The sequence below is a fragment of the Colossoma macropomum genome, unplaced genomic scaffold (assembly GCF_904425465.1).
Source record: "Colossoma macropomum unplaced genomic scaffold, Colossoma_macropomum, whole genome shotgun sequence".
In the NCBI taxonomy this organism is placed as follows: Eukaryota; Metazoa; Chordata; class Actinopteri; order Characiformes; family Serrasalmidae; genus Colossoma; species Colossoma macropomum.
The window spans coordinates 20,161,336-20,449,693 of NW_023494808.1; the positions used below are offsets into that span (position 1 = coordinate 20,161,336).

General features: G+C 38.6%; 9 protein-coding genes across 15 annotated transcripts; 6 read left to right on the forward strand and 3 right to left on the reverse strand.

Moving 5' to 3' along the window:
* The first annotated feature begins 15,800 nt into the window (after nt 1-15,800).
* On the forward strand, nt 15,801-18,733 carry LOC118798002 (toll-like receptor 13). The gene has a single exon (XM_036557296.1). It carries the CDS (start codon nt 15,801-15,803, stop codon nt 18,657-18,659), a length of 2,859 nt encoding a protein of 952 aa, XP_036413189.1. The 3' UTR covers nt 18,660-18,733.
* A 6,089-nt stretch (nt 18,734-24,822) lies between these two features.
* On the forward strand, nt 24,823-27,684 carry LOC118798003 (toll-like receptor 13). The gene has a single exon (XM_036557297.1). The coding sequence runs from the start codon at nt 24,823-24,825 to the stop codon at nt 27,682-27,684; it is 2,862 nt and encodes a 953-aa protein (XP_036413190.1).
* A 25,823-nt stretch (nt 27,685-53,507) lies between these two features.
* On the forward strand, nt 53,508-108,893 carry LOC118797846 (radixin). The gene is made up of 14 exons (XM_036557123.1): nt 53,508-53,573; nt 74,684-74,767; nt 82,615-82,710; nt 84,984-85,106; nt 86,807-86,958; nt 89,665-89,748; nt 89,874-90,020; nt 94,914-95,010; nt 95,820-95,983; nt 96,903-97,033; nt 99,073-99,233; nt 100,153-100,245; nt 102,933-103,160; nt 104,740-108,893. Exons 1-14 carry the CDS (start codon nt 53,562-53,564, stop codon nt 104,902-104,904), a joined length of 1,737 nt encoding a protein of 578 aa, XP_036413016.1. The 5' UTR covers nt 53,508-53,561; the 3' UTR covers nt 104,905-108,893.
* Nucleotides 108,894-114,649: 5,756 nt separating this feature from the next.
* On the reverse strand, nt 114,650-138,523 carry LOC118798158 (probable ribonuclease ZC3H12C). Of its 2 annotated transcripts, none has more exons than XM_036557514.1 (6): nt 138,290-138,523; nt 121,420-122,239; nt 120,376-120,515; nt 119,658-119,892; nt 119,390-119,496; nt 114,650-119,169 (listed from the first exon to the last, which is right to left on the reverse strand). In XM_036557514.1, exons 2-6 carry the CDS (start codon nt 122,139-122,141, stop codon nt 117,722-117,724), a joined length of 2,652 nt encoding a protein of 883 aa, XP_036413407.1. In that variant the 5' UTR covers nt 122,142-122,239; nt 138,290-138,523; the 3' UTR covers nt 114,650-117,721. The 2 variants fall into 2 exon arrangements, with proteins under 2 accessions (XP_036413407.1, XP_036413408.1); XM_036557515.1 differs by having other exon boundaries at nt 121,420-122,244.
* A 2,483-nt stretch (nt 138,524-141,006) lies between these two features.
* On the reverse strand, nt 141,007-150,640 carry LOC118798130 (interleukin-1 receptor type 1-like). The gene is made up of 10 exons (XM_036557480.1): nt 150,394-150,640; nt 147,755-147,953; nt 146,903-147,071; nt 145,834-145,984; nt 145,028-145,087; nt 144,806-144,938; nt 144,486-144,628; nt 144,185-144,316; nt 142,962-143,132; nt 141,007-141,787 (listed from the first exon to the last, which is right to left on the reverse strand). The coding sequence occupies exons 1-10, from the start codon at nt 150,455-150,457 to the stop codon at nt 141,456-141,458; spliced, it is 1,554 nt and encodes a 517-aa protein (XP_036413373.1). The 5' UTR covers nt 150,458-150,640; the 3' UTR covers nt 141,007-141,455.
* Nucleotides 150,641-155,052: 4,412 nt separating this feature from the next.
* On the forward strand, nt 155,053-177,663 carry tsga10 (testis specific, 10). Its single transcript, XM_036557487.1, has 17 exons — nt 155,053-155,156; nt 156,206-156,273; nt 157,641-157,768; nt 158,865-159,020; nt 160,841-161,020; nt 163,278-163,355; nt 164,843-164,994; nt 165,448-165,563; nt 165,758-165,912; nt 166,475-166,530; nt 168,047-168,215; nt 169,497-169,607; nt 171,078-171,263; nt 172,295-172,441; nt 173,892-174,094; nt 175,344-175,448; nt 177,005-177,663. The coding sequence occupies exons 3-17, from the start codon at nt 157,679-157,681 to the stop codon at nt 177,204-177,206; spliced, it is 2,106 nt and encodes a 701-aa protein (XP_036413380.1). The 5' UTR covers nt 155,053-155,156; nt 156,206-156,273; nt 157,641-157,678; the 3' UTR covers nt 177,207-177,663.
* A 2,143-nt stretch (nt 177,664-179,806) lies between these two features.
* cracdlb (cracd like b) lies at nt 179,807-210,039 on the forward strand. 2 transcript variants are annotated; one of them, XM_036557392.1, is made up of 12 exons: nt 179,807-179,867; nt 192,048-192,245; nt 199,497-199,561; nt 199,833-199,989; nt 200,857-200,989; nt 201,339-201,500; nt 201,601-201,669; nt 201,809-202,033; nt 203,979-205,284; nt 206,814-207,184; nt 208,780-208,852; nt 209,575-210,034. In XM_036557392.1, the coding sequence occupies exons 3-12, from the start codon at nt 199,513-199,515 to the stop codon at nt 209,727-209,729; spliced, it is 2,700 nt and encodes an 899-aa protein (XP_036413285.1). In that variant the 5' UTR covers nt 179,807-179,867; nt 192,048-192,245; nt 199,497-199,512; the 3' UTR covers nt 209,730-210,034. The 2 variants fall into 2 exon arrangements, with proteins under 2 accessions (XP_036413285.1, XP_036413286.1); XM_036557393.1 differs by lacking the exons at nt 179,807-179,867; nt 192,048-192,245; nt 199,497-199,561; nt 200,857-200,989 and having other exon boundaries at nt 199,880-199,989; nt 209,575-210,039.
* A 3,142-nt stretch (nt 210,040-213,181) lies between these two features.
* Nucleotides 213,182-246,991, forward strand: slkb (STE20-like kinase b). Of its 2 annotated transcripts, XM_036557368.1 has the most exons (19): nt 213,182-214,219; nt 218,285-218,449; nt 223,758-223,806; nt 224,709-224,858; nt 228,440-228,512; nt 228,619-228,813; nt 230,313-230,394; nt 231,381-231,512; nt 232,443-233,201; nt 233,635-233,765; nt 236,630-236,753; nt 237,341-237,520; nt 238,167-238,250; nt 240,669-240,798; nt 242,402-242,526; nt 243,129-243,320; nt 243,510-243,635; nt 244,782-244,895; nt 245,934-246,991. In XM_036557368.1, the coding sequence occupies exons 1-19, from the start codon at nt 214,070-214,072 to the stop codon at nt 246,078-246,080; spliced, it is 3,108 nt and encodes a 1,035-aa protein (XP_036413261.1). In that variant the 5' UTR covers nt 213,182-214,069; the 3' UTR covers nt 246,081-246,991. The 2 variants fall into 2 exon arrangements, with proteins under 2 accessions (XP_036413261.1, XP_036413262.1); XM_036557369.1 differs by lacking the exon at nt 238,167-238,250 and having other exon boundaries at nt 245,934-246,990.
* Nucleotides 246,992-249,407: 2,416 nt separating this feature from the next.
* Nucleotides 249,408-282,495, reverse strand: col17a1a (collagen, type XVII, alpha 1a). 4 transcript variants are annotated; one of them, XM_036557729.1, is made up of 55 exons: nt 282,269-282,495; nt 277,983-278,056; nt 277,140-277,184; nt 276,720-276,899; nt 274,876-275,334; nt 273,778-273,825; nt 273,607-273,648; nt 273,469-273,516; nt 271,790-271,924; nt 271,607-271,702; nt 271,007-271,075; nt 270,388-270,462; nt 268,985-269,038; nt 268,728-268,892; nt 267,987-268,064; nt 267,863-267,901; nt 267,498-267,629; nt 266,267-266,521; nt 266,010-266,060; nt 265,833-265,859; nt 264,954-264,980; nt 264,794-264,856; nt 264,188-264,292; nt 263,545-263,607; nt 263,257-263,346; nt 262,991-263,026; nt 262,869-262,904; nt 262,395-262,457; nt 261,269-261,304; nt 261,104-261,175; nt 260,983-261,009; nt 260,182-260,217; nt 259,537-259,572; nt 259,166-259,249; nt 258,974-259,009; nt 258,412-258,495; nt 257,869-257,946; nt 257,732-257,773; nt 257,478-257,540; nt 257,295-257,345; nt 256,778-256,786; nt 256,622-256,663; nt 256,283-256,363; nt 255,987-256,034; nt 255,790-255,909; nt 255,574-255,678; nt 254,269-254,388; nt 254,042-254,137; nt 253,505-253,648; nt 252,983-253,123; nt 252,488-252,541; nt 252,128-252,289; nt 250,691-250,768; nt 250,350-250,430; nt 249,408-250,222 (listed from the first exon to the last, which is right to left on the reverse strand). In XM_036557729.1, the coding sequence occupies exons 2-55, from the start codon at nt 278,044-278,046 to the stop codon at nt 250,158-250,160; spliced, it is 4,536 nt and encodes a 1,511-aa protein (XP_036413622.1). In that variant the 5' UTR covers nt 278,047-278,056; nt 282,269-282,495; the 3' UTR covers nt 249,408-250,157. The 4 variants fall into 4 exon arrangements, with proteins under 4 accessions (XP_036413622.1, XP_036413624.1, XP_036413625.1 ...); XM_036557731.1 differs by lacking the exon at nt 282,269-282,495 and adding an exon at nt 278,615-278,794 and having other exon boundaries at nt 273,607-273,645; XM_036557732.1 differs by lacking the exon at nt 282,269-282,495 and adding an exon at nt 278,615-278,794 and having other exon boundaries at nt 257,295-257,330.
* Nucleotides 282,496-288,358: the final 5,863 nt, after the last annotated feature.

A 288,358-nucleotide genomic window follows, 5' to 3' on the forward strand; every position in this document is an offset into this window, starting at 1 on the left:
GTTTTGACGATCTAAATGCGTTCATGTGATGGCCGTGCAAAGAGATTTACTAGCGCCAGTTAGCATCTTCAGCATTTCCCACTATTGAGTTCTGACTGTCAGCTCTCTCTTTTTTTTTAATTTAAAGAATATATATGAAATAAACAACCAACGTCAGACCTTTACATTATAAGACACCATATAAGAATATGTGAACAGTACAGGAGGATGCATACATACACATATACACACACACCCTCTCTCTCTCTCTCTCTCTCACACACACACACACACATACACACACACAAGAGGAAAGCCAGTTAGTCAAGTGTCTCTCCATAAAGCTGGTCATAGAAATTCAAAAATCTTTTACTTTTCTTAGTTTCTACAAGATGTAAGGACTCGTTTAGTGATTTAAATTCCACTAAAAGAGGGACAGGGTTGGCTGAGAATTTGAATTTAGCATGTAGAATGAAAAAAAATAACAAGATACTCAAGAAGCTTGTTAGTAAAGTTATTGTAGTAACAGATAATATCTTTGAGATTAAAGGAATAAGTAATTTTGACAGGGTTAAAAATGTGAGTACATAAGTTGGAGCAGAAGTCATTCGTTCTCTCACACTGAAAGAATTGGTGAGTCAAAGTTTCATCAGCAGATCCACAGAAGGAGCAAAAGCTATTAATGCCAACAAATTTGGAAATAACAGAATTCACAGGGTATATTTTATGTAAAATTTTAAAGTGAACTTCTTTGATCTTTTTGGACATACATTATTTATGAGGTAAAAGCCATGCCCTTTTCCAACTGATATCCTCAATAAATGACATCCAATAGAACTTACCTCTAAGGGAAATTTTGTTTCTTTGTTGAAGAATATATCGAATTTGTTTATTATCATTTTTTTCAAGTATATTTATACCCCCCAAAAGCAATGAGGGTAACAGAATTTCAGTATTATTAAAACTTGAATGAATTTTACAAGATGAATGAGGCCATCAAGAAAAAACTCTAATCAAGGCATTATATTCTTTAAAGGGGACTGGGAAGTCATGTGTAGCCATCAATTGATCATAAGAGAGCACATTTCCAGAACTGTCAAATGAAGAAAGAATATTATTAATATTTCTTTGAAACCATTTGAAAAAGAACAAGGACTTATTCCTAATAGTTATTTCAGAGTTGTTCCATAAAAGGGTTCTATGCGGGGAGAAATTGTGCACAAAGCACAACTTCCAAGCAAGAAGAGCCTGCTGATGAAACTTAGAGAGAGAAACTGGAAGCTTATTTGGCAAATAATTACATTTCAAAAGAAAAGATAAGCCTCCAATCTTCTTAAAAATATGATTGGGGATGAAAAAACACACTGAATTTGGATTTAGGAGACACCTTCAGAACCAGTTAATTCTAAGGGTATTAATAGTATCAATAAAATCTAATACTTCCAAACCACCTTCTGCTCTACTATTGGGAATCACATTTTTTTAGGTTGTGTGATTTATTTTTCCAGATAAAATCTAAAAATATTTTATTGATCTCATAAGCAAATGACTCACTAATAAAGATAGACAGTGAGGGGTATACAAAACGAGACAATCCCTCAGCTTTAGATAACAAAACTCTACCATATAAAGATGAATTCCTCTGGAGCCAGAGGTTAAAAATATTTTTAGTTTTTTCATTCTACCAGATAAGTTCAAATGTTGTCTGGCTGAAAGAGTTTTTGTTATATAAATGCCAAGGTACTTAACAGTATTTTTAACTGGAATATCACACATCGAGGTGTCAGCACCATCATGAAGAGACATTATTTCACATTTGGTCTTCTTCAGTTTTAAACCCGAAGCTTGAGAAAAAACAACTAAATTTATGGCATTTGACAGCTGACCACTATCTTTTAAAAACAAGGTAGTGTCAAATGCTAATTGAGAAATTTTAATTTCACTGCCAAAAACGGAAATTCTTTCCAGACTATTTTCATGTACTTAATGATAACAATTCTGTAACTAAAATGAACAAATAGGGTGAAATTGGGCAGCCTTGTCTCACCCCACAGTTTGTCAAATCTTTGAGAAGTATTAAAATGAACAATTACAGAACTATTAATTCCTTTATAAAACATACTAATAATATAAATAAATCTATCACCAAATCCAAATAATTGGAGGGACTTTTAAGAAAGTTATGCTCAATAGTATCAAAGGCTTTATAGAAGTCCAAAAAATGGCTGCCAGCTCTCGCGTATTGGTGAATCTCATGCTCTGACGACACACTCGACATTTATCTAACACGTTTCTATGTCTCTCCTAAAAACTACCTTCCAGTGATCCTGAACGGTAAAGGTTCAAACTACTCCAACTTCACTGACGAAAACATTGAATTCTAGAGATGTTATGCTCGATAATAGAGCATTGAATCAGTGTCGACACATCCTGCTGCAAATTGTATCGATACAATGATTCGGTCCCTCGCCTTGAGCACTGTAGTCACTTGATAACCGCCAACGAAGTTTCGTTACGTCACTTAAACCGTTTCAGATTGAGTCCTTGATCGGTATACACTACTAGATCATAAACTCTGAGTGGTCTGAAACGCGATCGAGAGGCCAAAAGTCTGAGTCTGCGCACCTCGCAGACTACTCGATTCTCTCTCCAACTGCTGACTCCGACTGACCTAAAATCTGCAGACTAGAGCCAACTAACACAGACTCGGCCAGACTGAGAATCAGGGTAAAAGTCGTGTAGTGTAACCCCGGTTAAACGCTACATCAGTCAATAAAAGTGTGAAGCGTGGTCTTGCATCCCTGTCCTGATTTCCCTCCCCAGGGAGTGAGCAAGTTAGCATGTTTTAATTATCGTGTTTTGATATGTATGATTCATCCAGTAACATTGCGAAAATCACAACCGGAAAACCAAAGGAAGTGAAATCAGGACAGGGATGTGAGACTGGGCATCGCACCCATCTGTGTGTTGTAGATCTGTTGGGTGGGCCCAGTTTCAACAGGTAACCGATGAAAAACATGGGATCTGTGCATAAGCAATGCGACCTGAAGGACAATAAAAAGGTAAATAATAAGACTCAGTCAATAAACATGATCAGTAAAAACATTTCTTAAACCAGATGATGAGAGCTAGAGCAACGTTAATGACTGCACACGTTAGCTTTGTAGGCTTTTTTGTAAAACTGTAGTAATGCTAAGTAATATTAAAGAATACTTAAAGTATAAGCCCACCCCCACGCTGGCTCCCTGAAATATCACTCTAACAAAAACTTCTGTCTCAAGTATATGATATATATTGGATATACTGTCATAGACTAAATGTACAAGCTTCAGTAATTGTATTACCACATAAAATGTTCTGTTGTATTATCTCCTTTAAACTGGAAATGTGAATTTATTTATGTGAACCAAAGAGTCTTTTGTGAAAGCAAGTCATGTTGTCTGTCTCATCACTTCAATCGTGAAGTATTATCTGTGTCACACACCTGGAACTGTAAAAATTCCCCTCTTGTATTGTGAAAGGAATTTCTTCTTTCCACAAGGGCATTTGTACATAATTTGATGATTTTCATGTTTTTATTATTGCATGAATTAATTCTTTCAGCACTTATGTTTGATTTGTTTTCTACTGTAGGCTGTAGAGACATGATTACCAAAAATCAAGAGCACCATGGCACTTTGAGTGTAGGTTATGAAAACAACATATCATTTTCAGATGAAGGAAGATCATCAAAGTAAACGTGCCTTTTAAAGTTTTTACAAATATTGTTTTACAAATATGTTATTGCTTGTTTTAAGTACAAGGTCAGGAGTTTAACCTAACTCTGAAGCAGATTACAGTTATACCATCAGTTAATGTTTACAGCCTTGTTGGTAATAATTGTGCAAACTATGAACTTTAACATAAAAGGAATGCAAGTGTGTGCAAACATTGTTCAACTAATTATGTGTTTAAGGAACAACAGTGTTAAGTAACAAAACACTTCAGAACAACAAAACAAACACAATATCAGTAATCTGTGAAATATCAGAGCTGTGTGTTGTGTGTGCACATGCACACAGAGCAGGTCACCTCCAGGAATCTGCCTTATAGTGTCTCAGACCCTGCCTGAGTGGATTTCATCTGGGCCAGAGTTTCTTCGTGGCACCACTGACTGACTGTATCAGATTCTAAGGTTCAGAGGAGTAGAACAATCGTCTTCTGTTCTTCTTCAGTTGCACAGAGGAGGTTGTGTTGGTGCAGCTCCTGGTGTAGTTAGTCTTGTTGTTGCCACGAGTGACTCTTTTCCAAAGTCAACACCCAGTGCCTATAGCTTGTACACAGGCCCAGCATGCAGTCCATCCTCCAGGATATACCATTTTCTGGCCACCTTACCAGGACAGAAGGTCTCCCTGAATTGGTTGGAGAGTTCTGCAGCCATATCCTTCCACATGTGTTTTTTTCAGCCTTTTACAGTCTTTTTTTTTAGTCAGGAATTCAGCTCTTTAAAGTTTCATCGGGACCCCTACCATCTTCAACCAACTGGTGCCATATCAGATTTGCTTCTCATTAAAAGACTCGTTTTGTTGGCAGGGGTGCAGTTAAGGGGGGTGGTTCTGCCTCTATTTCAGCCTCCACAGTATTTTCATTGTCATCCACATGCATCATTCTTTATCATCCAAATCCATCTTTCTGTAAGAGTAAAGCATATATTCAGGTAGACATACAGCAACAGCTCTGTAAGTTAACATGTACATTATTAAATTCTAAGGCTATAACTCAGCAGCAGCATGCACGTTCACTCTGACGGGGAGAACTCTGTCAAGAAAGTACGTAGTGAGGTTCTATGCTGCTTAGTAGAGGGGAGCAATGAGAAGTGTGCCCCTCGGTGTACAATATATACTTAATATTGTAATTAATGTCAGGGCCAGAATAGCATCTACTGGTATAATCACTTATCTGTTGATCAATTAGAGTGAGTTTCTAACATGAGTTTCATGTAACATTTTGGTATTTTTGTTCAAAATGTCTTCAAAGTGCATAAATCGTCTAAACAAAAAAAACAGTAAACCAATAATAAAAAAAAAGATTTTTAGCAACAAGGTAGTCAGCTAAGGTTGGTCATAATAATGTTTTTCTAGTCAACACACGTATAAACAACACGTATTTACAGTCTCAAAACAGCAAATTGCATAGTCGGAGCTAATGTAACTAAGTTATGTATCTGATTAGTCTAAAGAAGTGACTATTATAATGTTATAAACCATGTGCGTTTCTTTTGTGCTGAGCAAGTGGCAGCGATTCCAGCGATATTCAGAACAGTCACCAGTACGGCAAGATTGAATCAGTGAGTATCAGCTGAACACAGAAGAACAGCTGGTTTCTAGTGACCCAGCTCTTGGAATCTGACGATTTCACCTGACTGTTGCTGGAAAAGTGACTTCGCTGATCTTTCATAGTACAACCCTGTTGGGACGCTGTGCAAAATGTTAAAAAATTAGAATGCAATGATGAATGATGTGCAAGCCATTTAAACCCTGTAGTTAATTGGAAATAATACAGAGACAACATATCAGATGAAAAATATCTGAAAAATATATACCCATTTTGAATTTTATGTCAACAACACATTTTCAAAAAGTAGGGACAGGGGTAACAAAAGACTGGTAAAGTTGTTTAATGCTAAAAAAGCACCTGGTGGAATATCTCGGAACTAAACAGGTTCATTGGCAACATGATCGGGTATAAAAAGAGCATCCCGGAGAGGCTGAGTCTTCCAGAAGTAAAGATGGGGAGGGGTTCACCACTCTGTGAAAGACATTGCGGGCAAATAGTGCAACAATCTAACAATAGCATTTCTAAATGTAAAATACTGAACAACTTCTGGATTTCATCATCTATGGTACATAATATCATTAAAAGATTCAGAAAATCCAGAAAATCTTTGTACGCAAGGAACAAGGCCGAAAACCAATATTGGCTGCCCTTGATCTTCAGGCCCTCAGGCAGCACTGGATTAAGAACAGACATGATTCTGTAGTGGAAATCACTGCATGGGCTCAGGAACACATCTGAAAACCTTTTTATGTGAACACAGTTTATCACTGCATCCACAAATGCAAGTTAAAACCATGCAAAGCAGAAACCATAGATAAACAGAATCCAGAAAAGCCACCGCATTCTCTGGGCCTTCTCTTTTTGGAAATCATGGGCGCCACGTCCTCTGGTTTAAAGAGGAGGCAGACCATTCAGCTTGATATCAGTGCACAGTTTTTTCGAAAAACAAAATTTCTCAGTTTCAACATTCAATATGTTGTCTTTCTACTGTTTTTCTAATTAAATATAGAGGTTAAATGATTTGCATAACATTGCATTCTGTTTTCATTTACATTTTGCACAGCATTCCAACTTCTTTGGAAACAGGGTTGTATTTCTTTTGGTGATTTTCTCTGCCCTCGTTTTTCCTGTACTTTATAGCAGGCAACAACTTTTGGCTGGAGCTGCTTGTCAGTGCTTGGAAGGATAGACCACAGACAGTGACTGGTCAGTAACTATGCCAGGAATCAGAAACTGTCTACAGGAGTGTTGCAGTATTCCAAGAGACTTAGCTGTCTTTTTGGTCTTGTCCAACGGTAAGTTTGCAATTTGCACAAACTTCTCTGCAAGGCCATTGCTTTATGGATAGCATGGGCTAGTTGTGATGTGAGAGAATTCCCAAGCCCAAGCAAACATTTAAATCTCCTTGGAACTGTACTTGGGCCTATTGTCAGATATTACTGTATCTGGAATGCCATGCTTTGCCAAGACTGCTTTTAGCTTATGCACAACCGCTGCTGATGTAGTGGAGCAAATGTTTTAGCTCTGAGTACCTGCTGTAATGGTCAACAGCAGTTATGTAGTCTTCATTTTTCCATAAGAACAAATCTGAGGCCACTACTTGCCAAGGCCTATCAGGTACTCTATATCTGTTCATGGGCTCTTTAGCATTTGAGGGATGGTGTTTAAGATTAATGAGGCATTCTCCAACTCAATTTACCTGCATGTTCCGGGCCAGAACATGATGTCACAGGCTTTTTGCTTACACTTGTCTGTGCTCATGTGTCCTGCCTGCATGAATTTGGGACTGCATGTCAGCTCTGAAAGAGCAAGGATTAACAATTTTCCCACCTTTGAAAGTGATTCTGTTTATCTCAGACATCTCATCACAGTGATTCCAGAACTCTATCACGTTCTGTATGCATTTTTTTTTTTCTGTCAGCCAGCCGTTCTTCCTTTATGGCCTTTTTCCATTTTGAGCTGTGCATCAATTTGTGTTTCAGACTAGATTCTGCTAAGCTGCGCATTACTGACAGGCAGGTTGTACAAACTATGAACCTGCACATCCATTCCTTCATGGAGACTAGATTCTGGTAATGCTTTTCTGGATGGTGTGTTCTCAGCAGAGATTCTTTAGAGTCTTTATCTGGTTTGGGCTATTGCATGATCGATTTAAAGGGTTTAAAGGGTTAATCAACTAAGCTGACGTTGAACGAAACCAGAGTGTTTTGTTGAGCAAATCCGAAGGCGTTTACCTGCACTGCTGACAAGTGCATTCAAGTTCATTAGCTGAGCACCGCTGTCCTCTCAAACTGGAACATTCCTCTCTCAAACATCAGGATCTTCTCTCAAACATTTTGGCACAAAATTAACTCCATACATTTCTGTCTTTATGCACAGCAGACAACACACTCCTTTAACAGTTAGAGGCTCTCCACCATAGCCTGAAATCTGAAAGATGCTGAGGCAGTCTTGCAGGGAAATAACATTGACCTGTGCGCTGTGTGTAGTTTAAACTTGACCTGTTTCTTCTGTGTCCCAATGCTAATGTGAAGAAATCCTTGCTCCCCATGAGAAGTGTGACTTTTTTGTCAGACCAGATCAATAAATGGCACTTCATTGACTGTCTCATCATTTTGTTTTTGGGCTTTGTTTCTGCAAAAACAGGAGACGTTTTTCTTTGTTTGTGACATGTGCATCCAGTTTTTTTTTTTGCCTTAAAACTGTGTGTGTTCTGTGCAGTGCGCTTTGATATGTGCCAGCTGACTGCATGCATGGGCTGTTTGTGTGGTATGCCTGAACTTTCATCTGTAGTTTTAAGTTGAGCCTGGGCTATTTTGTGAGATCTTGCAATATCTGTTGCTTTGTCCAAAGTAAGCTCAAAGCCAACATTTAGCAAGTTTTCCTTCACTTTTGGCGAATGTTTTCCAAAAACTATCCAGACTCTTACCATCTCTTTATAGTCTTCATAATTACAGTCTTTCACAAGCAGTTGCAACTTGGTAGAAACTTCAGAAGTTTAGAGGTTCAAATGGTTCCGCACCCTCCTGTATTTTTATTGTACTGATTAGGTGGAATATGGTAAGTTTGAGTCGCAGGACTGTCATCAAAGTGATCTCATGCTGGACTCGTAAGCAATTACCTGAATACCAGCAAAACCCTACCTGTTGCTCAGGGAGCCTATGAAGGGAGGACAGTTAAACAGTGTCAGGTATTGCGGAGTTTGCTGTGATAATCCAGGGGAAGATCCAAAAGGGCAGGCCCACTCTGGAAAACTTGCAACATCATATCACTCCCAGATAACATTCATACCTAACACTTCTGGGAACTCACCTGAGAGATCCTTCACTACCACACAGCCACATTTAGGGAGTACTTTACAAAGTACTTTAATAGTCAGCTGCCCCTAGCCAACTTAAGGTATCTCCAGCCCATTGGCACAGAGCTGTATCCAAAGACAAGACAGGAGTTTCCCTTGAAGGTGCTGCTGAAAGAAACTTTCAACAATGGTAGATACCATGGACCATGTACACTATATTGCCAAAAGTATTCACTCACCCATCCAAATAATTGAATTCAGGTGTTCCAATCACTTCCATGGCCACAGGTGTATAAAACCAAGCACCTAGGCATGCAGACTGCTTCTACAAACATTTGTGAAAGAATGGGTCGCTCTCAGGAGCTCAGTCAACTGTCAGTGGTATTATAACAAAGTGGAAGCGATTGGGAACGACAGCAACTCGTTCTAGAGGTGCGCAGAGGTCACCAACTTTCTGCAGAGTCAGTGGCTACAGACCTCCAAACTTCATGTGGCCTTCAGATTATCTCAAGAACAGCATAGAGAGCTTCATGGAATGGGTTTCCATGGCCGAGCAGCTGCATCCAAGCCTTACATCACCAAGCGTAATGCAAAGTGTCAAATGCAGTGGTGTAAAGCGCCGCCACTGGACTAGAGCAGTGGAAACGTTCTCTGGAGCTGTTAGAAATTCAGCATTTGTGGCTAATCAGGAAGAGTCAGGAGACTGGAGCTTCGGCATTGACTGGAGTTTATTTCCACATACAGAGTATGGGTACAGTGTGGTCGATCAACAGTCAATCAGCAGTATCAGGAGTCTAGCCTTATTCACGTGCATGCAGACAATTATGCACGGGCATAGCTTGGTCATCAGTGTGTCACCAGTCTGGTCTGGTCACCAGTCTAGTCTAGTCCAGTCTGATGAATACATGGTCTGACATGGTTTAAGTAGAGATACTGGGGGTTGGGAGAGGAAGGTGACAATCAAAAGGTTGTTCTCACCTCAGGGGAAACAATACAGATAAAACACCAAAAGGCACACAACTGTAAGACAATACAGCTGACACAACAAAAAGACAACATAGGTTACAGCATAGAAGAAAGCAAATGTGAAAAGACCTATACTTTCTCTCAGAGTGACGAATCACGCTTCTCCATCTGGCAATCCAATGGACGAGTCTGGGTTTGGCAGTTGCCAGGAGAACAGTACTTGTCTGACTGCATTGTGCCAAGTGTAAAGTTTGGTGGAGGGGGATTATGGTGTGGGGTTGTTCTTCAGGAGTTGGGCTCGGCCCCTTAGTTCCAGTGAATGGAACTCTTAATGCTTCAGCAGACCAAGAGATTTTGGACAATCTCATGCTCCCAACTTTATGGGAACAGTTTGGGGATGGCCCCTTCCTTTTCTAACATGACTACGCACCAATGCACAAAGCAAGGTCCATAAAGACATGAATGAGCGAGTTTGATGTGGAAGAACTTGACTGGGTCCTGACCTCAACCCAATAGAACACCTTTGGGATGAATTAGAGCAGAGACTGCAAGCCAGGCCTTCTCGTCCAACATGCGCTTCTGGAGGAATCGTCAAGAATTCCCATAAACACACTCCTAAACCTTGTGGAAAGCCTTCCCAGAAGAGTTGAAGCTGTTATAGCTGCAAAGGGTGGGCCGACATCATATTAAACCCTTTAGATTAAGAATGGGATGTCACTCAAGTTCATGTGAAGGCAGACGAGCGAATACTTTTGGCAATATAGTGTATCTTCTTCTACTCACTCATCAGTGCTAAGCCTACAATGTCCTTAATTACAAATACAATCATGAAAACGATTTGAAGTAACTGTCTCTGCAGTGATTTTATCTTAACACACAAGCAAGTTTGTAAAAAAAAAGAGAGGTGTATTTCTCTAAGAATTTCATCCACAGAACATAACTACAACATTGTGAACAGGGAACTTCTAGTCATAATGTTAGCTGTAGACCCCATACACAATCCTATACGCTCGTAATTTTTTTTTTCATTTTCTTTTAATGTTTAGCCCGTTTCACAATGTACTACACTACAATCCGCAGCATGCGCTGCAATGTAATGTGCACTCCCCCCTGTCCTGCAGCAACAACCTTTGGGACAGAGGTTACACCATAGTTCTGCCACACAAGTCACATCCCCAAGCACAGCTCAGTGTGAGCTGCAGTTCACTTGGTTCAGCAGCTCATAAATTGATTTGAAGAATTAATAAACTTGCAGCAAAGAAAAGATGCCAGGGGTCTAGTTCAAATATATATATATATTATACGCATGTATGTGTGTGTAAATATATATGTATGTATGTTTGTGTGTGTGTATATATACATATATATATATATATATATATATATATATATATATATATATATGGCAAAAGTATGTGAACCTTTAGAATTAACAGATAATTTGAAGGTGAAATAAGAGTCGAGTGTTCTCAATCATTGGAATGCCAATCAGGTGTTAGTGACCACCCTGTTTTATTTAAAGAACAGGGATCTATCACAGTATGATCTTTACAACACGTTTGTGGAGGTGTATCATGGCACGAACAAAGGAGATTTCTGAGGACCTCAGAAGAAGAGTTGTTGATGCTCATCAGGCTGGAAAAGGTTACAAAACCATCTCTAAAGTGTTTGGACTCCACTAATCCACAGTCCGACAGACTGGAATTTCAAGACCGTTGTTATGCTTCCCAGGAGTGGTTGACCAACAAAGATCACACTAAGAGCAAAGCATATAATAATCTGCAAGGTTACAAAGGAACCCAGGGTAACTTCTAAGCAACTAAAGACCTGTCTTACAGTGGCTAAGGTTAATGTTCATGAGCCCACCATCAGGACCACACTGGACAACAACAGTGTGCATGTCAGGGTTGCAAGTAGAAAGCTGCTGCTATCCAAAAAGAACACTGCTGCCTGTCTGCAGTTTGCTAAAGATCACATGTACAAGTCAGAAGGCTATTGGAACAATGTTTTGTGCATGGATAAGACCAAAAACTCTTCTTGCTTTAAATGAGAAGCATTATCTTTAGATAAGGAAAACACTGCATTCCAGCATTAAAAACCTTATCCCATCTGTGAAACACCATAGTAATAGTATCAGAGTTTGGGCCTGTTTTGCTAACCCTAATTCCAAAAAAGTTGGAATGCTTTGTAAAATGTAAATAAGTGTAAATAAAAACAGATTGCAATGATTTGCAAAATTCATAGACCTGTGTTTTGTTCACAGTAGAACATAGAACACATCAGATGTTGAAAGTGAGACGTTTTACCATTTCATGAAAAACATTAACTCATTTAGAACTTGATGGCAGCAACACATCTCAGACAAGTTTGGACAGGTGCCGTGTCTACAATTGTGTAGCATCCCCTCTTCTATTAATAACATCTGGGAAGTGAGGAGACCACTTGCTGGAGCTTTGGGAGAGGAATGTTGTCCCATTCTTGTCTGATGTTGGATTCTAGCTGCTGTACATTCCTGAGTCTTCTTTGCTGGATTTTTCGTTTCATGATGCACCAAATGTTTTCTATTAGTGAAAGGTCTGGACTGTAGGCAGGCCAGTTCAGGACCTGGACTCTTCTTCTGCAAAGCCATGCCGTTGTGATGGATGCAGTATGGGGTTTAGCATTGTCTTGCTGAAATATGCAAGGCCTGGATTGTCTGGTTGTCAGGATGGGAGCATATGTTGCCAAAACCCGTATATGTCATTCAGCATTAATGGTGCCTTCACTTGCATTTGTGGATTGTGCTGCGAACTGTGTTCACAGACAATGATTTGTGGAAGTGTTCCTGAGCCCATGCACTGTTTTTAATGCAGTGTCGCCTAAGGGCCTGATGATCACAAGTGTCCAGTATTGACCATCGGTCTTGTCCCTTGTGTACAGGGATTTCTCCAGACTCTCTGAATCTTTTGATGATATTATGTACTGTAGATGCTTGGATATCCAAAGCAATTGGCAGTTTTGGAGTTCCAACAATTTGTAGACACAGTTTATCACAGATTGGTATATATATATATATATATATATATATATATATATATACATATACATATACATATACATATATATATACACACACATACACACACACATATATATATATATATATGTGTGTGTGTACATACATACACATACACATTATATATATATATATATATATATATATATATATATATATATATATATATATATATATATATGGTACATATTAGGGGTGCGGGAAAAACTCTATTCTTAGATGCATCGCGATGCGGACGTCAACGATTCTGAATCAATTCATAAATGTCAAAAATCGATTTTCTAAATATTTAATTTCTAACGTAATGTTGACAGAACGCAAAAGGCGGAACTGGAAGTGGGTAAGTGCAGCGCCCCGGACAGTCTGTGGCGGCACATAACAAAAACACTACGGTTGAGTGAGAAATCCGACCGGCTCCCTCTGCATTAAAGCCAGGTTAGGTCAGGAGTCACAACCCAAATGATAAGAAGAGCCATTTTGTCCTTTCAACAAAGTCAAACCACCTCGGGAGCCACAACATTTAATGCCCAGTATCTCTTAGTATGTATTAATGTCCTAGTATGGGCTAAAAATATAAACGAGAGCGCAGATTTACTCCGCTCTGCTTTAAGCTTCAGCTACAGCCGCTTTCCTCCCATCTCCACCAGAAAACTTTTCTTCAAAACTAGAAGAGTTTCTTGTAAAATGTCTCAGCGTCCGGCTGTTTTACGAGGCTGAAGTCGCTTCTCATTCGCCAGCTTCTCATTCTAATTTTCCCGTTCCACCTTAAATTCTGCCTTAGGCGCCGAATGTAACTGCTGCACCATTTAAGGTGGAACGGGAAAATTCGAAAGAGAAGCGAGCTCATTTTTGCAACTTTTTAGAGAAAGACAGTCTCTCATTGTAGATTTAACCAACCGCGCTGCTTATAAATGCGAATAGTCCCCCAAATGTTCGTCTTAATCTCTGTTTTTTCGTTCGCTACTGGCGAGGCCAGACTTCGGGGCTATGTGACCTGCTGTCTGCTGTCTGTTCTCAGTCGTTGAGAACCAGGGCTTTCGCGCTATGCTGCACACTTTGGAGCCGAGATTCAGCGTCCAGTCGGGAAGGATGGCTGTAACGTGCTGCGTAGACACCCATTACCACTGGATCTTATTTCAGGGTAACAGCGCATTTTATCGCAGATGAGTGGCAGCAGCGTCTCTGAATGAGAGCCTTCTAGTTCACTTGCCACATCACCTCCATTTGATTTATTAATAAAAGATATTTTAGATATTTAAAGCAAAGTATTTGTAATGATCCATCATACATTTACATTATGGATCATTACAAATACTTTGCTTCAAAACTACCAAGTCCTCAGACAGTATGAAGATAGAAATCATGTATAGAGAAAAAAGATGCATCGAGATGCATCGATAATCGTTTTATAATCGCATCGCAGCCCTCTGAATCGTAATCGAATCGAATCGTGAGGTGCCTAGAGATTCCCACCCCTAGTATATATGTATGTGTGTGTGTGTGTGTGTGTGTTCAAGTATTCATGTAATATTTCAAGGTCTACTACAAGTACTATTTTGCTGTCAACATTTTGGCATATTTTGAACCCTTGCTAGTTCAAGTTATAGCAAAACGTTATTTAAAAATGATCTAAAAACATAGGTGTTCTCTTGCCCACAGATTTGAGATTTTTTTTTTATATGGCCAAGTTTGACACCCCAGCTGTAGAAGAATGGAGCCATTGGTTGCAGTAAGTTAACACACTTTCCCAGTTATCATTGATCACAAAAACCTCCCCCTAAATCTGTTTTGTTTCCTTCATGTTTGGTCCTTCCCATTCAGTTGAAAGTAGATGAGGAGACAAGGCAGGGAGGGGTTGAACCCAACCAGAAACCACATCTAGCTATTTTTAATAACTGACTAAAGAACAGTGCTTTATGGAAGTGTGGTTCTCAACCTAGGAAATATTTTTTGTTGCACAGTTTCACTGACAAAAGCTAGTGTGACTGGCCGAAATGAATTTTGAAGAATGACAGACCCCCTCCTGGGTGCCTGTGCCTGATGTTGAGAGAGACTTGCTGTTCCAGAAGTAAGGTCAGACCTTAACAGTGTTGCCATGCCTTGATCCAGCACCAAACAAGGGCCTACAAAAAAGGATCGGATAGACTTCATCAGCTGCCCTGGCATTTAATATGGGTAGTTGTGTCCACGTGTCCAGAGCTGTGCTTCCTCTCTTTAGAATTCAACTAAACTTCATAAGACTTTGCTTAAAGGGACGTTTAGTTCAGCCATCCTGGGTTGCATTTCTTAAAATAACAATCATTAAAAACGGAAAGATACGTTTTTAAAAGCACATAATAGACTTATAGTCTATGCATGTCCAAAAAGGCCCTTCATACCCTTAAAGGGGAACTTTTTTTTTTTTACATACATAACTGGTTAAGATGTAGACAAAGCTATTCAGAGTGCTTTGGTGTTAAATGCTCCATTCTAAATAAACATATAGAGTCAGAATTGTTCACAGTGGTGGTGATACAAACCACTCTGAATAACTCTTTTTACATCTTAAGGACTGAATTATTCAGAAATTTTTAAAAGTTGGTGGAATTCTCCTTCAGGTTTCATTTCCTTAAGACTTTCATGCCAGTGACAAAATGGACCTCACAGCTTCACTTCCTTATACAAGATAATACAGTTTATTGGGTTAACAGTAACAGACAGCTGGACCTCTCAATCTTACTCATTTGCACACTTAGTACTTCAAACGGTAAGTGGAGTTTAACATTTCAACTCTGCAGTCTGTTTGTTAATGCAGAGCATAATTTATAAGGGAAAAAATATGAATAGCATTGTTCTGGGGTGGTTTTGTTTTTCATTTTTAATAAAAAGGACAATAATTTTTCAGGGAGAAGAATATCCTCTTGAACAGTATAACTTTATAACTTATATATAGCATACAATGATGTGTAAAATGCAATGTGTTAAATATGCTAAACATAAATTGTTGACTTGAGCACTTCTTGACGTTTGAAATGTTCACAATAGTAAAATGATTTTCTCATGCTGATTTTGTAGGACTGCTGAAGTACAGGACAAAACAACATTCTGATGAACGCTGTCAGTCTTGTTAACAATACCTTTGCTTGTGCAAAAAAAACTCTTTTTATTTAAATCGCTACAAACCTGAAGACCATGCTGAATTCAAAAATGAGTTCAGTGGAATCTACATTCTTTCTCTTGGGGCTGTCCTACTGTGTACTTCTCAGTCTGATAGATGGATACTCACTGAAAAAGTGCACAGTCAAAGGCTCTTTAAACTCCACAACTATGAAAGTGCTCTGCTACAAAAGGCAGCTACGTGCTGTTCCTGAAAGCGTACCAAGCAGAGCGAGGGTGCTGGACATTTCCTACAATAAAATATCAGTGATAAAGAAGAACGATTTGGGAGACTTGACCAATCTTCACAACTTAAATCTTAGTAATAACATGATTGAAGAAGTGGAGGACGGGGCCTTCAGAGGTTTGGCTGCCTTACAGGAACTGAATCTTGCCCACAACAGACTCATAACCATCTCAGGAGGATTCTTCCAGAATCTGTTTAATCTCACTTTGCTTCGACTGAATGAAAATCACATTTCAAACATCAGTTCATCTGCTTTTCTTCCTCTAATCAGCCTGGTAATGTTGAATTTGTCAGGAAATCATCTACAATACATACACAAAGCACAGCCTGTTTTTCAGATGCCTCGTATTCAGGAGCTGCATATTGGGAAAAATGGATTTTCCTCCTTTGAAACATGCCAAGTTTCAAATACATCCCTGCAACTGCAAGTCCTAGATCTCTCCCACAATCCTTTGCAGTCATTCAAGATCACAACAGGTATTTTTCCTCGCCTTAAAACATTAGACCTGGCATTCAGTAACGTTGGTGTTAAGTGGGACGTGCAGGACAAAAACTACTTCAGAAATGTTGACAGACTCAACTTAAGTGGAATAGAAATGGCACCAGAGAAGATGAAGATAATGCTGCAAACATTTAACTTGACGCTATCTAATCTCAGACTGTACTACTTGGGGGAGCAGAAAGCAAAATCACTCACTAAGGAAGCTTGCCTGATTAACTCACTGACAACCCTACGTTTAGAGTCAAACAACATCAATTCCATATCTGAAAATGAACTAAAAAACTGCTCAAATTTGAAAGTACTGGACTTGGCTGAAAATGACCTCACTAAAATAACAGTTCTAGCATTTAAATCAATGACTAAACTTAATACTCTCAGTCTTTCCCATAATAAGTTGAGTAATGTTCCCACTGCCATTAGAAACCTTTCCACCTTGGAGGTCCTAGATCTCAGCTACAATTCCATAACTACTCTAACCTGCTCAGATTTTACCAATCTAACACAGCTAATTGAGGTTCATATTTACAGGAATCTTTTGTCCTCTGTGGAACATTGTGCTTTTCAAGACCTTCATAATTTGAAGACACTCATTATTGGAACAGGTAGACTGTTTACATTGAAAGGATATTTCAGGAATGGACTTCGAAATCTGAAGTATTTGGACTTGTCCAATAACATACTAAATACTATCCACAAAGGTGTTTTTGAGCTTTTAAGGAATCTCACATATTTGCGCTTACAAGACAATCAAATAAAAATGATAGAAGTAGGTTCATTTGAGGGATTAGAGAATCTGATTTTGTTGGATCTCCAATCAAACAAGATCACCCAGACTTCAATAAGTGCCTCTGTTTTTTCAGGACTCACAAATCTTAAGGAACTGATTGTAAATAATAATTTCATATCATACTCAAGCCAGAACAGCCTCAGTGAGCCACCCTTTAAACATCTGAAGTCTTTACATGTTCTTAACATTTTCAGCCAGGACAATAATGGAATGAGGTACTTGCCTTCAAACTTTTTGGAAGGATTGACATCTTTAAAAATATTCTGGGCTGGAAATCTCAATTTAAACTCTCTGCATCCTGACACCTTTACTTACACCCCTGAACTGTGGCTACTGGACCTCAGCAAAAATTACTTAACAACAATCTCCTCCGACATATTTATGCCACTTAAAAAACTCAGCAGTCTCACCATGATTCAGTCAGGGATACAATCACTGGATTTCCTTATTGAAGCAAACCTCAAGGAAATACAACGTTTATTGATCAGAAAAAATTCAATAGCGGTCATCAATGAGACTCTGATTGACACCGTTTCAAAGTTATCCCTTCTGGATATACAAGGAAATGAATTTTCATGTGACTGTGATAACGCCTGGTTTATTGACTGGGCAGTCAACAACAACAACACACAAGTTTTAAAAGTTGATGAGTTTAAGTGCAACTACCCACCAAATTTTAGAGGAAATCGACTTCTAGATCTTGACAAAGACTCATGTGTCGTTGATGTGGGACTGTTATGTTTTGTCTGCACCACATCTTTGGTCCTTCTGACCCTACTCAGTTCCTTCTTCTACCATTTCTTGAAATGGCAGGTTGTCTACACCTACTATCTGTTCCTGGCTTTTCTTTATGACAAAAAACAGCAGAAAAAACAAACCCTCCAGAGCTTCCAGTATGATGCTTTCATATCCTATAATACCCAAGATGAACTGTGGGTTATGAAGAAGCTGTTACCAAAACTGGAGGGAGAGCAGGGCTGGAGGTTGTGTTTGCACCACAGAGACTTCCAGCCAGGTAAACCCATCATGGATAACATTGTGGATGGGATCTATAGCAGCCGGAAGACAATCTGTGTGATCAGTCATCACTACCTGGAGAGTGAGTGGTGTTCTAGAGAAATCCAGGTGGCCAGTTTCCGACTCTTTGATGAGAAGAAAGACATTCTCATCCTGGTGTTCCTGGAGGAAATTCCACCCCATCAGCTGTCTCCATATTACAGAATGAGGAGCATAATCAAGAAGCGTACCTACCTTACCTGGCCTAAACCAGGAGAGGACACTCAGGTCTTCTGGCAGAATATTGAGGTGGCTCTGGAGACCAAAGAGACTTCTAAAGAGGAAAGGCCTGTTCTTTCTCGATTAGGAAGGATCTGAGAATGCCAAGGTTCTACAGATCAGTTGTTGACCATTTATGGTTATGGTTATGATTACCAATATGATTATGTTGATATGTGGTTAGAAGGAAACAAACCGTTCAGTGAAATTTTCCTTTTGTGACCCAAAACTCTTAACTTACAACTGAAGAGCAATTATTCTGCCAACTGAAATTCAAGCTCATCAGTTGTTTCTTATGCTTGTACAACCTAATCTTTTGTTTTGGTTTTTTTTTTTCCAATCTTTCATCATCATGAAGCATCGTGGCTTCAATTTCTGTGGACCTGGGTCCCAGTTTGAAGCAAATGGTGCCAAATGTGTCCATTTTAATTTAATTTGTTTAAATTAATTTAATTTGCTGTGTGCTGGGGTTTCCTACAAAATGAAAGTCCTGGGATATTAAATCAGCTTTGAGTTTAATCAGTTGGGCCTTTCGTACTGTATTAGTTTAATGGTTTTCTTTTCGATGATCACTATTAAGGTGTTTGGTAGATAGCTTGACAGTTGTACTTGACATTTGCCTTTCTTTTCAGTTCTCTAAACAGGATCTAGGTTTTGCCACATATGATATTTTGATAACACTTCACATTCCTAGGCTGGCTCAAATTAAATTACAAATGTATGTGGAAAATACGGAGCCCCGCTAGTGACATCCTGTATAAATAAAAATAATGCGCGGCCATGATAATTAAGTCATGGCCACACATTAGGATCTCATTGCCACGTGTTAATAAGATGTGGCCATTATTTTTATTTATATGGGATGTCACCAGCAGGGCTCCTTAGGAAAAAGGCATTCTTGATTAAAGCTTTGTCTGGATTTTCCTGTTATAAATCAAAAGTGTATGAAGTTGTATACAGTCAATGTCTGTGGGAATTCCAAAACTAGTTAACATGTTTAGGTACATTTGGTTTTGTTACTAATAGCCTGTAAGCATGATTTATGTTTGTAAATATTTTTTTTTTTCAAAAGCAAAACTTATACTGCTGATTTCTTTATTGAGTGAAGGAATAAACATCCCAGACTTGATCATTGTTCTCCCTGCTGGTATTTTTGGCCCATGTCCATGTGATCTTGATTGTATTGTACAGATGACTTAAACCAGGTTAACCCCTTAAAATCCCAGACTTATTAAATATTAATACTTATTTTTGAGTAACTGCAGAGACATCAATGTAAACGTGCAAACTTTGGGCACGGCAGTGGGTCCTGGCCATTTTAGGGGTTGAAAAGTGTTCACTGTGACTATGCACTATGTCATTTTTTTACCTTAGGAGCTTTGACAAGATGTGCCCTTTTTTCACTAATTCTGCAGCTGGGGTTTACGTTAGCCATTACTTCCCCCAGAAAACCCACAACATTTTTTTTGTTAGTTCGTTTTTGTTTTGTTTTTTTTTGTTTTGTTTGTTTTTTTAGCTGGGTTGCGGTCAGCAACGACAGAACAGTCATACCAGGCTGTAATGCTAACTAGAACTTCTCCACCTTGGCGGTAGCTACTAGGTCTGTACAACAAATCATATTTCTATCATTACTGCAGTATGAGTTTCTGTAATAAACACATCAATTGAGCAGCAATGGCAGAACAGATGCAGTGAGCTCATACACACAGCTCCAGAAAGACATCATTACATTGCTGGCACAAACCGTTAGAAGCTTAGAGTGTTTCTCTGCATTGGGATTGAATCCTGCTCTCTCACATCAGGATGAGTAACTTAACCATTAGACTAAACAACCAATCACAAAACACATGTGCACATCAGGATTGTTCTCGCAATCAGTGTTGTGTTTTAAGTGTGCAAGGCAGTAGTGACTACTGCCGCAACAAACATTTTTGTGTTTAAAGTGGTATGCGAAAACCACATGTATAAATAGATGTGAATATGTGATCAGGTGTCACAAAAAGGTACATGTGAACATTTTTTACACCTGAACATATTTTCACACATGATCCCTTACAAAATGTCCAATGAATTTCATGTCAAAAACACAGTTTTTGTAACTTTACATGTGAAATATATGTGACTTTTCTAAAGAGATCACATTTTTTCACATGATAACACGTTTTGACATGTTAAATGTGCAAAAACCATGTGTTTATGCACATTCGTGTGTTTTTTTTTCTATAAGGAGCTACAGTCTACAGTGTTCACTTGGGCAGACTTCTACATGTGTAATTAATACTGCAGGGAGTTGGGGTTTTCTTTACCCTTAAATGGTCAAGATTTTATTACACACACCTATAACCTAAGAATAGCTCAACCAGTTTACACTGAAGTCCATGTGGTTACTGAATAATAAGTCTTAGTATATAACAAGCCTTTAAGTGTTAAAGAAACAGAGCTCTTATAAATGCAGTAGAGCTTACAACTCAGCTACTTCTCCCCTGCTACAGTCAACGTCATTGGTGACCTACTACCTGGTACACACTTCTTTCACTGCCTCTCTAAGAAACTCCTCCCAGGCTTGCAACCACTTGAGAAAACATTACTAGGCTAAATGACATGGCACTAACAACTTCATGGGAAGGGAGTGTGCACACGTACTGGCCCTTTTTGCTAGTCTTGGGAGTTGGTAAAGGCATATTAACAGCATGTTCAGCAGAGTAAGCACAGAGTAAACAGACTTGAATCTTGACTCTGGCTCACCAACCTCTGCACCAGCAGCCTCACCCATTTCTGCCGGCAGACCATGTGGTAGTGTGACCGTATGGTACCTCAGAAACTCTTAAGAGAAAGCAAAGCCAAATCCTGGAAATTTTAGACCACTTAGAAATCCCAACTGGACACTTTTTTAGGTCCTAAAAAGGTGACATTTCCTGGAAAAAGGACTTACAGTCACCCTATCATTGGTCATTGTTTTTAACTGATATATGTTCAGAACAAGTACTGATTCACCCTGATGTAAAGAAATGGCTGTTCCATCAGTATTGCTGGGAAAGTATGTCTGCTAATGTTCATCAGTTCATCTCATTCTGTTCAATATACCGTAAACCTGCAGGGTAGTTGTAGCCATTACCTGTGCTTTATTGGCCTTGGTCAAATCGCTTTGGGCTTTGTTACTGAATTACCTTTGACCTAGGGCGATACACCCATCCTTACCATGGAGGACATATGCTCCAAATCTGGTTGATCCCCGTACTTTCCCTGCTGTCTGCTTTTGACTATGTTTCAGCATGTTTTTTTTGTGTTCAGAAAACCTGAAGACATTGTGTCAGATAGAGGTCCCCAGTTCATTATCAGTGTGGAGAGAGTTTATGGAGAGGGTGGTGATTAATGTATGTCTCTTGTGTGGCCCAGTTTCCCCTCAGTCTAATGGTCAGAGTTAATGGGTGAACTAGGAGTTTAGTTAACTGTCTGTGACTGTATTATCAGCCCATCAGGTTGAGTAGGCATCTTATTTGTAAAGGGCACAAGTAACACGGAACTCAATAATTCATCTGTCTGCTGCACAGGTTCCCAACCTTGCATATTGTAGAAAGTTGTGGTAAACTCAAGTATCACTATATTGGGCATTTTAAAGTGCTTAGTAGAGTTGCAATTATTCTTTCAGTATCATCTGTCCTCTACATGTCATATCTCTCCTACTCTTTTGACTCACATAGCCTGGTATTCTTTTTTACAAATAAAACCCAATTTCCTATTTTAATTCTGCCTTCATTTCCACTCTATTTACCTACCCTGAATAGTTTGCAAAAGCACAGTGGACACAATTTTAGTAACTGACTAAAGAACGGCATTTTAGGAAAGTGTGGTTTTCAACTTAGGAAATCATTTTTTGTCACAATTTTACTGTCAAAATCTAGTGTGACTGGGCCTTTATGGTTGGTTTCCCACATGTTTAGGTCAATTGTACTCAGCTTGGCTTTGGAACAAACTTTCCTCGCATGAGGCAGTAATCATAGGTTCATGGATTGTAGCATGATGTCAGCAGGCTAGAGCGCAGACGTTTGGGGGTGGCAGGGGCTCATGGGCAATATAAACATAAATTAAACTTTAAAAAGTTAATTCACAGCATATTGCAATAATTCTTAGCAAGACATACAGTATAACAACAAAACTTGGTGTTAAGAGTTTCTCACAAAGACAAACATTATTATCTGTGCAAAGATTTGAACCCCTGTCACCAGCATGTGAAATGCCATGACTTCCTATGGTCCTGTAGTTCACAACACTCAGCACACCAATCCTTTCCCTAATTCCAACTCCCAAAATCCCCCAGGGGACCCTGTGACACTTACCCCACAGCCATCCTCCAATCACAAACTATTAGTAAGATCATCATTACCTGAGTACTGATCTGTTACACCTGTACCTGATCCCAACTTCCCTATAAACACTATAAACCCTGCTCACTTTCTGAAGTATTGCCTCCGTTTCACCAGATCATACTGAGTGGGTTCGTTGTTGTTGTTGTTGTTGTTGTTGTTGTTTCCTGTGTATTCTACCTTTTTTGTATATTTGACTCTGTTTCTGTGTTTAGGTTTGTTGGGTTTTTTGCTTACTGGTTTTTGATCTTAGCTTTGGCCTTGTCTACTCACATTCTGTTTTTGAACAGCCCGGTTTTTGACTACGTTTGTGGATTCTCGTTTTTCTGTTAAGCCTCAAAGCTCTGATCCGTGACCCATTCTGCCCTGTTACGTGAAGCCATGGTATGACTTATCCTGTTTAATGATCACATAGTACTGAAAATGTAGCTCTATTTCAGAGCTCCTGAGATTCTCACATAAATCCGTTTTTTTTATAATGATGAAAACTTGTAGGTAGTTATTAACAACTGTTATTACCTACATTTGTATGACAGTTGATCAAAATAACATTATGGAATGTGATGCTTTCTTAAAGTGATTAGTGTTTTATTGGTGGGATTTCAAGTGTTGTGGTGATGCGTGCCTTTGTGAGAGATCAGTTATCAGTCAGATGAGAGAAAGATCTCCATATGCTCAAAATTGCACCATAGAGCAATGAATTTCATAGAACCTCAGCTGACCCACAAGCTCTATTCTTCAAGTGAGACTGAGCTGAGTCTTGCTAAAACGGATTTTGAAAAATGACAGACCCCTCCTTGGTGCAAGTGCCTGATGTCGGGAAAGACCTCCAGATGTAAGGTCAAACCTTAACGTTTCTGACATGCCATGACCCAAGAAGTGCAGAGCACCCAGTGCCAAACAAGGTTAGGAAGACTAGTCTTCATCAATTGCCCTGGCATTTATTGTGGATAATTTTATCACTGAGTCAGAGACAACAACTCTCCAAGTCTTCATATATCAGTATGATGAACATTGTACCACAGAGATTATTTGCCTCTGCATGTGCTCACAGGATTCTACATCCCGTTTATACCCCTTTCCATTCCTTTGTACTAACAAATGTCCTGTGTCCAGAGCCATGCTTCGTCCCATTAGAATTCAGGCCTTCAAGAGACTTTGCTGAAAGTGACTTTCATTGCATCCATTGTATGTTGCATTTTTTTAAATAAAAATAATAAAGAATGGAAAGATATAGTTTCTAACAGCACATTATAGACTAATGATCTATGCAAGTCCAAAAATGCCCACTGGCGTTCTACCCCTAACATACCTTTAAGTTTCATTTCCTTAAAAAGTTGTCAGTGCAGAACAAAACCTCACAGCTTCGCTTCCTTATACAAGATAAAACAGTGTAAACAGTGACCAACTGCTGGACTAAATGTTTAGATGTGTTTTATAGACCTCTAAAGACTTGATTTGCACCCTTACAACTTCGTAAGGTAAGTGGAGTGGAGTTTCAACTCTGCAGTCTGTTTCTTAATGCAGAGAATAATTTTTAAGGGAAAAAATATGAATGGCATTATTCTGGGATGGTTCAGGGAGAAAAATATTCTCTTAAAATGTAACATACATACAATGTACACTGTATACAATGATGTGTAAAATGCATTGTGTACAATATGCTACACATAAACTGTTAACTTCAGCACTTCTTGACGTTTGAAATGTTCACAATACTAAAATGATTTTTTCATGCTGATTTTGTAGGACTGCTGAAGTACAGGACAAAAGAAAACATTCTGATGAACGCTGTCGAGCAGTATTGTTAATGATACTGTGACTCATACAAAGAAAAAAGAACAAAAAAAACCTTTTTTGAAAACAGGACAAACCTGAAGACCATGCTGAATTTAAAAATGATGAGTTCAGTGGAATCTACATTCTTTCTCTTTGTGCTGTCCTACTGTGTACTTCTCAGTCTGATAGATGGATATTCACTGAAGGACTGCACAGTCAAAGGCTCTTTAAAGTCCACAACTATGAAAGTGCTCTGCTACAAAAGGCAGCTACGTGCTGTTCCTGAAAGCGTACCAAGCAGAGCGAGGGTGCTGGACATTTCCTACAATAAAATATCAGTGATAAAGAAAAACGATTTGGGAGACTTGACCAATCTTCACAACTTAAATCTTAGTAATAACATGATCGAAGAAGTGGAGGACGGGGCCTTCAGAGGTTTAGCTGCCTTACAGGAACTGAATCTTGCCCACAACAGACTCACAACCATCTCAGGAGGATTCTTCCAGAATCTGTTTAATCTCACTTTGCTTCGACTGAATGAAAATCACATTTCAAACATCAGTTCATCTGCTTTTCTTCCTCTAATCAGCCTGGTAATGTTGAATTTGTCAGGAAATCATCTACAATACATACACAAAGCACAGCCTGTTTTTCAGATGCCTCATATTCAGGAACTGCATATTGGGAAAAATGGATTTTCCTCCTTTGAAACATGCCAAGTTTCAAATACATCCCTGCAATTGCAAGTCCTAGATCTCTCCCACAATCCTTTGCAGTCATTCAGGATCACAGACGATATTTTTCCTCACCTGGAAACATTAGACCTGGCATACAATAACGTCAGTATGAAATGGGACGTGCAGGACAAAAACTACTTCAGAAATGTTGACAGACTTAACTTAAGTGGAATAGAAATGGCACCAGAGAAGATGAAGATAATGCTGCAAACTTTTAACTCTACATTGTCTAATCTCAGACTGTACTACTTGGGGGAGCAGAAAGCAAAATCACTCGCTAAGGAAGCTTGCCTGATTAACTCACTGACAACCCTACGTTTGAAGTTCAACAATATCAGCTGCATATCTGAGAAAGAACTAAGAAACTGCTCAAATTTGAAAGTACTGGACTTGGCTGAAAATGACCTCACTAAAATAACAGCACTAGCATTTAAATCAATGACAAAACTTAATACCCTGAATCTTTCCCATAATAAGTTGAGTAATGTTCCCACTGCCATTAGAAACCTTTCCACCTTGGAGGTCCTAGATCTCAGCTACAATTCCATAACTACTCTAACCTGCTCAGATTTTACCAATCTAACACAGTTATTGATGGTTCATATTTACAGGAATCCTTTGTCCTCTGTGGAACATTGTGCTTTTCAAGACCTTCATAATTTGAAGACACTTCTTATTGGAACAGGTAGACTGTTTACATTGAAAGGATATTTCAGGAATGGACTTCAAAATCTGAAGTCTTTGGACTTGTCCAATAACAAACTAAATACTATTCACAAAGGTGTTTTTGAGCGTTTAAGGAATCTCACATATTTGCAATTACAAGACAATCAAATAAAAAATATGGAAACAGGTGCATTTATGGGGTTACAGAATTTGATTTTGTTGGATCTCCAATCAAACAAGATCACCCAGACTTCAATAAGTGCTTCTGCTTTCTTAGGACTCACAAATCTTAAGGAACTGGTGTTGAATAATAATTACATGTTGTTCTCAAGCCAGGACAGCCTCAGTGAGCCACCCTTTAAACATCTGAAGTCTTTACATGTTCTTCACATTTTCAGCCAGGGCAATGATGGAATGAGGTATTTACCTTCAAACTTTTTGGAAGGATTGACATCTTTAAAAATATTCTGGGCTGGAAATCTCAATTTAAACTCTCTGCATCCTGACACCTTTACTTACACCCCTGAACTGTGGCTACTGGACCTCAGCAAAAATGAGTTAACAACAATCTCCTCTGACATATTTATGCCAGTAAAAAAACTCAGCAGTCTCTCCATGATTCAGTCAGGGATACAATCACTGGATTTCCTTATTGAAGCAAACCTCAAGGAAATACAACTTTTATTGATCAGAAAAAATTCAATAGCGGTCATCAATGAGACTCTGATTGACACCTTTTCAAATTTTTCACTTCTGGATCTACAAGGAAATGAATTTTCATGTGACTGTGATAACGCCTGGTTTATTGACTGGGCAGTCAACAACAACAACACACAAATCTTAAAAGTTGACGAGTTCAAGTGCAACTACCCACCAAATCTCAGAGGAAATCGACTTCTAGATCTTGACAAAGACTCATGCGTTGTTGATGTGGGACTGTTATGTTTTGTCTGCACCACATCTTTTGTCCTTCTGACCCTGCTCAGTTCTTTTCTCTACTATTTCTTGAAATGGCAGGTTGTCTACACCTACTATCTGTTCCTGGCTTTTCTTAATGACAAAAAACAGCAGAAAAAACAAACCCTCCAGAGCTTCCAGTATGATGCTTTCATATCCTATAATACCCACGATGAACTGTGGGTTATGAAGAAGCTGTTACCAAAACTGGAGGGAGAGCAGGGCTGGAGGTTGTGTTTGCACCACAGAGACTTCCAGCCAGGTAAACCCATCATGGATAACATTGTGGATGGGATCTATAGCAGCCGGAAGACAATCTGTGTGATCAGTCATCACTACCTGGAGAGTGAGTGGTGTTCTAGAGAAATCCAGGTGGCCAGTTTCCGACTCTTTGATGAGAAGAAAGACGTTCTCATCCTGGTGTTCCTGGAGGAAATTCCACCCCCTCAGCTGTCTCCATATTACAGGATGAGGAGCATAATCAAGAAGCGTACCTACCTTACCTGGCCTAAACCAGGAGAGGACACTCAGGTCTTCTGGCAGAAACTTCAGGTGGCTCTGGAGACCAAAGAGACTTCTAAAGAGGAAAGGCCTATTCTTTCTTGTTTAAGAAGGATCTGAGAATGCCAAGGTTCTACAGATCAGTTGTTGACCATTTATGATTATGATGATGTGTGGTGAGATGGGAACAAATTATTTGAAGATTTTTTACTTTTATAACATAAAGCTTATAACTTACAGTCAAAGAGCAATTATTCTGCCAAATGAAATTCTAGCTCATTAGTAGTTTGTGATGTTTGTTTTAAGCAAATTAGTTTTTTAAATAAAATTTAATAAAATTTTGTGTAGCTTGTGTAAGATTGAGAATTCCCAAATTAGTTAACATGTTCAAGCCCATTTTGTGTAGCTTTTGTTACTAATAGTCTATAAGCATGATTTGTCTTCGTAAATAAACATTTTTGTTACATGGAGTGCACTGCAGATTTGTTCATTGATTAAAAAAATAAACATGCCAGATTTTATCAGTGTTCTCCCTGCTGGGATTTTGGGCCAGGTCCATAGATCTTGGTTGCATTACATATTTCTCAAACCAGGTTAAAAAGTGTCTACTTTGACTGTGCTCTGTAATATTACCCATGTTCAAAAGATATGACAGCATTTTTTACCATTAGGACTGTTGCCAAGATGTGCCTTTTTTTCACTTATTCTGCAACTAAGGTGTACCTTAGTTAACACTTTGCTCAGAAAACCCATAATTTTTTTAGCTTGGGTTGCAGGCAGCAATGGCAGAGCAGTCATACTACTTAATACACACTTCTTTCACGATCTCTCTGAACACTGCACCAAGGCTCATAAACACTTGAGAAAACACTTCTAGACTGAGTGGCATGGCATTAATAACCAACTTCATGGAAAGGGAGTGCACACATGCACTGACACTTTTGGCTAGCTCCTGGGAGCTGGTACAGGCACAATAATGGCATATTCAGCAGAATGTGTACAATCAGACTTGGACACCAACTCTGGCTCATAGTCTCTGCGACAGCAGCCTCACTCATTTTTGCTGGCTCATTCAACCTCATTACTTCTACAAGCCTGTCAACCCTACCTGCAGGCTTTGAGGCCATGCAAGGATGTTGACTTACCTCTGGATAACTAACCTCTTCCACTACCATATGGTCTGCCTCAGAAATCTGTGGAAACTCTTGAGTTTTATCTATGGGTAAAACTGAAAGTTAAAGTAAAAAAAAATGGGTAAAACTAAGTTACTTAAAAAAATCTCACATTTGGAGTGCACTTAGCTCATTTATGGTGTAACCAGGGAGAGTCTCAGTGTACTCTTGAAGCTCACACCCAGAAGTCACCCCAGCATCCATCTCCGTGACTCTAAAACATTTGACACCAGACCCTACTAGATCAGGCCCTAAGAAAGTCCCTCTGTCCACAAGGCTGCAGACAGACGTACAGTCATCAGAGATCAGACTCTGCATCCTCATAGTCAGTTTCAGGTTCCCCTGCTATAATCTCATTGAAATATGGCTGTAGTGATTCATAACATGACTTAATCCCACAAAAAATAATGTCTAGTTCTTTGTACTAAAAACAGCTTTCCTGCGTCAGATTTGATGCACTGCAAATCCCCCTCCTGTGGAAAGTTGGTTTAGCTTGGGATCCAAATGATGTACTAATTACATGTTAGCTTTTATTTTATTGCAAGCAATTTTAGCATATAATACTATTTTTAATGTACAATAGATCTTAATTATCAGTTAAAATCAGTTAAATGAAAATTACATTTTTCATTTCTTTCTAGTCAAAACTGAATTTTCACTGTTCCAAATTAAATTTTTCTAGTGGAATTTATTTTTTTCATGTGCAAAATTAATTCCTGATATCAAGATTTAAATATGTACTTGTTGGAAAAATGTCATTTTTACATGTGTAGATTGAATTCCTGAGCTCAAGAGAAATTGAAAATAGAAAATAGAGTCTTGTCATAGTAATAAGAATTTCAGCATATTTTAGCCAAATTGTTATCAATAAGTCAACCTTACATTGACTTCACATTATTTCGATAAATAATATGAATGTATCCAGTCAAACCTAGCATCACTGTTAGAGCTGTAATTCTTCACAAAAGCTGTTACAATTAAATTTCACAATGGGATTGATTAAGAAGGCTAATGTAATAGACTGCTCTTGTTAAGTAGAGTATGCATACAAACATATTGTATGACCAACTCAAAATAAGACACGAAGCATGTCAATTTTCTGTTCAGAGAAATGCTCTTTTATTGACACAGCAGAAAGAGCCACTCACTTGCAGGGGGAAATCACGGGGAGGTCACCAACAGCTGCACACAACATGATGCTGGTGACCACTTCCACACATGAATAAACACACAAAGGAACATGAGAAACACAGGCAATCATGTAACCCATCTCAAACTAATAAACAACATTAACACTAGCACCAACAAAACAAATGTCTTTTGCACACACAGCACAGCTTTGTATACCATGCATCTAAACCCCCTTCTGAGATGTGGAGTGTGTGGTGGACGCCACATAGTTCCTCCCCCGAGGGTCAGCCATCCTGGTTGCCCACAAAGTCTGAGCAAAGTTTTCGAGATGTGTCTCTGCTGCCAGGGTTTCAGAATGTCCATTGTCCTGGTCAACACAAGTGCTGTCGGGTGCGCGCTCCTCAGCATACCCCACTCTGGACATGTTGCCTTTCTCTGACCCTGGTGAGCAGCCGAACTGCAGCTCTGCTGTCTTCTGCCAGACTCTGTTTTCTTCAACATCTGCTCTTGAGCTTGTTGATGTGCCAACTGACTTCTTCCCAGTTGGCGGTGCTATCCCACTTTTGACACCACTGTGGCATCAGCTCAGAATAAGGATGCCACAATATTAATGTTACATAGCCTACAGCCTACTTATGTTTGCAATAAAAATAACTGCTATGCTATATGTCAACATCCGAGTATACTGATCTTATGTTGTTATGAACTACCTTTTGTTTCTCTTAGGATAGTATTAGCCTCTACAATGCTCTGCTCACCGCAAAGAGTGTGTTTTTGTGTGTACAAAGATTGTATTAGTCAACATAAACACAGATAAAAGTGCAGAGTTTGTTTTCAGTAAAGTTACTGATACTGTTGGTTAGAAGAATATAGTTGGAAGAATACAGGTTTGGTTCCTTCTTAATGCACTCCAGCCACTAGATGTATGGATTTGTTACCAACATAGGTATGTATATGTGTATCATTATTCTAATGTTATTTTTTTACATAAAAACTTACTGCTCAGATAAATAGCTTTACACATCATTTTCTAATGTAGCCTGTGACTCTTGTAAAGTACTGTACATATTCAGCTGATAGCATTCTTGAAAGTGTATTTATGTATTTTTTTTTATACATTTGATTTGCTTCTGGTCTGATTCCCCTCCTTTTTATGATGAATGTATTTTCCTCTTTCCACAAAGCTGTGTAACGACTCAAAATCTCTTATTTCTGCGCACCACTGCACCGCACTCACTGTCAACAACAGGAAAGTCTATGTCATTATGGCCACCCAGCAACTCTTCCATCTCATTGTAAAACTGAAACTGTATGGTTCCTTGACCAGTTGTTTTGTTACTGTCTTTCACTTTCTTGTATTTATCCTCAAGGGCATGTAATTTTTGGGCCATCTTATCAGGACAGAACAAAGTAATGCTACTGTTTGCATAGCTTACCATATTGAATGTGTATAATATTATAGTTAAAGTCAAGGACAAAATAGTGTCTACTGAAATGGTCACTGATCTACTGATCAGCTAGTGTGAGTTTCAAACATTCATGTAATATTTTGTCATTTTTTTTGTTCAAAATTTCTTTGACACACATAAAACAACTACACAAAACGACAGTAAACCAACAACAGTAAATATTGTTAGCAACAAGCTAGCCAGCTAAAGTTAGTAATGAGAGATAACTTTAATGTTAGCAATAGACTTACAGTCCCAACACAACAAACTGCATGGTCAGCACTGCTTTAACCAAGTAGCGTGTCTGTATGTTTTGTTTGAAGCAAATACTACTAAAAAATTACTTAAAAGTAGAAAAGTGGTACTTACTGTGTCAGCAGCCACGTTGATTTGACATTATACTTGGAGTTGAGAACACCATCCCAACTTGCTGAGTAGGAATTCACAACTGAAGCTGTTTTCTTTGACATTTTGGAATGTCTGAGTTATGATATAGTCGAACACAGCATTAGATTCTTGTAATATCTTCTTATCTTATTTCTTGGATACTGCCCAATCAAGAGTCAGAAGCTTAAGTGTGGTTTTACTGTTGTTACGATCATTTCATTCTGCACTCTGCAACCTTCTAGTCACATAGGCTATAACTCTCCTGGGGTCATCTCACGGTTAAGACAGGATGGCACCCATATCTTGACAACTTGCAACTGTTTCCATGATGAATGGATGTGTGAAAAGCCCAACAAAGGCGCAGTGGTCAGTTTTTTTTTTCAATATCTCAAAGGAGGCCTGGCAATCAGGTGTCCACATGACACAAAATAGACTTCCCACAGGGTGTCTCTCATGGATTGATTCACTAGATCATAAGAGGTCAAGCAAGCTGTGAAAAAAAACTTAAGCCCCCAGTAGCACCTACAAACACCTAAGAAAGACCTCAGCCCTTTGACTGAATTGGGAATTTACTAAACAGCAGCAGTTTTGCTTCAGGCTGTGCCTGTGCCCTGTGATGATATCTGATGACCAAAAGAACCAAATCTTCTGCTGTAAGAAATGGCATTTCTCAAGATTGACTTTCAACTGCTTCAGTGCAGTCTTAAATATTGGTAAGTGGTCTTTAAAAACCAGAATGTCACCCAAGTAAATATAACATGCCCCAAGGTATATGGAGTGAGGGCAACAAGAGACAAGTGTTCAAACTCTCAAATCTATTTGAGGCTTTTTTCCTTGGCTCGCCTAAGTTTTAAACAGGCTTTGGCCACCACTAAAGCTTCCCCTAGAAGTAGCAATTATTCCTTCATGTACATCAATTGAAAGTAAGTGCTATTGCATATAAAAGAAAATGCATATAAAAATCAATATTAACATCAATGTGAATATACATTCAGTGTGTCTTGCTTTCCTTGATGAAAATTCCCTATTTTATAATGGAGCTTTCCCATTTTTTAAATTTTCCTAATTTTATTCTTTTTTCCATTCCTAGTTCAACAAGTGTATAGAGTATGGTATGTGTAGAGCATTATGTGCCACTCAAGGCCTAGTTTGGTGAGGTTGAAGTGAAGGCCAAGCTAGTGTTGGATATGTAAACACTTGGGCTTCTGTCCCTAGTGGACCATCTAAACTCAAAGCTCACATCTAAACACTCGAGAGTTTCAGGGTCTTCAGTTTCACTTGAAGTTTTAGGTAGGACTTCCAGGTCAAGTAAGTCTCCCATCACCCCGATATTCTGTTGGTCTTTGTTCTTCCCTTGTAGGTACTGATAACCATCTTTCTTCACTAAAGTGCTTGTAGCTGTCTTACAGGTGTTTGCAACTGTCTTTCTCCTCTTACAGGTGCTTGGACCCTCCTGAGCCTTTCTTGTACTGGATGCTCCAGATCAACAGTAAGCCTGTTCTGGTAAATATTGTCTTGCCTCTGCCCCCCTTGATGGGTTGGTACTCTTAACCAGTAACTTCCTGAATCATTCTAACTAACCGAAGCACTCGTGTCCTCAGCATGTGTCTGAACCCTTTTAACTCTTTCCACTTTCGTCTTTCCTAGTTTGAAGGTTGTTTTTCCACTGGTGGGTTTAACTATATGTATCTTTGCTTGTTCTGCTTGATCTTAGTGTGACATTTGTTATGATAGACCACTTTATCTTACTAGATAGGTAAGAATAACTCTTTTTTGGTTCAGATCTTACCTCACTGATCGCTGTCAGTTTGAGAATGAAAACATCTGTTCTTTCGAAAGTAAAGTATGGTGTTCCACAAGGCTTTGTTTTAGGACCTCTATTATTCACAATATATATGCTATGACTGGGTACCATTATCAGTAAACATGGCATCAATTTCCACTGCTACACCGATGACACACAATTGTATATATCGACCAAACCAGATGATACACTTTAACTTAATAAAATTGAGAACTGTGTAAAAGACATAAAAGACTGCATGTCCAGTAACTTCCTCCTACTTAACTCAGACAAACAGAGGTTCTTCCTCTTGGCCAAAAAGCTGCTAAAAACAAACTGTCTAATTTAACTCTTAAACTTAATAGTTTCTCTGTTGCATCAGGTGCATCTGTAATCGATCCCAAATTGTCCTTCAATGCACATATAACCAGTATTACTAGAATAGCTTTCCTCCCTTTTTGCAGTATTGCCAAATGAAGAAATGCAATAGAGTATCTACAGGAGACTCTACATGCAGAATAGCTAGTTCATGCATTTATTGCCCTTAAGGCTGGATTACTGTAATGCCCAGCTGTCTGGATGTTCCAGCAAAAGCTTTAACAAGCTTCAATTAGTCCAGAACACTACAGCCAGAGTCCTCACAAGAACGAGAAAGTTTGACCATATCAGTCCAGTTTTATCAACCCTACACTGGTTGCCAATTAAATTCCACATTGAGTACAAAATTATTTTACCGACATATAAAGCTCTAAATTGCATCACCCCTTACCTCTTATTATGAACCATCACACCTACTTAGATCAAAAGGTGCTGGCCTACTGTTAGTATTTAGAATTAATAAAGTTACCGTGGTAAAGCCTTTTCATACAAAGCCCTCCAACTTTGGAATAATGTTCCAGTTAGTGTTCGGGACTCTGTCTCAGTCTTTGGTAATTAGCGTTTCCCTTAGATAAATGGTGCAGATCTAGGGGTTCATGGACATAGAATATTATGGTAAACTGGGAGTGTTGGTGCTGTTGCCTTGCTGCTCTTACATGTTCATTTAAGTTTGTTGATGGTGGAGCAGAGGGGCGCTGACATCTCAAGGAGCCCTCATGTCTCTGTTACCTTTTGGCTCTCCCTTTTAGTTAGGCTGTGATAGCTAGACCTGCTGGAGTCTCTGCCGCACTCTCTTAACAATGTATACTGTAATCAGTCTCTCTTAAAAGAACTAACTGTCTGTGTGTTTATTTGCTGAGCTGAACAACTGCCCATCTGATGCTGTTGCTTCATCTGCCTTGATCGGGTGCCCACTGTTCGCCCGCTGGACAAATGTGACCACCATGGACCTTTCTGCTGTACAACACTGTGCAAACCTCACGTGCATGCCGCTGACCCTTCTGATGAGTAATGGTAAAACTTTTTTTCTCTGTTCATATTGCTTTTGCGTTATTGTTTTGCTACCCGGTGCCAACCAGAGGAGGATGGGTCTTGGTTTCTCTCAAGGTTTCTTCCTCCTGCTCTCAGGGAGTTTTTCCTTGCCACTGTTGCCACTGGCTTGTTAATGGGGCCTTGGATCCAGATTTTTCTGTAAAGCTGCTTTGTGACAATGCCAGTTGTAAAAAGCACTCTATAAATAAACTTTGACTTGACTTGATCTTGTGGGAGTCTTGCAGATTGGGTGTTAACTAGCAGGAGCAAATTTGGATGGAAAGTTCCTGTCTTACATTTGTCTCCAGCTTCTGGGTAGACTACGTATACCAGGTTATCTGTCACCTGTTCTTTAACATGGTAAATCAGGTCTTCTCCCATTATACCCTCAATTTGCCAGATCCTCCTTGTTCACTCAGATTCCTTGTGAGGATTCTGTCACCTTGGTGCAAGACTACTGCTTTCATTTTCTAGTTGTAGCATGACCAGCTTCTTGCGCTTGTCTGTTTATTGTTTTCGTTGGCAGTACAATAGGCCTCTGCCATTCTTCTTGCCCATTTTTCCTCATAACTCTGGTGTGTCACGCTTTCTTCATCCTTGTTCAAACCAAAGAGCAAATCTACTGGGAAACGGGGATGGCCCCCATACAAAAGGTAAAATGGTGAGTACCAAGTGAACTCTTGCCACATGCAGTTGTATGCGTGTACAATCTGTGGAAAATGGACTTTCTACCCTTCCTTCTCCTTATCCTGAAGCGTTTTTAGTATCTGCAGCAATTTGTGATTGAATCACTCAGTGGGGTTACCCTGTGGGTGATAAGAGGACATCCTTGAGTAAGCTGGAGCCTATCCCAGCTGTCATTGGGTAGAAGGCAGGATACACCGTGGACAGGTCGCCAGTCCATCACAGGGCAGAGACAGATAGACATATACATCCACACACACACATTCACACTCAGGGGCAATTGAGCGTGTCCAGTTAACCTGACTGCATGTCTTTGGACTGTGGGAGGCAACCAAAGCACCCGGAGGAAACCCACGCAGACACGGGGAGAACATGCACAAAGGACCCTGGTTGCCCAGCCGGGAATCGAACCCAGGCCCTTCTTGCTGTGAGGCGACATAGCAGTTACTTGTTAGGCATGATACGCAGCAGCAACAGCCATAAATATTTTGTAACTTTTAACTAACTAATTGCTTTTCGACAACCAGATATAACCAGGCTCTGCTACTTCACCTTTCAAGATGTTAAAAAATCAGCAGTTATATTGTTGTTTGAGAAAATATGTAACTTACACAAGCAATGCTTGTGCTCTTTGCCCTATCCCAATTTATTAAATAAAAATACATATTTGTATTTAATTAACTATGAAATTAAATAATGACATTGGATTTTTTTACCACATCACTGCAAGTCTGCCACATGACAAACCCTTTTGCGTCATTTCCTCAAGAGTTCAAAAATAGATAGCACAGCTTCACTTCCATTTTCTCAAAATGGAAACATTGCAAAACATAATTTAAAGTGCATGCGAAGTCCATTTTTCCTGAAATATTAATACAATGCCTCTAATCATGACCACAGACAAGAGATAGAGGAACTCAGGGAGGATTTTACAGATTGCACTGAGCTATTTGGAAGTTGAAGAAAAATACAGCATATATAAAACATCTACACATGCTTTTTGAAATCATAGCTTGTTGTTATGTAAAAACAACAACCAAGATAAATCATATCAGACATTTTTCCACTCAATAGGACAGTGAGTGCGTTTACACACATTTAATAATTCAATCATAATCGTATTTCTGCAGTTATCTGATTATTCAAATGGTCATGTAAACAGCATACTCTGATTTCTTAGATTGGAGTAAGGTCTAGAAATCTGATTAAGAAATCCAATAAAGAGAGCTGGATTTTAGCTCAGTAATCAAAATTTTCAGCGCATGTACACTCTTACTCTGATTTCTTTCAGATTTTCTGATTTCTTTTTGGGCCACAGTTCACGGGTTGAAAACCACTTCTCTATGTATTTAAATAAAATCTGTTCGTTGCCTTTTGAGGATCTAATTGATTTTTCCATAATGGCTGAACTGGTTATTATTGGATGTTCAGTGGTTCCAAAATTCAAACATCCCCTAATAGGCTGTTACTATTACTGTATTTTCCCTTGATAATAAAAATGGATGTATGTGGTTTGGTTCATATTCAGTTGACTTTCGATGGTGATTCTAAAAAAGTTTTAGAGAAAAGGGGACAGAGAAGAAGCTCACCATCATTTGCTTCCAGGAGTTTCAATGGAAAGTTACTGTGATATAATAATAATAATATTTAATAATATTTTTAGGTTATGCCTCATTTAATGTTATATTTTATATATTATATTTATAATGTATAACGTCTGATGTATATTTGTCATTTATAATGAACGATAATTCATTTACAATGAAAACTACAAATTAATTTCCGTTTCTTTTTTTAAATAAACTCCTCCATTCTAGCCCCTGTCACTCTGTGACAGTAAGTCAAACCTGAAAGTGTTGCTTTTCAAATGAATCAAGATCATGAGGGTAGCCCAAAGTATGTGGGAACAGCACCCCCTCTTCACATTGGGTATGCCATTACAGGCAAAAACTTGAAACAAAAAAAGGGATGACAGTGAACACAGGTAAAGCGCCAATGCACAAGATCGTGTACACTCATTCAAGCAGGATATCATAGATTTTTGTTTTCATTTTTCCCCCAGTAATCATCTGGTTGCTTTTCTCTAGAATGTTTCCATTTCATAGCATTTAAAATGGAGAAATGTTTTACCTGAATTAAGGTTTCAACATTGTCAGGACTTTCAAGCACCAGTTTATGAATAAATGGGTCATTGACACAACGTTCATTTTTTGTGTCCAAGTGCATCATATTTCTCCAAATAATAATTTAATAGATACATGACATATATCAAATTATTCAACAATAACACTTTTATGTGAAACAGTTTTCAGTGGCTCCATATAAAATTAATTTTAGTTTCTTTTTGCATCCAAAAGTCTAAAAATGTCAGGTTGTCCAACCTTCCAAGCTGTCAAAAAAGGCAATTTAGTCATATAAAATTCTAGGTAAAATAGTTTGACATGATTTTATGTTTGAAAACTATGAAATAAAAAGCATGTTGCAAAATAAGGCAACTTTGAATATTCAACTCACTGAAAAACTTTTGTCCACAAGTCCTACTTCCTCAAATGTCAGGCAAATGTCAGAGAGCATTAGAGTCCCCAACACTAGAAACTTCTAAATCCAGGCTCAAAATGTTCCCATTCAAGCAGCTTATAGCTTAGTTTTAAACACTGTTAGAGTTTGTAGCCCTTCTCCTCTGTAACGGCACTTTATTATCCTAATTTCATGCCTAATTTGATTTTTAATTTAATGATTTTCTCTTTTAAATCTATCGTTTTAGTCATGTTGTAATCATGTTTTTCATTTCTATTCTCTTTTACCTTACTGTTTTAAATGACTCTGTATTTTCTCATTTGTAAAGCACTTTGAATGACAGCAGTGTGTGAAAGGTGCTATATAAATAAACTTGCCTTGCATTTTAAAGCTTTTTTTTTCCAAAATTGTAACAAATGACTATTTAGCATTTATTTAACACTTCACATTGAAATAAGCTCACTTGGGGCTCAGGTGGATTGCATATGCATAAGATTTTCTGTTTTGCCCACTTTTAGCCCATGTATGTTTTCCTGGCCAGACAAACTGGGCCCCAGTATCAGCCCATGCACAAACCCACTCAGAGCACATGCCCATCACTTGTCTCTTTGGATAGCCAATTAAACTGCTGCACTGTAGACTTCCGACTTCCAAAGAAATCCGACTCCATAAGTTTCTCTACAATTAACCTTTTCACATCAAACCACTCTGAATGATCCTGTTTACACCTCAGCCATTAAGCAGGTTCACTGTTGGTATACCAGAGGTGTGGACTCGAGTCAGACTTCCGTCACAAATTTAATAACTTCTGACTTCAGACTCAATAAATAAGATAAATTAGTGGAAAAAACATAATGAATGCATATGCAAATAATATGGTTAAAAGGCTCCTGCCTTCTGTTCCCCAATAACGAATCCTCTTTCAAAGTCTCTTCTTTTCCTTTTGCCCTCCTGATCCAAAATTGAGGTTAGCTAGGCCTGCGCAACATTTTTATACATAGCACAGAGCATGGTAGGGTAGGATGTTAACTGATTGATTGTGTCATGCAGTACACCTGTCTAGAAGCACTTGTTACAGTTCTCCACTCATGTATTTAAGTGTTTCTTTTCATTTTGTCACCCATCTGTATGTATTTCACGACTTTCTCGCGCAGCAGGTCAATAAAGAATGTGACATTTGGAGGAAAGCACAGCTGTGAACATTATTATTTAACAAAATAAAACTATTTACCGATTCAGAATTGACCAAAGACTGAACAAGCCAGTGAGTGAAAGATTCAAATCAAATGACTAATTTTGAACACCTTCAGATTATGAAACTGCCTGTGTGCTGCAGAATGAACAGCTGGTTTGTTTGTGACTCAGGGCAGACGGTTTGTGCTGAATGTGGTGGGGAGGGGTGGTCTTATCTGCAATATTTCAACCGTCACTGAGGCTGACCTAGCTACCCAGCAGCAGGGCTATCACTCACTGTGGAAATAACCCAACAAATGACCCAAAGACATAAGACACAATACATAAACAGAGTTAGCTATTTATTAGGCACACTTCCCCTTTCCCATGAATGACTGCTTAATCCGTAATGCCCTAAAGACATTACTCTCTGAGTGAGTAGGCCTGTACCTAGAGGTTAAGCGTATGAGCACTTCAATGGGAGAATTTAGTGGTTTAAATACATTGGAACAAATAAAATTAAATGTAGCCTTTGCAAAAATTATGCTACATTTTATACTTGCTTTATTTTATGCTTTATTTTTTTTCCAATATGTAAAAAACTCAGCAAATAAGTAGAAATCATAGTAAAATTTGCAGAAAATGGCACCTTTAAGTTTGTTCTCCGTAGAGCATGTGTTCACTTACTTTCACTTAAAAACTTTACCACAAGCGTCAGTGCTAAGCTAAAGCTGTTGCCAGAGCAGGCCATTTGTAAAAAAGCCTACTGGAAACAACTGAACAGTTGTGAACAGTATAAGACAGATTACTCAGTCAACTGAGTACAACTATAGCGACAGAATGTGTGGATTACAACTTACAGTTAAATAGAAATTGCGGACTCGAATAGCATGGCAGAGCTTCTAAGAAGAATGTGAAATAATGTGAATGAATAGGCCATGTATTAGATTTATCATTATTCTATAGGCCTGTCTTACATGAACCATCTGATGATTAAATACTATATAGATAATTACAATTAACAATTGTCTTTTTGTTCACTATATGCAGCTATTCCAGTCCAAGCCTAAAGAGGCCTAACTGGCTGACTAGCTATTTAAAAAAGTTGTCGGTACCTAGTAGCTCCCAACTGATGACAGAAACATTATAGCTCAAATAAACAAACATTACTCACCGTTGTCTGCTAAATATGTTATAGCACCAAATCAGAAGTTAGAACTTTTGCTATTTTTGTAAGACCCATTAACTGACGCAGTAAATGTTTTTCTTTTATTTACATGAATTTGCCACAACTAAACTGATGAAAACACACCCTATTCATATTCTGTGTTTTGTGACATAAACATATTGTGAAAGCTGACATGTATGGAAACTAATTGTTTAATGATTACAATCGACTCAAATAACTGTGATCAGGCGATTATGATATACCTGTGAAGGCCTATCACTGCAGTCATTTCACCCCGACATTAATCTATTTGCACAACATATTTCACGGTTTCCAGACTTCCTGGAAAACCTAGAAAATAAGAAAATTCATAAAATGTCCTGAAAACGTGTATAGTTGGGCCACTGAGATTGCATAATTTTACATTTTTTTTATTTGCTAGTGCCACTTAGTGTCCATTCATTGTAGTTTGGAATGTAGTTTGTATTATTATTATTATTATTAATAATAATAATAATAATATTATAGTTTGTTTATTATTTATAGATTACATTTAGAAACAACGAATTTCATATTGTATGTTTCATTTTGGCCCAAAATAATTTTTGTAAGTTTTCTTTTTATTGTATTAATGTTTGGGCTTTTCAAGATTGTGTGTATTATTTAGAAAAAGGTATTTGTTGCTCTGTTCATTTGTAATCTCAGTATTTATCGATGGGCCAGGAAGAGGAGCTGTTTTTTCTGTGCTGTGTGTTGCTTTAAGACATATTGATAAATGTGGCTTGCAGTGTATTTCAGTTATCCTTCACTAGATGGCAGTACATACCCAAAGAAACCTCCAGGTAACACCAGGCCAAACGCTTAACATCATTGAGTAACCTCTTCTTATTACAGTCATTATAACCTGTCAGTTGTGGTTCATTTTAATGTGCTAACTATAGGCTCACACTACTTTGTGGTTTGATGTGTACTATAATAATCCTTAACTTTTCCTGGCAGTGCACAATTAAAGCAGTCCAGTTATTATTAGGTCAAAGATGATCAACATAACTTCATACTGTCCTTCATACTGTAACTGTTTGGTATTATTCATGTTTGGGGTGAACAAAAACTGCATGATATCGATGATACTGCAGTTTATTTTCTTTCTTGTGTTATTTTAGATCAGGGGTGCCCAGTCCTGGTCTTGAAGATCTGCCACCCTGAAGAGTTCAGATCCAACACATCTGGTGGTAATATTCTGATGCCCCTGAAGTCCTTACCTGGATCAGGTGTGTTAGATTAGGATTGGGCCTGAACTCTGCAGGGTAGTAGATCCCCAGGGCCAGGATTGGACACCACTGTTTTAGACCTACCTGGCACACATGCTACTGTGAGGAGGACACAGGCCTGCACTGTATATTTGTAAAGCATTCTGTATGAGCATAGTTTCAATAGATTAAATATTTGTAGTTTATAATATCTATTAATGTGGATTTATGGAAAAACACACTTTTAATACATTTTCGATGCACTTCAAGACATTCAGTAGCGAAATATAAAAAAAGCAAACAACTCAGTTTCTTACAGTAAGTTTAAACCTTACCGAGACCTAAATGTCAAAAATAACTCTTATTCTGTAGTTATAGTCAGAGGCTAATATAGAAGCTAATTATTTGATTCCCTTACAGTTCAACTATTTTAAAGTGAAATTCCACCGATTTTTCAAAATTTCTGTTTCATTCATACATACATACATACATCATCTAAACCGCTTATCCTTCTGGGTCGCGGTGGGGTGCTGGAGCCTATCCCAGCTGTCATTGGGCGGAAGGCAGGATACTGTCTCATTCATTAAGATGTAAACAAAGTCATTCAGGGTGGTTTGGTGGGAAATGCTCCATTCTAAAGAAACTAACAGAGCCAAAAATGTTCACAGTGGTGGTTATAGGAACCAAAGGGTCTGACGTCTACAGTACAGCAATTTAATTGGCTATCCAAGGAGACCAGTGAACCTACACATATCTTCTGTTTTTATATGTAATGAAGATAAAAGTAAAACAGTGCCAAATAATTTTCTTTGGATACTCGTTTGCCTGATAACACAACAAATGCATTAAAAAAGCACATTATAGGGCAAAACCATCTAAAAACTCCACCCTTAAAAATGATATTTTAAGTGTTCTTTAGTGAAAGCAATGGCTATATATACAATCATGAACACTCAACGAGCCATTTGAATGCATGAAATCTCCCTCACAGAAAGTTATTACATGAAATGATTATGAATATGCTGTCTGATGCCTCAGACGTAGGTTTACGATAGTTTTCAGATGAAGTTTTGGCCTAAAACGTATTTTAAAATCCATTCATGGTGGAGAGGTGCATGCAGGGTACTGAAAGGAAAAGTAATACCAAAAAAAACGAACTATTTTCCAATTAACAATAGTACATATAAAACTCAGAACACGCTTTTAGGTAGGTTCACTGGTTGTTTAAATAAAACGGCTCTATCTATGTCGTAGGCCTTGCGACCCCTGGTTCCTATCACCACCATTGTAAATAAATCCAAGTGCGTAAGTTTTCCTGCAATGCACCATTTAACATCAAAAGGCTCTGAATGACCGTTTGCATTTAAAAGATTGACTTATGGGGACATTTTGAAAATTCGGTGGTATTCGCCTTTAAAATGAGACCGGTCTCTTCACACCTGCGCTGAGCGGATTAAACAGTGAACATAATGTAATGTAATGTAGTGGTTGAGTTTGCAGTAGTGCACTAACGTTACAGTACGGGGCCAGTTTGAACTCGAAAGTGGGCACGGAGAGGCGAGGCGCACCCCTCTCCCCTTCCCCCTCGTCTCTCATCTATCAAGTGAGCCACGCCTCATGTTGGCTTCTCTCACTCAGGCCGGCCATATTGACGGTTTCAGTCTGCTCTCTGCTCTCCTTGTGGTGGATCTGTACAGGCAGAGTGCTGCTCCTCCACTCCTCTCCGTTAGAAAGAAGAGGCAGAGCGGGCCAACGGCAACACACGGTCACGTCTGAACACATAACACGCTTTGGAGGTCGTCTGTGCGCCGTGTCTATGTGTGTGCCTCGACCTCGAAGGATTTCTGGGGTCTGATACTGGTTTTAGAAGACGTAGTCCTTCTCCAAGGTGAGTTTTTTCATTGGCTGCATCACGGCGTCTTATTCGAATTTTCCGTTCCACCTTAAACGGTGCACCAGTGAACGTTACTGCAGCGGCGTTTAAGGTGGAACGGAAAATTCGAACTTCAGTATTGAGCCCGCGTCGTTTTCTAACCGCTAATTTACAGGTTGTTAAGGTCTTTTAACCCTCTTGCGAGTGACTTACCCTGCAGAGTCTAAGAATGAGGACATTTAAGCAGCCTTTTCACCGTGTTTTGCCCACTGTCTAGCTTAGCTAACAGATTAAAGCGGCGCTCTGTGGCTGAGAGAGTTTGTAACGTTATTAGCTTAACCGTCGTACCGTGTCCCGTGTTAACTTGTGGAGCGGCGGAGGGAAGAGTAACGGCGGCGTTTTGATGTGTTTTCAACATTAACACACGTAGACTCAAACTTAAAGCCGTCAGTGCTTATAAATGAAGTTTTGGCGATGTTTTCCTTGTGACAGAGCGACTGCTGTCACAACTTTCTTCATCATCCATGTTGATGACTGACTGCCTGTAAGGCTAGACACGCTAGCTGAGATAGCAGTGTGGATTAGAGACTGGCTAATTTAGCCTAGCGCCGCTGAGGAGTTGGCGTTAATACGCTGACAGATTTTCTCTTTTTTTTATCATTTTATTCCTCTGTTCTGCTCGTAAAGGGCCCTAGGGTCCGGTCAGCAAGGCGAACTCAACAGCGTGGCCTAGTTTCTGGGGGTAGCACATGTGGTGTCAGCTAATTTACACGCTGTTCTGTGAGACTTTCAGCCGTTACGTGGAAACTTTGGTAAATAAAGGCCGACTGAGCTGTTTTCTGGAAGCGTCGCCGTGTAACGAAGGACAGTCTGGAAGGAGCCAGTACTCTACACTACACCAAAACATACCCTCGAAATTGGTGTGCTGGGTGACTGTCTGTTGGGATTTCGCCCGTTTTCGGCTCCAAAACTCGACATTATCCTGACCTGCGATTAATTGGAGTGCTTGGCCAGAGGAACCGTCCATGTAACGTGCTTTACCTCAGGCAAATCCCCGAGCAGGGGATTGTGTTGAGCAAATGAGCGGGCCGGTTTTAGTGCATATGGCATTACATGCTTGGATGGAGTCCAACATGCATTCTTCTGCCACATTTCTGAGATCCCGTTTGCTCCATTGGACGCAGTTGGTCGTGACCGTTGTGAGGGTGACTGTGTTACAGTGGCTTTCTGGTTAATTTAAAATCTGTTATCTTCCAACCTGCAGACTTACTGGTGGCTCCCGCTTAAGGAATGGAAAAGCCAGTGTAGTTGACTAATTTACACAATTTTCCCTTCAACCCAGATAAGCTTATCAGCCGTGGCATGTTTGGTGTCCAAAGTTTGCTTATTTCGTAAAAGTGTAGTACCAAGAATTTGGGTTCTTCAAGGGCTCTTTAGTAAAAGCAGTAGTTCTGTTTAGAACCATGGGTTCTGTATGAAACTATTTGGATGCTTAAATGGTTCTTTGCGTGGTAAAATAGTTCTTCAGATGTGTGTGGATACATATATGGCACTGACAAGGGATCTGCTATTGTTCGATGTCAAGCTTGTAGCAGTAGGAGAACCCTTTTCGGTGCTATATAGAACCGTTTTCAAAAAGGATATATAGAACCATATGCAAAACATTCTCTGTTAATCTGACGAACTCCTTCACCATGCAAAGAACCATTTAAGCATGCAAAATGCTCTATGTAGAACTCATGGTTCTGAATAGAACCATTGCCTTTACTAAAGAACCCTTGAAGAGCCATCTTTTTTCAGTGTAAACATCAGCCTTGTAGCTCCAGTGCAAAACTAAAGAAACAACCTTGGACAGCAAACACGCCTCCGCTGATTGACCACTATAAGGGGAAAACTCAGTAAATTAGATTTTTCACTAAACTGTTTCTTTAGTTTATTACTTCAGTGAATGAGTGTTCATGGGTCTGTTTAGTGTCTGTATGAGTGGTAAATTAAATGGTTTTGTAAAATATTGTATAGAATATTCTCTATATATGTTGATGTCTTTAGGCCTTAGAGCTGTACTGCTGCAAGTAGGCCTGTCATGAAGTTTTAGCTGGCGGTTAATTACAAAATAAGTAGTTGCAATAAACAGTTTGTCTTTTTTGTTAGTTGTATTGAGCTGTTAAAGTATGAGTCTAAAGTGGCCAAGTTGGCTGGTTAGGTATCTTGTGTCCTAGCTGTCGATGTGTAGCTCCCAACTTACAATAGAAACGGTACTCACTGCTGCCTCAACCCAATGGATGAAATGCTCTCACTTCACATTGTTTGTTGTGATGCAAGCAAATAACTGTAATTAGCTCAAGAAATTGTAATCAAGTGATAATATCATAATTATAACGGGCCCAGCTGCAAGATGGTTGCTGTCCTACTTTTGCCATTTGGCTATTCTTACAAACATGACAAATACTGAGACTCAACTTTCAAATTAAAATGACTGAAGTGTAAGGTTTTGTCCTTTTTCAATGATGCCTCCTTGAATAACTAAATTAAGCCTGAATGATTTAATTAAATATTACACAGTAAGATTTGAAGAGATTTTGTAAGTAGTGTTTTTTTCCTCCACAACGTTTCACAATTTGTGCGCTGTTGTTGGACTAAGTATTTTATGGTTAAATATTATAAGTATATTTTGCAAAATGTTGTGTATTTATCTCAGTTCTGCTACCCATTAACAGCTATTGAGGTTTTTCTTTTTACTTGTGCCACAAACAATTCGTTGTTTTGGTTCACATCCTTAAGTTTTTGAGGAAAATATTAAAGTGGGGAAATTCAGTAGTTACAAATAATACACCCAAATTTTGTTCTAATAAAAACGTTGGTAGATATATAAAAATATGGGTACTGACAAACCGACACATGGACATATTACTGTAATTAGAATTAGGGTAAAAATTGCCTAAAACTTTAAAATAAAAATTAAACCCCACAAACATTTTACTGCATCATTTAACCTTCCAATTGATCCACTCAAGTATTTTTGTTAGTGTGTAATGCTCGTGATTCCAGTGTTTATAGATATGTTTTGAGACAGGTTTGACCCCATAAGACAAGAATAAATGGCACACTTTTGGGTGTGTTTGTGGTGAAATATTCTAATGATAGTGACTAAAACACCCTAACAGTGTTGAGAAATAATAGTAGGTTCCTTGTGTTCCTTATTAAAATTTCTTCAGGTCTGGGAATGAGTGCTGGATATTCATGTACTGAAGGACATTCATGAATATTCATGTTGTTCTTTGTGTCTCTTCATATGGTTTTGAAATGTCTGTTTACAAGTGGAACATACATTTGACATTTAAATGAGTAACCTTAACATGTGTAATCCTAGAGACCTTTTTTGGGAAATAGATGTAAGCTTCGAATATGAGCTGGTTATTTTACAGTCTAGACTTGTAGCTAATGTTTATCTAAAACAATATATGAGCATGTGAATGTGTATGATGCATTAGATCTGAGTGTTAATGAATAGCAGGTATTTTATTTCTTCGTTGTTTTTCGATTCTCAAATAATTCTAGCAAACTCATTGCCAAAATCATTACCGTTATCTTTCTAGCAAAATCATTACTCTTTTTCTATAAGGGCCCATGGCCGTCAGTTATGTTACTTGTTCTTATAGCAAGGCGATGGCTTCCCTGCCATACCAGCGTCTCTTAACGAAGACACTGACAGGATCACCCAGCATTAGTGGGCTGGTTAGCGTAGTTGGTTACAGAAATGTTGGTCTTGAGAAGCTCACGTCTTTTCAACCGCCCAATAACTCCTCTTCCATTTCATTTTGTTGTCCACTGATTCGGTTAAGTCAGTGGTTTGAAAATACGCAATTCGACGTGATCATGTGATACATTATTGGCATTTTGATTGGCTGCTTTATGAGACGTGTTTCACGAAGTTGAGACATTTGCAACTGTTGCAGCTGAGTTTTGTGTTTATATCATGTCACTCAAATGCAAGTTAGTTTCATTAAGTTTTAATCAGTCGAAGTTGCATGAAAGTTTCACTGTGTAAAGCCAGCCTAAAAGCAGCTGCCTCCACCAACTACTGCCTCTAACTATATTTGCTCTAATGTAAGTAGAAATAGTTGAGAGCAGCAAGGACCTGCACTCTGATAGTGAATCCAGTGTAGTTGCAGTGCTACAGCTGATGGTAATGTTTTGGTGTCAGATGACATCTGAACAACCGTGTGCTAATGAGATGTAATTAAGAGCCCAAGTTCCGCAGTACTATTGTTCTTGCACTACCTCATTTCTTTGCAGTGCTACATGACGCAGGTGTCAGAGGGAACTGTACCACATTACACTTTATGAGAAGTTATGCACCAGTGGTTCCCAGTAATAGTCCTGGGACAATGTGCTCTGCACATTTTTGTGATTTCTCTCATATAACACCCCTGATTCAGCTCATTAAGAGCTTGATAATTAGCGATGAGTTTAATCTTGGATGATAGATGGGGTAGAAATATGCAGAGCATGCTGTCTGCAGCACTAATACTATACCTCATTTTATCTGCAATGAAATTAGGTAGATCAGTAACAGTGCTAGATTACTGTGGTGTTGGGCACTATGTTGTCTGTACTGCTTTTCAGTATTAGCCTTTTTAACTCCGTGGAACCACCAAAACGCACTTCGTCATATTCTTTACTTCATAACTTTCATATTTTATAAGCTTCATTCAAAAGGTAGGTGACATTTAAGAGCTGTAACTGTCTTCTTTCCAGTCAAAAAGAGGGATATTGTAATTTTAAAACTTTATTATAAAAGAAGCTGAAAGTTTAAAGTTTTGTACTGAAAGTTGACCCATTTTTCCACAAATCTGAGCTGTAAACTGGATCTCAGATGGCGTCTCTTCTGTGATATGCAATGTAATACAAGAGGCGCCTAAGATTTTTGGCTTTCAGCCTTAAATTGTAAGCATATAGCAATATGACCATAAAACACATTTTCTGTTAATTTGAGGGGAGCTTTCACACTTTACATTTATTTCATGCAGTTGCTGAATAATTTGCCTTGGTCATGTAAATTCAGATGGAAAAAACAAAAAATACCCACGAGCATAAGAGGTTAGCAATTTATTAGGTATTATTTGAGCATTATATCCATGATATGAAGCTTTAATAGTTGTGTAATTTGGAGATGGAAGGATTGATCGACTATGTATCAGTATCTGCTGATTTTAAGCTCAAATATGTGATCGGCTGATGTTTCTCTAACTTAGCTGATCTAAGAGCTGATCAGTGGCGTAAAGAATATGAGCCATATTTCGCCTGAGGCGCCAGAATGTAACTGCTGCACCATTTAAGGTGGAACGAAAAAATTCGAACAAGAAGTTGGCAAATAGGCAAATTTTTTAGTGCAGTCAGAAACCCATTTGTGAAGGAGGAGGACTGTTATGTCCTGTCAGCTGTGCTGGTTGCATAGGCTCCAGTTATTTCAATGCTTACACTAGCATCAGTCACCAGAATGTTACTGCTGCACCATTTAAGGTGGAACAGGAAAATTCGAGCAAAAACCTGGTGAAAAAGAATCTGACTTTAGCTGTTGAAAGAGTTGAAGACATGAAAAGGGATTAAAAGGGACCAGTTGCTCTGTTTTTGCTAACATTAACTTGTTTTTGCTGTTTCAGATTCTTTCGGTCAGTATTGTGTTTTACTGTTTGCTAAAGTTTGTGTTTAGCTATGCAGTGGTTTGGGACAATAGCGGTGAAAATCGCTTACTAATGACAGTCAAAACGTACTTCATATTGCCTTTATTTGCTTTAATATTCAAACATCTGTATGTCATGGACAAAATTGTTTTAACAGAGGTAAATGGTGCAATTAAATGGGGTTAAATCAGAATATTTATTCAAGAAGAATAAGTTGATGGCTATGAAGAGATTTGTGTATGTGTACTTATTTATATTTGAAAGCAAATGTTTTTCTGGGTCAGCATAAACTCTGTTCAGGGCAGTAAATCATTGTTGACCCCTGCTGCCCTTGATCGTAAACTGCAGTGTGAGATGTCAGGTTTGTAAGGATGATAAAACAGCGTACAGGGACATGGTTGGAGCATCAGTGTAGTGGGGCAGGGTGAACAACCTAGGCTTGAAAAGACTAAGGAGTTTGTGGTTGACTTCAGGAGACAGAAGGTGGACCTACCACCTGTGACCATCAATGGTGGGGAGGCAGAGAGAGTTGCTTCCTTAAGGTTTCTGGGGACCACCATCAGCTCGTCTCTTAAGTGGGAGAGCAGTGCTGCCGTCTTGTTGGGGAAAGCTGATCAAAGGCTTTTCTTTATAAGACAGCTTAAGAAATTTGGTGTGACCTAGAGACTGTATGATACACTTTTAGAGAGCTGTTGTGGAAAGTGTGTTGACCTCCATGTGTGTTTGGTATGGTAGTACAGTGATGAGAGAGAGAGCATCTAAAGAAAGTGGTGCGTGCTTCCTCTAAAATCGTTGGGTGTGAGCTGTTGCTTCTATTTACCCCATAAGGATGGAAAAGAAAGCAATAAAAATCGATATCACTCACACCCAACACAGTACCTTTTTAAAAAGCTCCCTTCCTGCAAACGGCTTTTGAAGCATTTTATGTAGAAAACGTTGGTTTAGTAACAGTACCTACCAACCCGTTATCAGACTTCTGAACTCCACAATCTTAATCTTGTTTATTTAAATTTGTTAACGTTATTTAATTGAGATTATGGATGTTTTGTGTACGAGTGTATGTTGTTTGTGTGTTTGAGCAGCATTGAAAGAAATTCCTCTTAGTCAAATACTGACTCATACGGCAATAAAGCATTGAAACCTGACAGAGTATCAGTACTTAAGACGCATGAGTTTGTTACCTTTATTACAGGAGATTTTTTTCACAATTTAAGATGTAAACAAAGTCATTCAGAGTGGTTTGATATGAAGTGCTCTGTTCTAGAGAAATGTATGAGTCAGAATTGTTTACAGTGGTGATGATGGAAACCAGATGTCCACAACATTTAACGCCTCTGAAATCTACCACGCAGTTTTTGCATGAAGTGGTTACGCCTCATACATTGTCTTACAATAGTTTTGAGAACGTTTTGGCCTAAATCGTACTTTTTTTCCACAAAAAATCTGTTTATGGCAGAGAGTTTTTTTTGATATTTTACCACTATCAACATAACATATAAGTAGATTCCATGATTGTGTGTTAAAAACTAATTTTCTCTCCTAATAATGTCTGTAATGTATATATGGCTCTTAATATTGCATTAACCTTTACTTATCAGTTTTACCCGTTACCCACAAATTGCAATACCTTTATATTTTTATTGCCTCTAGGACTACCTATAAATGTTTAGTAAGCTAAAAATATGTAGTCTGTGTATGAATTGTCTGTGTCTTTGTGTGACTAAACTGATTTTAAACCTGCTAATTGTAAATATTAAAGTGTTTTTTTGCATTGAAAAATACTGAGAAACTGCTTTTTTATCTTGAATATGCATTTATCCACTGACTGTGTTGTGTTATTTTTCATTCAGCTCGTCACGTGAAGTAGCATTTACCACTTGTTGAACACTGTACAAGTGTTGCGATTTGAGAAGTGCAGTAACTCAATTAAGCATTGTTTTCTGCTTCTCATGGAATTGCACAGTAGGGTGTTTGCTGAAATGTGATCTGTGCTTGTGTGTGTGAGAGACAGAGAAATCTGAGTTTTCTGTTCTGTCAATTTCCTGAAATATCAGAAACCCTCCTTGGTGCTAAACCAGTTGTACATGTCCTGCATTGTCAGCAATAATGTAGGAACCAGGGCCCAACCACTGATAACTGATAACATTAGGCCATAAAATTTAAACAGAACTCCAGTACTTTTAGTTAGATAGTGCTGTACTGACTGGTGTTTGGCATTTGGGTTATCATGTATGTTTCAGTGAACGATCAACTTTGTCAAAATTTCTGCACAATTTAGGGGTTTAGAGTGGTTTAATGTGAAATTGTTCAATGTAGAAAAACTTACTGCCTTGAATTCCTTTACAGTGGTGGTGATGGGACACAATATAGCCATTTTATATGATCAGTATGATCAGTGAACACGTCTTCTAAGTTTTGATGTGTAAAGTTGGCGTAGTACAGTAGTGGTCAACTCGAAAAGTTCTTTTGGTACCATTTTTCCTCACGACACCCTGCATGTACCTCTGTGCCATTTAATAAAATGTTTTAAGCCAAAAGTTTATCTCAAAACTATTGTAAAACAATGAGTCAGAAATCGGGCAGCATGTTCGTCTGTGTTATAGCATGAAACCAGAAATTAGGTATTTTCCTTACAATAGAGAAGTGTGTTATTGTTCAACAAGCCACTTGTATTATTATCATCAGTATTTTCTCCAATTTTTAAATTTATTTTTATTTTTTTAAACAGTAAATCAGTTTGGCCCTCATAGGAGCATAAGGAGTTTGAACATTTATTTGATCTAAAGACTTAATTTAAGCTGTTTTGTGTGTAAATGCTTAGGCAACCTTATGTGCTTCTGTTTGGTGATTGTGATTGAGGTCGTCAGTAACGAATAGCTTGGATACTTTGCTGTTTGTTCTGTTTCTGTTGCCCTCTTTTTGCCAAATGTTTAATAGAGATGATGAAAGTATGTGAGTGTTTTGCTTACAAATATAAAATCAGTTTGTGCTGCATTGCTCTGAAAGATGCAGTGTCAAACTGTACATAGTGCAGCACAGATTAGGGCTTTTATAGCAAATGAGCACAATTTTCATATGTCAAGAGGTGCAATTTTCATTTTACCCAAGATTATTAGCAGCGTTATTTTAAGTGATGAAATTTAACTTAATGACTAAGAACTGAGTGTAGATGAGTTAAGACAGGTGGTTTTCGACCTGTGGTCCCTAGGTTGTGGTGGTACTGCTAGGGGGCCATTGTTACTATAGACTGTACTCTCTTACTATAGACATTTAATCAAAACTAAATTTTAAATATGACACGTTACACTTGTGATATTATTTGCAGAAATATTTAGGTTGAATTCAGTAATTGGTCTCGGAGAATCAATGACAGACATAACTGACATAGCTAGCTGGATAACTATATTCCTGTTCATCTGTCTGGGTAAATTGCTACAATTGTTTTCAGATTTTTTTGCTGTTGATTATAGAGTCAAGTTGATATTAATTATTATGTAATGTTTGAAATGATATGTTAAATCTTTTTGTTGGCCGTGCAGCTTTTGTGGTCAGTTATGTTGGCTGTGAGTTGCAAAAGGTTAGGCACCCCAAAGTTAGACCAATCAGATGGAACCAAATATGTAACCAAATTCAGGCTTCAAGCCAGAGAAAGTGAATATTAAACAGGCCAGTTGCTTAAAATATAGAAAACAATTGCAATTTAAATCAATAAAAATATGAAATATACTTAAATTGTATATTTTTAATGATGTATTTTAAATGATATTTTCTCCAAATCATTCAGCTCTAAATTAGTCTGTCTGTCCACCCTAAAATGGTGCTGTTTTGTCATAGTGAAGTACACTCCAGTGCTAATGTAGACACTGTCTGCTACTAAATTACAGACTATATTGTTATATAAACACACATTTGCCTGGCCTTGACCTTTTAAACCCTGCAGTATTGAAAGAAACTAAATGTTCACCTTTTTTTTTCTTTCTTTCTTTACTTTTCTACTGTGTTTTCTTTGTCTTTGTCTCTTACTTACTTTTTTCACATTACTTGCTTTCATTATTCTATTATCTTAAAATGTTTTGCTCAAGATGTTGCTGGATTGCTGATGTTGCCAAAACAAAACACCTTTTTCTTTAGTCCTCGTAAGAGTCTAGTCTTATAGGCCACTGTGCATGTGTGAAAGAGAGGAGCCTCATTCTCACATTGTCTGTTTCAGGGCCTGCACCAGAGGATTTGGGCCATCCTGTGACGGAGGACGAGTTTCCCCTCTTTTCTTTTTCTTTTTTTTTCTGGATAAGTGGGAAGGGCTGAGAGACAGTGAAGATGCCGAAACCGGTAAGTCTTTTTTCCCCTAAAGTGTTTTTGCCAAATATTTGTAAGGAGATGTGGGAGGTTTATGCATTGGAAAGTGGGTGTGAGGCTGCACAATATATAGTTTGTTAATGAGGCGGTGTGGACTGCAATCACAATATGAACCCATATGATCAGTGTTAGTATTTTGTGCAGCCCTAGTGGTCATTTCTGTTTTTAGTTCTGGGTGAGATCTGGTTACTAACAGTCTAAGAACCTCTGTCTGGGGTACAGTTCGCTCTTTTGGGGGGTAAAATGAGTTGTTCATTGGATTGACTTGTGGATGAAGTCACTCAGTGTGCACTAATAAAAGAAAGAACAGAATATCAAAGCTGCAGCAAAATGAGCAGTTGATATTTCACATGGATTGCTTGAGCGCAGAAAAATAGTTCTAAGAAATGTTTTTGTGTGAGTTCGCCACATTCAGGAAATGTCTTTCTGCATGCAGCAGATTTGCCAGACCGCTTTGGCCAATGACAGTGGGAAGATTTGTGCATTTAAATAAGACACTGCAATGTGTCTGCAGGGTACATAAAGTATCAAAGTGAAGGAACCCAGATGTTAAAAGGCTAGTAGGATAGTATTGTGTAAATTTTTACTGGGTCTTAATCTCTTTGGAAGTTGTTGTTGTTTTAGCTGTGGTTATGGCCTTTGATTTTATGAATGAAATTGCTCCCTTTTAATAATCCATGGGTGCTTTATGGTTGTGAAAGGAGAACATTATGAAAGTAGATTTGTAACCAGTTTACACGTACTGGGATGCTGTGTAATATTCTATTTTAGTGTTTGATTATGATTTATCTCTCATGCACTTGGCACTTATTGACTTAGCTTAGTTTTTAACAGCATGCTGAAAATTCAACGCATGTGTACACATACAGTATTGAGTTCACCCTTAATTTTTCCAGTCAAAACGGCCAGTCAGTTAGTCATCTGTATTTTAAATGGCATTTCTGAGGAGATTAAATATAGAATAATCCACTTGCATTAGTAAAAAGCAAAGGGAAAATAAGGGGGAAAACAGGAATTTCCAAAACTCAAGTTTTGTTACCGAGCAGCCGTGCGACTGTCACCTTCAGATAAACAATGGTTAAAACAGGGGTGCTCAGTCATGGTCATGGAGATCTACCACCCTGCAGAGTTCAGCTCCATCCCACATCTAGCACACCTGATCCAGGTAACAAAGGCCTTCAGCCGTATCTAAATATTAGATCCTGGTCTGTTGGATCTGGACTCTCTAGGTTGGTCGATCTCCAGGACCAGGATTGGGCAGCCCTGACTTGGAGCTTTCATCTTTGAGAGAGGAGAAAATCAAGCTTCGCTCTTTGTTCTGATCTGAAAAAATCCACAGCTGTTTCTGTCCATCCTTCCACTGTGAGAAGACAGTTCAGCACTGAGAGTCTGAAAGATTTAACTGTTGAGTAGCCGTTACTGATAAAAGGGAACAGACAGAAAAGAACATCTGTTCAACTGTACTTTGGAGGTGTGGAAAAATACCTTTGCAAATTTTGTTGAAAAGAATTGAAGCTGTAATAAAGGCAAAGTGTGGATGACATAAATACTGAAAATATGACACATTTAGTTGTTGAGGCTTCTGTGTAATTTGCTGTTAAATGTTTTCCTTGTGCTTAATGGCTGTTTTGACTCTAATTAAAGGTCTCTGACTTTAGCACATTACTGCACATATTCTGATGGTTTCATTTAAGCTGTTCTGTCTCAGCAGTGAACTGAAGGTGAACCTTTTTTTCTGTGTGGAACTCGCACTTCTGTGTCTGCGTCAACCTGCGACAACAAACAGATGCTGTTATAATCCGCACTGGGGTGTCAGGAGCTTATGTTCATCTCATACGAACATCTACCTGGCATGGTTGACTGGTCACCTACTGAGGTTTTAGAATTTCGATTTAACTAAAAGGGAATAAGCATTAGCAGAGATCCGGGGGGAGGAGGGACAGCCGAGTGTAGCACATTGACTTTGGCATTAGGTGACGTTTACCTACACTGTTGGCTTAAACTAACAGAGTTGGCTGGCTGGCCATATAATGAAGATAACTAGCCATAAAGATAAGCATTTGAAGTTAATATTGACAGTTACTGATAACACTGATTGTGTTTTCAACATGTGATCAGTAGCTCTGGTGTTTAAATGATAACCTCAATGATAAGTGAGAGCCAGCGCTTTTTCAGGCAGAGTAAATAGAACTAATTGAATTACACAACAGCTTGACCAGAAACAGAAAGACGCAGCTGAAGTGTAAAGATTTAAAAAGGAGCAGATTTGGCATGAAAAGAGTTTTTAAATCACTGTTGCTTCAAGATTAGTTTGAACTGATTGGTAACGGTACCTTTTATGGTTTTCTTGCACTGTAACTGTCATGAGATTTTGGTCTGGTCATCTTGTAGCTTTTGTCCCACTCTTTGAATGATTTGTAATGGTTAACCTTGCTTGTCAAACATGGGATGACTTGCACTTATGGTAGACGGCAAGTTTGTTAGACATGTTTAGGTCTGTCATGATCATGAAGCTAATTGCTATATAACTTGTATAATTACCAATTAACTTGATTGTCGTTTTTAAAAGGCAATTAATTTGCCTTAGAGTACAAGCCTAAAGTACCCAGATTGGATAAATTACTATCTTTCCTCCCAGCTGTTGACGCATAGTAGCTTTCAACAGAAACAGCTCAAGCTCAGATAAACAAATATTACTGAATGCTGGTTGATATGGGAAAAAAATAATATTGTGATACTTTAAGAAATATTTATTTAGATATCGGTCAGTTGGAACAAAGAAAAAGAACTAGTAGTGGTACAATTAAAAAATACTTTAAAAGACTATGAATAAATTTTTTTTTTTTCAATATTCAACATACTATGTTGCGCTAAATCCAGTTAAACATGACAAATTTTACTCTCTTTATAATGAAACATGCAGTTGGTCAGTGTTCTGCAAGTACTGACGGTATCCACGATATGGTCAGAAAAGCACATTGTGTTGTAATGTGACATAATGTGTCACCATAATGATGTATTTGTCGTATTGCCCTGCCTAATGTAATGTCATTATATAGCTCAGCACCCTTGGACGAGAAAGCAAACTGCCAATTCTGTTCTGCCAGCCATGTGTACTCTGTACTCTGCCAGAGCATATTCTTATCTGTCTAAAAGCTACCACACACTGGAGAAGAGGAATCGCTCTCGCACTGGCTAGCAGAGAGTAAAAAATGCAAATATAGCAGTTGCAGAAAAACACGAATAAATAAGATTAACCTCATTTTACGCTCTGCTTGTATAGATTTAATGGAATAAGACTTTTAACATCTTTTAGTGAATTTGTCATATTTGGTATCAGCTAAATCTTAACATACATGCTGTTTCCAGCTAAAAGGTCTGAGGTGAAATATGATTAGGATAGTAATGTTGGCTGAGGTAGAAATAGAAACCTACCATGTCTGTTTGATCTTTATATATCTCTATAGTTGATTTACTATAGTTTTGGGGTCTTGTATTGAGTCTGTGCGGTTTTTTTTTAATGCTGTGCACTGTGTTTTGTCTGCCTGATGAGTTCAGTGTATGGTGTAGCCTGTAACCTGTGTTCTGTGGTTGTTTTGGATGTTTTTAATAATCATGCCTTACAAATTTGAATCTTGAATTTGACTAAAATGTCCTGTTGTCCATCCCTAGGTTATGGTCAAAAAGAAACCAAGCTAAAGTGTACATTAAACTGCAGGTATATAGGGGAGTGGATGTGCGTCATTACATTTAATTGCACTGTGCAACATTCATTTTGTCCCTGCTGAACATTCGTGTACAGACTCAGACTGAATTGTGAACCTCAGGCGATCTCTCTCGCCCTCACTTGCACTCTCTCTCTTTTTCTCTATCCCTCTCTCTCATACAAACCCCCGCCCCCCAGTAACTCAAACTCTGCTGCTCCAAGCTGCTCCCCAACACTGCGGCTGTTGTCTCGTCCCAGTTGAGCCAAGAGCAAAGCAGAGCCCTCAGCCACAGCCAAGCTAAACATGCAGAGCTGAGCGCTCTCTGTTATCTATCCAAATTCTAGTTATGCTCATTTGTGTTCTCATGAAAAGAAAACAAGCCGCGATGCACCTCCTCTCATCTGCTTTTTGTTCAACTTGTGCAACTGTATTTACTGAATATTTAGGCTTGGGGCTTGAGTTATTCTTTAGTTTACAGGCACTGATGAGTACTGTAAGGAGCGCTGTGGGGGGGGGGCAGGATTCGCTCCAGCCAGCATGGCAGATGTGCTGCAGGGGAGCTGGAGTGGTGTGTTCCCTATTAAAGCTGATGACACTGCAGTATAGGCACAGAAAGAACAGCACTGGGGACTGGCTTTAAAGGAAAACCAAACAAAAAGCATCGCACACAGTTTTCCACTCTTACGTCTAATGTACTTGGTCAGCCAAGACATGTTTGGTGTCTCAAGTTTGTATAAGCATGCCTAAATCATGATACACTTACCTTAAAATCATCTTAAGTTGTTAAGTAATTTGTAATAGACCTGAATATGTTGTTTCTTAGATTGTGACAAAAGAAATGGGCAAAAGTGTGGATAAAATTCAGGTTTCAAGATGACTGCTAGAGCTTTGTGTTTATTTTATTTTTTTATATTTTGTGGCACATCTATTTTATGGACAAGTGTGACACATTAGGTTTAAGCAGAGACATCATAAAGGAGGAGACAGGTCACTGGTTGGAAAATGAATGGAAAAGCTCATAGCCTAACAGTCAACTTGGCGTTTTTTTTTTTACAAAGAAAGTCCCATCCTTTGGTAAAAAGAGCCAGTCGATTTGCTGATAAAGTCACAGTCGCTCAGTGTAGAGAGATGCGCAGTAGCTGTTTTTGCCAGATTCAGTAATTTCAAATACGTTTTAGAAACATGCCTTTGGCTTTGAGTTTGAGGTTTAAATGTCCCCGTTCAGAGAGGTAGGAGCCTGGTCTTTTATGACTGGAATTTTCATCCATCGAAGACCATCAATTTGGACAACTTAATTGTCTAAAATGTCATGTCATTACTTTAACATTCACAAAAAGGTAATCATGTTTGTCTTTTAGTAGGGTTTGTCTTCAAAAGCACGGTGGCACATGACACCAGCTGTTGTGGGTTTTGTTTTTTCCCTTTTTTGGACATGTTGGCGAAACGCAGTTTGGTCGTTGCGTCAAAAAAGACACTAAGTATAGCCCATAACAATAATAAGCTTCAATAACAAACTAAACATTGGCCATTTCATTGTTTTAACAAGGAGAGATTTACTGGCTGCCGTGGTACTTGCCAAGCTGAAACAGGTTACTGGAGAAAGATGCCACAAACATTGACTGAGAGTCTGCTAGGTCTGTGGGTCAGGATTAGGAGCAGCTTCTCAGTAAATATTTGTGGCACTACACAGTATTTACAGTCATATGCAAAAGTTTGGATGCTCCTGGTCAAATTACATCTTTTGCTGATTTTCTAAACGTGATTATTATTAGTCACAGTTAATGTTTATTACAGAATTTAACATATTGGAGGAAAAATATTTTAAGCTAGCAAGTAGAAATTGTGCAGTAAAATCTGCAGAAAATGCCATATTGCCAAATGTCTAAATTTATGCCAAATGTCTAAATTTAATGGGAGCTCAAATGTCTGCATATGACTACAACTGTGTGATTTAGGGATGCATTTGCAATTGATGATATGTGAATTTTCATTACTTGTTAGCTACATTAACCTCGTAGCCCCAGAGCAAAACTAAGAAGCAAAGTTTGGATATTACGCATGTCTTGGGTAGAGGGGAAAATTGTGTAATGAAATTTTTACTGGAGTGTTTATTTATCGAGTAGTAACATGTATTGATGGGGTAATCAAAATGAAGGGCAGCATGAAGGATTTTTTTTTTTCCTTTTTCCACAGGTAGTAGATGTGGTGAAGTGTAGTGTACAGTGCAGTAGCAGGGTATCTAGCCAAAACTTACACACACTTTCCTCCCCCGTTCTTGGTTTACGGGACAGTTTTCTGGAAAACAGCTCAGTCATACGGGATCATCGTTAGCACGAACTGGAAAATGGGCGCACACACACCGATCCAGCCAATTTGACACAGCACACTATGGATTTGAACGTTTGACGTAGAAAGAATGATTAGTATGAAAATGATTCATCTCAGCTGCATTGATGGACGAGGTAAATTGCACAACTTGGCAGGTTTACTTGAACAGCAGACAAGTTTGGGCTGAAGAAAAACTAAACAAAAATACCAGTGATGGAAAATGGTATATGACGTGTTCTGTGAATGGTAATGTGAATGGCCTGATCACCAGTTACTGAACTTGGAGGAACAGATAGGATTCACCTTAACCTGCATTTGCATTACAGCGGAGCGAGGGTGATTTTTCGCTTCGCCTGCCGTTCATTTCTATGGAGTTGGGCAGCAGTTGTGTGTGGGGGATTGTGAGGGGCAGCATGCAGAGAGAGTGAAATGTTTCTTAACTATATGTATGTAAGAAATAGAGGTGGGAGACGAACGTATTGTGACATTAATCATGGCAATGATGAAATAACATCATATTTTCCACCACTAATAAGAAGTGACTTAGCTGGTTGACACAGTAGGCCTGGGCTACAATATTTATTGTTATCATGATGAATTACACAATATGTTTTTTCTGAACAAATCGTGGATAACGTTAGTACTCAAAACACTTCCCAGCTGCCTGTTTGGTTAAAAATTATTAGAGAATAGTTTAATAAGATTCAGGGCAGAGCAGCATGTGAAGTGTTTAGTACAAATAACTGGATCTGTAATTTTCGATAGTATTTTTTGAATGTGGAATTGATTTTTTCTGAAAATAAATATTGTGACATTGTGTATCATCAAAAATTCTTAGTGATTTTTCTGATTTTTTTTACCATGTAGCCCAAAGATAGTGAGATTGTAAAAATGAACCACGGTGTGTTACATCATGCGCCACGTCCATATTCAACCTACACACTGAAATCAGTGTTGATGGAAAAGGGAGAAGAAATTAGAGCTTTTAAAAACTGCTGAGATGCTCATTACAGCCTCCTCGCATGGTGTAGCCAAGTTTGTAAAAGACTGGGTTTGTCTTTTTTTCTTTTTCCTCACAAAACCTTGTTTTTGGTCAGCGCTGAAAAGACGTTGTGCTTTTAGCTTGATTTCAGCTACGATTACAGATGCAACGTAACCCGCAACTGCTTCACTATTTTCAGTCCTCTGATTGTAATAGCTGGTTTGTTCTGAGTAATCATTTACTAAACGGCACTTGGCAGTTGTGTTCTACTTTTGGTAGCTTTTAACATTCCAGCACCAAGTGTATAGCATGACTTCCAACAGTGCAAACCCTAATCAGTAGACTTGTTCCTCTTTCTTTAGAAACTGTCCTCTTCAGCTCGTACGTAGACGAGTGGTGTGTAACTCAGCCATGCTTGGTAGTAGCCTCGTAAGCCCCCCTTTCTCTAACTGGTCTGGGGCCATAGGGCACCTAAGCGTGCTACATTATTCATGAGATAAGCAGATGAAGGTGCCAGGCGTCCGCTCAGGCGTCCCCTCTGCCCTGCAGGGGATGTTTATGACCCAGTGGACCCCACAGGATGTGGCCCTGCGAGCAGCTTTGCGTGTGCCTGTTTTCGTTTACGCTGTTCAGGGTGGAGTGTGAAAAAGAGCTCCTGTCAGCCGAAAGATCAGGGTCAACATCCTGTGGAAGGAATTGTGCGGAGGAGGTTGGAGGGTCATCGCTTACAATATTTATTATTTCTTGTGTGTGTGTTGGGGCTGCACTGTTTAACGTTTGTTAATCGTTATTGTGATTGCAATACTGATGCAAAAGCATGCAATATACAAACAAGCTCAAACCAGTCATTGAATGTTTTATTGTGTGCTGCAAGCGAACTCACAGAAGTTCACTGGATGTGTGGATGAATCAAGACATTCATGTGAGCCAGAAGAAAACGTCATTTTGATCAAAATAGTGCGGGTCAGTCCTTAACAATGTCATGTGAAGAGTTCAACAATGTTTTAAGATTCAGCAAGCCAAGTCAAAAATGCCATATGTAGCTGTAATTGATGTGATGTTTTGTCAATATTGGGCAGCATGTGATAATGACTAAAACAGTATGTATAATTTTTCCTCAATATTGAATTTGTGATTATTGATATAGAGCTACTGCTTTGTCTTCACCAACCTTTGAAAGGGTGAGGCTTCATATAGGAGCACCAAAGATCCAAAATGAAGGAAATGCTAATTTCAGCAAGGTCTTGGCACAGGCTCTAAACATAAACACAAGCAAGAGAGACTTGCATGATATAGAGATTGTATTAGAAGGTGCACCTAGCTACACTTTTTACTGTCTATGGTAGGTGCCTGCTCAGTATCTGCAAGATTAGCTGCGTGGCTTAGTGCTGCTGCCCACACCTGTTATGCCACTGCCACCAAACATGCTAAATTATGGTGTAATTGTTTTTTTCTTTTACATTGCTGCTGTTTGTTTTTGTTGTGGCCTTCATCACACCTTTTTCTCAAGGGTGACTGCAACTTAAATCTTTCAGTCAGAATGAGATTGGCCTTTTGTTGCATTAATTGAGTTCGTCTTGTAAATACTCATGCTAAATATGTCGTACTGTTTGTGTCGTTTTTTTCCCCTGGATTTTACCCACATGAATTCTGCTCCACAGACTAGAAGCCTCTTAAAACGCACACATGCAGCGCTGCTACTCCTCAGCTTGCTCAGCACAAACAGTACAAAACCTCACACCTCCCAGACTGTATGTAGAACATGTGTAGGTACAAGGCCCCTCTTGTCCCCATCATCCCTGGCCATAGGAGGGGTTAATCAGGCGGACGGGCAGCTGCCTTCAGGCCCAGCGGGGGAGATTAGCAGCCCTGTGTGGGAGGGGGGAGGAGGCGGGACAGCCCCCGTCTGTAGCTTCCCCTCGCCAAAGCCCCTATAAACGGCTTACAAACAAACAGCTGCACATTTAATTAAGAGGGGCTGTCTGCTTGAGGAGCAACAACACAGGCGAGGAGCTGCCGTTTACGCGCTAAAACACAAGTACAGTGTGTATGTACGCAAATTCCATTCCTTCACTAACACACTTGTGCCACAACGCGCAAGTGGCAGGTGCCCCGCTTATTAAGGCCCCGTTGTAAGGCGTGATGTGGCCAACTGCCCCAGTGACTGTAGATTAGCCAACATATGGAAAACTGACAGATTGTAACAGGCCAACTCAACAAATGTTTGAAGCCTGTAAACTGTTGGCTCTATTTTCCATCAGAGTTTTGCAGCCTTTTTCATGGCAGCGATCCACATACCAAATTATCAGCTAATGTTCTAGCTTTAGCAAAACATGAATGAGGAAAACAGCGACCCACTTCATAAACAGTCCTCATGAAGGCTAAGTTTTGACTAAGTCTGAAACTTTTAGTATGACAAGGCTAATTATGCCACTAACTCGCTTATCTGCACCAAAGGTCTAAAATTTCTCTCACTGTGTTGTCCCAGTCATAGATTACACTGCAACTTCTGTTTGGTCAGGTTCTGTTTGGTTCTGTAAGGCTTTAGAACATGGCTAATTATAGTTAACTGGCGGTTCAGACACTGTGACCCAAGCCATGTTAGTTTAGACTGCTTATTAAAGGTGCTGCAATGCGCTCTGTTTATTAGTGAAGTGTTTGCAGCATTTTTTTCAGGTTTTAATCATGAAAATACTGCTCAGGTTTTTCCTACAAAGGACTTTTACGTTCAAAGACCATTTACAAGTCATAAGTTTGTTATAAATCATTGACTCAATCAGCTGCTTAATGTAACATTTACCGTTTCATTAAACATTAAAATTCCTCCCTTGCCCATCTACTATCACATTAGCAAAAATTGTAATAAATACTCTGAGCATAGAATAAATGTAAAAACAAATAAGTGTTTTAACACCATAGGTCCTGTTTCAGCACTTTTAACGTCCTTTGTGGGCTCACAACCAAATTAAATTTGCGCTTGTAGTGATTTGCTTAGTTTTCAAGTGCATCTGGTGAACAGCAGTATGCTATAGCTTTATTTAACCATCCCCCTTTGTACAATTATTCTGATCTATGCTTAGTTAAAAATGTGGTTAGAAAGTGTTGGGGATGCACTGATATGGGGGTTGTGAGGCTGATGCAGATATTTTTTATGTACATATCTGCTGATACCGATACATAAACGTTCATAAAACTTTAGAAATTGGAGCCAAATCTAACTGAGTTGAGCAGACATATAACATGTTGTTCTGTAGGGTTGCAAATACAGTGAAATTAATGAAATGTCATAAATGACATTTTAGCGCAGTAGTCCAGCATCACCTAAATGTTCTCCTCTTCCAGAGTACAAAAACTAAGTAACTGAATCCGTTTGAAATGTTGGTCAAAACTAGACATCAGGCTGATGCTGATATTTTAGTAAATATCTGCCAATACTGATATGAGTTTGATGTCATTGTGATCCATAGAAAAGGTTACACTTAATTATAGGCTATAAAATCAGAACATCAACTAATAAACTACACACACTTTGAACACATCTTTGCAAAGATTATACTATATTTTCAGTCTGGACAGTAATGCTGGGGAACTTATAGAAGATTAAAATGGACTAGCTTGTCCAGAAGAAGGGTGCCAAAGTTTTAACAATATTTTCGATTCCACCCAAATGAACGACTGGATGTTAAGTATTCCATGCCATCTGTGCAGAATCTAGTTATCAGTCTAAATTAAGTACTGTTAGAAGCTAGCCTAGCTGGTAATTACATTGTAATCATGTTCAAGCCTTTAGGTAAAGCTCTGTAATGCTCACATGTGGTACGTCATAACCGTGGTTGGTTAAGTCATTCCAGAGACGATAATCATTTGCCTAAATTGATATTACTGTCCTGTGGTGTTATTTACAACATAAAATTGCAACATAGATTGGAACAAAGGAAAACAATAAATTGACCAAATAACCAGTTCCGTTCGTTCATCTCTAGTAACTGTGTTAGCCATGTTAACTGAATGTTTACCTATTTAGGGATTCTCATAGAGTCTGTTGGTCATTCTTCAAGTGAAACATCCTCCCTCAAGCTTACATTACACTAATCTCTCTTAATCGTTCAGGACTTTTAATAGACCAGGGCACAAAAGCAGCTATGTGTAGCTGCATAGAGTATTAGTGATTTTTGTTAATTGTGATCCGACCATGCTTTTGAAATCTTGTTGACAGAACTAAACCAGCACTGAAAGGCTATATGTCTTAAACCCTCCCCCAAAATAAATCTTGTACTATCTCTCTCTGAGTGGAGAGAGTGGAATAGCTGAGTATGCCGCCCATTTTGCTGCCCCTGGTCCCGCTTGGCTCGAGGGTCGGGTGTGTTTTGGCTCGAAGACCCACCATACAAAAGGCCAGCCATTTCACGGCTGATTGCTGGACACCAGCTCCACTTGTGACACAAAGGGGCTGACACTCATAGCTAGTGACTCGGAAACAACAATTAAGCCCTTCCCTTCTCCCAGTGCTTGCTGTCACTTCTTGGCCTTTCCAGTCTGCCTGCATGTGTGTCTGTCTGGACGTTAGGTCTGTGCTGAGAGAGGATTTAGTAGCAGAAGGTAGCGCTGTTACTGGAGAGGCGTTCTCAAGGTTGCAGGCACTTCGGGTCACCTAATGTGTACGTTTGTCCTTCTGGTTCAAGCAGTTTTGCTGTGATAAATTTACAGCAAATTTTGCAGTTACAGCCTCTGCTCTTCTAAAACGGCTACACTAGAAGTCGGAACATCTGCTGTGAGGATTCGATTGCATTCAGGCACAATGGCATTAGTGAGGTCAGGTACTGATGTTAGATGATCAGTTGTAGATCACAAATGAAGCTCCAGCTCATCCCAAAGAGAACATGGTTCCACTGCTCCACAGCCCAGTGCTGGGGGGCTTTATAGTCCTATAGTCTACGCCTGGCATTGAGCATGTTGACCTTAGGCTTATGTGCAGCTGCTCCAGAGCGTCCCATGCTATTGTGTTGTTATGGAGAATATACAGGCTGTGTGTGTGCAGTTGAACCGCTCTGTCAGCAGTGGGTACACGTTAAAGAGGCTGATTTATTTATTTATTTATCTTTTCTAATTAGAAGGGCGTCTGGGTACCTCTGCACATCATTGAGTTCTTAAATAATAGCTTTATAGTAGTTACTGAGTAATGCATTGCTCAGGGTTGTGTGTGTGTGTTTAACCTAAAGTTCATGTTTGTGTTTTTTCTTTTTTTTTCTGTGTGTAAAAGACTGATATGTAAATTTCTTCTGTTTGGCTGTTCTGTATTGTGCCTCATTCCAGAAGTAGGCTGTTGGCTGAATAGGCAGATATATGTAAATGTGTTGGTTGTCGTGACATCGCAAAATGCATCAATGGTGTATATGCAGCTTAGTTTCCATTTATGGACTGTATGAACAGGAGTGAATGGAACGTTTTGAAATTAAGTGTTTACATATTACATGACGCGCTTTTAATTTAAAAAAAGTAAGGAAAATTCAGTTTTCCATGATATGGGCTCTGCATTGAAAGGGATTCAAGGTTTTGACAAATATGCTTAGATTTATAAATAGTGAAGTCTGCTCTTTGGCCATTTTAGCTGAGTATAAGTTATAAAATGTTCATTAACTGCTCTCTTAAATACTTACCTAAACGTCTTGCTTACTCCAGTGACCTCTCATTATGTAACTGCTGCTGAAATATGTGCACTAAACACTGTAAGTGAGAGAGTGTGAGAGAGAGTCTCGTTCCTGCTGTCAATTATTCAACTCCATTCAGTACCACTCAGCCGCCAGGCTTATGTTCAGTCAGTTCGCCCAGCACTTTCAGCTTGAGTGTGCCTTATCGCACTACGAACGTGAGGCTTCCTAAGCGTCCCATGAGCTTTAAATTGCCTCAGTTGTGTTTAGACCAATGCGCACTTCCCGTGATGGTTAAACTGAGGTTATCGTTTCAAACCTGCTCCTTTGTTTCTTTTGAAATTAAGAGTATTAATAGGGCGTTTGTTCCTCCTTTTGCTGTTGTAATAGCCTCTACTCTTCTGGAAGGCTTTACACTAGATGTTGGAACATTGCTGTGAGGATTTGATTCCATTCAGCCACAAGAGCATTAGTGAGGTCAGGTACTACAAAGTCCACTCAGTCATCCCAAAGGTGTTGGACGGAGCTCCATCACTCCAGAAAACACAGGTCCTCTGCTCCACAGCCCAATGCTGAGGGGCTTAATAGCTCTCTAGTTGGCACTTGGTATTGTGCATGGTGATCTTAGGTTCACCCCGATCCCGATCTGTGGAGATTACACAGACTGTGTGCAGTAGATTGCCTGTGCCTGTAATGGGTGCACCTAAAGTAGCTGAGTTCACTAATTAGAAGAGGTGTCTGGATACTGTTGGGCATACAGTGTAGCTGCTGTTGAGGACTAAGAACACATTGAAAATAGGTGAGCAAGCACATCAGGTTTGCTCTAATTAAAGTTATGGGTCGATGGATGCCAGTAATGGATTTCCTTGTCTGTGTCTGTTGGTACATAAATAATATTGGGTAGAATTAAAAGGGGTTTCGTTAGAGGTGGACGATATGACAATGTAATTTTGACACAGATTTTAAGACGTCATGGTACTTACCATGGTATCACACTGTTGAGTTTTTCTGACAGCTGCTAACAAGTTGAAACGAACACGATGCATTAGCAAAACAGTAGTGATTTTTTTTTTTAACATGAAAAAACTGCTTTTAAAAACAGCTTTTATTTAGTAAAATAAGGAGCAGAAGAAAAATAGCAAAGCAGTGGCACTGCTTGTTTTTACAAGCTCTCTACAGTTGGTTTAAATCTAGTTTTATTTATTTAATTTTTTTCTCTAGGTGTCAATAATGACTTGCTGATTCTAGCAGTATCTGAGCTCAGGACTGACTTTCTCTCTAACCTATTGGTAACTAGCAAAGATACTTTCTCTGGATAGACAAAGCAATTTTTGTAAGTCGCTCTGGATAAGAGCGTCTGCTAAATGCTGTCTGCTAAATTTGGACTAGGTGATATACTATTCTTTACCGTCATATGTTCCAGGTATGTAACTGTATAATATAGTATCACGTGAAATTTAACCCTCTAAAATCCCAGGTTTATTACAAGCTAATGCTTACTATTCAGTGACTACATAGACTACAGTTTAAATTGGTGTGTTTTGTTCTTGAATTAAAGAAGTGTGTAATTAAACTTTGGACCTGCTGGCTGGTCCTGACCATTTAAGAGGTTGTGTTGAAGTTAATAAGTTTGTAATAAGCAGGTTCATGAACTCTTGGCTCCTCTATGTCAAAAAAAAAGTCTTGTAAACTTGACATAGCTTGTTTTGATTGGGCTGTTTTCTTTTTCTGTTATTAAAGTCACACAGAAGATATAATATTGTAAATGTTGAAAAGAAATATTTAGAAATCTAGACATCATGAATAAAGAGCACAAAATAGAATTAAAAAACTAAAAACAAGCTACATGGTGAGAGACGCTTTTTAATAATATATGGTGTGTGCGTGTGCGCGTGTGTGCGCGCGCGTGTGTGTGTGTGTGCGTGCGTGTGTGTGTGTGTGTGTGTGTGTGCGTTTGTGCGTGTGTGTGTGCGTGTGTGTGTGCGTGTGTGTGTGTGTGCGTGTGTGTGTGCGTGCGTGTGTGTGTGTGTGTGCGTGTGTGTGTGTGTGTGTGTGTGTGTGTGCGTTTGTGCGTGTGTGTGTGCGTGTGCGTGTGTGTGCGCGTGTGTGTGTGTGTGTGTGTGTGTGTGTGTGTTTGTGTGTGTGTTTGTGCGTGTGTGTGTGTGTGTGTGTGTGCGTTTGTGCGTGTGTGTGTGTGTGTGTGTGTGTGTGTGTGTGTGTGTGTGTGTGTGTGTAAACAGAAAGTTCTAAAATATTTAAAATAAAATAGAAAATTCTAAAATAGAGCTGAAAAGCAGTATCACAGTCGATATTGCGGTACACTGGTATAGACAATATATTGCCCAGCCCTATGAAGATGCAGTTGGCCAGCATTCTGTAAATATTCACTAGACCAGCGGTTTGCTTATGGGAGTGTGTTGTTATTTATTACGGTAACAGTAACACTGATATATTGTCCATCCCTAGGCTTAACAAATTGGCTATCAAAAGAAACACTGTCCTGCCTAGAAGGTTACTTGGAACAGTTATTTGGCAACAATGAGGCACTTATAATACTGCGTTCCTAAATCTAATCTGTCCAGCCACCTACGTTTGTCTAAGTCTGAGGAAGGTCAAACAATCACACTGTTATTTTCTCATTTCAGTTCAGTTGAGTTCAGCTCACCCGTGGCCTTTTACTGAACTGAATGCTGAAAGTTGATTCACTATTGTGCAACAAGTAATGAAAGACATGCTTAGACAATGCAGCATTCTTTCAAAGATTAGTGGAGGTGGATGTTTTTGAAGCTTTAACTTGCCCGTGTTTAGCAGGATGAGGCATGATGAATTACAAAGTTACCGTAAGTGTAAAAGAGTGAATTAAAACTGGGGAAGTAGTGAGCATTCACAGTGAGATATCAGTGGGTTGGCATTCAAACATAGAAATTTCAGCAGTAATCCAGCAGAAAGAGTAGCCAAGTGTCCATTAATTCTGAAATACTCACTTCTTTGTAGTGTGAATCACACAGAGCCTGTTTTTAATTGAACCGTTGGTTTAAGCCATTTTAAATACCGCTCCAGTCTTCAGCTGCTTCTCAAGCATTTAGGAAATTTGGAGGCGTGCAGCCTCCGTAATATGATTAAATAGTTGGTAATTTGAGCTGTAGCTCATAAATGGATAGAACTTTTCTTTGCTTGTGCTGAGAAATGAATGAAGAACTCTGCTTGTTTTCACATCTTTAGAGGAAAAGGCGGTTTAGTGATGATGGATGGCTGTAAAATAGGAATGCACTCTTCATTAGTGTAAAGGTTTGGAGAACCACTAGCAGAAAGGGCAGATGGTGGTTTACCAAAGTAAACAAACTGTTTTATTATTAAACTTATTATTTATTAAATATGAACATTAACAGATAGAAACAGTGCAGGGCAGAAGTCATATTTAACAAGAAATTACACAGAACCCTCAACACTCCTTTTCCTTTTTGACGGCTTCCATTCTTTCTGAGACTTGCTTTTAGTTTGTCAAAGAAATTTGCAGGGATATTTTTCCATACCTCCAAAGTGTAAAGGTTTATTTTCTTTTCTCAGAAATGGTTCCTTGACAGTTACACATCCTTCCAGACAGTGTTGAGTTGTTTTCTCACAGTAGAAGGATGAACAGAAACACCTGTGGATTTTTCCCAATCTGAATCAAGAGTGGAGCTTGATTTTCTCCTCTCTCTCAAAGATGAAAGCCTTAAGTGTTGTTTATCTGATGGTGATAGTTTTGATGGTTTGCCTGGTCTTGTGCTGTTCTTAGGAGCCCCATTTTCTCAATTTCTTTTGACTCCAGTTTTTAAACTCCTGTTTTTTCCCTTAGTTTACTTTGATTGACTTTCTCATTACTCATGCAGGTGGATTATTTTATAGCTAATCAACTCAGAAGTATTTCCTTGAAAAATTAATAACTTGTGCTTAATAGCTGTTTCTTTTCATTAATTTATTTTTATTTTAGGTGTATCTTGATTTGGCATTACTGTCTAGAATTTGGAAAATATTGTGGTTATAAATTTGAGTTGGTCGGCAGAGTTAAAGCGCATCATGCTCAAGCACCAACTCTTTTGTCTAAAGTGAGACAGAGAAAGGGTGAGACCCACATAGTATGTGTGGTCATTTTAAAGAGAGGGGATATGGCATGTAGCCCCGTCACAGGTTCTGTAGCTTTCATGAGAAATTAATGGTGGCAAGAGGAAGAGAGAGGAGAAAGGAAGGTCCGGGACGTGGAGACAGGAGGCCGAGGCGCAGCAGCTCAGGAGCCGTAACTCAATCCCAACACAGCGGCTGCCTGGATCACCTTTCTTCTGCATCTCTGTGTGTGTATGTGAGAGCGAGAGTGGTTGTGTGTGTGTGTGTGTGTGTGTGTGTGTGTGTGTGTGTGTGTGTGTGTGTGTGTTTGCACGCATGAGAGGGAGAGTGATAAGTAGAGGTAGCTATTTAATACGCATGCGCACTGTCAGCATGTAATTTGGCACTGAAAAGTGACGTAAGGTGCGCGCAGGCGCACACAGGGAGGGATAAAGAATGCCCTGTGGGTCATCCCTCCTCCATTAGCTGCTCGATAAGCCATGCAGCAGCACACAAGGAGTGGCTTTAGCCAATGATGGAGCTCTATCGTTCACCGTGCTTCAGCAAAAGAACGAAGGAGGCTGGGAAGGGAGTACTGTCTGTGCAGTGAAGTGGAACGCTTGCCCTTTGAGAATGCTGAGAGAGCAAAACAACAAAAAATGTGCATGTCTGTTTTTAAAAACAGGGTAAAGCAGGGGAATAAACTGGTGCTGACTTTGTGAAGTGCTTTTTTACATTTTCCCTTTTTAAAGCTGAAAGGATAGACAGGTTAAGGTTATGGTTAAATTTATACTCTTAAAAATAAAGGTGCCTGAAAGGGTTCTGTGTGTGCTGCCATAGAACAGCCATTTTTGGTTTCAGTGGATGTGTCCTTAGAGCAGCGTTTCTCACAGAACCATAGAAAAATCTCAAAAGTTGTGTCTCTACATAGTAAGTAGCCATAGTAAGTAAATTTTGCCAATATTGAATCTGTTCTGGGTGTATTGTTTAAAATGATAAATGTTATTGAACATTACCAAACAGCCGCACCACACTCAGCTATATGTAATGTCGTAGATCAGGGACATGTCTCTCTTTTATGTGGAGGTCAGCGATGGCTGCAGAGAAAGCAGGCAACATGGACAAGATACCGATAAGACATGATCCTTGATTGTGAAGTGAAAGTAAGAACGCGAGGGGGGGCACGGGGGGGCGGGGGCAAGGATGAAGGGTTGTGGTGCTGTGGCACTTAGTATCCACAAAGGGGGTCTTGAACTTCATATAATGTGAAGGACCCTACCTAAAATTGCTTGTGTGTGTGTGTGCATATATATATATATATATATATATATGTATATATATATATATATATATATATATGTGTATATATATATATATGTGTGTGTGTGTGTGTGTGTGTGTGTGTATGTATATATATGTGTGTATATATGTATGTATGTATGTATGTATGTATGTGTATAAAAATAAATAAATATATGTATATGTGTGTTAAACGAGTGCAATCAGGTGTGCCCCTGCGTCCCCTGTTTAATCACTTGGTCTCAGTCTTCAGCAGCTGACCGTGCGTGCCTCTACTTTGTTGAAATGAAAACCTGCAGCCATACCGGCCCACCCGGACACCCCTGGTTTATCCTAATCATCTACCTACTTGTCTTAGGTCAGTGGTCTCCAACCTTGTTCCTGGAGAGCACCCTTCCTGCAGAGCTTAGTTCCAACCTGTATCCAGTAATCTGCCCCACCCCTTACTTAACTCTAATACATTTGATCCAGCCGGTCAGGGAATAGGGAAGAGGTTGATTAGCTGGAGCAGGTGTGGCACATTGTGGTAGTAACTAGGCTCTGCGGGAAGGCAGATCTCCAGGACCAGGATTGGAGACCACTGTCTTGAGTGAATGCAGTGTGTTATTAGCATTGTCATTTTATAGTAGGTAGTTGTAACTCGCCCCCCCTTGTAAAACTGTTACTACAAATTTTGGCAGCCGTTGTTCTAAACAGTTTTCGCTCAGTTGGTATTTCGATGATGGAGGTGGATGTTGCTGTCGGTCCGACCTCTCATAGCTGTTCAAAACTGCATAGACGTTCTCGGTCACTTGTTTTTTCTTACGGTCAGTGAATGAGCACTTACATATTGGACATGTTCAACACCTGTAGCCCCTCCAACCCCATGGTGACCTTTAACAATCTTTTTCTTGCACTCTTGCCTGCAGACACAAACATATGTGTGATGCGTTCACCGACACACACTAGGTTTTCCCCCTGAACAAATGGAAAAGCAAGCTGGATGCCTCAGTGTTGATCTCAGCTGATGGCACACGTAGCCACTCACCCACTGTGCTGCCAGAGAATGAGTGACCCAGTTGAGTCTGACATTTTACACGTGAATCGAGCAGCTGGCCTTGTCATTGTCCAGGCCTTTTTAACCCTCAGAAGACCAGTTATTATTGCGATTTGGCTGCACAATTTAAATGTAATTGCGTTATGAAGTGCATATTTCAGTACTTATTACGCGCACTTAAGTTCAATTTTTATTCTGTATGAAAGAGTTTGAGTCTGTGCTTCTGTCTTTTTCCCCCTTTGTTTCTATCAAAAAATTACAAAAATGTGGCATAAAGGAAGGTTTTTCCCCCCAAAAAAAGATTGTTTGCTGTAACTTCAAATTCAAACATAACATCTTCTTCTTTCAAATGCAAATGAGGTAACTATCTGCATTTTTAACAGAATGTTTTAAATAAAACCATTTTAGATGCTTAAGCAAACCTATTTTTATAGCTTCACTGTGGTTCATTATTTTGGGATGTTTTTTCAGTTTTAATAAGAACCATTTTTAACAACCAAAGTAACTGACATTTTTATTGTGCAAAATAGAAAAATATGTATTGATAAACTTGTCATTACTGCTTTCTAACACTCACCTTGCTGGCTTGGAGGTAAATTTTGAGTCACGTCTGAATTTTGACAAAGTCTGCTTCTTATTTTGCAATTTTTTGTTCAAATTTAAAACTGGAGCCACAGTTACATTCTGTCACCTTTATAGGCACTTAAATGTAACTGCTGCAGCATTTAGGGTGGGCCAGGAAATTCAAATAAGAAGCCGACTTCAGCTTCACCACATTTCTCATTTGTCTCGTTTGCACGTCCTATACGCTCATGCCTTCGATCATCAGAACCTGCTGGAATTTATAAAATATTACTCTTGGTACGCTTCAGTACCAGCTGGTCCACGGCTTATGTGGACATGACTGATTGACTGTAACACCGTCTGATGCATCTGACAGTCAGGCAGCTCCTCCACGTTCACGTGTCCACGTTAGGCAAAAGCTAACCCCAAAAGGCCAGCTGTTCCTTCATGTCAGCTGCCTCAAAACTGTAGTGGACTGTTTCATATGCAACAGATTAGACAGCAGGAGGTGATCGAGAGAGGTTTTTCACTTTATTTTTTTTTCATCTTCTCATTTTATTTGAAATGTGAATCACACATCTCTAGCTCAGCCACCCAGTGGCTGAAGTGACTAACATTAGCATGATTTGCACGATTTGTATATGGAGGAAGAACTTTGAACGATATTCTGAACGAACCAGTATACCGTCCACTACAAACTACAACTTGTAAGGTTTAATTGCTACACAGTAGGGCTACATAATAGGGAGCAGAAAAACATTGATTATTTTGCAGTTGCAGTATGGCAGTATGCTTTGTATTTTTATTTATTTATTTTTTTAACACAATTGTGACCTTTTAATATGACATGGTTAAGGACTGGTCTGCATTATTTTAACCCAAAATGTATGCTTGTTAGATGAAACTCAGAAGCTACTTAATTACCAGATGAAAGCCTTACTGAAGAATGCAGAGGTAAGGGATACAGGTCTGAATCTGCAGATCAGTGGAATTGGCAACATTGTCACTTGGTTGAAAAGATGAACAGGCGCTTCTGATCTCTAACCAAGATTTGCTATGATTAACCACCCAGAATTTGAGAATTATTTTTTGAAACGAAGGACAAAGTCATTTGAAGCATCAAGAACGGCATGTGGAAAGCAACACTAATCAGTAGCCTGAATTCAGAACTTTGCAGTGGTAGATGTCCAGTAGGCTAATGAGCAGTTTAGGTGCGTACGTCCCTTTGTTGTGGAGTTTTTGGCTGGTAAAGTGTCAAACATGTGCAAACTGGTTTTGAAATGATGCCGAATTTCTAGATATCCTGACCTACATGTGCACAATGTGAATTTCAATGTGAAAAAAAACATAAGTTTAAGAGCAAACTCTCACATTTAAAACTGTCTCCTAAAAAGGCTGTTTCCTTTTTTTTATTTTTTTTTTATTTTTTCTCCCAGATCAATGTACGAGTGACGACAATGGATGCGGAGCTGGAGTTTGCCATCCAGCCAAACACCACTGGCAAACAACTGTTTGACCAGGTAAGTTCCCCACTGGCCTGAATGCCATTTTTCTCACTAGGCCTGTAGCAAGTATTGCATAATCGCCTAATTGCAATTATTTGAGACGATCGTAGTTATTTAAGCCAATGTATATGTAAATAAAAGAATGCAGTAAATGGGTTCATTGAGACATCGTGGTTTTTATGAAAATAAAAAACCTTAATACTTCTAAGTTCGCGCTCTAACACGTTTAGAGTGCAGCGCTGAGTAGTGGTTGTTCATTTATTAGTTATGTAGCTCATAAGTTCATGAGTTTTCAGAATGCAAGCTAGCAAAGTGAGCTTTTTGCTTACATTTTCACTTTTGTGAAGAACAGGTAGTTTTGGTTAACTGTACTCATAACTCTATGTAACTGTACACATTTTTGTAAATGGTTATGCACATCAGTGTAGCTGCAGTACCCAGGACCAGGCTTGGGAACCGCTGCTGTACAGTTTGATGACCTAGTGACCCCCCCACAATGAGCCCTTTGAATGAGTCTGAATATCTCTGTAATGCTAACTCTAAATAGCTACTGACTCTGTTCCATAAACAAGGCTCAAAAGTGTATGAATCATACATTTTTTTAATAATAATATTAGCAAATCAAATGTCATGCTTCATTTTCTGCTACTGTGTAACTGTTTACCACAAAAAAATCTGAGAAACCACAAAAAGATTTTAAATCATAAAACGCTATGAGTTGTCACGTAGGACGTCTCCAGAATTTTAGAGATTTTCATTTTATTTCCCAGTTCTTGCAGGAGCATATCTGTATCCATTTTTCTGTTTCTGATACATTTGCTTGCTTATTATTTAATTACATCAACACCTCATACATGCGGAACATGTCTGTCTGATAACTTTAAAGATCAGCTGATTTTACACAGTTCTGTGAAAAATCTTATCATTTTAAAGCCTATTTACGTGAGTTATTATTGGAATATCTGATTGAGGTGGCAAGGGAAGGCCAGGCTCTTCTGGGATAGAACGGATCACTTCAAGTTCAATGTTATTCAAATGTACAACCAGGAAACGTTTAACGCTTATTTTTGTTTAAATTGCCAGGTTTTGTTCTGTTCCCAGAAGCCATTTTTTCCCCTTGGTAGGAAGAAATTCATGTCAGCAGTCTCCTCTCTCCGTGTGAGGGCTTTAAACAGTGGCTTACTGTAGTAGGAAGCAACAGAGCCATTGCAAGAAGACTGGGCTGCTTTGTCATTGAATGGTGATGTCACCTCATGCTACGCCAAGGGGGCGAAGTTTTTTAGCTCAGCAGCCGCTCTGCTGATATACGCACTAAGGGCCTTATCTGCATACATCTGCTCTCTCTGGTTCAGTTGTGCTTCTTCAGTCTGAGTTTGCACTGACCAAGTGAAATCTCGTCCAGAGTCATCTCAGTATAGTTTGTGGGTTCAGGACTGGTAACAGTAATGCGTAACGGCAGCGAGTATCGAGTTGAGACTCCAGATTTTTCAGCTTGAACTGATGTGTCTCATCGTGTATGATAAAGTGGTGCTGCTATATCTGAACATTACATCTCTCTGGTGGTCATGATAGCTAAGCCCCCTGCTGAGTTGCCAGCCAGAGCCAACATGTATACTTTCTGCAATATTAATGCCAATGGCTAAAATATTCATTTGATAGTCTGAGATGCTTTGCTGGCTGTGCTTTTTTTTCAAGGGTTAAATGGAGATCGTTGAAGTGTAAAATTTTCTGCTGATCTAAGCCCAGTTTTGCATTTTGTTCCATGATGGTGCTGGTTGAGGTTTTCCACAGAGGAAACTAACCCAGGATCAGACGATGCATAGCCTCTAGCCCAAATAAGTTCCCTCAAACAAATCCATTTACTTCACCGCGGGGCAGTGTATTATGCTCTATTACTATTGACTTTTGAGGCCACTTTCACTGAAGGATCTCTATTGTACACAACACTGGTCCCTCATGAGCTCTTCTGTAGCCTTTAGCTACTCCTGAAGTTTAATCTCTTCCTAGGATCCATTAAAATGTTCACAAAAGGAGGTGTGCTACATTGCGGTTTCCTCGTTGCGTTTCCATTAGGTGTTATTCTAGAACATTTCTTCAACGCTTATGGAATAATTGAGTGGTTTAGTGAGTGTAGATTCTGTTGATAGACTCACCATGATGTGTCTTCAGGGTTACTGAAACACTGATCAGGAGCCGTATTACAGACACTTCTGAACTCGGAAACCTTATCTGTTTAGTTACCATGACCACTTCAGTTAGGACTGAATTTGGGACAGAAGCTATTACAGAACAATAGTTCTTAAGATCATAATCTTATCCAGATAAGAAAACAGAAACATCATAACTTGGCAAAATTTCCACAATTCTGTCCCAACTTTAAGACAACCCCAGAACTGTCTTAACTTATGTCTTAACCGTCTGTTTCGTTTTGTACCGTTTTATGCAGTGACAGGCAGCGTAATTCACTATAAGTAGCATAATGACGTTACATTTATCTACATTGAAAACGGTGCTTTGACTTACAAGGTTTTTTCTTACAGCGTTTAAAAAAAATAAGATTTATAAAATTTAATAATTATAAGATTTGCTTCTGTAATACGATTGTAAAAAATCTAATCTTGACCTGTCAGATCTTAACTTAAGACAAAAACATAGTAAGTTTCTTTAATACGGCCCATTAGAATTGATTATAATAACCTCCAATAAAGTGTGTGCTTACTTGAATTGGCCAAAATGAAATTCTAAGCATATATATGTAAATGATCTCTTACTACAATACCCAGCATGCATTACACAAATACATCATAGTGATGGAGCACATCGCACCATCAGAGGGAGAACCACATTAAATATTCCACGCAGTTTAACTTGGAGTGAATGGGAAATTGAGGGACAACATGTCTTGAAACAGCTTTAACATAAAATGTCAACACCAGTCTATTTGAATATGCTTCCGTCCATTTAAAGGGCCTGATATATAGAGAGACTAAATCTGGTTGGACTCTGTGTCCCTTTTCTATCCCACAATCAGAGTGGAAAAATGACCCCACAGAGTGGCCAGAGTCACTTATTTTAACTCGTACCATTACTTGACCAAATCACCAGGTAGGCTAAGCTAGTCACTATTGTCATAGCTAACGTTAGCTAACGTTGTGATCAGAATGCTCAAGTCTGTTGCCGACTGTTAGGCTGTATAATATTACTATTATCAGTATTATCCTTGTTCTGTATCAACCTGAGTCAACATTGATAGAATCTAGATAGCTTAACTAACTAGCTAAACTAATGCATTTACATTTTTTTTTAACAAAAGGTACTCAGATAGAGAATTGATTAACTTTTTGACCTACCTGACACAAGAAGTCTGCTGCACACATAGATGTGAATACTATCAGGATCCCATAAAGTCCCTGCGGCTAGGGAGCCCTCCTGTCTGTTGATAGCTTTAAGCTTACTATGATGTCTTTTTGGCTTTGTTTTGTGTCTTGGAATTGTGTAAAACCTTAAATTAGGTTTTTAACCTTACTTGTCCTGCAACCCACCACGCAACTTTTTGTCATCTTTGCAATTTTAGTTTAAAACCGATATAGAGAAGTGTGCAGTGTAAATCAATGCAAAGTGCAGTTGCTGGCCCAGATGGGCGGGACAGCCTGCCTCCAAAAATCCAACCAAAGCAGTTGTAGTTCCTCACACCTTCAAGAGACATAACCAGAAGAGATTGTTCTGTGTCTCACAGAGTGACTACTGTGGCACCATCGTATGATGCAAGTAGGCCTGTTAGCAACAGAATTCTTCTTGGTTTTTATTTGTATTGATCTTGTTTATGTTTTAGAACTGTATATGTAGTTTCTTCAGGCACATTTGTAATCCTGGATGTGATTACGACCGTAACGCTCATGAGATTTTAGCTGACAACTGTCATAAAAAAAAAATTGTGATTAACACATTGGTGAACACATTGGCTTATTGGCCGTCTGTCTACTAGGTAGATAACACTGGTAGTACTGTTGAATTGGTACACTAATTTTTTACACAATCATATATAGTCATTCTGCTAGCATACATGCTAAACACATACATTACTTCCGCTGACCATGTAAATAACCCTAAGTTAGAATGCGACCAAAACGATCTTATCAAATTGTGGTGAAATTTGATCTTTCATGATGAACTGAACGATTTCCTAAAGAATCTTAATCGAGTCAAACAGTTTCAAGGTCAGAGATTTGCACCCCTGCCATGTACTGATGTGTTGTTCTAGCACATTCCTTGTCTGCTCCTGTCCCTTTAAGAGAAGGTGGCTGGTCCTCGGCTGCCCCCAGTCAGCATTCCGCATTCCGGGCTGTGGTGCCATGGAGCGCTGGAGGGAGGGCTGTGGGACGTTGATTCAAGTTACCCTTTTACACTGACCCGAGAGCAGCTTGCAGTCTACGTGCCATTAAAAGTAAAGGTCAGGGATTGGACACGGGAAACTAATCCTAGATCAGTTTTAAAGTGCTGCTCCACTGAGCCTCATCTGCTACTGCAGTTAGGGAGAGGAGAGTCAGGGTGCCTTTCCTGCCGCTCCAATGCCCAATTTTGCTGGGACGTAGGCAGTCTTGCCTTGGGACCTTTGCAGAAAAGTAATGCCACATTAGTCACGTCTCTGTAGAGATGGCACTGAGTGGCATGCACTCAGTCAAACTCTATTTAAAGACCACAGCCCTTTTGCCCATTTCAAGTGGTGCAGTGCACTGCCAGTAACGGTTGCTAATTGCTTTATAGTAAACAGGCACATGCTAAGAGATTAAGAAGAAGACTTGATTTCACAGGGGTCATACTGATCACAACATACAAATACACTTATTTTCTCCTTATAGTGAAAGAAACAATGGAAATCACGCTGTGTAGAATTTTCTTCACCGAAGCCAGGCAAACACTGTGCCGTTAGATATTCACTGCACGTTTGAATCGTCGATCATATAAAGCCAAAGTCTGATTTATATGCTCAGATTTTACTTTAATGCTTGGTCCAGTTAGCATGTTGCGATGTGAGTGCTCGCACTGCGTTTGTAGTGAATTTTCACTACACACAGCTCAGTCTATGGATAATTTCCAATAAAGATGTCACACTTTACTAACTTGCGCCACACTGTCACTGAAACTAAAAACAGGATTTGATGTACATGGTAGGGCGATACCGTCTTTCTACAACCTGTTTTACAAAGGCCGTTTAAAACCAGTGTTAATTCCATTCAGTCAAACAGAATTTTTTCCCTCTAATTTGTTAACCTATGTGTGTTCACCCATGTGAGGGCAGTGATTGTGTATGTGGTCTCCGTGCCACTTTGAGAAATCGATTTGTGTTATCTGCTCGCACTTCAAGACAAGCAACCAAAATTTCTGACCTGTCAGAAATCCATCTAGTCATCTGACTGTTCAGTCGGTGCTCGTTTAGGCAGTTAATTGGGCATCGATCCCGCCTCACGCTGCACGGCAAACGACAGTCAATCAAGCTAAAATTTAGACAGGTCCTGAAATTCAATCAGCTACGAGCGAATCAGGTTTAAAAATGGGCTATAATTCCAAAGTGCTTGCCTGGCTTAAGAGTAGTTTGACAAGAAGTTTGTCAAGAAATTTACTCACTTTTCCCCTTTGCTCTAGGTTAGTGGTGAGCGATGTGGCAAAAATTTTTAATTTTGATACTTTGGGAAATTTTCACAGTACACAATGTCACAATATTTTTTCAGACCTCTGATCAGTTGGAACTGAGGAAAATCATTTTAGCATCGTAAAAACTGTACTGCCTACACCGACACACACTTGCTAGAAACTGTCGAGTTGCTCTGTAATTTCAAGTAGACTTGGTCAAATGGTTTCTGTTACTGTTTATTATTTTTTAAAAATAGACAAATGTACTTAGCAGAGTTGTGATGAGCTGTCTAAATAAATTTCTGTATCCATGTTATTGAAGAGACAGCCTCTAGAGTGAGAATTTCTGGTTTAAAATCTGGGAAAACTGATGTGTGCTGAAGGTGGGAGGAACATTTTGAAAGTACAACCTTTTTGGGGTTTTTTGTAGCTGGCAGTTGCAGAAGGATGCAGGAAGGATAACTGACATCACTGCTAGGACGCTCAATATATTATTGCAACTGTATAACAGGGGTAACAGTCTTCAAATCATTTCTACAATGGAGAGAATCATTACTCAATGACAGAAATGACTCGTCAGATGAGGAGGACAAGGCAAAAGCTCAAGTTAGCAAAGTAGCTACCTGGCTGTCTAGATGTTTATAACATCACCACGTCTTTCTGCAGTCCAATTTCAGCATCTCACTAATTTCTAGTTTAAGCCACATGCGACATTAAAGAATGAATTCGAAATAAGTTTCATCTAGGTATCTGTGTGTTGGTGTCAGTATCAAGAAATTTTGAGCAATGCTGTAAGCCTTAAGTGCAGTAAGTTAATGCACAGTTATCTTAGTTTAAATAGCTCTGCAAGTTTAAATAACCTGACTTCTTTACTGAGATGATTGTCTGAACTCAGTCCTTAAACAGCACAATTAGACTTCCAAGGTGTTCTGTGTTAACATGCGTGTGGTTTTGTTTGCTACAACGATGCCCTCATTTTCACGCTCTTGGTTCACACTTTCGTCTTGGGTGTGTTCTCACAAGAGGGCCGCAGAGGCCGGCTGGGCCGTGCACAAAGCTGCAGCCAAACTCACAAATTTAACCACATCTGTGCCTTTTAGAACCTCTTAAGACTTCCACTTACTATAAATTGGTTAAATGAAAGTGTGGCTGTGCAGATCCACTGTTATGTCAGGCATTTGAGGTGCTCAGTTAATTATTTGACTACATTTGTAGGTTACTGTATCTGATACTTGTTTTTGAACTCTCTTGTAGCTGTGAATTTATTCATTAGATTGTTTATTTGCAGAAGAACTGAGCTGTAATTTTATTCCCATCCTGTCAAGAGTTTAACATGATCTACAATGCTTTTAAAGATTGGGTTGTTAAGCCACTTTGGAAGCATGTTTAGGGCTTTTGTTGTAGAAATGTCTTTCATGCAGAGCCACAGCAGTGTTCAGTGGTATTTTTTCTGGATTTTCCTCAGGAGCATACATTGCACATTGCTGTCACTGTGTTGAAGCATTCCAGATCATATCTGACTGGTCAGCTGTCGCTGCAGATTTAAACTTGGCTTTGCGAAGAAGCTTTGCAAGATGTTTGAGGGGACTGTATTGGGACTCAGAAACCTGTTTTGAAGTATTCATTTTTCTTGTCTTGTGGTTGAATTACACATATTTGTCATTGTCTACCTGGTTCTCCTTGGCTGCTTGTTTTAAATGGGGATGTGATGTTTCGTTGAACAGCAGCATCACATGTTGCAGCAGTGTCTTGTTTGTGTAATGGTATTATTGTTGGTAATAGGGATGTTGATAATTAACTGAGTAACCATTAATCGACAAATATGTTTGACCAATGCTTTCGGTTAAAAAGTAAATTTAATTTCTGATAAGTCATTTTTGAGTAGGCAGGTTTTTCCTCACACTGAGGTTACTTTGTGATGCGCAACTCCAGGTTCTCTTGACTCCACTTAATTTCATCTGATAACTTGGTTGATAAAGTGGTATAACAGTATTAAAGTATAAAAGTATTCTTAATCTATTGTACTAGTGTTTTTCAGTGGCTACAGATCGCAGGAATATGATGAAATCCATGCTTTTCTACTCAGTCATTGGTGAAGCGTCGACCCTGACGCAATTTATTTAGCCACATTTACACAACGCTAAGGCAGACTACTGTTGCCCTTGCCCTGCGATTTACACGCACTTGAACTTCGTTACATGGGGCGTTCCTGTTTGTTTGTTTTCCTCTAGGTGGTGAAGACTGTGGGTCTGCGTGAAGTTTGGTTTTTTGGGCTGCAGTACACAGACAGTAAAGGCTACACCACATGGCTGAAGCTCAATAAGAAGGTAAGATTTTTCTTTTTCTCTTTTCCTTTCCACAGCTCCTGCCAGCTCCAGAGAGCCCCTGCTCCGATTAGCCTGTGGTTAGTGTAGGCCTCAGATGTGCAGTTTAATGGCCTTCCTGCTCTGGAGTGCCAAGCAGTGAAAAGAAGCGTCTGACCAGAACCCTTCTGATGGAAAACTGTGCACACTTGCGTGTGTGTTTTCGTACATTTTCAGGACAAAAGTGTCTTGACTTTGTAGGAAACCCAGAGAAAAACAGGGCTAACCTACAGTATGAGCATCAACATAATGGACCTGACTTTGTAAAGTGTTTTTTTGCAAAGGTGGTTGTTTTATGAACATTCAAATTTTCAAAATTTCTGTTAAAATTGAATGAATAAGATGACAAAGTCGGAGTAATTTGGTATGAAATGCTCCATTTAGAAATGTTCACAGTGGCTGTGATCGGAACCAGACGTCTATGCATTTATTGCTCCCTAAAAGCCTCCTCACGGAAAATTACTACATGAAGTGGTTATGAACACCCTGCCTGATGTTTAAAATATCTTGAGACATGTTGGGTCTCTGGTAGTTTTGCAATATGGTTTTAGCCCTTTTTTACAATTGAATTATACAGAAAGTTTTAAAATTTTGTGGAAGTCCCCTGTAAGGTTATGGTTATGTTTTCAAATAATCATGTTCAGGTAGTTCATGCACACATACGCATAAAGATTTTGTAACTTGAAGGACAATTCTACGTTTTTCAACATTTCTGTTTAATTCAGTCCATGAGATGTAAATAAACCATTCAGGGTGTTTTGATGTGAAGCGGTTCATTGTAGAGAAGCTTATCGACCCTGATTTCTTGACAGTGGTGGTGATAGAAACCAGGAGTCACAATGTCTACAACGCAGTTATAGCCATTTTATTTACTATCCCAAATGTCCAGTTATTCTACACTTGTCTTCTGAGATTTTTTTATTTATTTATTTATTTTTTGTAATGTTAATATGGCAATGGCAATAGTGTGAATCTTAAAAAAAATTAATTAATTCTCAGGTTACTATTCTGCCTTACAACACCCTGCATGTATTACTCCAACATTAAAAAAACATTTAGGTTCGAACCTCAAAACTAAAATAATGTCTGTGTATTAGTAGTTATTTATTGTAACAACTTCCAGTGAGGTAGATTTTAGTGCCAAACTTTTTGAACGTCTGGTTTCTGTCACCACTGTGAACAATTCTGACTGAGTAAGTTTGTCTGTAATGGAGCATTTTACATTAACCGACTCTGAATAATTTGTTTACATCTTAACCATTGAATTATGTGAAAATCAGTTAAAATCCCCTTTAATATATAATACTGCATCCTTTATTGTATAAAAACCTGTGTGCGTGTGTGTGTTGGCTTTCGCCCAAGTAAAGATGAGTTCAGCACTCCTGGATGTAATGTGTGCCTACTGCAGAGACAGAATATGTGTTTTTCTGTGTGCTTGTGTGGTCCTGTGTGTACGAGAGGGAGAAGGAAAGGAGAAAGAAACCAAGTTTTTAATGGTAGGGACTGAATTGATCCCAGCCGGTGTTGCAGTGTGGGACTGTCACGATGATGTACAGCAGGATTTCTTTAACAAGTGGTTCTGGTGGAAAGTATTCAGGTCGCTCCTGGGCTGGAGGTGGTCATAATGCAGCATGTTGGAGATGAAAGAGAGTGAGAGTAAGAGATAAAGTGAAGGTGAAAGGCAGAGCAAGTGAGACCTCACCCAGGTCGCTTATCTTTCAAATTCAGTCCACACTGCTTAGAGTCAACCTGAAATGGTCCTTTTTAACTTTATTTTATGCCCCTGGTCATATTAGGCACGTTGTATTATATCATATACCATTTAAAAGACAAAATGAATGGTTTCTGCCAATGTAAACATTGGAGTGTAATGATTTTTTTTGCCTGCGACCAAAACATCATCTGAGATTTGATGACATCACTGTGCATCAGTAAACAGAGAAAAATATTACCTAATAATATTGTTTCTCCTCTCACTCCCGCCCCACCATTTGTCATCAAATGACATGCTCCTATAGCTCCAAAACCTTTGTCAACACAGCGTTTTACTTACAAATATGTTGCAGTATGAAAGGAAAATGTGTTATTACCAGTTCTTGTTGACTCAGAAGCACAGTACTGTTGAACTTGTCTGCTGTGTATTTTTTAAAGTTACACAGTTTTTAAGATCATGGAACTTCATTACATTCATCATACAGTCTGTGCTTAATTTAACTTTTTTTTGTTGTTGTTTTTAGGTGACACAGCAGGATGTGAAAAAGGAGAACCCTCTACAATTCAAGTTCAGAGCAAAGTTCTTCCCAGAGGACGTGTCTGAAGAGCTGATCCAGGAGATTACACAGCGCCTCTTCTTCCTGCAGGTAATGTTTCAACGTTTGTTTTAATTTTCTTTCAAAACCGAAATTTTTAGTTTTGTTTTGTAGTTTAAATACTGATCTTGGATCAGTTTCAGTGCAAGATGATAGACTTGCCCATCATTAAAACTATAAAGAGTTGGTCTAGAGCAGTTTTCACAGTCCTGTCCTGTGTTTCATGCCCTTGCCGACTTCACCCTGCAACTCAGAAGTGCACTCTAAAAAATGATATCTTAGCAAGTGAAATCATCTTGAATAAGTCAAATCATCTTATAATATTCCTTCAGCCATGTCAAACTAAGAAATGTTGGATATATTCACCAGATTTCATGTAGTTTTACTGCCAAAATATAGTTTTTCACAGTGTGTGCAGACAATATGACAATATTTATCATCTTTGGAAGTTACTTCATATTGCCTCACAGTATGCGGTATGTTACTTCATAGTAGCACCCGTTATGCTAACTAGCTAGCAAAGCTAACTTTGTAATGCATGTTTAGAATGGGAACTGTGGTGCGTTTCTTTTCTTTGTTGTTACTAGATGTGTAGTCTTTAGCTTGCTAACTAGCCAGCTAGCAGAGTTACAGTGGCAGTCATGTATATGCCTAGTGGTAGTTTACGAGATGAAGCCCAGATTAGCAAATGGAATGCTGTAGTTTTTGATTTTGATTAAAATCAGTGATTTCTGGGCAAGTTACTCTTCATAAGTCTACCTTAGGTTCACCTGAGTCCTCGCTGCTCCAACAGGTCATTAAGAAAAACTTCACTTTACAGCTAATACAGTAGTGGAACCAGCAGGAAATGAGGCCAAGTCAACAATAGCATATTAAAAACAATATCTCTGCACTTTTTTCCCTCTCCTTTCCCACAGCAGAGTGGTTATAACCTAGTTCTCAAGGTCCACATTTTTCCTTCTTCCCTGTGTGTTGCAAATTGGGCTGGAGCAAAAATGTACACCGTCCAGCAGGCCCTGAGGACCGAGTTGGGAACCACTGATCTATCACATCTGATTAAATTCATTAACTAATTAACATGCCCACAAATGGAGTGGGATGGTAAGGGCTTCGATTGGAAACACTGGTCTAGGAGCTGTTCAGCATTCGTAGGGTAGTCTCGCACAGCTGAGCAAGAGACTTTGTATTAAACCTCAAAGCCTAATCCTGACTTGAGGTTTTCAAAGCTAATCTATGATTAGCACTCAATTAACACTCTTACTTTGTAGTTTGATACGTATCACACCGTACACTGCCCTTAGGGTCGAATGCTAACTTCTGCTTTTTATGCAGTGCACTAGTCAGTGCAGTGTTTGTTTCTCAGGTAGGACTGGGTATCGTTTCAGTGCCTTGACATTGAAACTTTGAGACCAGAAACGAGTGTGAGGTGCTGGAAGTGTGAGTGTTTACTGACTGCAGTGGGTTGCAGACTAATCATGAAGCTCTGACTTCGATTTGGTGTATATGAAATGTTAATTAAACAGCCAATCAGCAGTCTGGATTTTTGTAAAAGCATGCTTATTGGCTCACTGATGCTGATGAGCCCAACTACATAGGTTTTAAAATTGGGTATTGAATGATATGGAGTGTTTGATACTCAGTTGTATTGACATAATTCTGTTGGTACATTAAATAGTTTTGAATTAGTATTAAAATGGTATTGAACGGTATACCCAGCAGAGTCTAAAGCTCCGTTTGCTGTTTCTTTCTAGGTGAAGGAGGCCATTTTGAATGATGAAAATTACTGCCCTCCAGAGACAGCAGTGCTTCTGGCGTCGTACGCAGTTCAGGCCAAATACGCAGACTACAACAAAGACATCCACAAGCCTGGCTATCTTGCCAATGAAAGGCTGCTGCCACAGAGGTGATTTCTATGACTTCTCTGAATTCCTTAGTTCCTTACTGAACGATCATTCTGAATGTTTATGCATACATGGCCTCTTCCTTCATTGACAGTGAAAGTTAAATGGATCGCAAAAAGTGAAATTTACAGTTTTCCCAAATCCCAAATTTAGTTGATGAACCGAGATGTGTGGCATCTGAAGTTTTCTTCTTTCATTTTTCACTAAAGCCGTGAGACTAATGTAGCTAACAAGTAACAGCTTATGACTTAAACAGTTAGCACTGCAAACTGCATTCCTAAAATTACACATTTGCCACAAACTGTGTTATTAAGTAATCTCAGATAGACTTGTTTGTGGTTTCTGACACTGTATGACACTGTTATCTGCAAAAATGGACCAAAGCACCAACAAAATTCAGACCCTTTCCACGCAAAGGCACTTTGGCCTCACATTAAAATGATGATCTGCATCTCTGGGGGAAAAAAAAACCAGATTTTTTTGAAAACGTAGTGATTTTTTTGTGCATGGGCAAAGCATATCTTATTGAAGATGCTGACATCACAACGTTAACTTGGACATAACTTGTTCCTGGTGTCATTTATTCAGTATTCAGAGCTCTGCCTGAAATACGTCTGTTTCTGTGTGCATAGCAATTGACTGAATTTAGCTTTGCTTTTTCAATACACCATTGAGTCGTCAGAATCTGCTGTGCTTTTTATTTTATTTTTTTTTATACAGATGATTCCAAAGGTATGAGCCTTGATCATTATTAACCAAAGTCTTTAGTTTTGCTTTAGTTTTGCTTTTTTAAGCTTTTATTTTCTGGCGTACACTGAATTTTGAATTTACAGAGATCTGCTGGCCTGTGTGAGTTAAGCAGGCCTATTGTGTTTGTAACATGCTGCTGTCACTTTGGTAGAAAATCTGTGCTCTGTGTTTTGCGCATGCTTACAGTGTTGTTGAGGCTTTTGACAGTAGATTTTCTAAGGTGTTATTAACATAACATCTACTGGGCTAACATACTGATATAATGGTTTTCTAGTTGTTTTTTCATTTTGTTTTAAAAATATCTGGACACGTGTGGCTGCTGCTGTTTTACATCCTGTTGTTCATTTTTATAGAACACATCACATGAAACTGTACTAGCAGCTATCTTTGAACTTGCATTTTGTCTGTACTTTGGTCCATTTTGTCCATTATGAATGACTAATGATTAGTAGTAGGCAGTGCTGCATATTGAACTTTAGTTAACATCATCCTGTTTTTCCTTTGAATTTGATTTAATCCACAGCAAATTGCAGTAAAAAGAGCACAATAGTGAGTTTATGACCACATCTTTAGTGTGATGTGGACTTCAAAGAGACCTCAGACATCAGCTGTCTCGAATCCAGGTTTCAAACTCATGCCCCACTAGGCAGTGTCAAAACACAACCCCATGTGTCATGAGCTATAATTAAACGTCTCTGGGCCTTGGCAAGCATTTGATAGTTGCTCACTAAATTACCTTGTGTGGTGATTTGGCTTGAGGTATGGACCAAGCATTTGTTGAAGGAAAACTTGGCCAGTTATAAACCCAGAATATGAAGTCCTGTCAGATTTTTCTTCAGTTTATATGGCTCCCCAAACCACAAAAAAGCTTTTATTTTTGTATTGCTAAAATTGTCAAACTTGAATGATGTAGCCTGAGCTCAAATGATGCTAAATGAATGCAGAGGAATAGATTCTTAGATCTTGTAGTCTGTGAATCCATCTGGGAAGTCTCATTTTCATTAATTAGTAGGGCATTAACTATGCACGCATTTCATTTCATTGTAATACTATATGGCTGTGTCCTGATTCGATACATTTTTCAGTACGGCTAAAATAAGGACTGTCTGAATAAGTGCCTTGCCTTCATATGTTAATGTGATTTATGCTTGTATTGTGCACACAGCATACATGCTTGGATTTTCTACGTGAGAATAAGCTCATCAATAAGTATGACATTCTTAGTGCGCATTTTCTATATATTTGTGGAGATTGCTACTGGAAAAAGGCCACTTTTGTACATTTTTGTTCAACGTGTTAAATTAAATCTTTAAAATGTGTAAAAGTGTGTTCTCTGTAGAAGATGTGTTAACTTATTTTCACCTAGACAATCAACAAAGCATGTCAGTGGTGCACTGGGGTGCACAAACTCTTTGCATAGGACTTTTCAGGTTTAACACAATTTGCAATTCCAAGGTCACGATACGGTTTGGTTTTTGATATTTTGTATGCTAAAAATGTAAATAATTGTGCAAAGTTCTGATTCAGTCCTACACAGATTGGTTTGGTTAAGATAATAAAAGTTTAGTAACAGATTTTTTTTTTTTTTTTAATTTAAATGCTATGTCTGGCACACCACCCTCTAACAAAGTATATCCCAGAAATCACAGCCCCTATTTGTGATTAATTTGTACTAAAGTCCAGATGTTTGTGTGGGTATGTGCATAACATAAACCCGTCCCCGCTTCCCACCCACTTTACTCTGATTGGATGTGACCAGATGCTAGTGTTAATCATTGACTGTGGCTTCCATGATAAATGAGAGACACCTGGAAGACAGAGAAGGGACTATACAGCCTTAAAACAATGTTTAAAATTAGATTTCCTATTACGTTTTAAAATAATTACACTTATTAATCTGGTTCTGTTGGTGTGCAGTTTGTTCTGAATGCTGTTTTAACATCAGTTGTTGTGTTCAGAGTTCTAGAGCAACACAAACTGACTAAAGAACAGTGGGAGGAGAGAATACAGACCTGGCATGAGGAGCATAGAGGCATGCTCAGGTAATTGCTGCTTTCAGCCATCACACAAGCACATACAATAGCTAATAGCAGTTTCTGTGTTCACAGTGTATGGCAGCATGTTATTTGGTTGTCTAATCTTGTCTGTTGTTGGCGTGTGTTTCCAGAGAGGACTCGATGATGGAATATCTGAAGATTGCTCAGGATCTGGAGATGTATGGAGTGAACTACTTTGAGATCAAGAATAAGAAGGGGACAGAACTGTGGCTGGGAGTGGACGCTCTAGGGCTCAACATTTACGAACATGAAGACAAGTGAGTCTTCCGTGATAAATTGAGTTTAAATTGAGTATAAGATGAGAGATGAGTAAAATAGTCTGAATGAATTAGAATGAAGGAGTTCTCCAGTAATTTAGTCAGTTACTAAGGGTTCATTTAGCTAATAAATCACAGTAGGTAGGGGTGGGATGGTTACCAGTGTTAAAGGATGTAATGTTGTTAGTTTTCCATCTTGATGGAAATGGTAAATATGGAAAATCAAGGGGGATCTTTTTTTTCCATGAGTAGAAATGCAGTTAATCACACTAGAAAACTGTTTACTTTATAAATGATGTGAATGTGAATAGAATAAATCATATGACTGATGCTTCCATTTGTATCCAACTTTGGCTACAAAACATGACAGAATGCAATGGGTACCAATGGACTGATGAAGAAACTAAAATGTACCTTTGTCTTATCAGAGGACAAAACACAACAGTAATATAAGACACTAAACGGACATATCGTGCCTGCCTCTGATTAATTGGCATTTCCATTATGTTTGCCCCTGCTTTCAGTCTCCACACACTTACTAGTTAATGTGCTGTTGATGACCTTACTATTGCAGTTTTTAAAGGGCAGTGGAAAATGTTTAAAAACGTACAGTTCTCTCGTAGTCCATCCAAACATATTTGGAAACTACAATGTAAAAAAGTGTTTTGAAATTAATTTTTACTGTGACGTGAACCAACTCATTTACATACATCCGTCTATTCAGCCTGCAGAACTCGACCCATTCACGTTCAACCCGGATTACCTTTTCTAAAAAGGCACGACACAGGACAGTCAGAACAGAGCTTATTTACATATGAGTCGTAAAAGCACAATAACAAAAACAAGCTGTTTAATTTTATGAGATAAAGAGAAATGGGAAAATGATTGTGTAAAAATAAATTGTGACTGTTTTTGGGAGATTAAACTACACAAACATTATAAATAGACATCAGAGGGGAAAATAAAATACAATGGTTGGAGTAAAAATGTTTAAAGTAAATAGCCAGCTGTCACAGTCTGCTTGCAAATCACACACCAGAACAAAGCATGTTTTCATAGTTATAATTAATGAGAATAATTTCATATTTGTTCAAATTGTAATGATTGTTTTTTTTGTTGTTATCTTGCAGTATGAGAGGTTCAACAAAAACATTTTCAGTATATTTTAACAATATCGCAGTGATACTGAAAATGCTGTCCCATCCTTCAATGTTATATTTTGCTAAAAAAATGTATAGATTGCTCAAAATGCTATTAGATGGTATATGTATTACTTTTATATGTGTAATTTTACAATGTTTCCAATGTCTCACACCTGACTTAATTAGACTATAAAATAAGAGTGTGCTTTTTAACCTTCAAAGTTTCGATTGTGCTGTTCTCAGTAGTTTTTGAGGTCATGATTAAGGTGTGTTTAGCAGTTTTGCGCGGTGCTGTTGACGTCCTCTACTGGTTGAAAACAGAAGTGCAGGAAAAGTCAATGAGACGCAAGAGCTATATGGATGGAAATTCAATACTCAAGACTTCAGTCAGCAGGTGTTTAAAATGTGGCTTTTCGATTTTATTGATGTGAGATTATGAACTCTTAGTAGTGCTTCACATGTTCAGTTATTTTAATAAGGCATATGTATTTTAAAGTACTGTAATTGCTCGGTTATTATGTTGTTAGTTTTTTGACTGAGTGTGGGTTGCAGAACCAGAGAGTATGTGTAATATGAGCAGCTGATGTCTCGTGTCAGAGTGAGCACAATGGCAGCATCTATGCTGAACTGTATAAGTTTGTACTGCGGAAGTCGTGCAGACTGTGTGTTCTGTAGGTTACTTGTTAGATCACATACCCCTCAAACGTAGACTTAGACATTGACTTAACAGTACAGGATCTCTTATAGCTGCACACAATAAATGAATGTGAAACCTTGCATGTTTTTGTTGTTAGCCAAGGCTGGGTATTGTACGTTTTTCAATACCTTCTCTTAAATTACAAACTGGAGGGGCTCCTGATTGCCACAACCATGTGATGGCCCTTTTTTTGGGAGATTGCAAGCCTGCTCAGTTAACTGATATAACAGAGTTTACTGTTTGCATTGTCCTCTAAGTGTGTTGCGCTGTCCAGTGATGTTTTAGTACCAGTTTGAAAAGATCTGGTGGCTGGCTTGGAGGAAGCACATGCTAGTCTTCACCTTCCCAGCTTGGTAGTATCATGTGATGAATGAGGTATTTTGTGGGTATTTTTACCGACCACACTGGACTACAGACTGATCAAGAAGCACTGTAATTTAAATAGCATGCATATGGAATGAAATTTAGATGACCAATCAGCAGTCTAAATTTTGGGCCAGGCATGCTTGTTGGATCACAGGCTAAATACTTAGCTATTAAAATCTGGTACAGGATTTTTCAATACTTGGTAGTAATACTGTCAGCACTGTAAAAGTATTACATTTCAGAACCCAACCTAATTCAGAACAATATAAAATGTTTTATTTTGGGGTATTTGAAATGTTATTCATTTAAAATGCAGGTGTTCAAATAGCAAAAATAGCATGGTTAAATGTTAAATGCTCATCCCTGGTAATGTACCTGCAAGTTCCTTGATTCCATTATATATGTAATGGTCCAGTTTTTCACTCTATTAGACAATATTGTGATCTTTGGCAGAACGTCAGGCTGTCATCTTGTGCTGTATGGCGTCAAGAAATCAGTTAGTATGGGACCCTCTTCCAGGAAGGAGTTTGGAGAGAGATAGGAGTTGGGATGCAAGTTAATGAAGGGCACCGTGTTATTTTTGGCTTTAAGAGGGAGAGGCTGGAAGCGGATACGTCAGTCAGGAACGTGTGCGTGTGTATGTGTTGGCCCCAAGCCTCCTGTATAGAGGAGAACTCGTACATGACCCTGACTTACAGGAAGCGTCTGAGTATACAGGACAGCATGTGGTTGTGGGGTCACATCCCATTTCCTGAAAAATGACCTCAGCACTCCAAGCAGAACACCACTGGACCTTTTTAACATGAATGCATGCACAGATGTAATATGATATTAACATGACTTACTATGAATGTAATAAGCCTGAAATATTGTCTGTGCATCTTAACGGCTTTGTGAGTCGAAGCCTTCGGTATTCACCATCATGAATCATGTAAGACTTGGACCTGTGTGCCTTGAGATTTATTTAAAAGTGACTGAAAGATGTTGGAAATTGCTCACCCCTTACAGTAAGTTCTGGATCAGATTAGTAGCTGATCACAGACTAAAACTGACTGGATATCGTTCTATGAGGAGCCTGCCTGATTTTCATTCACTTCAATGCTGTCTGCGTCTCAGGACATGGCAGTAAGAGTGGCCATAGCGGTGAATGTGGAATCTCTGAACACGATCGATCAGCAGTCAGCCAGTTACTTTATGGTTTTTATAAAGTAAATGATACCCTTTCTCAAATAAAGACCAGTGGAAATTTGAGAATCACAAAATAAATACAAAACTCAATTCCAAAAAGTTGGGTCAGTATGTAAAATGCTGATGAAAACAGAAAGCAGTGGACATTAAATTGTAAACAGTACAAAAACAGGATATTTGATGTTTTACCTGATGAACATCCCTGAAATAATGTGGTCTAGAAGGCATCATATGTTTTTCCAAAATGTGTACATACGTTTCAGCATTAAGGGTGCCTGCACAGATGTGCAGGTTACCAATGCCATGGGCACTAATAAACCCCCATACCAGGACAGACCCTGGCCTTTGAACTGATGTCCATTATTTCCATTATTTGAAGTCTTGACTAGCCAGACCATTATTCCTCTGTGCATCTCTCCATTTCCAATGAGCTTGAGAAGCGGGAGCGTTTATGGAAATTGTGGCTTCTCATGTCTGTAGTCTTAAATTGCATTTATGGATGCAGCAGCAAACAGTGTTTTGACAACGGTTTGTATTTGTGTGTATTCCTGAGCCCATGTGGTGATATCCATTTCAGAAGCATGCTGGTTTTTAATGCAGTGCTGTCTGAGGGTTTGAAGATCACAGGCATTCTGGTTTTCAGCTTTGCCTTTTAATTTCTCCAGATTACCTGAATCTTTTGATGATAATATGCAGCATGGATTGTTAACTACCTTAAATCCTTGCAGTCACTTGTTGATCATTGCTCTTAAACCGCTGAATTATTTGCCGATGCATTTTTTGTGAAAGAGATGAGCCTCGACCCATTCTTGCTCAGAAAAGGCCAAGTCCTTTATGAATGTTCTTTTGATAACCAAGCATGATTGCACTACCTGTTTTGTGAACATTTCCCCCTGTTTCCTAGTGTTAAATTGCCCTGTCCCAACTTCTTGTCTTGTCTTTGTACTCTTTTTGTTTAAATACAGGACAAAATGGATTTACAAATTACTCCTTTATATTTATTTATTTAATTTTTGTAATTGATGTTTGTAAAATGACTGTATACAAGAATTTTATTTTTCTGGTATGCTTGATTTATTTATAAATGATGTATATGTTTGTTTGATTGGTGATGCTGGTTCACATGCCAGAGTATTGTTACAAATAATGACAGTAGAGGGCAGTATTTGACTTCTTCATTGTGCCACAAATGAGCCGCTCACTTTGTGAAGTTCTCTAGAAATCAAACTGAAAGGATTTGAAAGCAAAACTGCTTTCACATGCTTTCCCCTGAAGTTCTCTAGAAATTAAAAAAAGGAAAGGGGAAAAAAAATCATTGAAGCTTAAATAATTGCTAGAAATAATAATTAGAATAATAGAATAATTGCCATCAATCTGATATTTCACAGCCTACGTTTCATATGATTGTTTACCTGCAAAGCGCAAGCTTTGTTTATTTGCTCTCTGTCCAATGTTATTACCTTTGCTAATTTTGACTCTCTCGTTTTGGTTTCTTCACAGACTCACACCGAAGATTGGCTTCCCGTGGAGCGAGATCCGAAATATTTCATTCAACGACAAGAAATTTGTCATCAAGCCCATTGATAAGAAAGCACCAGTAAGTTTGATCCCTGGTGATGCTACAGCCATTTGTAGCTGGGAGTTCAAGAGAGCACAATTGACCTCGCTCTCTCTGGGTGGGTAGGATGGCCCCCCTTCTCCCCCCATCACTCAACGTGATGCTAGTCAGCGCAGGCGTCTGTTAGCTGACGTAACAGATCTGGCGGTTGGCGCTTTCCTCCGAGCGCGTTCAGCTGTCCAATGACGTTGCGTGAGCGGCAGCTCGAAAAGAAGCGACGGCTGGTTTCACAGGTCTGGGAGGAAGCCTGTGTTAGCCTTCACTCTCCTAGCATTGATAGCATCGTGTGACTGGGGGAGTCCTAACTAGCAGAGTGTATGCAGTCTGTGTACAGTTATTCTTATACACTAATCTTGTTCAGCTTCACATCTCATAATTAGGACACCAGGAAGCTGTAAATAGAAATTATAAAATTTTAGATGTGTCCAGAAGGATGAACAGAGCCATGATTGTAAAATGACTGGAGAAGGTGTATATTAATTAGAGTGGATAATTACAGGATTTATCATTTAATTCACTTTTTGTTTGTAGAAATATTGAATAAAACATTTAAAAATCCCTTTGAATAATTTCTAATATTAAATCCATATTGTTTAAGTTACTGTTGAACATAAAATAACATTTTTAATGTGGCAAGAGATTCAAACCTTTAATCACTAATATATAATTCTCATATCCTCTGTAACGGCAAATATGTCAAATATTTTGAGATTATTGTTGTGCAAACTGCAACGCCAGCAATATGGTGACACTTTTGGTTCAGTTGGTTACCTTTTGTAAAATTGCAGGATTTTGTGTTCTACGCACCGCGGTTGCGGATCAACAAACGGATTCTGGCTCTTTGCATGGGCAACCATGAGCTGTATATGAGGAGGAGAAAGCCGGACACCATTGAGGTGCAGCAGATGAAGGCGCAGGCCAGAGAGGAGAAGCACCAGAAACAGATGGAGAGGTATGTACAGCCCTACAGCACCCGGAATTTATCTAACACGCAGGAGTCATGGTCCGAATGTTTGAATTAACATGGTAAACAATCAGGATTTATCATTTATTTGGTTGGGAGGATAGTAGCAGGCTAGCAACATTGCAGTACTAGAAGGGTGGTCATATAAATGAAAAAGGTTCTTCTATACAGTTTTAACTAAAGTTTTTTAAAAATCCCTAACGCATTCTAAATACCTCCACTGTAACCTCTGGTGTTCTTCACAAAGCCAAGAATGAGCTTGTCGTTTTTACTAATGTATGGTTAGGGGTCACATGGTCGCCTGGTTATGTTTAGTTATGTTCCTGTTAGGAGTGTCAAACAGTTGAAATAGTTGCTTGATTAATCGCTTTATTTTGTTTACTTAATCGTGTTAATTGTGTACGTAATCGAATCACATTATTTTGTGTAGTTAATCGCAATTAATCACAATAGTCATTTTTTGCTCAAATTTATCACGTTAATGCATTATTAATGCAGTAACTTTGACACCACTCATTGCTGGCTTCAGCGGATGGTTGAAGCTCTAAGGAAAGACATGACTTAATTCTTTCATGGTATGTTACAGCATATTTTTAATGCTTATTACTCAAACGTTCAAAAAATGTTTAATTGATTCATTTAATTGATCAGTGATTATATTTAAAATATCGAGAAGAGACACAGACAAGCATAACTGTGATATTGTATAGCAGCACTGTGTTGTTGCATGTTTTTTTGCTGAACCTTAGAGGGCAGTATTTGTCTTCTTCATTGTGCCTAAATGGTTCCCCTAAAATGTGGAAATTCTCTAGAAATCCAAATGAAAGCTTTTTTTTAATTTTTGTGTGTCTTTTTCCTCTAACACATCACATCTAACCACATGTCCTTTTTTTCTTCTTTCTTGAAGGGCTCAACTCGAAAATGAGAAGAAGAAGCGAGAGCACGCAGAAAAAGAGAAGGAAAGAATAGAACGTGAGAAGGATGAGCTGATTGAGCGCCTGAGACAGATTGAAGAGCAAACGATAAAGGCACAGAAAGGTACAAAAGCCTAATGAATGAGTTGAGGTGTTCTCATTCTTACACGTCATTTTTTTAAAACCAAATATTATTGAGTGCCATTTATTGAATAGGTTTCTGTTTCTGACCATTCTGATTCATTTTATGTTTGCATTTCTGTATGAGGGTCACACGGCGTTAAGAAATCAGTGTTTACAGTCACAATTCACAAACCTTCTAATGCTTAAAGGCTAGCGTGATTCATTTATGTACTGTTGGAGTTCAGTGTATGGATGCAGGTCTATATACAATAGAAAATTGTAAAACACCACATGAAATACTCATACTCATTGGCCATTTTATCAGAAACATCTACCATGTAGATGTACTTTTTAGGTTTGCCGTCACTGACTGTAACTCATCTGTTGCTACATAATTTATCAGCCACACTTTACCTCATTTCTCAGTGGGAAGGGACCACTATAGGACCACCACAGGCCAGATATTGAGTGGTGAACCATTCTTTGCCCAGCAGTACTGAAGTGTGTGTGTGGTATTGACAGTGGTCAGAGTTTTTAACCCTAGAGAACCGAATCCTAAAACTGGTTATAACTTCACATTTTTGACTGTAACTAGTGATGTAATACACTTATCACGTTTTTATATATTTCTAATTTAACACTGCTTTTCAGTAATCTGTTATTCACAAACATTTTCAGTGTTTGACCAAAATAATATGACAATACATTAAAAAATATAGAAACATACAGAGCAAAACAGTTTGAATGAATAATCCACTTTAACAACTGATAAAAAGTCTCTACTGTGGCATTTCTGGTTTATGCTATGTTACTATGTCATTATGCTATGTTCAGTCCTTTGATGGCAGAGACAATAACAACATTTTTTTAGAAATAATGGTTACTGAACATCAGTCTGTATTCATTGACCTAATGGGCGGGCAAGTACAGATGACTTGGTGAATCTAGCATAGACCTGTCCAGGGATTTCACTGGGACCCCACATATGGTGTATCAATCAAAAGCTCAGTTTCTCTAGTTTATGATGGAATTTGTTTTGTTTGTTGATATTTCAAACAGCTGTGAAGTTATTTCAAGATTAAAAACATCTTTAACGTCAGTGGCGACACATTAAGCAACACAAGCTTAAATGGTTAAACGCTGTTCACACTTACTGTCCACTCCGTTTGACACACCTTGTAGATATAAAGTTAGAGACGGTAACTCATCTGCTGCACAGTTTCTTCTGACCTTAGGAGCTGTTGGCTGGGTGGTTTTGGTTGAAGGACCACTCTCAGCACAGCAGTGGCATTATACATGATACTCTTACCAGCGCCACACACACTACCATGTTAATATTATGTGGTAAAAGTGTTTTTTGATAAAATGGCAAGTGAGTGTGAGAACTTCATTTCTGTCTTTTTGTACACCCCCTGTACGCTCAAAATCTCACACACACACTTTTGAGGCGCACGTACACTTTTGAGTTGACTAAACTGAAATTTCTCACTTCTCATAGGGCTGGCTTCTGAGGAAGGTAAACTCAGAGACTTAGAAACACCTCTTTAAAGCCCTCCCCTCCCCTTTTGTAAATGTATTTATTTATTTATTTATTTATTTTTAAAGACCAGGGGCATTTCCCGTATTCATGTTGTATAATGGTCCCCTCTGTATGCAGTCCCATGTGCTCCAGTAGCATGCTGTGAATCCATATCCGTTCTCCTTTGTAAATCTCTGCTGTGGTTGATCCATAAATCAAAGTGACCAGTGGAGGGCATTTTGAGCTGACTTCTCTTGGCCGGTCAGTGTTGTTTGGCATGGTTAGCCTACTCTCCTCAAGTGTGCAAGTACCTGTGCCGTTGATCTTGGAATATATCCGGTTGTGCGTTCTGATTTTGATAGTGGCCCAACTGGTTGAGATTGGATGACTGGAATTAAAGAAACTGCATTATATTCATATGGTTTAGTGAGTTTAGGCTGAGTGCTTTAGAATGTGTGTCTCTCACTGTGCGTGTGTGTGTGTGTGTGTGTGTGTGTGTGTGTGTGTGTGTGTGCGCGCAGAACTGGAGGAGCAGACACGCCGGGCTCTGGAGTTGGATCAAGAGAGGAAGAGGGCAAAGGAGGAGGCAGAACGGCTGGAGAAAGAGAAACAGACTGCCGAGGAGGCCAAAGCCACACTGGCCAAACAGGCAGCCGACCAGATGAAGAACCAAGAGCAACTGGTATGTACACCTTGCATGTGCATGCTCGCCAGTACTTCTACGTAGGTGTGGCCGATACGTCAAAGTATCATATCACGATATGTAAAGACATTTCCACAATACACCACATGTATATATTGTATATATATATATATTTTTTTTTGGCCACGGACTCTAGGGACTATTAGTGCCACATTTAAAAACCCTGTGTGTAATGATTATTTACAGTTTCACATACTGTACTGCAGTAAATCTGGTTACACAGCACTATTTATGCTTTCTTTAAATGAAAGTCCACCAATTTTTCAAAGTTTCTACGCAGTTTAGTTGTTGAGATGTAAAGTCATTCAGAACGGGTTGACTTGAAATTGTCCATTGTAGAGAAACTTTTCAACTCGAATTTCTTTATAATGGTGGTGTTGGGAACCAGCAGTTGCAATACGACACATACACAATGCAACACGATACAGCCATTTTATGTACTGTCCAAAACAACCATTGAACCCCCCTGATCTGAGTTTTTATATATAATTTTGATAGTAAGCATGTACCACTGCGCCACTGTTGGATTTTAAGAAATATATCAAATCCTTATCTTTTGTAAAACAATGTCTCAGATGTCAGGCAGTGTATTCGTAACCATTTTGTGTAAAACCTTATGTGAGCAAGCTTTTTAGAGATATTACACTTTTTGCACTGGTTTCTATCACCATCACTGTGAATAATTCTGACTCTTAAGTTTCTCTAGAATTGAAAAACTACTCTCACAGTACTCTGAATAACGATGTTTATGTCTTAACCATTTAATTATGTAGAAATGTTGAAAGCTCTGTAAAATTCCTTCTTGATGAACAGAACATCAGCTAGACTTCAATTTGTAAACCAAAAGTAAGACTGGGTGTGGCAGCTCACTTTCTGAGTTCTACTTGTTGCCCTGTAGGCCGCCGAACTGGCAGAGTTCACAGCCAAAATCGCCCTGCTGGAGGAGGCCAAGAGGAAAAAGGAAGACGAGGCCACGGAATGGCAGCACAAAGTAATATGCCTCTTCACAATCCAAACACATGCTCAGTCTAACCCAGTTGTAAATCTGTCATACAGAATTAGCCTAAGACACTCGAGAGGAGCTTAGAGTGCTGTTCTCAAGTCTTAGATCCTCTAGGCCTCTGTCTGCCTTACTTGAGTTAAACTGACAGTCATCTGCCAGTGCTAGGAATTCTAAGATATTTCCATCCACTGCAATCTTGCTTTGTGTTTTTGGCTTTAACTTTGATGCATTTGTTCATGCGTAGTGGAAGCAGCTCATGAAGGGCTGGTGGAGTGTGCCTACTTAAGCTGTCACTTCGTGTCAGACTGTGTCCACTCAGCAAACCCACTGGAGCAAATCAATATGAGGTCAAGTGGTGCCGTGTGGTGTGTATTAAACATGTCTGTGGGCCCTACATCCTAATGGATGTGAGCAGAGCCATTTAATGCTTAATGGACGTTCTCCTGGGAATTTCATGTGAAATACAAATCAACATTAAATACAGCTGAAATGACACTGAACGGTGTCTTAAGTGTCATACTACCAACCTGTGAGCAGAGAGCAGTGACCTAGCCTGCAAACATGCACTGAGTCATAATGATCAAGTAATCACAAGCTTATGCACCTCCATCTTCTTATTGAGATTAAGCCTTGATTATATAGATTATATACATCCTTCCCTTTGCCAGTGGAAAGTGCTCAAACCCAGCTCAGGAACTGAAGCTCTCACTCTCCAACCCCTAGATATTCAAGCTCTGCAAAGTCTCAAGTGTACTGTAAAGGCTAGTTTACTAATTAATAGTAATGAACCTGTCCAGTTTTTCTTAAAACATCCTATTTAAGCACTTTAATATGGCATATCAGCAAACCGGGTCTGATCCATACAATTCAGTTAAGAAATGTTAATAGATAAGAGACTGCAAATCAATGCTAATCTGGACTGATTTACATTTTATATAAACTTTTGGGAAATTTACCAGTTTATATTATATTTAATATTGATTATAATCTAATCTGAAAGAGTAACCTGATGAGTGGTACACGCTTCACCAAACCTGCACACTTCTGTGACGCTTTCGTTTTTAATCAAAAAATGTGGCAGGGGTGTATTTTGGACATGCCACTGGTGGCGTGCTGCTCGCAACAAGCAGAACAAAAATAGACTTGACGTTATTGATGCACATTTTACACGCACATGCTTTGATGAAATACTGGCATTGCAGAAGTTTTCATTTTCCACTTAATAGGTCTACACTGTAGCGTCTCAGTTTTTCTGAAAACTTACCTCAGTGACACAGGTGGCTGTGCATCGGTGGTTTAAGTAGTATGCAAAATAAAGAAACAGAGGACCAGTTTTCTTAAGCCCTGATTAAGCCCAAGTCTGCATTAATTGGGATTTTTAATGGTAAAAACATTGTTTACATTGCTGTTTAGTCTAAGACTAAGCTTAATCCTTAAAGCACAACCTGAAACCTGATCCATTAAAATATACATACATTTCTACTAATTACAAAAAAAAACATTTCTACTGATTACAGATTTAGGATGTCTATATTTGTGTAGTTACAACAAAATAAAAGTTCTGAAGATTAGAATCAGCACTATCAAAAGAATGAATGAGACACAAACGAGACCTTTATTTTTCTAATTTGTTGTCAGTTGTATGTGGCTTAGTAAGCTCAAATTTAGGGTGACACACAAAACCACGACTTCGCAATCAGCCCTTTTTGTGGGCTGTTGATTGAAAAAAATGTATTCAAACTGATATTCATGTGTATTTGCCAAATGACGCAGCATCACTGAGTCATAACACTACAGCGTGGGCATTGCCTGACAGACCACAAATTCTGCCCAACTTTTTGGGAAAAAAGAGGAACATCTTCTTTGGAAATTAGAAACTTTAAGCAAAGTAGATGAATCTCTCATGACGTTGGTTGATCTGGCACCTCATCTAGAAACAGATTCAAATTCATTTTGTTAACCAGATGTGCCTGGCACTGACGCTAGTGGCTCAGTTCCGTAAGGGTCCCTACATACTAGACAACGCAATGACGGAGCAGTAGACGCAGGTGCATGCAGATCATGTCCTGTTAGAATGCATGTACACGGCAGGAGCGGGGACAGAGTGCAGTTCGAAATTCAGAACAAAACATTTGGACCAGAAACAATGAAATATGGGCCATTGAAATTTTTTGACGATAGCCATGTACAAAGCCAAGCAGACAACAGCCACGTAGGCAAAGAAGTCATATAGAACACTTAAAGAGTGCATAGTGTCGCTACTCTCCCCATCTTCAGCCTGCATGTTTCTATTGGTTGACATGCCTCCACGTTAGAGTGCTTTGCAGAAAAAGTTGAAATGGTTTGAACTTTTTTGACACTCGATGATGTCCTTTCACTGCATACAGACACGTTTCTATGTTACAGACGCAGCGTCCTAAATGAAATACATTGGAGTGCTGTGTTTCTGACGCTGCGTCAGCCTCTAGTGTGTAGGCACCCTAAATGTCATGGTGCCCTCATGTGGCTGGATGAAAGCACATGCATGATCAGTTTGTGCTGTTCTAGTTCATGTAATGTGAACTGGTCATACACTCTTCACACGACCCTCTCAATCATGTAGATCAAGTGGGTGGATTTGTTAATGCATTTTTATTACTGTGTTCATGAACCTCCCTGCTGTCCTGTTCCTTCAGGCTATTTCAGCCCAGGACGACCTGGAGAAGACCAAAGAGGAGCTGAAGAATGTGATGACTGCAGCAGTGCCAGCTGGCGGCTCTGCAGAGAACGAGCATGATGAGCATGACGAGAGCAGTGCCGAGGCCAGCGCCGAGCTGTCCAACGACGGGGTGGCACACCAGCGCAGCGAGGAGGACCGCCTCACTGAAGCCCAGAAGAACGAACGCGTCAAGAAACAGCTCCAGGTGAGCTCGCACTTGCGTGTTGAATCCACTTGTATTTATTCAGATTACAAGCTTCATAATATTTTCTAGACCCTTAAATAGGTTTCTGTGTTTGAGAACCACTGACCTACAGAAAAACCAGACAGTCAATATTATTTTCAATTCCTGTGTTTTGCAACTCTGAGGACAGGGTTAAAGAACCACTGTTATAGCTTTCCAGGCATCGAGTGTCATTGAGTGTCCGTGAAACCTTAAATTCAGTGAGGAAGTTCGGGGGATGTACTTTAGGGTTGTAATAAAAAGTAGTTCCATCAATTAACCTATCAGTCATTAATCTAATTGAATCTATTGACTCCTCTATTATGCCTTCTCCAGTTCCTCTCCCTTTCGCAGCAGCCATCATTCAAAGTCCTGTCTGCGTGACCAGTCACTTCTTTTTTCATGGTGCAATGAAAGATACGTACATGAAAAATATTGGAAACCGTACTTTGATGCCCATATTAAGTTTAAGCTGTCAGCAGTGATAAAAAATTTTACTAATTTTCTCATTTCTTTGTTGGACATATTATAATGAAACTTTTGTTTCTTAGTTTCATTCTGATCTGTCCAACAACTCAGATGGTGAGCTGTTATGAGGAAGTGTCTGGTCTTTGGAGTTGGGGCTCATGTTTTTGAGGCTGCCCTAGTTTCATCACACTTACACTGCATGTGAACCTGATAGAGCCCAAGTTGCCTCAATGCTACAAATTTGATAACCAGTGTTTGCCAATATAATTTTACATGGTTGCAAAATTTAAACAGACTTCAACAATGTCACTTAAACAGGCTGGTATCGTTGACAGTTTGAATATATGAAAAGCAGTTAGCACTACATTTTGAATGAGTTATAACTCAATTTAAGCAGCAAGGTCCACAGTGGCTCGCATAAAGTCAAAACCTGTGCTAAAAATAACCCCGAACGCAAATGGCTCCTGTCTGAATTGGACGTCTGTAGCATCAGCATATTTATGTGATGGTTGGGCGAAGCCTTATTAGTATCCTTTAGACCGTTATTAGTATCCTTTAGTGCCCAGACATCATTAGTGCGTTATCGACAGGATACCTGCTGATGTCAGTAAATGTGGAAACTTGGAGGACATCACTGATAAAATGAAAACAACCATTGCTACGTCAGTTTTTTTAACTAGAGCACTCGTGTCGTGCAGTATTCTCTAAAGCAAGACTTCCTTTTTTAAAGATGAGGAAATCCCCTTCTGATGTAACTTGAATGAGAAAGAAAAAGACTACAAGTGCTGGAGGATAGTTACTTGAGGTTGGGCTATACAAATGTTTAACTGCCTCTAGGGAAGTGGCTAGCAGTCAGGATTTATTAAGCACTATGATTGTGTGATGTATTTTAGCAGTGCATGCTGTGTATCGTAGCGATACAAAATTATAGACTGTGTTGAACCAATGAGGCTGAGGCATGAACTACATTACATAACAAATGATATGAATACTAATTTCAGGCTTTATGTCCCTCTGATATCAGCTGATTTCAACAGCTACATCATATCACTCAAGTCATAGGACTGAACATTTCTTTTTCTCTGTGCTCCAGGCCCTGAGCTCAGAGTTGGCCCAAGCCCGGGACGACTCCAAGAAGACCCAGAACGACGTTCTACATGCCGAGAACGTCAAGGCTGGCAGGGACAAGTACAAGACCCTCCGGCAGATCCGCCAGGGTAACACCAAGCAGAGAATTGACGAGTTTGAATCCATGTGAGGACTGACCCTGCCGCCCCTGGTCCCCCTTTGTCGTCCCACTCTTAAAGCCGCAGCCCTGATGCCTTGGCGGCTGGCTTACAAGCACAGCGTTTTTTTGTTTTTTCTTTTTGTTTTACCTTCCCATCCCTTATCCCTATGTCCCTTAACCCATGACTCCTGACCCCAAAACCCCTGCTTTTCAGAGAGGCTAGAGGGACATGGTTGCCACCCCCCTCCCATAATGCTTTGCCAAAGCTCTCGCCGTCTCCAGCCAGCCAATCAGGCTGCTTCTTGTGAAGCTCCTCCTACACCCCTACCTGAATCGTCCAATTAGGAGCAAGCTATGTATCATATCTCTATGAACTTCTGAATTTTTTTTTTCTTTAAACCTATAAAGGAGATACTAAAATGGGAATGTCATTTTAGAAAAAAAAACAAAGAAAATTAAGCAAAGAGTGCTTTTATCAAAATGGCCATCAGTTCATTTTTTTTTTTTTTTGTTTTTTTCCTTTTTTCCCCCATCATGTGTCAGAAGGCTTTATTCACTATGCTTTATTCACACAACTTACACAGAGCTTAAAGTGTTTCTTTTAAGCTTTTTCTGTCTTTTGTTCTTCTTTCTTCACCATTTTATTGACACCCTGCTTTTAATATCCGTTAATTCGGTGGCTTAGCAAGTCCAGGTTTGGAGGGCGGGTCTTACAAGAACATTTCACAATTTCCCCCACTGCCCCCCCCCTCGTGAGCTCACAGAAACCCCCCTCCATGGCTAAGCCACAAGCAACTAAGCGCAAACATGGAAATCAAGACGACCATTAGAAACCGCAGAAGGTGCGTTTGCGGTTGAATGAATGTGAACAATAACCAAAACTAAGGATCACCAAAGGGAAGCTATTATACACATCACATGAGGATGATTCAAACTAATCTGTAAAAATACTGTCGAGTCAAACTTGGAGCAAGGTTACAGCGAAAATTGCTAGCAGACGTTCGAAAATACACTGATGACGAAGTTGAGTGTTGCTACATCATGAGCTGATATAAGCTTTGAATCTAAGCAGAGTTGATGTCTTAGAGGTCCTGCGTTATGTGATGCGTACAGGGTTGGGACAGGCTGTCTTGTTGGCGCATGTTGGTGGAAAAGGAGTCCATTAGGAGGTTGTACGTCCTCAGTGTTTCATGTCCAGTCTCCATATCGATGGTTTTCCCTGCCTACCGGCTCACAAAGGCCTAGGGAATTAGCAGACAGGCAGACAGACAAAACTGCCTGACCGAATGAATGTAATGGCAGGAGTGAGTTAGTGTTTAATGTATGCATGTAATGTAACGTGCAGCTCTGTCTGTCTGCTTCTCTGTTTAATTATGTATGTACTGGTATATGCGGATGCTTCAAACAGCCACCTATGGCCTTTCTGACTGGGGAGCATATGAAAACATCAGTCCTGGCTTCAGGATGGCTCTCTACCTCATTACTGTAACCATGGCGACTGCCACATCAAACACTAGGTGTGGGTGTTTCCCATCTCCATAGGGTTCAGTTAGATGGGACCGAAGGGCAGGTGGCGACTTTTGTTGGATAGCAACCTTCAATTAGGCAGCCTGGCTTCTTCAGTGGACTTCAGAAGTTGTGCGTCATTCTGTACTCAGCATCAGGCCCATATTAGGAGCTCCGGGTCTAAGCAGTCATGCCCCGTTCCAAAGACGATAAGTTTAACCGTACTATTCTTCCACCGGATCCTCTGAATTGCCTCTTTGAGCTGAAATATGACTAATGCTGCATACAAGCTAACACTGCTGTGCACTAAATTGATATCATAAGACTTGCAGCTTTACCAAAAACACCCCACATAAACCAGCAAGCTTAGTTGAAAGTTGCTTTGGCAGTAGTAGCCTTTCGTTTGAGTAGCTGGTGTTGGTAATTAAGAATGTTGGAGTTTAATAGATTTATTTTCATGTGATAATTTCAGTGCAGAGCAGTGTCAGCTTGCTTGCAGCATGTATATAACATTATTTGTTTCTGCTTGAACTGCTGAACAGCCTTATAACTCAGAAGATTCAGTGACACTTGGGAAATTGGTTTTATAAAATGTTTGTTTTCCACAAGGTGAAACAGAGACAGTTTTCAAAAATACTATTCATTTTTCTCATAGACAAAACCAGAGCTCCTAAGACGGGCATGTTTCCGACTGCAGAATGACACAGCTTCAGAGGCCTGTTGATTTTGAGTCTAGATCAGGGGTCTTCATCTCCAGTTCTGGAGGGTGGGTCTCCAGTCCAGTTTGGTCATTTTTTCCCTCTCTTACTAGTTCAGAGATTCCTAATTCACCTCATCTATTATTGGCAAGGTTTAGTAGGTGTGTTTTTTCAGGGGAACTGAGACCCCTGTTCTAGATACAGAGTCCAGAATCCTGGCTCGTGTGCATTTGTGTGGCAATTAGATTAAGCAGTATGAATTGACAGCTCAGTATTATTGTTTCTAGGTCCAGTCATTGAGTAGTTGCTGCTGCTTCTTTACCCCACTGAAAGCTGATACTATAGATCTACATACATACGATACCAAAGCTGTCCTGTGATGTGTTAGTTATTATAAACATTGTGCTGAGTTTCTTCATACAGTGAAAAGGGGAAATCACTCTGAAGAAACTGGTCCCTCCTACCTTCACTGGTAGAGGGCAAGAAGCATGTGTAGAACATTTCTTAAAATGGCACATTGTCAGGTGTAGCAGACTTCTATCCCCGATCTAAAAGGATGTTAAGGTGTTTGTCTTTCCGTTTTTTTTTTTGTTTTTTTTTTAATATTTTCTGTTCTTTTACGTATGAAGACAGTCATTTCTGTACGTATCGTTCCAGTCAGGTCTCAGCACTGCAAGGAAAGAGCTTGTACTTTTGTGAACACTCAGTCGTAGAAGCTGAAGCTTTGAAATGGGAAGCTTTTGTCACATGGTTTGTAATCCACCCTCAAGATCTGCTATTTTTCTCTTCATCCTTCTTTTCATTAGTCCCAAGGAGATGGGTATTAAAGCAATGAACAAAAAAAAATAATAATGATGACAGTCAGGGAAATAAATGTAAACGGCTGTCGATCTCCTTTGCTGGCTATTGCAACACATTTTTTGATAACCGTACATTCATAAAGGTACTTTACTTTCGTTTTTACATTCATAAAGTCCTTCAGCATATCTGGTGCAAATATTCCCATAGTGTGCAAAAAAGAAGGCAGGCCAATCAAATTGATTCTTTAACCTTCCCCCACCTTCATCCCTTAAGAAATGACTTGATCAGTAATGTATTGCAGCAGCATTTTGGGTAAAATCTGGATTTTTATTTTGTATTTTTCAATGTGACTATGTTGGTTTCTTTTTTTTTTGTTGCTTATTTTATGCTAGCAAAGTTGGTGGAAGTTTAGATCTGACCTTTAAAAGCCAGAGTGTCCAAAGGTCAGGAGCACTTGTGTTGGGTGGTTAGGACACTAAGGAGCTTAACACAAGCCCGAATGTTCAGTTTCTTTTCTAGGCAGGTGTCCAGAAAGATGGGATGTATTGCCATAGCAAGAGAAATACTGTGCTTCCAAAATGTGTTGGTCTTTTATTTTTTTCCTTTCTTTTTTTGGGAATTTATGAATTTGAACCACCAGCGTTAGTATGCTAGTCTTCACTAAAGGGCAGAGGATTGCTACCTTAAGACAACAATTGGTATAAAAGGTTGTTGCCTGAGTTATTATTGTTCTTTTTTTTTTAAGTAGCCAAGTACATTTTGTTGTATGTTTTCATGGGTTGATATTGGCCTGCTAGCATTTGAGTGATGGGAAAAATATCCAGAGCAAAACTGCTGCTGCTTCTGGAACCAGCTGTCATGTTTGCTGTTTTTTGTTTTTTTTTGTTGTTTTTGTTTTTTTTCTCCCCAATATGTTTATATAGCTTTCTGTTACGTTACATAGAAATAACACAGTGGAGATTTATCCATGACTACATATGTTGGTTCAAAAATAAAGATGAAATATGTAAATCCTGCATGCCTTACTTTTTATTTGATTATAGAGATGGCATATCAGGATCAATGGCAGTATCTGTATCAGGCGGACATCAGAAAATGCTGGTTTGGGTATTGAAGGGGAAACCTACTTTTAGTTGCTCGTTTTAAACCTTAGTATGCAGTAACTGTATCTGACGATACTCTAGGTTTTAGTATCGAATTGGAGAAGTAAGAATAGCGTTGTGCCATCTTTATTTGGTTTTGCGCTGGCTTGTTTTTTTCTTTAACAGTACTAGACAAAATAATGGAAACACTACATGAAAATGGACTAAAGAAGTCAGATCAGCACTTTGCTATGAGAGGCTGCAAAGCAGCACAAAGAGCAGAGATCACATGGTTGATGCATGAACTGGAGGTGCTTCAGCAAATCATGAAGTCTGTCAAGCAAAATGTAGGTTGTGAGCTTCAGACAGCTGGAAAATTAAAGCAATAAGGGTGGGTTACTGCGAGCACCCTTCCCCGTGATTAAATCGCAGTAACGCGCTGCCTCTAGTGTCTTACTGCTTTTATAAAACGGCGGTCAACATAAAACATAGTAAAATACACAATGTTTCGATAATTATTTAAGTTTTTAATAATAATAATCGACATAAACAAGTATTCCGCCAAGAAATATAGTCCCTTTTAGAGTACGGCACCGTTGCTAAGCAACCAGTCGCCACGTTTACATGCAGCCTAGTTAATAATCTGACTATAATAGCTGAATCGGATTAGAACATGTCCGTGTAAACACCTCAATCGGAATAGACTAGTCCGATTGAGGCCATTCGGAATACAATTTCTATCGGATTGAACGAGGCGGGTAATCCAGTGAATAGTCCGTTAAATAGAAGAATAACAGCCGTGTAAACTCCTGTATCTGATTACGTTCCCAATCAGAAAGGTTTAAGTACGTTCTGCGCATGTGCGTCGCGTCATAGAGAAAGTTTATAACGTTCAACATGACGGGATCAGAAGCTTTCGGAGCCCCCTTAAAACTGGGGGAGGAAAATCTGTGCCCTCAGTTCAGTGATCCGTACTCTCGGTTTATAAACCGCGCCCACGGATTTGTAAACTGTGCTGTACTGAAACGACGCTCATGCACGTGATTTCCATGATTTCAACGTTGATTGTTCACTGGGCTACAAACAGCCAGCAATTCCTTCATGGTCGGGGTTTAACGTTATTCCCTTTAACACGCGCTGTGCTCTCCGGGCTGAGACTCAGGGTGTGTCTCAAAACCTGGTGAGCTCTCTAAGTAGCAACTGTCTACCTAGGTAGCTGTCTAAATAGGCAGCGCTCCAACCGTCATCTGTCCTTATAAGGCTGATAAGTGACGCTCTAGTTAGACAGCAGTGACGTCGCCGCTTGATCCCGCCCACTGCACGAGACCGGCGTGTACTTACCTCAGCCGTCAGAATCACATTTAGCTAACATGGATCTGCTCTGGCGGTTTATATAGCGATTTTAATTGTATTTGCTCTGAATGAAACAGCAAAATAGACCATAGTTGTGGTCAAACGCGGAAAGTAAAGGCTATTTGTGCACCTTTATGACTAGAAAACAAATAAATACCCCAGAAAATCAGAATAACGTACATTTGAAGATGACGTCGCTGCTTGGTGAAGCGCTTCTGCCCGCCATCTTCAAACAAACGGGATTGCCTCAGCGGCTGAGGAAGCATCCGATGCTCTCTCGATATTGGGCCAAAATGAGGCACCTCAGTAGGCAGCATGTTTGAGATATCTAAGAACTGGGACAGCCTTCTTGTCGGGAGCGCGCATGTTGTGACGTAAAATGCTGTCTATGTAGAGAGGTCGCTAGGTTTTGAGACCCTCAGTCGCCGCTGGCCGCGTGGTGGGATAATATAGGCAAAAACGAGGTTATTTTTGCCTCGTTTTAAACAGGTCCATTCACATAATACATTTCTACAAAACACTCCAGTTAAGCAGCGAGGTTAAACTGATTTAATGCGACGTTAAAGCCGGTTGAAAAACCTACAGCACAATATCCTACCTACTTTCTAGTAATGCCTGCTTTATTTCACGTAACGTTACTTGCTTATATTTATCTTTTCATCACGAAAGCCTGCCCTCATTCTGAAATGTCACAAAATTCCCCCTTTTCTCAAAATGTCTCATCAGTGTGTCCTGTAGCGTAGCTGTGGGAGGCGGCGCGTGCTTTACCCAGTTATCTAACTAATCTGTGGGTACAGTTTACAAATCCGTCGGTACAGATTTGATACCCGAGAGTACAGTTTACAAATCCGTGGGCACAGTTTATAAACTGAGAGTACGGATTACTAATCTGGACAGTCTGGGACAGATTTTCCTCCTCACCGTATTTTCTCATTGAAACCGGTCTGCAGAGGAGACGAGGTTTCTGATTTAATCTCTAAAAGAGCAGCGTGTGTGTCTCAGAACACGCCGTCTTCCTCTCGCCGCTTCCTTAATAAATGTGAGGAACGTTTTTCTGCCATAGTTTTAAAGAAGTTAAGCTGAAAACCCGTCTCACTCGGGTGGACCTCACGTGATGCTCGCTGTCATGGTAACGTTTACTGTAAGTGGTGCTCTACGCATGCGCGTTATTTTGGATCTGATTAACGTTACTTGTAGTGTTACATGTAAACGGAGATTTCCATCAGATTGTTGAGTAGAGTGAGCATAAACACCTCAGTCTGAATCTGTAATCGGAATGTATTCAATCGGACTGGCAAACACCTTTGCATGTACACACAGCCAGTGACTGCCGAATGAGGAGGAGAACTTTCGGTCGCCGATCACTGTAAACTGCGGACATTATATGATTATTTAAAACTTTTTTTCGTATAACAGTGAATATATGTAACATCGCTCGGTTTAATGCAAAAACGTTCATTTTATAAGTACTTTTTGGTCACCAAATTCCCACCGTGAGTCTTCTGCAGTCTGACCACGCCACTTTTCTCACGCTGGGGCTGAATCTCAAACGGCTCCCTGCTCCCTACTTAGTGCACTAGGTAGGAATTCAGCTAAATACTGATTCCTGCACCCCAACAATGCAAAATATCGCTAAAAATGGGATGGCATTTGGGATTCACGGATACTCGACAGGCAGTGCACTATTTGACAACAGAAGCTAGAATTTCTAAACTTTGTTACACAGCTCACTATTTAGCTAGGGTGTACGGAGCCGTTTGGGATTCAGCCTGGGTTTGATGCTACTTCTGACTGAAACACGGACATTTGAAGCGTGTAAGCCATTCAGGTGACATTATTTAGACTTTTATACTGCCGTTTTTCAGTGAATCATATCGTGAGTACGTTAATTCAAGCATGTGATATTAATGTCGGCGTTGTTTAGCATGTTTGCTATCTTTTAGCCTGTTGGCTTGCTGACCAACATAGTTCTAGATAAGAAAATACGTTTTCAGCCCCACAGTTTAAACAAAAACGGATGTTTACTTCATCAGTTGTTGTGAGGCGGTCATAGCCGTGGTATATCCAGAGCCGGCTTATGAGGAGCCTGGCCACTTCCTATTCCCCTTGTTAGCTATATCAAAACAGGCCAGCCAACCAGCAGAGGGCGCCCGCGAGCGAGTTAAAAACGTAAAGTTAAAATAGTTTCTAATCACTCGCCCTGAACTTTCCTTTAATTTTAGAAAGTAGAAGGATGTATTTCACTAAAAAGCAATAAATAAATAAATAAATACTTTTTTCTACAGCAAACGGGTTTTAGGCAACTGAACGCTGGTATTACTGCTACTTACTGCTGATTGGTTGGCGAGCGGAGCAGCTCATTGGCTGTTCGCGCTCACTGACGTCATGGACATACATGGGGCGCCGGTTTAAACTCCTATAAATCGACTTTAAAGGCTCTTAAAAATATAACAGCGGTGTTAAAATAATGTATGTTATTTAATGTTAAGGAAATAAATGTATTATTTTACATTAAAAATGTTTAAGCATTCATCAATGCTCCATCTTATCCCATTCATTTTGGACTCGCTCGGGAGCGCCCTCTAGCGTTTGAGGAACCCTGACGACATTACGGAGAGGTAATTCTCTCTGGATTTTACAACGGCTTCGAACGCGGCTCAGCCAATCAGATTTTAGGACCGGAAACCTCCGTTTTATAAACACGGTTATATGATAGCCAAGGAACATGAAGCCATGTTACAGGACTGGTGGCGACCTGGGCTGTAAACACTGCCTCCTCATGTGTCCGTATTCCAGCATGACATTGGCAGACACAGTGTAGAATGACTCTGAGGGGTTTCTTGAAACCCAGGATGATGTCAAACAACTTTTACAGCCTCCTCAATCAGAAGACAGAAACATCATTGAACCTTTATGAGGGAATCCTGGAGTAGAGCATGAAGCTGATTTCAACATTCACCCATCAAAGACATGGAAGCTTTCTTGAAGATTGGTCCCGTGTCCCATACACAGTTCACGACTTGTATGACTGCATACAGTGGCCCAACTCCTTATGAGGTGCTTCATATTAATACATTGCTTGGAATTTCCAGTATTTTATCTACACAAGTCCTTCCAAGAAACCAGTAAACATTGTGTTCAACAGTATTTTTTAGGCAGACTTTGTTCATTTGTATTGCATGTGTGATCAGGCAGCTTTCACTTTGGAAATGTTTGCATATTGCGAGTGTCCTGGGGGCTTTGCATTCAAACCTAACCACACCTGTTTATGAGCGCTTCATTCTCGCTTCCAACCTCCAGGCTACAAGTGACAGCTCTTAAAAGATTTCCAGAAACTCTGCCTGATGAGTTAAGTGGTGTGATCAGGCAGCTGTCACTGACTGGCACAGGTGAGGGGATGAAATGGAACTTAAACAGTAAAAATCAGTTTTTAAAGTTAAATTAGGAAAGATTAGGCTCTGTTCTCCTGTTTTCTCTGAATGTCACATCATTTATTTATTTATCTATGAATTAATTAAATTAACTATGTGGTGACAAAGTACTGTGCAAAGTCAAAGACCACCTTTCATTTTCCAGTTCAAAGAGCAAAATCAAAATTTCAAGTTATTAATTTTTTTAGTGTCAGAAAAAAAAAACAAACATAAAACCTTTTGCCTTTATTATAGGCATCCATACTTCTTGCAGATGTCGGTTTTAGTTTTTCACAGAAATCTGCAGCCATTTTTTTCTCCTCCAAAGTTCAGTCGTAGAAGTTAGTTGCATTTTCTGCTTCACAATCCAGATAATCTCAGTAACAAACTTGGACTCATCAGTCCATAAAGCCTTACTCCACATCTCAGATACCCGGTTTTGGTGTTCAAGAGTAAATTTTCTTCCTTTTCTCAGTAACAGCTTCTTAACAGCTACACATCCTTTCAGACTCATAGTGTTGAGTTGTCTTCACACAGTGGAAGGATGGACAGAAACACCTGTGGACCTGTGTATCTCTTAAAGATGAAAGCTTTAAGTACTGGTCTATTTGTTAATCATTTTTTGAAGTCCAGTTTTGGAAATGGCCATTTTTTCCCACTTATATTCCGTTCACGTGGATTATCTTATATCTATTCTCCTCAGCAATATCTTTAGAGAGAAAAAAAATGTCATACATGAAAGGTCTCTAAGTTTTGCACAGTACTGTAGTTACTTCCAATATTGTACTCCAGTAGTCGACTGCAGTTTCTCAAATTTAATAAAAAAAATCCCACCATTGATACCACTGAATGAAATGAGAAGCATTATAACAAACAAAATAAAGCACAAACTTTACCCATTTCAAAACTCAAACTTAAAATTTGGTGATGTCTTTGTATTTTTTATTTCGATAAAAATACACATTTGGAAACTCCAGGATATGCAGCAACACCAAGTTCTGTAACTTGACCACACATTTTGTTGACCTGATCCAACAATAATGATCCAAAACAAGTTCTTTCCTTTTACCACATCATAATTTCCTCTGGTTTAAAAAAAAAAAAATGAAAAATTAAATAATCTCAAAATGACTATCTGCTTTGACCAACAAATGCACTATCATTGGGCCTTTCAAATTCTAATGTTAACTAGTTCACTGCTTACTTTGGTCCTTAAGCATAAAGCCTACATATACCATGAATCAAGAAATGTGACCAAGAAGTCCCAAAACATCTACATGGAAGAAAGTTCAGCAGTAGTACAGCTGTATGCATCACTCCTTAGATCAATACGTATTGCAGTAGCGGGTTTGGATAAAGCCTATGTACATTTTCACCACAACATTGTGAGGCAGTTTAACAAGGCAAGCTGAAACACTCATAAAGGAGAGAAGGCATGACACCAACACGGCAACGTTACTCACAGCAAGTCCGTCGAAGTTTTGACACAGTACATCACGATGAGAAACAACTCGTTTTATATATATATTTATATATGAAAACAGGTGCCACTTTACATAAGGTGTCCCTAAAGAATCAGTATTTGCACAAAAAACTGTACGTTTATTTTGCCGCATGTAACAGCGTGCTCAGGTAGAAGCCGTACCGTTATGTTTCTGCAAATACGCTGGTATTAGGGACATCCTGCTATAAAGCTGGCCCTGAAAACTTGTAAGCTGAACATGGTTCAGATTATTCAGATGTGTCTTAAGCACAATGCCATGTAGAGGCATTTACTCTATGCCCACGCCACTGCCAACGATGGCACACGGTGCCACCTGGCTAGAGGGAAGGCTCTTCTTTTTTTCAAAATAAAGGTGCTCCTAACAAACATATTTTAGGCAGCATTTTACCTCAGTCGTTTCATTATGTAGCCTTTCTTAACCGCAGTCCTCAAATGCATCCGGTATCTTTGTTTCAATAGTTTATGGATACGTAAAACTGTCAGATCACTCTTCTATGGCCAAATCTGAAATGGTGTGGTTTTTTTTTGTTTTGTTTTTTAGTTCATCAGAGCTGGGCTTTCCAAAAGCGACGCAGCACAGCAACCAGTCATATGGATTAAAAAGCATCACTGCAAAAAACTCGCTTTACCATATAACTATGCTACAAATAATTTTTGGAAAACAGCCCAGGATAGTACCAATAGAATACAAATTCATTCAAAATGTAAACCTAATCATTTTGCAAAATTCAAAACCCCAAATAACCCAATTTTAAATTCTAGGTAATAGACCATAAATAACTTTTTGCTTCCAAAGAAAATAAATAAATAAAATAATTAGCAAATATCTTCATCACGGTAATACCCTCCTTCCTTTTAAAAGATGCATTTTATGCTCTTTGTTGCCCACAAAAAGAAACTTCAACCGTTCTCCTTGAGTTGTAATGATAAAATGTTGCCAAAAATATCTCTTAAATTACACAAGTACTACCTATTGTACATAATTGTGTGTGAATATATTTTTTCCATAGATTATATGTATATAAACGTCTCTGATTTTAAGTTAAAAAAGATACAATTTGTATCAACAAGGACAGGTATTCTCTGGCTACCACGGGTCACGTCAGGTAACAGATAACAGATTTCAAAAGACCTGGATGGGGAGATCCAGAACGTACAGTGTCGCAAAGAGCGTTTCACCCAATTGGATAGAGGACAGTAATAAAATGAACGTAGCATGCGCCCATTATGTGAAGCCAGAGACGTCCCTTACTAAAACTAAGGTACACAGACAGAGCTGGGGCAACTGTCTCAACTACACTACACCTGTGGCTATAGTCGGACCATGCCTGAGTTTCCCAAAAGCACCGTTGGGTCAAGAGCCCTGCAAACCAACTAAGAAGGCATTCGGCAGAACAACCACTGTCGTTGAATTTTGCAGCTCAGCATGGCCACTGAAGGCAAAACGCTTTGCTTCTTGAAATACATTCCTTTTGGGAAACTCTGCCTTTGACTTATAACTCTTATAACACTGACAATACAATGTAAAATTGATACGGAAAGTTTCCACCCAAGTACCCATTCACACAGACAAGCACATGATCAGACATCCACTCTGTAACCGACACAAAACGGCAAAAGCTTAACGAAAAAAAAATGGAAGAAACAGCAAATCATAATAATTTAACACAACTAACGAAATAATACTTGCTACTCGTGCGAATCCCCAAAGAACCAATCCTTCGTGATTCAAATAGAAGTTGGTCATGGGGATGGCGATTTTAAAGAACAAAAAAAGAAAATGAAACTTTTCAAGTGAGAGTAGGCAGTATGTCACAAAGACAGTGAAAGGTCAGAGAAATGTGGGACCAAATCTGGAGGTGTTCTGAGTGTTTAAAATAAATTTGTACAGAATTTTTCTTGTAGAGCTCATATTCCTTGCCACTAGAAATGCAGACAGGGTCCTGCCCTCTTCTGACATTTGATTTGGATTCCTTTATGTAGATATGTGTTATATCACCCCAGTATCTGCTATCCACTATAAATAATCTGGCCTTCCATCAGTTCTTGTCTGATTGCCATAAGTTATCAAATCGTTGTAGAATTTGATAAACAGCAATGGAAAAAAAAGTGCCCTGTGAATCAGTACAAGCTCACCTGAACATAACTAGCAACATAAAGCAAAACCTTGCAGAAAATATATAGACTAAAATAAATAATACCACATACACTGCCACACATTCACACCTCAGGTAGACAAATTGCTACTACAGCGGTTCTGGTTCCACTGCCAGATAAAACTTGTGACCTCAAGAGAGTCAAACGAGGAACCCAAGTATGAGATGGCTTGTCCTTACACCGGCCATGTTTACAGGTTTCCATCTCGGGTAAATGGAAGCTCTGCATAACTTAACATGGCCTGGATCATCCCCTGTAGACACCTCCGTATTCCTCAGAAAACCTGAGTCTGCTGAACAAGATCCATTTGTTAGGGTTAAAATAGTTTGAGGGCCTTCAATAGCCCACCTGGCTCTTCTCGGCTAAGATAGCGGCTGCCAGCTGTTGGGCATCGGTCACGTGCGGGTACCGCCCCATGATCAGCCGCACCAGCTCGGTGGGGAAGATGTTACACAGGTTCACGAACACCTTCTCACGCACCTCCTGGTAGCGGCTGACTGCGGGCGGCTCCTGGTGCTGTTGGTGGGGCGGGGGATGTGGACTGTGGGATGGGTGAGGAGGAGGAGGAAGGGCAGCCCGTCCCCAGGGCGCCCGCCATGTTTGCTCACGGTTTTCCGGAAGGCTCTGGAAGGTAAAGGGCTCGTAGCAAGGCTGCGGGGGTTGCCGGTAGTACGGATCCCAGCTGGCCATTCGGTCCTGCCCCAAGTAGGCCTTCCTAGGCGGTAGAGGTGAGTGCTCATAGAGCCTGGAGTCAGACACGCTGTCCAGGCGGGTGGATGCCAGGCCTCGGCCCAGAGGGGAGCTCTGAGGGTGTGCCAGAGCAGGGTATTCTCCGGGACAGCTTGATCTTGCACCAATCGTCTGGTGCTGGACTTGAGGGCCCATGTAGGACATGGAGTGCTTGAAGTGGGGGTCTGGCTGTTGGTCGTCTTGTGCTAAGCTGTGCATCCGGGGTACACTGTGATGGTGGTAGCTGGGGTGAGTTGAAGGGGCCGGGGATAGCACCCGGCTCTGGTGGTGGTGGGGGGGTGGGGGTAAGATGCCAGGCAATGGATACTGCCTGCGATGTTGGTACTGGTGGTGGTGCTGGTGGTGGAGGTGATGACACTTGAGCCCATCATCTAGCAGTCCAGAGTCAGGAGAGCTCATGCAGGAACGCTCACTGTGGGCTGCAGTGCCATATGAGTCAGAGCTGGCGCTGCCCTCACTGCTGCAGTCCGATGCTATTGAGCTGATCCGTGGGTCCACGTCCGGCAGGTGGAAGTGCCGCTCCGGACTTCGCTGGGACGACAGGCCAAGGCCCGAGTAGGCACGGACCATGGAGTAGTAACTGTGATCTGGAGACTCACAGGTAGGATAGGACTCTGTTTGCGGGAAGGCTGGTGCAACGTGGTTTTTGGAGGGACATGTGGGGTGCTCTTGCGGGTCTTGCAGATAACTGTGACAAGAAGGGGGTCCGCCAGGCGCAGGGGCCAGAGTCAGGCTGCTCTTGTGAGGGTCTGCTTTGGTTTTGGAGCTTAGCTTGTCCTCCACATCGCTGTAAGACAGAGTGCGGACGCTGGGGTCTGACTGCCTCTTTGGGTGTGAACGTTTTCCCTCACTGGCTTTATCATTGCGGGAGCCTCCAGGAACGCTGTGGCTTTTCACCAGGCCTGTTTCAGCCGTGCCTTTGGCTGCAGAAGTCTTGGCACTGGCACGGAGCTCGTCGGCTACTGCACGCTGGGGCTGTGTGCCACGCTCAGGGTGGTAGAACTTGCACTTGTGCCCGTAAGTACACTTTTTTCCTAAAGGAGACAGTGGGTTTTAGCACTGTTGACCTTTATTTAAATAGATAGACTGACAAAGAGTAATTACATTTTTAAAAACACATAATTTAGCATGCCTAAACTGATCTAAAGTGGTTATTAAATGAGACCTGGAGATTGTTGCACAAAGCTTAGAAGAAAACAGAAAAATTGTGTTTGACAGGGTTTAGCTGAGATGACAAAAAGAGGGAGGATGTACCATAAGGACAAGGCTGCTTCTTGTGTTCTGGGATGATGGGCCTTTTTCTTAGGAAGTTCTCTAGACTTGGGCCATGGCGACCCAGGGGATCATCAGGTGGCATGAATCTGAGGGACAGAGTTTTTAAATAATTAGTTACCTTTGTTACGACAAGACCAAAAAGTCACTTATCAGCAAATGTGTAGGTAATGCAATGTCCAACTGATAGTGCTTAACCAAAAACTAAATGGCCAACAACATCCATTTGGGGAGCAACAGGAAGACTTACTTGTCATTGACAAATGAGTACATGAGAAGCCTTTCATCAATAAACTTCTTCCATTCAGGTTTCTCCACAGCTAAGTCCCTGTAATTGTCATTGGAGACAATGATGCCATCTGATTCATAAGCTAGTTTGACGATGAATCGGTCATCATAGCATACCACCCGGCGGCCCTGGACCCGGCGGGAGGGCGTGAAAACCAAAATCTTGTCTTTCTCCAGCCGCCTCAGAATCTCTTGGTCTACGAAAACAAAGAAAAATAAACAAACTGTTAGCTTTTATAGTTGGCTTATAAAATGTAAACTTTCTAATATGTACCAAGGGCAGGGTGTATGTAACTTGTAATGTAAACTAAATGTAGTTTCAGTCTGAAATTGCTGGATGAAAGCCATGGACAGCCCAGACCAGCTCAGAGTTCAATAACAAAGAACATAGTAAACATAAAAATGGTTTTAGTGAGGAAAGTCTGTTGTCATTTGTTGCTACAGTACCAAAAAAGTCTGGCCTATAAGTATTTCCTAATATACTGAGTTGTTGGTAGGTGCAAACTTTAACTAAAACTGGCATCTTTCTGGTTGAACTGTGTTCTTTAAAAAACACAGGCGATCATCAGTTACTGACAAATATATGCCCTCTTCTCAATCAGTAAATTCCGTGGCAAAATGCAGGGTGCCTGAGGATTGACCGAAGAGATATAGTCAAGAAAATGCAAAGACAGACTTGCCTGTGATGAGAGCATCAGGACGGGACTGTTCTTTCCTCCAGGCAGGTACAAACACCGTGATGTCTTTGTGGCCACGTTCAAGGAACCAATCCACTGCAAGCTGAATGCCTTGGCAGGAGAACACCTCTTTGTTGCCGTGGCTGCAATATGAGTTCGAGACAGGTAATTCATAACTGCTGTGAATCCAGTTTGAAAATGCAAAGACAATTAAACCAAACGTCAACACAAAAGACATATGTTAAGTCCTCCATGGTGCAGACATGGATTTGTTGTTTAAATGTTTAATGGCTTATATATGAATGCTATGAATATGCCCAAAGAAATGACCTTTGTTAAAGTCCTTAATAATAAGGTGCAGCACAGACTGAAATCTCAATCCTTACATGATCTTCTAAGGAAGAACATCAACTCCACCCTTTCATGCAATGATTTAGGGGCGTTCCAAGAATTACAAACCATAGTAGTTTAACTCAATAGACCACCCAAAGATCAAATTGATTCAAGGCAAACACATTAAACCAGCTCATACTGAGCAGACATATCATTAACAAATGTGTAGTTAGACGGATGAAGGGCATGTCAGACAGCTGAGCTAAGTAAGTAAGTGGGTAATTGGGATTAGCTGTTGATAAGTGAACTGATGCTTGATGTCAATGTCTTAAAATCCACCACAGTTTAGCCTAATTTAATTTTTAAACAGTAACTTGCAGTGAAAGGACCCAATACAAACTAGCTTTTGCAGATAACACTGGCATTCTGCCCATATCTTTTTTTAATTAAAAGCCCATGATCATGTTGACTAGAACAAATGGTAGACATATACAATGCTCCCAATATACATACATGGCCTATTTAATTTTTTTTGGACTATGATGTGTCTCAATCTGAGTCTGAGTAAGTTATTTATCATTAATCTTTTTATTATTGTGGTATACAACTTGGAGCTATATATTAAAATAGTATATTTTAAAATATATAGTAAAATGTAAAGCATGAAAAAATGACACAGAAGAATGGGAATCATTTCATTTTTTTGATTCTCACCTCATGGCTACATTGCTTCCATCCACAACTATGGGCCGCAGGTTATCCTTATCATCCAGCACTGCCTGAGATGGGGACTCAGACCGCCGTGAATCTGTTGATTCTGAAAAGCTGCATGCAGAAGATGACGAAGAACCAGATGATGCTAAGGAAGAAGAAGTGGACATGGATGAGGTCTGGGTGCTGCCATCACTCTCAGACTTGCTGCCAAGTTTCACCAGCTCCCCAAGAATATCGTTGATCAGCGCATCTGGCCCAAGCTTGCTCAATACCAGCCGGACCAAGTCTTCGGCGTAACCTAACTTTAGAGCAAACTCCAGCTTGGTCTGGTACTCCCTGACTGTGTCAACAGGGCCAGGCTCATCTGGCGTTGCCTCAGGAGGCCCCGGCGAATCCAGATCCAGACATGGTGATCGGCAGAGGGGAGGGTGAACAGCTCGGGCTGATCCTTCACTCAGGGCATCTCTCGGGGAGAGGCTACAGCCCCGCTCCACCTCATTATCAGACCCGGCGCTTTCTTCTGAGTCACCTTGGGAGGAGGAAATGGGCCTTCTAGGACAGGGAGCCGAATCCTCGCCAGCATCCGACGAGCCCCTGTCCATCCTGGGACCGGCATCAGCACCGGCCTGCCGGTCTACAGCCTTCACGTGGAGGTAGTCCAGATCCAGCCCCAGGTCAAGGATGTGGCCTGTTCCATCCTCCAGATGGTCCTTCAGGCCCATGAAGCTATCACAGACATTCAGCGCCGTGCTGCCGTTAACCCCTGCTGACCTCTGGCCCGTCTGCTACTCGCCCCTCAGACTGCTCTGGTCATGTGAACCTGGACTGGGAAAAGACAAAGGTTTATTGTAGTGAGGTGCTCTAAATCCTGCTCCTGGAGGTCCATCCCTCTGTGGAGGTAGGCTAATATGCTTGATCCAACTACTCAAAGTCTTCAGGAGCATCTCAATATTTAAGCTAGGTTTGGGAGATCAGGGTTTGAGCTAAACAAGACAACAGGTCTTCCAGGCCCATGTGATCTACACCGAAAGGCATCTCCAGAAATCTAAATAATCCCTGTAGAATAGACTATTAAGCTCCAGTCCTGGAGGGCTGCAGTCCAACACAGTATAGTGGTTTTCCTGATTCACTGAATCTGTTAATTACCAGGTTTAGTAGGTGTGTTCTTACTGGTGGTTTAAGTCTCAGGAGATGCCAAAAACTGACATGCTCAAGATAAATGTCCAGTAGGTCTTTTACCCTTTACCCTGGATTCAATAACTTCACTTTTCTGCAGGTGCATAAAGTTGACAGTCAAAATAACTGACATTCAAGTGAATTTTAACATTCAACAGTCAGATTCACATTTATTGGGTATTGCCACATTTAACCATTTGCAGTTGTTTTCTGAAGCAGGACAATCCTTACCCATGTTGTGCATAATGTGTTTTCCATGCCATGACAAAATGATATGAGAAATCTTTCTTTGTCTCTGTCTTTGTCACTGTGGTCTTAAAATTAAGGGTTGTAATGGAGAACAGCTCTACCCACTGGTTTCTTGCAAAGAACGCAAAGCAATTAAGACTAATCAGGCTACAATATAAGCCAATTTCATTTGGTCCCCACACGTCTACCGCTTGTTGGTCACTAAATCAATATCAATTGACATATGTGAAGAGGGGACCTACTGAAAAGCACATCATATTGTGTTAATAGATTCAGATGCAAATCATGCGTACATTCTTCTGCATATTTGCAGGTTATGCTGTCATAGTTGGTTTACTGATTTTATTATATGAGCCTAAGGCCGTAAAAACAAGACAAGTAAGTTTGCGTGTGCACATATCTTTGGTGTCACCCGCTAAAACTGTGACGCGTTGTAAAACTGACATCACTTCAGAGAACACCCTAATTACCAAGCATAAGAAAAATGAACTTTACAGTATGTTCATTGGAAAAAGGACAGGGAAATGTTTGACTGTGGTCAAATATTTATGCTACGTTGATGGTAACTGTGTTAGTGAACCGATAAAAAGACAGTAGAAGATAACATAACTGGGAAGTCACTGGACACTGGCCCATGGAAACACAGGTAATTTTAATATGGGGAGGGCACAAGGCAAACAAAGGGCTGTGTGGCAAACATCCAACTGTTGCTAGGCTGCAGCTGCTTAAAGAACGTCCCTTCCAAGTGCCACAACAGAGCCAGAATAATTTAGTCGAGTTCAACAAAAGGAGCAGAGGGAGCCGGGGGGTGGGAGGGGGGAGGTGGTTCAAGTGTGTCTGACTTGTCGTACCATAACAAAAGAGTTTTCCAGACCATTATTCTGGTAGCTCCCAGTTACATACTGGCAGATTATAAGCAAAAAGGCTGCTAGCAAAGAGACTAGCTTCTCCTTGTCACAGTGCTCTGTTTAAGTAACAGATAAATCAATAAACGAAAAGCGTTTGTAGATTTTTTTTCATCTTAGTATACACAGAATACTATAGATATACTACTATCAAACACATTAAAAAGCATAACTGGTATTAAAATTTTTCCAAAATAAAAGCCCTTTGGCAAATATTCTGAACTAATACTGTGTTAAGAATTCAGTAATGCAGGTGATGATACACTACAAAAGCCAGACAAAGGGCTGAACCATCAAAGAATGTTCTGTCAGGGGACCATGTACTTCCTCTTCCTTCACAATGATGCAAAGCAGTAGGAAGTGAAACCACGTTAGAGACCAATCCAACAGAAAATGAACGTAATCCTGCAGCTCAGCTTAATGATAAGCTGGAATGTTAATGTTCACTTCTAAAAATAGGTTTTAATACTTGAATCAATTTAATATTGGGCGCTTTACACTGAGTAGAATTTCAGGTCGGTCTCTTTCACTTTTATTACATAGTTTTTTGTTTTTTGTGAAAGACTTAAGTAAAAGAACTTCAGCACTCCTGTCACATCTATTCATAGCAATCCATTCAAACTTGCCTGAAGCGAGTAACTTGTAGTTGCTTACCACTTTGGATTCAGTGCACAGTAAGCATTCAAGGATATAAAATAGTTGAAGTAAACCATGTTAGGCCGTGTATTTGTAATGGCTGATAGCTCTCTGCTCGTGGCTACAGTTGCTTAGAAAGTGATATGCTGCAGATGGCACAGCGCCCAAAGTCTGTTGGTAGCGTCGGCTCTCTTTGATTTGTTGGCATTTTTCAAACCCTGCCAGTGAGGAGGCTAGAACCGGCCGCGTGTCATTAATGAAGCAGTAATGAATATGTAACACATGTCGTTTGGCTGTGTGCGCGCGCGCGCGTGTGTGCGCCTGGCAGTTATTGTGTGGGGCAGAGGGTATGCTGTGCTGTCTGCACAGACCCTGGCTGAGACAAAAGGCAGGGCCGTCCCAGTGCGAGGGCTGGGGGGACGCAGCCAGCAGGGCAACAGATGTCTGCTGAGGCCACAGGGGAACAGCAACTGGTGTCCTCCTCCTGCTTCTGCTGCCGCTCTCAATAGAGCTGCCTGCCGCATATGCCCTGCCAGCCCAGGGTCACGTGACATAAAGGGAAACCTCGTCTTAACCCTGGAGTGCAAACATCCCCCTCCGTGGCAACGGCAATGCAAACTAGCGAACCCCCACCTTCAGCCTCCTCCTGGGTTTCATGTGCAACCCTCAACTCTCTTCACACAACCAGCATCATCTATGTTAACCCCTCGAACCTTAAGGGTCTGTGTGTGGGCCCACACTTCAATTCCTCACTCTCATCACTACATATACACTTCACAGTAATAACTAGACAATGCAGATATATTTATATTTTGCAGGAAAAGTCTCTGGGAGTCATATCTAGGGTGAATAACTGGGACATATCACAAGACTAATGTTCTATTTTATTGGCAAGTCCAGCATACAGCACAACATGTGGGTGTGCAATATCAGACATCACTCTGAAACTACTTTCATACTTTTAAATATGCAAAAAAGAGATATATGAAAGAGCGCCTGAGTACAAAAGTTCAGACTACAATAAAGTTATGTACGCTTAGAAAAACCCTGGCCATGTCCCCTTTCCTGTCTCTAACAACCAACAGATGTCGTCTTGGTAAGACTAAACCATCGTTTAAGGGAGGTTCATAACCTCTTAAAAAGGATATGCAAAGCGCATCATACCACCTGCAACTCGCACAAACAACAACACGCATCACAGGCTGCCGGAAAGCAGGGAAAATGAGCTAAGATGCCAGATGTAGCAATAAGGCCTAGAAATGCAAAATACATAGACTTTCCAACCTAATCATACAGTCGGGTAAATTAAGCTCTTAAGCACTAAGTGACCCAACTACTTTCATAACTACATACCTTATATTTCAGTTTTATTGTAGTTACAGAATAACACAACTACAGTTTAAGGGCATAAGGGTCTGAGTCAGGTAGTTTAATGCACTTACCGCCAGCTAGGACAGCGTGTCCCAAAACGGCACAGGAAAGTTCGTTTGCAAAGTCCTCTCAATGAAGTAAAAATATCTTGGCGCAATCCAGCATCAGCAGATTGTCTCATATAGTCAAAGATTCCTGTGCACGCACTCCTACGTTCTCCAAAAAAACCCCAAAACAGGAGGAACACTTCCAAGCTCGTGGTGCCAACGGGCCTTCAAACCGCCAGAAGAAGGGACTTTGTACCATAGATCTTTTTTCCACAGAAGGCGGTTTGAACAATGAGAGCTGGAGCAGATGGAAGTACAATGTCTACCATTCCCCCATTAGTGAGTCGCTGCCCACCAACCAATGAGAGCACTGCTCGCTCACAATGGAAGACACACACGCACACACTCGAGCGCGCACCAACCGGGGGAGTGTGCGGATAAGCCAGTGGCTGTCATTCCAAAAGGGTCTTCCCTTGCGCGGCCCATGAATCAACGAGGGGTGTGTGGCCCAACAATAGGGCCACACAAAAGAGGCCTTAGCAGGCAGCTGCAGCACGAGGCCTCAGCCATTAGGGAGCAGACCGGCAGTGGGAAACACCTGGCTAGTTGAGGGACTGCAGTGGCTCACCCCTCCTTTGTTTTTTCTTGACTGGAGGATTTTGAAGGCGGGGGGGGTAGCTGAGTCGGGGCCAAACAATAGGGCAAATTATGTTAAAAGCGTATTCCTTAAAAAGAGAGAGCTGGAAGAAAGGGAGAATGAGGGAGAGAGAGTGTGTGTGTGTGGCAGGGTGGGGGGTGTTCAGTGGGGTTGAAGTGTGTGTGAGGAAGGGGGGGCGCATCTGAACAACTACGCACAATAAGTGTGTTTCACTAGCTGTAGAAAAAAAAGAGACATCTTCATTGTTAAGACACACTTCCACAAAAATGTAGAGGCCACTATGGCAAGCTCTGAGGTCCAGATGACTCAGCCAGCACGCTCTCCTGCTTTTCAGAATTCAAACACCGACTTCTCATATTTCCTCTTCTGAAATGTCACTCTACCTCATCTCGCTGCAGGCGATTACCACAAGCTTTACATTTTGAGCTAAAAGATTTGCGTGCAGAGATTATTCTGATAATGGGTAGGCTTGTCAGAACATGAATTGGGGTCTTAGTCAAAGTTTTGCAAGCCAAAAAAAAAGTTTGGCTGTGATCCTTCACTTGTGAAGTAACATGTTTTTCCTGAACATTTCTTCCCACAGTTTGTCAGACAGACCTGCCTAGGGAAGCAAAATCAAAAGCCCTTGAAAGCGGTTCAGTGGTATACATATCAAATAAGAATATCTCAGTTCAAACTAAAGAAGCCCCTCGTATGAGCGATAAAACGTTTTCAGCCTTATACCATTATATGTCCAGTCGCCTTGACTTATTACTACTAGAGGCCAACCAATGTGAAAGTTGTCACCAATACTCATAGCAATTTTAAGCATATAAAAATGAAAAATCTGAATACTGGCCAAAATAATTTTATACAGTAATTAAAAAGACTCTTTCAGTTTTAGCTTAAGAACTGAAACAGAAGACAGGATATTCTGGAGATACACTTTCCACTGGGTTGCCAGAAGTCATAATCAGCTTGACAGCCCTTAATAAAAATTTTAATTAAACAGTGCTTTATGCGCACATATGACTGTTAGGAATCCATTGATCCTAAAATTATTATGCCAGATTCTGATTTTTTTCCAGGCAATTTTTTTGGGCTGATTTTTATTAGACTTTCTTTTAAACCTAAAGCTCACACTAGATGGGTTAAATGAAATTATGAAAACACACAACACATTTCCAGTACTTTCTATCAGTCAAAGTTGCAATATAAATAACATTATTTACTGTATAAAAGGCCAAACTGTATTACATTTTTATTTTCAAAACTGGACCCTAAATTCTTAAACAAAACATCAGATGCCTGTTTAAATGACATGAATGAAATAAAGTGCTATACTGAATCTAAGAGGCAACCGGCTATTTAGCACAATAAGTCATGAAACTACAACATTCAAATACAGCACAAGGTCCAGCCGAGGTCACGTTTAGATCATAAAATCACAACAAACATTGGGCAAGACTGCTGATTGCTAAATGCTTGTTTGGAGCACAAAAATGCTGATTATGATTGTGTCCCTAATGACTGTCAGTGGCATTTTTTTTTAATTCAAACATCTAAAACTAACAACAAGCCACTTATAAATAATCTTGTAATTTAGCCATAAAATATGTACATAACATGAACTCTTATGATGCAAAATTTTCAATCAAATAAAATATACAGTACATTGTTTGTTGTACTTAACAAAGGCACACCACAAATGTATTGTGTTCACACCCATAAAATTATTTTAATCCTAATTTTTTTGTGGTGTTATATAGCATTCTAGCTTTTTTTAACATTCAAGTATCTGTAAGAGTTACTCAACAGATATTTAGTTAACCTCATGGAGAAAAAAATGCAGGGCTGTAGGCTTACTTTCTTAGGTAATATCACTGGTATTAAGAACCTATAAAAATTCGGTAGCACAAAGATTCAGCAGCACAGAGAGGAATACATTTGAAAACATGTTTTGTTTTTCTAAAACGGCCAAGGAAACTGGCAGGTTGTCTTATATGCTAATCAGTAACACTGGATGTTGAGGACTCATTGTGCTCTACATGTGGTCTTTTCTGCTCAGTGGACAATATGCTAACATGTTAATTTGTTAGAGAAATATATTTTCACCGTTTCTTGACTTCTTCTACCACCAGCTAGAGTTGGCAGCCCAGTTATCGGAAAAGCCGTGCCAGAGTCAATTGTGCTACTGAAGCTGAGAGTAAGAAACTAACTTTAGCCCCATTTGCATCCTTAACATGTCCTTGCACACATGCTCACGTTCAAGACATTCGTGTTTCGTATGATAGACTGACTTATTCGCAAATTTACAGTTAACAGTCAACAATTTAAAGTCTTGTGAAAACATAAAACTGGCATTTTATTGAATGGTTAGCCTGTATATTTTCTCCCTGTAATGAAAAATGACAAATAGAAATGCACGGATCTGGAAGCTGTGGGCTAATGCTGATACTCAAACATTTATAAAACGTATAAACTGGGACTAAACCTACTTGGAATAGAATTACGGAGAAATATAACACTTATTTTTATAGGAACAGAAATGTAGTAAAGCAGGGTAGTCAGTGTCATCTAAACGTTTTGCTCTTCCGGGTTACAATAAATACGTTGTCAAATATTGGTTTGAAATATTGGTCAAATTTAAACACCCACCCGATCTTTTTTTTCGTTTTTAAGTCTTTATCTGTTAAAACCGCTATGATTCCGAAATCATCATGCATCCCTGAAATCAAATACCTGAATAGTGATTTAAGTATTCAATTGCTGGCACCGTGAATGGTTAAACGAGAACTAGAGTATCGATGCACATCCCTATTATTATGTAATGTTTCCACTGTCAAACATTCAGTGCTCTATCTGTGGGATTTCCATCGATGATAAACCTTATTCCTATTTTGATATATGATTCAACCTGTCCAGGGTGTTTCCTGCCTTCCTCCCAAAGACCGCTGGGATAGGCTCCAGCACCCCCCATGAACAATTATATATAATTATTATCATATAATTACATATTTCTTTACATATATTATGCAATGATTTACATTCATGATAAACACTGCAATCCTGTACAGGACAATTTTTCTCTCAGGAAAAAACTGTGTACCCAACATGTTTTCAGCAAATTTGAGGCATAATATCTCCTGTTCTACATAAACATGGTATCAGTTAAGAGTTTAGAATCTACACCTTCAACAGAATTTCTCTGCCTCTTTCAATAATCAATAAGCGAGAAATAATTCATACAGAATTACAACATCCTTTTATCACATAGTTCGACTGATGTCTTGGCTGGACCCTCATTACTTCTAGACACAGCTCCAGCTTCATTAAATGAGGCTGGTAAAACGATTTGGGCCTTAAAACACAAGGGGACTGACAATAAAACAGCTTCATGATATAAAATGAGTTACTGTCAAAATATTACATCATAATGTAACACAAACATCTATCACAGAACTAACCAGGTCTCAGTTTTGATGCCTGCTAAACATTTTATCAGCTAAAATAATGCAAAACACTTTAAAGTTTAATAATAATTCAGCCAAAACTGTCAAATAAAAAAATTTCCCCTCAACAAAAGTGACTTTTTTGTTCATATAAAGTTTTCCCATAAAAACAACAATGTTCTGTGAGGTTATCAGGTTTGTGTGTCAAACATTTTTACTGTTTTTTTATATTGGTATCATTATCATCAAAATCTTAAACGTCATCCACCTCCAGAACAGGGAGTAATAATAAACCCAATAACAGGGTTGGGTAATATGGCAATATTTATTGTTATCATGATAATTTAAATAATTTTATGTCAGAATATACTTTTCTCAAACCACAGCATGTTTCACTACAAAGACAACGCAATAATACCTGGTTATTTGGATTTAGTGCAGTTCTGTGCAGCATATGAAACATCAAAAAATCACTGTATTCATAGTTGCTTTCAGCATATTTTTTTAATGTGGCAGCAGGAGTTCTTTTTATGTCTTATCAAACCTCAGAAAAACTAAATACAGCGATGCGTGTTGTGTACTGAGAAAATGTTGATGTTGTATTTTTTCCAGATTGCCACCTCGACCCAATCATGAACCAATCATGCATGATGTGCATCATCAAAGACATCATATAACACAGCCAAATATAACAAAGATGGAAGAACTATTCTCTACAGATGAGCAGAGCAATAACAAAAAACTTTCTATTCAAGATGAAAAAGCGAAAGCTAAAATAATGTTTGGCATCAAACACTTTATCTTCTATCCAGTCCTCATATATTTAGGACAAAGAGAAGATGCAATCTAAGAGAAACTCTGGTGGTACAAAAATCAGCCATACTGTCAGCAGGACCTGAACAAAAGCCTAAATACACTGTGTTCAGGTTGACACTGAAGCTGGTTGGACTGGACAAGCTGCTTGACTTGTGGTGACTTTCTAATTGATCCTCAGCTGCTGACTCCCCTCCTCAGGGTCAGCTAACTGACGACCATCTGCTTGGTGGGCCAAAGTAAACAGGTGTCTTCATGACACCAACTGCTGGAGGCTATCAAATGCTCCTGTTTTGTTCATGCCGGGTATTTGCTGATACAGCAATATAGACCAGCATTTTTGGTGTGACCACATAAGTCATCTCCAATGTAGAAGGAAACTGTCTGTCTCTCGATGTACGTTAAAAGATGTGGTGGGGCACTGATCAATCAGTTTCACTAGAGAGAACCGGCTAGGCCTGTCACAACTATATGACTATAGTTGTTTAACGGTGTTGGGCAATATGGCAAAAATATAATATCACAATATTTTCAAGACATTTTCATAATACCCAATATGTTTATTTTTTCTAACATCTAATGAGTTGGAAAAGACAAAAACAATGAACATAAATTATTTTATGCTGCACTAAAACCAGTTATCATCCAGTAATCCAGTAAGATTAATGGTGCTCTCTTTGTAACGAAACAGTTGTTCATTGTTCTTTAAGTACTGATGATATCCATGATATTTCAATATTGCAATCATTTATGCTGACCGCAATTATTTTCCACAGTTAGCTTCCATCATGTATTTATGTCGCAACGCAAAGAATGTGAATGTGGGTGCATTTTCATCAGTTGGTTTGAGGCAAATGCACGTAAAACAGAAAATGCATTTACTGAGAGACGTCATGAGTAGGCCTGTCACAGGCTAATTTTAAGCTGACAGTAAATTGTCATAAGAATAACTGCAACTAACAATTTAATTGTCTTGCTTGTTTATGATATACAAGTATTAAAGCACAAGCCTTAATCGGGCAAATTCGCTGATTAGCTATTTGGCTTCCTAGCTTTCAACGACAGAAACAGCTTGAGCTCAAATGAACAAACACTACTCACTGCTGCCCTCTAAAGGTGTTATAGCCCTAGTTAGAAGTTTAGAACTTTTGTATGTGTTTTTAAGACTCATGATATACTTGATAAATGCATTTGCTGTTTTCTTGGTTTTATTTATACACATTACAGCACAACTGATGAAAAAGCAATGTGCATTCTGTTTTTACATGTGAAAGGTAATAAATGTGGGGAATAAACTGCAGTCATCTTAAATAACTGCCATCAGCTCAAATAACTGCAATCTGCCAATTATGTAATAACTGTGACCTGCTTAGTAATGGGTTTTATAAAAACAACAGAAATTCAAACTTCGTGCTATAACGCATTAAGAGGGCAGCAGTAAGTGTACTAGGAAGTAAGATAGTAGCTAATAAGTCAGTCTGGCCACTTTAGGCTTAAGTAGCAATATCCAGTTTTATAATGAACAAGAAGAAAAGAATTAAACAGTATAATCATAAAGACTTATGTGGCATTAATCATCAGCTAAAGTTCCATGATTGTGAAAGGCCTAATTGCTGCTGCTACTACCACTACTAATAGTAACTATAAGAAGAAAAATAACTCTTGCTATTATTACTATGTAATATCTCGTAAATATCTAAATATATCATTCTAGGAACCAATGTGGAACTTTTGGAAAGCACAGAAATTACATTATACCTTCCACTTCCCCTTAAATTTTAATGTTTAGTGAACCAACCAACCCTCACATAAGTTCTTACAGTGAAGTTCCTCTCCGCTTTCACAGTTCCACAGCATTTTTTCCACTGAAACCACTGCCATCAAATGTGTCACGCCAAAATAAAGAGGAAAAAAAAGCTGATGTCAAGACAAAGGATAAATGAATCGGGGGTGGTGGCCTACACTGACCCTCACAAAGGCCAGCTGAGATGGCCATAGCAAAGCCAGGGGGATAAAGTTCCAAATCCCATTTACTCAGCAGCTCCTCTCAAATCAAAGGAGCAGCAGAAGGAGGCCTTATGTTGGAGGAGACGTCTCCAGGCTCTTCCTCAGCCCCGCTGTTTACGCACCCTTTCAGCCATAGGGATCACCATCAGACTCTCGGCCCCAAGGGCGTTACAGCAGCTCTAGGTGTTCAAGCTAGTAAAACCCTTCAGTCTTAAAAAGTCTTAACGGTGACCTTTGATCTAAAACTGACATTACTGGCAATTTCAGTCATGTCCAAATGTCTGAGCGTTCATGAATTATGGACACAAAGTCACAAATCGCACCAATTTCAGAAATCAGATCAGAGGGTGAAGTGGAGCAGGCTATCCATCGTAAATGAATGCCTGTGGCAGTAAAAGTGAACTATCCATGCTGCACTCTCAAATGCATTCATTCGTGCAGTGCTGGCCAATCTTTACAAAACACTGGTAATGATCTCATTCAAACTATTCAAAAACAGTGTTGCACAACTCAAAACACCTAAATTTAGTGTACACTGTTCATTTTTGTATGAAAGGCATATAGACCTGGTTTAAAAGCAGTTAGCAGTAAGCTCACCATCTTCAGCTGCTGCTCGGTAGCTGAGCAACAGTAGCTATGAAAAGAATGCAGCTGTGGGTGAAGCATGGACAGTCTGTAATTAGTAATTAGGATGATGTTAGTGCACTGCTGCACTATTTGATAAAATTAGTGATCAGGGCTGGGGGGAAGTAGTTTTCTGCAGAGAAGCCAAGATGTACAGCTATTCGGCTCCACACTGATTGTTTTCTATAAAAGCAAGAATACTAATGTAATGATCCTGTCTTATGAAGACAATGAGCCTCATTCACCAACATCTTCCTAAGGTTTTTCTTAAATTTGTTCTTGAGAAAGGTCCTAAGAAAGTCTACGTCAGATTCATGACATGTTCTTAAACCACAGAACTGTTTGCACCTTTGAGTGTGTAGATTCTGTTCTTACCTAAGAACCAAACAAATAAGAAAACATTAGTGGATTTCAGAATGAGACCTCGTGAAAACTGTGCAAGCGGGTTTTAAGAAGAAATTTCTTATGAACGGTTGGTGAATGAGGCCCAATGTTTGATGTATCATGATTTAAGTTTCTCATATCCATTGCATTTGGAAACGACTGCAGTGTTATATGAGACATGAACATTAATAAACAGTGATACAATCATAAGAAACAATAATCGAACATCATGAGTACGCAATAACACATATTCCATCTTGATTTGACCTGTTGTTTTGAGTATCATTGGTCAAAATCCTCATTTAGTATCACTGGGCTAAATCCCAATTTAAGGGGAGTCAAGTTTTATTTTATTTTTAATTTTCACGTTCTTCCTAATTTTCCAAATATGGAAATAAATAAAAAGCAAAACCTTCTCAGAGCAATTCCGATAACTAGGATGGATGGAACACATTAATCAGATTTGTTAATCTAATCTAACTTTTATTACACGCTGTATATCTGGCACAATGACACCCAGATTACCCTATTCAGAGGTACCTGAATAGGTCTTGGCCTGTTACAGATTAGCTCGTGGTTCCGTAAAAGCATTCTTCCCGAAATTCCATCTCTTCAGGTCTGCTAAGTAATGATGATGGATTATGTACCGCAGTCCTAGGCCATGACGCAGGCTGAATGTGTGGAGGAGCAGAAGGGGGATGCCATGCTCTGGGGGCCCAGGGTGAGGACCTTACAGGCTGGCTGAGAATGGGGAGATGGTCCCTCAAGGGATGGGGCCAGCTGTTGGGCCGTGCCCAGACACCATCTCAAGCCAGCAGCCAGCACGTCCCTTTGTGAAGCCTGGGCCTCTGCTCAAACCTTTCACCAGGCCATGGTCATGTCTGAAGGGGAGGGGAGGAGGGGCGCTCACAGCTGACTAGGCAAGTATGGAAACCCAGTGGGACGCAGACGGACACGCAGTCGGTCTCTCGTCACACAATCTGTTTCCACAGCTTACATGGAACCATAATGGAAAGCCAGGGCAGAATATGAGGCTGATATATTCGGAAAAAGATTAGATGTCCATGTATTTCAGCAAAGCTTTTCCGACAACAATGAATGCTTTGTTAAGCCAAAAATGTAGCATATATGAACATGATTTTACCCAGACCAAGCATGTCCAAACATGATATTACTAAAACCAAATGAATACAGACATAGACAAAACAAATTTGCACATGACCCAATCAGAGTCCTGTCCAAGATGAACACACTGTTCGACCTCATTCAAAAAGGTTTCGAAAACTATTAGCCTTGTCTTAACCAAGTTCAGCCTAAGCTGAAAGCCAGCAGAATCTGTAACAATGACTGTAGGAGGTGAATGAGAAAGGACATAATTTACGAAGTGAGCTGCTTGTTTTTGTCTCTGAGCGTTACAAAATGCCACCATCTATGCATTTCATCATCATTTCTGTCAAAGCCACAAAGTCAGCAACAGTAAGCCTACGTGTAGTTCAGTGAAATTCTGGTTTCCAGGCTACTCTGCCCAAGCCTAGCACAAATTACCGACTGTAAGAGGTACAGCCCATACTGTAGATAAAAAGAGCCTTTCAAAAATGACCTTCCAAAACAAACAATCATCAGCTATTCCATTCAAAATGCATCAGCAGTTGAATAACAGAAGTTCCACAATGCAAATTAGGACACGTGGGCTACACAGACTCACCAGTCTGGAAACCAGGCAAAGTGTGTCTAGTAGGTTTTACAGAAACGGTTTTGACTCCAGCCGTCCTAAACTGCCCAGTGCCATCTGTGGTTACACAATTCATTTTTCTGTACAGTCTAGTGGAGCAGCATTTATCAGTAACAGTGCTTTATGTGAGTCGCTCCTGTACAGTGTTTGTAGTGTTACAATTGTAGGTCAGCACAAAGCAATGGTACTGATAATGGCAGGCGACATATCCAAAACATTCTTTACTCCAAATAGAAAAACAATGCTGTGAGGATTTGATTGCATTCAGCCACAAGAGCATTAGTGAGATGAGGTATTGATGTTGGATGATCAGTTTTGGATCATAAATGTTTTTAAAACTCATCCCAAAGACACTGGACGGTTCCACAGCTCCACAGCCCAGTGCTGGGCAGTTTATTCCCTTCTAGCCAAAGCTTAGCATTCAGCATGGTGACCTTAGCCACAGCTTCCCATTCTATTAGTAATGCTTTCCTATGGCGGTTATACAACCTGTGTGCACATAATTGATAACTGATGTAAGGCAGCGGTCATCTTTGTTTATCAGGGTTACTGTATTTGCTAACACTTATTTTGAAATGATGTCTAACAGTGAAAAATGTTACAGAACTTAGCTTGTTAAATTCGTCAAACAGGACTGTACAGTTCTTGCAAATCCTGATGCGCTCATACGCACACCATTGTTTGCATTATGCCATTATAGTCTGCTCACAGACATTGTGTTCGAGACAATGTAACATTATCAACCTCAGCATATTTGCATATTCTATGTGTTGCTCTGACTAGCTGCAGCGGTCTCTTTAGCTTTATCATTAGCTCGTCAGAATGGGTAGCTTTCATCGCTCCGACTTCCAACTGTTTGGCATGGAAACGTACCGCTTTAACATCCAAAGACTAAAATGTTTTTCAAGGTTTGATTGATGTAAACATGGTTTCTTTTTGGTGAGTTTTTGTTTTAAACTTGCGTACATTTATATTTTTATTTTCAAACATGAATGTCTGCACAAAACATCAAAAATAAAGCTGCTTTACTGAGCACCTGTGTCAATGGCTGCATCTTAGGGATGACATTAATTTTCTTTTCAATGCCACACCAAGGTTAATAACCCAATACCAATACTGATCTTTTTTTTGCACATATGAAAAGGGGAAAAGTTTGATTTCTACAGTGAAAACCACTAAAAAATGTGTTTAGTGAAATAACTCCAAATGACAGAGCATTCATGGGGCTTTGTGTGCAGCAGAAGGTAAACAAATTTAGTATCAACATTTTCATCTGAGGATCAATCTTCAAAAAAGAAAAGTCAGGATCAGAAGTATCGATAGTTCAGTACTGATCCATCCCCCTCTAGCGCACCTTAAAGGGGAACTCTACTGAGTTTTCAGAAATTCTGCATAATTAAATGGTTGAGACGTGAACAAAGTCATTCAGAACTGTGAAATGCTCCATTCCAGAGAAACATGACAAGTCAGAACTGTTCACAGGGGTGGTGACAGGAACCAGACGCCCACCTCTGAAAGCTCCCTCACTTAAAGTTATTACATAATATACGCTGTCTGATGTCTGACACACTGTCTTGCGATAGTTTTGTGATTGAGTTTTGGCTTAAACTGTATTCAAATCCATTTATTTTAATACCGTCATGGCGAAGCAATATACACAGGGCGTTGTAAGGCAAAGCAGTCCCCAGAGAAAACATAGGCTGTTTTTTTCAGATTTGTTACCATCATCAACATTACATATAAAAGCCCTCTAGACACATGTAACTTCACTGAATAAATAAAACGGCTCAACAGAGTTGGTAAGTTTCTCTCCATTTCATGTCAAACCTCTCTGAATGATCCTGTTCACATCTCAAGGGCTGATTTATTCAAAAAATTTTGGAAATTCAGAAAAAATGGTGGCATTCCTCTTTAAAGCAGACGAATACACCAAGCAGAAAAGCTGTCCACAAACTTTTGGACGTGTAGACTGTCAGAAAGACAAACCTCTATCTGAATTTATCTTTCTCCCCTGTTTAAAAGGGCAAGCGAAGCCCACTGCTGTACTAAACACACTCCAGGATCTGCTCTGGTCCACAAGATGCACCTGCGCTGCACCATGTGATGATGAGCTGGAAGCTCAGGTGAAAGAGGACCAGCGCAGCACACATCTGCCTCCCACCTGACACGCAGCTCTGCTGCCTTTATAAAGCTCCGACAACTTCTATGAACTTGTCACACAGGTAGATTAAACCCTTAAAAAAGGACGTTTTATTGTAGAGAGGCAGTGTTTGGAGATTTGAGTTAAGTTAGCACAGTGGCCATCTCCTAACTCGTAGCCAGAGACACAGCCATCTGAATTTACATACTGAAAACATTAGGGTTAGACTTAATAACATGGTAACTGAACGTCCATAACGGGTTTATAACTGAAGGAGGCCGTTAGATTATTTACAGCGAGCGAGTCGAACAAAAGCGAGCAGTAGAAACCTTACCTAGGTTAGAAACGGCCTTGTTTAAGATTAGCTAGCGAACGGGCTAAAATATTCAGCCGACTGCGACCCAGTTTTATTCTCATTCCCAAAACAAAACGGCTCGAATAACGGGCGAACGACAAAACGACGGTTTTCCACAGCACCGAAGAGCCCAGAGTCAATACTGACGCGAACGCCTCGAAACGAAGTTTGTGTTTTTAGCATGTCCGCTAGCCGAACCGGGCTGCATAGTTTTGCATAGCAGTGTCCGTTTCTGTGCGTGAGCAGAATAAAACAGGCTTGTAACGCGCTTTGGCATTTACTACTCGGCCTTATTTACCTCAGAAGTGTTGGAAAAACAGAACAGTTGTAGATGTGACATACCGTTTTTACGGTGCATCGCCGAAGAAGCAGCTAGGTAGCTAGCCAGAGCTCCAGCAGCAGCAGCAGCAGCAGCCCACCGCAACTCTCCACTCCTGCTGCCCCTCCTCACTGTAGGACTGCCAAGATTTGGCCAGCCACCTGCCGGGCACTGAGGCTCACAGACACACACAGAAAGAAACGGAACAGACCACACACCTCTTCGTGCCAAACTAATACTGAAACTCTAATATATAATACGATGTGCAGATAATACGTTTGTAGGCAGGTCTGCTCCAACCTCTGTGTGTGTCACTGTTTATATACTGCAGTACTACGCCGTGTGTGTGATGTTACAGTCGCAGCGACCAAATCATTCTTCATACTTAAGGGGAATTCCACCGAAGTTTCACAATTTCTGTTTTTTCTTTCACAACCAATTCTTTAAGATGTGGACAAAGTAATCCAGAGTGGTTTGATGCGAGACGGTTCACTGTAGAGAATCTTACTGACTCATTTCTTAACAGTGGTGGTGACAGGAACCAGGGGTCGCCATGTCTGCAGCACGAAGATAGCCATTTTATTTACTCTTTAAAACCACCAGTGAACCTAAACGTGTCCTCTGAGGTTTTATGTGTAATGTTTACGATGGTAAAATAGTCTGTGTTTTGCTGTGTAACATACTCTGTGTGTATTACTGCACTGTACAGTTGCAGTAACAAATATAATTCTTCATATTTAAAGGGGAATTCCACTGATTTTCTTTCACAATTTCTTCAAGTTTAAGATATGAACAAAGTGATTCAGAGTAGTTTGATGCGGGATGCTTCATTGTAGAGAAACCTACTGTCAGAATTGTTCACAGTGGTGGTGACAGAAACCAGACATCCAATGCATTTACTACCTCTACAGCTACCTCTCAGAAATATGAAATGGTTGTATGCTGCTTGATGCCCGAGACAAAGTTTTATGATACCTTTGTGATCAGACTTTGGCCTAAAACATAATTTTTAATGCACAATCATGATGGACAGGTACAGGCATGGCATCGTAAGGCAAAGAAAACAATGTTGATTTTCTTCTATTTTACCAAAATTAACATAAAAACATAAAAAGAATACATGTGTAGGTTCGTTGGTGTAGACGCATTGTAGACATTGTGACCCTTGGTTCCCATCAGACTCGTGCTTTATGTGACTAACCTTCATTAAACAAAGCAATAATGTACCACAGTGCACTTGCAGTTTCAAAAGCACTGCTATGTTTTTAAGAATTAAATCAGTTTAAATGTACTTAGTAAAAGTGCCAAATAATATATTATATGCAAATAGAAAATACATCATATGCAAGCATTAGATATATAATGTTTGCATATTAAGAATTTTCTATCGTTGTGGGTTAGCCGCATAGGCACTGTTGAAGCAACGGTTTATACAGTGATCTACTGTAGTACATTTGAGATGACAAAGGTATGTTCAACTGTTTGACTATAGTGAATTACAGTGTTACAGTTAATTATGCTTAGTTATATCCAGCTCACATGCTACCATAGAGGAGACGAGGGTGCTATTTGCAATGAAGCTGCCCGTATTTAAGGGCCTTGAGAAAAAAGAGAAAAGCTGCAGTGCTCTCTCTCTCTCTCCCATGACCTGGACCTGAAACCTCTGATGTCACCCATGATGTAGTTATGGAGCCGTAAACCATTATACTCAGCATTTATCAGAAATCCTCCATGTGGGTTGGCCTATACTATCATGTCTAACTACAAAGCCTACAGAACTTATTACAGTGTTACAATGTCTTTGACAAGGTTATCATTGACCCATAACAACAGTACTTGTGGTTTACATATGCTTGGCTATGTTTAGATTTTATAACAGAAAACAAAAGGTAAATTCAGGACAGATCAGTCAAGAAATTGAATTTTAGACATTACTGACCCCATCTTTCTAAATAATGCATTCAAAACCACTATATCTAGAGAAATGATCTAAAATGAATATAAATAATAAATAAATATGTTGTTCAATGTCATATTTTTATATGCAAAACAACATAATGACCATTACTGCATTACATCTTGTTTATTTGTAGGCCTTTAAGGAACAATTGTATATATAAAGCAGCCATAATTCATTTTTACTTGGCATTTTCCACTCTCCTTATCCTTTAGAATTAAACTGGCTGTTTTTATTACCTGGCCTTTAAGGTTGATAAATGTAAATGAGCTGTGTTCTGACTGGCTGTCTTGTATTGTGCCTTGTTTAAAAGGCAGTCCAGGCTAATACGCTCCTTATAACTTCAACATGAACTGAATCACAAAAACACTGAATTCTTAAATATTTTTGCAGGTTATTTTCTATATATGTGGACTGGACTAACTGTGTAGGGAACACTATGTTTTGAAACTTCAACATCGTTTACACACATCAACCTCTTTAATTTAAGACATTAGGAAAATTTATTTTTCCATGATATGGGCCTGTTACGTGGGGCCTTTTGTGCCCATGTGAGCCTGTGATGTGCATTATGAGGCAGCACATAAGAAGGAGAGACCAGAGGCTGCATCTGTGCTGTTAAGATAAGACACCAGTAGCGGTTTCTTGACTGGATAGAGAAGCTCTGACACCTTTTTTTATTCATTGTGAGGTGGTAGCATGGACAGAAAGAGAAAGAGGAACCAGAATAAGACAATGTCACATCTGGGGGGTAAATTACATTGAGTGCCATGGTTTATTTTGCATTTCAGCATTAATGCTGTTATGTATTTAGTTGTGACAATTACAATTCAAAAGTGTGGAACCACATTTTCAATAATACAAAACCAATTTATGTGAATGCATTAAATGCTTCACAGTTTTAAAATAATTTATAGGAAGCTAGGAAGCCATTAAAAAAGCGTTTGTTAAACAGAGCTATAAACATTTCTAAAATGACTGAGAAAGCATAGACAATGAATTCTGGATAAAATGATTATACATTATGCAGCATATTTGAAAAGTCGAGGCAGATAACTTGACAAAAAAGATTGTATGTATACAACTACAGTATATTAATTATCATTTAATAACTTCTTGGTGTTCCTTCAGTTTACTTCAGATATGATTGTATGTAAAAAACAGCATTTATTAATATGCCAAGTGATTCCAAACATTTAAACTGGTGTGTATCTATACAGTTGTTGGAATTCTCAGGTCATATGATATCGGAGGTGCTTCCAGAAACGGCCACTGGGCTGCACTGCAGGGCTCCACCTCAGCACCCCATTCCTTTGTATGATGGACTGGATGGACTCCGGCAACAGTGAGTAATCGGCATTCTCACCACTTTCAACCACAATTACTGGAACACCAGACTGAGCAATGACAGAATACAGGTCCCGGCAGTGTGAGGCATTATCTTGGCCTGCACTCAGTGGAATGTTGCTTTCTTCTTTACTGTGATTGGCTGGACTTGATCCTGGAAGGACGAGCAGCACCGTCCTGCTCTGGCCCACCACATCAGTCATGTTGGAAACATTTGCTGCATCCAAAACAGCATCTCAAGTCAGTCCTTACAGCATCTCACTGTGTGAGGCTCTTGTGAATATAGATACGCTTCTTATGGCTTAAGCTTCACTATGTGTGTTAAAGTGACAGTTTAGCAAAAAAATAAAATAAAAATTTACACAGTTTTCCCCATACTCCAAATGTTTTTGATCCACCATGTGTCCTGTTTTAATACTTTTTCTGACATTTCTTCGACTCACCACGCCGAAGAGCATCACACTATACAAATAGCCAACACAATGAGACTTGTGTGTTTGTTTATTTCAGAAGTTTGACCAGTGTACATAAATTTGCTGAAACTGTGGCTATAAGCTTTGGTTTAAAACCGTGATTAATTGCCTTTCTTATTATTGTTGCTGGTGGCATAGATTTGGGTTTGCATTATTTTTTCCATCGGATCTTTTACTTCCTACGTATTACTACTATTTAGAGCTGTTTGAGCCCTTTCCATTTAAAAAGGCTGTAGCTTTTGCTGGTCATCTCTCTCCGTAGGAGCCGAAACGTTCCTTTTACAAATGCACGTCTCCTCCTCAGTCCAACTCTACCTCTCTGCCATACCGTTCATGTCTGTTGTGAGAGGCATGTGAGGTAAAGCTATCACATAATTTAATGCATAAATGCATATTTTTCCAATGTAGGTTTTCACAACTTTTCAGGCAACAAATATTTTTTCCACTAAAATTAAATAGGAAAAGTTATCAACATTCAAAAAATATTACTGACAATTTACACTTCCTGCACTGAAAAACTTTTTGAGGAGTTAAAACATTTTCTTTAACAATCCTTTGAATGGAAACGTAGCTACAGATGCTCACTTAATCCCCTCCGAGGGCTCATCTAACAAATCTCATTAAGCTAATAAAACTGGCTTAGACCCCACATATATACTGGCTGATCAGTAAAATCTGGTGTACGGTGAAAACTGTGTGAGACAATTGTTGTAATGGCTAAATATCAAGCTAAACTTTCACTTACATAAATTACAGTGAAAATGAAGTACAGTACAGTCTCATTCTATGTTACACCATAAGCAACGTGCTGTATTACAGACACCACTGATGCTGAGTAAAAACTTTAACTGTTTTTATTGTCACTGCATATATCCTAATCTGAAATTGCATTGAACTCGTGCAATAGTCATGGCCTACCTTCTGTGCCAGCGTCATCACGGCTGTGTATGAACAGTTTGAGGTTGTGCTGCTGCTCCAGCACCTCAGGCATGATCCTCAGAGCCAAGTTCTTTGCCGTTGATGAACCAGCGTTGTCGTCATTGCAATAACACACATATGCATTGTATATCTTGCTCGCATGTGCAGCAGCTACAAAAAGTAACACATTACTCAATGAGTCATCAAGTTGGCATTAAACTGAAATTAAATTAGCTTGCCATCTGTCTGAACACAAAACCAAAAGTCATTTCATTTAATAAGACCAGGAATTTTTTTCCATCTCTAAGGAAAAATGACCCCATTGGAGATGTATATGTATTGTGTTATATGCTAAATTGTGTGCAAAAGTTTGAACACTCCTGGTTTGCTGATTTTCTAAGTGAAAATAAGTTAATACATCCTCTGTAGGGAACACGTTTAAATATGGCATTTCCCTGAACATTGTGGTGCACTTTATTTTAATGTAAAGGGTCCATACCCTACACTTTTTGTGAATTTTATGTGTATAGGCCAGCCCACATGGAGGATTTCTGATAAATGCTGATTATAGTGGTTTACGGCTCCATTACTACATCATGGGTGGCATCAGAGGTTTCAGGTCCAGGTCATGGGAGAGAGAGAGCACTGCAGCTTTTCTCTTTCTTCTCAAAGCCCTTATACTTTATTTTTTCATTTGTGTGGTTTTCTCTACCAAAAATGGCCACAATTCATTTTTACATGACCATTTATCAACCTACCTTTGTCCCAGAATGAAACAGGCTGGTTTTTTTTACTGTGTCTTTAAGAGCGAAATAAGTTAAATGAGCTTTGTTCTGCTTGGCTGCCCTTTTTTGTGCCTCATTCAAAAAGCACTCAGAGCTGAAACTCTCCTTAGAACTTAAGTATGTGTGGGAGGGGTTTAACTGTTGTAGGCTGTATAGGTGAATATATATGTAAATTGGTTTCCGTGACATCACAGAAACAGTTCATTCAAAATGGGCTGTTTTTGCTGCTTAGTTTCCATAAATGGACTGTATGGACTCTAGTTAATGGCTTGTTTATGAAACTTTGACAATGTTTTCATATTATTTGAAGAATATTTGGTTTTCCAAAATATGCATATGACAAAATTTTGGAATATATACTTAAACTATATATTCACACATGAACACTATGGTTAAACTATGGTTCATTTTTGCCAGCAATAACTGTGAGTCACTTACTTTTGCTTTTGCCGCACAGATGACGATAGGCTAAAATAATATCTATTTTGAAGAACATGAATAGCACAATGCCCACAACAATTATCAGCACCGGAGCAATAATCAGTAGTGTCTGGGTGGTACTTTGATCACCTATGGAAAGAAACGGCAGAAAAAAATAAGTTTTCCATTCCACACACCTCTTAATAAAGGCAGATTATATAAGTATATGCAATATAATCATATTTTCAAGTATGCATTTAACATCCTGCATCTTTAAACTTTTATACTCCTTTAAGATGTACTTGGATTTAACCCTTACCTTGGCTAAGCCACACCAGGCCCGTATCCGATCCCCTAGAGCTCAGAACAATGCATTTGAAAGGTACATCAAAAAACGTGGCATTAACTTCAGAAATGAACAGTGTAGATTTGTAATAAATTCGATCATCCTCCCTCATCTGACTGTTGATTGGGGAAAAAAGATAAATTAGTTTTTCACATTTTTCATACAAAACATGTATGTTACAATAATATGTTAATCCGTGTTCAAATCAGCAGAACAAAACAATCATGTCCCACGTAAAAGCAACTGTAAACTTAAGTCAAGCCATGCTGTCTTTGTATAAAGAAGCTGCTCACGAAGTAATGTTTTCCTGAAGCTGTGGAAATCCGTCAATGAATTCATCATTTACTGTCCAATATACAGACACATCTTCCTGGGCTTCGTCTCCTGAACCAATGAAAACAGTACACTCCAGCTTGGTTCTCATACCTATACAAAGCCAGAAATAGGGTAAGTAAATAGACCAAAACAGGGCTGAATAATTATATGTCGCTGGCAGACATTCAGTGATCACTTGCCTGGTTTGACATACAGAATCTCGTTACGGGGATGTATTACTTCAGGCTTCTCCACAGGCTCTGAGAAATATGAAAGCCACATATTTCATTCTAAAAGACAATGAGAATTAGGGCCTAGGCAATGTAGCGGCCTATCTTAGAGTTCCATAGATTTATTGGCATCAGTGGAAATCCTGCTGATAAAGAACCAATTGTGTCTCTTTAGATGTTATTTAGCTGTTTTAAGTTTTATGGTTTAAGTTAAGCTCATTAATATTAAGAATAAGTGTAACTAAATTATGAACTACAGGGCCAGAGGGAGGTGTGACAATAATATCATTCATAAGTAGCTTGTTTCATATTTGCATTATTTAGATTTAAGTCTCAGTTGTTTATTGAGTATTTAGTTGACTTTAGGAAATTTGATATTCGAGAACTGAACTGTCAATCATATTTGACAGCTGATAATCATATCAGTCAGTAAAGCCCTGTTTAACCAAACCTAGTGTAGTCTGTTTACATACTAATGTACTTACCAATACTATTACAATAATATTGTTATGTAATGTTGATGTTTGAGCTACAATTGTTATAACAGTTGAGGCCTAGTGACAATTTACTCTTACTCACAATTAGAGATGACATGATACAAGTCTTTCTCAGTAGCAATACAGATATGGAAACCAGATAGATAGATAGATAGATAGATAGATCGATAGATAGATATATAGATAGATAGATAGATAGATAGATAGATAGATATATAGATAGATAGATAGATAGATAGATAGATAGATAGATAGATAGATATTCTTCTGTTAACTCACCTTTCTTTAGCACTTTGAGCTGACGAGTGTGAGAGGTAGTGTAGTTTTCCCCTTCATATCTGAAGATGACCACACAAGTGTAGTTACCTGTGCTGTCCATTGATACGTCAAGACTAATTTCCTCGCCTTGCACTCCTGTAGATTCACAGTCCTGTAACAGGAGATATAAAAGGAAACCATTTGCTCAAGCATGTATCTCCCTGACATCTCTAACTATAGACGACATGAATCAGAAAACTCATTTTCCTTATGCATCGTGATGTGTTTCTGAGTGAAACCTGATATCAGATAACAAGTCTCTGCACTAGTTCAATGTTTTCACGCAATAATAAGTGGGAGGGATGGGAGGGAGAGGTTAACATGATATTACTGGTTAATATTACTTTTCCCTACCCACCCATGAACAGTACCAGTTTAAATTTGGACATACATACTTGTAGGCTTTTCTTATTTTTAAATAATAATAAGAATAATAATTTTCAGTGTTTAAAATTATAGTGAAGACATCAAAACGATGAAAAGTGATAAATAAATAAACACTTTTTATCTAAAGATTCTTCAAAGTCCATTTTAGGGGTGTAATTATGAACAGATTATCAGGTTTGATACAGTTTTTGATTTTGAGGTTAAGACTGGACTTGATTTTCAACATTTTGTGTTAAAATGACTTGAGAAAATCTACAGAGATGACAAATGAGAGACCCTCGTATGAGGCCGAGTGTATCAGTAATACGCCTATAAATTTCAGTGTTTTGAATATTCTTTTTCAGATTCTTTTGATATTCTGCTAAAATCATCTACACCTCTGTCCCTTCATGCTTTGCACTCTTGCTATTCTTTCAAGCAGCTTCATGAGGAGCCACCCGGGCTGTTTTGTAAACAGGTTTGAAAAAGTTGAGTACTGAAAACCACATGTTGGAGAGTTTAAGCCCAGACTTTAGATCAAAATGTCTATAAGATTATGAAAACCACACATTTATTCAGATGTGTTCAAAACATCTGACCAGTAACTGAAAGAGCTCAGTCAGTTTCATTAATTCATTTATTGCTATAAGTCACTGTGATATACCTTCCACCACTGCACTTGCAATGTCTGTCCCAGAGTCTCAATGGAATCTTCAGCGCAAGTCAGGTTGACGTGTTCTCCCTCCGTGACCTGTACGGGCGCCAGAGCTCTCGGACATTTTCCTTTTTCGACAGAGAGTAGCACTCTAGTTTCCACATGCGGCGTTTCTGGGCTGTGAGAAAATTATGAATTTACAGTAATTTCAGATAAATGTTTGGTCTAAAACCTATTTTTTTTACCCATACACGCAGAGTGGTACATGCAGTGAGTTGTAAGAAAAATAGCACCCAAACATATAAAATATATTTTGAGATATTTTTATCATTATTATCATTACATGTAAAAAGACACTTGTGGGTTCACTGGTTATTTTAGACAGTTAATAAAATGCCTATATTTGTGTTGTATATTTCACAAGCCCTGATTATATTATCTATCTATCTATCTATCTATCTATCTATCTATCTATCTATCTATCTATCCATCCATCCATCCATCCATCCATCCATCCATCCATCTATAGTAGCCCCTAACCCTCAACATGACACCTGTTTACAGGGAAATCGGTATGGTTTCCATATCTGTATTGCTACTGAGAAAGAAAGAGCTGTATCATGCCATCTCTAATTGTGATTAAGAGTAAATTAAGCCTCAACTGTTATGACTATTGTAACTCAAAGTTTCAGTTGTTTTTGGTAAATGAGAAATAACATCCAAATAATATAGTATAGGGTTCTATACCTATTAAAGGTTTTTTTCCCCTAGAACTCTACATCCAAGCCAAAAGCCATTTAGGCAGGTTCATTCCTAAAACAACTTTTACTGAACGAAGTGAGTCAGTCTGTAATACCCTACCTTGTACACACGTAATGGCCACTGTCGGATGACACCGTTTTCAAAAACCACAAGGAACTCCCTTTAAATACATGTCGGCTTGTTGATATTACAGTGTCGTTATCTTTGGTCCAGCTGAACGTCAGGTTCTTGACCTCTCCTGTGTAACAGCGGAGTCCAACAGTGTCACCCTCGATGGCGTATGTCTCCCTCTGTTGGGCTACAACAGTAGAGAAAGTAAAACCAAGTACATGAACTGTGTAGATTACGTTAAGACACAAATTCAGGCTGCTGCTGTTTAGTGAAACCCTTTAAGCCGTTTCAGAAAACCAACAATTTTGTTCATGCTTCAACAATTGCAGTTACGTAGCTCTCATGTTTTACAAACATGGACACTCAGACAAAACAAAATAAGAAATCCAGAAAATAATTCATTAAATCGACACAAAAAACCTTTTTATAGCTGTAATTAGTCAAAGATTAGAGAAAATTAAAGTCAAACTTTCAACAAAATGTGTCCTAACTGTTGCTAGGGGGAAAAGCAGGTGATTTTTTTCTCTTATGGCGGGAGCAGAATTCTATACTTATCAGATATTTAACGTAAGAAATGGTTTTATTATGGTTAACAAGTACAGAGCTAATCTGATGAAATTATAGTGCTTTTCTCTGTATAATAAGAGGAACCAACCACAATAAAATAAATGATACTATCTCTGAGGACTAGTGACAAGGTGTCAACTGAGCTAAAATGAACTAAAAGGAAAATGGAATGTTTATATGATGTCCCGTTGGCGCAGAAGAAGACGCAGAGTCAGCCATTTTCTTTGCTGAAAACAAAAATAGGAACTAACAACGGGGGAAAATAGTGTGGAGGTCAGCAACAGCCAAACACAACTTAAAGACAGTGAACACTTCAACCATACTCGTGTAACTAAGGACGCGAAAAGGCACAGTCAAGTTGTAACACGTATTAATAATACTAATCAACAACAACATTATAAAATTTAAACTAAATAAATGTTGTGGAGAGGCAAAAAGCATTCTCTCTGCTCTCCAAAGTGACCCTGAAATCCAGTGGCAGCCTCACACAGCCCCCTCCTCAAGGGTCACTCCACTCCATGCTCTGTGTCCAGCACAAGAGCTGCACGGCACCAGCAGCTGCCACACATTCTTTCCGGACACGAGTGGTGCCCAGCCTGGTTTCTGTTCTGCCTGGAGCCATGCGCATGTGGGGTGTGGTGGAACACCTCACAGCTCACAGCATCAAATCTGGTGCTACAGGAGGCAACAACAGCAGCAGCGGCACTTCACTCAGCCACCTTCCGCTTTCTCCATTGTCCACTACATCTGTGATGCTGACTGGGTGTGTTGCCCACAGCCCTTGGGGATCCACCGCTAGCTGCCACAAGCAGCTTCACTTGTACCGCCTCCAAGCCCAGCATTTCCTTCCTGAGGCTGAGCATGGCCCCGGTCCCCATGAGGAAATCCAACCTGAGCACTCAGCTCAGGCCCCGACCATGACCAGGAGCCACTTCCTCCCTCTCATGTGACTTGGTTACCAGTGATGGACTTCAGTTGGACGGTCGTCGCTTCCCAGGTGTTGGGTGTGCTGCTCTCGGGATGGGGAGGGGCACACCTCAATATATCAGTGACACCAGAGTCAATGAGGGCAGTGGGCTGTCCCCTATCTACTCATAACCCAAAGTCCACGGAAGCAACAAGCTGACTGGTGCGAGCTGCACATGCCGTCTCACCATGCCAGCTCTTCCTGCATAGCCTTCTCACGCTGGCTATGCCTGCTCCACTGTCGTGCTCAGCTTCACTGCCAAACACACTTATTCACTCTCCATTTAGCTTCTGCCTCTTCGGGAATAGCTGCCTAACCATCAACACCATCAGCACCTGCCTGAAGTGTCATTGGAGGGCCATGGTCAATGCTGCTAGGTCATCAAATTGTTCTGGCGGCAGCCGGATCCATAAGCACTTGTAGTGCTTTCCTCTCCAGTGCCGTACACAGCTGCCGGGTGACAGTCGAATACAGCACAAAGATGATGAACACTTTATCCACACTACTTTCACAACAAACAACCCGAAAAAGCACAGCCAAGTTGTAACACATATAACAACTAATAAACAACAGCATTGAACCATTAAATTCCGTGGTGTTCCTTAAGTTCCGTGGTGGCGCAACAATATATATAATTAAGATGTTTGGTTCAGTAGCCTAGCTGCGTTGGCTCCCATATCTCACATTTAGGTTCAGTATCTAAATGGCATTTTACTGAACATTTTCAAAATGTTCATATTGTCTTTACATGAAACTTTACATGACTAAATACTACTAACTCATGCAGTTCTAACACTTTTCTCTGGGTGAACACAGGAAAAAACTAACTAAAAAATTCAATGAAACGATCTCTGTTGGTCAAATACAAAACTTAACTAAAATAAACCAAAACTTGTTCACTAAAAGAAAAAGGGAACTTCTTTTTTTTAACTTAGCATTTAGTCGATAACCATATGAGCACGTCTCACATTTAGACTAGCCTCTAACTAGCGTCTAACTAAACATTTGGAAAAAATGTTGATAGGAAGAAGGTGTCTTTACATGACTAAATACTTCTAACTAATAAACAGATGACTGAATAAAGTGTTCTTACCTCTGCATTTGGACATTGAGACACTCGTTGCCCAACTTAAAAGCAGAAACAAAACGCCTTTCATATTTCTCTGACTAAAAACTGAGGAACAACCTTCTTGTAGAATAAAGGGACTAAAGCAGATTTCTGCTTTCCAATGTTGGCTACTTCTCTTACAGTTTCTGTTTGTGTCAGTTTTCCTGACTCAGCCCTGTTGACCCAAACCAAAGTCATTTGAACTGATGATTTGAATAGGAATCCTCACCCAGTGTGCACTCTCGGGGAAACCTTTGTTTCTTTTTTGTTGTTGGGCACTTCCGTGTACAACGTTATATGATCTTCATTTTTAATTCTGCAGAATGTGGCAAAGAGGGAGGTAAAAGGGTGGTATTAATGCATCAATCAGTGGTGAGAACAGATTAAAGCAATAGGAGAGGCATTTATAGTGCAGAAAGAGAATCTGCATGCATTGAATGCATAGAAGCAGCTTGTCTGGACACAAACATGCATAACATACTGAAAATGAAAGGGCCCATTTTGTGGAAAACCAAATTTCAGCAAGTTTCAAAATGTGCCATTCACTCTCTGTTCTATACAGTCCAAGTGTAGAAAGAGATTCAAAAAAGCCTGATTTTAGTCATTTTTTCTGTGACACGTTCATATATCTGTTTATTCAGCCTACAGCAGTTAGGCTGAATAAAAGTCATGTTTCAGCCCAGACTGCTTTGAATGAGGAACAATGTAGGGTAGCCAATCAGTTAATTTACATGTATAAGTGTTAAATGCACAGTAACCAAAACAGCCTGGTTTTAGCTCTAATGGATAAAAAGAGGTTGGATAGGCATCTTGGGGGCTCCGGGTCACCCCACGACCCAGAAGGATAAGTGGCTTAGAAAATGTGTGTGTGTGTGTGTGTGTGTGTGTTTGGCACATTAAACTACATACATTTTGTCAGTGGACTTCAGGGAGAATAATAAAAATAAAAAAAGAGTATGATACGAGCCCATCAGAGATAAAGGTGTCAAATGGAGTGATGGCATGGAGAACCACTTCTAATTATTCAGCATGTTACGTATGTCTGTATTAATGTTAGATTTGTGTCTTGTAGTGTTACTATATTATATCCACCATAACATTAAAACCACCTCCTTCCTTGTTTCTAGACTCTTTGTCCATTGTATCATCTCCATTTACCTTACAGGAGTGCTTTGTAGTTATACAGTTACAGACTGTAGTCCATCTGTTTCTCTGCATACTTGGTTAGCCCTCTTTTATCCTGTTCTTCAATGATCAGGACCCCCACAGGACCACTACAGTGCAGGTACTATTTGGGTGGTGGATCATTCTCAGCACTGCAGTAACACTGACATGGTGGTGGTGTGTTAGTGTGTGTTGCGCTGGTCTGAGTAGATCAGACACAGCAGTGCTGCTGGAGTTTTTAAACACCTCAGTGTCACTGCTGGACTGAGAATAGTCCACCAACCAAAAATATCCAGCCAACAGCGTCAGAGTTGTGTGGACTAGAGGATAACTAACACAAACTGTGCAGCAACAAAGGAGCTATTTTCTCTGACTTCACATTTACAAGACGGACCAACAAAGTAGGAGTGTCTAATAGAGTGGACAGTAAGTGAACCCAGTGTTTAAAAACTCCAGCAGCACTGCTGTGTCTGATCCACTCATGCAAGCACAACACACCCTAACACACCACCACCACGTCAGTGTTACTGCAGTGCTGAGAATGATCCACCACCCAAATAATACCTGCTCTGTGGTGGTCCTGTGGGGGTCCTGACCACTGAAGAACAGGGTGAAAGGAGGCTAACAAACTAGGCAGAGAAAGAGACCATGTGGAAAAAGATATATGGACATGTATTTTTGTATGTTTGAAATACATTTAAAATACATTGCCATCCATGCTGAAATACATTGCAAACACTAAAATGTATAACAGAATGTATTACTGTATTAACCAAATATGTTTTAAAATGCATTAATATTTTAAGACATCTGGGGAAATATTACACATAGAAATGTACCACACAAAAATAAATTTATGTAAATATATTTAGCAAGCATGTATGAAAATAACCAACAAACTTATACACTTTTCAAATGAATTTGTATTCCAGTACCTTAATTTTAAATAAAAGCAAGTGTTATAGGTATTCATACACTGTGAAAATGCAGTTATAATTTGATATATTGTTTGAAATACATTTTATAGTGTCATAGTGTCTTACTGCATATGTACATGGTTAATACAAAGTACAATGTAAAACACAGAAGTCGATATCACTTAGATATTTATCAAAACCACATACAATTGTAAAAATATAAAAACAAATGCAATTAAATGCTTTTTAAAAATATATTTAACAAATGCATTTTTGGCCATTTTCATACATTGCAAAAAATATAATTGAGAAACACATCTGGAATATATTGCTGTCGTCAGAAGAAAACCTCCTGTCTCCAAAATGATAACTTTACAGGAGAAGGAAAAACCTACTTTACTTTTAATGTAAGTCCATGGAACCAGAATTCTTTTCAAGTCGTTTTGGGCCGTTTCTGTCAGTCCATTCATCATGAAATTTACACACACTGTAAAGCACAAAGGGCATTTTCAAATCATGTCAAAAACTGGAAAATGACAAAAATGGAGATTCAAGGTTTTCTTCCGACAGCAGCGATATGTTTCTTCTATATGGGAGATGGTCTACAGTCTGCTGTAACTATAGGACAACAGGATGGACGATGAGTGTAGAAACAAGGAGGTGGTTTTAATGTCATGGCTGATTATAAAAATCATTGGCAGTAAGCTCTGTATTGTTGTGCACTGTTTTGAAAATAAAACAAAACAAAAAAAAAATCGGAATAGTTCGAATGGTTGAATTAAACTTCCTTTTCTGTCCACATTCTGTTCACATTCATGGCTGATCTGTAGCCCATGGCCTCGCTAAATACATTGGCAGAGCAGAGCCAGCATGTGAATCCGCATGGCTACACCATCAGGCAAAATCAGGCCGAGCGGAAAGGAAGCTTCATTCTCCTTTATGGGACAACTGCGACATTTTGAGGGGAAGACTTGCTCTTTTTAGACAAGACAGACTTCACCGGGAATTCTCCCCACCTTCCCACTTGTAAACTACGTTCCTGTTGTGAGATTTGTTCAGAAGTATCGGTGAAACTCACACCATCTACAAAGAAACCCCTATTTTTTTCCGCTTCGTTGTCAGGGCAACGGACGCGAACGTGAGAAGAACGCGTCATCTGATTGGTTGTTATCATTCCGACGCCTTCGCTGTGCTGTTTAACGCTCACCTGTGATTTGTCCGCCTTTATCCTGCAAACTAAAGCTGTTTAAATCTGAAGGACTCCGCCGTGTCACCTGTGTCGCGCCAGCCGCATTAGAAAGGTAATACAGTTTATATTTAACTCGGAAATGTCCTTAATTCTTCTCCATTTCTGATTTGAACGGATATTTTTAGGGCGAATACGTACTGAAAGAGGCTCACAGATCTGTGCTATCAACTTAAGTTGGCTATTAGTGCTGTACAGTATTACCATTTACTAAGTAAACATTAGTAAATAGTAAGTAGGTTGACGGTGAGTATAACTTAGTTTGACTGCATTACACTGGGCTAAATCACAAATAGCGCCGTACTCCCTATGTAGTGCTCCACATAGGTCCTGAAATGATGTCTTTGACCCCAAAATAGTGCTTTAAATGTAATATAGAGCCAGTTGGGGTTAGCCATGGCCTGAACGGCTCCTTATCGCACATGTATCATAGTACTTAAAGGAGAATTTCACCAAGTTTTCAAAATTTCTGAACAATTCAGTCCTTGAGTTCTAAACAGTCATTTCAGAGTAGTTTGATGTGAAGTGGTTCATTGTAGAGGAACCAGGGGTCACAATGTCTACAACACAAATATAGCCATTTTCTTTACTATCCAAAACCACAAGTGAACCTAAATGTGTCTTCTGAGTTTTTTTTATATGTAATGTTTATGATGATAAAATGGTGGTAAATCTGAAAACATACGTTTTCTTTGGAGACTGTTTTTTCCTCACAACGCTCCGCATTGTATCCCTCCCCCATGAATGGAATAAAATAAATGGAGTAAAATACAGTCTAAGCCAACACTATCATAAAACTACTACTGTAAACGGTGTCTCAGACATCAGGCACTGTATTCATAACCATCTCATGTAATAACCTAACTGTTGGACGTCTGGTTCCTATCACCACCGCTGTGAACAATTCTGACTAGGACATTTCTCTAGAACACAGCATTTTGCATCAAACCACTCTGGATGGCTTTGTTTACATCTTAACCAGTTAATTATATAGAATTCTTGAAAATCGGTGGAGTTCTCCTTTAACACGTGGAAGCCAAAGTAGTGCACTAGCTATATATCTAGGGAGCAGGGAGCCTTTTGAGATTCAGCCTTTTTTAACTTCTGTGAACATTTATTCCTAAACACAGAGAAGTAAAAGCAAAGTAGCAGTTAGCTGCTGTAACGGAGGTGCTTCTCACCTCGTTAAGTACGTTTTAAGTTGTTTTAAACACCGAAATATTGGCGCTGTCGCCAGTTCAGAGCTAATGTTATTGAAACGGAAACTATTTTTAACGAACGTTTTAGCCAAGACCGCTTTCAGGTTGTCATGACAACCTCCGCGCCGCTCGTGTTGTGCTGGTCTGCAGTCCGTCAAGCAAACGGAGTAAACTAGTGCTAAATAGGCCTTTCCAGCTAGCTAGCATTTCCAGCTCTGTATGGTAAGTGTTGTGTCTTTGTTTGTGCTTAACCCCAGAGTTTACCTCCCCATTTACCCCTTATTAGTGCTCTCCACTGGAGGACAAAGTAGTTATAAAATATCTGCAATTGAGTGAAAGTAGAAGAGCTGTTGGTAAAATAGGAGAGCTTTACTTAAGTAGAAGTATTCTAGCTACATTAGCTAGTCTCCAGGGTATATTTTGTTTTTTCCATCTGAATTCACATGACCAAATCGTAAGGCAAATTATTCAGTAACTGCATGAAATAAATGTAATTTTTAATTTTTTTTATTTATTTATTTATTTATTTATCTATTTATTTTGTAAAAGCTCCCCTCAAATGAACAGAACATGTGTTTTACACATTTTGCTATATGTTTACAATTTACTGCTGAAAGCCAAAAATCTTAGACGCTCTTTGTGATATTTTATAAAAATAATTTTTACAGAGTATATCACTGAAGAGACACCATCTGTTTATAGTTTATAGCCCAGATTTGTGGAAAAATGGGTCAACTTTCAGTAGACAAAAAAAAAATTGTGAGTACTGTCAACTCTATTAGACACGCCGACCTTGTTGGTCCACCTTATAAAGCTAAAGACAGTAGCTCATCTGATGCTGCACAGTTTGTGTTGGTTGTCCACTAGTCCTTCTTCAGTGGTCACAGGACGCTGCCCACAGGACACTTTTGGCTAGTTCTTTTGGTTGGTGGACTAAGGTACATTGCACTAATGAAAAATTTTGCTGTACCATGTAGACCACCAGTTAATTTACTAAAGTATATAAACGTGACTGTCAGATGTCAAATGTCTAGGTACACGGTTTGAGGCAGTTTTGTTAAAATGATGCTGATATCTATTTACTTTTTGCTGTTGCTACACTTACAGGCAAGTACATTTGTACTTTTACTCAAACAGAAAAGCAGACAGAATACTGCTACTTTAATTTGTCTTCCACTGGAGAGATGATTCAGCAGAGGATGAGGACATTAATCATTAGAATGAATGCATTTATTAATTGCAATTCTGATTTGAACTCACTTTTATTCCAGGGTGGTTAGAGCACAACCAGAAGGGGGAGGCAAAGGACTACTTACTGTCAAAGCTGGAGTCTGAGGAGGTAGCCCAGAGCTTTTAACACGCACAGTATTAAACCTGAGGCCATTCATTTGGCCTGATCTAGTGCTGTGAGACCAAACCATGACACTTTTTATTCAACCGTAGTTATTCATAAGCAAACATAATGCACTTAATGTACAAACAACAGCGTATGTTCTGTTTACTAATATTGTGTCCGTTTGCGCTCAGTTTGAAGTTTAAAATGTCCAAATTCAGATTTTTCTTTGATGTTTTTCTTATATTTTTCTTATATTGGCCTTAAGCAAATTTTTCAGGGATCCCTGTCTTGTCAGCTGATGAGCTGTAATCACAGTCTGAATATCTAAATATGGATTAATCACAGCCTTAGCATCTAAACTTGGATTATTCACATCCTGAGTATCTAAACCTGGATTTAAACAGCCTGAGTTTCTAAACCTGGAGTAATCACAGCCTGAGTACCCACAAATGGATTAATCACAGCCTGAGTATTTAAAGCTGGAAATAATGTTAGATGCTACAGTATTAATGAGTAATAAAATGAAAAAAGTATTACTGTCTTACCCTCCTTCTATATGCAGTACTCCATCAGTATTCCTTCAAAGCTGTGAATGACAGCAGTGCTTTCCAATGCGGTACAGTCTATAATATATAGACTATACTAAGTCTGTAATAGTCTATGTAGATTTTGTTATATTATAATAGAATAGCAATGCTTTCTACCATAAATTATCTGAGGATCATTGTATTCAGCTCTATTGACTAAAGTAAATCTATGTCAAATGTGGTGTGTGTGCACTGCTGCAAGGCACACCCTAAAAGCTAAAATAGTCATTTAAAAGTCAGCGATGTCAGGTTGGGTTTTGTGGGAGTTTTTTGGACCATGTCATACGTCTTTAATGCCACATGCACAGGCTCAAAAAGAAGGTTTGGCTCAATGTTTAGGCCTCAAAAGCAAAATCAATATTATACTGATGAAGGTATAATAATAGATAATTCACTTACATTCTTAGAAGACACGTTTTTCACCGAGTTTTAACTGAGGTCTTTTTGAATACCCTTTCAACACGCTCACAATAATCAGATTCATCCACTAGGGGAAGGGTGGCGAAGCACAACCGTCATTACAAAATGTTCTTCCACTCATGCATGTTTCCACAAGAGAGATCTCTGAATCCCCACATCTTAGCTTTAAGTCATGTAGCATATCCACCTCACAGTCTATGGAGAATCAAATGCCAGTGTGTTCTTTTCACCAAGAGCTGTCACCAAATAACAGTAGCATTCTAAATCTACTTTAGTGTATGCAGTGTGAAGAGGTTTATTATCCCTCATATTTAGAAAGGGAGCCGTGTATGACACGTCTGGATTGATTTGTGCACACTTTAGAGCAGGAGAGGGACCACTACAGACCTGAGGCTAAGAGGATGAAGAGCATGCTGAAGTCCCGCAGATCAGTCAGCCCCACCAGGGCAAACTCCACCAGCCGCAGCCCCACTAGACAGTCTCCTGTCAAGGTAGTAATGAGCTGACACAACAGATAGTTCATCTCTAGAAATCACTGTTATGGCACATTTCTAGGATCATGGACGCACTGGTAGCACTTTCTTTTCAGCACCAATCCCAACATCTGATCGTCAAGCATCTGCCAATACTGATACCAGTCCTATCTCTGTCTAACTACTCCATAGACCCTGATATTTATACCATTTCATTTTCTTAAATATTTTATCATGGTAAAAGCAATGTGCTGTGTCATAAATAAACATACTAGGCTTGAATTAATGCCATTTACTGGTAGGATAACTTCACTTTTGAGCAGCTTCAGAGCTATTTAAAGTTGCTGTGCTCTTTGGCATGGTTTTCTTTAAATGCCTTATAAAATCATATGTATTGAAATCCTTGCTGCTCATGCCACCCCTCAAAATACTGGCTTCACAAATTTTGCAATGAACTGCTTGCTTGCAAGCCTGAAATAGTCACTCTAGTATTGGTGCTGACACTGATACTGTATCATTTTTGGAACAATGCTAGTTTCCATGTGCTTAAGTTGCCCTTTATTAAATTACCTGTGTTATTAATACTAAGCACATTGCATAAAAAGTAAAATTTAGCACAGCTAAAATGAGCTAATGCAGTCGTTTTCCAAGAAGTTGCAATAATAGTGTTATTAATCACTCATAACTCTTTTAATCAATACCACGTTTATATTTGTCAGTAGAGGAAGAGATACATGATTATTATTTTAATTTGACAAAAAATTGTTGTGTATGTTCTTGTTTTGTGAAAAGAAAAAACATTTATTTTTATCATTATCTGACATCAAAACGAAAAAAGGTCAGACCTGCAGACTTAAACCTGTCGATACAGAGAGTAAACTGAATGTAAATGTAATTAATTATGTGACCAAGTATGTAATTATGTAATTTAAATAAACATTGTGTGACAGGTCATTGTGAAATACGCGTGAGGAGCAACTTTATTTAGTGTTATCTCAGTTAGATCTTGGATTTTCATCTATTTTATTTTTCTATTTCCAGATGGAAATCTGAAAATACAATTATGCTTTATATTTTTCTGTTTTTCTGTTATTTTGTTCTTTTTTTTTTTAAGGGGGGCACATATGACTCAGAGCTGATGAGGGTGTTGAGGGAGAGGGATGAGTTGCAGAACATGCTGGATAAATACGAACGGCACCTCTCTGAGATCCAGGCCAATGTCCGAGTGCTCACAGCTGATCGGGACAAGACCAGGATGCATTATCAGCAGGTAGGAGGTGCTCTATGCTCTACTGTCTACTGTCTCTCACTCTCACACTTTCCAGGAGACACAATATTACTGCAGACATACTAATAATTCGTCTTTCCTGTAAAAGGTTTAAATACACTTGCTGGGGATGGATTCTAAACACAGTGTCTGTTGTTTTCCAGCTATGCATGGAATGCCTACTAGTCGAACATACACTATTATGCCCTTACTTCATATGTAGTCAATGGAATGCAGTTTTCACTATGCTAATTGGTAATTAAAAACTTATATTACAAACCCAATTTCAAAAAGGTTAGGATAGTATCTGAAATGCCAACAAATACAGAAAACAGTGATTTGTAAATTCTGTTTGGCCTATTTACAATTGAAAAAACAATATAAATTTAAAAAACAGTATTTGATGTTTTACCTTAACAACTTGTTTTATGGTAAATATATGCTTATTCCAAATATCATGCATGTAACACATTCCAGTTTGGACAAGAGCATGTTTACTACTGTATTATATCACTTTTCCTTTTTAACAGCACTTAATGATTGTTTTGGGACTGAACACACAAATTGATCCAGTTTTAAAAGGGATTTTTTGCCATCATTTAGTTATTTAAGTCATCAGCTATGCAACTGTACAGGGCCTTTTCATTATGTGCCACACCTTTTCAATAGGAGACAGGTCTGGACTTCAGGCAAGTCTAGAACCCGCACACTCTGATTACGCCCTGATATCAACCATGCTGTGAAGAATATTTCTTAAAGTTGTCTTGTTGCTTGGATGTCCCTGAAAAGGATGTTGTCTAGAAGGCAGTATACATTGCTCCAAACGTGCATATTTTGCAGCGTTAATGGTGCCTTCACAGATGTGTAATTTGCCCACTAATACCCCTCTATAGGAAAACAGACCCTGGCATTTTAACTTTATATTAGTTACAATCTGGATTGACCTTTAACATTTTTGACTTGAAAAACACAGCAGCCATTATTAACAATCTAAAAGGTTATACTGTACTGATTTTAGTTGTGTAATACTTGACTTTTGGCTTCGAAATAGTCTATCACTTACTGCATTGTACGCCAGAAAAACCTGGATGACATACTGCTCTGGCCAAATATTCAACTACACTGTTAGAAATAAAGGTTCTGTGCAGGTACATTTTTTATCCATTAAGGTATAAACAATGTAAATGTACCCTCAAAGGTACAACAGTGGTTTTGAGGTCCAGTTGTGCACTTTAAAAAAGTTTTTTCCAGGGTCCAAATGTTTTAAAACAGAACAATAAAAAAGCGTGGAGACGAGACAGGGTGTGTGGAGTCAGTACAACTTAGAAAATATCATTTCAATGGATCATGATGTAATTATGTTCCCTGACTAAAGGTACTGAGATGTACCCTTGAGGGTCCCACGCCAGTGACAAGAGGGTTACTGCCCAGTGACAGTTTCACACCTTTTTTTCTGAGTGTACGCAGCCTGAGTTATCTTTGTAATATACTGCATCCCAGAATGTGATAATTTCAGGAGGATGTAACTACTGACATAACCACCTGGTTTGACCCAAACAATATAATGTTTGGAAAAACTTTTACCGAACATAGGAAAACAGGTGTTTCTGGAAACGAAGTTTACCCCACAGACTTTGGAGACTGGTAAAAAAACAGAACCCTTCATTCTGGTATGGTATCAAGTGTCTTTTGAGCAAATTATACCTACATGCATGCTAAAAAGCTGAAAAGCAGCTAGCAGTGCTGTAAATCATAAGCATGACGGCCCCAGGCTCATGCTTTATTTGCAGACCTTATTCTAAGCGTCTCTCTGCTTTTGGCAGGCTCAGGAGGAGATAGCAGACCTGCGGCGCATGGTGATGAGGTCAAAGACATCACGAGGACCCAAGTGTAGCGTGACGGCTCAGAGCATCCTCAAGCGTGTAGAGACTGAGAGGGACGAGGCCATGACTGACCTGCACCGCATGACCACTGAGAGAGACAGCCTGAGAGAGAGACTCAAGGTAATATGTAGAGACATGTAGGACATAGAGAGGGAGTCTGCCTGAGAGAGAGGGAGACTCAAAGTAGGATTTGGAAAGTCTGAAAGAGAGAGCTCAACATACAGTACTGTGAAAAAGTTTCAGGCCACCTTGTTTAAAGACCAACATAAATACAAAAATGAATATAATAAATGGTGATTTGATTAGTCAGTGTGTTAACTTAATCATTTCAGTGTTCGTGTGGCTGCATGCTGCCATTGGTGGTATAGCGTCATGAGGCATGAAGAAATGTTTTTTTTAATGCCAATATGTAAACGCTGCTTAACTAACTAGACTAATGCTAGCTTGGGTTTATTTACAGTATTAGCCTATGGATCAGTGGCTAGGTTAGCAGTCAGCATTGGTTGACAACACAGGGACTGGGTATTGTAGTGAGAGAACACTGATGAATGAGAACATGAAAGCAATGTAAAATCATGAATTGAAACTGAGGTATAAAATGCTGCACTACAGAACACTGCGTAAGATGACAAATACCATTAAATTCTACTTTTAATGCTTCCCTAAGTTAAATCAGCTGATTGTGAAATATAACAGATACGTGCAGTAACTGGAACTGCATGGAGAGAAAAAGAAACCAGATCTTTTCTTATAATAATTCAGTTCACAGCATAGCGCACAATTCTTCAATGTTATATGATGTTTTAAAAGCAAAAACTCACTTAGTGCCAAGATTTTAAACCATTTTCTTGACTGGCATAAAACCTTTGCCTAGCGTGACAGACTGAAAGAGAGAATCATCTTAAGAGGGGCAGAGAAAGACTTGTGAAGAAAGAGAAAGAAAAAAACTATAACTCGAAGTAAAAGACAACATAACTTGCTTGCTGAAGGGCTAGCATATCGTCAGCATTATAAGATAAACCTGGGAAAGGATTCATTTTACAGTACTCAGCTGAAGTCAGAGGCCACAGTTGATTTAATTTCCAGTCAAAATAGATATAAACTTGAAGTTTTTTTTTCACTTTTTATCATCAGCAAAAAAATAACAGGAAACATATATTTAACAGTAGATAATACAAAAGCCTCAACAACTAAATATAATATCTGATCTGTCAGTATTTAATTTGTCCACTCCTTACTTTTGTGCAATCTACTGCTGCTTCAACTCTTACATCCTTACGGCCCATGTGTAAAGATCAGGCCTGCTACACAATCCTATCTGGCCCGCAAAAGTATTTTAATGTTCTATTAATATTAGCACGTTTCACAATGTGCTGCACTACAGTCCCCAGCATGCACTGCATCGTAATGTGCTCCAACTCTCCTACCCCAACAACAGTCTATGGGACAGCAGTTACACCTCAATTCTACACAATTCTGCACAATTCCACACTAGTCATATCACCAAAATGCATTTCAGCTGCAGTTCAACCAATATAAACACTTAACTTCAGCTCAGCTGCTCAGAAATTGTCTTAATGAACGTGCAGCAAAGAATGGATGCCAGGTGTCTAGTTCAAGTAAATAGGAAGGTTTAAAAGACTGAGCTCCTGGGGACATTTGAATTTCCATGTAATATTTCAAGGTCTACTACAAGTGTCTGTATTTTACTTGTGAAATTTTTGCATATTTTAAATAAACAATGGTCAGTTCGGGTTATAGCACACCGTTAATTAAGAATGAAATAAAAACATTTTTTTACTCTGGCCCACAGATGTGATGAGATTTTTTAATATGGCCCTTTTACTGGTTGAGTTTGACACCCCTGAGTTACAGCATACACAGTTATGTTCCCCTTCAAAAACACACTAAGATTCACAAAAGCAGCTACCTAAACACACCTTAGCTGCCCTGCAAATTTCTTTCTAATGTTCATCTAAAATGGTACAGGAAATATTTCTGAGGAGATTAAGTATAAGATAAATGTACAGATGAAAGAATGTTCTCACACATTTGTACAGTACTGTTTACAAAAAGACTATAAGCCATAGCCGTAAATGAACTTAAATAAACCGGTGGAGGATCTCCACGGGCTTATTATTTTTGTAAAGTCATGGATACGTGTGCTGTGTGATGTAGACTATTTGTTATTCATATGATGCAATTATGGAAAATCACATGTGTAATAGTTGTCTGCTAAAAACAATAAGAAGATGAATCATCTCCCAGTGGGGAGAATGGAATACCGTAAATAGAGACAAGAAGCTTATCATAGTCGTGTGTGAGTGTGTGAGGCGTTTCCCATCTTAAATGTTTTTCTGTGTGTGTGTTGTGTCAGATCTCTCAGGAGACGGCTATAAGTGAGAGAGCTCACCTGGAGCAGAGCGTAGAGGACCTGCAGAATGCCGTACTGACAGTAAGACATCACTGAGATCTTTAAACACTCTCACTGATTTCACACTAGTGCACACGCTTATAAAACCTTAAGCTTCTCGACTGACCTGTTAAAGTGATAGTTTGATTTACACAGATTCCCTTTTACTTTAAATGTAAACAATCAGCCAAGACAAGTTTGTTCTCTGAAGTCTGCTTCTTTAGTTTTGGACTAATGTAGGCTAATGAGTAACAGAAGCTTATTTTTATCAATTAGCTAAGTAGGGATGCACTGATCTGGGAATTGTGGGCCGATAACAATATGCAATATTTTTCATATACATTTCTGTCAATGGCGATATCTAAACATTTATAAAATGTAGAAACTAGGACTGGATTAGCATTACGGAGAAGTGTAATATGTATTTGTAGAGAATTACACATACATTAAAATGAATAAAATGCAGACATTCTAGCCCAGCGTCACCCAAAGTGTCATAAATAAAGTATTTGTTTAAAAGTGTTTATCAAATCTAAACGACCTATGTATCATATTACACAATTATAGCATAATTATTATATAAAATTTTATATTTTTATGTATGCCTATGCCTAGAGTTGACAGAAGTATTTTGAGGTGCTAAAAACAGTACTAATATTCCATCATGAAGTCTGAATTATGGCTGCAATTATGCCCATTTTTATACAGTGCTGTGACAAAGCTCCCTTTCTAATTATCTTTATTTCTATATATTTGTCACAGTGAATGCTTTTAAAATTAATGTAATTTTAGAGAAAGAGAACCATTTCAAACACAAACCACATTTTTCACAATTATTAGGTGCAAAGTTATCCAACTTGTAAATTGCCTATGTAAATATGTTATTAAAATGAATAGCTTGTTTCATGGCCTTTAGCAGCAATAAATGCAACCAACATTTCCTGTCATTTGATATCAGCTTTTCACAGTGCGGAATTCGGAATTTGAGCCCACTTTCTTGCTTTAATTCAGATATATTGTTGGGCTTTCAAGCATGCGCTGCTTGTTTGAGGCCCTTCCACAGCATATCTGCTGGGTTTGGCAGAAAAATGTGTTTTGTGTTTGATAAGGTCCCCTTCGTCTACTATTATATTTTGTTTAAAGATCTAAAAGCGTTCACTATGACAAATATGCAGTAATAGGGAAAATCAGAAGTAAATACTTTTAGATAACAATATGGCATACAGTGTCAGAAAGTACATAAGCAAGTCTGTTTAAGATTACCTAACAACTTGATGCAATTTAAGGCCAGTGAGTGTTAAATGATGATTTAGGCATATAGTTTGCAGGCTGCTAAGTGGTGGGGTATACACTTGCACTACTTGTTAGCTACATTAGCCTTGTAACACCAGTGCAAAGCTAAAGAAGCAATATCAGACACTAAACATGTCTTGTTTAATTGATTACATCTAGGGTAATAGGGGAAACTGTGATTTCTGCCAACCTATAGCTTCAAAAACTAGTATCAAACCCATGCTGTGTGCCCTCAGATGGAGCAGGAACGAGCTGAGCAGAAGAGCAGACAGGCTCAGATGAGGGAAGCAATGATGGGACTGGAGGAGGAAGTGCACACACTGGGCAGGAAACTGACCGCTAGCGAAGATGAACTCAACCGCCTCAAGAACGAATGCACTATGTTGAGGTTAGCCAATACAATGCTGCTTCTATACTGAGCATACATTTTTAAATTATTATAAAATATTAATTTCAAATAGATATATTACAACATTCTTGAACACAAAAAAGTATTTTTAAAGGCTACCCATTTGACCTTTTTCCTATAAAGTGTTTTGGTGTCTTTGAAAGTGTGCAGAGTCTATTGTTTAGTTTTTATTGTCATTTTCAAAAAAAATGTAAAAGAAATTATTAGGTATATTAGGTGTATTAGGTAGATTGCTTGATTACTAATATTATTAATAGTGACAGCCCTAAATGACTAACATATGATTATCAAAGAATTCATAGTGTCAGAATTCATTATATGTACAGAGATCACATAATTAACAGGCTTGCCATGCTAAGACATGATTCATGTTTTGTAACATACCATGCATTGGTCAGTCCGTTCTTTAGCAGTGAATAATTTGAACAACAGGTTGTCCAGCAGTCATGCAGAGAGTGCACTGAGTGAGACGCAGCGGCGACTGACCAGCAGGATTGGAGAGCTTCAGAACATACAGGAGAAAAACAAACAGCTGGACGAGAGGAACGGTGAGGGTTTTTACACCAGCGTTTTATGTCTTATAGTCATTGAGTTTGTACAAACTCAGCCATAGAAAAAATAGAAACAAATATTCTTCATTTTACCTTATAGTCATTGTCGATTCTATTATTAATGATTATTAATCGATGGGCTTGTGATTATCAGCATTCTTCTATATGTTCTTGTATGTGTGTATGAGTAGATGTTTTGATGAAGGAGGCAAGTAGTCTAAAAGAAGAGTTGAGGGCATTACAGGACACTGTGTCTGAACTTGACCAGCACAGAGACAGACTGCAGGAACAGCTGGAGAAGAAAAGTGACCTTCTGTGCTCCGCTAACAAACAGCTAGATGACAAGGTAACCATTCACATACACACATTTGTTTTTCTATATGTGCTATCTGTTATGAATGTGTAATTACTTATATGTAATAAAACCGATAATACTTACATACATACGGTGTATGTAAGTATGCGGTGGGTGCTGGAGCCTATCCCAGCTGTCATTGAGCAGAAGGCAGGATACACCCTGGACAGATCGCCAGTCCATCGCAGGGCAGACATACACATTCACACCTAGGGGCAATTTAGCGTGTCCAATTAGCTTAACTGCATGTTTTTGGACTGTGCGAGGAAACCGGAGTACCTGGAGGAAACCCACGCAGTCACAGGGAGAACAGGCAAACTCCACACAGAAATGACCCTGGTCGCCCGGCCGGGAATCGAACCTAGGCCATTCTCACTGTGAGGCAACAGCGCTACCCACTGCGCCACCGTGCTGCACACCAATAATACATTGCATATGTATATACAATGCCCTCCACAAATATTGGCGCCCCTGGTAAACATGAGTAATACAGGCTGTAAAAAACATTCTTTGTTGCTGATCCTTTTCCCATTTCATTTCTGAATTCTTTTAGGAAAACATCATCCACACTCTACAGCTACGGATCGAAGACCGTGAGACCACCATAGAGTAAGTGACTGCTTCTACCAAATAACCAAAAAATGTCATAAACATTTAAAGCCAGTCATCTCTGAGATGAGTGCACTTTGCAAGCTCACTGGTTTGTTTTCTTTGGAATCTCACAGAATCTTATCTTCACCATCAAGGTATAGGGTAATTACAGGGGTGTTCTTGTGTTTGCTTTGATGCTCAGGAAGTCTTTGGACTCACCCTTGATGCAGCTGCTGTGATTTTGTTCTTGAATTTAAACCTACACATCCTGTTTTTAAATGCTAAGAGAATGTCCCACAGAAATTAAGATATGGTGGTATCCACTTTTTGGTTTTTGGTCTAAAGAGCTGTAGCAAAAGTTTAATGCTTCCTGATCTGTTTATCACTGCATGTGGGTGAATCCAGAAATCCTCCTGCTACAAAACTCCAAAGCTTTAGAATCTTTCGATTCTGAAGCACATGCTTTAGTTAGTGCATTCTGGGTCACAGAATCTACTAATAAGAGTGTTTTCTGTAAAAGAATTATCTAAAAAGTACAGTTTTCTCCTTCCCTCCCTTTATCTGCCTGAATGGAGTAGTGGAGTAGTTTGTAGTGGAGTGTTCTTTCTAGTTAACTTTCCCAGTGTTAATTACCTTCTATAGAGATTAATCTAGGTCAGTAACACTCGATTAACTGTTGGGGTGATCTAATACTAGTGTTTTTGCTCTTGTTAAAGGGGAATTCCACCACCAACTTTTCAAAATTGTTGCATAATTAAATCGTTGTCATTATTAAATCATTAAATAGAGTCATTCAGAATGGTTTGATGTGAAATGCTTCATTCTAGAGAAACATTCTAGAATCATAATGGTTCACAACAGTGATGATAGGAACCAGATGTTTGACGTGTTTACGAAGTTTTAGTTTGAAATATATTCTTGTGTTTTTGAAAACACATTCATAGGGGAGAGACATATGCAGTGCATTGTAAGGCAAAATAGTCCCCCAAAAAACTGTACACTGTATGGCCAAAAGTATGTAGACACCTGTCTATTATACTTATATGACTTCTTGGACATCCCATTCCAAACCATAACAGCCTCTACTCTTCAGTGAAGGGTTTCCACAAGATTATGTCTGTGAGAATTTGTGCTCTTTCAGTCAAAAGAGCATTTGTGAGTTCAGACACTGATGTTGGACGAGAAGGCCGTGCTCGCAATCAACGTTTCAGTTCATCCCAAAGTAGGCTTAAGGTCAGAGCTCTCTGCAGGCCACTGGAGTTCCTCCACACCAAACTCATCATACCATGTCATGCCAATGCATGTCTAATACAGTGTCTACAGTACCAGTCAAAGTTTAGATGCACCTAAAAATAACGTATGGAATTACGCAGTGACCAAGTTTACTATTTCAGATCCCCGGTGCCTCATTGCAACCTTGTACACTCTTAAAATCTGAAAATGACTTTAAGATTGTGAGAAAGATGCATTCACATATGTGTGTCCAAACTGTTACTATATATAGCCATTTTTATAGCTTGATGCATGTCTCTAGAGCAATGAAGGAGACTGCAGTCGGCAGGGAGCGAGAGCTGGACGTTGTGAGGAGGAAGCTGTTGGACTCAGGAGACGAGCTGGCCTCTGTGCTGAAGGTCAAAGACGTTACACTGCGAGAGAACATACAGCTCAGAGATGAGCTGGACCGAGCACGACTGGACAATCAGGTCAGAGAACTCTTTTTCCACCAATATACAGTACTTTACACTTCACTTCTCTTTTAATACTCTTCCAACATGCTTGCATCAGATTTTTCTGCATGGGAAAGGGGTCCAAAGCACAATCAGCGTTACATAATAAGAGGAGGGACCATTGGTCAGAACTCTTGTCCATCAATGTAGTCTTAAGGTGTATTGTTTGGGGCAAATCATGTAATATGGGGGCTTAAAAATCATCATGGACTACATTATCACAGTTTCAACATGAGTTATGACTTAAAAACATGTAAAATAGTTGTTCAGACCTGCAACCACACCAGTCTCTTTAATAAAATTTGTCTTTAAAATAATATAACATCATAACTGTCATAACTCTCAGTACTTTTACTTTCAATACTTAAGTCCATTTAAAAAAAGTACTTTTATATAGTGCTTTTACTCTTGTATAGTACTTTTACTTTTAATGTATATACTTCTAGTGCGTATGGTACTCTTAACTCATATATACAAGTATTTGAATAGATGTGTTCAGACTTTTGCTTGGTCCTGTATATAGAATTGCTGCATAGCGATGAGTTTAGAGCCGTACATGGTGGAAGATGAAGGACATGAGGTAGCAGTACGCAAGCGGTGTTTTTTATGTTCCATTTTGAAGGGAAAAACCAGAAACAAAAGGAAAAGCTAAACAAAAAAAAAAACACTTAACAAAGTCACTGAAAGAACTACTGAAGAAAGAACAAACAGAACTCAGTTGAGTACAAAACATTAGGAATAAATGCATGAAGCCAGAATCTGAGGACAAAGAGCAAACAATGCCAAGCAAGGTACAGGACAAACACAACAGGTATAAATACTGAGGGGGAACACCTGGGAGCAGTTACAGAGCGGGCTACAGATCGGACACAGGTGAGGGTAATGACTCTGGGACGGGTAAGGGCGGATCAGGAGACAAAACAAAACAAAAGCACATGGCCAAAAACAACAGGGGAGGTAAACAAGAAGGGAAAACAGATGAAGACAAGGGCAATGCTGGTAAAGATATTACATGTACAGCAGCAAGTTTTTTAAAAAAATATTTTGCTTTGATTTTAGACATCATCAGTTAATCACTTTTGGATTAGCAGTTGTTTCAATTTTTCTTAAGCACATGATCAATAGATCTGCCCCATAATTCCTCAGAGAATGCTGATTGTTCTGACAAAAGAAGGAAGTATGTCTGCAGTATAAAGCAATATGAGATTTGTTTCAGGACAATGGTACAAAGCTGATCTTCTGTTTTCTCTTTCTCAGGCTTTGCAGCTCAAAATGGATGAGGCAGCTCAAGAGGTAGACAACTTGCAGAAGAAAGTGGAGAACTATGTGTCTGACATTGCTCGGATTGAAGATCTGCTGTCCTCCAAGGTGTGATCACTTAATATTTAGATCATTATTTAATGCATGAATTGAGATTTAACCATTTTGCCTGTATTCTGTGAAAAACATAGGTGTCACAATTGGATATTATTGGTTATTGTAGCATTATGGTAAGATTTTTTTTTACACTTTTACAGCTTTTATAATTAGGTTGAATTTAACTTTATGGTATTTGCATCATTTGTAAAAGTCAAGAAAGTAAAAGTTACCATGTCATAGTGATGTAATTACCACAAAGTTACATAGATATTGATTAGTAAATGGTAATTGTTAGCAGTTTGTTTGTGGTAGTTCTGTTGAATTGTAGAATCTCATCCAGGATTTGTGTCAACAAGTGGATTGTGCATCATTCACACAGCTTAAATCCATAGTAGCTGCATTTCAAAGAATTTTGCAGACCCAGCATGCACTACCAGTCAACAGTTTGAACACACCTACTAATAGATTTTTTTCTATTAATTATTTTCACTATTAGTAAAAATTTATGATTGTGTTTTACTATCACAGGAGGAGGAAACAAGCCTTTTTAACTTACAATGGAAGTTAATGTAGCAAGATTTTTTCAAAGTTGGAGCATTTCTATTGGTCTGTTATTTGTGAAATTTTACAAAAATGCAAAAGGTAAGTGGAGTTTTAAAATTATTTTAAAAAATTTAAAATGACAAAGATGGACATACAAGGTTTTTGCACAACAATGAAGATATGAATATGTGTTATTTCATATAAATACCAAATAGACCTATTTTAGGCTCACACTATCATACAGCACAGCTGATTTGCCCAAACCCATTAACAAGGACAAACAGTCCACATTTTAACTTTTAGCAAAGCACATATAGTCCCTATGGTTATATAATAATTGTGGTTCAGCATTTTCCAGCTGTAATACTGCATTCAGATGGTATCTAAAACTGTGAAGTACCAATTTTCCTACTTGTAAACTGCATTTGAAAATCTGAGGTCATATTTACAAATGGAGAGCTTGACATTCTAGATGGTGCCCCTTTTCTGCTGGCGGAAAACATTAAACTTGGCAGTGAATGTGAAATAAACCTGATGCACTTCTTGTTGCCTATGTGCTTTTATAATATAGCGAAGAAAAAGCAAAATATACGATGTCCTCCGTGCTTTCTTTTTTGTGTGGTTGAGATTATCTTCCAACAAGTACCTCGATAGGGGTGAAGTTGTATTTACTAGTTAACCATCTGGTATAAATATCCTTCTGACGAGCACCCAAACACAACATATCATTTATAGTTCTGTTCATCATGAAGTTGTAGAGCTCTAGCTTAACTTTACAACCATTATATGCAATCTATTTTGAAAACAGTCCAAACTTTGCAATGGCAGTGAAAATCCATATAGCTATATAGTCAGGTTCAAAGAATAAGCTTTTAGATTGTATATTTATGTTGTATATGTTTATGAAAAATGTGAAAAAGTGTGTGTGTTGAGCAGGAGCGTGAGTGCAGGGAGCTGCAGGAGTGTCAGCGGCGGGTGCGCGTGCAGGCCGAGAGCTGGGAGGAGCAGGCCAGACAGGCAGAGAGCAGCGTCACTGACCTACAGCTGCAGCTCCGCACCTCAGACTCAGAGAAACGCAGACTCAAAGACAGAGTGGAGAGTTTGGAGAACAACCTGCAGGAGGTGGGAACAGAGAACACATCTGGAAAAAACCTGCTGCACCATTAAGCCAAATTATCTAGACCTACTCAGATGGTGGTCTTGTGGGGCATTCGGGAATCAAGAATTGCTGTCACTGAAAAATGCATCGTTTCACAACTCACACATTGATAGTCCAGTTGTGTTTCACTTTAGACAAAGCGGAAAAAGAAGTAAAATGTAATATTTGAAACAAAAAATTGGCTTATAATCAAACAACACTGTCAGTGCTAAAACATCTACCCACCTGAAAGAGTTGGCAGAGGAGAATCAGGTACTGTTTAGCCAGCCCCTATTAGTCAGCTAAGTTATTGTAGCTAGTATTAGCGCTTCAAATGTACTTTCTTAGGCCAAATCTAATTAATATTGTGTTCTTTATTTTTGCCAGATGTCTTTCAATATGTCTTGGTTCAACCAGCATAGACCAGCATAGCAGGTCACCAGCAAAACCAGCTTATGTTGTGTTTTGAATGCTGGTATGCTGGTCAGCTGCAAAGGAAGTTGTTATGCTGGGCATCAACAAAACCAGCGTATGTTGTGTTTTGGATGCTGGTATGCTAGTCAGTCAGCATGACCATGCTGAGTGACCAGCAAAACCAGCACCAGACCAACATAAACCAGCTTACACCAGCTTAGATCGGCATGGACTGCATGTTGTTTTTTAGAATGGAGATTGTCATGTGGAATCGACTCTTGGAATCGACTCTTTTAAATCCATCTCTTGGAATCAGAACTCAAAATTTCTGGAATCAGACATCCCTGTTTCAAAAATAGATGTCTGGGAAACAACTTGTTTGGTATTTAATTGTGGTAAAATTGCAAAAAAATCGACCTTTCACACTCAGTTTCTTCCCACCCTGCATTCCCACCCAGACTTAGCCCAAAATTCCTTCGACTTTGGCTTTACTAATTGCTTCTACATCAGATGTGCTAACAATTTCTTTGTATGCTTAGTATCAGTAACACAACTAATTTCTCTCTCTCTCTCTCTCTCTCGCTCTTTCTCTCTCTGTCAGGCTCATAGTACTGAGCGGAGCTGCAGTGCTGATCTGGTGCAGCTGAAGGAGGAGTTACGGCGGGCGCAGGATGAGCGCTCACATGCACATCGTGACCTGGAGAAGACCAAAGAGCTCTGTGTCAAACTGGACACCAGCAAAGAGGCGGTGTGTGCTACACATTTTTACTTAATTGAAGTGTTGTCACAATATTAGATTTTCTAACTTTGATACAATACTTGAAAGTTTTGATATTCAGTATAATTTTGGAGACCAAAAAACACAAAAAAACACCAAATCATTGTTTTCATAACAATGAATGAGCAGACCAAATGTAGTTATTTGAAAAAATAATCAAAATCGGTTCATGTACAAGCAGCAAGACTTTAAAAGTGATTAGATTGGAAGTTGATGTTACCTTAGCTGTAGAACGTGGGTCAGAGTCTCGTCCTCGTGGGCCAAAACACGGCAGACTTCAGTGCTCTGCCTCATTAAACACATCTAATTCAGCTCATCAGCTAATTAGCAAGGCCTTCATTTACTGAATTCAGGGTGTTAGACAAGGTCAGACTCTAATCTCCGCAGCACTGCGGCCCAGAGGGAACCCAGTTTGACATGCCTGCCTTAAAACTTAATAAACAGTTATTGGCATAAAAAGAGAAAAAGTGTTAAGGAGGATCAAACATACACTTTTGCTCCCTCATTTTCTTTTCTAACTAGAAATTTACTTTTAGTGTAAATACTTTTGGGACCATGAGTTTAACAAAGTAACGGATTTTGTGTAATTTCATCAGCCTATACCAATAAAAATAATAATAATAATAATAATAATAATAATAATGTTTTTATTTATATAACACATTTCATTAGGTGAACGTATTTGTTTTTAACTGGATTCTTTCGAGCATTCCTAATATTCTCTAGAATGCTATTCCAGTGTTTAGGAGCGATATAAGAACTAAGCATTCAAATAAAATTACTAAATGGCAATTTCAGAAAAGTAGTCCACAAAAACGAAGCATATTAGTTCACAATGTTATTTTACTGTATCATTTTAAAGTAATTAACAGCCTAGCATATTGTAGCTTTTGCGACAAAAACTCTAAAATGATAACTTTACAGGAGAAAAACATTAAAAACATTCAGTGTAATTCACTGTAACAGTATTTTGGACAGTTTCTATTGTTGTGTTCAGCATGAATTTTTAACACAATGTAAAGAGCAGCTGGCAATTTCCAAGTATGTAAAAAAAAAGAAGAAATGGCAAACATGGAGCTACGAGGTTTGTTCTACTGATAACATCATAATTTAATTGGTTTTACTCATTTAATGTATTATAGGATTTATCTACAAAAATGCAAACATTGGATCAGCCTTGATATCTGAAGATACTTAATATTAAAGAACTTGGATTGAAGGCAGAAAATAAATCAGTGCCTCCCATCTGCTCCCACATAGGCAAGCTTTTTTATAACAAAACAATTTGGCACATTTGGCACATTTTAGAAACCATTGGGTGCGGTACATTTGGTCACTGTCTGTATGTATAACATCAGTAACATTGTTTGGTTCTTGTGTGTAAATGACACACCTGTGTATGTGATCTTCTCTTGTGTAGCTTCAGCAGGAACTGGAGGAATGTCGTTCTGAGCTGGAGCTCCTGAGGAAGCAGCTGGTCAGTGAGCGTGCTTCAGCGCGCAGTCTGGAGGCCATGCTGATCAGCACAAGGGAAAAAGAGCTGCAAAGACAGCTCAGCTCTCAGGAGAGACTGACTGAGATCCAGCTGCTCAGAGACAAGCTCACTGTGGCCGACAGCAAGGCGTGAGTATAAACACAAGTTCTCCAAGACTTTCACCACAGCCAACTGCAACTTAATAATATTGTGTAACTGTGGTCCATCCATAAATGTGTTCGTTTGTAGGAGGAAAAGTGGAGGGGCAATGAGCAACAATACACTTCTGATCAGGCATTATTTTATAATTCACTGTTGACCAAATAAAGATTTAAAAGCTCATGTTTGTAGCTACTGTTGCAAGGTACATGTAGTCTATGCAATATGGACAGAGCGCAGCTATTTTCACACTTCTGGATTGCGTGCAGCGGAACTCCTCATATTAGAGAAAACCTTACAGCAGTGGCAGCGTTTACAAAAGAGACTGTAAAGCACTTTTACATTTTAAACAAGGTTTTTAACTTATTTTTTCCAAAAAAATGACATCTATGTATTATTGTTATGCCCAAGAAAATATTAAAATTACTAAAAATGCTGAATGGTGTGCATTAAGCAGTGAAATAAAATGCACATTTTCATAATTGTATGACAAAAAGGTTCATGAAATGTGCATCTAGTGCTCTCATGCATCTGTGTTCATTCAGAACAATGTAAAAAAAATCCTCATTGGAAATGCAACATATAAAAATATAACATAATGTATAAAAATTCTGGTATATGAATCACAAAAGTAGTCAAATTCCCATTCCTAGTGATAAAATATGTTGAAAAATGATGCTATTCTCTGTGAGCGCTGTTTGTATAGTGCTATTTATAATCATTGTTGATTAAGGAGCTAATCCTTGACTTCTAAACTTGACTTCACTGCTCATAAACATACATGTCCAAACTCAAACAAAATATACTGTATACTGTACAAATTTGTCATCTCATGTTTTCAGCATGATATTTCAGTCATCTATAACCTGTAACCAGTCATCTAACTCATTCTGTTTCATAAAACAGTGCAGTTTTCTGTTTGCCTCATGTTGAGTTAAATTCTTGTTGAAAAAGTCTTGTTGAAATCATTTTTCTCGTCTTTATTTAATTGTATGACTTTAAAAAGACAAGTAACCCAAGAGTAATGGAAAGTAATCTGTTTCTTTTATGTGGTAATCCTTTGGATAAGACTATAGGTACGTTTATGAACCTGTGATCTGTAACAGAATACTTTTTTAAAGTAACCCTCTCTAGCCAAGTCAGGGCCCAACCAGTATAGCAGTAATTGTCTTAAAACCAAGAGGGTCCTGATGAATTTGACCCTGTCCAGTCTCCTCTTTTCTATTCTGTTGTTCTCAGGAGCACTCAGAGCAGAGAGATGGCTCAGTTGAGGACTCGATCAGCACAGCTGGAGGCTGACCTGGAGGCCACCAGGAGGCAGCTGTCCACTGAGCGCTTTGAGAGGTGAGAGAAGCACCTAAAGCTCATTATTCTACTCGTATTTAAGAACATCAGCTGTTATGGTCTGAATTTTGCTTTTGGCCATGTTTTCACTTAATACTTTACCCCCCAAAATACTGTTAGCTAAGTCGCTAATAATGGATTTTTAAAATTTCTGACTTATTATCATAGAAGCAAGTCTTATAGCAAGTTATTAAATTATGAGGAATTGAGGAGTTGAAGTAGTTGAAGTGTGAGCCGCACACAAGTACTTGTGGTTTAAGAAGTTCCTAATGAAAATAATGATATAATGAATAACAAACATGCTGAAATATTCATTTAGCACCTCACAAACTCAATGATTGGATTTCATTGTAAATCTTTAGGAAATGATGTGATGCATCATCAAATCTCAATTGATTTTAACAATGGCAAAAACAAAAGAACTTTATGTAAGAAATAAAACCCAGGAGAAAGTGTGGTTAAATGAGACTGGCATTGGTGTGATGATCTATGACTGCTGCACACTAGTGCCAGTCTCATGATATAGTAAGATCTCAAGTGTATAATTTCAATTTAACACAGATTTAAAAATGGCATTTAGGTTTTTTAGGCAATAATGACAGTAAAAGTGATTCACAAGAACGTTTATTTACATCTGCAACGAAAAATAGTTCCATTAAACAGTCTACATGCTGAGGGGCTATTGCTGGCTCACAGGTGAATAAGGTGAAGTGATGCACTCAGTGTCATAGAACACTTTCACAATTACAAAAAACTTATGGAAGTCCATTCACACCAGGTAGAGGAGAAAAAACTGGCTGTGTTTTATTTCGCTTTCTCTCTTTCTGGCAGCAGTATATCAAAATATTGACTTAGTATGTAAAAATATTGACTTATTGTCTTGAAATATTGACTCAGCCTATCAAAATATTGACTTAGTCCCTCAAACTGAGTACTTACTTTCTCAAAATATTGATGTACTATGTCAGAATAATGGCATATTTTCTCAAAATGTTGACTTACTATGTTGAAATAGTGACTTTCTTTGTCAGAATAATGACTTGGCAGCTCATAAAAATGACTTATTATCCTGAAACATTTCTTTACTTTCTGAAAACTTAATAACTAATGATTTTGACATAGTGTCTCAAAATCTCAGGAAAATCTATCAGATTATTCAGAGATATTAAGTCAGTATTTAAAGTGAATAGGTAATCGTTTCAAAATGCTAAGTCAATATTTTGAGCAAAGAAGTCCTTATTTTAAGATACCAAGTCAAACTGCTGGCACAAACAGAAGAAGAGAAAAAAACATGATTTTTTTGGTTTGTTTTTGTTTTTCACTTGGCAGGAATAGTCTTCCATTAAAACTTTACTGCTACAGTCAAACTGCAGTTTCTCATTAGGTTGAATGTCATCTTTGCCAATTAAAGCTTGTCCAACATCACAACAATTTACACCAACATTTCTCATATTTCTCATTCTCCTCCTTTCTCATTCTCTCATTCTCATTCTCTCTCTCTCTCTTTCTCTCTCTCTCTCTCTCTCTTTCTCTCTCTCTCTCTCTTTCTCTCTCAGGGAGCGTGCAGCACAGGAGTTGCGCAGGCTTGGCCTCTCCTCATCTTTGCGCTCTCCACTCCTCTCCTCCACTCTGCGCTCTTCTTCTCCCTCCCGCCGCTCCCTCAGTCCTCATACGTCCTGGTCCCCCCTCCAAACCTCACCAGACCACCTGCCACCTGAACGCTCGCCAGACAGATCCGCACAGCTTACACTACCATGAAAGCAATAGTTCAGCAAATCGTAAAAATCTTGTATTTGTAGTCTTTTAGCAAAGATGTTTGGTGTTCAGAGTTTTCATCTTTCTCACTGGAGCTGTGAGACTAATGTAGCTAACCAATCATAGACTTGCTCATGTGGTTTCTGAAAGTGCGTGACATACTGTCATACAAAACTACGTACATGAGCTCTATTTGAGCTGGATTAGTTTTATATGGGGAGGTGCTGTAATTTGAGTGATTACTGACAAGATCTGTGGTTTTAATCCAGTACAAATCTGCAGAGTAGGTTTTAGAAGTCTGCTAAATAATCATTTCAGAATTATTTACCTTCTGTAATTTGCTGAATCTGGAGCTCGGTCAGTAATAATAGTCCTGTTCTAATCAGCCTCACAGTAATGTAATAATAGAGTTTAACACAGTTTGAGGCAAGTGTATGATAATTTAGGAATGTAGTTTAAAGTGCTACATTAGCTTTAAAGCTCCAGCGCAAGCAAACTTGAGACCCCAAAGATGTCTGGGCCAATCGACTACGTCTGAGGTAAGGGGAAGATTGTGTAAATTGACTTTTCACCAAACGTTGTCTTTAAAAATCTTTTAGCCCACCTAGTTCACCTTCATACTGATAATCCGTGTACCATTTGGAGAGCTACATGCATTTTTTGGATAGCTACTAAATTAATTATACTATACAAAGACCAAAATCGTACGCTAATTCATAAATAAAAACTGCACTTTAAAAGGTCTCACTGGGCACATGCAGTTTTATATCTACGTAATAAACACCATGGTTCTCTTAAATGTTGATGTTTATAGTTTGCCTGTTATAGATCTATAACAATACATTATTTACCAATCTCTTTCTACAGAAGTGTAATGTTTAGAGATCTGTATGACTAAACAGAACTTGAAGGTGCTGGATTCTCTCCTTTCAAGACGCACATCAAATCTACTGTGACACCACTGGCCATCTGCTGTATTAAATAAATAATTGTAACTCTATTTGAAGTGTTATCACTCTGTCCTTGAGCCACTGAAACTATTTAATGATTGAAAAGATTGAAATGGAATGATTGAAAATTGTCTTGCTTGGATGGTGCTACACTTTTATACGTTTATTCTTTATATATTGTGGAATTTGCAATTTTAAGTCATTGTTTTCATGATTTTTTTTACTTATAGTTGACAGTATGATGTACTTTTGCATTTTATGTGCTTTTTATTGAATTAAAAAGTCAACACATTAATAAAATATGAAGTTGCAAGTCAAATTATCTACATTTCTTGGGAGCATGTTTGTGTAATATATGGAGAGTAGGGCTACAGAGTGCCCTTCAGAATTAGCCAACTGGCATCCCTGATAAAAAGGACCACTTAAACACCTATGACCACACATTTTCCAATAGTTCTAAAGTTAAGGAATGTAAAAATTGTTTATAAGAATTTTTATTTTTATTGTGTATTCAGTTATTTATTTATAGTAAAATGTATGGTAACACTCTTTGAGAGTCAGCTGTAGATGACTCCCTTGTTTTTAATGGACATTCAACTAAATCCCTTTTAAACTGAACTTTGCCCAGATTCTCAAAAGCAACTTGGTGTTAAGATCATCTTAAAGGGAAATGTGGATTTTTCAAAATTTCTACATAATGAAATGGTTAAGATGTAAACAAGGTCATTCAGAGTGTTTTGGTCTGAAATGCTCCTTTCTAGAGAAATGTACAAAGTGAGAATGTTCAAAGTGGTGGTGTTGGAAGCCAGACATCACAGAAAGCTATTACAAGAAATCTTTATGAATATGCTACCTGATGCTCAAAACACTGTTTTACAACTGTTTTGAGATAAAATTTAGATTTTTTTTTTTTCCATTCATGGCAGAGTGATACATGCAGGGTGATGTGAGGCAAAACAGTCCCCAAATAAATGATTTTTTTCAGATTTACCACTGTTTTACTACTGTGAACATTCCATATAAGCACTAAAATGGCTATATTTGTGTTGTAGACATCACAAACCCTGGGTACTGTCACCACCACTGTAAGTTTCTCTACAGTGTACCATTTCATATCGGATCCCTTTGAACGACTTTGTTCACTATTGGGAAACATTTCTCTTTAACTAGGAGAGAGCGTGTTCAGTGTGATGCTCGCTCTACCATTTATAAATAGCCTAATCTTTGTGCTAAGGTGCCCTGCCGTGAACTTTAGGTAGAATGTAATAGATTCTGTATATAAATGTAATTGTAGATAAATAGATTAATTTAATCCTGAACCTAAAGCCAACTCTAACCTTAACTTCAACCCAAAACCTGAACATAATCCTAAAGAATAATAGTTTCATAGTATCAGGCAGTTTGTCAACAATCAGCCTCTGTGGATAGTCCTTTAAGTACTTTGAGGACTCACTTAAAGGTCTCCTCTGAGATGTTTTTACAGCCGTTATGTTCACAGCTCATCTCATAACAACGGTGGAGAACAGCACACCTGACAACTGTTGTTGTGGAGGGCGGGGCTATGTGACGTTTCAAGGCGCCGGTTTTTGACCAACGATCATTCAGAGTTCGTGAGGGGGCGTGGCGCTGTGGCGCGCGGCAGAGACAGCAGGACAGTGTCCTCGCGCGCCTGCTCATTACTAACGGCTGAGCGGAGGAGTGTTCAGCTGCTCAGGTAAGAACGGCTGATCTTCACTCATTTATCTGACAGAGCTTTCATTTCACAGTTCATATCTGTTAACGGAGACGACGATATACTCACGACGATATACGTTCGCGTTGTTGACTGGGGAAACTGTTTGCGCACTTTAGTTCAAACGACGACATCTCAGCGCTGAAACCCCATATCAGCTTCTGTTGAAGGACCAAACTAGCAGCGTCGTCCATGGGGATCTCCGGCCGGAGCCTCGGCTCAGCTATAAAGGCTGTTCTCTGCACTTACAGGAGGTTTTCTACTTACACTGGAAAACAGTGCACTAAACAGTAGGGCTGTTTGATTATGGCAAAAATCATAATCGCGATATTTTTTGGTCTGTATTGAGATGACGATTATTTAACACGATTAGTCATTGACTTTGGAAACATCATGCATTTGTTGAACTTTTAAAAAATATATATATTTTTAACAGTGGATTTACTTGAACATTATAATTCAACTGGAAAATAAATTAAAAATGTATTAAAAAAGAATATGATATAATAAATAAAAATAAATAAGATCATCTATGAGTGCACGTTCAAAACCAAATGAAAACTACTAAACATATAAAGAAAAGAACTAAAATAAATTAGACCAAATAAATCAGACGAGTTTGGGCTTTTAGGGAGGGGCAAAAGCGCACCGCTATAAAACAAAGGGGTGTGCTGGATTTATAATACAAGACAAAATGAGACCATACGGCACAGTTATCGTTTTAATGTATACATAAAAACTCAGATACTAAACTTTGATACTACATTAAAGACGTAAACTCAGATATTAAAAATAAACTTAGATACTACACTAAAGACGCAAACTCAGATACCGGATTAAATACGTAAACTCAGATACCACATTAAAGACATAAACTCAGATACCGCATTAAAGACATAAAGTCAGATATCGCATTAAAGACGTAAACTCAGATACCACATTAAAGACGTAAACTCAGATGCCGCGTTAAAGACGTTAACTCAGATGCCGCGTTAAAGACGTAAACTCAGATGCCGCGTTAAAGACGTAAAATCAGATACCGCATTAAAGACGTAAACTCAGATGCCGCATTAAAGATGTAAACTCAGATGCCGCGTTAAAGACGTAAAATCAGATACCACATTAAAGACGTAAACTCAGATACTGTATTAATGAAAGTTATATACTTAGATAATATACTAAAAGGCATTTTTTCAGATACTATATTAAATATTTCAACTTAGTGTATGAAAAAGCACAATTTCAGATACTGTATTGAATATTTAAACTCAGATGCTATACTGAAAAGCAAACGTTTAGATACTATGTTACGTATATTACAGGTACTACATAGCATAAATTCAAATCCTATATTTAATATTAAAACTAAGATGCTGTGGTAAAAAGCATAAATTCAGATACTGTGCATAAACTTGGATACTTGCTGAAAAAGCTTTATATCAGATACTCTGCTTAAAAAGTTAACGTGGACACAAAAAATACTGTGCTCAGAGCTTGTATGTATTAGGGCTGTACTTCTTTTCCTGAGACAAAGATAAAAGTGCACTCATTGAAAAAACTGCTGTGAGGATGAAGGAGACTTGCATCTGGGAAGATGAAAAAGCAGCTCAAAGCAGGGCTTATCTGTGTTATTTCCTATGGAGACGTCTTTAATTTTGAACCTTTAAATCACAGATGGAAGACAATTATCTTGCATCTTGTACTTCACTGCTTTGCATGTTAGTTTGTAAGTAATATGAAACGTAAGAATGAGTTTTCTGCAATGGTCCAATGGTGATTGACTATTAAAAATCTATTGGTCCAATGGTGATTGCAATGGTCTAATGGTGATTGACTATTAAAAAAATGAGTCAAGCCTTAGGTTAAATTGCCTAATTAAATCAAAATATATTTAAAAAAAAACAGATTCTGTCTGTTCCAACAAAAATATTTTTTTCCCTTTATTCAAAGTGAGAAAGAGAGAGAGATGTGGATAAACAAATCACTTTACTGAGTTGATGATGTAAATGCAAACATGGCTCACAGCTGGGCCGTGGCAGCGCCTCTTAAAACACAGTGTGGGTTTGTGTGAGATGCACTGCCTTCAGACATTATTTAGGATGACGTGAATAGAAATATATGAGAAGTAGTGCACAGCCTGTTTTCAGCAAGTTGTACTAATTTTATATACATTTATGTGTAGATTTCCTCATTCAGCTCAAGCTAGCCTCTTAAAGTGCAGCGGCCCATTTGTGGATTATGTGAATTCCTTACTCTCATAACTACAAAACCTGAATAATTTATATTAGTTACTGAATAATAACTAATAATAATAAGCCCGTCGGTTAATGTGTTAAAGACCAGAGCAGGCGTTGTGACAGACACAGATTACACCTAGACTCGGGTTCTTTTACATTATCACAGCGCGTGATTAAGTTTTATCTGTGTCCAGCAAATCGTCCGCAAAATTTGACTGTGGCTTTGCCATTCAAAGTAGCCAAAGTCCTGGACATTGACCCCTTCTCCGAAAGCTCTGTACGGAGATTGCTCCGGAGAGACAGTGGTTGGAAGCAGCTTTGATTCTGTATGCAGTCGAAACAGAACAGAGTTGATGTGGAAGATAAGGGGACGTGGGAAGAGCTCATCTGAGAACAAGGCCACCTTCAGATGCTAAAAAAACAGTCTCGAAAAGATCAGGGAATGGTTTGAGTTATATAAATAATAACGAGTCATATAAATAATTGTGATTAACAATTTAATTGTCTTTTCTTGTTCATTGTTTGCATATTAATATACAATAGACATTCTATTAGCATGCATGCTAAAAACACTTGATAAACAAACATTACTCAGCACTGTCCTCTAAACATGTTAAAGCACAAAGTTCGAAGTTGTTTCATAGGTTCCTTGATGTCCCAATGAATGCATTTACTGCTTTGTTTTATTCCTGTGTATTTGCCTCAACCCAACACACCCAATTCACATTCTGTTTGTTGCAGCGTAATGTGACACCAAAATCTAGCAACTGTGAAAAATGGTTGCAGTCAGCTTAAATAAATGCAATCATCTCAAATAATTACAATTTAGTGATTATGTAACTACTGTGACAGGCCTGTTTTCCATTTTTAACAATGACTGAAACTTTATTAGACTGCAGCTCCTATTCACAGTCACTGACATATCTAGGAGTTCCAGAAGGCCGCTTGCTTTTTCCCACAAAATTGGTCCCACCTATTGTAAACGCGATCAGTTGATTCCACTCTCAATTCCTAATTGTACTGGTGGTTAATCTGATGTGTAAGAAGTTCTGTCCAGCTCCTGACTGTCCAGCTCCTAACCAATGGAAGAGCATCACTCTAGATACCACAGGGAGAAAAAATTGCTAGGACACTTTTTCCATTGTGTGTTTCAAGATTTTAACCCTTAGTTTCCAACCAAAGTTTTTACAAAGCTGAAAAGAAATATCTTCATTTAGAGTATTAATGTGTTTGGGTATTTAGCTATTATAGATACAGGGATTTCCTAGAGGTTTACTCTTAATTATAGTGTCTGAGTTTTTACTGCTTTTTCAAATTAATAAAATGTTAAACTATATATCTATTTAGATATTCAGCTATTTAATCAACAATGAGCTGTGCACTACAGTTTATCATGAGCTGTTTGCCAAGCTTGTCCAACTTGGTAATGTTAGCTACAAAAGAAAGTAACTAACTCAAAGCATAGAGCAGGGCTAGACTGGCCTAAAGACTGTCCTAATCTAACGCAGACTAAACCCTTAGATTAAGCATGTTTACATGACAAACATCATGTGTTTGAAGAGTGCAGTTGCGGTGATGTGTGTTTGAATGCTGTTATGAGCCGGAGTCTTATTGTCCTGAAGCCTGCAGCACCTCGCCCAGTTAGATTCAGGTTTAAAGGCTGTGAACTGTGTGTTTGAACAGGTAGTACTGTTGGTCCTTATGCAAGACAGTCTCAATTGAGTCAGGCCAATATCTTTAATATAGTCTGCTGTGAGTATTGAATGTGTACATTTGTTCATGTTTATTGGACTTATTATAGGATTAGGAAGTACATTCTGTTCTATGTATATGTGGCAGAGGATCCTGTGAAAGATTGTGTTAAGGCAGAAGGCAAACATACTTTGACTACATTGTACATTGCTCTGTATTTGAGGCATTTAGGTTCATCAAGTGTGGCTGCACTCATTTTTTAATGTTTTTTCTCATGGCCTTATTGTTTTCTATGAGGGTTATTTACACAGTACAGAATCAGATACTCCAGCTTTATCTTCGTTACAGTTCATTATTTGGTAGTTTCATCCAAAAATGTGGGTGTTTCCAATCAGAATTGTTGTTAAAGTGAAATGCCTACTAATATTACAAATCAAATTTTCTATCTGAAATCAAAATTCTGTCTGAAAATTAAATGTGTGTTTACTATGTTTACTAATGTGTGAACATGCGCATTTGTTGGTGTGTCATTGCAAATGACATTAACAAACTACATACCTGAGTACACGTGCCAGTACATTTTATATTGCAGTTATTTATTGATTTAAGCTTAGAATTCTGTATAAGCCCAGTAGGACAAATATACATAGTTATATTTTAATTTTATAGAAAAAAATACATTAGACGAAAAACTTCTCAAAATACATTTACATATATAATATATAGCTAAAAAGAGTTTACATTTCCAAATAGTATTTTAGAGCATAGGTCATTTCAGCTTTTGTGGTGAAGGCATTCCAAGTACTAGTTGCTCAACCTTAAGTTAAACACGGATGTTCTTTAAAGAAGAAGCCGGAAGGATAGGTAAAGTCATCATTATCAGGCTTATTTAATGACAGGAGTGCTGTGTTTGTTACTGAGGGAGGGAGAGAGCTGACTGAGACAAACTGTAGATAATAACTATCCAAAGGTCGTTTAGCAAGAAGTCTGAGGATCGCTGAGGTACAGTGCATGTGTCTGTAAAAATGCTGTTAATGATCGAGCCGGCCTAATCGCCTAATCGCTTCCAAACAAAATCGAGCTCCAGGCAACAGTTAACGGAAAAAAGAATTAACTGTTTAAAACATCCTGTCATTATTCAGATGGACATTATAGGCCTTAGCACTACTAGCACATTATTATACATATTGTATCTGATAGATATTGTATCTGTCATATGAAAATATTGCAGCTGATTTTATTTATTTATTTATTTGTTTGCTTGTTTTTACAGCTTTTAAAAAATGCTAGCTGCCCTTTACATTGTAAGAACAATTCATGATGAACGGACCAATAAAAAATAACATTAAGGTCCATTACAGTTACACTGTTTTTTCCCTTTTACCATAAAGACACAGATCTTTATGTTAGATCTGCTTTTGGTTTGAATAGTCTAAATTTGTTGTTTTCTACTGAAGTAGAAAGTAAGTAGAAAATGTAACCAACCTCTAAGACTGAACTTTGGAAGTGTGAAAAAATATCCCTGCAGATTTCTCTGAAAAACTAAAAGCAAGTCTCCTGAAAACAATTTAAGGTCCCTATAATAAAGGCAGATGTTAATGATATGGCTCAACCAAAATAATTTACTTTAATTGGATTACATGGATAACTTGATTCATCCAAACACCAACAGAAATGCTCATCTGTAACTGTGAACGGTCACAGCACACCATAAATAACACTGGTATTGGGTCAAGTACCCATTTACATATTACTGCCTTCCGCAGTATCCGTTTTGGAAAGGTAATAACATAATAATGATCAACAAAATATTTTGCATGCCTAGCATACTTGAATTTCGTTGTATGAAATAGTATATCAGAAAATGTATATGACTGTATTTCATTTGCTTATTTTGACTAGAACACACATTGATCAAACAGCTGTGTCTGTCAGTGAAATCTGAGCCTGTTAAGGGATTAACGTGCCAAAGAGTGAACTCAGGCTTTTACAGTGAATGAGCAGGCCACAGCCTTTCTTCCCTGTGCACATAGCATTTCCTCAATGTAAAGCAGCACCTGAATTAGAGCATTCAGAACAGCAGACGCAGTCTAAAAAACAAAACAGTGAAGTGACATTTTAGAACATTTTGGATTACATTCTGTTGTGTAAGGCAAAAATTAATACCTAATAAGGCCTGCAAAGGTTTGTTGTGAAGCAAAAGAAAGCAGCAACAAAATACAAAATAATAAAATACAAAATAATGAACATTTTCTCAGCTCTGCAGTGCAGTTTGTTAGTATGCAAATGTTACTTCTGATGACACATTCTGATTGGTTAAGGAGCATTCTGCCTATATTGTTACTGCATGTTGTTTTTATAGTAACTGTAGTAACAGCTCACGTTACACTGCAGCTAATCATTACTAATTTTCTAATTCAGCACATACAAAAACAGAAAATGGTTACATTAGCTAATATTTCACTTGCAGCCCATGTGGTCTGAGTCTGTGTCAAATTCTAAACCTGTCATTGCCTCTAACAAGCTTTTCAGTCAGCAGCTGTGATGGTAGAACAACTGAGCCCCTCCAACAAAAAATCAAATATTAACCATTCCACCCTTTTTTGGATTATCAGTTATACAGCCATTTAACGTTGTACAACCTTTAACATTAAAAAGCCAAACTGTGCTTTATTTACAATTTAGTGACTCCTTTATTTTAAATACAGGGCATCAGACAATGCCATACCATGCTTATGTGATTTTTACAAAAAATACCACATTCACTGTTTTGCATTGCAAGCGTTCAGTTTGGCAAACGAGAGGGTCTGTAAAATGCTTTACAGACTGGCTGGAACAAAACTACACTAAAGTTGATCTGGCAAGTACTGAAAAAACTGAGCTGAACCTGATATTGCACCCGGTTGATGGCTCTATCCATGCTCCGTTTTTTTGACGGAACATTAAGGAATTTTTACAATGACTGCAAATACTCCGTAGCAGGTTTGACATTCAAAATGATTCGTTTTGTAACTTAATATAAGTTAGATTGCATTTGAAAAATAGCCGCACTGACTACGATCAGGCATGTTAGCATTCACTAGTTTGTGTAAACTTGCCACTGCACAACTGAATTTTGAACCGACTTTGGGTTGATAGCTAGACAGGAAAAATATGATTTAAAGAAACACCTCATTCATCAGCTGTGTTCATAGTTGTAGTCCACAAAGGCTGAAAGTCGTGTGACAGCTGTTATCAACAAGTGCGCAGATCTTCCTGTAAATGTTTAATTGATGAGTCAGGGAGGAATTTCCTTGTACACTAAACGCCAGAGCAGTGTGACTGACCTCGTGATCGACTCTGTGCAGTGGTGGTCCAGCCGCAGTCCAAGACACCCACAGCTCTGCACGACTGAGTGCCTTCTCGGTTCTACTTTTCTTTAGCTAATTTTGGGGGATTTTACTAGATGACTCAGGTATTTTAGAGCACGGACAGCAGTACACCACTCACTGCTGGACTAAATTTCAAAATTTTGACTTTGATACTGAAACCAAGTGCTCGCAGTGCTCCGTACCGAAACAATACTATGGCAAAAAAAGCAGAGAGCAGAGACAAATATTCTGTTTCTTAAAGCTTTTTTAACCACTTATGTCCAATGTTAAGTAAATCAAATAAGCAACTATATAATGTAATTGTAGTCTCATTCAACATGTTCGCAAGATTAACAATGAGAAGACAGTTTAAACTACAAAATAGCTTAACATCACACTGTATTTAAAACAAATAGAAAATAGGTTATCCCTTATTTGGATTGTTTCTTGAAGCACAAATTATGCACTATATTATGCAGTAAAACTCTTAATGGACACATCTGCCCGTCCATATCAAATTAGCTTATGTATTTTGATTGCCTTAGCAGAATTAGCAGAATATGTCAAAGTACTGCTATTGCGTTTTAATAAACAGTTGAAGGCATCATTATTTAGACTAGTATAGCATGTTGTAGTACTAAGAAAGCACTGAACGTTTGATATATTGTGCAGTGCTGGGTCTCCAAAAGTTTGTAGACTCCTGCTCCTCTAGTGTTTCTTCTGAAATCAAGGTTATTATAGGGAATTTGTCCCCCTTTGCTGCAGTAACAGCTTCTACTCTTCTGGGAAGGCTCTACACTAGTTGTTGGAACATTGCTGTGAGGATTTTAGTGCATTCAGCCACAAGAGCATTAGTAAGGTCAGGTACTGATGTTGGATGATCAGTTCTAGATCACAAACTCCATTCCAACTCATCCCAAAGCTATTGGATGGAGCTCCATCACTCCAGAGAACACAGTTCCACTGCTCCACAGCCCAGTGCTGGGGGGCTTTATACCCCTCTAGTTGACGCTTGGCATAGTGATCTTATACTCATGCTCCAAAGTGTCCCATTCTACAGGCAGGGCTTTTCTGTGGAGATTATACAAGCTGTGTGTGCGCAGTTGAACACCTGTGTCAGTAATGGGTTCAAGTTCAAGAGGCTTTATTGTCATTTCAGCTATATACAAGTACATAGTGAAACGAATACAAACGGTGTCTGGACACTTTTGGACATATAGTGTACCTGTGCTTTTAGACTCAAAATATCTGTGCTATTTTAGACAAACCCATTAAAATGTCTATGAAGACACTTCATAAGAATATAAATGAGCTTTGTGCTTCTTTAAATAATCAAATATCTTTTTTCTGTTTTGTAACTTTGTTTAAATTTCAAATTCTTGATATATGGTAGAATGCATTTGAGACATAGCTACACTGACTACAAACAGGCATGTTAGCATTCACTAGTTTGTGTGAACTTGCTTCTGTGAAACTTGCTTCTGTGAATTTTGAACTAAATTGAGTTAATAGCCTGACAGGTAAAGTTTAGATTTAAAGGAATATCTCATTCATCAGCTGTTTTCAGAGTTGTGATGCTCTGTGCTGCTTTGAATCATGACATAATGTACCAAAAGTGCAGAAAAGCCCAGCTGATTAGCACTCCAGGAAGGCTCAGAGACACACTAGCTAATCTACAGGGAACCCTTAACTGTAGTAGCGGAAATTTGCATAGCAGTTAACAACCTGATCATGCAGAGACGGTTGGGCCACAAAATCATGCAAATACATACAACAGGGAAACACCTCCTACTTAAAGCAATGAGCTCTGAATTTGAAATTCCATATACTGAACTGCTCAGGAAAGAAGGAAGGACTTCTGAATTTATTGCGAGACTCAGTAGGTGAACAGCCAAGACGTGTTTGGTGTCTGGTGTTTGTTTCTTTAGTTTTGCACTGGAAATCTTGAAATGCATTTAAATCATCACACACTTCCTTCAAACTGATTTGTTAAAAGAGACTTATCATAAAAAAGCTTTTCCTCACTTTTTTTGCCCAGTCCATACCGTCCATCTATGGAAGCTAAGCTGAAAAAACAGCCATTGTCAAATTAATTTCTGTGTCTCCACATTTACATATATCTGCTTATACACCCTACAGCAATTCAGCCTGACCCACAGGCACAGTTATTGGTAGGCCTTAGGAGCTTAAACGCAATGTTTCAATGCCAGATGATTTTTCTCCATCTCAGATTTATTCCTTTAGCAGTACTGTGACTTTTAAAGTTTACATTACAGCATTTGCAGTGTCCATCAGCCCCCCCGCATGACCCTCTCCATACTAAACACAAAGAGAGTGAAGAGAGGCGTTACATTAGACATGGACATACATGTTTTTTTCCAAAAGCAGATTTAAAAGGAGGCTAAAGTCAAAGAAGAGTCTCAAATTTTGCATATTTCAGGTTAGAGAAGAGAAAAACAGGATTATTGGATACCTGGCCGCCCCGCCTACTCATGATGAAGTTGAATGAGGTGCAATACAGGGCAGTCAGTCAGAACAGAGCTCATTTACATATATCAGTCTTAAAGATACAGCTTATTTAATTCTAAATAATAAATAAGGAAAGTTTGGAAAATGGTCATGTAAAATGGAATTATGACTGTCTTTGGTACATAAAACCATACAAATATTATAACTAGATCACAGGGGGGAAAAAAATGTAAGGAAAATGAGTAATATGGGCCTTCTCATATACGTTTATGGGATTATTTCTGACACTGTTTGACATACTGTTATCTGTAAAAATAGACTTGAAGATAATAAATGCCATGCACAGCAAATAGATATTGTTGTAATGAAACTGTGCAGTGTTCATTGATAACCAGATTCACACTTAAATTTATTTTATCACAATTTGTTTACAGATTAACATTTATTTTTGGCCTGTTAAGTGAAGGATCTAACGGATTGCCTTATGTTTAAGCAGTGAAACTGAGGAGGACATATCTTTGTTATTCTGTGTGTGTGTGTGTGTGTGTGTGTGTGTGGTTGGCACTGAATGGGAGCAGTGCACAGTCCTCTGTACTCTGCCAGAATGTTGAAAAGTTCAACTCCTTGTTTCTCAAAGGCATTTCTGTCTAGAAAAGAAACTAGTTTGGAGCTTAACTCTTTAAACTCTTAAGATCCACTGTCCACTTTACTGGAAAACATGGTGCACTTTTACCTGATTCAAATTAGATATGATTGATTTAAATAACATATATTACACAATTATTGTAGGTCAACTGAAAACTAAGTTTGTGTTGATGTATTAGATTTCATTTCATCAAACTGGTGTTCACATTTGAATTAAGTGAGTTCACTGCATTACTTTTTTCAGTGTTGAACCCCTCACAGGCTGGTTAAATGCACTTACACTACGCTTGTGAACAGGGAGTGATTGTAATCCTTTACCTTGACTCTCTCAAGCTGTATTTGGCCGGGTTTACTTTAACACAGTCAGAAAAGTTACTTATTCTCAGAATTATTAACTGTGAAGAAGAACATATGCTGCAGTATCTGTGTTAAAGATGGACTTTTGGCAGAAAATGCCAGGTAAGCATGTGTCAAAGAGGCTTCCCAGTGTTTTAGTGTGGGTTCAGGTTCATTTGAATGCGAGAGGGTGGATGGGATTAAACAAAGTGAGAAGGGCCAGGAGAGATGCAGAAGGCAAACAGCTAATGATTCTATTCAAAACAAATCAAGATTTATAAGTTTGTGCAGCAGTTTATGCAAAACAATGATATTGTGGCTAGTGGCAGCATTTTAGGTGTATGCAGTATATTTATTATTTCTCATTATGATATTGTTGTAAGGATACTGTAAAACCTACCTGAATGCCTTAAACTGCAATGGTCTTTATGTGGCCCACATTTCAGTTCCTCACGCTCATAACTAGACTTACATATTAGTTTCATGGTAGTTACTGAGTAAGTCATAATAGTTACATAGTAATTCATAATACAGCATAATTCAGGATAGTTACAGAATAATTCTTAGAAGTTACATTGTAATTCATAATATATACAAATTAATTCATAATAATTTTAGAGTAATTCTTAGTAGTTACATAGTAATTCATAGAAGTTACAGAATAATTTATAATAGCTACTGTGTAATTCATAGTAGTTACTGCATAATTGAGAACGGGTGGTGAATTATTTGTAGTAGCTACTGAATAATGTGAAATAGTTACTAAATAATTGATAGTAGACACTGAATCATTCAAAACAGTTACCTAATAGTTGCTGAATTATTGATTGTAGACAAATAAACACTAAATAATTCATAGTAGTTAGTGAATAATTTGTAGTAGTTACCGAATAATTTATAATAGTTACTGAATAATTGATAGTAGACAAGTAGACACTGAATAATTCATAGTACTTAGTGAATAATTTGTAGTAGTTATTGAAAAATTGATGGCACCTACTGAATTATTCACACTGAATGATTTATAGTAGTTACTGAATAATTCATAGTAGTTACCAAATAAAAAGTCATAAGATTAATAACTGAAAATAAGACTGAGATTTAAAGGAATTTTAAAAAGCTAATAAATGGTTATTAAAAACTAGTGACCGCAGGGGTTCTGTAATTTCTGTTTCACACACATACATGTGCTCAACTGCAGCAGAACCACAATGAGGAATAGCATTATTAATGCATGAGTTATGCATGCTGCTTTAGGGTCTCTAAGTAGTTCACAGATTTGGTAACCATTTATATGTTATACATTATATAATATGTTGTATATGTTTCATGTGTATTCATTATGTTTTCCTCTCTTGCCCCCCCATTGCCCTCTGTTCTGTCTCAGAGACGCATTCACACTCACTTCCTTTTCCTTCCCTTTTTGTTTGCAGGTGTTGGTGATGTAATGGCTTTGAGCAGTGGATCCTAGTGTGTGTGTGTGTGTGTTTGTGCACATGTGTGTGTGAGTGTGTGTTTGTGGGCGCAGTGTTCTCCTCAGAGAGACGCAGGCAAACAAGTGACAAAGAAGAAACCACAGCAGCCGTCAGGAGAGAGAAAGAGAGAGACTGAAGCCGCATTTTAACCTGCCGGTGAGTTTACGTCATGCATGTGCAAACCTTTACCTGCTCTGTCTATCAGAAATTTGGGGGCACCGAGCTTTCCAAATGTTTTTGTACAAATGAGCCTGTTTTCTTTGACCTTTTGCAACTTAATGTTTAAACCACCTCTGTGTCAAAAGATTAGCTTGGTACAACGGCATAGAAAGGAAAACTATCAAACAAACACAATTTAGTAAAAACCTGCTGTTCATAGCAAGGAAGACACTATGATGATCATGTTCTGAAGATAATTATATTTTAATAAATGAATTACTGGCATACTGTACTAACCTAATTAAAGCTTATTACAGACTAAGGTTTATTATTCAGTTACTATATGGACTACGTTGCAAACTGGCTGAGTTATTATTAGTCATAGAGGTGCGTAGTAAAACTTTGGACCCCACCAGTGGGTCCTGACCATTTAAGGGGTTAAAGTCAGAAGGTATGATCCCTATATGTGGCAGTGCCACAGCTATCTGTGGGCAGGAATTCGAGAGAGCACAGTTAGCCTTGCTCTCTCTGGGTGGGAAGGATGGTCCCCCTCTCCTCTCGTCTCTCGATGTTAGCCAGTGGGAGTGTCAGGTTAACGAGAACACTGATGGCTCTCTGTGTGTGAAATGTTGCGACTGTGTTGAGCTGCTAGCGAGCAGAAGATGGCTCCACAAAGACGGCTGTGCCGAGACAAAAGGAACACCAACCGCCATTTCTGTTATGTTAGCTAACAGATGCCTGCACTGGCTAGCATTATGCTGAGGTATGGGGGAGCATCATACCCTTCCCGAGAGAGCGAGGCCAATTGTGCTCTTTTGGACTCCTGGCCACAGATGGCTGTGCATCACCAGGGATTGAACTCATGATCTCCTGATGATAGGGCCAATGCTCTCCATCTCGTTATTTAAAAAAAAAAAATAGTTCAACTGAGGGTAGGATGGTCATCGACCATCGATTGATTGGGGGAGACCTAGCTAGTGGATGAAGTTCACAAAAAGACTAAATTGGGGAGAAAATTAACTGAAAAAAAATGTGTGTTCAAAAGTAACTTTACAGGAGAAGGAAAAAACCTTAACTGTCAATGCAAGTTATGTAACAAGATTTTATGTTGTTGGTCTGTTCCTTCAGTTTATTGCAAATGGTTTTATAATGTGGTCACTCTTAATTTATATTATTTATCTGTCATTTGCAGAGGCATAACCTAAAATATTAAATCTACTTTCATTACAGTCCTTAAGCACATTTTCTTAGAGTAGAATTAAGTGTAGTATGTGAGTTTCAATTTCCAATAACAGTTTTAGTGTTTAAAAAACACTTTTATAACTTTTACTACCAGACTTCCAGCCTGAGGAAGCAGTTACCTGGTTGGCTAGCTATTCTTACCTAAGTAGCTACCACTGTCTTTTCCTTTCTTTTTATTGTGTCTTTTAAAAATGAAAAAGCAGTTTAAAAAAGCTCTTTATTAAAGTTAAAGTTGTTGTTTTTATTCTGTTGTGAGTGTCTGCTAGCTGTTTTTTTTTTTGCAATGTTCAAGGTTAGTTTAGGTGGCCTGTAATTTTCACTAGTTTTCAGTAGGAATTTTTAGTAATCTTTCCACCCCTGCATGTGATCGGCCTTTACATTCACAAACTGAATGCTGCTATGATAAAACCAGAACAAAGACTGTGGCTCATGGTCAGGGCTACCTTTGGCTGCATTTTGTGCAAATTGACTTTAATTCACCAGCTTAGCTCTCTGAAAGCAAACCATAGTGGAATCAGTATAATACAGTCTTAGAAGTTTGGAATTGGTATAGAGTGTGTTAGTTTAACTGTTTTGATCTGTCGTTTGAATGAAGAGCCTATTGTGTGCTGTTAACTGTTTTCTTTGTCTATTCAGACAATAATGTACAGTGATTTGTTGCAGGCAGGATTGAAAAAGCCTTGTGAGAATCCCCTAATATCAGGTTTTTAGGTTAAAAAGGGAGCAAACAATAGTTACGACAGGTGTGGACCTGGAGTTCTTTCCCTTATTCATTGGTAATAGAGTACGTGCACACAGGCACACTCACAAACTTCTTTTATACAGTGTCAGAACATACATACGGTACTGTGCAATGATCTTATATTTAAATTTAAGTTTAATGTATCTTTTGGATTGTTTACTTGTTCATTTGTATTTGCGCTATTTTTTTAACAAATTAATCTTTACTGCCATGATAAATTGTTTTCCCCACTATTTTCTCAGATGCCTACACTGTAAAAAATGTTTATTGAGTTCAACTTAAAAAATTACTTTATGTTGTAATAAAGGGTTTAACTGCTTTTAATCAACTCAAAAAATACTTTGAATGAAACAAAATCATTAAGAACAGCATTATTTTGCTTCAATTCAAACCTTGAGATGAAGTTCAGTTTAAGACATTTGCACAGTTCTGTATTACCAATACGTACTACATATATGTAAGTAGCTATTTGTAACAAGCAACCCTAATTGTAATCTGACTAACCAGAAAGAAATGGGTCATCTTTTTACTTGTGCAGGTTACCTAGTGGCCATTTCACTGGCAGAATAGAAAAAGACCTGTATTTCCCTGTTAACTCTGTTATCAGACTAACTAGGACACTGTAGTTTCTCTGGGTGTGAAATGTTGTGACTCTGTGTTGAGCTGCTAGTGAGCAATGAGGACCGAAAGGGGAGGAGTGAGAACAGTTCACACTTCTCTACAAAGACCCCAGTGCTGCGATAATACAAACAGCACAACTGCAGCTTTCTTTATAGTAAAAAATCGTGTACATCTGCCACAATAAAAATAGCATATAGAAAATAATAAATAAATAATATATAGCATATAATAAAAACACCGTTATAAATGTTGCTTGCTCACAAAATGAAAGTCCAGTTTGCAGTGCTGTGAATCATACGCGTCTCTGTTAAATATATTGAATTTATTTCATCAACATTATTGAAGAAAAATTGGCATGGTTCAACTGAGGGACCTAAATAAGTATAACGTAGGTAAGCTGTGAAAAGAAACAAAAAGAAACATCTAGCTTTTGAAAAAAAGCGCTTACAAAAGTCTTGTAGGTTGACCTGGTTTTTCTTCCGGTTTTCCAACAAAGTCAGAACATTTTTGCCCTGAAAATGTATTAAAACAAACACACACACACACACACACACACACACACACACACACACACACACACTAAATACCTGCATTTGCTCTTTGAGAGCCTCCCTAGTTCAGGATAAAGTTTCAGCGACGATAAAGGGCTGTTTGTTGTTTTTTCACATGTAGGCCTCCAGGAGCACCTGCCGTTTAGAGAAAATGTGTGTTAAGAGCTTTGCCATTTTCTGGATATCTCTGCACAGAAAAAAACCTAAACGTGTAAATGTATGTGTTTGTGTTTAACGGATTCATGAATTTAGGCAGAGTCTGTGTTTCCTAGGTCGCAGCACTGATCACACACAGCTAACCACGTCTCTTACTTATTTAATGTCACGTCACGTCATCCCAGCGGAGTGTATCACTAGGCAACCGGTGCCTTTGCCTGGGCAAAAGTCAACGCTGCACCCGCATCAGGTGGCTCTGTCTCCATTAAACAACCTTTTATCCCCAGACACAGAGCTGTTTGTATTATGGGAGGCTACAGACATAGCACACAAACCACATGAGAATGAAAGAGTACAATCAAGCAATTCAAGCATATGCTGTATTAAAATGAGTTCAGCATAAATGAGTAGAATGGCCTCTTGATGTCAATATATACACGCGTGACATAGGAAAGAGAAACATACTGTGAAGAAACATATCAAAACAAACCTCATATCTCCAAAAAAGTCACTTTGCAGGAGACGGAAAAAAAATTGGTTACACTTCCTATAAATTCTGTATTCACAACGTGTTAAATGGCGTACATGATACCTTATAACACCTGGTATAAGCTTGTATATTTGCTTATAAGAAGTTATAGGGCTTAATACTTTATAAAATAAGAGTATACAACTTTATGATATCAGATTTCATAACACATCACAATATCTGAATATAGAATATAGTAAACATGAATGTTGTAATGCACTATAACAGAATATAACAAGGTTCTGGTATATTTTCTGCATCACAGCAGACAAAGGAGTACATCCAAGATGTATAATCACTTAAGCCTCCAACTAAAAAAGAATTTTTTTTGAGAATTTGTTTTTTAAAAAAGCAAGACTTTTATCATGACTTTTATAGGTAGTGTGAATTTGATAGTTTATTTTAGCTAAGTGGTAGCTACATTGCTAAGCTAGGTTTGCTTCAGGTGCTAGACTGTTAGCAGTTAGTAATCAAAGCTAAATCGTTAGCAGCACAGAAACTGCTTTCTGTTAGCCGGTAGATAACAACACTTTTTGGGACATAGCTAACGTTAGCAGTGGTTTTGAGCTAGTTTTGCTAATTCAAGCTTACCTGCACTGGAGCAGAGCAGTATACTCACGGTTGATGCTTAGTGTGCAAGACAGACCCCTCGATGGCATGAACTATGAACTGTGGAATGACTTTCCCACACCACACAGTTTGCACATGATTATCTCACATCACTTGAAGACAGTAAAGAGCACTTATAATGCTCTATAAAGTGTTATGTAATTCAATGAAATTTCCTCAACATTTATAAGACACCCTGAAAACCTCATTTCACATGTAAACGAGTTGAACTATTAGTTTATAGAAGTGTGTAATAAATCTTTGGGCCTGTCGGTGGGTCCATGACCACGTAAGGGGTTAAGGTCTTGCAAAATACAGGATTCATAATAAGTGTTAGCAGTCCATTCATCATGAAATTTCAACATAATGTAAAGGGCAGCTGGTGTTTTCTAATTATGTCAACCAAACAGGTGTACTGCATGATACCGATCAAGCAACTTACATCCTACAATACTCTGTGGCATATATAAAAGTGCAGTGCAGACCTAGATGACCTTAGGGTTGAATTAAGATAGCAAGAGGAAAAGGTCCACATCCACAGGGCATGAGGGGTCACAGAATGGTTTGACGAGTATGAAAGTGGTGTAAATCATGTACTACGGCCGTCACAGTCACCAGGTCTATACCAGTGTGCCCTGGAGCTGTTCTGACAGGTTGTGGTGGCCCACCATCTACTCTGACTGGCCACTTCATTAAACACGCGTCCTTGCATTACTGGTGGTATGTGTTAGTGTGTGTTTCGCTGGTATGAGTGGATTAGACACAGCAGTGCTGCTGGAATTGTAAGTGTCACTGCTGGACTGCGAATAGTCCAGAACCAAAAATATCCATCCAGCAACATGCTGTGGGCAGCGTCCTGTGGAGGACCAAAGGATGACCAACACAAACTGTGCAAAACAACGGATGAGCTATCGTCTCTGACTATATATCTACAAGGTGGACTGACAAGGTAGGAGTGTCTAATAGAGTGGACAGTGAGTGGACACAGTGTTTAAAAACTCCAGCAGCACTGCTGAGTCTGATCCACTCAGACCAGCACAACACACACTAACACCACAGCAGTGTGTCTGCAGTGCTGAGAATGATCCACCACCCAAATAGTACCTGCTCTTGTGGTGGCCCTGACCTTTGAAGAACAGGGTAAAAGGGGGCTAACAAAGTATGCAGAGAAACAGATGGACTACAGTCTGTAATTGTAGAACTACAAAGTGCACCTATATGGTGAGTAGATCTAATAAAATAGACATGGTCGGTGTATATTGTTGCTCTCAGAACAAAACCATGTAGCTCCATTTTTGTCATTATTTATTTTTTGACTTAATTTTCTGGGCTTTACATTTGGTGAAAATGTCATGAATGGACCAACAGGAAATTATTACGATGTATTAACACTCTGACATTTTATTATTGTCTGTATGGCAGCACTAAAACTCCAAGGAATTCTTCACTGCAGTAGCTACACAATAACCAGATAATGATAATGATTTAACTATAGAGTTCAAGCCTGGCTAGAATATGATGACACTCCCTAAAGGCACTCCCTGCCATATCCAGCATGTGTACCCTATGATTTTACAGTAGGGCTGTAATCTGTTGTCATATTCCTGTCACCCATTTGAGACAGACCTATAACAGTGCTCTAACTTACTACAATCTCATTTATCTGATGTAAGGTCATGTTTATTGCAGTTTATTGGTGTTGCATAAATATTCAACATTGTTAAACTACACCAAAGCCATCAAAACCATGTGTTCTGTCTTTGAGCAGCACAGCACTTTCCTTCTGACGTTTGCATAGACAAGCTCAAAGTCTGTCTACAGTTTTGAATAGCACAAATTAAAAGAGAAACAGACAGAATTGTTCACACTGGTGGTGATAGGAACCAGACGTCTGATAAGTTTAATGTCTCTAAAAGCTCCTCACAGGAAGTTATTATACAAAATGTGTATGAATATGTTAGTGTCTGAGACATTGGTTTATGATAGTTTTGAGACAAAGTTTTAGACTAAAATAGTGCAGAGATACATGCAGGGTAATATAAGGAAAATAGAACCGAGAAAAAAGCTATTTTTTTCAGACTTACCAGTGAGTGGGAATCAGCATTATCAACATTACTTATAGAAACTCAAAAGACAAGTGTGAGTTCAATAGTGGTTTTGCATGGTAAATAAAATGGCTGTATAGACATCGTGACTCCTGGTTCCTATTACCACCAATGGAAAGAAATCTGTAAGTAGAGTCTGTAAGTTACTCTAAAGTGAATCATTTCTTATCAAACCACTCTGAATGACTTTGTTTACAAATCGATTTAAATACAACTTTGTGTAAATTCGATAGTGACACCTATAGATATTAAAAGCATAAACTAGGCCAAGGATTAACCTTTTGCATTATGTGAATTTCTGCATAAGTTTGACCTAAAATGTGATCAGATCTTCAATTAAGTCATAACAGTATGAACATGTTTACATGCTGTAGATGAATACATAGATGAATATTTGTTGTGGTATGTGTTGTCCTCTTCCACAATAGAGACATGGCATTAATGCAAAAGCAATACACTGCTGGAACAATAAATGTTTAGGGGTTTTAATATCTACACTGGAACTATAGCCATTTCATGTACTATCCAAAACAACCAGTGAACCTACATATGTCCTCTGAGTTTGTGTATCAAGTTGATGATAGTAAATGGTGGTAAATCTAAAAAAATAAATTTGCTTAGGGGACTGACAACGCCCTGCATGTTCCTATATATACACACAATTCCCCTTTAACAATATGCCTCACAATACAGGTCTTCAGACGAAACCATGGAGTCCAGCCCAGGGGAGGTGGACGGAAATACAGAAGAGCTAACAGGTCAGAGGCTCTGCTGTCATTTCTAACATGTTGTTTAGCCATACTAATTAGAAATATTATGACTAGTTGTTCATCATATTAGAATGTCACTAGTTTTGTCACACTGTGGTGCGTTTGGTGTTGTATTCTGTACACCAAAGCAAAAAAAATGATATGTGAAACAGCTTCAGGTATGACTTTGATGACTAAGTTAAGCATCAGTTTTAGCAACATGCCTGAAAATCCTAAACAGTCCAAATGAAACAGCATATCTGTCATCTGTGTTCATTAGGGAGGAAGAAGTCACGGTTCAAGTTCCTGAAGACGCGACTGTTTGGCCGTCTGAAGAAAAAGGAGACTGAAGGCCAGATGAAGCAGAGCAAGTCCACCAGTGATGTTACTGCACAGGGGGTCAGGAGAGGAGAAGACGACTCAGAAGATGACTGTCAGTGAGTAGATAACTTACTGTTCAAACAAATCTGTTGGATTTGTCACTTACAACAGTTGACAAGCATTTAAAATAGTGAAACTGGTATTACTAATGGATGCATTGTGTTTAGATAAATAAAAATAAATGTTTCACAGGAATGATAGATGGCATGTGCATTATCCACTATGTTAAAGGCAGGCTTCAAAAAGACACCTTAAGCTTTTTTCTCAGGGTCACTTACTTTAGTAATTAAATACGGTAGTCTATTTTGCATAAAGTTGTATATTCTTTTGTTGACTGGGACTTTGAATATAGAATCAGTTAATAATAAACCACTTTGTTCTATTCTAATTGCAGTTCTTATTAGGGTCTGCTGTGATACAACACAAAAACTAGCATTTAATGTTATGTAATATTGATTCAGCATGTAATATTCTGTGTTCTGTATCTTCTTTTCGTTCAAAAATGCTCTCTCATTACAGTACCCATCATGCATTAAGCAAATGCATCATAAAGAAATCCACTGATGTACCACTCATATAGAGGCTAATAAATACAGATGTGATGTTCAGCTTTCTAGAAGCGCTGTTGGCTATCTGGTTTCCTTCTTCAATAGCAAAATAGTGGAGAAAAACATCTCAGAACAGCCAGCCCCCAATATTTACATGTGCAAAGATTTTGCATGCTTTGTTGAAAAAAGTGATGGGGACACATTGTCTACAATGTCTACAAAACTTTGCCGATTTTTCTGTGCAGCTTGCATTTATTTGCTAAGTTTAACATATTGGAAAAGGCTAAAATGTTGACATATATACATACACACAAATGACATATTGGCTGAACCCTAGTCTTTTCATGTCCATGTGCTCTTTATCTAATGTTTCAGGTACCCACAAGGGACATTAAGTTCTAGGGCACTGTCCCATGACAGCATTTTCCTGGCTGATCAGTCTCAGTCCTCAGAGCCCAAAAGGGTCCTCTCACAGGAGAATGTGCACAGCAAGATTAAAGCACTGCAGGTGAGGCAGCAGTCTCAAAGCAGTTGTCTGAATAAAAAAACGCTGACCTACACTCAGCTCCACCCTGTCTATATGATTCTATTCACAAGCATTACTCATACATTCAAAAGTCTGTAATCTTATCTCGTAGGTCGGGGCTTTATCAGGAGTCATTATTCTTTTTATGGTGTGTATAGGCTATGAATGTTGTCTTAGCAATGGTGACACTGGTTGTTGCTATTAGCTGTATTTGCTAACGTTTCAAGCATATCAATAGCACCAGCTTCTAGAGGAGAACTTTAGTAAGATGATTTGCGTAGAATGTAAATGTAACCTAGAAAGCGAATAAACTGTCTTCAACTCTTGACAGGTGAAGCTACAGCAACAGAACATGCGACTGGGCCCTCCTCCCTTCTTGATTCCTGGAAAGCGCATTGAAGACTCAGGAACAATGTCTGAAGATGATGGCTTACCCTGCAGTCCTCCTGAAATGTCTTTCCAAGAGGTAGCCACGCAAGGAGCATCCTATAAGGTAGAGGAAACTGCTCAATGTCCAGCTAAAACATGATTAAAAGTGTTTTTGCAGTTTGATTACTATCAGTAACCCCTACTGAAATCTGCATCCTTCACAGGATCCTGAGGCAACAAAACATCTCAGTTCATTAAGTTTGGCAGGAACAGGCAGTGAAGAGGAAGAGCAGGTAATGCCACATCCCATGGGTAACCTCAGTCTAAATACTCCATTGCTGGAATGTGCCTGTAGTAAATATTAGAGTGTTTCATAATGAAACAATTACATATCCTCCTTAATATAACAAAATACCTTTACTTGAATCTCAGGGTGGTTCCTCACAGCCCCCATCAAGGCCTCTCTCGCCGGTCTCTCGACTGTCTCCGCAGGCAGTCATCTCATCACCTACAGATATACCCTCAACTCCTGCTGGGGTGGATTTCAGTAGCCCTGCTCATCATGTCTCCTGCTTAGACAATTCAGCCGCTCGTCACCGCATGTCCATTAAGCCCAGGAATCAACGAGCCAGCACCAAGGGAAGGAAACAGCCAGCAGTAAGAATTTCTAGCTTAAGAGAGCAGTGTCTACAGACACAGTGCACTGGTGGAGGTGCAATGTAGTGAGTTAGCTGCTAATACCTTCCATGCAAATGAACACAGGCACAACTTCTTAACACCTGACCTGCACAACATAATCTCCTATGATCACAAGCTTTTTATATGAAAGCTCGCTTCCACTAGGTAGGAGAAAAAAAAATGTCTTTCTCTTAATCTGGTTGAAACAGTGACTCATTCGGTCAAAATAATGACTTGTTTTCTCAAGATTTTGAACTAAGAAGTCAAAATAACGACAAGAACATAACAAGAACATTGTGATGTGTTTTGAAATAACACATCACAAGAAAATAAGTGATTATTTTGACTTTCTCTTTCAAAATAAATGTTTATTTTCGGCTAGTAGTATGAGCTAAACTTGAGCTCTGTGCAGACCGCTTTTGGAAACCTTGCGATATTGTAAAATCCTTAACTGCACTCAGTGCGTCCAAATTGTTTAGGGACTGTATGATTCTGTGCTTGTAGTGAGTATAACCTTTTAGTGATGTGCAGCGCAAACCGTGACATCTCTGCAACAAAAAGCCACGATGCATGTAGAAGCAACAGTGTGCACAAAATAACAAATAACCAGTAGCTTTAGTAATGCAGACCTGCCAGGATCTCATGACCTGTGATTATTTTTGCAGCAGCTTTCCTCAGTAATTGTGGCAATACTTGTACTTTGTTTTAAGAGAGAACTAGGCTAGTTATATTCTCTTGGACTCCCTCTAGTTGAGACACTGTGCAAACTGTAAATAAAACGAGACTACATAGTACAGAGACAATATATCAAATGTTGAAACTTTATTGTTTTTTTTATTGTTTTTTGAAAAATATATGCTTTATGTATTTTTATAAAACATTTATAAATATATGTTTTGATTCCAACATGTTTGAAAAAAAGTTGGGACAGTTACATCAAAAGACTGGTAAAGTTATATAATGCTACACTGGAACATCTCACAACTAATTAGGTTAATTAGGAGCAGGCCAGTAACATGATTGGGTATAAAAAACTGCCACCTTCTCTGGGCCTGACACAGTTCAAAAGCCAGTGAGGTATGGGGTTGCATTAGGGCACATGGCATAGGTGACTTGCACGTCTCTGAAGGTACTATTAATGCTGAACAATATATACTTATATATTTTGGAGCAACATGTACTGCCATCCAGACAACGTCTTTTTCAGGGAAGACCTTGATTATTTCAGCAAGACAATGTCAAACCACATTCTGCATGTATTAAAACAGCACGGCTCCGTAGTAAAAGAGTCCAAATGCTAAACTGGCCTATCTTCAGTCCAGACCGGTCACCACTGATTACCTTTGGCGCATTATGAAACAAAAATATGACAAACCCTGAACTGTTGAGCAGCTGAAATGCTATATGAAACATTTCACTTGCAGAACTACAGCAGTTGGTCTCCTCAGTTCCCAAACGCTTACAGAGTTTTGTTAAAAGAAGAAGTGATGTAGCACAGTGATAAACATGCCCCTGTCCCAGCTTTTTGAAACGTGTTGCTGCATCAAATTCTAAGTGGGCATATATTTAAAAAAAAAACCAATACAATTTCTCAGTTTGACATGTTGTCTTTGTACTATTTTCAGTTATATAATTATATAATATGGGGTTTAAACAATTTGCACATCATTGTTTTCTGTTTTTATTTACATTCTGCACAGCATCCCAACTTTTTTGGAAATGCCAGCATTTTTGACAGAAGTCTTTCTTATAAAACAGTCATATTTTTAAACTGCTTTATATAGCTTGTTTTGTATTGTATGTATAATTATATGCTTGTCGGCCCTTTAATAAAGACAGAAGTCGAGCTTTTTAAACAGCAGTCATACTTGAATATACATTTTTCTGTCAATTATTAATTTCTTTGTTTATTTTTTTGTCACAGGGTGTGTACCGTACTCGATCTAGCAGCATGAACAGTCTGGACGAGCCTCTTTCAGAGAGAGAGGAGGAACCACAAAGTGAGACATCTACAGAGACTGTCCACCATCAGTCCTACTCATCTCAAGTTACAAACCTAGAAGAGGAGCGCACCTCTCCAGTATCTGTTTCACATCCCTCTAGTTTGTCCTTACAGGACCAACATGAGTCCATGGCAATGGATGTGGAACCACTAACCAGGAATGATGAAGGGCTGAAGTCTGGTGAACGATTCCAACTGGAGGGCAGAATGCTGACCAATCTGCCCTTCCTACAACACTCTGAAAAAGAACTTTTAAATGCTGATAACCAACATACAAAAGAGATCGTAGTTGAAGCTAATGAAGGGTATCAGCTCAATACCAGTTTGTCACCTCAGTCCACTTCTCCAGGGATGGTTTCAAATACAGTGACTGATTGTAATGTTGCAACAAGTGAGAAAGTGGAACTTGGTATTGTGGATCAGATAGAGCCACTGAGAAAGCCAACCAATGTAGATGTTTCAAGATCTTCAGAACCCTTCACTAGACCCTATCCTATTCCTGCACCACGCACCAAAAAGCCAGCTTTGGACAAAATATCCAATACAAAGCCTAAAGAAGCTGAAAAAGAGACTGAACTTCCTGAGTCAAACAGCAAGAATCCAGCACCATTTGAAGGCCTGGATAATTCTTCACAGGAAGATGATAAAGCACAGAGACCCAGCTCGTTCCGGTTTTCGATTGCATCCGCAAAATATCGTTCCAAGACAATATCTGGTGAGCTTGTGACTAAGCAGGATGAAGAAAGCTCTGCTAACACAGTCTTACTGAAGAACCCATCCAACAGCCAGAACCTGGAACTTCGAGTGGAAAAAGTGGAGACTGCAAAAACCAGTGAGGTTCCCAGAAACCCTCTTTCTATCCCAGATAAAAGAAGCAGTTTGCGGAGGGAAGTAATACCGCAGAATATCTCCAAGACAGGAGTGGGTAGTGAAGATGAAAAGAGTGGGAAAGAAGAAGAATCTGAAGAGAGCAGAGGTCTTTTTGGGGTTAAGCTCCGAACCACCTCTTTCTCGCTAAAGTATCGATCAGACATGGCTAAATCAGAGGACAAAACAAAGCGACATAGTCTTGATGCTCATCAGAAGCTAGGAGATTCTGAAGGACTTACTGGAAAGGAACCGTTTTCCAGGGACATGGAAGAAGTCATTAAAGAGAGTAAATCAAATGTTCTCCCAAAAACTACACCACAGAACTCTGACCCACAACAAGAGCCATGTGTAGATACAGGTAACTGTTGCATTACTTCAGTAAGGTGCTATCAGCATTATTTGTGGCAGTCAATGAATTGCAAGCTTGTTCAAGTTGAGTTGCTTCCAATATTTTGAAAATTGCACAGATCTCAAGATGTACAGAACTGTGCAAAATCAGAGATCATTCTTCTTTTATTTAAGTTCCAGTGAAAATGAAGTACAAGCTATTCATTTCAGCAAAAGGAAACAAGCAGAAAACATATTTACCAGAATATTACACAGAAGCCTCAACAACTAAATATAATTTCAACTAATTAAATATTTAGTGAGTCAACTCTTTGCCGTTATTACAACTTCCATATATTGTGGGAGAGTTGCTTTCAATTTTTCAGAGAGAACTGCAGAAATGTTTCTCCACACCTCCAAAATTCAGTCTTAGAAGTCAGTTGCATAGTAATGGCTTCTTGACAGCTACATGGCTTTAGGCCCATAGTGTTGTCTTCTCACAGTGGAAGGATGTCTCAAAGATGAAAGCTTTAAGTGCTGTTTATCTGATGGGGACAGTTTTGGTGGTCTACCAGGTCTTGCATGGTTGTTATGAGTCCCATTTTCTCTGTATCTTTTTTTAATCATTGTGAACTAATCTGATGTTTTGATGCATCATGATTTATTGAATCGTATCATGGACAAGTTGTTAATACTCAACCCTGTATGCTAGAGTACGCTCACTGGCCACAATATTAGAAACACTACCTTTCTCACACTCACTGCCCACTTTATTGAAGAGATACTCTCTCTCCCTAGTTATAATTTCTCTCTGACTCTCTCATCCACCCCCAATCCTCTCCCTCTCTCTTTCAGCCTCTCAGTCATCCTCTCCCTCTCTCCCATGTCATCTTCTCCCTGTTTCTTCTCTGTCTCTCTCTAAGGATCCTCACATTTTCCATCATCAGCCATCATTTCTTTGTCTCTGCCTCTCTCACTCTCTTTCTAAGTTACCTTATCTCTCATACACTGTCACTGCTGCAGTACTGTCACTGGGGTGGAACCCTCGAGGGTACATCTCAGTACCTTTAGTCAGGGAACATAATTGTACCATAATCCATCGAAATGATATTTTCTAAGTGATACTGACTTCACACACCCCGTCTTGGTTCCAGGCTTTTTATTATATTGTTCTGTTTTAAAACATTAAGCTATGAAAAGGTACAAATATGTACTTTTCCACTTTTTTCCACCTCCCAGTTATCCTCTAACTTTCTCTGCATTTATCCTTCCCTTCTTCCTCCTACAATATCTGTCTTTCATTCTCTCCCTCTGTTTCTCCCTCAGTCATCCTCTCTTTGAATCATATCAGATTTTGTTTATCTTATATCTAATCTCCCAGGAATTATCTGCTAAAAAATGAATAACTTGTATTATAATGGCTGTCAGACTGGAATAAATGAAGAGTGGTCTCTGACTTTTGCACAGTAATTTAAATGTTTTCAGACATATTTTTTTCAATGTCATTTTGCCAAGAAGCATGGGGAAGCATTTTTGAGGTGTTTTTCTTTTCTTTGCCAGGCTCAGACAGGGAGGCAGATACCGGATCTGAGCCAGCATGGATGAGCCTTGCCAGGGAGAAGACAAGAGCTCACCAGTCCTTCTCTATTAAACCTTCCACACAGCCAACCACACCATCACCAAACTCTACATCTTCATCTACACCATCTACTCAGCAACCTCAAAGGCCAAACCCACAGCCAAGGCCACCCTTAAGGTCTACCAACAAATCCCAGCTTAGAGCATGCCACAGCACGGAGCTACAGCTAGACCACCAGTCATCACAGCAAACTCCACCCAAACCGGCTCCAAGGGCACTGACGGAAAGATGGTCCAAACAGAGTGCTGAAAAGAGCCAGTTAGCAAACGAAGCTGAACAAATGGACATAAAGGTAGGCAATAAAATCATTATGAAGTATCCATACAAAGTCCACAAGTATTTATTCTTTTATTCTTTTAAGTAAGCTAAAACTGATTGTGGACCAGCACCGTGTGAAAAGGGTTAAATATGTAGAATTTACGCAGATATGTACAGTACTGTGCAGAGATCACCCTTTATTTATTTAATTTACAGGCAAAAGACCATAAAGCACAAGTTACTCATTTTTCAGAATATATTTCTGGGGGGTTAGAGATAAAATAATGCACTTGGAAGGGGGAAAGTCAAAGAAAAGTAGTTTCCAAGATGTGTCTAAATTGTGGCTGTCAAGAAGCTGTTACTTAGAAAAGGAAAGAAATGCAAATTAAATAAAAAAGCTGCTGGTGTTCGAAGATCAGTGGACTGACCACCCCAGAGTCCAAACCTTAACATCACTGAATGTGTTTGGGATTACTTGGATTGTGAGAATTAGAAAATAGAACCAACGTCTGAGACTGAACTTTGGAGGTGTGGAAAAATATCTCTGCAGATTTCTTTGAAAAACTGAGAGCAAGTCTCCTAAAAAGAATGGAAGCTGAATAAAAGCAAAGAGTAGACATACTAAATGCTGACAATTTTGATATTATGTTTAGCTGTTGAGGCTTCTGCATAATTTTCTGTTTAAAATATTTGCCCCTTTTCCTGCCACTGAAAACTTGTATTTAATGACCGTTTTTACTGGAAAATAAACGAAGGGAGGTCTATGACTTTTGCACAATGCTGTATAAATTTGTACAATATATACAACTGGAGTTAACTGTCATTTGTCATCTTCTGTGCCAGTTGTTGTAAATACTGTAGATCAGAATACTGTGAACACAGGATGATTGCAGTTATACATGCATGTGCAGTAGAGAAAACACATGAATTCCGATCCTCAAATTAGGTAAGAATCCGATCTGGGAGCACAACTGAGCTATGTTCATGTTACCAGGCTGGAGTGGCAAAAATCAGATTTTTTGCCCTAATGGGCCTGTTTACACCTTAACTGCCTACATATATGTCTTGAATTGGATTGGAAAAAGTCTGATTGGTCTCTTGCCGTTCAGACTCCAGAAAATCTGTCCTGCTGAAATGAGATATGCCAAAAAGTTGGGATTTGAGCTGCCTGTTTAAACAAGGCCTTAGTGTCAGTAAACGGTGCAAACACAAATCATCTGACCCTTTTTCATCTTTGTCTTGGTTTAATAATGACCATCTGAGAGCTGTTCAGAGCATATTCTCTTCACAAAGAAGTCTTGTTCTCCTGGTTTAGTTTGTTGTTATTTTGCACGTGGTTCATTCACATGATGTTATGGATTAGGATGTGCGCATGCAGGTCAATACAGGACAGGTTTGTTCACATTAATGATAGATTTGAGTCACTTATCTACACAAATGTGAACCTTCAAATTAGAAGATCGGATCTGAGTAAGAAATCAGAATCAGAGCAATGAGGCTTATAATGTGAACATAGTCATAGTGGCTCAGATTAGAAAAAAGATTTGTGCCACTTTAGCCTGGCGATGTAAATGTGCAATGTCCCAACACATTATTCTTATAATATTCTGCTTTATTTTGTTATTACAGGGACCACCGAAACCTGGAGTGAAGAATAACACCCAGACTGAATCTGATGTCCTCAGGAGGACCCAGGCCTTTAGTAAGAGCTTTTTGTTCAGTAGCAGTATTTGTGGCCAGCTATTCTTCCATACGTATATTTTATGTGTTTTTTGACATATTGAATAAGGAAGACTTGACGGAAATGGCAAATAAAATGCTCAAACCTTTCCTAATTGTTTGTGTACTTGCTTGAGGTGCATACAAGAAATGTGGTAATGGAACTGCATTTGCCAAATTAGTAACATATTTGTGAATAGAAAGGTCATATGACATATCGTGTGCTAGGTCTGGTCATAGCTATGAACCATGAAAGAAGGCAGCAGGCACCAACTCACCTCAAACCATTTGAGTAATCTCAAATATTATTTTATATCTGTAAATATAATATATAGTTATCTATAAAAATGTACAAAGGTAAAGACAAAGTTCAGGCGTCAAGATGCTATGATTGATTTTAGCTATATTTATAGATATGTTATATCAAAATATGTCAAAAACCACATAAGAAAGGCTACTTCAGATTAATAACTTGACAGGGTTTGAGACAAGCGTGTGTTGATTAAGACAGTTTACACAATGCTATTGGTGTATTTTCATTACAGGATGCTAATTGGCATAAGTTCTACATAAGCCTAGCTCCAAAGAAGCAAACTTCAGACACTAAAGGAAGTGGACTAAAAGGGAAAAACTGTAAATTAGATTTTTCTTTGTCAAACTGTTGGTTTTACTTTAATAAAAATGTGTGTGTGTGTTTTGCATCAGTGTCTTCTGCCAAACCTGAGCCTTCATCGTCATCATCATCATTGTCCCCGTCGTCGCTCTCCCATCAGCAGTCTCCATCAGACAGAGGTCAGCCATCTTGGATGGAGCTTGCCAAGAGGAAATCTCTCGCCTGGAGCGACAAGAGTTTGGATTAAAGAGACAACAGGAAAGAGAAAGACTCTAAAGTACAAGCTGCAAGTGATCTATCAATGTTCCTGCCCGTAAATGGAACCTGTGACACTTTACACTGTTAGACTCACACTGGTTAAATATGCTGTATCTGCAGGAATAACATTCTCAAATAAAACTCATAGACTCAATGAGGTACACCTCACTTTAATATTATGCCTCTGTACTATACTGTTCTCTTATATTTGGATTGTACTGCTTTCTTTCAGTAGCTTTCTACAGGCTTTTTACTGTAGCTGCATTTTCCAAAAAATAAAATACACTTTTATTTGCAAGACTGTTCACATTATCACTAATGATTTCCTTTATAATGGAAAAGGTGATTTACTGTATTTTGAAAGCTTGTTAGTATTCATAGATAATATAAGGGCTGAACAGCTTGTTTTTTGATGATTCAGTTGTCTTCAACAACCCACTGATCTCTTCAACAACCCACTGACCTCTTCAGCCATGACTGTCCAGAGAAGGTTGTCTCTGGCACTTTCAGTAAGTATTTACCCATATTGTATATGGGTAATCCCACAACTTCTTTTTGCATAATTCAATTGTTGTGATGTAAACACAGTCTTTCAGAGGAGCTTAATGTGAAGTGGTTCATTGTAAAGAAACTTACAGACTCTTTACAGTGGTGGTGACAGGAACCAGGAGTTGCGATGTAATTAACATAAATATAGCCATTTTATTTACTATCAACATTTTTTTTTTCATGTAATGTTGTTTGTGGCAAAATAACTATAAATCCAAAAAGAATGTTTTCTCCAGTGACTATTTTGCCTTAGACCACACTTCATGTACCTCTATGGATTTTAATAAATACATTTTAGGCCTAAATCTTCTCTCTAAACTTTAATAACACAATGTCTCTGACACCAGGCAGTGTATTCATGAACATTGTGCGTAATAGGTTTTTTTTTGACGTAGCTTTTAGAAGCATTGAATGCTTCAGACATCTGGTTTCTATCACCATTACAAGTTTCTCTAGAATGGCACATTTCCCTTCAAACTAGGCAAGTTTTTATACATCTTAACGACCGAATTATGAAGATTTGAATTCCCCTTTGTCATAAGCATACCATGTATCTAACACTGTTACAGTCATAGAATCAGAACCCAAAAATTGGACCAAAAACAGATGCTCATCTATACACTTACGTAAATTCAGTCTACCCTTCAAAGTGCAGCAAACTACATAAAGTCCTACTACAGTCGTCCGGAAGTACTGGCACCCTTGGCAAAGATGAGCCAACAAAGCCCATGTTATTCACCAGCTTGAACTTACACTAAAGTTATGGGAGAAATCTAATGTTGCAAGGAGGTAATTTGAGGAGGTAGTTTGAACTGGGAGTGTTCAAACTTTTGCATACAACAGTACATATACACCATTAAATACTATTAACAGAGCATGTATAAAACGCCTGATTTCCTGTGCTACTTTATTTCCATGTACTACCTTATTGTGCCACCCAGTGTACAAACCATGTATGACAACATGTAGGCATCCGAAAGCCTTACTAAGTATGGCTCTGACATTTTTAACATTAACCAATGAAAATAACAGACCTGTCTGTGAAATATCCAGTGGTTAAGTAAAAAAAATAAAGTGGGATGGTAGTTATGAACTACAGGTATACACTTTAATCATTTTGCTTCAATTCATCAGATATCTCTCATCATAAAATTATTCCCTTATTTTCTGCTGTTTGAATCATACAAAACTAGCTTACAGGAACAAGCAGCTCATATACAGTAATAAAGGGTGAGCAATCAGTATGAAATTGTAGATTTAAAATAAAAACACATTTTGGGATTTTCACAGTTAACCCCCTAATAAGAACATCCAAAGTCTTATTATTCAGTAATTAGAGGAACTTCAATACAAACTGGCTGAGTTATTCTTAGGTTATAGCTGTAAGGGTAGGACTACAAGTTCAATCTGTGAAAACACTGTATAGAGGATTTGTAATGAATAATAAAATGAACAGTCCACAATAACAATCCATAAGGTGAGACTGAGACAGGCCTGGACTGCCCATCGTGGGTAGTGTTTAATCTGTCAATAATGCCTCTCCTACCTCTCTGCTCCACAGAGTCTGTCCATCACGAGATATTAACCTGAAATTACTTCTTAAAGCACAAGACTAATAAAGAGTACGGCATGCAGTTTGGGCCAAAACATCTAACACGTAATCGCCTGCACGCGTAAAAAATATCACGTCCACACTTGACTGTCGTAAAATGTTGATAGCTATTGAAAGGACAGTTTACAGTGAGTCCTGCAGAGGGCGCTCTTCAACTAAAATTACCACCAGAGCTGTGTGGATAGCTGGACTGTATTTTGAGGATTAAACATCTACTATCACATAATCTAAATATCACATAAGATAAACAATATAGAGTTTCTCACGAGCAATAATATAACTAAATAATAATAATAATAATATGAACAATAATTAATAAGATGACTTACCACGATAATAACATTTATTTTATTTTATAAACAAAAGCTTCTGAAGCTTCAGAAAATGTTGAAACAGACGATGATCACCGTATGAAAACTCAGCTTTAAAAAGATGGTTTTTCAAGGGGTCTTTAGGGGTCTTTAAGGGAATTTTCAGTATAGAACAATTGTAGGCTTAGATGGTTCACTGTATGGTGAAATCGTTCTTCAGACTGATGGAGAATGTATTGTATATGGTTCTCTTATAGAACCATTTTGAAAATTTTGAAAATGGTTCTATATAGCACCAAAAAAAGAGTTTGGCATTGCAACGATAGAAGAACCCTTTTTGGTGTTACATAGAACTGTTTTCTCCATCAGTCATAATAACTGTTTCACCATGTAAAGAACCATCTAAGCATAAAATGCTTCTATATAAAACACTTAGGGCTGTAAAAAACATAGAATCATTGCCTCTACTAAAGAGCTCTTGAAGGACCATCTTTTTAAGAGTGTAGGGCCGTCTATGGTGGTGCTAGGCTACATATGGTGTTCTTATATCATCCTAATTTGTTTCTCTGTTTGTTTGTTTGTTTTGGCCTGTATGTTGGTATTTGTGTACTTTCACATACACATCCACTCTCCGCACTGACACACAATCCAGGAGGAAACAAAATGACCTTTCCTATATGAAGGGGTTAAGTATTGTTGTCATACATGTGTTATTACTACTGTCGCCTTGTCTGCCATAATAATCACTAATTCAGTCAATCCAGGCTTTTTCTTCCTTTTTATAATGTATGAGCTCCTCTTTATTAAGTTAATAACATTTTTACTTGTTCAAATGAACTTCTGGTAATACCTATTAAACCGAAACTACACGACCAAACTGAAACTGAATAATAACATCCACAAAAGCAGATGGCGACATTGTGCCAACGTGAACGCGCATCGCGGGGTTGCTGGAACGCGAGTTGTCCACATGAACGCGCCTCGGATCCGCTAGATTAGTGCTGCTGGCGCTGCACACGGATGGAGTCGAAGTGAAATCAGCACTCTGCGGTCCAGTTTGCAGGCGTGACACTCCGGGTCGTCCTGTAAAGCAGTACAAGTTCGGGAACTGGACTCTACATCTCTGGGGTTTTTTTTATCGTTTATCTGGTATCGCTCCACACTGAGAGTGGACGCGCGTTCGTTGGTCGGCGTTATCGACTTGGAGTTGGTGGGAACAACGGACGCTGTCTGTTCGCCTTGAGTGAGGAAAAAACGTTACGCACGGCTTACAGACTGAGTAACCGACACTTTTGCCGTGTGTCAGGGACATTAACGTTACAGTATGCGGATAAACGGCCAGCAGAAACTGCCTAACTGCTTAGCTGACTAACTAGCTAAGTAGCTAACGTTAAGGCGCTAGCAGCGCCAGGCTTTGTTTTGCTTGTGCAGAGAGACACTAACGTTCATTAGCTACCTCTGTTTACACAGATGAGGGAACCTCGGCACAGTTATCTTCATTTAAACGAAGAGTTAAATGTGTTTTTTCACGCAGATAGGTAGCTCCGGGAGTGGAAAAGGCGTTTTCTATAAGTAAAAGTAAGATTACACTTCGTAACATTAGTACGTTTAGTACGTTTACTTCGCTGACGGTTGGTCACTAAGTAGTGACACATTAGCGGTGCTAGTGCTCACTGAACCTGTCAGAAATGCTCCTGTCAGACGACTCCAGCATTAAAACACTACTGTGAAGCTGCTCTTGAGCAATAAATATGCGATAACTGTTGCCGCTGTGTCGAGAAAACTTGGTTATTTCCACGGATAACCCCCCCCCCTTTATCGACCAAAGTCAGACCCAGATAGACGTGGAGACCGACCATGTCTTTCTTTAACTTTCGGAAAATATTCAAGTTGGGTCCGGACAAGAAGAAAAAGCAGTACGACCACGTGCGCAGGGATGTGAATCCAGAGGAGGTCTGGGAGATTATTGGAGAACTTGGGGATGGAGCTTTTGGGAAGGTGTACAAGGTAACTGTTAAACGGAACAATGGCCATACTGTTAATGCATGGGAATACCTATGTGTACCAAGTGGGGTAGCAATCAGTACACCCACCAGTCTGACTGGGAGGTGGTAGCCTAACTGTCAGTAGCACCTGTAGTGATCACAAGTTAAAGGCAGTGGTATCAGCAGCTCTGCTTTCAAAGTTGTGATGATGAAAATCACTTTCAGAATCCTACAGAGCCCTGCTGGTGACATCTGGTATAAATTAAAATAATGGGTGGCCACAACTTAATTAAGTGGTGGCCATGACTTAGGCGTGGGGAAAGACATCCTAATGCATGGCCATGACTTTGTAAGCCTTACTTTATATAATTATCTCATTCCCACTCCTTACTAAGTCATGGCCACACATTAGGATCTCGTTCCCACACGTTATTAAGGCATGCATTATTTTTATTTATATGGGATGTTACCACCAAGGCTCCATAGAATACTTTTATTGGCAAAGTAGACTTGCATATATGATGTCTTGATTAAATGGTGCTGATGTAAATGGACAACGCAGGGTACTAATAATAAAATAACACAAATAATTAGATACAGAAATCCGATACGAAATTTCTCTCTTGATTTTGAATCTGATTATTGATTGAGATATGAGTATTGATTGAGTACCATTGCCCTTCTAGGATAAATAGATGAATCTATTTGTCTATCTAACTGTCTGCCTGTCTGTCTATCTATCTATCTGTCTATCTATCTGTCTATCTATCTTCCTTGTTGCAAGTTTATATCAACCATGACTAGTAAACAGCACCGAATGTGGTTCCATCATGTGTGGCCTATGTCTGAGCCTCTACCAAACCAGTATATTGGATTGCTGCATCTCTGAATAAATACACGAACAGCAACAAAGGGTGTGTCAAAAGCTACAATAGTTAAGCCTTATCACTCCAGCTGCTCAGATGCTTTTACTATCATTTCTCAACATCTCTGACACCCCAAAATGTCTGAAAGTAGCCTGTCTGTATTGTCGTTTTTTCAGTTTACTTCCAACTAGTTGCTGTCCTCGTAAGTGACCCCCCACCATCACCTCTGCAACATCCAATGAAGCCGATTGCGTTCAGCCCCCGGTTTCCAACCCGTAGGTTTGTCAAGCCCAAATTAGCGCATGACTGCTTGGCTCTGAGGCACAACAGCAGGTTTTGTTAGAAACACAGGGTGATTTGGAGATTAGCTTCCAAAGCCTTTGGCTTGGTAGGCTCTGAAAAAGAGCTCATTCTTGATCTAGGAAAAGAACAACACTGACTGGGATAAGCATTAGAGCGAAAGGTATTTTCAACATAGTGTTTACCCGTGTTCAGTAGGCCTAAGCTGGGGAGAGGTGGTGGGGGTCTTTGTGTGGCCTATAATTGTCCACAGGACCTAGAACAGAATGACCGTTTCTCGCAATGGTGAAAATCACTATTGAGTAGCGAATGCTGCTCTAGGACAAGCAAGCTGTGGCAAAATGAATAGGTGGAAAAGGGCGGAAGCCTATTTCCTGCAATGGGGAAACACTACAGGATTTCCGTAGCTTACGAAAGGATGAGGATGGACTTGTTTAGCCATTTAAATCGCAGGCTTATTATTTAGTCACTAAACTTACTTCATATTGACGTATTCTTTTATTTTAAATCATTCGGTACATATTACAAAACTAATCTTTGGTAGATGCGAGAGTGAGTAACTGGAGTATGGATCCACAAGCGATGGAGAGTTAAGTTTCGAATAATTTTGCTCAGTTCATCAAAGAGTTCAGCGATCAACCAGCTCAACCACATCTTGAAGGAATGTTCATTGGACATTCCATTCATATATCTACAGTTGATACACAGCCAGATATAAACACAAAGGGACAGTCATGCAGTTCACCTGTCATGTATGTGGCAGTGCCCTGCTAGAAATCCAGAATCAATTTCTAGGCCTGCACAAACTCAACAGATTTCTGGATTAAGCTCTATATTGTCATAATTATTATGTATTATTACATATTATTATGTATTAAATAGATAGTCCTTAAATCTGATTGGCTGAGGTATGTTTGAAGCTGTTGTAAAATACTCCATATAAGCAGACCTACGACTGCCTCACAACAGCTGAGTTTTGTATTAATGCAGCAGGTCACTAAAAACCATTGTGCTGTGAATGGACTGTTAGGTTGCTCTCGTGGACCACCAAATGTATTGATACATGAAGTAACAGCCTGTTTTTGTTTAAACTGAGGGACTAACAACTTATTTCTTTACTTATAACAACTAGGCTAAAATATTGTAGGCTTAACTGCTCTGTTTTTGGTAAATCTACCATGAGTAGTATTTAACCCAGTCTGGAAAAACAAATGTGTGGCATTTGGTAATTTGGTGCATACAAGGCGAAGCCTTTTACATTAAGCACTGCTACATTACAATATTTTCATTATTATATGACAAAAAGGTTCATGAAATCTCTGCAGTATCCAGAGGATGTCCTTTAGCAGTACATGGTTGTGAGACAGCAATTGCATACTCTGAACGAACTACTTTTCTTTGTGGAAGAATTGTTTATTGCTGTTAGTAATGATTATAACTTAAATCTAACTAAAAATGTATGTATTATATTTTTTCTGTAGCCACTGTTTTTTAAAATGATAAGCCATGTAAAGCTGTGCATTACATTGATTTTACCACAGGAAAGGGGGTTTTAGGCACTCCACATTGCATTATGCTCAAGAACATCTTCTACCAATGATCACAATAACATATGGCCACTCGTGTCTTATTGCTTTATTCTGTCTCCTGCGGTGTCTATTAAACTTAAAATTCACATTTTTCACATGAGAAATAATTAAAGTAGAATTACACCATGCTAATGTTACCAGTAATAACTGTGACTTCTAAGGGTTAACTTGGTAAGGTTTATCCAATGCCACGTCACTTATGGTACAAACACAGTCAGTGCATGGTCTCATTTAGGCAAATCTAATCGATCATAAGCAGGTACACCGGGGCCTGGTTAATATTCCACTGCCCGTTAGATGGTGCCTGCAGTGTTTTTGTTATTTTATTATTTATTTTTTTCTCAGATTGTGGACTAACGTCTTTCCCTCTCTTCGATGAAGTCGGATGTAATTATTGTAATAGTCACACTGTGTTCACTGACCTTCGTTGCTCTGTGGAGCAAAAACCTTAATTTGCATGAGTGACACTGAGTTTGATCGCTGCTGAGTGGTGGACCAAGTTCCACCGGCTGTGTGACTCAGTCTGATTGTCATGCTGCAGACTTGCCGATCTACATGTAAAATTTTTACAGAGTAGTGGACTGTATATTATGTAGTGTTGTAGTGTTGTTGGAATTCTCAGTGCTGCGTTTTTTTATCTGTTTCATTGTCATTCATGAATTAGTTGACTGCGTAGCAAACACTACAGTGAGTTTATGAGTGAATCATTATGGACACAGAGATTCCTTCTGTGTCATTTCAGTGAAAACATGATTTGTCACACCTCATCAAACCTTACAAATAAGGGTGCCTAGATGGGTTCTTTGGAGCAGTGCCATAGACAAACCACTTTTGGTTCCTAAGGGAACCGTTTAGTGGACAGTTCTTTAACAAACCATTTTTGTAAAAAAACTGTCTAAGAGTGGAGAACCTATTTAAAGCTTTAAGATTCCCTAAGGTTCTATACCAGTTACAGTTTTTTCATAGAACTCAACATCCAGAACCCATAAAAACCTATATTTGTAAACAAATAAAGCCACACAAAATCAGCAAAGGTTCTGTGTAATATATTTCTCTTATCAGTCTTTTTTATTTACTTATGTCATGAGTATTTAAATCAGTGCTTTGGTTCATAGAGGACTTTTATCAGTGTAAAGGGTAATTTCTTGTCACTTTACCTCTCCAAGAGGTTTGCCAATATTTGCCATGTTTTCTGCCAAGACAAATAGTCTCTCTTTTGCATATTTACAAGGGCACACATTCTGGTTCTGTTGTTCTGCCTCTCTGAAGCAAAAAGCCCAAAGCTCAAATTTCTGAAATTAATCCCCCCCCCCAACTTTTCCCCCATTGCAGGCTCAGAACAAGCAGTCGGGCATTTTGGCTGCAGCGAAGGTGATTGACACTAAGACCGAGGAGGAGCTGGAGGATTATATGGTGGAGATTGATATCCTGGCGTCCTGTGACCATCACCACATAGTAAAGCTCCTGGATGCCTTCTACTATGAGAGCAAACTCTGGGTGAGCATGCAGAGTTTGACTGGGATTTTTGTTTGATACATTTGCCAAGTGCTTTGTATGAACTAGGAACGTGCATATAGACCAATTTTGGAGTATCTGCAAGAGTTAATGAACCGTGCGGAAGGAAAAAACATGAAAAAATGGACACAAATGGTACTTTGGTTGAATGCTTTGGTTTTAAATCTGGAACTGTAGGCTCACTCTTGAGGTGATAGCGCTGGTGCCACAAGGCTCAAAAAACGGTAGGACAAAAATGTAGCAGCAAGCAAAAGAACGCATTATTAAATTAAACATATTGAAAAAAAAAATTGAGTGAATGTATATATAACAATTAATCATCAGCTAAAATTTTGTGATCGTGACAGCCACAATGAACAGAATGAACCTGATTTAGAAACACAAGCTTTACTTGATTTGTGGATACACACATCTCTCTGATTGTATAATCACTGGGAGAAGTGTTCTTGCTCCGTGTACCTTTCCGTCACATGCTTTGAGAAATGCTTGTAACCTCTCTAGTGCTTTAATCCCTAGAGCACCATTGAGCCATTAACATTTCATGGAACAGGAGCTAGTGAGATGTTTATCAGGCAGCTTGCTATTCTACCATGCTAGTAGCTTTTGATTAGATGAGTTCAGTTTCACTCATCTGATTTTCAGAGCTTGAGAAAGCTGTATAATGTAGCATGGTCCATACATTTGCTGTAGTATCAGTCAGTGTGGCATAGTATCATTGTTGTGTGAGTGAAGTGAGCATTACACATTATCAGCAATATGTTAGCAGTGATCCTTCTAGCCAGAAATGTTCATAATTAAAGACCAGGACATCACTCAGTCGAGAAAGCTTCCTTCACATCACGCTGACTCATTATGTACTTAAAGAAAGTGCTTTATTTCAATGCTGTCTGCAGACAGCGATGAGTGTGTTTGTTGCTGTGTTGAGAACATGGTCTAAAGAACAGAAAAAATGGTTAGCCCTTGGCTAATGTGAGTATTAACCTCTTGCCATGCTCCTTTTTTTATCAGAATGTGTTCTGCCTGGAAATGTTAGCCATATGAAACTTACCACACTAGTTAAGTCAGCCAGTGGGCCAGTGACAGGCTTAGTTGGGCATGTAGTTGGTAACAGGCTAGCTTTAGTTAGGAGTTAGACTGGACAGTACCTGTAAAGACAATGGGAATCTGATCAAAGGATAAGGGGACAAAAGTCCTGTTACATCACTGTTTTCCCAGCCTGTTTCCTGTGGAGAAGAGGTTTGAAAACATATCAGCCAGGCTTTCACTGTTTAGATCAGAGTGCTTTTATTCAGAATTGTTTATATGTCTGCAGTCTTAAAAAAACCTTAAAAAGCAGGATTAAAATTAGACTAAGAAAAAAGTTAGTTCAAGTTCTGTGCTGTGTAATTTTGCAGAGATTAAATAAAGAAAAAGTACTTGGAAATGTGAGGCTGTGGCTGAACACGCACTCAACTGCAGCAAGAAGCAAGTTGTGGCTTTTAGACAGGCAGTCAAATTACACGTTTTCTCTGCATACAGCGGATGTTCAGTCTTTTCCAGTCTTTCTTAAAGAAACCTCATTTTGTTTGCTAGCACAAAACTGTATGAAATATGTCACAGCATTTGTTAAAAAAGAGTGTTTAACATGGAATTTTCTGAAGAATCTACACTGTAATAGTATCTACATTTGTGATGAGATACAACATTCATTATTCGCCAACCTTTCAGTTTTTATATTCACTTAGCACTACTAGTAAACTCTTGAGTTGGTCTGTGGTAGCTGTCAAACTGCCTTGTTGCACAAACTGCTTTTAAAAATACAACTGGAACCATGGTTGAGATTGGGTGATTCATGAGCTTGTGCTGTATTGTTCACAGACTTTTGTGTCAGAAACGACCAGCCATGCTCACCTGGTTATTAAATTACTGGTCCTGCTTGCTCTCCCTCTTCCCATAGTGCTCTGATAAAAGGGTGTGACACGATAAAGGAGATCTTTATCAGGCTCGATGGTTCACCAGGAAACAGACAGACAGAAGCCCAGCCTGTTTCCTCCTGATATAGTCAAAGCAGGCTTGTGCTGAGAATGGAATGGCGAAAAGAGATTATTTATTGAAATCATTACTGACAATTGATATTAGGCAATCTGTGAAACAAAAAGGTATAATTTATTTATTTATTTATTGTTAGCCCAAAGCTGTGTAAAAAATGTGTGTTCCATTCAAGAGCTAGCGTCAAAGTTGAGTCCCACCTTCCCTGGAACTGAAAGTAAAGCAAAAATGAATGAAATAGACCATCTGCTGCTTGCAGAACTGGTGTGCATAGTTAATTAGTCCAGGCAGGCAGTAGATTTAATTAAACATTAACAGGCTGTATTGCTGAAAATGGCTATAGTGGGGCTGTTCTGTTGGATAGGAAGCCAAAGCCCAGCAGTTTGCCTGTAACTTCACGACTGTATGAACTCTCTGTGTGGACCATTGTATTAGCATAGCCACAGTGCTAAACCAAACATCTCACCCACAGTGAAACAACCGAAGCTGACCGCTCAATGAATGTGACTGTTCTGAGTGGGTCTGCTGTGTCTGCACTGTGTATAAGGAGGAGCTGAGGTCACCACATTGTATCTGGCTGGAGCCAGGCGTCTGGCTCTCTGCTGACTTCTTAAAGGAGCAGTTTGATAAAATGCTAACGTGGATAAAATGAACTGGCAGAATAAAGGTTTGCAGCTACTTTGCAACTGTTTTGATCATAGCTGGCTTCTGATTTAATCATTAGGAAACATTGTTACCTAAATCTCCTTTTCCTCTTACCTTAAGTCGGGTCAGTCAACCTGAGATGGGTTTGGTGTCTGAATTTCCTTCTTTAGTTTTGCAATGAAGTCATGAGATATTGTAGCTAACAAGAAGTATCATCTTACACTGCCTGTATTGGCTTAGGATACCATGAAAACCGCATGAAATGTAAGAAATGAAACCTTGATGAAAGGAAATAATATGTTAAATAATTGTTGATTTTCTAAAACAAGTAAAAAGATGTAGAAGTAAGCTGAATAAAGTAAAGTGCTGGGTATAATAATTAATTTCACAGGAAAAAAATGAAAAAGAGAAGTTTGTTCCATAAATTTAAAGCACTGTATGCTTGTTAAAATAACATTTCTCTGCTGACAGTGATGCAGTTTCAGTCAAAGGCATTTTTCTCTTCTTTTGTTGACCATTGTGTAGATAGCTTTGTAGGACCTCAGTTGTTAAGCATTCACAGTGAAGGTTGTTTTCTGCTTGCCAGCGACTGTCCAGTGCGAATGTAACCAACAGTTATCTCTGTAATCAATTAATCTGTCGTCTGTTGCTTGATTCTTATAATCAAACTAGTATGCCTTCTGTGGTTTTCTCTCACTTTGCCCCAGTAAGAGTGCTGCCGTCATTCATAGAGCATTATTTATACAAATAAATTAACTGTTATTTTCCATAACCAGCATCACTGACAACTTTACCTAATTGGCCAGCCCTGCTGTCCTGAGCTCTACTAGTACCTGTTCTAACCCTCCAGATGCCCAGCTTTATCCATTGTTCTGAGCCATCCAGCCAGTCTGCATGGAAACTCTAATCCTATTAGGGAAATGGTTCTGGCTCCGTGTCAGTGTGCAAAACCCTTCAGCATGCACACGTACACATATACAGTCGCGTCTTCTATTGGCCAATCCTCTTACATCACTGGCCGTATTGAGAAGCAGGAAGAATCCTCCAGACTCCCTTCATTCATGGGCTGCCGTCCCACTCTTCAGATCGCCCCTGACGGCTAATGAAGGTGTTCACTGAGATCCTCACTTCGCTTCTAGAGTTGTCAGACAAATCTGCATTATTCTGAACTGAACTTATGAACTGCAGGGTGTCTAGGGTGGCAGCAGAAGCAATTGCTAGCTTGGGTTCAGCTTATAGGGCCTGTTAACTCGATTGAAGATATTGAGCATATTTCAGTCAACCTGAAGACCCTGAAGTACCTTGTTATCTAAAAACATTGTTATCTATAATACAGAGTTAAAGGTTACAAAACTCAAGATCACTTTCTGATCATGAGAGATTTCAAACCACAGCTATAACGCTACAACATCAGGAAGGTGTTCACCCTAACCCTGACAGAACCCGGGTTCAAAAAAGGCTTTACACTTTGGTGAGATATTAGATTATGGAGGTAAAGTTATGTTCAGTGGGGAGCTGCAAGTGGTAGTGGCTAAAACAAGTAAGAATTGGGCCCAAACATGCAAATGCTGTTCTCATATACTTACAGTACTGTGACTGCGTGGCTATAACATACAAGTCATTCAAGCAGCATAAATGTGTTCTGTACTTTGTTGCTCCTACAAGGGAATATTACAGTTTTGCTGCCTAACAATGCCCAGTTTGGGAGAAAAACAACATTGCCAGCAGAGCAGCACTGCCTGGGTCAGCTGGGGATTAAGTGCATTGCCCAAGTGCATTAAGGGCACAACCAGGTATACCCAGTTAGTCCTGGGCTTTGAACCCGCAAACTTCCAGTTGCTGGCTCACCTCATACTACTAGGCTACCAGCCTCCCCAAAAAAGGTGATGGCATGAGATAGATAAAAAGAAAGGAATAAGGTAGAATAAGGATGGGAATTGCATAGCCTGTAAAATGCTCAAAATGCTAACTATGTAGGTTGCTCACTGGTAGTTGCTCAGGCTTACCTAAAGAGACTTTGTTGTGACATGAGCCTCTTGCTGCACAGTCTTACCCAATTGAAATCAAACAGAAAACACAAAAGCGAAAGAATTTCCTAAGCGAAATGTCCAGCAGCGTTATTTATTTGACAGTGAACAGCTAATAGCAAAAACTGATTAAGAAAATCAGTCAACTTTAAAGTAGCATTTAAGTTCAGGCTATTTTAAATTAAACCTGATGATCTAGGAAGATGCATGTGTGTAGGATCCTGATTCTGGCATATGTGGCACAGTCACATTACAGTAAACAGAATGAATGAATGAGGCTCTATCTGCTTGAAATGTTTGTTAGTTTCAGCTTTGCACCATCTGTTTCCTTTTGGTCTGTTTATGAATAAGCTCCAAATCCTTCAAACGAGTCTGAATGAAAAGAGGACCAGGTGATCTGAAGTGTGAATCATAATTATAATTTCATAGTGCTGATATCATGCCAGGCTGATACTAGATAGTTTAAGCCCTTGGGAGCTGTAGCGGTCAATTCATTGTGTGGAATTAAATGTAATCAGTAATAAAGTAGGCGTTAGTGTGGTTTTCAGTTATAGTAAATGATATGAGCAATGTGCCTCTTTTGTCTGCAGATTCTTATTGAGTTTTGTGCTGGAGGGGCTGTGGATGCTGTGATGCTGGGTGAGTAAAAACACATATGCACACAGACAGACACACACACAGCAATTTCACACTCAAAACCTGGGGCATTGCTTATCCAACCAGTATTTTCCATTCTTTCAAACTTAGTATGTTTTATTTATGATGGAGAACATTATTATTACCAAAATAAAATATTTAATGGAGTGATCAGAATTTAGAGGCATCTATTGAGTAGGATCAGCATTGGTCTGTATTGACAGATACTTGAGGATCAAGTGTTGTGTGATCTTCTAAGCACGAATGACCAACAGTTTTTTCTTTCTCAGTGCATGTACAAATATACACTCTTGTTACGTTTTTCTCTCACAAAAACTGAAAACTTGTCTGTAACAAAAGCATCAAAGAAATATTTCACTTCGTGCATGCATGCAAAGTGTGCAGTATTTTGGCCAATCTTTTTGAGCAGTATGCCACCCTAATCATATACAAAACACACTACTGTGACATTTTTCACTTTCAAAAACAAAAAACCCAAGTTTTTAATCATTATTGCGATATTAGTCTTTGCAATACTTACCCCGCAGAAGACCCTCTAACCAATCACTGTTTTTTAATTGTGTACTGTGAGCATCCCGGCCAAACAAATTTACAGATGAGTGTTTCTGTGGGTGTTTTGTTGAACCAAAGTATTTATGCAATTCAATAAAAGTAAATTATTTTGGTTAAAATAATGCAGTCACTTTGAAGCAGTATGTCACATGATTGACCAGTGTTTTACTGCTACCACAATATGTAGCAGTAATATACTTTGTAGCAGTAATATACTTTCTCCATAATGTGCAGCCATAATTTATGGTAATGTTAAAGTGTAAGGCATGTCTTTGTGTGTGTGTGTGTGTGTGTGTGTGTGTGTGTGTGTGTGTGTGTGTGTGTGTGTGTAGAGCTGGAGAGGCCTCTGACTGAGCCACAGATCAGGGTGGTGTGTAGGCAGACTCTGGAGGCCCTGCTGTACCTGCATGAAAGCAAGATCATCCACCGAGATCTGAAGGCTGGAAATATACTGCTCACACTGGATGGGGAGGTCAAGCTCGGTATGTATGAGTGTATTTGAGTGGATGTGGGTTTGTGCACTTCCTTATATGAGCAAGAGAGCATGATTGATTTCCAGTATTTTGGAAATCACCTTAAACCCCTTCCCACACTCAAAGCCATCTACAACTTTCCTTCTGAGGGCCTCAAAGAGCTCTTTTGATTTAGACATGATGATACCACACACATCAATAACAGAACAAACCAGACCAGATATCAGATATAAGGTTTACTTACGACAAATTCCTCGAGAAATTCTCTAACAATGTTCTAATCATTAGTACCTGATCAAGTGCACCTGATTTCATGTATGTTGAGGTGTATTTACTTTTTCTGTGTAAAAAAAAGTGCATAACTGTTTATTTCAATTATACAAAGAAAGACAAAAATGTTAACTCTAGGTGTCACTTGTTATATCACCTTTATCTGTCAACACTATTTGAATGAAGACTTGGTATCTGTATCTCAGAATATGTTGAAAAAGTCCAGACTTTTCAATGGGGGAAAATTCTTCAAATATATACTAAAAGCAAATATACAAATCCAATACAACTAAAACAGCTGTTGAGCTGCTCTGGTAAAGCTGCAGATCAGTATCATACATATACAAAAAGCCACCCATGTTAAGTTTTACTAAAAAGAAAACATAATTAGTCCTGTTTAATTGGTTTCAGTACAGTACAGCATCAAGTTTCAGACATCAGACATACTAGTTTCAGGTCTCAGGGACAACACTGTCATGTCTCAGGTCTCATACTATCAGGCTACAGTCGTGGCCAACTGAAAGATGACAATAAACAACAACCTTTACTTTTACTGAACTACACTATTATTATTTTCTTTCATTTGGTAAAGATGAAGCTTTAGCTTTTGTGTGCCACAGACCTTCACTCCTTCTTTGGCCCGGGCCAAGCTTGGAGCCATTTTAATGATTTTTTTTGTGCTGTATCCACCATATAGGTGTTATTGCTCAATTACTCTACTTTGCTCGGAAATAATCTTTTGGCCTTGAAGGTTAACATATGTTTGTAAGTGACTGATATCTGTCGTTAGTGTGACGACACCTTTGTCCAGAAAGAACCCGTTTTACCACATTTTATCATACAGATAGCCGCTGTTGACTCCCCTCCCACACTGGATGAAGATGACATTGATATGCTCATATGCAGTGAAGTGAAACTGAAATAAAAATTAATCAACTATGATCCCAGTGTTTACGGTGGTCTGAAAAACTCTAAAACTAAAAAACTCTCTACCCTTTAATGCAAACATAGCTTTAATTGTCTGCCCAACAGAAACCGTGCTGAATAAGCATAATGGATGATAATGTTTGTGTGTGTGTGAGTTAGAGGTCTGTATGGACATGAAATTGGAACCCAAACCTTATCCAGTGCTGAGTGTTACTGTTAAATCTGAAGCTACACACACACTTGGACCTAACCAGGTCTGGTCTGAAAGTTGTAGGTACTTGTCGGGTTGGGTTATTTATAGTGGATTGCTTTGCTTGAATTGATGAATACAAAATGTTATACTGGAATAAACTGGTATTTTAGACATTTGTAATATCTGAAGAGTATTGATTATCCATATATTTTTCTTGAGTTGCTGGTAGTACCTAGCAGAGAGCAGTATTCACCCTACTCTGATCTAAAGTTCTTCTCGCTGCTGCTGCCGAAATGCTTAAGACAATTCAGGAGAGATTAATAAGCAAGGAGAATGATCTGCTGTGACCTTTTCACCAGCCCAACAAACCCCTCTCATCATCCATGGTGTGATTGTGACTGCTGTACTGTTGAATTTCATCTCCAGTTTCATTCAAAAGTACGTTCGCCCACTCTTCAAACTCCGGAACTATTGTGGACGCAGCTTTAGATTATAATGTTACAAGAGAGAATGATAGAGAGCGCAAGAGAAAATGTGTGCATATGTATGAAATTAACATAGGCATAGGTCACGTAGGCAATATATATAATCCTTCAAAACTAAATCTAGACTGATGTTTGTAAGAAATTATTTTTTTTGTTGGGCCCCTTCAGCCTCGAGTCAAGTAGAACATTGTTTTGTGCTTGCGTTGTTTAAGTTTACTATAACAATCCTGGGCAGAACCATTAAATCTGAACAGCTAATGGTGAAAAAACAAATGTAATTCAAACATTTTGTCTTTCCAAAGGTTGCCAGAATCAACTATAATCTTTTTGCAATTTTAGTTCAGGCCTCTAAAAGTTTACATTGCACTGAAATACTGTTTCCCACATACAGTAAATCCCACATTCCCACATCCCACATACCAGTCAGTAGTGCTTTAGTGCAACTGAAAGCTTCTAAGCACACTTGTGTTTACATAGACTTTAATTTAGATAAGCAAAACAATCAGCATGTAGCTAAAAGGTTCTATTGTGTGTATGTGGTTTATGTACCAATGCTATGGTTATTACTCTTGTCACTGCTGTCGATACCGATTATTATTGACATGCACAAACAATCCACCACAGTAGGGCTGCAGGTTATATAGAGGGAGTGACTCATACCCAGCTGAAATGAATAGCGGAAGCAAAATGCTGCTTACGTTTGCTCATTCTGTTATTGTGCTATCAACGACTAACCCCACATAGGCTTCCAGTTTAGTGCTGGTGCAGGCAGCACGTAAAGAGTGAGTCACTGTCAGCAGTGGCTGGATGTGCTAATAAGCAGGTTAAATGACATAACAGAGAGAGAGAGAGAGAGAGAGAGAGAGAGAAAGAGAGAGAATGAGGGAGGGAAGACCCCATTTGCCTGTCAAAGTTAGGAACCCACCAGGAGGTTTAGAGAGGTCTAAATAAACCTGTGATGTCATTGCCCAGCTGCATGATGCCCTTTTCTGCAAACCAATTTACAGCCAGTGGATATAGTCCTGGTTTAGGTTTGTTTTCCAACTACCAGGCCTCACGTCAGCTCCATTTCAGTTAGTGCAGTTTCTTTTCAGTAAGTTCACCTCATGAGCTGAACCTTAACGTATAATCAGGTTTTATTAAATTAGAAAAATGTGAAATATTGTAACTAAAAGATGCATGAAAATAGCAATAAAATAGTTCTTGTTCTAATTACAAACCCAGGTGTGGTATCAACTGAAAGTTTAGAATCCACTTTCAACTGAATTTCTTCAATTAGTTCAATGAGCTACAAGTAAGTAATAATTAATGCCAGAGTAGACCATGCGTTTGTTATCGCCAAGGCCAACTGCAAGTTCTAAAGCTTAATATAAATACTAAACCAGAATCACCTCAGCAGCTCATTTGCTAGGGATTCTTGACAACGCATGAAACCTACGGCTGGGATCAAGTTATTGTTCAACTGGCATGAATGTTGTGGGTGTAAACAGTAATGTTTTATTGCCTTGTAAGGTAGTCCAGTAATAAACTTGATCTTTGTCTAAGACTCTTTCCCAGAGTCTTTAACTGCAACTATGACCTTGTTCATAACAGCATGGACAAAATCAAATCTCAGTCTATTTTCAGTTGATGAATTGATTTAGGCCACAATTAATGTGCCTTTGAAACACAACTGCTAAAGCTCATGTGTCTTTTTTTTTCTTTCTTTCTTACAGCGGATTTTGGAGTGTCAGCCAAAAACACTAAAACTCTTCAGAGAAGAGATTCCTTCATTGGGACTCCATACTGGTGAGACAAATGGCAACAACAAAAATCAGTCTTTTTTATATAAACTACATACTTATCAAACACTGTCACTGTTTTCCATCATTCTTTCTGCCACACACACACTCAGGATGGCTCCGGAGGTGGTGATGTGCGAGACATCGAAGGACAGGCCGTATGACTACAAGGCTGATATCTGGTCCCTGGGCGTCACACTGATAGAGCTGGCTCAGATAGAGCCACCTAACCATGAGATGAACCCTATGCGGGTGCTGCTGAAGATCGCCAAGGCTGACCCACCTACTCTCATGCAGCCTTCGAAATGGTGAGACAAAGAAAGACAGACATAACCGGAAAAAAGTATCATTAGTAGTAGTTTGATTATTGTCTTTTTGTGTCTCAGTGGGGCCAGTGATATGTTTGCGTTGTATTTGTTCTCTTCATGGACATCACATTGCTTGGAGAGTGAGATAAAGACTTGTTTTTGCCCTTCTCCAAACTGTGCTACCGGGCCTTATAGTACTGTTATCTCGGTGAAAGTTGACTGGGTGGAGATTATTCAGGAACCTTTGAGAACTTGGCTCTAACTGAGAGTTACTGGTGCAGATGTCATCAGGGTGCGAATGAGAGATGCTATCTGTGTTGACTGAACTTGTGATGTTGTATTTAGTTAGTTATATTGCTGAACCAAAATAAGTCTCCATTATAATAGCTTTCTTATGTAATGATGAATCAGCAGTTGTATGCATAGTTTATTTAATTCACATTCACATTTTCTTAAGTCTGTGTTGGGGGATACATCTGAGGGTGCTCTCAATCCCCACCTCCTGTAATTCTGAAAAACACTTTTTTCATTATATTTTAGAATAGAACATAACAGAGTAAACTTTATTGTGCATTTCTAGAAATTTGTCTGGCTTCACCAGGTTGCTCAAAATAAAAAATAACAAATAGATCAATAGCAGGAAAAGAAACAACCTATCTGTTTTACTATCTTTCTGTTTGAATTTCAAGTTTTTTGACTCTTTTATACTGCAGAAAATGTATCTTTTCTCAGTATTATTTGGACTCGCTATCAGTTTTCAGGATGTTTTTCAGCCTTAGAGGATGGTTGCATTTTCTGCTTCTTGTTTGCACTTTCTGACTCTTATGATCCAAGTTATACCAATTACAAGTTTAGACTAATTAATCCATAAAACCTTATTCCACACCTCAGAAGTCTAGTATCAGTTAGTGACAGATTTGGTGGTCTACCCAGTTTGCCGTGATTGTTAGGAGTCTCATTTGCTCTATATCTTTTAATCATTTTTTTGAACTCCAGTTTTGGAAACTACCCTTCCATATGCAAGTGGTTTTTCTCCTCAGAAATATCTCCCTTAGTGATTTTAGATACACATGAGAAAGACATTTTGTAAGGTGTAGCTAAGGTGTTTTTGGGTAGTTTCTTGTGTGAATGTTAGTGTCTTTGAAGGGAAACATAATATTGGAGAGATGTTTGGTAAAAGGTCTTGTTGGGAGATTACTGCGGTTGGTGTCAGTTAAAATGGCTGAAGTGAGCAAAGTAAAAAGTGGACAAACTAAATACTGATGTTTGATATTCTATGTACTGTTGGAGGTTGTTGTGTAATTTTCTATTAAATATATGTTACCTTTTTTGTGGACCCTGAAAAATGTACTTGTACATAATGGCACTTTGGACTGGAGCGTAAACCAAAAGGTGGTCTCCGAGAGTACTATGTAACGATGGATTGCAGTTGCACATGCATATTCTTCTGTAATTCAACTTAGAACTTTTAGACTCATCTCTGACCCATGTTTGCCCAGGTCTCCAGAGTTCAGTGACTTCCTGAAACGTGCTCTGGACAAGAATGTGGACAACAGATGGAGTGCAGCCCAGCTCCTTCAGGTGAGTCTACATCTTGCTCGTCATTCTAAACATTCTTCCACCCTGTGTCACTGATGGAACAACCCCAAAACTAGTCTTAGATCTGTTTTTGCGCATAGCGGCAGCACCTTATTGCGTTTCTCAGCAGCCTGAAGAAGCAAGCACGACAATAAAACTGGTCTCAGATCAGTGAGTGAGTTCTACCAACTTCTCATTCAGCTTCCTAACCACCTGCTGGACCAGGTGGCCACACTGAATAGACATCTGCTCATTTAGCTGTTCATTTGTCTGGCACTCATTGTGCCCGAGTTCATCCTTGGGTTCCTACGTCAGCAAAGGAGCTTTTCTTAACCAAGGAGTTAAGGAGCCTAGCATAGTTGTCTCACACACGCTTCGCCACACTCCCACGCTTCACACAGCGTGCTACAGGAACTCTGTTTAACAGAGGCGAACTGTCTGGTCCAGGAAAATGGGGCTGAAAATACAAGATCGGAGTTTTCCTCCAATGAAGGTCATAATATCAAAGAAGTTGCACATTCTCAGGCCAGCTATTGACTATGTGCAGCAGGTGGCTAAGAAGGTAAGACTGTAGAAGGTTAGATGCTGAATGGTACTGAAACTTTTGGTTACACTGATGTATTTGGTGTGATTGCATGGCATGTAGGTTTTATGTATAAAACTGTATTCTAGAAGAGAATGTAAATGCTGTGTAGAAATTTACAGAGAAATATAGAGGTTGCATTACAGTAATTCAGATCTACTGTATTTAATTAACAATTGTATAATAACTACATTATATAAATTTGTGTTTTTCTTCAAATTCCAGTGTAATTAAATTCTAATCTGATAAGGCTAAAAACTTTACATACAATGTTCTGAATGTATTACCATTCAGATACATAAAGAAAGGCTAATTTAGTATATTTAAGTATATTTATTGATTTAAAAGGGTATTCCTAAATTCTCTTTGCTGTCGGTAATAAATGTTTTCTTTTTTGACTTTATAGCACCCGTTTGTGAGCAGTGTTACTGATAGCAAACCAGTAAGAGAGCTAATAGCAGAGGCCAAGGCTGAAGTCACCGAAGAGATAGAGGAATCGAAAGAGGAAGAAGAGGAGGATGATCATGAAGGACAGCTGGTGAGACAGTCTTGGGACTTTTATGAATGAATATATTCTCTTTACATAGTTATATACACTTTTAAGCTGCTTTTGGTCTGAGGCACTTATTTTTATAACTGTATCCCTATTTCAAAAATCACTGTAGTACAGGGCATTGGGGGTAAATGATAAATCAGTGGCTTATATTTTATCCAGATAAATTATTAGTATTGTTCTGATGTTGGAAGTACAGCCAATGAACTGGTAACTGGTGCCATGTTTTTGCCACACCCTGGTGTTGCAGAGTTAAGATGGAAGTTTTTATTCTAAAAACTCTCAATACCACTATTCATTTGAAAATTCAATGTTCCAGCAATACATGTAGCAGTTTTACTCCCACTGCATTTATATACAGGTGAATTTCTTAGTGTTTTGAAATGCAAATTGAATCTTCTTTTGACAAGCATCACTTTAAACCCATTTCCGCCATTCACCAGTATTAATCACCCTCCAGTGGATTTGGGAAATGGGCCAGTTTTGCTGCATTTTGGCTTTGTTCACATTACAAGCCTCAATGTTCAGTTCCAGTTTTTAGCTCAGATTTGATCTTTCTTACTTGATGAATCACATTTAGATGCATTGCTGTTACTGGCACTGCTGCCACATTGATTCTGAATTAATTCCGATCTGTTTGTTCTCCTCGAGGTCACATGGCCACAAATTGTATATGTATCTGGTTTAGGACCACATATGAAAGTGGCTCAGATCTGGTTAGAAAAGATCAGTTTTGTGTGTCCACCCAGCTCTGTAAAAACACATTTGTGTTGTATTAAGGCAACAAACCTACCACTTCAGCCTGGTAATGGGAATGTAGCCATAGAACCTCAAAGAGACACTATGGGGTGATTCTCGTGATGATTGCTTTGTGGAGGATCAATCAGTATTTTAAATGCCCGCTTCCTTTTATAGCTGCTGCCTGGACACAAGCGTGCTTCATCTGATGCCAGTGTTGGAAGCTCTGAAGATGAGAAGCTTTCCCAGTCGCCTTCTACACTGGAAGCTGTTCCAGAGAAGATTGAAGAGATTCCCAAGTTGCAAAACGTGGAGGTTAAAGATGACAAGATAGCTGAACCAAAAACTCCCCAAGTAGAGGTGAATCACATCAAGGAACCACTAGAACCTGCTGCTAAAGAACCTGCAGAGGTACCAATTTCTAACGCGAAACCTCAGGAACCTACAGAGGCAGAGGTTAACCGTGTAGAAACTCCTGATGTGGTTCTCAAACCAGAGGTACCTTTTACTCAGCTAGATGTAGTGAAGTCAGAAGAGGAGATGAAAGCGAATGCACAGCCAACACAAGGAGAGAAGGAGGTAGACACAGCTGAAAATGTGTCTGTAATCCACGATAATGATGAGGTGGTGAAGAGAGAACCTGTATCTGAGACTTCCACTGTGGAAGGGGATAAACCAGTCACTGAGGATGCCACTGTTGTAGAGCCTGAGGAAAAACCTACACCTCCCAGCTCTCCGGTGAAAGAAGAAGATAAAAAAGAGACAGCAGATGAGAAGTCTGCCATGGAGAAAGAGAATAAGACCTCTACAAAGCGAAGGTTTGAGAAGAAAAATTCAGACTCCAGGATCAGATCTGCAGCAGATAACAGCAGCATAGATCTAAACCTGTCCATTTCCAGCTTCATAAGCAAATCTAAGGAGTCAGGATCCATGCAGGTGAGTGTTTTTTTTTTTGTTTTGTTTTGTTTTTTTTTAAAGAAAAGGTAAATGCGAATGGTTGGTGTTGTTTCCAGAAACCTCTTGGTTAGGTGGCAGCACTGAGATGCAGGCACAGTACTACAAGTTATGTTTTGCTAGAATGGGATCATATTGTGCAAAATTTTAAAAGTAGCAGAACTACTGCTGCAGTTTCTCTGCAAAGCACACAACAGACCACTACACTGCATGCAGTGCTGGTGATACTTTCCTATTTATCTAAGTGGAAGTTATTTTTGGTGTTATAGAAAATACTTTATCATTGTATAAGTGCTTTTTAAACATATTCAGTACATTTTACAATAAAGGATACCATGAAATATGATGATTTGGTCACTGATATCATGATAAAAAAGTCTCATATCATCCCTCCTGTAATTCATTACTTCTACAGGATACAAAGCGTCAGAAGAAGACCCTGAAGAAGACCCGCAAGTTCATTGTGGATGGTGTAGAAGTCAGCGTAACAACATCCAAAATAATCACAGACAATGATGCCAAAAATGAGGAGATGAGATTCCTAAGGTGACCAATCTGTTTTTTGTACATTTTAATGTAATTTGCATACTCATTTACATTTACCTGTGATTACCATTGAGTTCAAACCAATGTGTAGTCTTGAAAAGATCATTTAATGCCCCCTGCAGTAAATACTTAAAGAGACTGTGTAGGTGTCAAAGGCCTCTTGTTTAATTAGCACAGGTAGCTAAATCCCCAAAGGGCTTAACTGTGCTGTTAGCATTTTTAGCATGACTGGATAGACTGAATAGGGTCAATTGATTCTATTTACAGTTCAGCTTTAGGTTTCCCTTCCATGTTACTCTTTGTCACTGCTGGCTTCACTTTAAATATATTGTCAGACTACACCAATAAGAATAACGGCACTATGATTTGCATTCTGCCTTAGTTAAAAATGGCGGCTAGCACTTTTCAAATCCTAAAAATTCCTTTTCAAATCTTGTAGTGATCATTTAACATTATTGACATTACTGATGTCACTGACACAGGAATTTTACAGTTAAGAATTTATTACACTTTGTTTAAGACAGATGGCGTTTCATTAGCTAATTTACATGTTTTGAGAGGATATGTTGTATTAAATGTTTAGCTCACATCAATTACAAAACAGCAGGCCTAACAGGACTACAAGATTTTGTGAAACTTTGCAGTAGAGGTCTGCGCAGGACCAATTTGTTTAGTCTTGCTCCCACAAGATTTCATCCCGCTCCCACAGAAAATCTGCACCATATGTCCTGCTCCCACCCCCCAACCTAAACGTTTTATCCCGCTCCCGACTGCAGACCTGTATAACTGCTTTCCATCTGTGTTAATCACAACTGAAAATCACTGCCACAGGTCAAATTTATTTGGCTTTATTGTCGCGTGTTCACCTTTATCAAGAGCTCTTTCCACCGCTGTGACCTGGCCGTCTGACTGTCCAAAGGCTCCGCTGTTTCTGTAGCCCACAAGAATTTAATTCACACGATTGTTCATGTGACTGCTTGCTTTTATTTGAACTAGTTTCGATTGTCTATTTAGAATGAGTTTATTATTTTTTTAATATTTTGCTTTTAATTTTATACACTCACCAAGCACTTCATTAGGAACACAATAATAATACTGGCCTCCATTTGCTCTCAAAACAGCCTCAATTCTTCAGATGTTGGAAACATTCCATTGGGATTCTGGTCCTTGTTGACATGATTGCGTCAGGCAGTTCATGCAAGTTTCTTTGTAGTGCAAGTAATGCAAGTTACTTTCATGCTGTGAACTTTCATGCTGCAAATCTCTTATTTTACCACAAGCCAAAGGTGTTCTGTTGGATTCAGATTGAGTGAATGGGAGGCCACTGAAGAGCACAACTCATTGTCATGTTAATGAAACTGGTTTGAGACAACTTTTGCTTTGTGACATGGTGTATTAACTGGAAGTTGGCATTGTGGCCATGAGGGGATGCACATGGTAAGCAACAGTAATCAAATAGGCTGTGACATTCAAGTGGTGACTGATTGGTATTAACAGCCCAAAGTGTGCCAAGGAAACATTCCCCACGCCAGTACACCACCTCCACCAAGCTGGACTGTTGACACAAGGCAGGTTGGGTCCATGGATTTCTGCTGTTGGTGCCAAATTCTGATCCTACCATCTTGTGTGCCCCAGCAGAAAATTTGATTTGTTGGTCTAGGCTACATTTTTCCAGTCTTCAACTGTCCAGTTTTGGTGAGCCTGTGCTCACTGCAGCCTTTCTGTTCTTGGCTGACAGTGTTGGAATCCAATGTGGTCTTCTGCTGTTGTAGCCCATTCACCTCAACGTTCGACGTGTTGTGCATTTTGATATGTTCTTCTTCTCAACACAAATGTACAGAGTGGTTACCTGAGTTACCATAGCCTTTCTGTCAGCTTGAACCAGTCTGGCCATTCTCCATTGACGTCTTCATCAACAAGAGCAAACTCTAGAGACTGTTGTGTGTGAAGAACTATTCAAACCAGCCCGTCTGGCACTAACAATCATGCCACAGTCAAAATCACTGAGATCACATTTTTTCCCCAATCTGATGGTTGTTGTGAAGATTACCTGAAGCTGCTGGCCCGTATCTGCATGGTTTTCTGCACTGCAGTGCTGCTGCATGATTGGCTGATTAGACAATTGCATGAATGAGTAGGCGTACAAGTGTTTCTAAAGGGCTTGCAGAGTGTATCAGTTATGAAAGTGATAGTTATCATTTTTTTTATTTAGTTGTGAGATTTCTCTATACACATGGGTTGTCCCTCTCCTGCCCACACTGGACAGGTTAACTGCTCCTGTGCTCAACTGTGCTTAACTGTGCTGTGGCTTCATCAACTACATTAAAGTACATTGAAACAAATGTGTCTGAAAATTACAGGTCATTTTCAAGTTAAAATACTTCTAATGAATATCGTTGCTGTTGCGACAAAAACTTTTCAGGAGAAGTAAAAACATCCTTAACTTTGTATGGAAGTTAATACTAGAAGATTTTGTTTCATTTTTATTGTATTATTATATATATAAATATAGATATAATGTTTTGTTCTGACAGTGACAATATATTAGGCATTTACAGGAACGAGTGATTTGAGCGATGCAAATCCAAGCCCAGCACTAGAGTAAACAAGTACTGAAATTTGACAACCTTAGCATGGTACAGCAAAGACAGGAAGCCAGCTGCTGTTAAATGGCACTTCCTGTACATGTGTTGGAGTATATCCTGTTAGCTGGTCTAGGACATCCTTTTGGTGTTAATCCAAGGATAGTTTCACACATTCCCAAACTACTTTGTAAACCTGTTTTTCCATAATAAATGCATTTAAAATCTGTGAAGCGTGTTGGTCACATTGGTCTGACCCATGTTTGTATGTGTCCTTGACAGACGCCAAGAGCTCAGGGAGTTGAGGCTACTGCAGAAGGAGGAGCAGAGAGCCCAGCAGCAGCTCAGCAACAAATTGCAGCAGCAAAGGGAGCAGATCTACAGACGGTTTGAGCAAGAAACCACGGTCAGTACCTGCTAAAATGCACAAAGAACTTCTATAAGAACAGTAAAGGAATACTTCACCTAAAAGTACTATATGGCTAACAGTGAAAATAAGCCAGTGGGGGCCAGTCAGCATTAGTCATCTATTGTATTTATATTTATGTACAAAATACATTTATGTTTTGAATTTTTTAGAAAATTTTGACTTGTACCTTTATATCTTTAAAATAACTTTTTTTTTCTTCCCCATGACACCATAAACTTCAGTCAGATTATTAAGTCTTTTAAGGCAGCATATTATTTTAAGGCCATAGCTTGTTGTGATGTTTCTTTATATGTCATGCAGGAAAAATAGAAGAAAGAGAAAAAAAAAAGAAAATTATAGCATTTTGCTTCATCTCTTTTAAAGTTATACTTTTACATCTTGTATTTTTCTTTTACATGATACCATACATTTATAGGTCAACATCAATCAGATTATTTGGTATTTTAAGGCAGTATATTATTTTAAGGCAATGGCATATTTTGATGTTTCTGGCAATTGATGTGTCATGCAAGAAAAATAGAAGAAAAAATAGGAAAATTGAAGCCACTTGCTTTGTTTCTCAGAGCAAAAAACGTCAGTACGATACTGAGGTGGAGAACCTAGAGCGGCAGCAAAAGCAGATTATCGAGAGACTGGAGCAGGAACACACCAACCACCTCCGTGATGAGGCCAAGAGGATCAAAGGCGAGCAGGACAAGGAGCTCTCCAAGTACCAGAACATGCTGAAGAATCGCAAGAAAGAGGTATGAGAGACAGGGAGGAAGGGAGAGGGAGAATAGGGTTGATGGAGCTGATTTTTTTTGACAGTTTTAGAACAGTTTGTGTAAATGCCAGTGCCTCCAGTGCTATCACACCAATGCTGGAATGCCAGTATCAGTCAATTAGTTGGACCTGATGGTTGCTTGGAAAATTTCTACATTTGGACTGCCAAGTCACATTAATTGCTCTTCATTGTACTGACATATTGCTTTAGTATTTTTTACTAAGGTGGTTAAAGCTATACTTGTCTGTCCTGTTTTGGGCAATACATCTGGCAAAAACATCATTCGGATACATCGTAACTATTCAATGCAGACTTAAATAAACACATGAATAGCCAAATATACTGTAAGATGATGGATGTACTTGTTTCCTACCACTTTCAGTACCTTTTAACCTTGTTAGCATTAGTGTTTCTTTAAGCACTCGTGACCTTTGGCCAGTGGAATCTCCTGGCACAAACATGGCAACCTCACCTGTAGCTCTTTATGTAACCATGTTTAATTCAGGCTTAACCTGCCTGAATTCTCTGACCATCTTTAAACACCACATCACTGATACAAATCCACACAGCACTTTTTTCTTTTTATGTCCTCTCTGTCACTTTTTCAACATTTTTCGGCCGCTCAGGAGATGGGAATTTCCCCCAACCACGTACGGAAAGCAATCGCGAAACGCTTTAGAGAGGATCTAATACAAGCACCACATGAGGAGGTAACAAGGCAATCAATTTTTTGTCAACTCAACAGCACAGATTTGAGTTTTTGTGAACACTTTGATTAGGTGTGAATTTGGGAGTGCACTTTTTTTTGATTATTCATTGATTTATTATTGTGAGTAAGAACATGCCTGTAGTCTTGGATGTAAATGAAATTTTTTTCTTGTGTTTGGAGTGAACACAGCATCTTTTTTTCTTCCTACCACTGTCCTTCTCAAATCTTTCGAATGCATATTTGATCTGTTTTTTCTCACTGCTGACCACTTGAGATTTTTAAAACTGTCACGCATATCCATGCTCACTCCTCCTGTATCATCTGTTCATCTCAAGAACATGCTTGTGTGCAGGGATTAGAAATGATACACTGAATGGAAACAAAAGTCAGAAGATACAAAATGTAAATAAAAACAAGCACAAAATCAAGTGAAACTTCATCCAAACCTCATACTTCATGCAATCGGGGATTGGGAACAATTGGGGTTTGTTCTGAGCAGAAATGTTTTTTTCTGTTTTGTGCCCCTCCAGTAGATAACTGACTAGAAGGAGTTAAAATAAGTTAATATTCTTCTTCTGATAGAGCACACTGTGTGGATATTAAGCTCATTTAAATATGACCAAATCAGTCACTGTTGCATTTATTCAATAAAAGTTTAATGAAAAAAAAATAAAGAAATAATAACATTACTAACTTGTTTACTGCATTTTAACATGAAGTTTTCACTCTGAAATTTGAAAGTTACTTGGTTTCTGTTCTTGGTTACATTCTGTGGAAAAAAATATTGTTGATTTTACTTTTCTTGTGTTCATTCTCTGTAAACTGTCTCTAATCCCTGCATGTGTTTTTGTCTGCAGTGTACGTTTGTGTATATTTCAAAGTTTACCTCATTGCCACTGCTTTTAGCTGTATTCTAACCCCACAGGGCGTAGCTCATGTAATGATACAGTCTTTTCAGCTCTCTTCCTGCACACTGTTCAACGCCCCAATGCAGGACGTAAGTGCTAACTAACCATGTGCTGTGAAACTCTGATCTGAATCCAGCCTTTCGCCCTTTTCTTATAAAGCTCATTTTCAACCAGTACCTCATCTCAAATCAGGATCTGCTCTGTCTCTTTTCCATTCATGTGTGATGTATTTAGTCAGTCACTCCCTTATTTTGGGAACTAATGGCATTCAGAGGCAGCACTGATAGCCTCAAACCGCCAAATTAAGCCACTGTAGGCTTATCTGGACTGTTGTAGTCTGATAGATAGCCAGGCTGTGTCCTCTCAGACTCTGGTGGATTTGAGGACGCAGGAATGGCACACAGGAGCATGCTAATCTCTCTGCAGTTCTTGCTTGGGTTTGGCACTATGGCAAACTTGTGTCTAAAGGTTCAATGAGCAGATGTTCCCAACAAACAAATATTCTAACATTTTCTGTTGAAAGTGAACATCTGTGCCGAATTAATTCAGATAAATGGGAATATTGTGTTCTCAGTGTTTCCAACAGATTTGACACTGCAGATTCAACACTTCTGTTTGTTTGTTGAGGAACTTGAGCTCTGTGTACAATGGGCTTACACTGTCTGTCAAAGGTTTGGAGATAACTAGATTTACAAAGAGTTTTTAATACAAATGAGTATGTTTTCTTTGTTTTGCAATAACTTACCATGTTGAAGACTTGGTGTGGCAATATGGCACAAATATAAAATCACAATCCCTTTTAATGACATTTTAGTGATACACAATATACATCACAATACTTACTTTTTTACAGACAGAATGCAGTAGTAGAGGCACATTTAGTGGCACTAATTATGCTCTGTTTGTAACGTAACATTAAACATTTTGTATGTCAATGAAACATTAAAGCATATTGTGCATATAGGTGACATCGTTTATCATGATAACAATATAAATAGTTTTATTAAAGACCAAGCAGGTGAATTTAAAAGAAAATACTATTATTTACTATTAAATATTTGGATCAGTATTTGTGACCATACTCTCTTGGGAATAATGCCAAACCCTAGACATTTTAGCCCCTTGTGGTGTCAGCACGCAATAGCACTCAAACCTTTCAGCTGTTTAAACAACATTTGGTGCAACAGATTTTCAGTATATGTTTTAAACAATAGTTTCTAAAGAAAATTGACCAGTTATTATTTAGGCAAAGCCTGCTCTTCATATCAAGAACAATAGTTAGATAAACATGATAAATATATTAAAAGTCTTAGCAAATAGCTATTTTATGTAAACCAAACGTTCGCTGATAATTTTTTACTTAATTAAAAATAACTGAAAATCGAACATGGCCTGTTGTCTTCAAACTTTTGACAGGCACTTTCTAGCTTTTCCTTCATTCTCTTGCATAACTGAGTCCGTCGCACGTCTCTCATCATTCATTCATTCATTCTCTCTCTCTCTGCCTCTAGGAGCAGGAGTTTTTACAGAAGCAGCAGCAGGAACTGGACAGTGCTCTAAAGAAGATCATCCAGCAACACAAGCATGAGCTCGCCACTGTGGAGAGAGACTGCCTCAACCACAAACAGCAGCTGCTTCGAGGTGAGGCCTTAAAAGCTCAGCTCCAAAGTCCTTTTGCTCACCATGGCCTCTTTTGGTGATTGAACTAATGCAGATTTCACTAATCTCTAAGTCATTCTTTCCTGGAAAAGTGGCATGAACATTGCATTGATCACATATTCTGCAAAACGTCCATGTTTCTTCAGTCTAGACAAGCACTGCTAATTATGTACTACAGTCATATGCAAAAGTTTGAACACCAACAGTCAAAGTCCATGCTTTTTTTATTTTCCAATGGAAAATAAGTTAACATACTTAACACACTAAAGTATGACATTTTTCTGTAATGTTTTTGTGCACAATTTTTATTTGAATGCTGAGACATTTTATGTTTTATTTTTTGCAAAATAATAAATTCAGCCAATAAACAATAATTGAGCACTAAAGTGTGCAGAATTGAGTAATTTCACTTAGAGGATGCATAACTTAATGTCACGTAGAAAATCAACAAAACGTCATTTGACCAGGGGTGCCCAAACTTTACAAATAGCTGTAAATACTTTATGCCACAAACTGTGTGTGCACCCTGTATACCCCATATGCAGTGAACATAGTCTAGCTGTTGGCAAGGCTAGATAGCACATGGCAAGGTAGTTAAAACACTTAGCTAACTACATAGATACCTGTCACCCATTAGCTTAACACTCATGGTGTCACTTCAGATACAATCCTATATGTTTTCATCTTCTATTCATGTTTATTATGGGGCATTTTTTGTTAGCTACTGTCTTAAAAGTAAAACCCATAAACTACCATAATGTTTACTCACTAGGATTTCGTTTCTCACCACTTTTCTTCTCACTAATCGGAAACAGAGTACAGAAAGCCCTGCAACCTTTAGCACAACAGGGTGGAGAGGTATTTATGGAGAAAGCTGGCAGGCTTTAGACCTGGGCTGTTTCTCAGCGTGATAAAGCCATACCGCAGCGGCTTATGCCTGTCATGTGGCTCCCACGCACTGCAGATCAGAACTACAGCCACTTCCTTCTGATCCAGGAGGTTAATGCATTACCTTGACTTCCACTGCATTGGAGCCACCTCAGATTGTTAGAGAATGGTTACTATAGCAGCAGTGAAGAGTCATCACATGACCATGGAAACGTCTAGTAGGGGAGAAAGCAAATTTTTTTGCTGTAAGAAAACTTTTGACATGATAACTTTACAGGAGAAAGAAAAAAGCATTCTGAATCAAGTTATCATGTGTTAGTGTAAACATTACCTAAAAGTAATTTTGGACCATTTCTTTTGGTCCAGTCATCATCAAATGATTACAGTCTGTAAAGTGCCTGTGTTTTTCAAAACAACCAAAAATAAAAACATGACGTTGAGGTTTTCTTGTGACAGCGACATTATGTTTCCAACAGTGTAACTAAGCAGTGTTGATGTACATGACCAGCTCTCATACCTATAATAAATTCAAGACTTTGTTGTTCCTGTACTTTGTGCTTTATGTCTGACTCATAGTCCTTTAATTTATTTATATGGTCTCAATCATTTTTGAGATCAGGGCCAAATTCTCATAGCGCTTGTCCCCAGATTGCACGTCTGTTTTTCAGTCTAACTCCTTTTCCTGATTTACCTACAGCCCGGGAGGCAGCCATGTGGGAGCTGGAAGAGCGCCATCTACAGGAGAAGCACCAGCTCCACAAACAGCAGCTTAAAGATCAGTACTTCTTACAGAGACACCAGCTGCTCAAGAGACACGAGAAGGTTGGATTGTTTTTCACGAATCAGGCGCTTCAATCTGTATAGCAGAAAAATGGAGCTTTTACTTGACGATATCTGATCTAAGATATTTATACAGTACTGTGCAAAAGTCTGTAAAACTATTTATCTTGGCAGTGAGTGTGTCCTGTAAAACCCCATATATCATTATAATAAATGCAAATAAACATACAGTAAAAAGTAACAAGATTTCTTATTTTGAAAAGTAGTATATATAAACATAAACTGGCCACTTTATGAAGTACACTTCCTTGTTTTTACATCTGTTGTCCATTTTATCAGCTTCTCTCACCATATAGGTGCACTTTATAGTTCTACAAATACAGACTGCAGTCCGTCTGTTGCTGTGCATACTTCTTAGCCCCCTTTCACCCTCCAGCAAACTCCAGCAGCAGTGTTGTGTCTGATCCACTAGTACCCGCACAACATACACTAACACACCACCACCACGTCAGAGTTACTGCAGTGCTGAGAATGATTCACCACCTAAATAATACCTACTTTTTTTATTACTTATCACATTACTGAATTGTAAAAAACGGTGTAATATACACTTACATACAGCGTGTGTGTGTGTTTCTCTACAGGAAATGGAACAGATGCATAGGTATAACCAGCGTCTGGTCGAGGAGCTGAAATCAAAGCAGACTCAGGAGAGGACCAGACTACCCAAGATCCAACGCAGTGATGCCAAGACACGTATGGCCATGTTCAAAAAGAGCCTGCGCATCACCTCTGCCGGCGTCTCTCCCGAACAAGAGAGGGAGAAGATCAAACAGGTCAGAGGGCAAATCCAGGCTTTTTTATGTTCTGGTTGGGAGGGGCTTATTCAGTGACCATTAATGCAGTGTTTCCCCTGAAGTGGCACACTGGATTTGTAGACTTAATAGCAAGTGAATGTGAAAACACAAAATGTATTTTTGTTAGTGTGCTTATTCAGAGTGTATGTTTCTGTGTGTGTTGAGCAGTTTGCAGCACAGGAGGAGAAAAGGCAGAAGAACGAAAGGCTCCATCAGCATCAGAAACATGAGAACCAGATGAGAGACCTGCAGCTGCAGTGTGACAACAATGTCAGAGAGCTGCAGCAGTTACAGGTACACACACACACCCACACACACACACGTAGTGATATGATGAAAGAAAACGTTTTTAGACTGAAATTGCAACTTGAAAAAGTGCAGTTTTCAAATTGCAAGAGCTGGGATTTTAATTATAGCCTACATTATCAACACTGTTATCTTAGTTTTAAGTGGGTTAATTTAATTAGGTTAATCAGGTTAAATTAACCTAACCTAACCTGTGTCTGGCAACAGTTAGTCAGGTCACCGTGACAACAGCCTCCACAGATGGTAAAAAACTTACTTACTGTGAGTAAATATAATAAACAGGTGATCATTTATTGATTTATTTCATGCACACCACAGCAACACAGCATTATTCCCACACATAAACATAACTGAACTTTTAAATATTTAAACTTTTAAAGGTTATGTGATATCCTACATTAATACTACAATTACTGTGCCTAACCTAGATGAGATTGTTCTAGAAATGCAGCAGACCTAGTTAAACACGTTCTTTGCTGCAGGCAGATATCATGCCTGCACAAATTGCCCCTCTGTGATACGGTGTACATTTTAGAAATCCTCACAAAACAGTGTCAGGTTTCAGAATAATAAGAAGAATCGATTTGGTAAACAATGTATTGTTTACATTGTTTACCAATTAATTTAATTATTGCCTTCAATATAAGCACAGAAAGAAGAAACTTTATTCCCTTGTGGGAAAATCACTTTTCTTGAATAGATTTTAATCCATCCACACTAGAGATGTTTTGCACAGTTTATAGGTCTTATCCTACTTCTTTATGGACAACAGTCACTAGATTGTAATGAAATTCCTTTGTCATCTCACATGTATGAGTTAAAAAAGCTCTTCATACCCAAATGAATAGAGAATACAGATTCTTTGTCTAGTATCAGAGAAATAGTTCCACTCTGCTGTGGCTTAAAATGTTTGAATGCATCTATGCTGACCAGCACAGGAGAATGAAAGGAACAGCGTTTTACTGACAATTTCTCACTTTTATTATTATAAAAAATTTTCTTACATTTTGACAGTTCATTTAAGGCCAGAATTTTGGTAGTTACTCATCAAATTTCAGAGCACCTCCTTGTCATGTACACTGATCTGTCATTTTGTGTGTGTGTGTTTGTGTGTGTGTGTGCATGTGATGTCAGAATGAGAAGTGCCATCTGCTGATTGAACACGAGACGCAAAAGCTAAAGGAGCTGGATGAAGAGCACAGCTCTGAGCTGAAGGACTGGAGAGACAAACTGCGACCCAGGAAGAAGGTAAATGGCTAGCACAACTCAACACACAGTGTGCGCAGTTACACAATAAACACTACAGCTTCACTCTGTCACACTAAGAACTACAGCTGAACTTTATCCAACTCTACGTTTTTCACCTACACCCTGTTAAAATCTTACGATCGACATTTTTTGTGATACTTTTCAGTCATCCCTTACACAGCACTGAGACTGCTCTAGTAAGAGTCACGAATGCTCTCCTCTTCGCAGCTGACACTGGTGCACTAAACATTATTTTCTTAGATCTCACTGCAGCTTCTGACAGTTAATCATGACACTCTTCCCTAGCTTTCTTCTACTGGAATTAGTGGCATGGCTCATGTACATTTATATCCGTTGATAAACATAAATCCTCTACTTTCACAGTCACATGAGGGGTCCCTCAAGGATCAGTACTTGGCTCCTTGTCTTTAACCATATATGTATAAGTATTCCATTGACAAGATCATTCGGCAACACAGCCTTAAGCTTCCACCGTTACGCAAATGATAAACGGATTTGTCATCATAAAACTTAGCTTTTCTCCCAACACTTCCACCTTTCTTCTTCCTAGTTTCTCTTGCTCTTTTTTTTTTTCAAACTCCGACCTTGAGTATAAGAAAGACACCTCCACCAAACTTTACTGTTGGCACTATGCAGTTTGGAACTTCTTAGTCAGTGATGCAACAGAGAATAGGCGATTAAAACATGTTATGCACTTTAGCGACCCCGCTCGGTGAGTTTGAGTGGTCTGCCATTTTGTATCTGAGCTGTTGTTGCTCCACAGTTGTCTGGGGCAGATCTAGCAGGCAGACATTTTATGAACTGACTTGTGCCACTTTCATCCTGAAAATCATCCTGAAGTCAATGAATTTTTCAGTACAACCGATTCTGCTGCTGGAGATCGCATGGCTGTGTTCTAGATTTTATACACCTGTTAGCAGTGGGTGTAGCTGTAACACCTGAACTCAGTAATTAGGAGGAGTGTCCACATAATGTGGGTCAAATAATGTATTTTTTTTTCTTTGTGTGCTTGTTCAGGCGCTTGAGGAAGAGTTTGCGCGGAAGCTTCAGGAACAAGAGGTCTTCTTTAAGATGAGCGGAGAGTCCGAGTGCCTTAACCCAACCACCCAGAGCCGCATCTCCAAGTTCTACCCCGTCCCCAGCGTCCACTCCACTGGGTTTTAACTCAGACACACATACGCAAACAAACATGCGCGATGCACATTTCGGTAAAAACATACATAAACTCACTTGATCAGTGCAAAGTACATGCATACATATCTTTTTTCCACACTACACTTACACAAAGCCATTATAAGTACAGGCCACTTTATTCACACAAGTGGGATTTAACAGATCACACACATACATGCACTCATCTTTAGCATGTGTGCAAACTACATGGCATTATTGTGACTGAACCTTTGCTGCCTTCCCTCCACCAGTCTGATAACAGTCAGATTAAATAAAGGGGGTCACTCATTCTAGAAGGGAGGTTAGCCCCTTCTTTACTTTCTCTGTGGAAAGACTAAACTGTTCCAATAAGCTACAGGCCATGCACACGACGGCTTTACAATGTCCTACTATTTGGGAGCTACTGTAGCATTTTTTTAAACCACAATCTTGTTTAAAATGGATATAAAGCATAGACATGTCTAAGTAATGAAAACATTAGTTGATCCTTAGAAATCGAGTAATTACTTTCATTTTGTTCGTTGTAGTATTCAAGTGTAATTATGTAATTATGTATCTGATTACTTAGTGAGTTACACATACATTAGATTTTTGTTCAATTTACGTTCGGTTTCGACAGGTTCATGTCTGCACTTACTGCTTTTTTCCATTCGTCACAATATCAACAGAAATTGTTTTGTTTCTGCAAAATGAAGTAACTACAGTAGCAACTTTTGATCAAATTCAAATAATAATAATATGTTTTCAGTTCTGCTTACAAATACTAACACAGTATTGAATAAAAGTTTAGAATCCGCACTACCGACTTGTTTCAATGAGCTAATAGTATCAAATTTTGTTATCGCCGGCGATAACTGCGATTTCTAAGGTTTAATAAAGCGGAAAGGTAAACCTTTAAACCTTACTTTCATAAACCTGTGGTTCTAGTGCCTAAACAATTTGTCTGCATGCACTGGCTTTTTTAATAGGAAAATTTTCTTAAGTGACCCCTTAGCTTTGCACTAATAAAGCTGATGAAGAAAGCTAAGAAAGCTAGAATTTGGGTAAAGGAACATAATTTAATGCAGTAGAATGTAACGTCAATAAAGAAAGAAGGAACAGCCCAGCTGAGAAAATAAAAACAATGGAAAGGACAGTGAAATGAAGGAAATCGGTTTCGAATTAAAATTGTAGCACAGTGGCTTTAATATGTAGTAAGATTACTGCAAATGCCTTCACATTTACAGCACAATTCCATGTCAAAAAGGTCATTTGAAATGGTCCCCTTGTTTTTATGCCCCACACAACTGGGGTAATCTTTATTAGTTACTTTAAATTTTCTCAGAGTGGCAGCCATACTGATGGTATATGCATATCCGTTTGAATTTATGCAAATTGAAACCTAATGTACATCACTGTGGTATGAAAAGTGTGACTTTAAGAATATGCAACGTGAAAATTTCTGAAACTGAATTCAACATATCGGCCATGTTTAGCCTAGGTTTTTAGCAGGAGGTAATACGCTCTTTTACAACATCTCAGTACCAAATACTGTAATAGTTTTGAGCTAGAATGCATGCTTTTCGAGACTCTAAGCTGTTCATTTGAGAATTATCACTACAATACTGTATTTTTAGTGGTTTACTTAAAAAATTTGTATAGAATACAGTGAATTTTTCCTTTTTGAGTTTTATCATGGCATTTTTATCTGTGCTTATAGAACTTGAGAACATATCCTATTATTATTTTGAAATACAGAATTTGTAGTTTTCTGTACCAGTTTACCATTAAATGATAGTGGTGAAATCTGAAGGGAGTGGGGCAAAAACTAAAAACTAATGAGACATTAGTTCAGTGGGCTTTTTTGATTAAAAAAAAGCTGAATGTTTTGCTAAAAGGTAACTGTAATGAATGGAGGCGCTTTTGCCGCATCTTGGTTTCATTCTGATTGGCTTCAGAGCTTCAATCAGTGCTTGTGTTTTATAGCAAGTCAGATGAAGATAATGTTAGTAGATCAGTCTGATGAATGTGAGAAAGTGCTGTGCACTTTTCCACAAGTCAGAGGCATTTTCAGTAGCAGATTTAATTGGATATCTGTATTAAGACACTATGTTTTATGTCCTAGCTTGGCCAGTTTTTTGTCATATATATATTCATGCATTTGTCTAATCGTGCTCGAAACCTTTTTGTCCTGACTAGACATTATTATTACTATATTTTTATCCATTTCCAATGTGTATGAAATTAGTAACGTAAACTTGTAAGAAATACTGTCTTCATGTCAATGATCAGGTTATTGTGATTTTAGGAAGCTACTGTTGATTTGCAGTAATTTGACTGTAATAAAACTTTTGTTGTAAATATTGGTGAGTTCTTTGGAAGTGCTTCTTTATTCAGAGAATCAATCACTGATATCCTATATTAGATGTATGTTCTAGTTTTTCAAGTACACGCCACAGCCTGAAAATAAAGAAGGAAATAAACTTCTGTAGGCATGTTGGAAGCAATTCTTAATAGCGTTTAAATAATTAGTTATATTTTTACTTTAAGATGGTATGATTAAAGAATGAACACACATATTGATAATTTTTTTTCAGACAATAAAAATCTCTTGTCACACATGAAAACTCATGAGCAGTAAAAAAGATGACTGGAGTCCAGAAAGGTCAAATTTTTAGTGATTTAACCAAAAAAAAAATTCAGTTATGCTCTGAGACAAAAATACAGGGGAATTATTTTGTCGATTGAGGTAAACTACGCAAATGCAAGTCATGTCCAAATACTGTACTGTGTTTTCTAGGTGTTTTGATGTATATGTTAAAAATCTGCAAGGTCAGAATGTCAATATATATGTGTATATAAATTCTAAAAACCCAATAATGTGTTCTGTTGGCTCCATTAGGCGCACAATGCTTGGACCCCTATGATTGCCACTTGCAATACAGACGGTCTTTTAGCTCTTGCAGCAGTTTATGCTTATGTTTATGTTAACCTTTTTGTCGCCCACCATTTAAAAGCTATTGAATGAAGAAATCCAAAAATGAAACCGACAATATCTTAGTTTTGATAGGCCAATAAAAACTGAATATTGTGTCTGTGGGTTGGCTGAATAATGACTGTAAATTGCTGCTGTGCTGTGTTTGGGGAGAGGAGGGATCCTTTCTCACAGATCTCTGTTGACAGTAGTCTCTCCCCACACTCCACCCCCCATCCCCCAAGCAACTTTCTCAAAAGTACAATCTCATCAAATCTGCATGAGAATCTTCACATGAATGGCCTATTCAGCATTTAAAGCAGCAAGTTTTGATGCATGTCTTGTTTAAAAAAAAAAAGAAAGAGTATAAGAAAAAAAAGATTTTATTTTTCCATTTAATATAGAAAATCATTTTGACAGTGGATCTACACAGTGCTGACATAAAAAGCATTAATGGTTAAAAGATTGTTTTAATAATGCCCTCAATGAGGCATGAAATAGATTTTTCCACTCTCATTAGCATGATCACAGTTAGTACACTGATTTAAAAAAAATATCAAAATACTAAAAAAGAAAGTACATAGTTTGACAAAGTTAATATCACCATACACACTAAATCCCAAACGGCGAACATGCAAGGAAACCTCGTATTTCAGGTAACAATAGTTTACTGAAGCGGGACACTGAACAAGAAAATGGCACTACAAGTGTGAAATGAAACTTGTCAATATTCAGCCAAAATGCTCAATGCTTTTAATTTTCCTCAAATTCTTGACAGTGTACAAGAATATATGAATAAGAATTGATCTCCTGATTATACATTCACTGTAAAACTTAGCACTCGATCCTGAATTAAAAATCTAACTTTGACTAATTTTTACATACATTATTTTTTGATTGGCTTGTGTCAGAATCTTACATAGTTTGATATCTTCAGACATACAGACTGTAAATGGATTATCATTACTGTTCACATTAAGGAGTTTGCACAATAATTTGTGGTTAGATTTCTATTTTGGTAAATACAGTACATTTATGGAGTTTTCTCTTCCCCAAAAAAAGGTAAAAGTAGTTTGTGTTGCCAGCTACAACATCAATCCGTCTCTTCATCCATTTCATTTCTCAGTCTGAACACCTTTGCTTCTTCTCTTTCTTCTAAGACTCATATAAGCAGCATCGCCTTAAAACAGTACATCAGTGAGGATCTCTTGTGAAGCAATATTACATACAACAGAGTCTAATTTTTGAATGCCTCGTAAAAGTAGGAAATCTGAAGACAAATATTTATTAGAGAGTTAAGGTTATACCTTTTTCTCCTTTTTGTCCTTGAGGTCCATCATTGCCAGGGAGTCCTGGTAGGCCAGGAATGCCTTGCTCTCCTCTAGGACCTAAGATTTATCCAATAACAAGATACAGGAAAGTGTCAATAATGTACCTTAAAGCAGCATTTGGATGGTAGATACTGGGTGTAAAAATGCATCGATGCATTCTGACGTATCAAAAACAAAGTGGTGATTCAGTTGCACACTCAGTAAAGTAAACATACATTTTTAAAATTATTTTGCATCAAATACATTCTGAGTAATAATCCAATTGCATTAAAAACATTCATTTGGTTCTTGCAGATTGTATATGTATATAGGCTTACCTCTGGGCCCTTTGGGACCAGGATATCCCATCTCTCCCTTTGGTCCAGGTCGGCCTGGTGGTCCAACAATGCCATGGTCTTTGAGGGAAAATGGTAAGTGTGTCATTTAGGTTATACAAGTAGATACAGTAACAAGCACTGACTTAATGTACCTTGGCTAGCATTTGTAATAGATGCATATTGGTTGCATGAAAATTATGCAGTTACTATGCATGGTGTGTAGTTATAAAGAAACTACATATGTTGAGGAAAACTAAAGAGCTACAACCTCTAAATAAAAACAGTATCATGGCCAGGCAGTATTGGTTTTCGGCCTTGTCCCCTTCATACAGAGATTTCTCCTGATTCTTTGAATGATATTATGTACTGTAGATTATGAAAGTTATTTGCTATTTTACGTTAAACATTAATTGCCCACCCAAGTCTTTCACAGAGTGGTAAACCTCTCCCAATCTTTACTTCTGAAAGGCGCTGCCTCTCTGGGATGCTCTTTTTATACCCAGTCATATTACTGACCTGTTGCTAATTAACCTAATTAGTTGTGAGATGTTCCACCAGGTGTTTTTTTTTTTAGCATTACACAATTTTACCAGCCCTTTACTGTCCCCAGTTTTTTAAAACAATTTGTTGGGATTAAATTCAAAATGGGCAAATGTTTAAAAAAAAAAAAACAGTAAAATTTCTCAAATTCTATTTTCAATTAAATGTAACGTTTAATGTAATCATTTGCACATCTTTGCATTCTGTTTTTATTTACATTTCTTCATGGTGTCCCAACTTTTTTGGAAATGGGGTTGTAGTTAATAAAAAATTGCTGATGACTTATGATGGCATAATATGGGCAAAAAAGCATAACATGATTATGTTGCTACATCTCTTCATTTGGCAGGTTCTGTTATCAGTGACTTACGTGTTAATCATGTTTACAAGGTTCTTGTTATCATTGTGTGCTTCTGGGTGGGGAATCAAACGGCAGTCTGCCTCATAAGGTACTGATAATGCTATACCACTGGTTTGCAAACTGATGGTCCACATTTTTGCTCAAGCCCCATTCACAACATATAAGGACAGAGCAGTCGTTGAGGACCAGTCTAAAGACCACTGTGCTGTACCAACATATTATCATATGACTTACAGTATATTAAATACATTATATTAAAAACAAACTGCTGAAACCTGGATGTAATGAGGTGAAAATCAAATCAAAATAATTCATGAATTACAGAGAAACATGCATCTGTAAAATGTGACATTTGGGTTGCTCAGAGCAGACAATGAATTTTGTTATTTACTGAAAAGCTCATTTGCATATTGCAGTCAAAATTGCAATAACAATGAACAAACAATATCCTGAGCAACCTCATTAACATAATTTCAGTACAAGCAGATCCAGTATCTGAAGTATTGTTATTGATAAATATGTCAACTAGTGCCCACCTCTAATAAAGTTTATGATTTCAGTCATGTTGCTATAGGGTCTGAATGCATGGACTCCAGGAGGTCCAGGTGGTCCTGGAGGTCCAGGTGGTCCTTGAATAACTTGAGGAAGAGACCGTTGAGCACTTTCATCAGCCACATCCCGCAGCAACAAACCATGAGCTGAAAAAAACATCACATAAGTAGTGTTTAAAAATAGCACTGAAGCGCTCATCCTTTATTAGATACCCTGTTGACAGTAACATATCGTAGAGATGCTGAACATTGTATACATCATTTTGGCCTTTAGGAACTTCTTGTAATGTTTTTTGGCTTCAAGATAATTATGGTAATGTTTCATAAAGCAATTATTTTACTTACATTTGATGTAGTTCACCACTTCTGCTGCAATACCAGGGTAGTCCAAAGGCTCACCTTCAAGAAAACATAAGAAAGCTATTTAAAGAAGATATATATTTTATAATTAAAAAATAGATTAGCATTGATACTTAACTACCACAATTCCTTGCTGGTTTGCATTTTGATGAGGTTGCCAACCTTTTTTAACTACTTTTTTTTACTGCTGTAAAACTACTAGGGATTAGACCCTGGGCTCTTTTGGATGGTAATGGCAAACTACAAAATGACAACAAATCTCCTAACAGTGCAGCATTAAGTGCCAAGAATCACTCTGACTAGCACACTAGCAAACAGATGCATTACAAACTCATGACCAAATCTGGTATATGAAAGTTTGCAATGCTCTTTGTTAGAATATTGTTTCTGCCACTGTTTCAGCAGACTTTGGTCTGCATTGTGATGGAAGCACAGTTGCCTGTTGGTTGTCTAAGGTACACATTTGTTCCTTAGACATACTCTTAAGGTACTCCTGCAGTTCAGCACGGAGAGGTTCTTGTTGTGCGTTTTCAGCGTATGACACCAGCCCTCTTGTAATGCCTGGAGGACCCTGAGGCCCGGGAGGTCCAGGAGGTCCAGGTGGTCCTCTAAAACCAGCATCTGCAAATAACAAATTTGCTGAGCACAGATCATCCTAAGTGATGGACTGTATTTGTTTAGTAGCTGCTGAATAGAGTCCAGCTTACAAATTGTGCATATGGGAAATAGATGGGCTACATATGGCCTAGATATTGGCTAGAGTCAGTAATTGTAAGCCTAACAAGTGTACCAGACAGTAGGTTGTTAGGGTTTTATTGTTTACATTTCATTGGTGCACTATTGATATGGACCCTAAATGCTAAAAAGTAGAGTCACAAGCATGTTAAACAAACCACTGACTCAGTTTCAGTGTCAGTCAGAACGTGCCATGGAAATTTTATTGTACTAGTCTACTATGCTTGATATGTGAGAGGAAACCCAACCCATCCAAATTCTGCTTACTCTCCATGTATCTCTGAATGTCTTCAAGACCAAATGAGCCAGTGTAAGGAACTGGCCCTGGGGGTCCAGGAGGTCCTGGGAAGCCAGGGGAGCCAGGAGGGCCTGGGGGCCCTGGTGGTCCAATGAGACCTCTATACTCTGAGTCTTTAGAGAAGAAGAAATTAATTTAGTTAGTATTCATTTTCATTCATTTGAAAAAATATAAATGTGTGCCAGTCAAGTCTTTTTAACCCCCTTTTAAAAATCCCAGCTTTATTGCATACAAAGGCTTATTATTCAGTAACTACAGGGACTTCAGTGCAACCTGGTTGAGCTATTCTTATAGAAGTGTGCAATAAAACTTGTATGCATTTCAGCCTACATCACATATATTAACTTATCAGTATTAACTATCGGTAAAGGCTACTATAACTAACTAGGCTAACTTAGCCTGAGCTAATACTAAATCTTTGGCCTTGAGCATCTAAAGGACACGGTGCCCAAAGGGACAGGTACTTGTGAGGATGCTATAGTTAAAATAATATTAAAGGTCATTACTTTGTAGAAGAAGAGAGAGATCGCCATAAGAAGGTCCAGGAAGTCCTGGTGGGCCAGGTGGGCCTGGGGGTCCAGTTTGCCTAAGAATACCCTGCTCTAAAAACAAAAAAGCACAGATTTTTAAATTTATGAGTTAAATATGAAATTAATTTTACTCATTGACAAAATTAGAGCACTCAGAGTAATTATGAATAGCATTTTGTTTAAAAACCAATTTCAGAGCTTACCATTCATCAGATTGAGGACTCTTCCAGCCACTTCCTGAGTGTTAAACCCATAACCTCCAGGTATACCTGGAGCTCCAGGTGGTCCTGGAGGCCCAACAAGATATCGTCTCACCTCCTCCCCTGTGTCATAACACAGATTAATGCGAGATTAATCAAAGCAAAAAACCTCAGAGCAGTAACAGACACTGTTCAGTCAATGGGTGCGACTTATCACATTCAAATAATGCAAGAGTTTACAGCTTATATATATATATATTTTCCATTTTGTTCCATCCTAACAACTTGCAGCGGGAAAATATTTCATATTTTTATCAATAAACAATGAAACAGAGTGTCACTGATGCAAAGTATCACTATTTTTCCCTGTGGTGATTTACACAACCTAAATCTTCATTTTAACTAAGTTCATCAGGTGCTTTACATCTAAAAACAAGGTTTAACATTCACTTATTTGATGCCATATTTCAATACAGAATAAGTAAACACATCCTGTAATGTGTTCAAATGTCAGTATACTTAAATAACTCCCCCCACCTGCTGAGAGTAGCGCCCCCCCCAGGTTTATATCAGGCTGGTGGGAAACGCTGAATTTACTAGATTCAAATGTGTAAGCAGGTTGCACATGAATAAAATTTGAATAACAGTTACATTAACAAAATTCTTGCCAAAAGAAGAAAAATGAAAGTTAGAAATTGTGTAAGACAGCAATTTATACATGTTGAAAGAAGTGATATATTTGAATGATGTAAATTCAATGCACTATTTTCTCAAATCAGATGATATTTAAAATTGTATGAGTAAAGTTAATGAACCTTTTTTAAACTTGAAACATCTTTCAAGTCTGTCATAGCTTATTTTCTGCTTCTCTTAAAATGATGCTAAAAAGAACCTTAAACAGTGTAGCAAACTTTAACCAGATATCAGATTTTGGACTGTTCTGTCACAAAAACCTAAAACACCCAGCAAATGGTGCACAGTTCACTTATCTAAGGTTTTATCTATCAACACCGCTGTAAGTAATAATCAACATTGTTGTTTAACCCTGATTTGTGTGTAGGCACTGTATATCGCCAGGATGTAGGAAGAGTTGCAAAAATTAGCACAGCATTTCTTAATCTTGCCCCTGGCAACCCAAAGCGCTGCACGGTTTGAAGTATTCTTTGACACACCTGATCCAGCTCATCACGTAATTAAGGAGCCCCTCATGAGTTGGATCAGGTGGGTTGAGGCAGGGATTTAATTAAGAAAGAATGAAATAGCAAATTCTGTTTAATTTAAGAGCTCAGTATAGTTCTGAAGACTCACTTTGGAGGTAGTTGATAACACGGTCAGCCAAGTCAGCATCAGAGACACTTCCAGGTGGTCCAGGGGGTCCAGGAGGACCAGCCAGGTATTCTCTAATACCATCACCTTTATAAATAATCCAGAGAAACATCAGCATCCGACACTTTTCAAGGTTTTAGTTGCACAGCGTTAACGAATCTAGAGTTCCTGCTTTCCCAAACTTTTGAGGACACTCACTTCTGAGGAGGTCAGAAAGCTGCTGAGAAACATCTGGCCCGCTGGAACCGTCACCGGGAGGTCCTGGAGGTCCTGGAGGCCCAGGTGGACCTGGTGGTCCAGGGGCGCTTCTGCCTCCACCTTATAACAAAGAGAAATATAAAATATTTACAATATACCTTACAGCTGTTTTAGAAAACCCAGTCATTCCTTCTCACCATAAGAGTATCCTGGGATGCCGGGGGCTCCTGGGACACCAGCATCACCTACAATCAAAGAATTATAAAATTCATTAATAAGAACTTAAACCACATAGTGATTTATAATATAATCTACACTGTATTCAGTAGTTAGTATAGTAGTAGTAGTATAGTCGTTAGTTAGGTTAGTACTGAATAAAATAATATAAATCATACGATATGCAGTTCTAAATTGTTGTCCAACATAACATTGATGTAATTTTTAATTTTTTTGGCATAATTTGAAACTTCATATGACATAGCCCTTGTCGTACCTTTTGGACCCTGTGGCCCTTCAGGTCCTGGTGGTCCAAGAGGTCCTTGTGGTCCTGGTGGTCCTACTGGTCCTGGGACACCTGGTTTAACAGAAAGAGGAGAAAGAAGACGCTTTCTAAGTTGCTTTATTAACCTATTAAACTATCCTACAGTGTGTCTCTTCGTCCATGATTAAGGGTCCAATATCCAAAATAATCAATGTTAAATTATCATCTACAGTTCTTATCTTAAAAACTACTGAATTTGACTGATCTTGCTTTCAGTAGGAGTATTTTTAACACTGTGCAAGTTTACAAATCAGACAGAGAACCGAAAAGACGTCACTGTAGATCTCTTACCAAGACCAGGTTCTCCTGGTAATCCAGGATGCCCTGGTTCTCCTACAGCAGAAACAAAAAACAGAATCGTTAACATAGTTAACATTAAAAAAAAATATTTTAAGACGTTTCAAAAGTATAAAAAGATATTTTTAAAAAGGATAACAAAGGACATACCTGGGAATCCTTGGTAAAAGTGAGAAAGAAACAATAACAAGTAATGAGTATCATGGTCTATTTATCCATTATGGTTCATTGGTTCATATGGTCTGATAATTTGTTATAAACTAAAATTTCACTGTTGAATTTACACACTATAATCTAGATCTACAGTCACATGCAAAATTTGGGCACCTCTGGTCAAATAATATTTTGTTGATTTTCTAAGTAAAAATTTGTAAACACATCCTCCACAGGGAATAAACTTCTGCACATTTTAATGCACAATTCCTTTTCTTCCAGTGTGTTAAACTGGACTGTAAAATTTGCAGAAAAGTGCCATATTTAATTTTGCTCTCTGTAAAGGATGTGTAGGATGTGTAATCTATCCAGGGCTGTTAAACCTTTGCATATGCTTGTAAGTTGGGCTTTGTGTACAAAAACCCTGCATGATTTACATTATAAACATAATAAACACATAATAAACTGTATTTAGACTCGCTGCAGTATATGTATATTCAGAAATATATTCAACCTTGAGGTCCAGGAGGTCCAGGGGGTCCAGGTGGTCCTGCAAAGAAGGTTTCTGTGGAATAATTGAAATCAGCACACTGAAGATCAATCTGGTTTGATATGAATCTTTATTCTGGACAAATGTTGGTTCTAGAGCAAATCTAATGCTGTATAGATTTAAGAGCGACTGTCATAAGTCACCTACCTGAGTTGGGCACAAAGCTTCCAGGTTCACCTTTCTCACCAGGTGGACCAGGCTGACCAACACCTAGCAGTAAAAAAGGTGACATACAGGTAGGAAAAAGAAGAAATCAAAGGCAGAGGAAATCACATATTACACTCAAGGCAGTAGCAATATTTAGAACAATGTAATTACTACTTAAACACTGATGTTTTTATAGTGTATTTATCCAAACTAGGGCCATAAAATAGTGCAATATCAATTTGCAGATAATGTACCTGGCTCTCCAGGTGGTCCTGGTGGGCCTTGTTTCCCTTCACCTTCACAACAAATAACATTGCATTACTTCAGAGGAACTCTTTATAGCTTTAGTAGTAGCATGGTGATAAGATACAAAAGAACAAGCCAAATTTACCAGGCTTTCCTGCCTCTCCGGGTGGTCCAGGGGGTCCAGGTGGGCCAGGAGGACCAGGGGGACCAGCAACAGGTGGCTCTGTGTGTAGAAATTATATTATATATGCTTTAAACATCAACACATTGGCCAGCTGCCTTTTTATCAAATTAACTTCTTGTTCTACCATCTTTCTAAGTGACATCGCTGCTGTCAGAACAAAACCTCGTTTTTTAGTTTGTGACATAGTATGAAAAGGCTTGTTGCCCTTTACATTGTACATAAATTTCATGATGAATGAACGAAAAGAAATGGCCGAAAATGACTTGGAAAAAATTCTGGTTCCATTGACTTACATTAAAAGTAAAGTATGTTTTTTCCTTCTCCTGTAAAGTTATCATTATGGAGATACAAGGTTTTCTTCTGACAACAGTGATATATTGTACGTGTTCACATAGTTTGAATTGGAATGTGGATTTAATTTCAGTATTTAATATTCTAAAAATCTAATGTAAAGTAGTCCAGACATGGTATTAGCCAGCATTATTTAGAAAGGCAAGGTCATACTTTCAGTCTTGATTGTTTCAACAGTTTTCACAGAGATGCCAGGCTCTCCATCATCTCCCTTGTCACCTCTATCACCCTTTGGCCCTGTAAAAATGTCAATGCACAAAAAAATGTCCACAGAAGTCTTTTACTAAATAAGAAATCATACAACATACAACACTGGACGACCACATACAAAAGGCATATTTACTACACTGCTAAAATTATATTTTGGCAAATGAAAATGTCTCATGTTTTACACTTACACAACATATTTCTAAACATTTTCACCTAATTGTTAAGTAATTTTATCAACTGAGGTTATTGAACTGACATAATTTTAATTGTTTCAAGAAAGTATGCTTGATGGAAGTCAAATTATTTTTTAAAAAATATATATTACAAAAAAAGTCTTGAAATAGGTAGCGACCTAAAAATATTCTTAGAACAATAAGAAATATTAGCTGTATTGTCTACTTTTTTAAAATGCTTTCCTGTGCCAAGATACTGTTTATGCAGTGTAAAATCAAGTGCAATGTGCTTTGATTTTGATTCTCTAAATGAATGATGGTTAGCTTCTTACCTGGTGGTCCAGGAAGACCAGCAGGACCAATAGGACCTGAAAAGAGAGAACAATCCCTTAACAACACAACAACATACATGTTATCAGATTATTATTTATCATTTTGAAAATCTTTCTTATCCTTGTATGCAATATGATTGCACAAAGTGAACCTTGCTACAGATGTACTTTTTAGTTAGGAAGATGGCCTACCTGACAGTCCAGGTGGGCCAGCAGGGCCTGGAGGTCCAGCAGGTCCAGGAGGTCCAGGAATGGCCACAGTGCTGGAGGCTGGGCCTGTCACAGAGTGAGAGATCAAAAGAAATATTTAAATTATCACACAACAGAACATTTGGTAATCAACAATCAATTCCACATTAAACATTAAAGCAGTGGTTCACTTAGAAATGCTAGTAATGATAAATAGAATTATGCCAGTGACATGGTGAAAAAAGTGATGGCTACTAGTTTCCATCCAACATTAGCTGTGTTAGCTTGTGTTGCATAGCTATTCCTTTAACAAAGGCTAAACTGTTTAGCAGAAAGTCTTCAAAGATCAAGATCGAAGACAGAGAACTACTCACCTGCTGAGATAACTCTTCCGGGTTCACCTGGCTCACCTGAACGAGAGCAATGAATATGCAAATTCATTTTAATGACATAGTGACAGTGTACTAAACCACACCTGCTGAAAGTGAATGTTAGATTTGGGGATTTGGAGACCTCTCAGGTGAAAATGTGTAACTGCACAACATGTAGAGGAACATTTTGTAACATGGGGTTGTGCTTTGGACCCTGACAAGTGGATTGATCTGACGTTTGAGTGTTGAAAAAGATCTCAGTGAAAACTTGGTGAAGGATGCGTCTTCTGAGGATGTGAATTATGTACTATTGTCATCACATATTCATCAGTATAATGTTGTTTTTGCATTTGAGACCTAAACACTGAGCCAGACCTTCTTTTTGAGCCTGTTCATGTGATGTTAATACGTAAAGACATATAGCGTGGTCTGAAAAACTCCAATGTCTGACCTGAAATCTCTGACTTTTAAATCATTATTTCAGGCTTTCAAGGGCGACTCAGTGCACGCACACCATATTTTAGCCTGTTTTTGACTTGGTGACACTACTTCTTTCAACTGTAACAAAAAAAACCTTACATGGTGCAGCTTTAATGACCATATCAATCAAGTCTAACAAAAGAAGTACTGAGTGTCTAGGGGTGTTACCCTTAGCTCCAGGCTGACCCGGTGTCCCTGGCAAACCTATAAAGAGGAATCAAAATGAAATAGTCCCTTAAAAAAGTACTACAATTTACTGAAAATATATCAGATATTCAAGTCAATTAACCCTTAAATTCATTTTAATTTACACTAAACAAAAATATAAACACAACATTTTTTCTGAAAAGATTTATTGAAAATTTGCACAAAACAGGGTGGGTCGTGAAACAGAATTCCTACATTAGTGTCTGGTGTGACCACCGTTTGCCTGTAACAGTGTGACACACTTTTAAAAAATATCCTGGATTTTTTTTTAAATCAAACTGCTGCAAAATGGGAGCAAAAGCAAAAGTGTTGTATTTATATTTTTACTCAGTAAACTATTTTCCTTTAATGATGTGATGTCTCAGTGCCGTATTTTTTTACACATAAAGAACAGGATCTAAAAAAGTTCACGATCCAAAATTCATGCTTTTTTATTGTTTTAACTATAACAACTAACATTTTGAGCATGAAAACATTAATAGAATTACTTTACATTTCAGTTGCCTTCTATTGTTACTATCATGCAACAAATCAATAACGACAGTTTCCACAGTGATCCAAATTTCGTTGACATGCACACACTGTAACTTCTTTGGGGAAGATTTTAATAAGTTAAAGGGGACAAAGCCAAAGTCTCTGAATGCATCCCTAGTGAGATGTTCAATTCAGTGTTCACATTAGCTCAATACATATGTGGTTATCTTTTTATATTATCTGATGAAACTTCTGTACTGCTGATGTTAATTAAACGATTAAACCTACCTGGTGGTCCTTGCAGCCCTGGAGATCCTGAAAACAGTCCATTGAAATAGTGAGACTTCAACCAGGCCATGAACAAGTTATTACTAATAATCAATAATCAATCACTCTTCCTGCTCAGTACCTGGTGTTCCTGCATCTCCTGGAGCTCCAGGTGGTCCACGTGGACCTGGCAGCCCAACTGGTCCTTGGTCACCTGAAGTTTATTGGATAAAAAGGCCACACTGGAAACTCAAGCACAATCAGTGAGTAAACATATTGAAACATTTTCACTGCCTTTTAAACCTACCTCGAGTGCCTTTTTCACCATCTGGCCCAGGGGGACCTGCAAAATTAGATAAATAGGAATGATGATGAAATATATAGAGATTAGTATATATAAGATATACTGTATTCAATGTGCACTGTATGCAAAGCTGCAAATAGTTACTGATAGGTGGGTAATATACGCAACTATCATTTTGAGTTTTTTATTACTGAAGCTGCTTCAGTGAAGGTAGAAAAACTGCTACATTTCTCGTGTGAAACTAATTTGAAGTCCATTCAAAATACATCCCTTTTTCATGTGTAGTTCCATCCACTGCCTCACCTGTCCCGTCTTTCCCTTTTGTACCTACCTGGGTCATTCTCAGAAAACCGCCTCAAGACATATCCATAAATATTTGAATGTCATAAGAATCACACAGATAAGCCACATTCATGGCATTTAGTAGATCAATCGTAGCTTTACATGGTACAGCTCTGATTTTCTATTATAAAGGTTTTTACCCTAATACTTATTTCTGCAGTGTGTCCACATATGTGTTTCTCATTAGCGATATTTATCATTTTTTCCCTTTTTTTAACCCCTTAAATGGCCAGAGTCCACCAGCAGGCCTAAAGTTTTAAAGAATAGCTCGGCCAGTTTGCATTGAAGTCCATGTAGTTACTGAATAATACGCCTTAGTTTGTAATAAGACTGGGATTTTAAGGGGTTAATAACATTCCAGATTCATTTCATACAAGGGTGTATTATTAAGTTACTATAAGGACTTCAATGCAAACTAATGGAGCTATTCTTAGATTACAGAAGGGTGTAATAAAAGTTTGAGCCAGCCAGTGGGCCCAGGCCTTTTAGAGGATTAATGAGAAAAGGTTAATGAGTTTATCAAAACGTTTTACTTCACTGATGTCCATGTAAACTATGAGAACAAAATGTCATGTGGCACAAATGAAAATAAAAACCTCAATCACTGTCAGTGTGTAGCAGTAGTGAAATACAATTGTAAAATACTTTTTTGAAAATGTTGCTATAAATTGAGATTTATTTTTAATTATTCTAGCAGGCATCATTATTTGTATTTTAAAAAAAGGAAACTAAGTTTTAGTCATTTCATTTTTTCCTGATCCCAGTCTTGCTCATGAAAATGACCCACCTGCTGATCCTTTAGGTCCTTTCTCTCCAGGTGGACCTGCAGGTCCTGGCTGTCCTGGCTCTCCTGCAAACACAGTGATGATGCAACTGTGACTAATAGTGCACAGTAAGCACACAGGCAATATATAAAACAATACAGTGTCCAAAGTTTATCTCCAAAGTTAGCTAACAACACAGTACACAATACAGTACACAATACACAAAGACAGTCGCGTCGGCACAAAACAGACAGAATAGCCACAGCTTTCTTGATATCAAAGTATCACACACAGCTGCCACAATAAAAAATAGCATTTAAACACAATAAAAACATCTTCATTTGTTGGCTTACTTGCTCAGCTATGAAAAAGTAAAGCCAAAATTCAGACTTCTGCTCCTGCTGCTAATGTTTATAGCTATGCAACACAGTTTTATTCCACTTTTGTCCAGTTTTCAGAGAACATACAGTCATATCTTGTGTAAAAAGGTGACCTACCAGTGGCACCACGAGGTCCTTTTTCTCCTTGATCACCTGTTGTTGAAGATGAGATACGCCATATATAACTAACCTACCATTTTAATAAATATTTGAACTATATTTCTCAGCTTTTGGCTAACCTTTAGCTCCAGGAGGCCCTGCAGGTCCTCTCTCTCCTGTACAAAAAAGAGCAAAAGAAAAGTTTGTTATAAACCTAAAAAAAAAACCATTATTTCATCTTTCAACTCCTGGCTTATTACTCAGTTGATAAGGTTTATCATTCAGTAGCCACTAGAAATGATTCTGTATTATGCCCATCTACGTTCCTTTAGACTGTAAGAGAATAAATAAATAAGTTAAGTAATTAATAAATAAATACAAACGCATGTTAAAAATTCATACTTACCCTTTGGTCCAGGGTCTCCAGCGTCTCCACGGAAACCTTGAGGACCAGGAGCCCCTGGAAGTCCTGCACTACCTGGAGCGCCCACCTCACCTGATATGACACATTACATACACATACGTTTTATATGAAAACGAGTTCAAAATATGCAGCCATATTGCTAACTCAGTGGCTGATGTATATGCACATATAATTGTATGCAAACTACATGTCAGCATCAAAATATACTTGAGTAGCAATTATTTCATCACTTTGTTACACCACATCACATGCAACATGCACACATCGCACCTCTGGGTCCCATAGGTCCGGGTGGTCCAGCAGGTCCAGGTGCTCCAGGATCTCCCGCTGATCCTGAAGAACAACAATTTAGGTGAGAGTAGCTTTATCTCCACTTTTATAAACTAATTTGTGCAGATGATGAATTAGAGACAGCAATAAAATTAACAATAATTTATTAAGTAATACCAGTAAGACCAGTCATGACAACAAGAAATAATACTAAAGTGGTCAGGTCCTGCATTAGCAATGCTGATTTAACTGGCTGTCTCAATCAACCTAGGTTTAAACTATCAATGATTAAATTGGGGAGGAACTGAGTAAAAAAATCCAAAAAATCCCTGTATTCTGAGTGAGCTCCATGTAAACTGTAGTTTGTGGATGCAGTACTAAAAAAGTCATTGACTAAACTAAGTTGTCTTAAAATTTAAAGACATGTCAGCATTTAATCGCTAAGCAAAGTATGAAATAGTTTGGTGGTTGTGAGGATAAATATCCCTAAACAGGAGGTTGGATGAAATGTTTTAGAAAGTGGAGCCAGGAACCAATCAGCTTCCAGTACACAGATTCTCAGTGAAAATTCAGCAGATCCATACATTTTTGCAGAACTCAACATCTATCAAGAGTCGAGCTGAAAAGCATTAACTGTTCTTACCTTTGTCTCCTTTCTCTCCGACTCCTGGAGGGCCTGGCTCTCCTCTGGGTCCTGTTGGCCCCTCACGGCCCCTCTGTCCAGGTGGACCATCATGGCCTGGCTCACCTGGTTTGAAACATATCTGCTTATGTCTGAACTTTAGAGTTTCTGTATTTTTCTTTAATTTCTTATTTCCCCCCAAAGTCTGTTTATGACGTACATGTGGTTAAATGTCCCAAAAGTAGTCTCTCAGTTCTTTTTCCAATCTCTTTTTATCCCTTAAATAAGTAGGCTGTGTTGTTAATGTCCCCTTAAGACATGTTTAAAAGGCCTCTCTTCTGATTGGCTGGATTCACATGATACATTTGTAGTCAAGAACAGCACAACATTTAATCACTTTCCCCAAATCTTCCACTCCAAAAATTTTACATCAGTCTGCAGTAACAACACTCCTTATCACTTCAGTGTGAATGGGTAGCTAAACTGTAAACATGTAAATGTGCTCATGGTTGTGACATCAGAACCATGATCAATTAAAAACAGGTTGCCTTTCCTGCTTAGGGACAGGTTAAGAAAACTAACAGCCTAGCAAGAGCCATGAAGTTTTAAGCATTTCTAGAATCTTACCAGCACTTCCTTTAGGTCCTCTTGGGCCTTCTTGTCCCGCGTGGCCAGGTGGACCAGGAGGACCTGGAGGAAATGTAGTTATCAAATGTTAAGACAAAACAAAGGAGAAATATTTTGATTGTTTCCTGTTTATGAAAAGTGTGGGTGATGATCCTCTCACCTGGCACTCCAGGAAATCCTGCATCACCTGAAAAAAAGGGCGAAAACTGTTCAAATGTAGCCACAATGAGATCAGTAATGTAGCACCAGGATTTTACTTTACATTTTCTGGATTATAAATAATTCTTGTACATGTTTCCAATCAAAAATGAAGTCACAAATCTCTTGAGAACACTTAATTTAAACCAAAATACAGCAGCCTCAAAAAGTAATTGGACACTAATACACCACGTTTTTAGGTTATTTCATAAAATGTGCAACAAAATAAATTTTTTTGAGAGAAAAACACTTTTAGTGCTACATCAAACTGCTGGTAGACTGTGTGGAGAATTCTAATTATAGAGATGGAAATGTCAGAGGTGAAAAAGTCTGGGGCTATTTATTTACAGTGGTGTTGGTGAGTTTGTGTTTACTGATGGAATTTTGAACTCAGAAGGCATTTTGGATCCAAAGCTGCAGAAGTCTGCAAAGAAACTGCTCAGATGATAGTGATCTGAAACTCATCAGCACATTAAAAAAATACTTTGCTAAAAAGAAAATTACAGTCTTGGAATGGTCTGTTTACAATAAACGGCACGTGGTATGACGTTTTGTTTCCTACCACAATGAACTTATTACATTGTTAAGTATGGCACACGTGTTCAAATACTTTTTAGGGATCACTGTAAATTGCTTTTATGTAAATATTTAAAAGAAAATAAAAAATGAGATATGCTGTATGCAGATTCAGAACACTGCTCTCTAAAAGGATTGAAAAAAACAAACAAATAAGGACACTGAAAGAAACTGCCTCTTAATTGGACATACTAGACTTCATTGGGTTCTAATAACCGATTGATAATTTACTCTGTACATGGGTAGTGTGAGATGATTTACCTACCTTTAACCCCAGGAGCTCCTGGGTCACCTGTCCATAAAAATGGAGGTGGAAAAAAAAAATAGAAGAGCTTCAGAAGAAACATGGCACAGCTAGCTTATTTAGCAACTTTTTCAAATAGTTACTCATCACAGTGTCTGAATTTGAATTTCTGAATGTTAGAAATGGTCAGGTACACACCTTTGGGTCCAGGCTCTCCTCTCTCTCCTCTCAGTGAGGTCGCAAGTGTAGCTACATAGATGATAAAGAGGGAAGATGGATGAAATAATCACAAAGGAGTTCAAAATGAAATCGTCACTTTATACAAATGCTGGATTTGTGAATGAATGAATGAATGAATGAATGGCCAGAGAAAGAATTAATAAATTACTCAGAAATACGCATCTACATAAATGTTTAACCTCCAGAACAAACTCAGTCACAAACTCTTGGGGTACCTCTGACGCTCTCAGACTGGAGTTCAGACTGGACGAGCTGTTTTATTGTCCTGTGAAGAGCTGCAGGGTCAGGCTGTGCCGGGTCGGAGCTCAGGTTTATAGTGTTTTCCGAGCGTGTTACTGAGGTGTATGAGGAGTCCAGAGGATCCACGATGTTCACAGAAGACGATAAACGGCTGGTGCGAGCCGAGGCCGAGCTCTCCTTTCCCCCTTCCAGAGCATCTACACGAGCCTTCAGGGCCTTCACTTCCTCAGCTAGAACCACACAGATATACAAAATCAAATAAAGGTCTCTATATTCTTTGCATTTATTTTTTTTCATTGAACTCCACTTATGACATTAATGTGGGTTTTGTGTACCAATAATAGTCAGAATTATTTTACCTCTCTACCCACTAGAGTTAAACAGGCTATTTTTGTTACTGTGTCTTTAAGACCATATATATGTGAAGTATCTCTGTTCTGATTGGCTGCTCTGTATTGTGTCTCATTCAAAAAGTAGTCCTGGTCAAAAGTCTCCTCATAACTTCAGTATAAGTGGGCGGGGCTAAACTAATGTAGGATGAATAGGTGGATATACTTAAATATGTCTGTTTTTTGTGACATCACAGAGACAATGAAATTAAAACAGGCTGTTTTTGCACCTTAGTTTCCAAATATGGGCTGTTGGGCTGGGTAATAAAAGGTACACTGTGAAATTAACAATGTATACATACTATTTCAAATTATTTCAAAAAAGTGAGGACAATTCAGTTTTCCATGATTCTAGGCCCTTCAAAAGAAGTTCCTAAGTGCTTGTAGTTGCTCCCAGGACTATTTTAAACCATGAATAATATTTCATTTCAAATGATTTGTTGAATGTGTTACACCAAATCACATCATCCAAATCATTTAATCTTTAAGAACCACATCAAAACTGTATTTTGTGTTGCTAATAACTTAATAAGTGATATAACTAGCTAATAATATACTTAGATCTCTGCAGACTCAAGATATTCTCAAAATATCATCAATGGTGGATTTAAATCTCAACCTCAGAACTGAAAATGGTATCAAAATTAAAAAGCTGTGTATCATTACACCGCTGGTCATCACATGTGAATAATTAAATAACTTAAATGAAAAGCAAAGCAAATTAAAAATATAACATTGTTAAACAAACAGACAGAAGCCAAAACAATCCCAAAGACACATTTTGCATTGTTACATTGCTTGTGCTAACGTGTCTCACCCAGAGCGATGAGTCCAAAGAGAAGGCCCAGCATAAACAGCAGCCCCAGCAATAATCCCAGCAGCCACATCCACCACGTACAGCAGGAACAGAATCCTAGTTTAGTTGCCCCAGATTCCTCTTTACGAATCTCTGCAGTAACGTAAGAATAGACAGTCATTAATAATCGATAACAACGTAATTATAACTTTAAAATGTCCTAATGATGTAACCTTAGGGATTTATGTAAGAAAATAAAAAGTACCATATTTACAGTACTAAGATTTGTCCTTTATTTGTGTAGCTGTCAAGCACTGTTATGTGATTTCTACAGTGTAGTAACATTAATAATAAGTAATAAGTAAGTAATAGTTATTGTTGCATACCTGCGTATGTGGCCTTGTCCTTCGTTGAAGCTTTAGCACCTGTAAAAACAGAATACAGGTTGTTTGTGGATGCTAACTGATGGATTTTGTGTAAGAATCAATGTAATCAAATCTCTGAACTGACCATTCGCCACTGTGGTTGTTTCAACAGTACTGGAGACCATCTTCTTTTCCCGCTTCAGTGAGTCCTCTGAAAATGAGGCTGTCGTGACAGAAACTTCATCAGATATCAACATCAACTCAAAGATTCTTAAACTGTTGTTTATTTCCAGGTTTAAATGAAAAAATACCAGATTTTCAATGTGGTCTCAGACATTTAGACTCCACTGTATATACAATTGCATGTATAGTTTGAGCGCCCCGATAAAATGACATTTTTTGTTGATTTTTGAAATGAGAATTAACACATCCTCTACAGAGAACACATCTGCACATTTTAATGCACGATTATTGTTTATTTGCTGAATTTAACATAATGGGGGGAAAAAAGTGGTCCGTGCAAAAGTTGTGGCACATTTTATATTGTGTGTTTTATTTTTTCCAATATGTTGAACTCAGATAAATAAGCAAATAAGCAAATGAGTAGAAATTGGGAACTAAAATTGCCTAAAAATGCCATGTCCAAGTGTGTTTTCTGTTGAGAATGTGTTAACAAAACATGTAACATGTAATTAATGTGTGTATCTATGTATATGTATGTATGCATTTCTAAATTCAGGATAAAACAATTACTATTGTGATTTAGATAGTAGTCATATCATGTACACTTTAAATGATTTTATTTTCAATACGTTAGAATTTTTAATTACGTAAAATTCATTTAGGTAGAATTATTTTCTAATTTTCCATAATATCTTCTCCTTACTCGGTCCGCTGGAGGAGGTGATTGAGGTGAACTGTTTGCCTGTGTTTTTAGACATTATCAGCCTCTCGCTCTCCTTCTTCGCTGGAGCGTTCTCTTTCTCCAGCAGCATGAACTTGTAGTCTTTAACAAACACATCATCTGTGGTGACAGGACTGCTGGGGGCAGCTGCAAAATAGAAAAGGAGGTTGGGTGGAAGTCAAACTGAGACTGAGTTATGATTGGTTTGTATTTTTCAAAATGCTGTCCTTATTTCTCACCAACAGTTGTGGCTGTTATTCCGGGGGCCACAATGTTCTTTTGCACCCCGTACACTGCAAAAGACAAGCACATAGTTAGAACTACTCTCTTTCATGTGACAGTTCCCTTAAATTCCTCTTATATTCTTGAAAAGCTCTTGAAAAAATCCTCAACCTTAAACCTTCAGAATGAAAAGATATTCAAGAGGTCAATCTATTGATGTCTGCTGGTCTTTTCAGCTTTAACATGCACTCTTCCTCTTGGCCTTGCCATTTACTGTTTACCCTGACACTGAATACCTGACACCATCTTAAGGGTGGTTCCATTACTCTATTAGCTCAAGTGAAGTCTATTACATGAGCGCTCTGAGGGATCGCACGAATAAGTTCAGAAGGAGTCTTAGGTAGCAAACTGCTCCATCTGTTATACATGACTGCTGATATAACTTCATTACTTTACTCTGCTAACTTGCTAGTTAGCAAACTAAAGACTACACAGCTAACAGCAACAAAAAAAGGCAATTCATCATGGTTTATAGGTGTATTAGCTTATAGCCAGACAAAGCAAATATATACAGAATTTATGTACTTTGCTCAAATGTCCTTTAAAATAGTTTTCTTGGCTGGCTAACTAGCTCACTAAGGCCTGACTAGCTGAGGGTCAGTGCGTTCCTATTGAATAATCTGCCGCATACTGTCCTGTCCTCCCTTTGTGTTGCAAGCGGTCACTCGTGTAGTGTAGGTGTAACACACTTCCTAGTGCTGAGTCAAAGTTGGCGAGGACAGGTTAAAAAACTTTTATTAAATTGTCGTGTCCTTATCATATTCACTGAGACACTATAAACAAACACTATTGGTGGCTTTTAGCTAAATCTTTGTTTAATCCCTTAAAATCCCAGGCTTATTACATACTAAGGCTTATTATTCAGTTACTACAGGGACTTCAGTGCAAACTGGTTGAGTTATTTGTAGGTTGTAGAAGTGTGTAATAAAACTTTGGGCCTGCCTGGTGGACCCTGGCCATTTAAGGGGTTGACATATTAGCTCAGGTACAAGTTTTCAATGAGGTTAAAATGAGGTTGTTAGAGCAGAAAGAACACTAAACTGTGTAATATGGGAGTTCACAAGTTCACAATGGTTTCAAGTTACACTAAGCCCTTAAACTGTAAGTGACTGAATGTGGGCCCACATTTCAGTTCTTCACTACAACAACATATTAGATTCAAAGTAGTTAATGAATAATGTATGGTTGTTACTGAATAGCGTTAATAAGTCAGTGGTAAATTTTGCAGTTAATACAGTTAACTAGCTAATTCACAGCTAATTACCTTATTTTGAGGACGAACTCTTCTAAACAAAGGTCAAACCCATGACCTCTTGAACTATGGCTAAGTTCATTGCTACTTTCTCAGTAGCTCACTCACCTGGACCAGCACCGATTCCATTTGCAGTGAGGGCCACACCACCACTGGTGGCTAAGTTATTCTGCATTCCATACACTAGAAAAGCCAACAGCAAAGAACGACTTTACAAGTGAAGAAACATTCTGGTTATTAAAAATGTATTACATCTTTATTAGAACCACCACCCTTGTAGCTGCACCCTGCTTGTGTACTGTTGGAGACAGTAAATTACTACTAGTGTCACTGCTGTGCTAAGAGTAACCCCCACATAATACCTGGTCAACAGTGGCATGTGGTTGGAAACTGACCAATGATGCGTGCGGTAGAGCATGGCTAATAATTTGTGCAGCGACAGATGGGCTACAGTCTGTAGTTGTACACTATATTGTGGACCTTTAAGGTGGGTAGACTGCATAAAGTGGTCAGTGAATGGAAGTACAAGGTACATGTTTCTAACAAAGTGAGTGTAGATCACAAATTCGCTCATTATGAATGAAAACAGCTTAAAGGAAATGTATTTGAGGTCTTAAGAGTTACCAAAAAAATCAGCCCATTATACCATGTAATGTGCTGAGAAACTGATAGTATATAGTGTACTACTGTGGAATTAGTGGCCTGTGGTCTGAGTGTTGAGACACACCTGCGCCGCCAGCAGAAAGACCACCACTCATGGCAGAAGAGCTCAGCGCCAGGTTGTTCTGCAGACCCACTACAAACGGCAATACACACAGAACATTAATCAAACCACAGCATGAACACTGAGCACTAATCAGAGCACAGCATGAACGTGGAACACCAATCAGAGCACAGCATGGACACAGAACACCAATCAGAGCACAGCATGAACACGGAACACCAATCAGCGCACAGCATGAACACGGAACACCAATCAGAGCACAGCATGAAGTATCTGAATCGCTAATTGGAAGCATGTCTGGATAGAAATATAGTGTCAAATGAAAACAACAATCATTTCCAGTAATGACAAAAACAGAAAGGAATATTTTTCAGTTTCTATGATTTACTAGGATTATTGAAGCTACAACTAAAATAATTTGTTAAAAATACTTTAAAATGTAAAATAGAAGACAGTAAGACGCCCCACCTGAAAGATAACTAAATTTCATCCTAATAGATTTTTAATGAATATTGAAAATAATACATACAGACACCACATAAACACAGATACCCTTCATCTAAGAAACAATCAATAAGTATATAGACTCTCTCTCTCTCTCACCACTGTGCTGTAGGGTGGCGTTTGGGCTGAGGTTGTTGGGGTTGGTGTGGTATCCATATCCACTGTACGCAGAATCCAGAATAGTGCTGTCATAACCTGCCGTGAAAAACAAAACCAAGACTGAATACCATCAAGCGTGTGTAAAAGTGTAAGGTGTGTGTGTGAAGTGTGTGTGTGTGTTACCTGAGTGGCTCTCAGTGCGTGTTTCTACGCTGGCCTTCTTGGGAATGGGTAGAGTGTTGGTGGGAGAGCGAGGAGGACTGCTGCTGCTGGAACGACTGCCTTTCAACAGCTTCTTCACATCATCCAGTTCAGTCCCTACACACACCCAAACAGACACAGGTGTTCTTTTACGCTGATTACTGTAGCTAACTGCCAACCCCAACCCAGCACTAAGCTGAACCTCAGGAAACAAAAAGAAATCTTTGGCTTTTACTTTTTCAAATGGAACCTGAATTTCTTAATTCAGACAGGATCCTTCCTATGATCCCTTATTGTTGTTTTCTAGAAAACAACTCTGTTTCCATGGCCCCATGTTTCCTCAGTCATGTCTCCTTAAATAAGTTTTCATGAAGTTCCAATGGAAGAATAACGTCCAAACTGCTGGCATTTATAAATGTACATATTCTGATATTCTATTATTCTGATTATTCACAAAGTTTATGACTGATACGCTCTGACTTCTCAAAAAAACAGTTTGCGTTACAAAGTTTGCTTTGCCAGCTAATTAGCTCACTGAGGTTAGCCTAGCTGAAGGTGAGTGTGTTCATATTGAAAATCTGACTGTTTATTGTCCCCTGTGTGACCTTGATGACCCCAGGACTCCAATCAAAACATCATGCACAGAAAACACTCAGACATGCTCCCTGATGTGTTTCACTTTGAAATGTGTCACAGTAGGGAAGGAAAATGCAGTATAATGTCTTATTCAGGTTGACTAGAGGGAGTTGAAGGTTATTTGATGTAATTTATGGGGCCACATATTAAGTATTTTATGGGGATGCAGATCAGCATGCAGGAAAACATTTTAGCTAACCAGCTAACTTATACAGAGAATGATGGAAAACATGAACATTCATTGAAGTTCTGGGGACATCTGGCTGATCCCTGAGGGAAGATGCTTATTACAAAAAAAAAAGCTTTTGTGTGAAAAAAGTAAAGAAGAGCTTTTGGTTCCTGAGGTCATATGACCAGGTTAGGGCTAGCATAGCAGCATTTAGCTACAGTAGTACAGAAATCTACAAAAGGAAAAAGAAGAATGGGAATACCAAATTGGTTATGTGTATGTATTCAGCTCTGTGTGGGGACCACATTTCGTCAGGATGATGGGAAACATGAACGGGAGATGTTGTGGGGACATTTGGCTGGTCTACGTGAGGAGTGTACCTAAATGTTCCCAGGACTCTGTATTCCCTCAACTCTTTATATGATAGACCTCAATATGGCTTAAGCGTCAATGGGTTTGTGAAAGGCGCTATATAAGTTGAACTTATTATTATTATAGGGCTGAAAGGGTCCCTAGGGGTGGCAGGGGGAACATGATGTATATATTACGTTTCTCATAACATGTGGCCTCAATATAGTAATTTATGGCTTCAGTATAGTAATTTGTGGCCAGGCCTTATTAAAAAAGATCACCGTCACCTTAGGGGCTGCGTAGCATGGTGACCAAACCTCAAAATACTGTTTTGTTTGTTTGTTTTTTGATTTGTTTTGTTTTGAGGGGGGCAAATGTCACCATGTTTTGATGGAGGATTACAGAAAACAAGAATTCAGTCTTTGAAATGATATGTATGTATATCTATGTACAATACATAGACAATAATGTGCAACATTAGTTCATTCAGTAGTTTGGTACTGACATCTGGTGGAGGGTGAGGCGCTCTGCAGTCTGGCTCTGATCTCACTCTCTGCAAAAGACAAGAATCAAGTTACTCTTTCACTTCTACAGCCACTTTTGTTCAAGCTTTGGAATGACACATAAGGACTTTTACATGTACCTCTGGTCTGGCTGCGCCCCCTGGTGGCCGAACTTGCAGCTGCTGAAGATGAAAACGTAAGAACAGTGAACATGGAGATCATTTTAGATCACAAGTGTCCTTAATCCACTTATTATCAGTACGGTTTAAATGTACAACAATTTATTCAATTAGCAAAGAAAATACACCTACTGTACTCCTTCCTGGTGTATTCAGGGGAAGAATTGGCACTGGAGCTTCCTGATGAAAGAAAAAGAGATCATGCAGATAGATGTATCTTATTTAATATGTGTATAAGTGAAGAGTGTGGCTTCTCGCACAATTGAGTAATGCAGTTCCTCCCTCATTATGTGTCTCTCTCCCTCCCACAAGTTTCAAATTAGCACTTTAACACTTAAATAATATGTGTCTATGAATATTTCAGTTATTTTAGAACATGCAATAGTAGCTCACACAGTGTAGGTTTATATATTATAAAATAGACACTAAAAGGTATTTTTAGATGTTTTATTCAGCATTTCATAACACTATTAAATGCTAAATAACATACTGTAATTATTTACTTACATTAGTTTCTTGTCAAGTTATCTGCCTTAAAATTTGAACACCACATTTGAAATACAGGACATTATGTATATAATTATTTTTAATAATATTTTTACAGCATCCTATTAGTTACTTGAAAACTGCGAACATGCACAGAACTAGCATATAAGAATCATGTTTTATGTTAGTGAAACCATTGATTCCAAACTTTTGACTAGTGCATATCACGCACAGGGACTTGCAGTCAGCTCCATAATTATTGGTAAAGATGGGAAAAAGATCATAAAAAATCTTTGTGGTTAATTAGTCCAAACTGAAAAAAAAAGAAAAAACATTCTAACCTTTCATTAAAGTAAAAACGTATCCAAAAACAAAGTAGAAAAATAAAATGTGTTTTTTAGTGAAAACAAGTTAACCCAGGTAATAAACCTAATTATGGCTTGTTTCTGAAAATTGTAGGCCACAGTTTCTATCTATGTGCTAAGTCTGACATAGCGGTACAAAAATAAAACTATTTTTTTAACTTTTGCACTGGCTCGATTTGATCTTTTCTGGTATGTTAACTTCAGTAAATAAACAGTAATTGCGCATTAAAATCTGCAGAACCAATCAACCATAACATTTTTTGTTGACCTTTGTTACCCATCTTAATCAAGGGTGCCAATAATTACGGAGCTGACAGTGTATATCCATCATGATTGGTCCAAGCGATGAAATGTCAAGAGGTCAGAAGGTCCCACTCACCCTCGTATACCGCAGAGCGCATGGTCAGGCTACTCTTCCTCTCTGCTGGGATTGGTGAGTAGGTAATGGATGAGGAACCGCTCTTCATCGCACTGCCTGAGGAAGAGGAGCTGAACTTGGTCACTGTCAGAGAGCCGCCTCCCCCTGACATGGCCGATGAGGAGGACATGGTAAGGGAACCGCCGGACATGCCGGCCAGCTCCGCAGAAGAGCCGGTCACCAACCGAGAAGAAGAGGAGGAGGAGCGGGTCTCAAAGGCGCCCGAGGAACCTCCTCCTGAGGAACCTCCAACTGTGACAACCGAGATGCTGCTAGAACCTCCAGCTGAGGCTCCAGAACTTCCAGTAGCTCCACCTGAGACGGACAGGGACGTACCAGACGAGGTCCCAGATGAGTTGCTACCAGCTCCACCACTGATGACTCGGACAGAACCACCACTTGAGCCTCCTACTGAAGATGCTGGAAGAAAGACAAACAAACAAACAAACAAACAATGACTCCAGTTCATATGGAGTTATTGGGACAACAGTGGATGAATATGCTGCAAGAAAAATGACTTTAAGGGCCCATGTTCTGCACTGCTCTTGTACTTTTTCTTTTTCCTGATATTCCATGACATTTTCCATGATATGTAAGTCACCATCTCTAATGTTAGCCTAATGTCAGCAAGGCCAACCTGTAAGGAAGGTTCCTAATAATGTGGCCTTGAATTTACAGTAAATATGGTAAACTGACACAAGAGAGTTTTAACTGAGGAGAACTGTCACTCAGTGAAATCTTCCGGGTTGGTCAGACACTAGAGGGCACTGCTGAGAGAGTCTAGACTGAATGGGCTCCTATAGAGCTTTTGCGCAAAATCTTGTAAATAATACACAGACAAATGCACTAGTTGTCTTAACACAGAACAGCATAAATATGCATGAAATATGTTTTGAGTTTTCAGCTCCGATTGTAGGCCTTTTTAACAGTGAGTGCCCAAAACCTATTTTCTCTAGTAAAATGGAGCAATAATGATAAATTTCCATAGATTTTTTCTTTTCAAAATGAAAGGAAATTCCTGTATGGAAGACTAAAAAAACTGAGTTAACATTCAACTCCATTCAGCACCATCAGAGCCAGTTTTTGAGCAGCCTGGCCACTTCCTCTTTTCCCCATCATGTCAAAAACAGGACTGCAAAACAGCAGAGGGCGCCCGCGAGTGAGTCCTCAATGAATAGAAGTAAATGGAGCTCAATGGCTAAAAACAAAAAGCTAAAATAGTTTCTAATCACTTGCCCAGAACTTTAATTTTATAAAGTCGAAGGACGTGTTTCACTAAAAAAGCAAAGAAAACCGACCTACATATATACTTCCTTTTTTTATACAGCAAACGGGTTTTGGGAAGCAGGACTAGCATTACTGCTAGTGAGTGCTGATTGGTTGGCGAGCGGAGCAGCTCATTGGCTGTTCGCACTCACAGACATCCTTTCAACCTCCTATAACTCGAGTTTAAAAGCTCTTAAAAGTATAACAGCAATGTTAAAATGTTTTATGCTGTTCTGTGTTCAGGAAATGATTGTATTCTTTTACATTAAAAAACGTTTAAGCATTTATAAACTATGATTTTGCTCAAATGCTCCATCTTAACTATTCATTTTGGACTCGCTCGGGAGCGCCCTCTAGCGTTTGAGAAACCTGGAAGACCTTACAGATTGGGGATTCTCCTCTCTACAAGTTCTTTGGCACCATTCACTGAGGGCTCGCTTGTACACTCCCAATTTGCAGCCATGTTTTTGGTAAAATGGGAGGAATAAGACAGGTTATTTCATCACAGGAAGTGATGTCGAAAGTGAAGTTGTGCTCACAGGATATGACATAACTAGTGCTGCTGCTGCTGCTGCTGCCTCCTCCTCCACTGCTCTGTGTGATGATCCTCTTCTCCACCAGCACTGCTCCTCCAGAAGAAGATCCAGAAGCAGAAGCGGAGCTCGAACTAGAACTAGAAGTCACGACCCGCTGCGTGCTCGCCGAACCACTGTTGCCCTCTAGTGGTGGAAAGAGAACAGCACATGAATATGGTCATGATAGTGGCTGTGAAGTGAATTATCCATTAAGTTGATCATACATACATACATACATACATCATCTAAACCACTTATCCTTCTGGGTCGCGGTGTAAGATGATCATGAAACATTATTTTCTGAAGAGTACAAATATCTGTCAAATATCTGTCAAATATCTGTCATTAGCACCAGTGTAGATTACAATAATAATTCCGACTCACTTGGTGGAAGGGATGTTAATCTTGTTGTGGTCACTGTCTCTGTAACTGCAGAAGAAGAAAAACATGTTCTTAAGTGATGCGAGCTGGGGGGCCAAATTCCAGTCCTGGAGGGTCTTATTCCAGTACAGTTTAGTTTAGTCCCTGCTCACACACACCTGATTATCTGGTACTGTTCAGCTTTAATAGCTGTATCTGAACAGATTAATCTCCAAACTGCACAAACTGTTCTACAACTTCAGAATAAAAGTTTACCCACCGCTGAGATTTAAAGCTAAGTTTAAGAGCTAAGTTTAAAATACTGAATAACAGAGCCACAAAATTTAGTGTTTGTGTTTTCCATGACGTTTTCATAACCACTAGGTGGCGCTCATAATATAAAATGTAAGCAAAAGACATTGCCTGCAGCTTGATCAATCAACAAAGGCAAGCTTGCTCTGAGGGACAAGCTGGGATTTCACAATCTGAGATATAAGAAGCAATAAGAAGCTGAAATTTCTCAATCTGAGCTACAAGATGCAATAAGAAGTGTGGCGTCCTGCCTGGGCCACACTGCTAAACTTTCTCAATCTGAGCTGAAAGAATTTTATAAACTACAACATCCCAGTTTGAGCTAGAAGAGGCTTGAAGAAGCTATAATTTCACAATATGAGCTACAAGAAGCAACCGTTTTACAGTCTGAGCTGTAAGAAGAAAGATTGTTTTGGGAAATCTGAGTAAGAAAAGCTTGTTTCAATATTGAGCTGTTACTACTACACAATCTACTATTTTATAGGCCTGTTTTATTGTTCTTATTGGAAAATATCTATCAAAAAGATATTCCACTGAACATTCATTTCCACTCACCTTTCCCTGAAACCCCTGATCCCCCCTCTGCGTTCACAATCTTGGATGTGATTAAACTGTCCATTCCATGTTAACTGTTTGAAAAGGACATAAACCAGAATAAGCTTTGCTGTTGTGGCATTAAAAGAAAAACAAAGAATATTTGATCAAATTCACCAAATCAACAAATGTTACCCAATTAAAATCACCAAATCACCAAATTTCATGAAACCAAAATGATCAAATCACCAAATTTCATCAAATCAAAACCACCAAATTAGCAAAAAATGATTTAGAATAGAAATACTAGATAGAAATTCTACATTCAGTGCTGTTCACATGCCACAACAATCACCATCAGAAAACAAAAAGGGCATTTCAACTTATTACCGACTGCACTCAATGCTCTGAGTTTAGAAAGGAAGGAAACCCTCAACAATAAGGCTCTAATTGCATCCCAACATGCTAGAGCTGATTTACACGTCCCTGCCATAGGGACATGTGATTACTTTTGCTCTAACCAAAATTTTATCACTATCACACCTGCTAAAATCCACAAAAACAGCAGCCTGCAGCAGCACTACAGCAGCCACATCAGACAGTCTAGATGCTCTTCTCATCATCAGACCAGCTTTCCTTAAGCTCAAACTCACCACTCTTGGTAGAGCTCAGCTCCATCCTACAGACCCGAACTGCACTGGCTGAGTAAAGAAATCGAAGCCTAACACACCCTATGAAGCGATTTTAACTATGGCATCAGGAATACTCAATACATCTGGACGCCGCAGGTTTCGACAAGACTCCTCTCCTCAGGCACCTGCTCACTCACTCCATATGGGACACACTGTATGAAATATATACATTCTGAAGGCTCATTAATCCACACCCTGCCTGGGGAACCACACTACTGCACAGTCGTATACATAAAGGAGTCAGAATGTATTACAAGAACAACTTTTGGTTTCCTAGAACCTTTAAAACGATGATTCTTTAAATAATAACATTGTAGATGTGATATAAATGAAATGAGTGTGAAGATTTTTTTAAGAACCTTTTCGTAATGTAAAGGTTCCACACCAATAAAATTATTTCCTAGAACCGTACATTAAAGCCAAGTCTCAAACCTCATTTACGAAAATGTTTTTTTAAGAACCATCCATTGAAGGGTTCTTTAGGGCATAGAAAGTGGTTCTTATATGGTCTTGCTCCGATAATCCCCTTTTTGTACCTTTATTTTTGTTTTAGTTTTTACCTTAGACATTGTCAAATGAAATCCAAAATATAGAGGCATCACTCCAAAAAACACTTTTGGCACCTTAAAGGTTTGAATTTTTTTTCTGTAACATTGTCTGAAGTAATTTAAAAAGTAAGTGAAATATTGAGTTCACTGGACTTCTAATACACCGTGACCCAGAAGGATAAGCGGTTTAGATGATGTATGTATGTATGGACTTCTAATAGTAAGTTAACAGAAAATTAAGTAATGAGTTACATTCTGTTAACTTACTATTTGAGGTGAAATGTCGTAGACATACTGCAGCAACCAACACATTAACATCTGTGAGTATATAAAAAAATGTTTTTCCTTTTTATTTAAGTATTTTATCAGTTTTTCTCCACTGTCTTTTTACATGTCTCTCAATTTTAAACTCTCATTTTTACCTTTGAACCCATTTTCCAGTTCAAACACTTCTACGTCCTCTCCTCATAATATTTTATATTTTATTTCGTAGAACTTTTATTTTTGTATGAAAGTGATAAACAGATATGTTTATTAATGTCTCAGTACATGAACAGAAACTCTGTATCTTTCTCTTCTTTCCTTTCTTCATTGTTTATTTTTTGTTTGTTTATTGGTTCTTTCTTTCTTTTTTCTTTCTATTAATTGTTTCTTTCTGTCTGTCTTTTTTTCTTTCTTTCTTTCTTTCTTTCTTTCTTTCTTTCTTTCTTTCTTTCTTTCTTTCTTTCTTTCAATTGATTCTTTCCTTCTGTCTTTATTTATTACTTTCAATTAATTTTTTTGCTTCACTTTCTTTCTTTTTCATTTCTATTGATTTCTTTCTTTCTTGCTTATTATTTATTCTTTTTTCTTTTTTTCTTTCTTTCTTTCTTTCTTTCTTTCTTTCTTTCTTTCTTTCTTTCATTAGGAGGAAGGTAATCCGCTAACTCCTAAACAGTCATAAATACATAAATAATGTTTACAGATTTCAAGGCATAGTTCCAGATACAACACTGATCTGTGTGTGTGTGTGTGTGTGTGTGTGTGTGTGTGTGTGTGTGTGTCCCAAGGCTAGTTATTCTGTGATGTTCTACAGTGTTGTGGTTTTCCTCATATCTTATGACAATAACAGTGATTAACGTCTCACAGACATGAATTGACTGTATGACTGTACTAATCTCTCTCCTCCTGTACAAATCACTCTGTTACTTGGCCTTTGAAGATAACATGCTTGTTCTCCTGTTGTAGACACACGACAGTGCTGTCATGTTTTTTTTTGAGTTGATTTTATGAAGGTGCACAATAACAGATTTTGATCATTTTTTTAATGAGACAAACACAGCATTTAAGCTGTAACTGAAATCAAAGCATATTCTTGTCTTGCTGTGAAATGTCAAATGACACCTACAGACTTATTAAAGGAACTGAAGGAATACTCCTAATATCTATCTGCCACATCCGTAGCATGCAGTCGATTATCATGGACATCAACTGTACATCAACTGTACAGCTGCAGCATACAGAGGTTAGGTTGGGAAATACTGAAGTATTTCTTTCCACTGGTACATACAGCAGTAGGCCATTATCATAGTATAAATGACCTAAATACTGAATAGTAATACAGAAACTTCATGTGACAAACATCACATAGCCACATCGTTCATCTACATGGAGAAAATGATGATCGTATTAAGTGCGAGAGAAGATTGCTAAGACAATCTGAGAGGACAAAAATATATAAGCTAATGGAAGGAAGCTTAAATACACAACAGAACAGTAAACAACAACAACAACAACACAAGAAGCAGCAGCAATGTTCCCCCATTTGCTCCAACAGTCCATTTATTTTTATTTTCACAACAGAGTATTTCTCATTTAGTCAAGTTAAACTAAACCAGAATCAAGCTTATCCAATGCCTAACATGACGACATATTACACCAGCACGGCTCTGTCAGCTTACACACATTGGGCAAAGGACACAATACCCCTTTTTCTTTTCCATCACCAATACCGATATTGAAACCTTGAGCATCAGCCAATATTGGTCCATTATTTTTCTTTTAAAAAACCACTCAGCCCCAACCCCTCTAAATTCCCAGTCTTATTAGATACTAAGGCTTATTATTCACTAACTACAGGGACTTCAATGCAAACTAGAAGCTGTTAAGCTATTCTTAGGTTATAGAAGTGCATAATAAAACTTTGGGCCTGCCTGGTGGACCCTGGCCATTTAAGGGAGCTATTTTTAATTGAAGCACTTCACTTAGGATGTGGAGTATCATGCCATTTGTTACAGGATTGATCAGATTCAATTTGTTTCCTTCTGACATCCAATCCAGAGTTTTCTGCTGGCTCCACACTGATACCTGGTATTGGATCAGAGCCATCCTATGTGGAATGTATTTATTTTATTTACTAATTTATTTGTCAGGGACAGTGGCCTTTAATAAATCTTTTAGGTCAGATGTCAAGATGCATCTTAAAATAGCTTATATTAAAAAAAAATAAATTTAATAGTACAAAACGATGCACACATTTGAATCGAGTACATTGAATGCATCACTTTTTTTTTCAAAATACTAAGAAATCCTGCGAGTGTGAGTGTACATTGCCATCAGGCCTTCACTACATCAATACTCATTATGCAACTCTATGATTATCTGCATATTTGATGCTGCAAGTCTTAAAGGGTGCAGGTAGCTGCAGTGGATGAATGCTGCCTGCACACTTGAAGCAGCATTGATGGCTTTGGCAAAAAGACTGACTTCATGTGACTTTATGATAGTCAATTATAATGTAGTAATACTCTTATAATTGACTGTCACAAAGTTAGATGAAGTCAGACAGTCAATTATGTTGTGCTAATATCATTTTAATTGACTGTCTGTGATATTATGACAGTCAATTATAATGTAGTAAAACCATCACACTACACCTTACCACTTAACTCAACATCACCACAACTACATATCTTACATATTAGTTTCATATTAGTGATGAATCAGAGTAATTATTGCACAATAAGGTGAATACCTACTAAAGCAATAAGCCCAGAGTTACAGGGTTTAGAATGTAGCAATCACTCACCTGTTCCCTCTTTGTGGAGAAATGGGTTACGCTGGCTTCTTCTGCGCTGTGACTGAGTGCTGAGTGCTGAAAACTGATTATATTTACGGCCGGGTCAGGGTGACTAATCTGCGGGCAGGTATGCAGGCGTTTTTGGAGGAATTTTGCAGGACCTACTGTACACCAGTTGTTCTGACTCACCGTTTCTATCTGCAAGTTTGAACAAGACGAGGGGCTGTAAGTAGCTGCCTGTGAAGGGCACATATAGCTTGGAGAAAACAGACCCTCAAGGCATATTCATTATAAAGAGAGAGAGAAAGTCATGAGCAGAAAAACACTGTCCTCCAGGTTAGGCTTTTAGCTGAAAGATGGATTGTAGTAAAACGACGGCATCCATCATGACTCAAAGTGATCTGCAATTTAAGACCTTTGTTTCGGTGAATGGTTTGCAAAGTAACCAAAATAAGTGCCCCTGTGTAAAGTCGTTAAAGTTCATGTAAATGAAAATATATTTAGTGGGTAACCTTAAAAAGACGACAGCTGCTTGCAAAAATGTTTCTCCATACCAACACGCCTACTCTCTTAAAAATAAAGGCAATGCCTTTTGGTTCCCAAAAGAGCCTTTCAGTGAATGGTCCTTTAAAGAACCATTTGTGTAATTGTGAAGAAGCTTTTTAAAGTTTAATGAAGCCCCACATAATGTATTGGTTTTACACCAGTTAAACCTTCCTCCTAACTGTACATACGAGCCAAGAACCCTTTAAGAACTTTGTTTATCAGGCCTGGAAGGTCACGTCATAGATTTCCATAAAAAATAAATATATTTTATTTGGAGCACACATTGCAAATGCAACCATGCAAAAGCACATGATCCAGATAGCTTATTAGTATTATTTTTGTTATTATTTCAATTGCCTCTGCACTGTCAGAAAAAGAAGTATTGTGTACATTTTCGTTCGTCAAGGTACAAACAGTGTAAATGTACCCTCGAAGGTACAACAGAGGATTAAACACACTTTTTCATGACCTCATGTTTTAAAACAGAACAACAAATTAAGATGGCTGGAGACGAGACTGGGGTGTGTGGAGTCAGTCATTGGAATGGATTATGCTACAGTTATGTTCCCTAACTAAAGTACTGAAGATGAGCCCTTGAAGGCGCCACCCCAGTGACACAGCCCCTTTTTTCTGAGTGTGTAAAATATTGATTGTCATTGCTTACTGATGAATGTTGCAATGAAGTTTCTCTCAAATTTCCACAGCGCTTGTGTTTATTATGATGACCACAGTTTTTGTAATGCAGTGTGTTGCTAGTAAACCCAGCTCTAGTTTATTGGCAACGCTTGTGGGAAATGGTTTCATCCTCAGCTGTATACAAAAATCATGAAGTCCCTCCAAATTCCTCACAGAGCATCCAAAACTGTTTTAGCGTGATACAAACCATCTCCAAAAAGGTATTTGAGGTGAGAGGAGAATTGCACTGAATAAATAAACAACACCGTGCTCAAGTAGGACTGCAGTCGACTGCTGACAGGACTAAAACTTGAAAATGAAATGGGAGAAAAATGGACAGGTTATTATATAATGAGAAAATGCTGTGCAGTGCAATGCAGCTGTGTTCAAATGTTTGTCAAATGCTGTCAAATGACATATTTAGTTCATTTGTAAGTGAATCTTCTACAGAGAACACACTTAAATATGGCATTTATCTGCAACTATTCCTTTGCTAAGTTTAACATATATATATATACATATAAATATATATATATATTTTTTTCCAAAATGTTAAATTCAACAAATCAAACAGTATTAAAATGTGCAGAAGTGTGTTCTGTGTAGAGAATGTGTTATTTTCACTTCATAATCAACAAATCATGTAATTTGACTAAATGTGTTCAAACTTGCCTTTAACTCTATAGGAATATAAAATGTAGATTCTGTTACTTCCTGTTCAGATGCTGTGGACGGCTATCTAACAAACAATTTGCAACTTTGTGAACAGCAATAATTTAATGTCAGTGTTACAGTGTTAGAGTTTCATAATAAATAAATAAAAATAAAATTACAAGGCATTTAGTTTTCTTAATTTTTTTTGGTAAACAAAACATCGTTTGAATGACTCCATCTCCTCCCCAATTACGTTAAAGCCAGTTCCACCTGGGGAAGCTCTATCACACGACGTTACCAAGCTGGGAGGGTGAAGGCTAGCACAAGCTTCCCCTGAGACATGTGAGGCTAACACAACAACACTGGACAACTCAACACGCTTGGAGGAGAACGCTAACTGCTAATTCTGTTATATCAGCTCACAGACACCCATGATGGCTAGCATTGTGGGGGGTGGGGGGTGGGGGGGGTCTTAGAGGACCAATAATGCTGTCTTCAACTCCTGGCCATGGATGGTTGTGGCATCAGTGTGGACTGAATTTGAGATTACAATCTCGGCAATCGTAATCGAGACGCCAAACAAGACACCCTGTGGAATAATCTTTGACCATTACATTGTTTGGCAACTGTAGTGTATGCAATTTTTATTAATTGTAAAAGAAATCATATATTAAACGTTGGTGTATTTTAGAATAATGTATATCATCACTGTCTAAAAAACAAAACAAAACAAAAAAAATATATATTTTTCCACATCATTTGAGCACAGCCCTTTACACTGTGAAAATCTTCATAATGAATGTTTACATTAACTTATAATAAAATTAAAGAATGCTGCACTGTAGCAGGTTTTTGGCTGAGGGGCAAAATCTCAATGGATCCAGATCCAGTACACAACACACATGAAGGATGTGCAAACACACTCCTACCATAGCCACACACACACACACACACACACACACACGCACACACACACAACATACACACAACACATAAAACCACAAACACACATTTAAACATAAATCTATCTCAGATTACCGCCTTCAAATGTTCATGTCTTTCTGTAGCCTCCTCCTCCTCCTCCTCCCTGCAGGTGTGTGCAGATGTAAGTGAAACCCTCTAATAAGTAATGATTCACAATGACTCACAGAACTCATACTGATATGAAATATGTGATTACGACAGTTCCTCAGGGAAAGACATAAATCTTATTAGATTACATTTTGAACACTTGTGTAATCATATCATATGTAAAAATGCACACTTTTCTCTTAGTCTATGTTTTTTCACTTGTTATGAATGGAATTAACAATGAATTGGTTGTTTTCACTGAAGCTGGAGGTTCATGATTTGTTAATAGCTTCCTAAATTATATCTTTACCTCTCCTGGCGTGGCGCTCCTCCGGAGTCATATAACATGTACTGATGCAGCCTTACTGTATAGTTCTACAAATGGTTTTGACATTTCTGAGAAACAATAATCAATGTTCATGCCCTGTTGAATGTATTAAAACAGCAATCAAGTAATCTATCAGAAATCAAACTAATATTACGCCACCATAGTTATTAAGCACTTTCCTCTGTGTATCCATGACAGAGAAGACAATCTCTCATAGTAAAAATAGAAAAAAATGACAAATATTATAAAACAAAGCCATTTGATATAAAAAATGAAAAACATAAAGAGAAAACAGTAAAATAAAAATGTTTTAGAACATTATATGTAGATAATAACATTAAAATTAATAAAAACATGAAGAATATATCTCTGTGTGTGAGATGCCATAGAAGATTCTCCTTTGATATTCCACTGATCCTTATCAAATCTCTAAACTTGTTTGCTGCTTTGCTCATTGGATCTGATTTATTTCCTACATATGTAACAAGAACTAAATTCCCTAAATTAGTTCCACAAGATAAAAAAAGAAAAGATGCATCCAAAAGTATCTAGACACCTCTGCCAATTCATTCATTTAGAGGCGCTCACACCATTGCTGACACCAATGTTTAGTTACACACACACAGCTTTCTTTTTCCACTGAAAAGCATTGCTAATAGAAAGGGATGATCTGGAGCCTAATATGTCCTAATATGCCCAGGTCAAAGTGCATAACAATGTCCAATTCAAAGTGCTGGCTAGATGGATATAAAGCCCCTCAGCCCTGGCTGTGGAACAGTGGAACTGTGTTCTCTGGGGTGATTGAGCTCCATCCAGCACCTTTGGGATGAGTTAGAGTGGAGTTTGGGATCCAGAACTGATCATCCAACATCAGTACCTGACCTCACTAATGCTCTTGAGGCCGAATGCAATCAAATCCTTACGGCATTGTTCCAACATCTAGTGTACAATTTTCAGTAGAGTCGAAGCTGCAAACAGCAAAGAGGAACAAACTCCATATTAATACCCTTGATTTGAGAATAAACATTGGACGAGCAGACATTACATCAGCACAGTTACTGCCAAGAGTAACTACTGTATTCATGTTGCACTGATGCACACATTTAACTCAAGTACATTCAAAGTGTTGTACACTTTTAATTCCAACTGCAAAACTGCCAGGCTCCACTCTAGACTACTGTAGACTCCACTTCAGTGTTGTTGAAACTTGTTCTTTTCTCCTTTTGTGCTTGGAAGAGTCATTAAAATACAGCACATTCCAAAGATCCATCTTTATGTAGGATAAACACAATATTTAAGTAAAACAAAATTGTGCTTGCAGATCCTAGAGTTCATATGGGCTTGATGATTATAAATCATCCAGTTTTAAAATCTGAATTTTCACCAATGTTCTCTAAAGTGCAGTACTTACACTATAAATAAGGATCATTCGCTCTCACTTTATTTGGAGTCCACTTGTCCACTATAGTCCCCTATAGATTATCTATAGATGTTCAAATTGTTCACAAACTATCTGTTTAAACTCTAAAACTGATTCTAAACAGTGGTGGGTTAGGGTCAGGATTTGGACCAGGGTTAGGGCTAGGAGCAGGGTGAGGGTTGGGTTTAGGTATTGGCTTGAGGTTAAGGTCAGGGTTAGGATTAGAGGCAGGTTTAGAGTTAAAGAAGATTATGGTCGATTTGGTAGATATTTTGTTATAAATTAAGTGTCTACCAAGCATCTAAAGTGGACTATCCAAATAAAGTGTTCCCAATCGTTCCACTGAATTGAATCTGTCTATCAGAATTCAAACTAATATTGAACAGTTGTGCAAACATAAAATAATACTTTTCATTAAAACACAAAAAAGTTAATTAATTGCAGAAAATATGTGTTTTGGTAGTGGCAGTTGTTAATGTTACAAACTGATTTTCAGACAATGCAATGGGATTTCAAAGCAATGGGATCAAACGCTCTATAATGCAGGAGTGTGGCTAAAATAAGACTCTGCATATAGACTAAAACTCTGTGTTTTGGTAAGTGATGTGAAACATCTAAGCTCTAAACCGGGACAGCGTTTTTTTTTTGTTTTTTTTTAATGAAACTTATGATAAATCTAAATCTTTCAACTTTTCACGTTAAAAGAAGGCATCTTCTTTCATCCTCCGAGCACTAGCAGTTTTGTTTGATTGGAGGAGTCCTATCTAGTGGATAGATGTAAATATGTGTAAACTGTGTAGAACACTGTGGAAAAAAATCATAAAAACCCTTAAAAACATCTTTAAAAAATAAATAAATAAAAATACATTTATGGCTTAGGGGTTTTTGGGACAAACACCTCCCGATAGAAAGTACCCTTATACCCATAAATGATGATTTTGTATATATGAAGCTTATTACTACCTCAGTTAATGTATTGGGTTCAAATAGTTCATAACATAATCTTTGTAAATATCTAAGCTCTGAAAACTTCACTGTTTTTTAAACATTTTTTACTGTAGGACTGTAGTTTGAGCTCATTTGGTAGAAACCAAGAAACTGCAACATAGAGCAACGTACAGGAGGTTAAGGTCTTAGCAGTTGTTCTTAGCCTCTAAATGGATTCAGCATTTACAGAGTGGTGCCACAGTATTGATATATTCCAGACATTTGGCTGCAGTGAGATGACAGGTATGTTTTAAAGCTGAAAACCCCCTTTAGCCTGAGGATAACATACTGAGCTGGAACAATCGTGTTAAGGCACAGTACCAGCTCTCACCAGAGGCTATCATAGTTTAGCATTTCAAGAGAAGTTAAAAAATGAGAGATCAGAGGTTTTCTGAAATGCAGGTAAATGATCAAAAAA

Excerpts from the sequence above, each read along its gene's own strand:
- LOC118798130 (XM_036557480.1), bottom strand. The coding sequence starts at position 150,457 with ATGAAAGGCGTTTTGTTTCTGCTTTTAAGTTGGGCAACGAGTGTCTCA. Across the intron at positions 145,985-146,902 it reads TGCAAGTGCAGTGGTGGAAG|GACTGTGAATCTACAGGAGT; the intron begins GTATATCACAGT and ends CTCCTGTTACAG. Across the intron at positions 144,629-144,805 it reads CTTCAGGAAAACATTACTTC|TCAGATGAGGGAGGATGATC; the intron begins GTGAGCAGCTTC and ends CCCAATCAACAG.
- tsga10 (XM_036557487.1), top strand. The coding sequence starts at position 157,679 with ATGAAGAGCATGCTGAAGTCCCGCAGATCAGTCAGCCCCACCAGGGCA. Across the intron at positions 163,356-164,842 it reads TGCAGAATGCCGTACTGACA|ATGGAGCAGGAACGAGCTGA; the intron begins GTAAGACATCAC and ends GTGTGCCCTCAG. Across the intron at positions 164,995-165,447 it reads AACGAATGCACTATGTTGAG|GTTGTCCAGCAGTCATGCAG; the intron begins GTTAGCCAATAC and ends TTTGAACAACAG.
- cracdlb (XM_036557392.1), top strand. The coding sequence starts at position 199,513 with ATGGAGTCCAGCCCAGGGGAGGTGGACGGAAATACAGAAGAGCTAACA. Across the intron at positions 205,285-206,813 it reads AGAGCCATGTGTAGATACAG|GCTCAGACAGGGAGGCAGAT; the intron begins GTAACTGTTGCA and ends TTTCTTTGCCAG. Across the intron at positions 208,853-209,574 it reads CAGGAGGACCCAGGCCTTTA|TGTCTTCTGCCAAACCTGAG; the intron begins GTAAGAGCTTTT and ends GTTTTGCATCAG.
- col17a1a (XM_036557729.1), bottom strand. The coding sequence starts at position 278,046 with ATGGACAGTTTAATCACATCCAAGATTGTGAACGCAGAGGGGGGATCA. Across the intron at positions 271,925-273,468 it reads CGCCTCACCCTCCACCAGAT|GGACTGAACTGGATGATGTG; the intron begins GTCAGTACCAAA and ends GGGTGTGTGTAG. Across the intron at positions 257,541-257,731 it reads AGGACCACCTGGAGAGCCAG|GTGTTGGTCAGCCTGGTCCA; the intron begins GTACATTATCTG and ends TTTTACTGCTAG.
- LOC118797846 (XM_036557123.1), top strand. Across the intron at positions 82,711-84,983 it reads GGCTGAAGCTCAATAAGAAG|GTGACACAGCAGGATGTGAA; the intron begins GTAAGATTTTTC and ends TGTTGTTTTTAG. Across the intron at positions 95,984-96,902 it reads CACCAGAAACAGATGGAGAG|GGCTCAACTCGAAAATGAGA; the intron begins GTATGTACAGCC and ends TCTTTCTTGAAG.
- slkb (XM_036557368.1), top strand. The coding sequence starts at position 214,070 with ATGTCTTTCTTTAACTTTCGGAAAATATTCAAGTTGGGTCCGGACAAG. Across the intron at positions 230,395-231,380 it reads GTGCAGCCCAGCTCCTTCAG|CACCCGTTTGTGAGCAGTGT; the intron begins GTGAGTCTACAT and ends TTGACTTTATAG. Across the intron at positions 236,754-237,340 it reads GGTTTGAGCAAGAAACCACG|AGCAAAAAACGTCAGTACGA; the intron begins GTCAGTACCTGC and ends TTTGTTTCTCAG.
- LOC118798158 (XM_036557514.1), bottom strand. The coding sequence starts at position 122,141 with ATGGGCCTGAAGGACCATCTGGAGGATGGAACAGGCCACATCCTTGAC. Across the intron at positions 119,893-120,375 it reads TCCTGATGCTCTCATCACAG|ACCAAGAGATTCTGAGGCGG; the intron begins GCAAGTCTGTCT and ends TTGTTTTCGTAG. Across the intron at positions 119,170-119,389 it reads GAAGCAGCCTTGTCCTTATG|GAAAAAAGTGTACTTACGGG; the intron begins GTACATCCTCCC and ends TGTCTCCTTTAG.
- LOC118798003 (XM_036557297.1), top strand. The coding sequence starts at position 24,823 with ATGATGAGTTCAGTGGAATCTACATTCTTTCTCTTTGTGCTGTCCTAC.
- LOC118798002 (XM_036557296.1), top strand. The coding sequence starts at position 15,801 with ATGAGTTCAGTGGAATCTACATTCTTTCTCTTGGGGCTGTCCTACTGT.